The 247,608-nt window shown below is 42.3% G+C and overlaps 5 protein-coding genes across 6 annotated transcripts; 4 read left to right on the forward strand and 1 right to left on the reverse strand.

The window, feature by feature from the left end:
• Nucleotides 1–52,891: 52,891 nt before the first annotated feature.
• Nucleotides 52,892–114,067, forward strand: PLPP1 (phospholipid phosphatase 1). 2 transcript variants are annotated; one of them, XM_080933716.1, is made up of 6 exons: nucleotides 52,892–53,364; nucleotides 83,054–83,208; nucleotides 103,155–103,435; nucleotides 105,935–105,992; nucleotides 112,907–113,083; nucleotides 113,615–114,067. In XM_080933716.1, exons 1-6 carry the CDS (start codon nucleotides 53,307–53,309, stop codon nucleotides 113,738–113,740), a joined length of 855 nt encoding a protein of 284 aa, XP_080789842.1. In that variant the 5' UTR covers nucleotides 52,892–53,306; the 3' UTR covers nucleotides 113,741–114,067. The 2 variants fall into 2 exon arrangements, with proteins under 2 accessions (XP_080789842.1, XP_080789843.1); XM_080933717.1 differs by lacking the exon at nucleotides 83,054–83,208 and adding an exon at nucleotides 97,418–97,569.
• MTREX (Mtr4 exosome RNA helicase) lies at nucleotides 114,061–174,928 on the reverse strand (the record flags this gene model as incomplete). Its single annotated transcript, XM_080933715.1, has 27 exons — nucleotides 114,061–114,197; nucleotides 115,186–115,290; nucleotides 123,654–123,816; nucleotides 124,858–124,914; nucleotides 126,708–126,813; nucleotides 131,471–131,634; nucleotides 132,602–132,790; nucleotides 136,296–136,406; nucleotides 136,983–137,111; nucleotides 142,982–143,050; nucleotides 143,541–143,713; nucleotides 146,658–146,808; nucleotides 150,415–150,540; nucleotides 151,601–151,702; nucleotides 153,275–153,385; nucleotides 154,818–154,897; nucleotides 156,660–156,791; nucleotides 158,259–158,361; nucleotides 159,241–159,339; nucleotides 160,371–160,495; nucleotides 162,507–162,597; nucleotides 163,750–163,924; nucleotides 166,609–166,721; nucleotides 167,543–167,605; nucleotides 168,561–168,627; nucleotides 169,706–169,843; nucleotides 174,795–174,928. The coding sequence occupies 27 exons, from the start codon at nucleotides 174,926–174,928 to the stop codon at nucleotides 114,145–114,147; spliced, it is 3,129 nt and encodes a 1,042-aa protein (XP_080789841.1). The 3' UTR covers nucleotides 114,061–114,144.
• Nucleotides 174,929–175,341: 413 nt separating this feature from the next.
• Nucleotides 175,342–215,504, forward strand: DHX29 (DExH-box helicase 29). Its single transcript, XM_080933652.1, has 27 exons — nucleotides 175,342–175,542; nucleotides 180,248–180,321; nucleotides 181,443–181,556; nucleotides 182,958–183,087; nucleotides 183,703–183,848; nucleotides 186,055–186,183; nucleotides 189,377–189,503; nucleotides 190,576–190,734; nucleotides 192,877–193,042; nucleotides 193,481–193,604; nucleotides 194,812–195,426; nucleotides 196,260–196,403; nucleotides 200,380–200,556; nucleotides 200,892–201,032; nucleotides 202,116–202,260; nucleotides 202,966–203,083; nucleotides 203,940–204,024; nucleotides 205,281–205,369; nucleotides 206,548–206,676; nucleotides 206,766–206,841; nucleotides 207,600–207,824; nucleotides 209,197–209,333; nucleotides 209,509–209,602; nucleotides 210,991–211,284; nucleotides 211,730–211,861; nucleotides 213,063–213,159; nucleotides 215,303–215,504. The coding sequence occupies exons 1-27, from the start codon at nucleotides 175,362–175,364 to the stop codon at nucleotides 215,353–215,355; spliced, it is 4,101 nt and encodes a 1,366-aa protein (XP_080789778.1). The 5' UTR covers nucleotides 175,342–175,361; the 3' UTR covers nucleotides 215,356–215,504.
• A 17,523-nt stretch (nucleotides 215,505–233,027) lies between these two features.
• CCNO (cyclin O) lies at nucleotides 233,028–235,061 on the forward strand (the record flags this gene model as incomplete). The annotated part of the gene is made up of 3 exons (XM_080933834.1): nucleotides 233,028–233,414; nucleotides 233,966–234,151; nucleotides 234,576–235,061. The coding sequence occupies 3 exons, from the start codon at nucleotides 233,028–233,030 to the stop codon at nucleotides 235,059–235,061; spliced, it is 1,059 nt and encodes a 352-aa protein (XP_080789960.1).
• A 3,287-nt stretch (nucleotides 235,062–238,348) lies between these two features.
• Nucleotides 238,349–243,449, forward strand: MCIDAS (multiciliate differentiation and DNA synthesis associated cell cycle protein; the record flags this gene model as incomplete). Its single annotated transcript, XM_080933812.1, has 7 exons — nucleotides 238,349–238,465; nucleotides 238,560–238,656; nucleotides 238,826–238,917; nucleotides 241,116–241,185; nucleotides 241,655–241,905; nucleotides 242,761–242,871; nucleotides 243,018–243,449. The coding sequence occupies 7 exons, from the start codon at nucleotides 238,349–238,351 to the stop codon at nucleotides 243,447–243,449; spliced, it is 1,170 nt and encodes a 389-aa protein (XP_080789938.1).
• Nucleotides 243,450–247,608: the final 4,159 nt, after the last annotated feature.

Raw genomic sequence — 247,608 nt, forward strand, 5'->3', positions numbered from 1 at the left:
CGAGTGGTTATGCTATGGAAAGTTATTCAACGTGAAATGAGACTTCCTTTTCCCTTGGTTATCTTTTCTATTTGAAAATTAAATCCTGCTCATTTCATCTGCTCCCAGGAGACTATCCGCCTTGGTAGTTTGTTTAATCTTTTGACACATGTAAACTCGGAAGCCCCTCTGGCTGGAGCCAGTTTGGAGCAGGCCCCTCCAGCCGCTGAGTTAGGTGGGGCCTTGAAGCCTCCTCCACGTGCTGTGAGCTCAGTCTGTATAGAATACTGAGGGAACTCTTGCTGGTGGATTTCACCAGTGTTAATATAGACAGTTTACAGAGTGATCGTTTCACTGTCTAACCCGGAGATACTGGCTTTAACACTTGCATGTTTGGTTGTTATTTTCCTCAGGAAACCTTTGAAATATTTACACCCAGGGTTTCCTTGGGAAAGAAAAATGATGAAATTTTTTTCGTTTTGTTTTGGTTTTGAGACAGGGCCATCACGTAGCTCAGGTGACTTTGAGCTCCTGATCTTCCTGCCTCCACCTCCCGGGATTACAGGCCTGCATCGCCACACATCCAACACAGCCCATGATATGTATCTCTTTTCATAGAGTGGAGATTAAAAGAAAGCTTTTAGGAGCCAGCAGGATGGCGCCTCAGTCAGCCTGCATGCCAACAAGGCCGAGGGCCTGAATGGAATCACTGGAGTCCACACCGACTCAGCTTCTCCTCTGACCTCCATGGATACGCACACACAAACAAATATGTCAATAAATAATAAATAAATAAAATTCTTAGAGATTCTTCTGTGTCTTTTTTCCTTTTAGGGTTAGTAATCAAATCCAGAGCTCTGCACAGGCTGGGCAGACATTCTGATTGTAAGCTGAACCAAGTCATTGTAGAGCTTTTTCTTTCTTTCTTTCTTTCTTTCTTTCTTTCTTTCTTTCTTTCTTTCTTTCTTTTTTAATCTCATAGATAAACTAAACTTACATAAGCAGTGGCATGTCTCAGAGCTAAATACCTGTTGCTGTGTAACACGAATTGATTCATTTTCAAAGCTGCATAGCATTCCACAAGGACAGATCGTAACTAATGAAGCTATTTTTCTTTAGAGAAAACCTTGGTTATTAACAAGTATAACCATAATCCACAGTTTTTCACCATTATAAATAGTGCTTTAACACACCCCTGGTCCTTGTATGTGGTTTGATATCTGAGTATATTTATAGGATGGGTATCAAGTGTGACTCCAACATCTTAGTAAAGAAAGATCTTCCTCCTGAGAAATGCCTGTGGTCTATGTTTTTGCCAACCCCGGCTATTACCAGCCTTTTCCTTCCGTCTTTTAGGTACCAGACAGGAATTTAGGTCATAGGAGAACATGCTCCTAAACTGCATAAGGTTTTCACTTTAGTCTCCAGCACTGGGGTGGAGCAGAGGTTGAGACCTTTTATATTAATCTATCTGAAACATATTGGTATATGTTCCATAAGATACGGGCCAAGCCCTGTGTATGATTATGTGTGTGAGTGTGTCTGTATGTGAGTGTGTATGTCTCTGTGTATGTGAAAGTGCTCTATCTGTGAGTGTGCCTCTGTGAGTACATATGAGTGTGTGTGTGTATGTGTGTGTGTGTGTGTGTGTGTGCGCGCACGACTCAGTTTCTCTATGTATGTGGGGAGGGAGAGAGAATGTGTATGTGGTTAAGATCCGTTGAGAAGCACAGCACTAGTTTGAGAAAGTAAAAAAGGCAGAGAAAGCCCCAGGTCTCATAATCCACCCTGCAAAGCAGCCCAGCCTGTGACAGTTGGGAACCATCTGCTGGCATGTCACAGTTGTCACATGAATCTGCAGATTTAACTATCACAGGCATTTATATTTCTCCAGCTCAGATACTAGCACTTTGAAGATAGTCAGAGAGTTTTTAAAATGTAAACATTCCTGGAGTGGTTTTTACCTTCCATATTAACAACAGAACCTCGAAAATTTCCCCTGCAACATGTGGCCAGATACACTGGGCATGTCTTTCACTGTCTTCCTCACCTACAACCTCTAAGGAGCAAAACAAAATTACCTTACAGGCCAGACAGTTGCCTCAGTGGGTAAAGATGCCCCCTGCCAAGTCTGCCTATTGAAGTTGGACCCCTGGGACCCGTGGTAGAAGGAGGGACCTTACTCTCACCAGCACGAGCATGCACGTGTGTGCAAGATTAAAAAAAAAGGTGTAAATTTGTAACAGTTTCTGATTCACACATATGAAGCATGCTCCTGAAAGCAGTCTGACCACACAGCTGCCTCTCTACCCGAGAGGTTTTCAGTGAGATCTTTTGGTCTTACTGTCTTTCAGATACGGTTTGTTACCACACCATGTCATGTGATGCCTTTTTCCTGAATTCCACTCCTGTTTCTGTTTTCTCCCCCTCTCCCCCACACACACACACGTGGCTCCCACCCATCACAGCTGCCTGACTGTAGATTTGTCATCTGCCTGAGCTAAGAGCTCAATGAAACCTCTGCTCAAAAACAAAAACAAAACAAAACAAAACAAAAAAACAAGAACAAAAACCTACCCAGTCTCAGGTATTCTGTAGCAGCAGCAGATATAGACTAAGACATAACCCCTTAAGGACAGACACATGGACAGCTGTGCTAATTAGCCATTTCATCACTGTAGACAAAACACTTGAGATTGGGTTTATTTTCGCTCATGTTTTCAGAAGTCTCAATCCAGGCAGAATACGGCATTTGGAGGCCCCATTAGACACCAAACAGAGGCAGAAAGAGGCAAGGGTGGGATCTATCCTTCAAGGACAACTCTTAATGGCCTACTTGCTTCAGGTAGGCCCCACCCCTCAGAGAATCTGAAACCTCACAAAATAGCACCGCCATGTGCAGACATGTAGATGACCCAGGGACCTGGGGGGACATTTCAGACAGGAACCTCAAAGCAATTACTCTTTCCCCGGTCTCTGAACTTTCAACTCAGTGCTTTGGCAGCCACAGCCAATCAGAGTAGGAACACAGAGGAGACTAGGCTGCCGTCGCTGGTCCAGGACACTGAATAGACGCTCTTCAGTAAGGGTGGGAGAGCTTGCTTAGAGCGCACGCATTTCCAATCTTGTCTGTCAGTGATCTCACCTATACATTTTGAGGCAAAGATTGCTAGAAGTGGTCTGGCCACACAAGGAGAAATACAAGGTGTGGTGAGGCACACCTTAAACCCCAGCATTCAGGAGACAGAAGCAAGAAGATGGTGAATTTGAAGATACTCCAACCTCATAATGAGACCGTTTGACTTCTATTAGCATATGTTAGTCATCTATAATATTGTTTTTGATTGTGTTTTCATTCCCATATGTAATGTATATGGGTCCTCTTCACCCTCACTATGTTCTTGTGCCTACCCCCACTCCTGCTGATTTCCCTTCCTCTTCCCAAGTCTCCCTCCTGTTTTCAAGTTTTACATTGTGTGTGTGTGTGTGTGTGTGTGTGTGTGTGGTGCATGTGCGTACAGCCTCGAGAGCACTCAAGCAAGTCTCATTGAGTTTAAGTAGGGTTACTTACATGAGCATTGGTAAAGAGATATTTACAGGAGCAGATAGGAGTAGTAATTTCAGATCAAAGGCTGGGGAGGCTGCAAGACAGAGATAGAAAAGATGTCTGACTGCCCCACCCAGGTCTGCCAGGCATTCAGTATTACTTGAGGGCTTCTACAATGGCTTGTGCATAGTAGGTAAAAGATGCTGGGTACCTTCAGGAACAGAACTTCTCTGAAAATGGGAGAATCACAGAGTGACACTCCAGAGGTGTAACACTAACCAAGGGTGTTCTGCTGGTCTCCAGTGTCACAGTTAACCCAGGGGTAGTCCGCTCACTAGAACATTCTCATGAGGGCTATACTGCTTTCCCTTCTCATTCCTACATCCTCATTCCCAGTCTGGGATCTCTTTCATATAACCTACTTGAACCCTGTCCTTGTCTCTTGACCTAACACAAGGAGGAACTTCACTGCTGTTGGGAGGGTGACATATCCTCTGGAGAACTAACTGTGGCTAACAAGCATAGTCTTTCTGAAGAGAAACAAGACTCCCTGGAACACACTGGAGGGTCTATTTTTATATAAGCAGGGAGCTACACATGTTGGGGCTGGGATGTGTCAGGTCCAAAAGAAACTCCAGGCAAGTGGTTAACGGTTGCCTGTTAGTAGACCGATGTACGTGCTGGCCTCCAGGTTCTCTCATGCATCATCACAAGTACTGAATACAGAAGCAGATGTCCTGGCCCCTCTCACCTTAACCCCTACCCTAAACTTCTCCAGCTCCTGGGCTCCCCTTCCCCCAACTTTCTCATTCCTATATAACCTCACATTCTTGTCCATGTGCTCTTTCTTGGCTCTTTCTTAACTCTCTTGGTCCTGCTCCTCCTCCTTCTCCTCCTTCTCCTCTCTTTCTCTCTCTCTCTCTCTCTCTCTCTCTCTCTCTCTCTCTCTCTCACACACACACACACACACACACAAACACACACACCCCGCCCTTCCTTTCATGGCAGGGTTGAGTCAGCTGGCTATGTTCAATGTACTACTTTGTCTTCCTGCTTTGGACTCTTCCAGATTCCCCTGGCTGTGCCCTCCCTCATATCTACAATAAAAACCTTCCCTTCAACCAGACCTTGGAGGGAGTCACGTCCTCACTTTACAAAACACGTAGAGGTCAAAGGTCAACTTTGTGGCATTTGTTCTTTCCTTTCACCCTAGTATGGGCCGCAGGAATCTAACTCAGGTCCTTGTGCTTTTAAGGCAAACACCCCAGTAACTGGATGATCTCCTAGATTCTACTTCAATAACGTTTTCCTGGTTGGTTGGTTGGTTGGTTGGTTGGTTGGTTGTTTCAAGACAGTATTTCTCTGTAGTCCTGGCTGTCCTAGAACATGCGTTACAGACCAGGATTCCTTGAACTGAGAGGTTGCCTAACTCTGCCTTCCAAGTGCCCAGTTTTCAATACCATTTTAATTAGCAAAACTAAATGCTACCAGTCATTTTTCAGTGCCCCTTTTTATGATAGAGGTCATGGGAGTCTAAACTCTGGAAACTGCTCATCACAACCCCACATGAGTTTTTCTTCTGTGACCTGAGCACTTCCATCATGCCCTTTGTAAAGCTAGTATGTGACCAGCTTCTCTATGCTGTTGGAGGTAATACTAGAAGACAGAGTTCTTATGGTAAGCTCTCCTAGGGCAGCTGGCTAATCCTTATCCCCCCAAAAATTCTCAGGCCTGTGCCAGTCATAGACTCTGGTGCACCTACCCTTGAGACTCATGAAGGAAAATAAAGCCTACTCAAGTTACCTGATTCTTCAGACCTTCCCAATACCCTTAGGAAGGTCTCACTTTGCAACAGAGGGAACTTTAGTGATACTGACTGTCCTTATTGGTAATGTTTGAACTCCTTTCTAGTCAGATGTCTTGGGAAGAGTCATTTCTAAGAGTCATTCTAATTAGTCATTTCTAAATGTCCCTCCAGCAGAGTGTTGTGGCACATACCTGTCATTCCAGCACTCAGGGGGCAGCAGCAATAGGATGGCAAATACAGGGCCAGCCTGGTCTACTTATCAAGCTCTAGGTCTTGTCTCAAACGAAACAAAGCAAATGTTCCTCCAGTTATAAAACTGTCATGGTGTATGTTCTAGTCTCATTTTTGTGTCTGTGATAAAAGACCGCCCCCCCCCCCAAAAAAAAAGCAACTTAGAGAAAAGAAAACTCTCTAGAGCAACTCCAGGTGGCAGTTCATTGTACAGGGAACTCACAGAGGCAGGGACTTGGAACAGTGGGGCACATCACATGCACAGTCAAGATAAAGAGAAGCAAGTGCAGGCGTACTGCCAGCTTGCTTTGTGGCTGCCTTTTTCCACTCCCATACAGTTCATGGCTCAGCCTAGGGATTGGTGCTTCTTAGAGTGGGCTAAGTCTTCCCGCATCAACTAACAATCAAGATAAACCCCCCCCCATGGGTTATCAACCTGATGTAGATAATTCCTCATTAAACATTCTCTTCCTAGATGATTCTACAGGGTCAAGGTGACAGTTGAAACTAGCATAAATAACATATTTGCATAAGGTTGAAATTCAAACCATTTACAATTTTAACTTGATAAAAATCAGAGACACCACTGGTAATAATGATAAGAAACACAGCTGTAGACACAGCAAAAGATGAAAGTGGCTAAATTGAGAATTTCTTACTGAAAGAGATACTAAGAACAGGGTAGTGGTACATACCTGTAATCCCAGCACACGTCGTGGAGAAGGAAGGACTGAGTGAACAAAGCAAACCTCAGCTACAGAACAAGGCCAAAGCCATCCTGGGACAAGGGATCCTGTCTCAAACTAAACAAACGAACAGAAATGAAAGACCCAGGTGACTTTAAAAAGTTTTTTTTTAAAGTCTTAAAACTGTAATGCCCATCACAGAAAAAGAAAATGCCTCTTTCTTTCCTGGTCTCCATGAAAATGAATTCATTGGGTACAACATAGCTGATGAGCCACCCTAGGTGCCACATGCCTTTAGAATCCTATGGGGAAGGCAAAGGCAGGCAGATTTCCATGAGTTTGAGGCCAGCCTGGTCTACAAAGTGAACTCCAGGACAGTCAGGGCTATGTCTCAAAAACATCAAAATTAAACAAATAAATAGCCAAGGAGGTGGGAGCTTCTACTTACACATGCAAATCCCAGCCTGGGAGATCAAGGTGCTGATCTCCAGTTCTTAGAAAATTATCCCTCCTGAAAGCATCCTTGTTCTCTGCAGTCAGATAACTTGTAGCTAGACTAGGGGCAGGGTGCCTGGAAGGAGGGAGTCGGGGACCCTGTCTTCCTTGATCACTGTAGTGAGATATGTAGTAGTAGATATCTTATGTAGTATGATGTATATCTGTTTGCCAGAGTTGCTATTACAAAACGCTACCAACTGGGCGGCTTCCTCAATGGAAACTCTAGTTCCTGATTCTGGTGGCTAGACTTTGGTTGGTAGATAGGCTTGTGCATTTTCTGAGGACTATGCATGGCTGGGCAGTCTCTCCCAGTGCACAATATGTCTCAGAGTGTAAGTCTCCATTTCCTATCAGTTAATACTGGATTTGGGCCCATCCTGATGACCTTATTTTGAACTTAATTGCCTCCCTAAAGACTATTTTTAAATAACACTCAATTCTGAGGACTTTTAGGACCTCGATATGTACACTGGGAGACACAATTTTATCTAAACACCAAGCAACCTGCCTGGCTTTGGTTTCCCTATTAGAGGACAATGGCGGCCTCAGTCCTCTTTAAGGGCTATTTCAGTCCCAGTGTTCCAAGATTTACTCAGCCCTTTGCAGCTGCCAAACCTGGCCCCACCATCCAGTTGGCTTCGACTACAAGAATTTTCCCTCCTTGGTCCTGCCAGGCAGCCCTGGAGCAAGAGAGAGATGCCTGAGGAAACAGTGCAAGGGCGGGGTTTCCCTTTAACTTTGTGTTGTTTGCACTAGTCCTGTAGTAGGACAAACATTCAGAGCAGAGTAAAATGGGGGTCCTGACATCCCAAAGCATGGCGTGCTCCTTTTCCTAAGTATGAGGCCTCGGTGGTTTGTTCTCTGCCAATTCGTTAGCAGCAGGATGCTGCCCGGCTGTCCTCCAGCCAGGCTAGGAACCAACTGGAACTGGCAGCCAGGATTGGGAAGGCTTAGAGACAAGAGGTGGGCGGGGCTTAGAGACGGGGGGGGGGGGGGGGGGGGGATCCAGGAGGGGAAAGAGGAGGGAGGGGGAGGGGGGAAGGGCACTGGGGAGACAAAGATGAAGGAGAAAGGAAGTTGGGGAGGAAGGGAGCGGGGAGGCAGGAAGGCGAGAGAAAGCCAGGAGGAAGGAGGAAGGAAATAGCACTGGCCTGGAGAGGTAACCTAGTTTCTTTAAGGGGCTCAGACAGGAAGGGCAAAAGGCCGGGCCCCAGGCCGGGCCTTCATAGAAATTACGGTCTGGTCAGCATCATCTTTAGGGAGAATTTAGAAAAATTGGGGTTTGCTTGCCTATAAATAACAAACAAAAAACAAAACTATGGGTTTTTGAAAGCCGAACCTAAGGACACGAAACCTATATAAGGAAGCGGTGCTGGGCTGTAGTTAACCCAAAGCTCAGAGCAGCCCACTTCCTTTCTTTGTACCTTTTTTTATTCCTCTCTAAATGTGGAGATGGTAATACCATTGTACTCTGCTCAACTTAAAAATACTTTCTTCCACCTGACTCACCCCACCCCACCCCCAACTTCCATAATTCTAGCCAGGAAGGAATCTTCCATGGCCACCTGATCCGTCTAGTGGATCTTGCTGGAAGCTTCCAACACTCCAGATGTTGAATGCAGTCAGGGCCCAGCTCAGCGTTCACCCCGACTCTCCTCCTTGTCTCTGCCAAACCTTTATGTTCAAGCCTTTTTTTAATAGGACTCTCTTGGCTTCCCTTCCACGTAGTCTGGAGAGATTCCCACTTGGGGCTTTCTTCCCAGCTTTTGTGCTGTTTAGGAGTGCGTCGTGGGGGCTGCTTTCTGGCTCTGAGTATGTCCACGTTTTTCTTCCTCTTCCCAGCGTGTGTGGCAGTGGAGGGAAAAGCCAGCCTTGTGACCCTGCTCTCGATACTAAATGTATGATTGGGAAAAGGGTCTCTACAGGCAGAAAACTGGTTCATTTATCGAAAAAAAACTTTTGTGGTGTTGGTGGATTGAGCCTAACGCATGCAACAGCTTTCTCTGTCTCAGTCCCATATCTCAGCTGGATTATCCTTATATACCTCTGCCTACCTGCCGAACCCCCACCCAAGATGGTTCATCTCAGCAACAGGCAACCTTGGGATACTTACTAAACCTGGCATTTGGAGCATCATTTCTATTTTTAAAAATAACAAATCAGATCTCTGGTAGCCCAGGCTAGCCTCAGATTCACTGTGTAGCTGAGAATGCCCTTGAACTTGTGATCCTCCTGCCGCCGTGTCCCAAGTGCTGAGTTTACAGGTATGTGCCATTGTTCTCCCTTTACCCCTAGCTGGGAATCAAACCCCAAGCCCCATGTGTTCTAGGCAGCACTCCGTCCCCTGAATCACTTCCCAAGCCCCACCGGCTCATTCTAAAGCAAAAAGTATGTTTCCCTTGAACCAAGCACAGAGCTTAGTCATAAGGCCATCAGAACAGGAAAGGCTTCCTGCCTGGGAGGAACTCTGTTCTACTGTCTCCTGGTCTGTGACGGCTTCTGGCCTAGGGTTTCGCTTTAACATTTTGAACTTGTGATACCCAAGCTTCCTTTTCAAGGAAGACCTCGACATCCTTGCTAGCACAGAGCATGGATATCTGCCAGATCTGTGACCCCAGCCAGACTTCTAGGCTCCTCTAGCTCCCATTCTTCCTGCTTCTGCCTGGAGCTCTGTGCTGGGAGTGTCTAGTGGAGCATAGAAACTCTGTCCACAGTCAGAGGTTGGGTCTTCCAGTCCCCGGAAAATTGACACCGCTAAGCCCTTGCTTCTGTGGAGGTTCTGCTTCCTCCCTTACCTTCATCATTCACTCCAGCCTCAAAGGATCAGCCCAGTGTGTCCAAGAGAGCCTCTGCCACACAGGACAGTAGGACACACAGGGGATGTTCCCTTAGCCTGTCTGGATGACTGAGTCGTCAAAGTGTTAACTGGCGGCTGCAGTCTGGCTGGGTTCCCCATGTGTAACCACCTGTGGGGTCTTGCCTTCTGTCAGAGTATGAGGACAGAGGAACAGGTTCCTGAGCTGAGAAATAAAAAGGAGCGCTGGGCACAGCCGAAGAAACCAACATAGCAATGGATCGTTCCTATTATAAGCTTAACCCGCATCCAACATGGGGGGACAAGAAGACATTCCCTCGTGCATGTTTCGTGACTGGCCCTGGGCTCCATAAACTTCCATGTTGAGCAAGCTAGAAGTACCACTAGGAGTGAGGCAGGAGAATTAAGAGTTCCCTATCAGCCTGAGCTATAGAATGAAACCCTGCTGGTCCCCCTCCCTAAAAATTAAATTAAATTAAATTAAATTAAATTAAATTAAATTAAATTAAAAATCGTTGTCAAAAGGGAGTCCTCCCAAAAAACCAGAAAGCTGTTCTAGACGGATGGTAACAATAACAAAAGACAATAAAATACTGATGCATGATCCAGAACTGGATCCTAGGTTGAAAATGATGCAGCTGTAAAGGACTCTGTGTGTGTGTGTGTGTGTGTGTGTGTGTGTGTGTGTGTGTGTGAAGTGCTAAGAAAATAGCAAACAGAAATAAAATGTGCATGGCCTGTCCGTGCACCACTTTCTCTTGTTGGCTGTTAGAAAATTTCAAAATAATAAGTTTAGAATACTCCCATGGTCCAGAGGTAGGTGAATGGGCCATAGGGAATAAACGGTTATGAGCAGTCTGACAGTAATCAGGGACAGAGTGACAGGAAAAGAGCCAGGCAGCAAAGTGACCACAATAGGAGGACCCTGTAGCTTGGGGCCCACCTGGAAGTTTCGTCTGTGACACCATCTGGTGACCAGGTGTGATAGCAATATGGAAATTCCAGACCCTGTGACCACAGTAAAGAACTCCAGTTGTGCCCCATGGGCTCTTGGGAGGCTCAAGGCTTGGGAAAGGCTGAAGAATCAAGAGGCCAGGGGGGCAGAAGCTATAGGAACTGACTCATCTGCTGCTCCGAGGCTGTGAGATTCACAGGGAGGTGGGTTCCTCACTAGACTCTGTGGGCCTCCATGAATTAAATATTGCTTCGTCAGGTTGTGACAAATCAATATCACAGATAGTAGGCTGACAAGGTGGCTCAGCAGGTAGGGGTGTGTGTGGTGTGTACTGGAAAATAAATGAATGCAAAAAAAAAAAATCTTAAGATCCTGCATCACTAATTCCCATCTATTTTATCTTCACTTCTGTCTGCAGTAACTTCTGCCTGTGTCTGCTCTTTGCCTGACTTTATTCCATTGTGACGTGTGGAAAATATTAGCAGCTCTCTCGCCAGGGCCTGAGTACAGAACAAAAACTGAAATCTGTCAAGGCTGGTTTTGGACTCAATCTGTGACACGTAGTTTCCAAAGACCATGAGGCTGAGTCCTAACGTGACCGGGCTTTCCAAGCTGAGGACGCCGGGGTCCTCTGCCACTTCCATAGTCTCCCTGATCTCCTTTGTGCCCGCGCTGCGCTGAGCAGAACTTCCCAGGTTTTGGAGAGGTCAGCAGTTTGGCCGATCCACTCTGGCTCCTGAGTTTCTCCCCCATGCATGAGGGTGGACAGTGAGGTCAGCCAGGGACTGGAGCGCTAGATCCAGCAAAGCTGAGCTCTACTCTCTGTCTTCCACGTGGCTCAGTAACAAAGCGACCGTGACAAGTTGCCGAGGTCTGAGAAGAGACCCAGGAGCGGATGAGCTCCTGGTGTGAGAGAGGGAGAGAGGGAGCAGCAGCCAAGCCTGCCTTGACGGTGATTAATGTGCAGGCTTCAGCCAAGAGACCGGCTCCTCCCGGGAAACCATAATATTTGCAGAGTGGATTCAAACAGACCCCATGCTTTCTGTCTTCCCTCTCTGCAAATCCCTATATTCTGAGCTGCGTGTGTGTGTGTGTGTGTGTGTGTGTGTGTGTGTGTGTGTGTGTGTGTGTGTGTACATGAATGTGCACACGTGTGTGGAAGTCAAAGTTTGATTTCAAGTGTCTTTCTCTAGTGCTATTCACCTTACATTTCTAGACAAAGTCTCTCACTAAAACTGGTCTCAGCTTTGTAATGCTTGAAGAGGTCACGGAGCTGTCCCTTTGTGACCACTGAGTGCAGGGTGCCTCTTCTCTCTAGCTCCCCACTGCTAGGATCACAGATCCATTCTTCCATACCCAGCTTTGTACTCGGGTTCTGGGAATCCAAACTCGGGGCCTCAGGCCTGAGTGTGACAAATACTTTTCCAACTGAACCATCTTCCTACCTCCTTAATCTCTTTTGTCTATAGTCTTTAGTCCTTCTCTAAAATGTATATTTGAAAAGAGGAAGCCAGGTCTGATAGTACTACAGCCCCAGAACTTGGAGGTGAAGATGAGGAGATCAGGAGTTCAAAGCCATCCTTGGCTACATAATTGGTGAACCCATCTGTGAAATAGTCATTAAAGAAGACACCCGCTATTGATCTCTGGCCTTTGCACCTCCCTATACATATACACACTTAACCTGCTCACACATGTATGAGCACACACACACACACACACACACACACACACACACACAATCAAAAACTTGTTTGATTTTCTTTGAGAGAACCACAAATCTAGTGCCCTTAGTTCAGAACATTTTAAAAGTATTATCAGGGCCAGAACAGACTCTAGGTGCTAAGGTTTGACGATTTAGTTTCCAAAGGCTCGTGTAATGGAAGTTTGGCTTCTAGTGTGGCCCTGCAGAGGTAGCAGAGCCTTTAAGAGATTGGACCTACAGGAAAATCAAAGGTCATGGGGTTCCATGCTCAATAAAGGTGTCTTCCTGAAGTGGGCTTAGTTCCCAAAAGACAGAATTGTAATACAAAATTGTGTCCAGCCCTGTGGTGTTTCACTGCTCCTCCCAGTCTGGTCGTTTGTAGGTCACCCCTCACAAATAGCTGAGCCAATGCCAGCATCGGAATTTATTATCTTTATAAAGCATCCAGCCTCTGGCATTTTGTTACAGCAGCAAAAACAACAAAAGGCTTATGATATAAAAATGTTGCCTCAATTCCTTCTCCCCTACAAAGAATAAGATTCCCTTTTGGGTCACGTGTGCCTAAGAGGCCACACCCAAGCTGTTTTGAATGTTCCACTTGTGTGCTAAGAATTTATCAGACAAGATCCATTATTTCTTCATTAAAGGTCTGAACATTATCTGTTGCTGGGAATGTCTAACTCATGAAATCTTCAACAGGAAGCGTCAGCCTGAACACATTATATTTCATCATATTAGAAAAATAAAGGCATGGTCTCAGCTTTGTAATGCTTGAAGAGGTCACAGAGCCATCCCTTTGTGACCTCGTGACGTGTGAGGACTCCAGGGTGTGGTTGGCCTCGCTGATGCTCGGCAGCAGGTTTATGTTTGTTCATCATCATGGTTCCAGCTACCCTTCCATCACTCGGAGGCTGTAGCACGGTGTACCAGCTGCTCACTCTTCCTGCCATTGACTTCAGCTGCTTTCATCTCTAAACACAGGCTGGGGGCGGGGTGGGGGGGCTGTGGGAAAGTCAGTCCCTAAAGCAGTGGAAAGTTCCTAACCAGGAGACCAGCCCAGCCACCTATGGTGGGAAAGTTTGTGACATAGCTTCATTGTGTCAACTGCAGCAACAACAAAGACTGTGAAAATGGAAACAGACTCCATTTTATGGTCCCACTATTCCCTCAAAAGGAACAATGTATTTTTAGGCAGTCACTTTGAACTTGTTTGGATTATCTCTCCGCTCCTTGGTTATTTTTCATTCTATTTCATTAGCGGACTATATTTCCCAGACAAAATATTTACATCTGTTAATTCCCTGTTAATTCACAGTCACTATCTATGTGTCCCCTAGTCCTTTCTCTTGAAAGAGAACTATTGTCACCCAATGGTGTCTCATCTGGGCATCTCCAGGGAGAATCTCATCTCTCTTACTGAAAAGCTCAGGGTTACTATGGCCACCACCTCCATCCACATGATGTCAGTTACCCAGTCTCTTACTGACCATAGGTTGTTTGAAGGTTATTCAAAGCCACCTCCAATATTCCCAGCCACCACCTCCTACAGGACATTACTATCACTGCCACCTTGGCATGGCACCTTCAAGTGAAGGCAGATATTCTGGAAACCATGACACACATATTATTGGGGCAATGCTACCATACATCCAGTGTCTGTCAGAAGCCGTAAGCATTTCTGTTTCAGTCTCTCTTCCACTAAATGAATTTGCTCTCTCCCCAAAATAGTTAAAACTCTTTTAAAAAAAAATAGTTTCTGGCAGCCCGGCCTCCTGAGCAGGCCCAGACATGGCCAAGCCCCAGTGGGAAATGACTTAGGCTCAGGCAAAAGCCAGTGCTACGTGGCTTTAGTTGTAAAGTCACTGCAGATTTTTCCATCCCTGCTTTCTAAAAGTACAGATAACTTTGGGGACATGAGTCACTCAGCCTGAAGTTGATCATCTGCCCATCATTGTGAGCTCTAGGATATCAGTGATTGACAGATTAGTGAGCGCATTCTTGATCTGTATTCTTGTTCACCTCAAATAACTTTCCTCACATTGACTTTTATACTACCATGTGAAGGCCTCAGCCCATACCCATTGCTGCTGGGAGAAGAAAATGCTGTGGGCCACTTTGGCAACCGTTCTGACCGTTTCTGTCTGACAGAATTTCTACTCCTAGGTATAAGAAGAACATGGAAAATGTGTGTTTGCACAAGACCTAGTGTACACATTCCCCATAGGGGCATCCTTAACATCACAGTCCCAACATGGAAACAACTCAGATGTCCCTCGACTTGAACAAACAAAATAGGAAGAAGTCATGTGATGGAATACGGTTGAGCCATTTAAAAGAACAAAATACTGGCTCGGACTACAGCTGGCTGACCTTTGAGAAATATCAGTCCAAGTGAAAGAAGCCAGACACACCAAGCCACGGGCTGTAAAACTTCATTTATTTGAAAATGTTCAGAACAGGCAAATTTGGAGAGACAGAAAACAGACTGCTAGAGGAGAGGATAACCTGGGGGGAGGAGCGGGGCTGGGGGGGCGTAACAGGGAGCATTTCTTTGGGGAACAATGCAAATCTCCTGAAATTATAGGTAGTGTGGAGGAATCTACCGAATTATGAGCATAGTAAAACAAACAAACAAACAAACAAACAAAGGGATCAAACGCAAAGCTTTGCACCAACATCGTATGATTTTCTACTGAGATCCAGCCTCAGCTCTGGACCATACATTTTAAAGGGATAGATGGTATCATTAAGGGGGGTGGGTGAATGTCCCATAAAAGGGAGAGGGGATCGAGCCAGGTTGCTTCTGTGGTATTAGTCTTTAGGAAGCAGAGGCAGGAAGGTCAGGAACTCAAGGTCATCCTTGGCTACTCAGTGAGTTCGAAACAGCCGGATGTGTGTGACTCTGTGTCAAAAACCACCGAGAGCACTGGTAAGGGGCTCATAACCCTGTAAGCAACTGCACTGAACTGCATGAGTCAGCCTCACAAAAGGCATCACGGGAACCAAAGGCGAGCTAAGAGGAAAGAGACCACTAGATGATCGAATACACTATAGACACTTGTGAAAATGTCATAATGGAACCTGTTACAATATACACTAATACATTTCAGGTGCTAGGAATTTAGTTCAGTTGGTAGAGTATTTGCTTAGCACACAAAGTAGGGGATTTGTCTGTAGGCTTAGCCCTGAGGATCAGAAGGATCATTTGGTCACCGTGCACCCACCGCATAGAGAATGGTGACCCATGACTCATAAAGAGCAGTCTAGGCAATGTTCAAAAAGGACTCTGCTTAGGAAAGAAACAGGCTCTACAGAGAAAAAAAAATTTTTTCAGTGGCCAGGGCTCAAGGAAATCTGTCTGAAGCCAGCAGCTTCAGAAGTTAAACAGCCCTGTTCAACAGCCCAAAGCTGAGCCAGAGCAGAGGGGGGCCTCTGGGAGGGAGGGCAGCTCTGCAGAGAGAGGATTCAGATTGCTCTCGTGCGGGGAGAAACCCCATCTACTTGGCATGAGCCGAACCCATGAGCCTGTGTTGGTTAAGATCTCAGCCCTTTACGGGAATTCCCACTTCTTTGAACTTTTATTAGTGTGAGAGTATTTTCACCTATAAGTAACAAAGATTAACTCCCACGGACTGAGAGATAAGGCTACGGAATTTTTAAGACAGAATGTTTAGAGATAGGATGAAATGAAGAACTGTGGATTCTATACCTTTAAGGTTCCCCTCCCCACCAATCCCCCCCCCCCTCTCTCTCTCTCTCTCTCTCTCTCTCTCTCTCTCTCTCTCTCTCTCTCTCTCTCTCTCTCTCTCTCTCTCTCTCTCGGCTTCTTTCTGAGGCAAGTTACCCTTGAGGCCACATGACCTGGGACAAGCTGCTTCCTTGTCCCTTTTAGACAAATAAGACTTCTACTTCCTGTTTCTGGATGTTTCCAGAAACCCTCCTGTGCTGTCTCACTGACACTAATTTTTGGCTCATCCCTACAGAAAGAGGGCAGGTGGCCCAGCGTGGGGTCACTCATGAGCCACCACACAGTGGATCTAAGCAGCGTTAGCGGCCTTGGGCTGCATGGGTCGGCACCTGCTTTGAGGTTTGTCTCCTGCCTGGACATTTAAAAATAGGTCCGAATCCATCTTCAAAGTACAGGTTATAAATGCGGGTGCCACTGTGGCTTTCCTGACAACTGGCTATCATACAAACCAACTTCCTAAAAAACAATCTTAAAACTTCTCTCTGTCCGCAGGTTTCCAAGACTTACCTCAAAACTACCGCATCTCCTTTCTCCACCCCACGACACACACCCCACACAATTAGTAGTCAGACTGGCCTTTCTCCCAACTCTCTTCTCACAATTACTCAACTTGCATTTCCCACCCAGCAGAAACAGGACCCCTGAAGCCACCACACAAAGAAGGGAATGTCAGACAACCCTTCTCCCTCCCCTCCACCAGTAATTCAACAGATCTACAGCCTGGCACCCATGTTTCTACTAACAACACCTTTATATTCTGATTATTTCAAACAGAGCTCTCTAGGTTTATTAATCATCAACCATCATTAACTTCTGTGGGTAAGTCACACATAAGTTGTTCAGGGGAAAAAAAATCACTATTGTTTTCAGAGATTCAGTCTTGCAAGGTAGCCAAGGCTGGCTTCAAACTTGCAGCAATTTTTTTGGTCTCTTCCTCTCAGGTACTAGCAACATGGTTTAAAAAATATTGTGGCTCTGGGGATATAGCTCTGTGGTAAAGGGTTTGCCTAGCACACAGCATCCCTGTGTCCCATCCCCAGGACCACTGGACCACTGAACCACTGGGCTTTGTGATGTACTCCTAAGACCCTAGCACTTGGGAGGTTGAAGCAGGAAGATCAGATGTTAAAGGTCATCTTTATCATCATGGTAAGTTCAAGACCGGCCAGACATCCTGTCTCAAAACCCAAAATAGTAAAGAAAATTGAAAATGCTGCAAACCATGTCCAAAGGCAAATTTCGAAGCTGAAAAATGCCTGTAAAATGCATCTCACTTTCTCTGTACAAGTCAGTAAGAAAAGGAGCATCCACAGGCAAAAGATATGAGTTGTTAGTTTATGAGAGAGAGATTACACATCTTGTTTTGATTATCAGATGGGCAACATTTAGAAAAAGCTCATTAGCACTCAGTGGAGGATAATTTTCTAAAGAAAACAATCTGCATTTGAGCAATACTTAAGATATGAATGTATATGTGTGCATGTCTGTATGTATGTTTGTATATAGGTGTGTTTGTGTCTTTGTGTGTATGTGTCTATGTGTGTATGTGTCTATGTGTGTATGTACGTATGTTTATGTGTGTATTGTGTGTGTTTGTATCTGTCAGTGTGCATTAGTGTATGCATGTGTATTTGTGTGCCTTTGTGTGTGTTTTTATGCATGTGTGTGTGTGTGTTGTCTGTGTGTTTATGTTTGTGTACGTGTCTGAGTGTGTTTGTGTATGTGTATGTGTGTATCTCATTATATTTGTTTGCCTCTTTAGACATGAGCTCACTGTGTAACCTAGACTAGCCCCAAACTCAGGATTCTCCTGTTTCAGCCCCAGATTGCTGAGGTTTCAGGGCTGTTCTACCACAACAGGCTCAAAGCATTTGTGTGTCTTTTTTTTTTTTTTTGGTTTGATTTTGGTTTGCATTAAAGGAAATATAAACCACTGCGTAGTTTTATATGCATTGGGAGGTTAATTGACAATGAAATCTTTATAGCAGCATGGATCACTCAACAACTTGTCCAATTGTGTCTGAGAAGATGCAAAAAGAAAAAGAAAAGCCAGCATGTTGTGATGAACTCAGCAAACAGGAGACAGAGTCAGGCATCCAATGAGCCAAGCTCATCCCTCCCAGGTCTTGCTCTAAGCGTCTAGAAATAAGGACTGTCCCTACATTCTTCCTAAACAGCTCAGATCCTGGGACCTAGCCTCCGGAGAGTTAGCAGTTCATCCTCAGCACAACTTCCAAGTCCACAAGAGACTGGGCACCTCCCTGTCAAGGCATAGGTGACCAAGATGTGCACAAATGTGTGCAAGAGTCCCTGGAAGTGGAGCTGGATGTTTAAGGCCATGGCTGGTTTCCTCCATGGGCTTGGATAATGTCAAATTTGGAGCCAGACATCCAGACCATTCTGAAGGTGTCTTTGAAAGAAAGAAAAAAAGAAAGAAAGAAAGAAAGAAAGAAAGAAAGGAAGGAAGGAAGGAAGGTAGGAAGGAAGGAAGGAAGGAAGGAAGGAAGGAAGGAAGGAAGGAAGGAAGGAAGATTCCCTTTACCCCCAGGTTGGCATGATTTCTAATGTCTAAGTATTTATATGGCTGCTATGTGGACCATCATCTGTGTTCTTACTCTAGCCCTACAGATAGTGTCTGAAGGCTGAGAACAAAACCAGGTGTGTATATGTGTGTATATGTGTGTGTATGTGTGTGTATGTGTGTATGTGTGTATATATGTGTGTGTGTGTGTGTGTATATGTGTGTGTGTGTATATGTGTGTATGTGTGTATATATGTGTGTGTATGTGTGTATATATGTGTGTGTATGTGTGTATATATGTGTGTATATATGTGTGTGTATGTGTGTATATGTGTGTGTATGTGTGTGTATGTGTGTATGTGTGTGTATGTGTGTTCTCTATTCATAATGAGAGAAGAACAAAATAAGCTATTTGCTTTACACTGTGACTCTTGCCTGTAATCCCAACTCGCAGGAGGCCAAGATAGGATTTCCCCGCGTGTGAGGCTTGTCTCAGATTGAGCAAGACCTTGTCTCAACACATAAATATGTGAATAAATAATGCTACTGCCAGCAGATACTTCAGTTCCATTACAAGGACTAGAGACTGACACCACTTTTTTTTTTTTCTTTTAGCCCTGGCTGTCCTGGAACTCACTCTCCAGACCAGGCTGGCCTCAGATTCACAGAGCTCCGCCTGCTTCTGTTTCCTGAATGGCTAGGATTAAAGGCATGTGCCACCCCTGTCCGGATCACTAAAGTCATTCCCCTGAACTCCGAACAAAGTCAGACAAGTGGCGTTCTAAAACAGGAACAGCAACACAAGCCTTGCTGTCCAGAGACACACGCTGTTAACATTTTCCTAAGTCTCCCTGTAGCGTTTCTCCACACACGGCTTAAAACAGGGCTGAGATCATACTTTATATATAATTTTATGATACATCTCTTCTTTTTCCCTCTTTGGCTAAATAGTACATTGAGCATTTTTCTTGCATGTCCTTACAAATTCTTTTTAAGGAAAAATCTTAAGAGTTGCATAATACACTAGCTTATGGGCTCCTATAATCTGTGTAAACACTCCCAGCTGTTAGATATTCAGGTTTGCAGGTATTGTTAGCCCAATAGATGTCAATCTGCAGTGGGTGTGACCGAAGTTCTTCGCACTCTGGTTCGTTCCTTAGGGCAGAGTTCAGTAGAGTGTGCACTGGGTCACAGGGTACTGACACATTTAAGGACTCTTGAGACATATCAAATTCCTTTCTCCAGAGACACTTCCAGCCTTTCTGGCAGCGCCAAAGACCGAGCCGGTGGTAATGGAGTCCAGCTCGCTGCGGGCTGGAGTAGAAGGTTACAGACTGCTCATGGTCACTGCTCTGCCACAAACCAGCTACGACATCCGAAGGAAAGCATGAATCAGAAAATACCAATAGTAATGCCTTAACCATATGTGTAAGCCTTACATAACTTAAAACATTGCTTTTTCATGTTTATTTGCTTGTTTTGAGTCTCCTGACCACTCTGTGAAAACAAATCTCTGAATTCTTAAGTTACTTTTTTTCCTTTAAGGATCTCCAGCAAAGAAATAACACAAAATGGCCAATTTCTGGCTCATGTTTCAGTACGTTCTTCACTAGTCCTTCCCTCCTTCCCTGTCATGGTCTCAAGGTAGGACTGGTAGTACCTCTCAGACTGCACTGTGTACTCAAATCACATGAGGATCTTGTCGCTATGCAGGTCCTAATCAGTAGGAGAGGGTAGGGCCAACACTGTTGCTAACAGGTCCCGAGTGACTACAGCTGCTGGTCTGTGAACCCCACTTTGAAGAACAAGGTGTGAATCTGTTACATTCTTTTGAAATAGTAGTGCTGTGTAAGTCAGCAGTTTCACAAGCTGCATTGATGTACATCGTTTACCCTAAAGAGCACATTAGCTCCTAGAACACTTACACCAGTGGATATGGGCTAATGACTGACCACAGATGATTCCCTAATCCTCTGGCACAACTTCAAATAATAATGTTAAAATATAAAGCCCGACACACATCTATGGGAAAAGTCGCCCATTTCAGACCTAGCTTAGTCTGGAATACATTTAGCTGGTGTAGGGATGGGGAGCAAGGGCTGTACCTAGGGAAATTAATGAAGGAACGCCGTTCCAGGCAAGGGTCACAACCTTTGGGACGTAATGGAATTAGGAGTGAGCCAAATGTCTTCAGGACACTGAATAGACTCACTTGGGAAGAATGTATAATTTATGTCAAAAGATAAGGGCAGAAAGGCAACCCTGGGCCAGATTTTCACAGCCCAAAGATGCCCGGTTAATTTAGACCTTTATCTACTAGCACGCTCGCAGGCAGGTGCCATTGAAGACTTCTGAGCAGAAGAGGGGCGTGGTGGAATGAAGTCAGAAAGGCAGGTTTCCAGAAGGAAGCAAGCACGGTGTTTAAAAGGCCAAGGGCACACTGGGAATGAGATAAAGCTGGTGGTGTGAAAGCTAACCCATGTAGGTGCCAGAGATTGTGTGAAGAAGAAAGTAATAGGTTAGATACACTGGCTAACATGGTTATGAGGGAGACGGTGGGATGGGTCAGCCTCATGAGTTTAAAGATGATGACGGCAATGTGATCATACCAGGAACAAAAAAATAGGGCCATTAGGAAACCTGGTGCCTTGACACCATTTCCTCAAGATGAACAACCACATCTGCCCAACCAACTCTATCCTCTGGCATGGCCCAGAGTCCCATCATCACTATGGAAGAGGAAAGGTTCCTTGGGGCCGCATTGCTCTAGTTTCCTGGTTATTAAAATTCTCTCTATCATCTGTAAAGATGGCTCCTTGCCTTTACACAGGAGATACACAGATTCGTGTCCACTGTTGCAGCTACTGTTGAGAACAAAGCACAGGAGGAACAGAGAGGGAAGCTGACATTGCTGGATCAGACCCAAGAAAGTCCTCTGTGAGGCTCTGGTCTGGGGGTGGTACCATGAATTCTGGCTTTCTGCTTGCTGCCAACATCTTCCCCTCTGTAGAGGCCAGCATCTAATTCTGATTGCATTTGGACCCATTATGCCCCTGCTGGAAGCTTCCTTGCTGGTATCTGAAATCCAACTCACAAATCCTCTGGCTCCATTGCCTTATAGAGACCCAGGCATCCTTAGAATAGCACAGTTATTTGTAGCCAAGGGCAGACCTTTGTACACCCTTGGCATCTCTTCCAGTGAGAGCTTATGGGAGCCTGGGAGGAAGAAGCCCAGACATGCCTGTGACGTCCCCTCCACGCATCAATCTATTCCATTGTCCTTTTGAGTGCTGCGACCTCAGGCCACAATTGTAAGGTGTTTTGGAAAGTTTGGAGTTGTATTCATAGCTCTCGCAGGACAGGCAGAAGATGCTTTAATTAAAACAAAAGTAACAATGGGAAAGTATTTTGGAAAAGGTGTGTGTGTGTGTATGTGTGTGTGTGTGTTGGGCCAAGTATCTTCACCAAATTCCTACTGGCATAGACATCTGCATGTGAAGATTGTTTTTTCCTTCCCGTTCTGATCATGGATAGATAATTAAGTGAGCACTTTGGGAACACCTACTCTATTCAGAGCACAATATAGGACTGTCCTCCTTTAAAGTTCAAAAGAAGCTACTAATCTCATCAGCCCAATAACTGTGTATGGCATTCCCCCTTCTAACAGCCGTCTGTTAGTATAGATTGGCTCTGAGTTCACTATAACTGTGTGTGGTGTTTGATGGCATGATTTATCACAGATTTGCAGTTAACTTCCAGATGGAGGAGGCCTATGATAAAGCCACCAAGAAAAGAGTCTCTGGGTTCCCCAATTCTGGCTTCTGGGAAAGGCTGTCAGGAGGGAGACAGAATCCTAAGAACACTGATGTACTCTCTGGCACACCTTGGTGAGAGATGAATTTTCAGGATAGCTCTATTTCTATTTGACTACCTAACTCTATTATTTTTTTTTCAATCACTTCTAGAGCCAGCAAGCCTGATACAGAGGTGGGGGTGGGGCAAAAATGATCTAAAAAGCATCTTTAATCACAGGCTTGTCTTTGAAAAGTGGGTGACTTCTTCCAAACAACTGATTGTTTCAACCACAGCCCACATCAGGAAGAGACCCCAAACCAAATAAATTCCCTATGCTTGCATAAAGACAAAGCCTCGGAAGGAGACTGGAGCTCAGGGGGAAACAGATGGGCCCTAATTGCTGCCTGAAGCTGTTTGGCAAGATCTTTTTGGCATAGACTTTATTTTAAAAAAATCTCTTATCTGTGGAACCAGCTGAGTTTTTTGAAATGTCACTTCCTCTTGACATCCCCAAGGGGGACTAAAGCCTAGTTTACTGACTGTCCAAACACAAGCTGAAGCGGAGACTGTAGAAAAGGCACTGGGTGACTTGGCCCCAAAAGACCTCTTTTGGTAATTTAGAGTCTATTTCAGACACATCTCCCTTTCAGTAAATGAAGTAAAAGGGACAGAGACTGAATAGTCCATGTTGCTTCAAGCTTTGCACTTACAGTTTTGGATGGTGTCCTAAGTCTTTCAAAATGTCAGATTCTCTAAATATTGACTGACTTATCTTTGTGGGTAGTGTGCTTACTCTTGTGTGTGATTGCTATCACACTGGTGCCATGGCTTGCCTGTGGAAATGAGAGAAAAATTCCTGTGTCCGTCCCCAGTGAAAGGCATCTTGTTTGAGGTAGTGTCTCTTACTGTTCAACCACTTCCTAAGCTAGGCTACCTGGCTCACAGGTTTTTGGATTTTTCTGTCTTCACTCTCGTCTTCCCTTTGGACCATCGGGGTTATAGGTGCATATTACTGTGTCTGGCTTTGCATGGATCCCGAGTGTCTGAGGCAGGGTTTCTACTCCTGTGCAAACATCATGACCAAGAAGCAAGTTGGGGAGAAAAGGGTTGATTCAGCTTACACTTCCACATTGCTGCTCATCACCAGAGGAAGTCAAGACTAGAACTCAAGTAGGTCAGGAAGCAGAAGCCGATGCAGAGACCATGAAGGGATGTTACTTACTGGCTTGCTTTCCCTGGCTTGCTCAGCCTGCTTTCCTATAGAACCCAGAACTTTCCGCCCAGAGATGGCACCACCCACAATGTGCTGCCCCCCCCCCATCATTGGTTGAGAAAATGCCTTACAGCTGGAACTCATGGAGGCATTTCCTCAACTAAGGCTCCTCTCTGTGATAACTCCAGCTTGTGTCAACTTGGCACAAAACCAGCCAATACACTGAGGACCCACACTCAGTCATTAATCCTTGTGAGGTTGGATCATCCCTCCACCTAGATTCTTTAAATTTAGTGTGATTAAAATTAAAATACCACTGGGAGGTGGTATAGATTATATATTATATACATATATATACATATACACATACACATACATATATATGTAAAGATTCATTTGTTATGTATATAGCATTCTGCCTGCATGTGTGCCTACAGATCAGAAGATACCAGATCTCACTACAGATTGTTATGAGCCACCATGTGGTTGCTGGGAATTAAACTCAGGACCTTCTGGAAGAGGGTCATCTCTCTGAGCTATCTCTCCAGCCCCCGTATATATATATATTCTTAAAGTTAAATCTATTGACATCAAACCACCAACTATTCATTTTTGAATCTTCAGAAACATGTATAAAATGCTAGGTGGATGTGGCTCTATTCCTAACTTATCTCACAGTTAGCACGAGATATATGGTAGAACCAAGAATGATAAACTGTGTTCTTATTCTTTAAATGAAAATTTTTTATTTAGATAAATATTGAAATAGCTAGACATGTGTAATCCCAGCACTTCGAAGGATAAAGAAAAAGGTTTGAGGCCAACCTGGTCTACATAGCTAGCTTTTGGTCAGCCAGGACTACACAGCAAGATCCTGTCTCAAAAACAAACTCCAGATAAATGAACAAGAAAATTTATATAATGTTTCCCATACATTTTTGAGAATTTTATATATGTATAAAATGTAGTTTTTAAAGCTTGTGATCATTATTTTACTTACTTACTTTCTTACTTAATTAATTAATGTAATTATGGGAGATAGCTTTAGTCAGCATAGACTCTGAAACCATTGCCTACATTTAAATTCATTATTTCTCCTTGCGCTATTATTTATTTATTTACCTATTGTTGTTCAGGAGGTAGGATGTGCATTGCCCAGCTGACCCCTAACTCCTGGGCCTGAGTGATCCTCCTGCCTCAGACTCTGTAATCTCAGGGACTACAGAAGCACCCAGTGCTACACCTGTCCAAGATTTGCTGTGATGTTTACAAAATCTTTGTGCCATTGCCATTCTTGCCCCTCTTTTCATTTGAGGCAATTGAACTTTGAGGAAATTAAATGCAGTCCATTTGCCTGAGTTACACACTAATAGATATTCAAGCTAAGACACAAAGGCTCTTCTGTCTGGACTTGCTCTTAGCCAAAGGCTGAGGAGTGAGACCAGGTCTGTCTTGCCCCAGGCATGTTTTTCCACAACAGACATATATCCATTACAAGCATCCAGTGACAGCATGTCCTGGATGTTACAGTCATGTTTTTCTCAAATGCACCCTTCTACAGCTTTCTATGAAACAGGATTCCTCTTCATGGACTTGCTCCCTGGTTGTGCCTAACATTAGGGAGTGCTGGCAAGCAAGACCTTGCTCCTTCCACTTGCTTTTGGTGTCACCAGAATCATCCCTCCACCCTGGCGGTGACACATCCTTCTAGTGACAGTTTTCCAGTTTGCACACTGTCCATCACTCCAAACCAACCCGACTGCACCCCTGAGTGAGACCAGTACCAAGAGGCTTTATCCCTCTCTCCCAAGCCCTGAGAAGCTGGCAGCCTCTTATACCTTCCTGCCCTACACACAGTGCTTCCATTTAAATAATCAGCAGCTCTCATTATTTCTCCAGATCTAAAGGCAATTGCTGCTTCTTGCCACCACTAGTTCTATGACAGCATAATGTTCTCTAGCATAATGTTTTTCTAGCTCTAAATACTTGGCAAACAAGTCTTTACATTATCGCTATCTTTTGTCTCCTGCATAGATTCTGGCTGGCACAGCAGTGAACTTTTAACACGGAAATTTATTTATAGGACTACCCAACACTGGAAATAAAGTTGTACTCTAGCGAATAGGACCTGCTATGAGGTAATTAAGTGGAAAAAGGAGAAATTGTCATCAAGACAAGGTGACTGTATATCTGATGTTTTAGTATTTTACTGACATTGTCTGTGACACCCACTCACAGCCATGTCTCCTCAGTGACAGGAAGTTTTCTTTACCTTTCCACTTAAGACATTGGGTTCCTACTCCATGAAGTTAGACATACGTATATGGGTAGATATGTAAATTATTTTATAGAATAATTGTCAGTAATTTATATTGGATGGAAAAGGAAATTCCATGAAGTTAGACATACATATATGGGTAGATATGTAAATTATTTTATAGAATAATTGTCAGTAATTTATATTGGATGGAAAAGGAAATTCCATGAAGTTAGACATACATATATGGGTAGATATGTAAATTATTTTATAGAATAATTGTCAGTAATTTATATTGGATGGAAAAGGAAATTCCAAAGATTGCTATTACTTTGTAGAACATTAAACCAGAAGTTTTTAATTGAATCAAAACTGTTCACTTCTTAGAAGCTTTAGGTTTAATACATTAACACATTAGTACTGGTTGCTCCCATTTTCCTTCTTTCTCCTTTTTGTTCCCTTGGCCTCCCTAATCATTCATATCTTATCTTAGTTTGATATATTTCTTATAATTGATGAACCAATATTGATACATCTCTATTAACCAATGCCCACAGTTTATGAAGAAGTATTTATTGGCTCTGTGTGTGCATGCACACACTTGTCAATAGGAGCATGTATACCCCTGCAGACACGTGGAGATCAAAGTATAATTCCCAGGAGTTGTTTTTCTCCTTCCCTCATGTGATTCAGGATAGAACTCAGGCCATTGGACTTGGTGGCAAGTAATTTACCTGCTTGCCAAGCCATTTTCCCAACCCAAGTCTATTCTTTTTAATTGTAGAGTTTTATGATGTTAACAAAATACACATCAGCATTGTGCAGAGTGGTTCCACTGGCCTGAAGAACCCCTATGATTCATGAACTATTGTCTCCACCCTGAACTCCTGGCAGCCACTGAACTCTTTATTGTTATTATAGTTTGCCTTTTCTATGATATCATACAGCTGAAATAGAACTACGTAGTCTTCTTAGATGAGTTTCTTTCACGTGGCAATAAACATCTCTGAATCTTAGGTCTCTGGTCTGGGGATGTAGCTCACTGATGAGCACTTGCCTAGTGTGTTTGCCACTCTGAGTTCCTAACTCTGCAAAAATAAAGACATAACTCTTCCACCTCTGTGTATGCCTCTGTAGTTAGTTTCTTCTTCGGGTTTAGCCATTTAACTATCTGTTGGTTACATGCAGTTTTCGCCTCTCTTAAAGCTACCATCGACTTACACGTGCAGGGTTTTCTATCTCTCCTAGGTAAACAGGGAGAGAATGTAGCCCAGTGTAAGACTGTTTACCTTGCGTGTATATAAGGCCCTGGGTTTGATCCCAGAAACCACTTAGGTTCACTCATAGCTATTTACCTAGGGGCATAATTGTTGGATTGTGTGGTAAGAGTATATTTGGCTTTGGAGGGTGTGGTGGTTTGAGTGAGAATGGTCCCCATAGGCTTATATATTTAAATTTTTAGTTCTAGTTGTTGGACTGTTTATTGAAAATGAGGAGCAGCGGCCATATGGGAGTGTATGTCCCTGGAGTGGGCCTTGAGGTTTCAAAAGTTCACACTAGGCTTAGTCCTTCCCTCTTCCAACTCAGATGTAAGCTCTCGGCTACTGCTCTGGCTAACCTGCCCCCCACCATGATGGTCATAGGCTTCCTTTTAAAAGTTGCCTTGGTGGTGGTGTTCTGTCACCACAACAGAATACGAGCTAAGATGAAGGAAATTGCAAAATGACCAAAGTATCTGTATGATTTGACTTTCGCTTTTGTAGCTCAATTGGTACAGTCAGTTCATGCCCAGCACACGTGAAGTCAGGGGTTCAATCCCTAGCTCTGCGTCAAGCAGGTGTGGTGGTGCATACCTGTAATCCCGGAGAGATTGGAGAATCAAAAGTTCAAGGCTAACCTTGGTAGGGAGTTAAAGGTCATTCTAGGCTACATGAGACCTGTTTTAAATAATATAAATATTGATACTAATGATGATAATACACCCATTTTAGTGGAATAGCCTAGATTCATTCTTTCAGTGCGTGTGTGTGTGTGTGTGTGTGTGTGTGTCTGTGTGTGTGTGTTCATGCATGCATGCATATGTATGCACTTTCTCTCTTAAATTTTCCTAAAATGTGCAACATCATTAATCCCAGCTCTTAGGCAGAGGCAGTTGGATCTCTGTGAATTGGAGTCCAGCCTGAGTCACCCAGGGAGTTGTAGGCCAGCCAGAGCTAGATTATAGAGACACCCTGTCTCAAATATATACACACATGTATATAATTCTTTGACAAATCTAGTCCACTATTTTTATAGCATGATAGGTGATCTAACTCATCTGCCATTGAGAGAAAACTTCTGTCATCTCTGTAATCTTGGTGATACCTTGGTACTGGCCCTGAGATTTCCTGAGAGTCAACTCACACACGTGCTGGCTCAACGTCCCTTTTAAATGCTAGTATTTTATAATTGCAAAAGAGAACCCAGGGAGCATTCCCGCGAAGTGACCAGCAGACTCATTTAAAAAGCATTTAGACATGGGAGCCAGTCACCAAATAAATGCTAAATCATCCTGGCATGAATCCAACAAAAGTAAAACTTCAAGTCACACCTTCTTTTGTTATGTATTTAAATAAATGTAGTGGCCACGGGAGAACATTGAGATCAACCCTGTACAACTAGGTCTTAGGCTTATCTCCAAGAAATAAGACACTCCCTGGGTTTGAGGCCCACAGACTGAATTCTGACACTGCCCAAAACCTGCACAGGCAGGGCAGAGTGAGTGGGATGGAGTCCGTGGTTTGTCAAAGGCATTCCTGGGCTCACTGTAAACCTCCTTCCGATCGCTGCATTTTTAGGCTGTTGAACTGAAGCCTGTTTCTTTGGAGTCTTAAGTTATTCCAGACCACGAAGAGAATGATTTGTTCTTCCCGCCTCCTTAGAGGCGGGGCCAGAGGGCAGATGATTGGCACTTAGTGCACGTAGCACACACAGAGCCAACTAATGTACAGGTCCCAGTATAAACACTCCTTCCTTAAACCAGTCCAAGGATTTTAAAGGCTTTGGTGCTAAAACTTTTTCGGGGGGTGGGGGAGTGGTGGTGCTGGCCAGGTTGTGTCAGCTCAGTCTTTCTTCTGTTTTGTGTTTAAAAGAAAAGATGTTTGGGAGAGCTTGCTTAAGATATACAAGCTTAGAGTTTGATTCCTAGCAGTGACAGAAAAACAGAGAGTCTGGGGTGGGGGAATATGCATACTCAATTCTTCCTTCCACAGCTCTGTGAAGTTCAGAAAAATAACAAGGATCCCTCAGCTTGCCTCACTGGTAGAAATGCCTGGTTGGAACATTCCTTTGGCCACTTTCGCTGAAAACTGCATACCTAGGAGACTGAAGCATCCTTGCTCCCGTCTCCTGTCTCAGAACTGACTGGAAACTGTCTCCAACGATAGGAGGACTCTGTGCAAAAAAGCTCCCAGAGAAAACAGCACAAAACCACACCTGATCCCACACGGAGGCTTGCCAGAGCCAAACCAGGACAGCTTCTGTGTTGGTAGCATCCCTGCCCCCCTCCAGGGGTAGGGGGAAACCCTTTTCATTTTTTTTTTCTTCAGAACTGCTTGTTTTTGTCTCAAGCACACCCAAGGACATCTAGATGATCCCTTTGACTGTCAAAAAACAGTTGTGAGCGTGACACACTGTGGAAGCCTTCACTGTCCAAGCTTGGGTTCTTGTCACTGGAAAAGCCTCTCTAGGGAAGGTGGAAAAGCTGAGCCACCCGTTTCTGTCTGGGACAGTTTTGCTCCTGGCCCTTTTTTCCTGCATCAGCTTTTACTTAATGGGTTGTTTTATTTGGCAATGATCAAGCAAGGAAACCAAGGATATTAATAATGATAATCGACATTTAGACTTCCTGGGTACGACATGTACTTTGTACCCAAAGTGCTGAATAGATTTAAAAAAAAAAAAATCGTACATTCACGGATGAGACTAAAAATTGTCACAGACTTAAATAATTTTTTTGTCTTTGTGCCATTTGAACCAGCTCTTCTTTCTTTTCCCAGCTTTGGCCCTTGGAAAGTTTCGAGGTCACGACGAAACATTATTTATACCATTTGTAACCCTTGCCACGAAGCCTTGAGGCATCCCAATTGCAAACGCAACAACGAGGAGCTGAAGCAATTGGGTGATTTTCCATCAATAAGATGGTTTCCAGCAGCAAAACCCCATGAAGAATGATATGACTACTTGGTAACTCAAGCGCAGATAGCATCATAAATCTGATTCTTTTCCTGCTTTTCCGCAAAGAAAACCCCACCTGCTGGTGTGCTTGATTACTGACATAGCAGCCCTTTGGGTCTTATGCTGTTCTTCCTGAGTTATAAGGGAAATCCAAGGAGGGCTGTAGGTGCTGAGAAAACAGAGGTTCTGGAAGGAGTGGTACACTTTAATTGATTGCCAGCTGTTCAAGTCCTGGGGTGTCAGGAACCTACTGCAAATATTTGCTGAGCATACTAAAGTCTGCCCACAAGACAGTTTATCAGGAAAGGAATCCCTGAGGTGGAGAACCAATGGCCACATTTTTTTTTCATGGGATGGTCTACATTTCTGAGAAAAACTAAGCTGAGAGAGCTTCCAAGAAGTGAGCTGACACCTTGGTAGCCTGAGAATTCCGATGGGCGCCGTTGTACTGACACTTCCTTCAAACCAAAGGAGGAACTGCATCCTGAGCGAATATGCCTAAAAAGAATTCTAAGCGTCAGTGGTGTGATGAATAGCACCTTAGTAACCACACATTCAGTCGGGAATGGAGCCTTGCTTGAGGCTTTCCCTCCAGCCATTTGGCCTGTTAGAGCAGCCCCACCCACCCCACTGTGCTTCAGAAATGCTTTACTGGTGATCAGAAAGAAGCCGACCCCACCAACACCCCAGGAGAAAAGCAAAGGTGAGAGGAGAAACACCGAGAACATGTCTAGGAATTTAAGTTATCCAGTTCACACAGAGTTTGTTGAAGCAATAATCATTTTAAAAAAATCTTTTACAATTCCACAATCGGGAAACAACTGTTAGAATCATACAATACTGTATCTTTTTTGTTATTTTTTTCTGTGCTGAAATTTTAGTACATTTGTAATCATATTCATGATAAATTATGTTATGTTATAATGTGTGATAAACCAGTGTGCTCGCTATAAACAATTCACATACAGAAATGAATAAAGGATAAACATCTCCGAGAATCTGAGTCGAGCGTGGATTATTGAGGCGGTTTTATCTACTCACACTTTAGTCTTTTTCCTGATCTGCAGCAGGGATGCTGACCACTGTAAGCCATTTCCTTCTCTTCCAGGAAAACCGGCCAAGAAGAGGCACCACCGTGTGTCCAGAGGCAGTGGGAGAAGGCAAGGGGTTACCCGCTTTTCTGTGCCCTGACTGGTACTGGGCTACAACAGAGCCTTTATTTTTCAAAACAGGACATTAGGGTACATTTAAGATCCAGACCATAATGCCATGTAAGTGAGCTCTGCTCCTCAGGAGGTCCATGACTATAAAGAATCACAAGTTGGCTTTTGTCAGTTTAAGATGGGGCCTTGCCATGTAGCCTAGACTAGCCTAGAACTCTTGACTTTCCTGCTCTAGCTTTCCAGGTATGTGGACTGCATCTATGTGCCACCGCATCCAACTACAAACAAAAGTTTTACTGAAATGAAAATCAATAGCTGGTGTTAAGTATCAGCAGGATACTTTCTTATCCGTGCAACTGGGTTGTCTTTCCCTTCCCTCAGAGTTGTTTTTCAGATGTAGCCATTTGCTTCATGGGGTTTTGGAGTCATTCATGTTCATTTTTTTAAAAGTTTTCCTCTCTATAAATACGTTCTAATGTATTTATGTTTTCTTTTTTTAGGGGAACTGGAGTAGCATCCGGGATTGGGGCTACTGTGTTCTTGTGTGGACATGGTATGCACATCTTTTGGCGATCACAAGAACACATTCCATGACTAACCCTTGGATGTAATGGCTTAACATTATGAGGACTGGGCATGCTCAGTTTCCTTGGATACTGTCACACTGTATTCCAGTGCATTCATACTGTACCATCCTACTAGTGTGTGAATACTTTATATTGACATGTTTCTCTACCTTTCCCATTCTGATAGCTGAGGTTTGTCACTGTGGATCCGGCTTGCATGCTCCTTACTGTGCAGCACAGGCTGTCTCTGACCCCTGCTTGTTCAGCCTCAGCATCCTGAGCTGAGATACCCAGGTCTGCATCAGCATCCTGAGCTGAGATACCCAGGTCTGCATCAGCACCCTGAGCTGAGATACCCAGGTCTGCATCAGCATCCTGAGCTGAGATACCCAGGTCTGCATCAGCACCCTGAGCTGAGATACCCAGGTCTGCATCAGCACCCTGAGCTGAGATACCCAGGTCTGCATCAGCACCCTGAGCTGAGATACCCAGGTCTGCATCATCACCTCTGGCTTATATCTTTATTGTATAGGCCTGGTTTTCTAGTTTTTTTTTTTAATCTTCTTTAATTCCATGTAGACATTATTCAGTTCAAGAAAATTGCAGTGTGGTGCTGGGGGCTGTAGCTTAGTAGCCATGCATTTGCCTAGTATGTTTGAGGTCCTGAGTTGATTCCTAACTTTACAAAATCTATGTTCCAAAGAATACAATTTAATAGCTTTGGGGTGAGGAACTGTGTTCATTTCCTTCTTTTTTTTTTTTTTTTTTTTTGTAACAGAAATATTCATAGATAGGATGAAAATAATCTTCCTAATTGTTTCCCCTTAATCTAATCAAATTAATTTCTGGGGCTGGAGAGATAGCTCAGTGGATAAAAGCACTGACTGATCTTCCAGGGATCCTGAGTTCAATTCCCAGCAACCACACGGCGGCTCACAACCATCTGTAATGGGATTTGATGCCCTCTTCTGGTGTGTCTGAAGACAGCTACAGTGCACTTATATATAATAAATAAATCTTACATGCGCACGCGCGCGCGCGCACACACACACACACACACACACACACACACACACACACACACACGAGCACACAAAACTGCCTCAGGACAGACTGGACCAGATTCTGAATTCTCGGGTTGTGTATCTAACAAGGAAAAGAATAATTAGAAAAGAGGGAATTTGGTGAAGGCAGTTGGTGACGCAGGTGGTGGGGTAGCTTAGTTATGGAAGGTTATGTCGCAACATCGCAAAGAACAGCAGGAAGGCATTTTCACCTCAGGCTGCAGGGGCAGAGGTGATGGGATAAAGATCAGGGGGCAGTGGAAGCAGGAGTGATCATGGGTTTGTCAGATGGAAGCAGAAACCTCAATAAAGACTCCATTGTAGCCCAGTACCGGTCAGGGCACAGAAAAGCTAAGACCCCCTGCCTCCGGACACACGGTGGTGCCTCTTCTTGGCCGGTTTTCCTGGAAGAGAAGGAAATGGCTTGCAGTGGTCAGCATCCCTGCTACAGATCAAGAAAAAGACTAAAGTGTACGTGCGTGCGCCTGAGAACAAACACAGATGGCCTGAGGCCTGTCACGTGCAACACCCAGGGGCACTGCAGGCTTCTGCGTTCTTCGGTTCCGGAAGTGGAACTCTGCTTTGGCCTATAGAATGCCCTAACTGCAGTTCCTGAGCCTTTCTTTGGAAAAGGAAAATTTAGGTCATGGCTGGGCTGCGCTGGGCAAGGTAGATCATACCTTTTTTTTTTTTTTTTTTTTTCTTTTTTTGGTAGATCATACCTTTAATGTCAGGACTTGGGAAGCAGAACAGGAGGGTCTCTGTGGGCTTGGGGCCAGCCTGCTCTATATAGTAAGTTCCAGCAATGACAAAAGATAGAAACCGGCCAGTAGTTAGGGCAGGGGTTTCAAAGCAGTGTTTCTGAGAACTACCTTATCTCCCTCCTCCTTATCTTTTAAGTGAGCATGTAGCCTAAAGGCTATTCTCCATTACGTGACTGAGGGAAAGAGAAGGCACCGGGACACTACCTAAGCGATCCAACTGGACCGACAAGCTGTGAGGTCAAAGCTTACAGGAAAGGAGGGATCACAAGAGGTCAGGAGATTGGAAATGATGCAAGGACTCTCAGGCAGATGAGACAAGCTTTATTCACTCCTGCCAAAGACTGCCACACACAGAGACAGGCAGGCACCCATGTGTAAGCCAGCACAGACAGACACACTGACAGGCTGGTGAAATGAAGGCCACGGCTCATGTCTCAGACCTCAAGGGCAATTTTGTATCAAATCGATGCAAACATGGCAGTCTGACAGGAATGTTATATAACAGCAACGTCACATTTTATTTTCAGTTTCCTAGACATCTGATATCAGCCATTTTGTGCTGACTCATAGCCCCCAGATGTTCAGCATTAGCCATCTAGGTTCATGGTGGAGTCCACATTAGCCCCATCTTTTCTAAACATGAACTGGTTTTACCATCCTCTTTTCCTACAGAAACTCATGCCTGCCTCCTACCTCACTGAGGTTTCTGCTGTAAATCTTTTGTAAAAGCCCCATGGTATCCTATTTCTAGGGATCCCCACCCAGTTCTCCTTCTTAAGCTCCCACCCATATATCTATAATAACTTTTTCTCTAAAACTCACCATCCCTGGTCAGTGAATTTCATTCTTTCAATTTAAGAGCAAAGAGCCAAGCAGATTCAGGACTCAGCTTTGGTAACTGCTGAGTTTTGGGGATCCTGACTACCAGAGAAAGACTCAATCATGAACGATCAAGACACCCAATTTTCCCATGTCACCAGGTAAATCAGAGTTACATAGTAAGACCCTGTCTTGGCTCCAAAAAAGAAGGGAATGTTCTTAAAATTAATAGAAGGGCTGAGTGGTGGCTACTCAGACCTTTAACTCAGGACAGGACACCAGAGGCAGAAGCAGGTAGATCTCTCAGTCTAAAGCCAGTCTGGTCTACAGAGAAAGTTCTAGACAGCCAAGGGCTACACAGAGAAACTCTGGAAAACAAAGGAAGAAGAGGGAGAGAAAGAGAATGGTGAGGAGGAGAAAAAGGAGGAGGGGAAGAGGAAGAAGAGGAAGGCAAGGAGGAGAAAGAAGGAGAGGAGGGGAGGAGGAGGAGCAAGGGGAGGAAGGAGAGGAGGAAGAAGAAAATAGAAGGGCAAGGAGGAGGAAGAAGAAGAGGAGGAGGAAGAGGAAAAGGAGGAAGAAGAAGAGGAGGAGGAAGTGAGGGTGATTGCTGAGAAGGCAGTGTGAGGAAAGATACAGAAGGAGAAGAAGGGGGGCGGCAGCACTGAAGACATGTCCTCAGGAGAGAGATTGGCACCCCGGTTCTTCTTCTTCACTTGCTTCCTGGCTAGCATGAGGTAAACAGCTTTGCTTGACCATGGCTGACCCTGCCGCACCACAGGATTAAAGCCAATGTATCAAACTAGCCATGGACAAAACGCATAAACTCAAACAAGTCTTTTTTTCCTCCCCAGTTGTCCATCTTGGGCATATTGTCACTGTGGTTGAGAGCTGCCAGGCACCATTCTGTCCCCAGTGCTTGCAGCTATCTAAACATGGTACTTCTGTCAACATTTCTCTCTGTGAATAATCCTTCCTAGCCAGTCATACAAAATGTCTCCCAGGCTTCTATAGCCTTCAAGAGAGATGATTCTAGAATGTCTGACAGCTCTCACATTACAAATCACATGATTTTTTTAAAGTTCTCAGAGAGACTCTTCTGCTGTAGTCAGAGGGACAGGTGACCTGGAAGACCCAAAGAGATGCCAGTTGCTGTCTTTCAAGATAAAGGATGTGGCCATGAGCCAAGGAATGGGAGCAGCCTTCAGCAGTTGGAGTGCCAAGAGACTGTCTTTTTCTGATATCATCTAGAAAGGGACATGGTCCTGCCAACACCCTGATTTTAGTGCTGTGCCTTGACACATGCGGACTTCTGACCTACATGGCTGTAAGAGAACACATCTGCGCTGTCTTCAGGCACTAACTTGATCACAGTTTGTAGTAGCAGCAACAGAAGAATAAGTATGTCTTCATTCTGCTCTTATGTTAGAAACACAACTTTTTCTCCACGCTATGCTTTCGGTCCTTATGGGATGCCACTACCAGTGACATCAACAACAACTTCAGGCTATTGGAAGTTAGGCAAGGGGAGAGTTATGAAGTATACCAAGGCAATCGAAATATGGAATTGTACAGCCCACTCCTATGTGTACAGCAAAGCTTCCATGCTTAAGGCCCAGGAAACATTGCAGAAGAGAGAATGGAACAATTATTGTTAAGGCCAGAGAAGCAGTGTGTTTGCTATGAGACTGTGTCTCCTGGGGTGTCTGAAGCTACACACCCATGAAGTCTCATCTCCATGACTTCCTGAACAGGGGTCATGCTGAAGTGAATGACGAAAAGCCAGGAGGCCTTAGCCCTATACAAAAACCTGCAGGCAACTAAGGAAGGCTGCGGACAGGAGAGGGAGCCTTCCCCAGGGAAGAGCCACCGACTGCTTATTCAATACCACACTGTCAACTCTGAAAACATACACATGAGTAACTTTATAGACTGAGCAGTTAGGTGTTTAGGAATACACAACACACACACACACACACACACACACACACACCCCAAAACATCACATCACAACAATTAACCAAAAAAGCGGCCATGAATTTGAAAGAGAGCAAGGAGGAGATCGTGGCAGGGTTTAGAGAGAGGAAAAGGAAACGGGGAATGAGATTGATCATATTGTACTCTCTAACAGTTAATAATTTTTAGAAAAGCTCAATAGTGGGAGAACAATACACCCAGGTAGAGACTGAGTTGTCATAGGCAAGCTTGTGATGCAGTTTGAGGAGAATGTCAGTCTTTGGTGATCTGCGTCCTCCATTCAAATTCCTTGATAGGAATCTTTAATGTATTTCCCCAGATGGTATAGTGTCACATAAACATGGCTTCCAAACAAGTTTTCCCACATACCCGCCACCACGATATGCAAGAACCTGGACCCACTGCTGGAGCTAACAGTCTGATGCCACGTTAACACATCTTGAGCATGCTTGCCAAAGTCCACTGAAGTAGTTAGTTTGGAATTACTCGATAAAGCCCAACATCCATGTATCTATATCACTTGCCTAGATCTGATGTAGGAAACAGTCCATAATCTCTATATTTTTTGATAAGGATTTATTTTATTTATGTGTATGTGTTGAGGTATGTGCACATGTGAGAAGCCATTCCTGAAGAGGATGTCCTTCAGGACAGATCACCTTTAGCTGGAGTTATAGGTGAACCACCCGACATAGTAACTGGCAACCAAACTCAGGTCCTCTGTAAGAGCATACGTTCCAACATCACTCTGGAAGGCGGAAGTCTAAAGCCAGCTGCTCTGTTCCATGCCATACGGCACGGGTCGTCAACGTGTGGGTCTGACACCTTCGGGAGTCAGATACTAGATCTCCTACATATCAGATATATACATTACCATTCAAAACAGTAGCAAAACCACAGTTATGAAGTAGCAATGAAACTAATTTTGGGGAGGGGTCACACAACATGAGGAGCTGTATTAAAGGGTCGAAACACTAGGAAGGTTGAGAGCCAAGGCCATCTTCTTTCTTAAGCTCAGGTTCACGGCTGCTCACTTACCAAGCACACTTACAGCTGCAATTTAAGGGTCATCTGGATGATTCAGGCCAATCTTGCCCCTTAAGATCCTTTACCTAATTGCATCTCCATGGGCTTCCTGTGTAATGTAGCAGTCACACAAGCCTGGAGGATTCAGAGGTGTTTGAACAGAGTTTCTTATGGGTTTGTCACGGCAGGCTAGCAATCCACTCCCCTCAGTTGCTCTAGAAACACTCTTATCTATGTGCATAAACAGTAATGTTCCTGTGTACATTTTCCAAACTGCACGACAAACCAGGAAGCCACCTAGACTCATACCAACAGGTGAATGGTTAAACCTGGGCAGTGTCATCACAGACAGAAATTCATTCATCAGTCAAAACGGCTGATATGTTGTCACAGGCAACAGCACAAAATATACTTTAGCATAATGATGGAGATGTAAATTCTCATGGTTGTGTGTGATAGGATAGTAGTGTGTGTGCACACATGCACATACGTGCGGTATAGCTAGTGGCGTCAGTCCTCAGTTTCCACCTTGTTTGTGATAGAGTCTCTAATGTTCACTGCTTTACACACCAGACTAGTTATCCCTTAGCTTCCAAGTGTTCTGTCTCTGTCTCTCATCTTGCCATAGGGGCATTGGTATTATAGATGAGAACTGTTACATCCAGCTTTTGTGGGATCTGAGCTCAAGACCTCACACTTTTGCAGTAAGCACTTGATCCACTGAGCCATCTCCCCAGCACTATGATATTCTTTTCATAAAGATTAAATCATATAGGGGCTGGAGAGATAATAGCTCAGTGGTTAAGAGCATTGGCTGTTCTTCCCAAAGACCAGGGTTCAATCCCTAGCATATACATAAGACAGATCACAAGAAATCTGACACTTCCTCTGGTCTATACAGACACCTGCACTGATTTGCACATATCCTTACACATGTATGTATAGTTTAAAATTTTTAAAAATATTAATCCGTATAAAATATTGGCCAGGGATAACTATATGGTGAAAGAGCAATGCTTTTTCTCTTTGAAATAAAAGACAATATGGATAAAATTCAGAATAGCAGCCCCACCCCAGGTGGACCAGGAAAGTAGGGTGCATGACTGGCAAGGGCTCAGTAACTCAGCAGTGCAGGAGATCTTTTAGATATTAGGTTGCATGGTGGGTCCCTTGTTTGGCACACACACATGCACACTCGTGTGCAAGTGCAGACACACACAGGCACAAACACACACACTACAAGTAGGCATTTGGGGGCTCCCATGTTAGACCTTCACCAAGCAGAGATGCACCCAGGTTGCTAGCTAGTTCAAAGGGCTCTGTTGCGAAGGTTCAGAGGAGGAAAGAACAGAGCAGGCCTGACACCTGAGTTGAAGCACTCCCTCCTTGTCTCTTTCTTGCCTGGTTTCTCTTTCTGTTGTTGTTGTTTTTTTTTTTTTTTTTTTTTTTTTTTTTTTTAACCTTCAAGTTCCCTGAGCAGGGAGGATGGTTTCACTTGCTGTGGAGAGTGACCAGTAAAGTGACTTGACCACCTGTGGCTGCCAAGCTTCCTGCCCCTTCAGGCGTAGGTCTGGTTCTTTCCTACATGGGCAGCAGAAGGCACTGAACTTGGCTTCCCTGTGAGAGCCTTGTAATCACGGGGAATATCCAATTCCTCTGCAAGGCCGAGTAGTTTCCATTCCCTTTAACACAATCCAGCTGCTACACATATAATAAACATACTTTGGCTCTCTCCAATAGGGTCACAAACAAAAGTGAACCCTGCTGTGACTCACAAAGGCGATGTGGAGAGGCTCCCTAAGAGCCACAAGGGTAGAGTGTTTGCCTAAGGGTGCATGAGGGTCTAGCCACAGCACTACCTACCCAGAAGCTTTGCCTCCAGACTCAAAATGAAGCTGATGCCATTACTTCTCGCTGTTCCGCCACTGATAGACTCACAGTGTAGTATAAAGTACCTTGACACACGAGATCACATATTCAATATGGGGCAGGGCGGAAGAGAATCGCATCTACACGTCAACAAAGGTGACCGGGTACAGGTAAACACAGCAGTCCTTATTTCTGTGGTAGACATTCCTGGGGTATCAATAACTTCCTTTTCACAGACCTACTGTGTGTGCCCTTGGCCTTCCCTATCAATCATCACAACCATTAAAGCAGTGTGACTCTGGGAGGTCCTTCCCATATCTGTTCCGTTAATGGAGGAGAAAGGCCCTAAATGACCTGGTGTGATTTGAAGCTTTAGTACAACAGAGATTCCAAGAGGTAAAAGGCCTCTGCTGGACATTAACGCTTCAAGGCCAGCCGAGTCTTGAAGCCTGAGAATGAAACAAGATGATCCTTCCCCCGTTGTTTTTTATGTGAATGGGAAAGACACTTCTTTGTGAGAGGGTCCTCCAGTCAGAAGGCCGATTCAGCAGCTTGGCTGTTGTGAACAGAGCTGCAGCAAACATGGGTGTGCAGGTATCTCTGCTGTATGCTGACTTTGACCCCTTGTACCATACTCAGGAGTGGTACAATTAAGTCATACAGTACTTCTGTTTTTAGTGGTTTTGAGGAAAGCCCATACTGAGTATTAATTCTTATTAGAATATATTACTTGTAAGAAATAATGGGTTTTGTTGTGACATTCTCATACATGCATGTGATATATGCTGGCCATATTGGCTTGTCTCCCCCTTCTGTATCCACCCACCCCCACCCTCACCCCCACTGGGGAAGTAACAATGATACTAATTACCTTTTTTTTTTAACTTAAATTTTGGGCTGAGCATGGTAGCTTACATCTATAGTCTCAGCATTTGGAAAGCAGAGGCAGGAGGATTGCTCTAAGTTCACCATTACCCTTGTCTGCATGGTGAATTGCAGGACAGCCAGGATACAAAGTGAGACTGTTTTACTGAACTCATGAAGAAAAGATTCTGCATGAGAGAGAAAATGTGTGGTATTTGTTTATGTTAAACAGGGGCTAGAACCTCTTGGATTTATGTGCTAGGCAAGTGCTCTGGTAGTGATCTACACCCTAAGCCAACTATTTCTCTTCCTGAGCCTGCTTTGTTTTCCTTCACATGATGATCTCTATTGAGTTTCATTCATTTTTTTTTCTTTTTTGCAAATGATATCATTTCATTCTTTATGACTGAACAAAACCCGATTGGGTATTTCTGTCACACGTTCCTCATCCCCAGTTCCCCAGGCTGATTTTGCAGCTTGGCTGTTGTGAACAGAGCTTCGATAAACAGGTATCTCTGGACTTTGGCTCGGGTATGTGGACTTGGGCTCTTTGCACACACCCAGGAGTGGTACAACTAAGTCATACGGTTCATCTAGTTTTTGTATTAAGGAAACTCCACACGATTTTCCAGTAGGTTAAGCTCACTTACATTTTCACTCATAGTACACAAGGGTTCTTGTTTCCCTCACATTGTACCACTCCATCTTGTTCAGTCTTTACATGGTGAATTGTCTTTGGGAGGTAGTGTTTTCCTCCCTAAATATCAAAATAACCCCAACTGACTTTTAAAATGACCAGACTCAATGAATCGGAATTGCCAAGAAATACATCAAATGATGTACACTTTTAAACACCTTTTAGAATAGTGGTTGGGCCATTGCTTTGAACTCGCCCCCTGCAGTGCGCTCACCTGACCAAACTGAGTTATCAGGCTTGGAGAAAGTGAATCACTGAATGTAAGTCAGGGGCATTCCCAGCATTTTGTCTTATCTAAGTGAGCTGACTGTCCACAACTGGTGAAGATTCAGCTGCTGGGAGACAGATCGAGACAAAGACACAGAGAGATGACAGAGAGAGAGAGAGAGACAGAGACAGAGACAGAGACAGAGACACAGAAAAAGACATGACAGAGACAGAGACAGAGAGAGACATGACAGAGACAGAGAGACAGAAAGACAGAGAGACAGAGTCCTTTGAGAATAATCAGTTACTCTTTTTTTGCCTCGATTCAGTTTTCAGCCCATAAGTGCTACGTGATTGTGCAATGGGTGGGAATTCTAGAAGATTCCCGTTTTCAGGGCTGGCAGCAAGCATCCTTATTGTCATTATTTCTCAATAGGTTTTGATAAAATTTTCAAAGATAAGTTGAAAGTTGCTTAAGATTTTTCCTTAGTAACATTTCCAGGGTGAGGCTTTCTGTTGTGGAAATTTGGGGGATTTCTGAATACACGAATCTTGAGTGTAAGGGTACAAGAGCAATCACCTGGAATCCGGCTGGAAATGCAGGTTTGATCCTATAGGTCCTGGGGATGGAGCGTGGGGGCTGGAGGGTGGGGCTGACAGCCTGCATTTCTAAGAAGCCTGACCTGCACACATATGTTTTTATATACACCGATTCTAACAGCGCTAGTGCAGAGTACATTTTGACAAGCAAGCCTCTGTTGCTTAATACAGTGTCAGAGACCCTTGTGAGAACTTTGTAGCAATCTAACATCTGCTGGGCACCTAGGATGTACTTTGACACTATGCTAAAGGTTAGAGATATACTGGTTCAGTAAATACCACAAATGTTTGAGGACTTGTCATCATCTCCCGTCTTAAGCGATTTTCCATGGGTATTTGGGGATGAATATTCAGTAGCCTGGCTCCTAAGCTGGGCTGTTTAATTGTCTCTTAGCACTCTAATTATAATGTGCAGCAATTACTTTGAAGGAAGCGGCCCTATTTTTTTTTAGCAGTAAGATGTGAAAACGAAGGCAGGCTGGATCAGAGGTTCTCAGATTCTGAGGAGACCAGAAGCACTTGGAAGTTACTGGACACAATGACAGCTTATTGTTTGGGTTCCTTCCTACACAAGGGTCATCATTTCTCGGATGAGGTCAGACAATTGCAAGATTCACAAATGGCCTCATCAATTCTGGTGCACAAAGTTTGAGTATCCCCGTAGAAGACCTTTTAAAAACAGGGTTCTGAGTTCTAAGCCAGCTTGGTCTACATACTGAGTTCCAGGACAGCCGGGGCTACAGAGAAAAACCCTGTCTGGAAAAAGAAAAAGAAAACTCCAAAGGAAAGTTAAATAAGGTAATGAGGTTCAGTTTTAAGAAGCTCTGAGAGGATGTGGCTCTGAGAGTTAGGAAGCTTCTGGGTCTCTATCTGGATGAAAGCCAGCAAGGGGACCTGAAAAGGCCATTCAGGGGTCAGAAGGCCTTGTCCATTCAGGGGTTTTTCATAGTGTATTCACCAAGTGAACAGAGCAATTTTGAAAAACAATTTATACAATCAAAGACAATTTGAAAATAAATTATAGGGACAGTGTGGTTGGATTAACCTGTTGTCTCACCTCCTCCTCCAGACATGCTTAAGGTATCATTTATTCATTTAATTTATATATATATATATATATATATAATTTTGTATGTAAATATATTTGGTATATAAATGCATTTATTATGTATATATATTAAAAGCATATGTTTATTATTTATTTATGTATTTATTATGTATATATATTAAAGGTATATATTTATTATTTATTTATGTATATGAGGTAGCTTAGAGTCACAACAAGAAGGGTAGGGACACAGCTTGACTTTCTCCTAAATTCTTATTTTGATTTTCCTTTTTTCATTTATTTAATTAAAAACAAATTGAGTGTCCCTCCACTGTTCATTTATACTCTAGAGCTGAGAAAGACCTGCCTGCTCCCTTCTCAAGAGATGGATCACTAGTCTTGCCAGTAAAGCTTAGGTACCAGGAAAGAGATATATACACACAAGAGTGGCACATCTTTTTCTCATCTCTGAAGCAGGTAGGTGACAAGTGTAGACTCAGAGGTGGGACGGAGATCATCCCTAAGTTGGTTTCTTCTCTCCCTTGACCTCAGGCTGGGAGGAATGAATGCAGGGCCTCTACCGTTGCACTACATTGGTGGTGTCTTTAAGCTTATAGATCCTCCATGGACCATCAATTTACATACTTTTAAAAGGTCATATTTTTAAAGTGACTGTTAAGTAGTTGGTGAGCTGTGTAGAGAAAGGAAGTGCGTGATCACCAGGGCCAGGTGTGGATTTACTTGGAACTAGTCATGTCAAACTAACCCCATCCTCTGGTGGATTAGGGAACCTTGGTCAGTCCTGGGTTGAGTGGGTGGTAAGGAAGCAGACGTAATGGGTAAAAAGACTTTGGCTTTTTTGTTTTGTTCAAAATATTTTTTGAATTGAATTGAAAAATTATTTGAAATGTAGCTGTATATATTAGACATTGGCTAGGTATGTAATCACATCTCATGATAAGCCTGAGAAGAATATTGCTTAAGGGAAGCCCTGGGTTCAATTCCTAGCACTGAATAAAACAAATTGAAACAGAGAGAGAGAGAGAGAGAGAGAGAGAGAGAGAGAGAGAAGGAGGGAGGGAGGGAGGGAGGGAGATAAAGAAGAAGGAGAGAAAATGTCATTTTCTTAAAAACAATACTAAGAAATTCAGGCTTTTCAAGCCTGAGCCTAAAAGCAAGGCTTAGAAGGAGAATATCTTCCTAAAAGCAGGTTGCCCATCCACAGGGCTGTACTTCTGATTCCAAGCACGCCTTTCTCTTTGTGTTTTTCCCCTTCCTCCCGGGGATTTCATCTAAGTTCTTCATTTTGATGGACAGGTTTAAGCATAAACCTTTCCTTTTACTCCTCATAGGAAACCTGAAAGGTCTGGAAGCTATGAGAAGATCAGGGCTGCGAAGGTGGCTCTGTAGAGCTCTGTCTATCTCCTCACCTCGAGGTCCTAGGTCGATCCCTGTCAAAAACAAACAACAGAAAGGAGTAGAGCTCAGAGACAGGGTGTTGATAATGCAATTTTGAGATAAGTTTGGTATCCTGCTGACTGAAGAGCTTCGGATCCACACTCCGGGATTTCAAGGAAATCCAATTCAATCAGCACAGGCGAAAGGTGTTTAGAATGGGTAGCAGGTGCATTGTGATCTGTTGTGAATACTTAAATTCATTGTGAAGTTTCCAAGTTTAAAAGTGACCTTTTTTTTCTTTCTCTCACATAAGAAATGTGGAGTTAGTCCATTGCTTGCTGTTTTGGTGGCTCAGTGACATTACAACTCTGGTCTTTTTCCTGTAACTCTAGTCAGTGTCAAAGGAGGCAGGAAAGAATGGATGTAAGCTGGGAACAGGAAAACTCTAAAAGAAACCTGCCTGGGGACTTCTGCTTATGTTACATTAGCAGGCACTCAACAGAAGAGGAGCAATTTTGGTGAATTAATTCAGGAAAAGATGTCCAAACCACACTAATGATCAATACAACACAAATGAAGGTTACATTATGGAACGTGCATTACGACCATTAAATCACTAAAAGACAACCACACTCTAATTCCAAATTTCAGACTCTTCCGGCCCTCATGGGGCCAGGATGAAAGGTGAAAGTGTTAGGGATGCTGTCTGGGCAGTTCCTTGGAGCTGGAGAAGGGCGTGGTCATAACACAGCAAATCCATAGCTAGACGTGCCAAACAGGAGAGTGTGCATGCTTACGGAAACATATTGAAAGAAAGGCAGTAAGGGAGGGGGAAGGAAAAAAGAAAGAAGGATGGACAGATGAACCTTGGTACCATGCTGGAAGAATAGTAGAATATCATGGAGAGGTGACACGTGACACCAGGCAAGGTGAAGCATGCCTATAACCCCAGCATTGCCAGAGGACTGCGAATCTCAGTCCAGTTTGCTTAAGCCATATAGTTAGCGTAAGGACGGTTTGAAGTATATGAGACCCTGTCTCAAAAAACAAAATGAAGCAATAATAAAACTACTTTTATTGAGTGGGAAAATAAGGGTAGAAAACTCCCTATGGTATAAAGGGGGTGGGTGTCAGCCTTTCGTTGAGCTCAGAGATTCTTAAAGGCAGGGCTGTGGCTTATTCATTTTTCTTTTGATTTTTAAAGAGTGATTTCTCAAGATACAGTTTCTCTATGTAATCCTGGCTGTCCTGGACATGCTTTGTAGACCAGGCTAGCCCTGAACTCACAGAGATATGTTTGCCTCTGCCTCCTGAGTGCTGGGATTAAAGGCATGTGCCACCATATTCAACCTAAAGATTTTTTTTCAATTGGTTATTTTTTATTGACATTTCAAATATTATTCCACTTCCCAGTTTCCCCTCCACAACCCCCATCTCCTCTTCACTCCCCTCTGCCTTGATGAGGGTGCTCCCCCACCCTCAGCACCTCCTCCTGCCTCAGCACCCCAGCATCCCCATCCCCCTACCCTGGGTCATCAAGCCTCCCCTCCCAGTGATTCTGCTGCATATTTAGCTAGAGTCATGGGTCTTCCCACGTGTATTCTTTGGTTGGTGGTTTAGTTCCTGGGAGCCTTAGGGACTTGGTTGATACTGTTGTTCTTCCTATGGGGTTGCAAACCACTTCAGCTCCTCCAGTCCTTGCCCTAACTTCTCCATTTGGGGTCCCCATGCTCAGATGGTTGGCTGTGTACATCAGCATCTGTATTGGTCAGGCTCTGGCAGAGCCTCTCAGGGGACAGCTAAACCAGGCTCCTGTCAGCAAGCACTTCTTGGCATCAGCAATAGTGTCTGGGTTTGGTGTCTGCAGATGGGATGGATCCCTACGTGGAGCAGTCTCTGGATGGCCTTTCCTTCAGTCTCTGCTCCGCTCTTTGTTCCTGCATTCCCTTTTGACAGGAGCAATTCTGAATTAATATTTTTGAGGTAGGTGGGTGGACCCATCTCTCAACTGGAAGCTGTGCCTATCCACTGAATGCAGTCTCTACAGTCTACCTAATGATTTTATTTCAAGATTTTTTTTTTTTTACTTCTTTGAGAGTTTCAGTCAATGGACTTTGGTCATATCCACTCTTCTTTGCTTCATGCCCTAGCCATTCAATTTTATGTCTCTTTCTCTTTTTCTTCTTCTTCAAGACCAATTTGTGCTGCCCAAATATTTCTGGATATGTGGCCTTCATTGAAGTCCTAAGAATTAAGCCTGGGTCCTCTGCAAGAGCAGTAAATGCTCTATATTGCTGAGCCATCTCTCCAGTTCTGTGGCATAAAATATTTACAAGTTAAAAACTAAGGAAGCTAACGTGCGCTCGCGCGCGCGCGCGCACACACACACACAAATACACACACACACACAGAGAGAGAGAGAGAGAGAGAGAGACATACACATACACATACACCACACAACCAAGCCACACAGAAAAATAAATCAAGGAAAAGATAATAGAAAACTCAGAGTAGTAGGTAAGTGCTTTTGAACCAGGGAACAAGAGGTAGACTATCTAGGTGGATTCAAAGACATTGTTAAGATTTAAGTGTTAGCTGAACACAGTGACATCCTACCTATAATCTTAGCACACGGAGTCTGAGATGAAGGATTTAAGTGTTGTGTCGAGTAATAGATTCCTGATTGTTTATTTTATTATGCTCCATCACATTTATATAAAATATTATATAATAAAAACGTTAATAAGAAGCAAACAGCTTTGACGATGAGTATAAACCGATTCTACTCTACATTTGGTGTGGTTCCCTTTTATGGGCACAGGCACTATGGGAACGGTCATTTACAGTTTTCCCTATGCTGGATCTACAATGCCATTTGAATACACTAAAAACCCTATTTGCTCCAGTCCATTGGGGGAAAAACACAGCTATGCAGAAGCACATACGTGCAAGAGAACTAACTGGTTATGCCCTACAGACACTTTGTAAAATGAAGACACAGGGGGCTCTGATGTAATAGAGAGAGGCTTACCAATAATAATACATCCTTGCATTCTTAATAAAGGGACAAAGTCGAGATCCAGGGTTTTAAAGAGAGTGGAAGTGCAGGACACAGTAGGACCTCGTCAGCTTGACTGTGTTAGACTAGCTAAGGAGCTGCACCTCCGGCTTGTAACTGAGAAGGGAAGACGCGTTCTAAATGAGTGCCACTGTTCCACGGGCAGGGGAGGGGTCTGGGCAGAATAAAAAAAGAAAGTGGGTGGGTGCCAGCATGCCGTCTGCTTCATCCTTCATCTTAGGGGCACCGAGTGCTCCCGCCACAGTGGAATACGGTGAGAGGTGAGCAGAAACCAGCTTTTCTCCCGGTAAGTTGCCTCTCTTCAGTGTTGTCAAAGCCAAGGCCACAGTAACTAATGTAGATTAGCAGTAACAGGAGAGAGAAAATCTGTAGTTTTTTGTTTTTGTTTTTGGGGGTTTTGTTTTTTGTTTTTTGTTTTTTGTTTTTTTCTGTTTGTTTTTGTTTTTTGGGAAGTCTTCAGGAATATCTTCCCAAGCCTGTGACACTTAGCTTTTGTTTGATGTCTGAGTTGCAAAGAGGAAAATTATAGAACAAGGGCAAACTTTGGTAATCATTTGAGGGATGCTCTGAGGATTCAGGTGCAGTCTAGGGCTGAGTTTATCTTCTCCCCACAGGACTGTTAGCGCTGTAACTACTTGAATTTTCTTTTGCAAAACTCGCTGCCATTTCAACGTTGTTTGATTTTTGTCTCAGCATTGTTCCTGAACCTAATCATGATCCTACAACTCCCCATGTGGGTGTAAACCCCTACTGCAAAACAAAGTATTTCACAATCTTCTTTTCCCAATTCAGAATACAGCACAGCACAGACATCATTTTAAATAACAGGAAAGGAGTTGGTATATTTTAACGGACTTTGATTTATTAATTTTTTTTTGAGACAGGGTCTCAGTAGGTACTAGAACTCACTATGTAGTCCAGGCTGGTCTTGAACTCATAGAGATCCTCCTTCTTCTGTCTCCCTAGAGCTGAAACTAAAGGTGTGTGCCAGGACATCTGTTTAAAGCTGTTATCTAGGACTTCCGAGTTTCAGAGGGTCTGTTAACATCTTAACTGAGTAAGTCCTTCCCACCCAAGAACCCTCTGTTGGTGCGGTAGAGGGCTGGGAAAGAACAATAGAGCGTCACCTCCCTGTGACATTCCAGGGCTACCACTCCAGTCTGTGAGCCTTTTGTGTACCACACACTTCTGTACAATACTGTATTCATTTATCTATGTGCCTGACTTTCCACGTGGGTAGCAGGCTACTTGAGGAAAATGTCCTCCCATGCTCATTTTGGCCCTTCCACAACTGTGTCCTGAGGCTGGAATATATTGTCAGATCAATAGACGTTGCGTGAATTCCTTGATCGCTGGGGAAAAGCAAATAAGCTCACACCTATTAGAATGGCTAGTGTCAAAAAGACAAAAGGTTTCACACTGGTGGGAATATGGTGATACAAGATTTCTTATATACTGTCTGTGTGGTATAAATTAGTACAGCCATCATGAAATTCCTTCAGAACACGAGGAATAAAATTTCTCCATAAATCCAAGAAGATGAAATTTGTATACTGAAGAGACATCAGCACATCCATGTTTATGACAGCACTATCTACATTGGCCAAGACATTAGATTAAACAGATATGTAAGAGAGAGCAAGAGAGAGATGGAGAGAATCTAGTTATTAAAAGAATTAAATCCTATAATTTGTGACACATGGGAACCTGGAGAACACGTATTTAAATAAGTCAGGCACAGAAGGAAAACGAATGTCTGGTCTCACTCATGCTGGAATCTAAAGATGTTCTCAGAGGAAGACGACTGTCTGGGATGGTCATTACCAGAGGCACGAGTGATTGGGACAAAGAGAACAGGAGATGTTGATCAAAGATTAAACAATTACAGGTAGATGGGGGTAGGGAGAAGAAGACCAGAATCAGCAATTATATAGGTGCAAACTTAGATAAGTAATTGCCTAGGACCCAAGGATGGGAGAAAAGAAACTGGAAATAATCACTCATCAATAGCTCTAAAATTTCCTTCTTGACTGATCAAAACGTCTTGACTTTGATCAGTCAGGAAAGAAATTGATCATGGTCATTCAACTCGGAGAACATCTTCAAAGTGGCAGGACTATATACTTTAAACAGGTGAATTGTAGGATAGTTTAGCTGGAAGTTAAACAATGTACTTATTGTGTGTATGTAATATGTGTGCATGAGGAGGGTTCACTTGTGCTATGGTGCACGTGTGGAAGTCAGAAGACAGCTTTAGCTGTCAGTTCTCTCCCTTCACTTTTGGTTCTGGGGCTCGAACTCAAGTCATTAGGCTTGTGATGCAAGAGCTTTTACGTGCTAAGCAATTTTGCTGGCTCATGAATTATCTAATAGAACTGTTTGTAAAATTAAAATTAAAATGGATGAATAAATAATGAACAAGGACATTAATACGAATTTGTTTCTGCTTTCTTTTGGAGTAGGGATTTTGGAGGACTGAGTTTCTCTTACTCCATAACCCAGATTAGCCTGTAACTTCTTATGTAGCCTAAACTGGCCTGGAACTCAGGATCCTTCTGCTTCTGCCTTTGCAGTGTTGAGAAAAAAAAAAAAAGACAGCTTTTCTTCTTCTTCTTCCTCTTTCTTTTTTAATCGAGGTCTTGTTATGCAGTCCAGTTTTGCTTTGAAATAAGTGCTGAAATTTAATACAGTATTTTGAATGGTCACCTGTTTTCTGGTGTGCATGCAAGTGTAGGTGTGCACATGTGTGTTTTGCATGAACATCCTTGTGCTTGTGTAGGCCAGATACCAACCTTAACTGTCTTCCTCAATCATGCTCTGGTTTATTTCTTTTGGACAAGGTCTCTCGCTGAACCTGCAGCTCGTGATGGGCTGGCCCAGCCAGCTAAGGAGCTCCAGGAACCCGCTGCCCTCACCTCCCCAATTACGGGATTACAGGTGCTCACTTCTATGTTCAGAATTGTTTTGTTTTTGAAGACAGGATTTCTTGGTGCATTTCTGGCCGTCCTGAAACTTTTGTAGACCAGGCTGGCCTCAAACTCAGAGATCCACCTGCCTCTGCCTTCCGAGTGCTGGGATTAAAGGCCTGTGCCACCCGGCTGCTGCCCAGCTGTCTATGGCCATAGGTGCTGGGAATCGAGACTCAGGCCCTCAAGTTCATTTGATAAGCCTTTTACCAACTTAGCCATTTCCTTCGCTCTTGAAACTTCACATTTGAGTGGAACACTTTAGAAGTAGATGTTTCTTCTGACTTTGTATGGCTGCTATCTATAATGGCTTCAGCCGACTCATTCCTCCATCCAACATGTCTTTGGAGTCTAGACTTGAGGATTACAGACAGTTATGCTTGGGTGAAAGGTTCTTGGTGCCAATTCTTTTTAGGTGATGCCCGGCATATCGTGTTTTATGTCACCTAATATAACCAATGTCTTGTCTGAAACTCAGTGAGGCTGAGTTTGACCACCTGAGTTCATGTGAAGACAGCCTGGTCTCTTCTATCAAAGTAATCTTTTCTCCCTTGTCATTGATAACCTATCAATGGGAAGTTGCAGGATGTGGCTCTCTAAATTCTTATCACCCTGTTTCCTAATGGTTTTAACATCTCCTTATTCACATACTGCTCAGTTTTGTTCCTGCTTGTCCTGGCTAGGTTTTCGTTCATTCGTTTGTATTTTTGTTTTCAAGTTGACACAAACTACAGTAATCTGGAAAGAGGGCATCTCAGTTGAGGAACTTCCTAGATCAGACTGACCTATAGAATCTGTGGAACATCTTCCTGATTAATGGTTGATTTGGGAGGGTCCAACTCACCCAGGGTGGTGCCCCTCCTAATCCAGTGCTCCTGGGTCATATTAGAAAGCTGAGCAAGCCATGGGGAGGGAGCAGGCCACGGGAAGCAAGCCAGTAAATAGTGTTTCTCCGTGGTCTCAGCTTCAATTCCTGCCTTTAGTTCCTGCCCCAACTTCCCCTCATGAGAGATTACAACTATAAAGTTAAATAACCCCCTTTCCCCCCAGTTGCTTTTGTTTGTGGTCTTTACACAGCAACAGAAACAAAACTAGATGGCATTTCTCTGGACAAAGATTTCCCATCAGTGGAACTATAAAGTTGCGATGTATTGGAGATTGCCCCAGAACTCCTGATTCTCTTGCTTCCATCCCTTAAGTGCTGGAATTACAGGTGGGTACCACCTTGTCCAATGTCTTCATCTCAAAGCTGTTTAGATAAAACATCTTGCCTAGACTGTACCTAGCACATAGCATGTGCTTCATAAAAGTTAAAAAAATAAACAGTCATATCACAAGTATTTAAAATTTATTATGACCATGCTACCCAGGACTCATAACTCTGGAGGTAAGGAAAATACCAAAAAGAATTAAACACACACACACACACACACACACACACACACACACACACACACATCTTTTTGGGTGTAAACCGTTGAGAGCTTGGAGACACTATTCAAATGAGCTGAAATAAGACAATTCGAAAGTACATATTTTCATGGTTTACAATCGCACTTGGAAATACATCTGCCTGCCCAAGAGTAGCATCTTTCCACTGGTCTTTTGGGGGTGCTTTGCAGGAAATACCTGAGAAAGCAGAAGGCATGTTTTGTGATTTGTATTTTACATCTTCACATAAGAAGATAACCCCCGGGGTTGCTGGCTCATACCTGTAATGCCTTGGGGGGGGGGGGGTAGAGGCTACATAGCAGAAAGTGAGGCCTGCCTGGGCTAAATAAGTCTTTGTCTAAAGAAAAAAAAAAGTTCTGAGCAAGGAGGAAACCATCTATTGTTCACAAGGGCAGCGGTGGTTAACTCTTTATAAAGCAATCCTCGCATTATCTTCTCCAAGTCTCACCACTTCCTCTTGATTAGAATAGACAACGGGGATCATCCGCATCCTCCCTTTACAAATTAGGAAACTGAGATTACTAAATGTATTCGGGAGGCCTCCTGGGAATGGGTAGGGGGACTGCCACTATCGAAAGATTGGTACTTATTAAGACATAGTTGACTCTCGATTGTCTGTGTGACCACGGCTGATGCCCTCCAGGCTAAGGCCAGAGCTGTACCATTGCACAAGTCGCTAAACTCCTCCCAAATCAAGTCCTATGAAGAACTCTATTGCAGTAGGAGCCATGACTTGCAGTTAGGGGAAACTGAGCTGGAGATTCTTAGCTGAGGAACAAAGAGACTGAAGCAAGTCAGTGAACAGAAGATTACATTAAAGGCAGGGATATTCTTGCTAAGGACAGACCGCGGATTTATATACATTAAAGGCGGGAGGGTAAATATATTCAGATTTTAAGTATTAAAATAATCAAGTATTAAGAATGATCAGAGAGCAAGAAGGATTCTTCCTAAAATGAAGCTCAGTTAGGACCAACAGGAAGGTCAAGGTTCAGGCCTCTCACAGAAAGGGGCTTAGAGGTAACTAATTTAAACGCTTTGGAGGGAGAGCCCATGGGAGGAGAAGGATGGCGGGCAGCAGGAGCTGCGGAATGGTGTACCAGGATCCAGCTCGCCTTTAAAGGAAGCATCGCTTAGCACCATGGGCTGAATGGAATAAAGAGGACTCCCAATTGCTGCAACTTGCCCCGCCCCTTCAACCGGCTTCCAGATTCAGGGCGGGCTCTGCAACTCGGAGGGCGGGGTCGATGGCGCTGATTGGCTGTCTGAGCTGGCCTGGGGTTTCCCCGGCTCCGCCCATTGTCGTCCCCGCGTTCCTTCAGCCTGCGAGGCCGCGCACTGGCCCAAGCCGCGCTCCCGGGGCGGGAGGAGCCGGAGCCCGTGTTCCTCCCCCTTCCCCCCTCCGGGTCCTCATCCTTAAAGCTCGAATCCGCTCGCCCCGCCTGTTGGAGAGGGCACAGGGCAGCGGAGGGCGCTTGCTGTGGCTGGCCAGCACCGAGGGAGCAGGCGCCTGAGGCGACAGAGCGGCGGCAACTGGCCCGGCGTCCTGGCCCGGTGCGGGGACCGTGAAGGGACGGTCCGGGCACGGCTGGTCTTGGTGGCAACGCGGCGGAGCCGAAGCTGCCCAGGTCGCTGCTGCCTTCAGTCTAGGAGGCGCACTGTCGCTTGGGGCTGCCGCCATCCCGAGGGCGGGGCTCCTGGGAATTGGGTATCTGTACCGCCGCGGTCTGTTCCAACCGCCGCCCGCACCAGGTAGTGACATCGTCCAGCCCGTGACCATGTTCGACAGGACGCGGCTGCCGTACGTGGCCCTCGATGTGATTTGCGTGTTGCTGGGTACGTAGGCGCCGCGGCCCGGGGGTCTTCCGGGCGTGGGGGGACTGCCGCGGAGCCGCGCACCGGTGTGGGGTGGGTGTGCCCGGCGTGCGCGCGCCTGCGCCGCAGCTGCGGGGAGAGTTGTGGGGGAGCCGCTTGCGCAGCCGGTGGGTGGGTGGGGGGGATCCCTGCTTCTGCATCCAGCGCTCTGGCTCCAGCGTGGGCTCTCCCTGCCTGTCTGCCGGTGCGCTGAGTCTAGCCCTGCTTGGCCTCTGTTCTCGCCTGTGCTTTACCCTCTGTTTCCCGGCCCACTCTTAACTGGCAGGGTGGGCTCCTCCCTCTGCACGGTGCAGAGAACCCTGGTCACTGGCTCATCGGGTTCTGCAGCGAAGCTGGAGGCTTGGTACACTCGGACTTTTCCCGAGCAGGCGGGCTTTAGGTGCCCAGCTTAGCATAACTTGTGAGAAGCACTTGAAAGTTTTCGTCTATAAAAGGTTTAGAAGGTTCCTAATTAGAAGGCGTCGTCAGGTTGTAAATTGTCAGGTTGCTAGAGGGATGAAGATGGCCAGGTTTCTGCCTGACGAGGTCTGAGGAAGCTTGCTTTTCCCCCTCTCCCGTGTAGAGACCTGCTGTTTGATTCTAGGGCAGCCCTTGCCTTGGTGTGCCTGTCATCTGTCACAGCCCGGCAAGGAGCTTCTTCAGCTTCTTTAACTAATTTAGCTACAACAAAGTTGACATTGTTTTCCTGATGGAAGACTTCAGTTTTGGGGTCTTTTGTCTCCAGATTTTTTTTTCCTTTAGGAAAAACAAAAAACCTCCTTAACCCCCCCGCCCCCCCAACTAGAGTCATTTGGTCAAGGGCTAGGCAGGCATTGGAAGAGGTGGCTTTCACTTTTTTTTCCTGTATGTGTCTGTCACTTGTAAACCGTTGGGTCAGGCAGTTGTAGCTAGTAGTAAGTCGGGGGAGGTTTGGGTGGTGGGACTCTGGTTTAAGTAATCGACGTAGTCCTGGCGAGTTTTCCAGGCAACTGGACTAGTGGCTTTTGCATCCTAGATCTAAATCAGCACAATGGCTTCTCAGAGATAGGAAATTTCCTCAGGCTTTAATCTAGCAGTTCTAGACGTTTCCTCTCTCCCGCTTCCAGCCGGACCATCTTGTCAAACTGTTAAAATTTCACCGAGGAGATTTAGTCTTAGAACATTCCTCAGGATATGGTGACCTGTAACCCAGGAACTTGTGACGTGGACATAGGAAGAGGTTTAGTTCAAATCCAGCTTGGGCTACCCAGGGAGAGCCTGGCTCACTAACCAAGAACAGTCTTTATAGAAACATCTTTTATTTTAAGTTATTAGCTTTAAATTTTTTCCCCTTTCTCTCTTTTCTGCCTCCTTTCCTTTCATCCCTCTCTCCTTTCCTTATTTCTTTCTTCTTTATAGACAGGGTCTTGCTGTGCGGTGTGGTTTGGAACTTGTGACCTCTTCTTCCTCTTCAGACTCCAGAGTGCTGGGAAAATCAGCATGCTCTACCATGCCTGGCTAAATTATGGTGTCGCTTTTCTATGAACCAAACACTGAATAGGAAGGCTGAAACAACACATACTACCCACAGGGAACCAAGCTAATGTTATTAATATGAAGCCATATGGTAGATTTATACTTTTTAATTAATTTATTAATTTGGTTTTCAGTATTTTCCTCCCCTCATTTCTCCCAGTCCCCCCAGATCCTCCATCTCCCTTCAGAAAAGAGCAGGCCTACCAGGTATCTCCACTGAACGATATAATAAGACAATAGGATTAGCCTCAACCCCTCAGAGCAAGGCTGGCAAAACTCGAGAGGTTGCCTGGTATCCTGTCTCATGCTTGTAACCCCATCACTCACATGGTTAAAGTACAAAGAGTCCTGAGTTAGAAGCAGTTTGGGCTACACAGTGAGTTCAGGTCAGCCCAGAATCTCATGTTGACAAATAAAGATCACGTCTGGTGGGAAAACATATATGCAGTGCAGTTTTATGAATTACATTTTCTGGTGGGTGGCCTATATTTGCAACATGACACGTCCTGTTGACCTCAGGATAGTAATGTAATTGGCCTTATGGGTTCAGGAATGTGCTGTCCTTAAGGCACTGTCAGTATTCTTGGTTTTTTGTTTTTGGAAACATGGGGCCTGCAGCTCAGGCTCACCTAGAACTTACTATGTAGCCCAGGCTAGATTTGAACATCTGCCAGTCTTCTAACCTCTGAAGTGTTAGATGCAGGGATGAACCACCGTACCCAGCTATGGTGTCCGTAGTGATTTGAAGAAAAGCTCTTTTGAGTGATTCTCTATTACTTTAAGTTGCTTCTTAAAAAAGATACTTCACCATTTGAATCTTTTTTATAAATTAGCATTTTTAATGACTTTTATTTTACAGTGCATTAGTGTTTTGTCTGCATGTATGCCTGTGTGAGGATGTTAGATTTTGGAGTTACAGACAGTTAGAAGCTGCAGTGTGGGTACTGGAGATTGAACCCAGGTCCTTTGGAATAGCAGTAAGTGCTCTTAACCATTGAGCCATCTCTCTACCCCTAGTTGAATGTTATTTTATCTGTTTATTTATTATTATTATCTGCAATAGTTATTATTGTTCTTTCTTATGCTGCTGCTGAAATTTCTTTTAAATTAGTTCAGTGTATTGTCAAGATATCTCAGATTTCCCTTTTCCTAAGTAGAAAGTAACCTACTTATCTTAATTAGATATGAACAAAATGTAATTAGATGCAACAACATCAGCTCCTACAGTTAACACTAAGGGAGAACACCGATACAGAATGTTTTTAAGACTGACTTTTGGAAGACAGATTTTTAGAGTAAACTTAGCTTTCTAAGAGAGTGTAAGGATTGTACTAAATTCCGGATTTATTTACCATACTGACAGCCAGAGATTGGCAGCCTAAAATTGTTTGCTTCAAGAGAGCTTTCAGCCTGGATTAAACCTTTTCCCTTTTTCTGTGGAGCATCCACAGGTAAGAGTTGACTACACTGGCAAAAAGATGACTAAGCACTTCATAAGTATAGGTTATGTGAAAGTGATTCATAATTACAATGTGGATATGTTCCATATTCTGTTAATGACTACTCCAACATCACTCTGGACATTTTAATATGATGATGTTACATGATTTTTGTTACACCAGTACTTTATAATTTTTTACCCAGGGTGATGCCTTTTGAACTGATCATTAAACATTATGTATATATGTGCTTATGTGTGTGCTTGTTTCTAAATAATCTCTATTAATCCATCAATATATATCATCTCCTTTAGTGGATTTCATCAATTCTTGGAAAAAAGAAATTTGAGAGATGATATATATTTAATCCTATGAAATGAAGTAGCGTCATGTAATCCTTTTTTTTTTTTTTTTTTGAGTCTTTGATTTGACAGGCCTATCATTGATTTCTGTTTGAATTTGCCTCTTTGCTTATTTATTTATAGATAGAGTCTCACCCTGTAGTTTTGGCTGGCCTGGAACCCACTATGTGGACCAGACTAGCCTTGAACGTAGATCTGCCTGCCTCTGATTCCTGAGTGCTGGGATTAAAGACAGGTGCTACCACACCTGGCCTTGCTTTTGTGGTTTTTCCTTCTTGCTTTTGTTCTTGTGATCATAGTTCTAAGCTGTTGGTAATTCCATGAACAATTGCCTGAACACATGAAAAGCTACTGTATAAAGAGCAATAGAGAGATGGTATAAAAGTGGGTATTTTCACCCACTATCATACTATGTCCTGAATATCACTTACTGTTTAATTACTAAGGATCATTCTGTATTTTAGCCACCACTTAATAGGCACAGAGTCTATTAATTGATCCAGTGCATACTAAGGGGTGACTTTTGTACCTCATTTGAGTACTTGGGATGGAAAGGTAAATAGGACAGTCCCTTCCCTAAAGAAGCTCAGAGTCTAGTGAGGGAGAAGCAAACACAATGTTACAGCATGCTAAGTGTCCTAATCAGGTATGGTGCCCTTTGACCACTGAGAAGAGCCATGGCTTAGATCTATACCATTATAGAGCTGTGGCTTATCAGTTTACTCTCAGAGATACAGAAATGCCAGAAGTTGCCTAGCATTACTTGTATAACTTTTTCTAACCATTTTTCAGCGTGATCTAAGGGAGTAGGGACTCAAGTATCTGTGCTCATGATTGGTCTGCAGGTATCAGAGATATCTGGGAGACAGGTGGAACGGGCAAGACCCATCTTCTGTGTGTCTGTAGTGTGCTGTGTGTGATCACTTTATAATACCAGTCTGTGCTGCATAGACCTTAGACTTAGAAGTGATAATGGCTTCTTGATGTACCCTGATGACACACCACCATCTCTAACTGCTTTCTCCAAATCCTTCCATGTTTTCAAAGTGGCTCCCCCGTTTTTTTTCCTTCCCTGACTATATCGTTTGAGTGTGCTTTTTTGTTGTTGTTTGTTCTGCTTGTTTTTTTGCCCAGGATCCTACAGATGATACCCATCTGTGTCCAAACCAGAACTGAGAAAGTTTTCTTTTTGTGTGGGTCACCAGTTACATGTCTTTGTTGCAGATGCAACAGGAGCCCTTGAGTTATTGCCAGACTTTTATTTTTTAAAGGCTTGTTTGTTTAGTTTTGTGTGTGTTTGTGTGTGTGTGTGTGTGTGTGTGTGAGGGGAAAGGAGAGCAAGAGCAAGCGCACACCCATTGGAGTTTATGTGCTCTGTGTGTGTAATGCCTGCAGAGTCCTTAAGATAGAATCATAATCTCTGGAACAGATGGTTGTGAGCTGCTGTGTGGGTGTTGGGAACCAAGCCTGGGTCCTACAAAAGAGCAAGTGCTCTTAACCACCAAGCCATCTTCCTACCTCATGTTGGCTTTATTGGGAGGAGAATTCAGGTTTCATTACCATGATCTAAATAAAGCATCATTATGCCAAAACACAGTAAGTGTAGAATAAAATCTGATGACAAAAACATTGTCTACCAACAGTAGGCAGCTATAAAATCTTGTTACTTGTTCCCTAAATACTGGTGTCTGATGTCATCATACTGCTGACATCCTTTTACACATTAATATATCCCTAAGGAGTGGTCCTTTGCTAATGGGTTGTCTTCAGAAACAAATGGACACACGAATAAACAAACAAACTATGTGGAAATGGTTTGGCTTCATAGCCTCACCCACTTTTGTGCCTTCTTCCCCTTTCTCCTCAAATTGATCCATTCATTCACATATGTCATTCGTTTGCTGGTAGCTGAATAGGCTCTCGCTTCAATTTTGCAAAATTCTTTTGCTTCTGATGAAGTTTTGCTGGGTTCATTTCCTCAGCTTTTCTCATTGTTTCTATACAGAAGGAGAGAGAATCTCAGAAGAAGGGCAGAAGTTTGTCAGGATGCTCATTCTCGTTGCGTTCCTTGTGTCAGATGGTAGTGTGGGGCAGAAGTGGAGGCTGGAGGGAACTGCTTGACTCTGGTCCCGCTTGGTTTCATGCAGTTGGGTTGGTTTTCATTAAATGTGCCCCACTTGGACTCCACTGTGGAAATGCTTAGAGAACTTTCCCCGTATATATTTTATGAACTGTGAATTCTTTTTTTTTTTTTTTTAATTCTCTTTTAGTTTCATCCTTTTGGAAACTCAGAGACATGTTATGAATCTTATTAATCCCATTCTCATTTAGTCATTTTTGGCTGAGCTCTGAGATGTTTGGGGAACTACTCTGATTTTAAAAACTGAGGTTTTGCTACTTAAATATGAGGCTGCTAGTAGTTACTAAGAGATGGAGATGCTGGTAAGATAGATGAACAAACACTCGGATTCAGGCAGACTAGTTAGCATAACATGTAGCTTCAAGTTTTGTGGAAAGAATTTAGATTTTTTAAAAATCATTTTTGTGTGTGCATGGTTTTCAGAGAATAACTTCTAACAGTCTGTTTTCTCTTTCCATTTCTGAGTAGGTTCTGGGACTTGAACTCATGGTGTCAGTTTTACATGGCAGGTACTTTTATGAACTGAGCCATCTCCCTAGTGGTTAGGGATTGGTTATATGGGTGCCATTTTGCCTTATTTTCTTTTCAAAAACAGCATTTTCCTTCCAGACGTTATGCATAGTGGCTGCAAGGAGCTTTGCACAAATCCTGCCTTTAAAATATGTTCTTGTTTGTTCTCCTTTTTTCAGTTAACCATCAGGTAACCCAGGCTGGCTTTGGTTTTGCTAGTTGAGTGTGACCTAAAACTTCTGAATCTGCTGCCTGTGTAGTAGCATTATTGGGGAACACCACTGTGTCTGGTTTTATGAGGTGCTTGGGTTCAAACCCAGGGCTTCCTGCATGCCAGGAACATTCTACCAACAGAGTCACATCCCCATTGTTTTTCATTGCTCCCAAATTCCTTTTCTTTCTCCTTTTTCTTTTAACCATTAGGATTTTAGACTCTAAATGGCTCAGGCATAATTTTGTTTTGCCTTTGGTTTTTTTCCATAACTGAAAGAAGTCTAGAATTGGGAATGACTTGCTCTTTAAAATCTGTAGGTTTTTCTTTAGCACGGTAGAGATAGTGCATTCTTGCAGTGGACTTTGGACCGACAGTTTCTCAATTCAAATTCTTTCTCTTTAGTTTATTAACTGTGTGACCTTAGGAATGTCACTCTGAGTACCTGTGCTTCCTCAGCTGAGTAATTTTCCTTTTTTTGTAAAATTTAAGTGAGTATGTTACTTTACTTAGTTAAATTACTTAGAGAAGTCCCTTTCACTTCTGTGTATGTTGAGTGACATAATTCCCTGTAATTCTTACACCTGTAACACAATAATTAAAGAAGCAAGATTACCTAGTTTTGTATTAGGGATAGCAATACAGACTTTAAGACTTTACCCACGAGAGCTCATGGGATGCTTTTGAGATCTAGTATTTTATCAGTTATGTGTAAAACCCATGTGTGTGCGGCAGTAGTTCCAGGCAAGGTGGAAACTGAGCTGCTTAGTTTTGGTAGGGGTGTAATTGAATAGATGGAAACCCCAACACTGTACAGCGTTGAGTTCTAAATTTCACCTCGCTCAAGATAAAGAGAATGAGTCATGCCCTTGCTGTTTTTACTGCTGTAGTTTTAGGAGTGTTCTCTGCTTGTCAAAGATTCCTAAGATTTTTTTTTTTTTTTAATAACTGTAATTCAACACTCTTATTTGTGTATAAAGCCTTTCTTCTTTTTTGAGGCAATATTTCATGTAGTCCAGGTTAGCTGTGAACTGTCTGTGTAGCCAAGGATAACCCTGAATGCCTTGAGCCTTCTGCCTCTCAAGCACCTCATTTATATGCATTCTATTATTTGAATATCTCTCTATAATTAGGCAGCAAAGAAACAGTTGTACAATGCCCTTTCTTTCTCTCCTTTTTTTCTTTTATCATGGGCATGTATTCTGTATGTTTGTAGTGGTGTGTGTGTGTGTGTGTGTGTGTGTCTGTCTGTCTGTCTCTGTGTGTGTGTCTGTCTGCCTGTGTGTCTATATGTGTATGTGTGTGAAGTGTCTCTGTGTGCACTGCATGCACATGTGGAGGCCAAAGGTCAGCCTTGGTGGTCCTCTAGAACCTAGTGTTTGGAGATAGGTTCTCTTGTGGGATCCGAGTCTTGTGAGCTACAGGGAGTCTCCTGTCTTTGCCTTCCCAGTACAGGGATTACAGACTTGCTCCATTATGCCTGTCTTGTTTTATTTTAAATGTAGGTCTTAGAGATTGAACTCAGGCCCTCAGCTTGCACGGCAAGCACTTCACCAACTGAGCTGTCTCCTCAGTCTCCCTCCTCTCAATTGTCTTTCTCTTTCTTTCCTTTTCATTCTTCCCTACTTTTCTGTTAGTTTCATACAGGCCAGACTGGCCTCAAACTTGTCTTGTAGTTCAAGCTGCCTCCTAAGAGCTGGGATGTTGGTGTGTGTCGCCACACCTGGCTACCCCCGTTTTACAGATACTTATTTTGACACGTATTAAATCTGAAATTGTCTTTGTGTTGTTTAAATCTAGTATTATGTTTTGAAAAGTACTTGAGTCTGTATAATTTTCACTAAGTTTACTAAGTGTACATTAAGTGGTTAATCTAGTGCTAGGAGTTGAAGACACCAGTGTGAGGAATATGTGCTAGTATGTGACAGTGTTTTGTAGGTGCCGTGGGAGAATTAAAAAAGAAACACGTCCACAAGGCTTTGGCGGATAGTTGAAATGGTGATAATGCATCCAGATGAAAATAAATGCCATGACGAGGTAGGGGCTGGTATTAAGCATAGGGAAGAGCAGGTGGTAAGGCCCAAAGAAGGAGAGAACATTTTAAAATAGAAAACAGGCCACCGGCCAATTGTGGCCTTGTTGTGGTGTTTTGGAACTCACCATGGTAGTGGATGACTAGGGGACTCTGTCTTAAACTTTAAGGCAAAAGTGGTTTTGATTTTTTAAATCTTACACCCTTTCCTTTGGGGCTTTTATCTTTAAAACCTTAAGTGTTGCTATTGCCAGCCGCAGGCGTGACAGGCCCTGGGTAGTGATGAACTAGTGTTGCAGAGCTCCTTAGTGGGGCCCAGGCTGCGGTCCGCAGAGGAGGCTGGGGAACTGGCAAGGAGATGTTCCCTCAGCTAGCACAGCCTGAGGACAAAGCCAGGATCTCTTTGGACTTTGAAATTTTCTGTTAAGTAGCTTATTTTATTCATTTTTATTTAATCAAACAAATAGGGTTTTGCATTAAAAAAAAAAAGGCTAGTGTGGTTGAATTACCATGTGCGTGCACACACACACACACACAAACACACACACACAAACACACACACACACACACACACACCCTGCTTGAATCTATATATCCTAGGAAAGTGCATTAACACTAAACTTTCCCTCACAATTCATTTCAGTGTAGAAAATAGTAACATATTGATTTAGTGCTTTCTGGGCCTCTGTGGGCTATGCAGTTTCTCAGCAGCTTGCTCAGGGTGATTGGTTTAGCCATCTCCTTTCTGTAAGTGTTGGAAGTCAGCCACAGGGTAGTTGAAAAACTGACCCAGAGCAGCCTAGCTGTTAATGGTGTGGGTCCGGAATTGGAAGTATACGTTGAGGATTCTTACTTTTGCATAGTGATTAACTGGTTCCGATTTCTGATATATTGTTATGAGTAGAAGAGGTAAAGAAATGGGGAGTGTTAATTGGCTTACTAAAAGTATTATTACTATAGGTGACCTAGATGCTTTATGATTGTCTTTGTCCTGTGTGGTTTCAGAGTTGGTGTCTGCTTAGCATATTTTGAGAATGAATCTACTGTCTAAAACAGGCAGTTTAATCGTCCCAGTCCAAACTTGGAATGACCACGAAGAGTTAGCAGTGAGGTAACCTGGGGATGTAATTGAAGGATGGAGCTAATTTGCCCTGTTGAGTGGCATTCCTGTAGCCCTTTTCTTCAAATGGCATTATTGTTGTAGGCATTCCTTCTGAGTTCTCACAGGAAAAAAAGAGCCTTTGCCCTTCCTGTGCTTCAAGTGAATCATGTACTGTTCAGAATACGGCATCGTAGAAGACAGAGTTAGAAGCTCGTGGTTTAGCCCTGTGCTGGCAGTTCTTGGAAATGTTGCTAGTCTTTCTCTGGGTGAGGTGTCTAGGAAAAGGGCATAGGAAGTGGGTAGTGGAAAAGGTCTCTAATTAATTGGCAGCTGCTTGAGTTGGGTTCTTCTTTGCTTTTTAAGTTCATTTACATCCATAGCAGGAGAGATGGGTTGACTGCTGCAGCACTAGAGAGCTGAGTGAGGAGAGAACCATTATTTATGGATGGCCTGTGATTTGCTTTTGGTAAGCGTTTTACACAAACTCACGTACCATGACACAAGTGTGAGTGTGTAGTACTGACTTTATCTTATGCCCTACCACTGGGCATGCAAACATGACTGGAATAATAAATCTCATGTGTTCTCATGAGTTCTTGCTTACTGTAGAACACAGACTCGTGAGAATTTATTACTGTATGCGGAGTTAATAATCCTTACACTGAGATCGCCAGAGTGAATGAAACAAGGTCTCCATCCTCCAGATCTGTACACAGCCTTGTAAGAGGAGACAGGCTTCGTTCAAAAATCTGCCTGGGTTTAGGTTCTTTCCCATAGATCATTGCTCTCTGTGGCAGAGGAAATGTGAGGTTTTGGGAACATTACTTTTGGATGGTGCTGAGTTATAGATCGTGTAGAAAATCCAGGAAACCAATACATACACATTATGTTATTTCAGATACTTAGGAGGTGTGTGATACACAGTAGGCACTCAGATGTTTGTTGTATGAATGAATAAATGAGTCAGCTGCTCTTCTAAGACTTGAAACTATGTTTGAGTCAGCCATTCTCATAAGATTCTAGCTCTGTTACTGTGACACTAGGCAGGCCACCCCGGCTCCTTCAGAATTTCCTCATCTAATAAGGAAAAGGATGATGCTACCAGTTTCTTCCTCATTGTGCTGTGAAATAAGATGAGACAATGTGTGAGGAAATGTCTCTGACATGTTGTTGAGCTTTAGTCTTGGTCCACAGTAGGCTCTCGATGTTGTAATTTTAATCATTATCCTTATTAAGCTAATCAACCAATTTTGTATCCCTGACACATGGTATTTAAATGTGATTTCCTTTGCTGGTGAGTTTTCTTCTGGAATTCTGTTGAATGTAGTTCTAATTCTAATTTATTCTCCTCTTCCCTTCCACCCTCCCTCCCTCCCTCTCTCTGTCTCTCTGTCTCTCTGTCTCTCTGTCTCTCTCTGTCTCTCTGTCTCTCTCTGTCTCTCTGTCTCTCTCTGTCTGTCTCTGTCTCTGTCTCTCTCTCTCTCTCTCTCTGTGTGTGTGTGTGTGTGTGTGTGTGTGTGTGTTTGAGGGGGGAGGAGGAGGAGGGAGGTTGGGGAGAATCTAATTCAGGGTTTCATGTGTATCAGGTGTGGATTGTACTACTGAACTACAACCCTGACTACAGTTTCAGCTGCATTGAAAATGCTCTTCAGAGCCAGGCAGTGGCCCAAGCCTTTACCTCCAGCACTCACTGGGGAGGCAGAGGCAAATGGATCTCTGAGTTTGAGGCCAGCTTTGTCTATAGATCAAGTTTCAGGACACCCAAGGCTACAGAGAAAATCCTGTCTCTAAATAAACAAATAATAAGGGGGGGTGCTCTGCAATTACTTGGTTCATTTTTGTTCCTGATTCCTAGGTTACCATGAGAAGTTTCTTTCTTTTTTTTCCTTTCCCTTTCCTTCTCCTTCCTCCCTCTTCTCCCACACTTCTTCCTTTTTTTTTTCTTTTTTCTTTTTTTTTAAAACAGGATCTTGTGTATCCCAGATTGGCCTCAGACTCAGTAGGTAGCTGAATGGTCTGTGAATGCCAGATCTCCTTGCGTTTGCTTCTGGAGCACTGGAGTACCAGGGTTACAGCCGTGATCTGCCACACCAGGCTTGTTGGGATTCTTTCTCATCTTTTTCTTCCTGGAACCGGATCCTTGTTGTCCACCCATTTATATTTCTTACTGAGCAGTATTCTCGAAGCTCACAGGCAAGGTAACTAGTGAATGTGCATGGGTGGAGAGAACAGCAAACTAGAAACAGGAATAAGCAATGTAAGCTGGTCAAGAGCTAGCTGAAAAGTTGGGCTGACCAAGATAAACTGTTGGTTGTCTGTGTAACATCTTGTGGTCAGCATGACGGTCATGCTGGGCTCTAGTGTTGTGGGATAAGTCTAACTCAGAGGGCACCAAGCATATGACTATATGTAATGAAAACTTACAAATTTTCATTAAGTAAAAAATTTACAAATGACGTCATGGTTTGACTTAGTTACCCAGAGGCACAGTGACAAGATCTGTTGTCTCCAGAGGCATTGATAAGATACAAACACCAAGTGTTGGCTACATCTGATCCCATAGCCATTTGGAGAAGGGTTTCTTTGATGTTATCAAAACTTGTTAATCAGGTTGCAGGTAATGGGGTTTTATAGCTAGTGGTGGCTGTCTGTATTAAAACTGTGACATCCAAGTGACTGTAGACTTAAAAAGTTAAAATTGTGATTAAATATGAAAAGCCACTGATTTAGAAGTCAGATTCTGTGATCTTCATGTCTGATTCACTGTCACATGTAAGTCGTGTTGAAGTCAGTGCCCGTCTTGCCCGTCTCGGGGTCACAGTGGCACATGGGGCACACTGCAGAAGGAGTCAGTCATCTGCTGCAGACTGCATTGCAATAGTTCACGTCAGCGGACAGGGACAAAAAAACCACAGTTCCAACTCTCTGAACATCAGGGGACTGCCATCTGTGTCTCACTGAGGGGACTCTTTTAGAACTGTAATTTGCCTGTGACCTTCAGGACAATAAATAGCAGAGGTGCCCATTTAGCAGAATAAAATACTATAGATGGTTCATGGTAAGGAGGTAATACTTAAATGTTAGAGTTGAATGTAACAGTAAGGTTGCTGCTAACAGGTACACACACACACACACACACACACACACACACACACCTATACACACATGTATATGTACTATATGTTCATATATATATATATATATATATATATATATATATATATATATATATATGGCATTTTGAAAGAAATTCATGAACTCTTAGAGAAGTTCACGTACTTATCCTCCAGCTGCAACGATCCAACACCAACCAGAATTAAAAATACTATAATATAATATTTTGGCCCAAATTACAAGAACGTCTTAACAAGTTTGAGTCCTATATAACAATAATTTCTCTTTTCCTAGTAGTTAAAAAACTTACATTTAGAAACATTGCTGTTTTTGATACTCATGGCTGAAACGCTGCTCTCCAGGGAACCTCTGTGGCCCACAGACCTGATAGGTGGTACACTAAATCACTCTATTCTGAGAAAAAGACAGACAAAGAGGAAAACAGAAAAAGCAGACGTTTTGCTAGGCGGTTGTCAGGGTTTCAGGTGGAGTGTCCTGAGGACTAAAGGGGTCACCATGAGTGCCTGCTTTGTAAGGCCTGCAGTTGTCAAGGTTCAAGTATGTGGGATCTTTTATTTAAGTTAAACAGTTTCATATGAAGAAATGGGACTAACTCATTTCTGCCACCCTCACAGCCCTGGGGATGTCAGCATCTAGTTTTGGTGGATCCTGCAGAGATATGACGAGTCAGGGCTTGGTTTCACCCTGCACCCAGGAGCAGCAGACAAAGAGCACATTCCTGGGCACTCTGGTTTTCAGTGCCCTCTGGATATGAGTAGTATTTACAGTGATTTGATTTCCTGAAGTAAGAAATGTGCTCCTCTAGGTTAGCCAGTTCGTTAGAATTACTAGGAAAAGGGGTAGATATCTTGAAGAACTCCATGATGGTTGCCCTGTTTTCAAACCCTCAGACTTTCCATGATTCAGGATGAAATCCTGGAGCTGGGCACGTGGGCTCTTCGTGAGCTTAGGAATTAGAGGCCAGCCTAGTAACATGGGGAGACTGTCTCAGCAGCAAACATGGAGGACAATAACAATATTCCAAAACAGCAAAACAAACAAACAACCCCAAAACAACCTTGGGATGGGCAATTTAGCACAGTGGTAGAGTACTTGCCTAGCAGGCACAAGGCCCTGGGTTTAGTCCTTAGCTCGAGGTGGGAGGTGGAAACACACACAGACACACACACACACACACACACACACACGGTTGTGATAAGAACAGGCAAGGATGGCAGGTGAGGAAGGTAACCATCATGGACTCAGTAGACCAGTGTTCACAAGTCTTCCTGAGACACTTTCAAGCTTATGCTGATAGATCAGCCTCTGCCTCATTTTGGAGATAGTTTCATCATGTAGTTCAGGCTGGCCTGGAACTCCTAATCCTCCTGTCTCAACTTGCATGCCCCGTTCCTCCCTCTTTCTTTGTGTGCACATATGTGTGCAGCATGTGTGTTATAGGGCACACAGGACATGCGCCATAGCTTGCGTGTGGAGGTTGGAACACCATAGAGTCAGTTCTCCTCCTACCGTTTTGTGGGGTCTGGGGGTCAAATTCAAGTCACGAGACTTGCACAGCAAGCAGCTATACCTGTCAGAGCATCCCATTGGCTCAGTCAGCTCCTGAATGCAGGTATGATGGATGTGTCAGGCTTAACAGGACCATTTCTGTTTTAGGAGAATGGGAGAAAAAGCAGTGAGGGATATCAGTCAAAACACTAAGTTGAAGATAATAGGTTGTTGTAGTTTGCTATGATATCCTATTTAGGGGATACAATAATCAGAGATAAAGAAAAATAACTCTAGACCAGTGCTAAAGAAAACAGTTGACACTTAGAAATAACTTACTTGAAGCTGGACATAGTGATGCATTCCTGAAATCCCAGCACTTGGGAGGCAGAGGCAAGAAGATTGCTTCGAGTCCGAGGACAAGCTCCTTGACATAGCGAGACTGTCTCAGAACAAAAACGATGGAGCATTGTGTTGGTTTTGTAAAGTAACTTACTGAGTTTGATGGAAGGAGGTTGCGGTTGAGAGCTTGGGATTCAAGCGTTCAGAATTGTGTGTGCATTTCCTTCTATCAGGTTATGAATTCTAAAATGAAGAAAGCCCTGTCTGTTTCAGATTTGTTGGGACTCAGCAAGAATGCAAATAAACAACCCATTCCTTAGGTTTGCTTTATACCAGTGTCTGCTCTTTTTCTGGTTTCTTATGGTTATAGACATTTACTATATAGTTGCAATATTAAATGTGCAGTATTGTGAATGCTTACTCTCAGCCTTAAAGTAATTCCTAGGAGTCCTTCCTTTGTCAGCTTATCTTCTATATGACACAACTTGAGGTCAGATATACATTTTTTTGAAAACTGGATACATGGTTTACTTCCATAATAATCATAACTTTAAAAAACATGAACATTTCTTTTTTAGTATATTTATGTACATTTTCTAAAAGTGTGTGTGTGTTGTAAACAGTGTACTAATTTAGATATGTCAATTTAGTAACTTCTTACTAAAGTGAGACGGTTTTTTTTTATATATACATATATTTCTGAGACACTAAAGTTAGTAAGTGTTATTTTAGTTTCTGGACCTTTGCCACTTGGCATAATTTCAGACTAAACACACTCCATGTAAATGTTCTTAAGATCTGAAAAACACTTTTTAAATTTGGTGGTATGTAAACTGTATTGGGTCTTAGGGTATGAGGTCCCAGGTCTAGACCTCATTTGATTGTTTATATTCTCTCTACAGTTGAATGCTGGACTTTTATCATGCTAGGCAAATTTTCTTGAGCTACCTACATTATTTGTAGATCCTTAATATTTTTCTACACATATTTTTAGCACTAAGATGAATCAAGTCAGTCTCATTTCTGTAAATTTGGTTAATGAAGCAGTTTCCTTAAAGATTTTTAAATGTGCTCTCAACTGCTATACAACACCATACAATATCTCTATAACCTATATAACCCTATACAATGTCTGAGGCATTTATGTGTATGTAGATGACTACTCTATAGAGTTTTCACAAGCATTCGAATTCAACACCTTGATCAAAGACTTTTTATAGCAGTAAAAATTCGTTACTCATAAGAATACAGGCCTTTCTGCTGATGGAAGAACTGCTTTCTGTCCTACTGCTGGTAAAGAAGGCTTTATTGGTTCACGGGATTTTGAGGGTGGCCTTGCTGAGCCAAATATGTTAGTTCTCTCATAGGAGTAACTTAACAAACTGTTCTTCCTGAATACATAATATTTTGGTTTACAAGTTTAATATTATATGAAGACAAAATCCTACATAGATCATATCTTTAACCCAGAGACTAAACTCTGGAGGCTGTGCTTCTAAGGGGAACATTCTGTCTGATAACTCTCATGTACTGTCCTCTGAAGCTTGGTAGCTGTTGACAAGACAGTGTGTGGAGTTAGTATTTGATGACGTGTACCTATGAAACTGCAGTAGATTTTCCAAATTTACAAGTGACCTTTTCAGGTGGGTGTGGTAACTCATGCCTGTGATCAGCACTTGGAAGCATGAAGCGGGTGGATTGCTGTGAGTTCCAGGCCAGTCTGGGCTACAGAACAGTGCTGCCTCAAACGGAACAATCCATCTTTTAAAGCCTTATGTAGTGCTACGTGCCTATGATCCTAGCTATGTGAAGGCCGAGGCAGGATTGCAGTTGAGGGTCAGCTTGAGCAGTTCAGTGAGAACTCATTCTTAAATGGTACATCACCTTTCAGTTGTACATTACTTTCCACACTGCTGCCTTTTCTTTCCTCTTCTGTCTTTTTGATTTTGGAAATTCATGATGCTTCACTGTATAAATATCAATACATTCTACTTGGTTCCCCATTTTGCATATTTAAATCATAAATGATATGGAATGCTGTCAGTTGTTAAGTTCTGGGTTAGTTTTTTTTTTTTTTTTGTTTTTTTTTCTTTTAAAATATTTTGTGGGGCTGGAGAGATGGCTCAGTGGTTAAGAGCATTGACTGCTCTTCCAGAGGTCCTGAGTTCAAATCCCAGCAACCACATGGTGGCTCACAACCATCTGTAATGGGATCCAATGCCCTCTTCTGGTGTGTCTGAAGACAGCCACAGTGTTACTCATATACATAAAATAAATCTTAAAAAATATTTTGTGACTTCCAAATTTTCTAAAATCAATTCATACCTAATTGATAAACTCTAAAAAGGCCACAAAAGAAAATCTGTTGTAATTGTAACCCCACTGCCTGTCACCCCTTTCTATGGTGTGGTGACAATGTATTTCTTTCCTGTGTTGTTTTCATATCCATGTCTGTTTTGATAGTGTTCTTTACACAGCCTTAATTGGCTTTGAATTTGCTACATATTCTAAGCTGACTTTCAATTTGTAGAAGTTCTTCTGCTCCAAATGACGGGACAGCAATGGGACAGCAATGGGACAGCAGTGGGACAGCAAACGCACACCACCATGCCCAATCTTTCTTTAAAATGATTGATTTTGAGTGGGACATGATGCTGTTCACCTTTAAGCCCAGCACTTTATAGGCAGAGGCAGGCAGATCGATGTGACTTTAAGGCTAGCCTGGTCTACATAGTGAGTTCCAGGACAGCCAAGGATATGAAGAGAGAGACTATATCCCAACTTCCCTCCCCACCAAGACCACCACAACAAAAGATTTATGTGTTGGGATATTTTGCTTGCATGTATGTATGTACGTGTGCACTGCATGCTGGGTGGTAAGGCTGGAGGGTGATTCTTGGAACTGGAGTTAGAGCTAGTTAGTTGTGAGCTACCGTGTGGGTGCTAGGAAATGAATGTTAGGAAATGAGTGAGTCTTCTGGGAAAGCAGCAAGTATTCCTAACCACTGAGCTATTTTTTTAGCCTTTCCTCTTCCTCCTCTTCCTCCTCCTCCTTCTTTCTCTCTTCTTTTTGTAAATACTGGGGCTGGAAAGACACTCATAACTCAGTAGTTAAGGGCACTGGTTACTCTTCCTTACAACACAGTTGAGTTCCCAGCGCCCACATGGTGGCTCACACCATCTGTACCTTCAGATCTGGAAGATCTACCACCATCTTCTGGCCTCCAATAGGCACCAGGCGCACACCTGATACACAGATATGCATGACAACAAGATACCCATACAAATAAAATGAATAAAAATTAAAAATGTTATCGGTATTTGTGTCTGCATGATGTGTGTGTGTGTGTGTGTGTGTGTGTGTGTGTGTGTTTGGGTGACTACCCTGGCTCACATGTGTGTGGAGGTGAGAATACAGCTTTTGAAAACTGGTTCAGATCTTCTCCTTCAGGCATTACTTGCTAAGCCGCCTCACAGGCCCACATTTGAATATCTAGGTCAGCTGCAGTTTCTGCTGCTGCATGTAACATCCTTGAAGAAGGTTTGGAGTCTCCGGGTCACCCTTGGTGTCTCTGTACTCCAGTCTGTTCTGTCAGCTTCTCCATCGAGGCAGTTCCTTTAACATCAGACCAGACCAGACAAACAGATTAGATAGTGTCGGCTGTGTGACCTTGAATGTGCGTCTGAGAATTCAATATTACAGAAGCGTTTTGTTTAGTGAGATAATGACAGTACCTGAATTAAGCACTCGGGTAAATTTGCAGATTATAGGAGGACCAGAAAAGGAAGATTCGGGAATGAAACACCTTTTAAAAGATAAATCTTTTTTTTTTTAAACGACTTTATTTTGCAAAACAAAGATAAATGTACAGATTTTAAACATTTTTTGCTTAAAATTATACATTTTTGTCAGTACTGTTTTTTCAGACATTAAAATAAATTTTACATAAAACCATGTGAATATGTTTTTTAGTCAGTACTTGATTTTTTTCAAGGGCTTGACAGTATGCATTGAAAACCTACTAGTTGCAATAAGCGTAAAGTACATGCAAAACAAAACGCAACATGGAAATAGTCAAAGTCTTCTTGTTTTGTGAATATATGTATATTTTTTGTTTTCTTTATTTCTTGGACTTCATACAGTCTGTGAGTTGTTTCTGGGGGAGTGCAAGCCTCTGGGGTTAGCATCCCACTATCAGTGACTGCATATTATGTCTGTTCTTTTGTGACTGGGTTATCTCACTCAGGATGATCTTCTCTAGATGCAGCCATTTTCTTAAGAATTTGGTTAAGTCATTGTTTCTGGTGGCTGAGTAGTATTTAAAAGATAAATCTTTAACATGACAGAGATTTTATCTACAACATTTCTGGGTGATAGGTAAATATTACTCAAATACTAGATGAGGAAACTGAAATTGGGAAAGAACTAGGCTGATGCTCATTCAAGTAGTTTCTGGGAATGTGCCAGAAGCAAATGAATGCAGGTATATGTGACTGCCCAGCCCTGTCCAGGATGCCAGCCTGCCACAGCGAAGCAGGGATTACAACATTGAAGTAGACATTCACATGACAAGGAGAGCTCTGCGGGCGGAGCGGGGGTCACTGCAGGGCTGTGGGGTGCAGCATATGTGGAGGTGGGGTGAAGCGTCAGGCAAACTGCAGTGGTTTTTCTGCTGATTTGTGTTGTTACACAACGTAAATCTCTCTCTTGGCATATAATGAACTTAGATTAAAAGTTTTTAAATTTTTATTTTTATTTATTTATGTGTGTGTGTTTGTGTGCGTACATAGTTTATGGGAACCATTCATGTGCAAGTGCCCAGGGAGAGCGGGGTAGGGGGGTGGGGGGGCATTATATCTGTCGTTACAAGTCACTGGGGATGTATGTTGGTACTGGGAACCAAGCCCAGGTCTCCTGCAAGAGCAGCGTGCACACGTCATCGCTCCAGGCCCGTGTTTAGGCAACATGGAACTTAGCCATGTGGCTGCTACAGAGTCAGGATGCAGAACTGGTCAGTTGTTCCGTATGTCACTGGTTTATTATTCTTTCACGCTCTCCTTTATAATCCGCTTCCCCCACTGCCCTCTAGCTCTCGTGACCACTGAGATGGTCTCCATCCTACAATGTCATATAAATGGAATGTCATATAATTCATATAAAAGGAGTGACATGGTGTGTGTAGCCTGTTGAGTCAGCATAATGCTATCTGACAAGCTGCCCATTTATGGTGCACATGTTCTGGTACAATTTTGCTGTCCCTTTAAAATGTGTCTCTATTATTCCCAACTCCAATTCTACTTCTGTAAACAGAATGTTTTTGGTATTATTAAATGATAGCTCCAACTACCAAAGAAATCCCAAATAGATTGCCCTGGGAGCATCCCAGAGAAGGGAAACTAGAAATGATCACATATCACTTAGTCATTTCCCTGCCTCTTGCATCTAGAAAGCCACATGGAAATTTCCTACTGACTCTGTGACCTTAGACATCGTGAAAAAAAAAGAGAGCAGCTGTTAGTACAGGGAGTGGAAGGAATGAGTGTTCTTGGCCAGTTGGCTTGTTTCAAATGCTTTCTGAAGGGAATAACAGGTGACCAGCAGGTGTGAAAAACAGGTGAGCACTCCCTTACCCCCTCTCCTCAACACATGAGTTCTCTGTGTGTGCATGTGAGTGTGTTTGTGTGTGTGTAAAGTACTCTACTGTAACAACTTTGGAAAATTTTGGCTTTGCTTTTGTGGTAGATGATCCTGTGGGCAGATGATCTACCATGGAGCACATCCTCAGCCCCACCTTTGGGTTTCTTTTTAAAGCTGTTTAAATATATACATAAAAAGATGGTAGGTATGTGAGTGAACTAAAATGCTCCAAAGTTGAGGAGGATATTGTTGGGAATTACTCACTCAAGCGTACAAAATGCAAAAGCAACAACCCTCGCTCACAGAAAGCCCAAACTCTTTTCCTTCCTTGCTTTTCTCTTTTGTTCTAGTGAGAGTGAGCAGGGTGGGGGTGCGGAGTAGTTCTGACAGTGGAATCAGGCTAACCACAGAGAGGCCATGCTGCAAGGCAGTGATCAGAAGGCAGGTGCCAGTGGAGCTGAGGGTGCCTTGTTCTTTCCCTTTGCCTGTTACTCTCTCACACTGACCCCTCATGCCTGCCTTTTCCAACTCTACCTTGAACTAACTCTGTGTTCTGAAGTACAGTTTCCACCAACTTCTCCCAAGGTCAGGAATACATGTTGAGGGTCGGCAAGATGGCCCAGTGGGTAAAGGTGTCTGCTGCCAAATCTGAGGACTTGAGTTTCTGCTCCAGAATCCAGGTATTAGGAGAGAATCGACTGTAGGTTTTCCTCTGATTTCCATAGTCAGGAAGAGCATCCAACAGTTGATAAGTAGGAGGATGCTTCCTGTGACTCTGGAAAGAATCTGTGACCTGTTTGAGAAGAAAGTAAGAAACTGTTTTGTCAAAACCGAATTACACAAAAGAACATTTCTTAAGGTGGAAATGAATAGAGCTTTCCAAAAACAACTTAGATAACACAAAGCAGCAATTAGCCCCCAAATAACCACAACGACAATAATTTACTTCTGCCCTTCAGAAGAGGAGAAAATAAAAGGGTGTGTGGAAGCACACTTTCCTAAACTGTGGACCTACTGGAAAAATACAGAAATGCTTACTCTCGGTCAAATTTACATGAACTGGTTTTCCCTCACTGAAATGTGTTCTTCATTGTGAGTTTTATTTCGATCTTTTTCCGTGAAACATTCTAGGAGCAACTTCCTGTCTTAATATTATATTTTTTAATATTATAGTTTTTACAGTTCCCTTCCATTGTTTCAGTACAGTATTTGGGTATCAAGATGGCCACTTAGTCTGTGTGGTAAAGTTAGCTGTCCCAGGCTCACATAGAGCATCACCACCTCCATATACGAACTAATCAACGGAGCAGGATTAGGTTCGTGTGTGTGCACAGAGCTGCTTAGGCTCATCAGGCTATGGACTGAAGATGGGCGAGGGGGAAGGTCGTTCATTCTCCAGGAAGAGACATTCTGGGTAAGATCCCGTCCTCCTCCTGCTAAAGGTCTTCCCTGGGAAGCTGACTACCTGCCCCACTGCACACCTGACAGCTGGCTACCAGGGGGAGTGAGGTCTGGGTTTCTGATGAAGTTTAACTAAGAGACACTGTTAGTGCTGATAGTTTTTAAATAGTTTGTTTTAGCTTTGTCCTGTCGGTCTCCTATCCCCATGCCCCCACCTGCTGTCTTAAAAGCTAAATCATGACTAGCCATTTTATAAATCTGTAAATGTGACACACACCCATACATGTTCACATACCTCATTTTCAATCTTTTGGCTTTCTGTTTTGTATTCTTTTTTATTTTCCTGGGCTTTTTCAGAAAAAAAAAGTTACTTCACTGACACTTGTTTAATTAACTTCTTTTTCTTTGACCTTTTGAAACTGGCTTATATTAATATGTAATTAATTGTAAGATTTTTGTTTCTATGAACCAGGTTCTTGTAGCCCAGGCTAGCCTGTTACTCTTCTTTCTCGTTTTCATAGGTGTCAGATTATAGGCATGAATCAATACACATAGCTCAAACACATCAATACTCATAGCTTTTATATATTCTAAGTAAGTATTGTGGTGTGAGATGCCCAATGCTGTATTAATTAACTAATTGCTGTGCTCCTCATATATGAAAATGAGAGTACTTTTAATTATAATTATTAAAACTAAATTAGTTACAGTTAAAAGTCAATACTTAAGTCATACTAGCCACATGTCAAGTGCTCACTATTCTCATGTGGCCATTTGAATTTTCAGAAATTCATTTGGCTAGCACTGCTCTGAACTTTTCTCTCTTCTGGTTCTCGTTAAACTGAAGATAGCTTATATTAGTATATTTTATTAATGATCAATAACTTGGAGGTTGTGTGATTGTTTTGAGATAGTCTTTCTGTACAACCCAGGCTGGCCTTGGATCTTGGCTCTCCTTTCCTCATGCCTGTGCAGCACGGTCTGACTCCCTAGAGCAGCATTCCTCCGTTCTGCTCTAAGTATTAAGATAGTACCGGCCTGCGCAGTCCTGAGAGCCATCCTGAGCCATTGTGAGGCTGACTGTTGACGTGTGGGCAGAACTGACCCCATCTGCTACCAACCCGCGGAGCCTGCAGGCCGTCTCTGCCTCTGGATGAATTTGTGGCTCATCTTCAGTTTATGTTTTTAGGTGATACAGTTACTATAGTTAGTTATGCAGGAGACCTCAAAAGTTGTAAGGGATAAACCCCTAGCACTTGTATGTGGTGACTCCTTTGGGGGCCGAATGACCCTTCCACATGTCAGGTGTCCTGCATATTACATGGTTACATATCACAATTCATAACAGCAAATGAAGTTATACTACAGTTATGAAGTAGCAGTCAGATCATTTTAAGGTTGAAAGTCGCACAACATGAAGAATCGTGTCAGGGTCTCAGAGTCAGGAATGTTGAGGACTGACCTGAGAGGCAGGCATTCAGTGTAGATCTTCTCTGAGGCATTCAGGCCCAGCAGTTAAGGTGCTGCACTGCTCCTGATTTTAAACAGATGGGCTGATATTAAACATTTTCTTACTAAAGGTAGGGTTTTTTCAGGAGAGCTAATGTATAATTACAGGAAATGGAAAGTCAGGAAAAGGATAGTATGATTTTAGGTAAGTTATAAGCATAATTTTAGGAAACAAAGAATTGTGATGAGGCATTTAGAAAGTTTGAATGTGGTCTTATTTTAAAAATAGCTAAGCTTGAAGGTGTGCAGTGCACAGCAGGAAAGGCCTCCTATCTGACTCTTCTCTGCCTCTGAAGATGCCAACTTAGAAGTTGATTATAATGTAGCAGAGGGCTGCCCTAATCCTGCAGAGATTGGTGCTCCAGGATAGGGGGATGCTAGGGGTGGTGAGGTGGGGGGGGGTGAGCACCCTCTCAGAGGCAAAGGGGATGGGGAGGGGGCCTGGGAAGGGAGTAAATTTGGAATGTAAATAAATAAAAGAATTTAATTTAAAAAGGGCAAAGTGGATCATATATTTTTAGACTTCCCCATGTGTATTTAAAAACAGATATTTTAACAAGTGAAATTATATGACATAGAATGATTTTTTAGATAATTTTGCTGAATATAGTGAATACATTTCTTTGTATCTGGCCCATACTCTTATTATAGATTAAGGTTTTTACTTTTAACTTTTACAGATTCTGTGGTAGGAGATCTGAAATATAGTTGTGTTCTTCTGTGTAGATGAAACATGCTTACAGTGTATGAGCATTCGTGTAGTTAATGGCCTATATAGTTGTTGGCCTATATGGTTGTTCAACAAAAGTTGCTTCCCCTTGGAATATATGATCAAGACTAATGTGTTCAGTGTTTTATTTATTTGGTGAGACTCAGTAAATTTCCACAGACATCTGTGCTATAAATCTTTCTTTTAAACATATTCATACTTTGGAGTCTAGTGAGATGGCTCAATGGTTATTCATACTGGGCACTCTTACAGAGTACTGGCTTTAATTCCCAGCTACCACATGGTGGCTGACAACCATCTGTAACTCCAGTTCCAGAGGATCTGTTGCCCTCCTCTGACCTCTGCAGGCATGCATGTGGGGCATATAACATACCTGCAGGCAAAACACTTATATACGTTATAACTAAATTAATTTAAAAAACCCAAATATATATTTGCTTTAAGAAATACCCACAATAAGACTTATACTTTTTATTAATAGAATATAGAAGCTTATGTACTCTAAAACTATATCATGTAATAATTTCAGAATCTTAGAACAAAGGTATAGAAATACAGTTTCCTTGCTAACTTTGAAGTTGTGTAGAGTGAATGCTGATTGGAAATTTCATGGAGGAGTGGAATGCATAAGTATGATCCATAGGTCACATATGTGTCATAATAGGTATCATATATTATGTATCATATAGTTCTGACGAACACAGGAGCTGAATCTGGAGTGTTTCCTTGTTAGGTTTTATTCTTCAGCATCTCATTTATAGGGCGGATCTTTTTGTTTGCCTGAGGTGTGTAGAATTCTGTTTTGGCGTGGGTCAATTAAGAAGAGGCAGTTGGGTCTCTGACTTTGTTTTCACTGAAGCAAGAGTGAGGGGCCCTGCGGAGAGCAGTGGTTCTATAGACGCCACAGCTGAAAGTTTGTTTACGTGCGGTGCTGGGCACTACACAAGTTGACTTCAGGATTCTGGGGACTTGTAAATGATGCTTGCCTTAGAATTAACACAGTTCTGTTCAGTCTGTTCATCTTCATTAGCCGTTTGTGTCGTCAGTAGAAAGACAAGCTTGAAAAAGAATAGTGATTAGAGTTGAAAGTGTTCCTCTTGCACAACCTCCCTTCCCTGTGTGCATGCACATGTGCACAAGTGCAAGTATGTGTGTGCATTGCTGCTGGAAATTAAGCCAAGACTTCCTGTATGCTCAGCAAGTACTCTCACACTGAGTCCCGTATGCTCAGCAAGTACTCTCACACTGAGTCCCGTATGCTCAGCAAGTACTCTCACACTGAGTCCCGTATGCTCAGCAAGTACTCTCACACTGAGTCCCACACCTGCAGCCCATGTGTGAGCTTCAGATTGTTTGCTGATTTTTGTTTTTTGTTTGATTTGATTTGTTTGAACATGCACCTTTAAGAAAGGAAAATTGTGTAAACCTCTTCAGGATATACTTTTGTTGTCACACAAGATTATCGTGGGCTTCAGAGGTTGTCGCCTGCTTGTTCATTCCAGCAACACTCCTTGAAGTGCTTACCGTGAGTAAAGCTATGGAGGATTATTATTAGATGGCAGTATACTCAGGGTTGGTAGGGAAGTAGACTTTACACAACCCCAAAGGGGTGTGTAGAGAGATCATGTCTATATGCAGAGACTTGCACAGGTCTCCCTTTTCCGGTTCCCATGCTTACTCCTTTATTTCTGGCCCTCGGTCTCTTTCCTGTACAGGACTGTTTCTTGCCTCTCACCTTTCCCTCTGTTCTGTCCTCAACGTTGCTTTATGTAGCTCTTCTCAGAGCTCTCAATCTCCATTAAAGCGCAAATTGTATAGTGTTCTTACCCACAAAAGAAAGTCCAGAATTTGTAAGACGTAGCAACACAGACTCCATCAGTAGTCCTCTTTCTCTCATCCTCAGACTGTTCCTCACACATCTGACGGCCCTCAGCTTCTGCCTGTACGATTGGGAAGCGTCCACTTGTTCAGGGCATCTGGTCCCATCATTGTACCACACGTGCCCTCTGTCCTGAGGCTGACACCCTGCCTGTTGGCATCTACGTGGATTTAGACAGTGGAAGACCCAGCAGGAGACGAGTGTGCCAGTGTGTTTATTTCCTAGCCAGTTCCTGTCCGATTGGTGGCCACAGCCTAAGGAGGCTGCACCTGCACCTTTCACACTTTGCGTTCCCTGAGGTTTAGCATAAAATGTAAATGTCTAATGCTGACGCTTTTGAACAAGTGGAATGAGAATCGAAGTCACTATAGTCAGTTTGGTAACTTCTAGGTGTTTTTATTGTGTCCTTTCAGCGGGCACGTTTTGTACGTTTTTGTTTGTTTTTTGAGACAGGGTCTCATATAGCACAGGATGGTTTTATATTCACCAAGTAGCCCAGAATTATATCGAATTCCTGCTGAGCCTCATGTCTCCATCTAAGTGCTAGGGTTACAAGTCTGCTACTACACCTAGCTCTCACAGTTTTTTTTTTAAAGAAAAAATGTACTTTTTAATTTTATATATATTTGTGTTTTGCCTGTATGTATGTCTGTGCATGTGTGTGTACTGCCCATGGATGCCAGAAGGAGGGCATCATATTTTCTGGAACTGAAATTATAAATGTTTGTAAACTGTCACATGTTTTCTGGAAACTGAACCCTGATCCTTTACAAGAGCAACAAGTGCTCTTAAAGGCTGAGCCACCTCTCCAGCCTCAGACACTTTTCTTTACCTTTGTTTCTACACGGTGGAACATTTGCTGACTAGTTTTCTCTGCAAAATATGGCTTAGATTATTCCACTGGAATATCTTACAACACACAGTATATAAAACAGAATAGCATTCAACTAGAGGCAAACATAGGAAACACACACATACTTACATGATTCTCGGTAGTCATTTATCTTCTTGAACATGTCTTAGAAGAAATACATGAAAACAAAAACACAGGGAAGAAGAGACTCTAGAAGGAGCCAGAGGATGAGGAGCACAGAGATAGCCTTTTGGGCACCAGGCACTTACGTGGTGCACATACGTATGTGCAGGCAGTGTGCAGGCAAAAATGCCGATACACATAAAATAAATAATGTTTAAATGAACAAGCATGTGTGTGTGTTTATGTGTGTATTAGAAATTAAGGAAGGAATGTTTTTGGTTTTTTAGAGACGACCCTTTCGGTAACACTAATATGAACATGCAGCTCTTCCCCAATCCCCCATTACATAGCAAATAAAGGATTTTTTAAAAGTTATATTTTGATATAGGGTCTCATTGTGTTGTGTTGGCAGCCTGGACCTTACTACATAGAGCAGGCTAGGGTGGCCTTGGCATTACAGAGATCCGCCAGTGTCTGGGATTCAAGGTGTGTCCCACTATACCTAGCAAGAATATTTATTTTTGATACCGGATCTTATTGTATAGCCCATTCTTGCCTTGAACTCATGATTCTTCTGCCTCAGTTCCCTAAATTCTGGGGATTGGCGCATACACCATGTGCAAGTAGAGGTTTTTGTTTAGAGGGATGAATCTCGGACCCTTTCCCGTTATTTCTTCTTCTCCCTCTCACGTGGAACATTGATGAACAGTAGGGGATGTTGTAATATAGCTTGAAGAAAAGGGTGTTTAGATCCCACAGTCACACAGTAGACATGGAGGGAGGGAGGGAGCAATGAGAACGACTAAGTCCATCATGCAGACTCACGACATGTAAAGAACTAAACGCAACTTTGAAAAAGGAGCCTTGTTGAGTCGATGAATTCATGGTCTTCACCGAGTCGCATCCTTCGTGCTGTGGGCGTTTGGCCTGTGTTCACCTGGAGCTGGCTGTGTGGCACCTGAGGCTTGGGCTTCCGTGTTATGGCATCGTCCTTTTCTATGGTCAGTGCACGCTGCTGAACAAGATAGACATGTTCCCTGCTTGCTCTGTTATTTTTGACTTTATGCTTTCTTTGAGAATTGTTTTATCCCAAGTAAAATGCTTACGTAGCTGTATCCTGAATTTTATTTATTTAGCTCTTTAATAAGGTTTTATTTAGCTCCAACTATGTACCTGCTACAAAGTGTACAGTAATAGTAAGTTTCTGCTTTTGGAGTTACTGGAAGATGTGTGCAAAGGCGGGGTAGTTGTTCACAGTGCCATGGGACAGGTCATGGAACGCCTATCTTGAGGAAGGGGAGGGGCAGCTCTCGCCAATAGAAGGCTGAGAACACATGGCGACTCACAGGAGGAAAACAAGGCTGGCATCGATTAGGAAGTGACAAACAAACCGTCAGGCCATCCTCTGAATACTGACCTAACATGGGCTCACCGTGAGTGAGCTCTTCCTCCTGATTCTGTCTCTGTGCTCCAGACTCTGCGGTGTCACCGTCAGGCGCACCTCTGCAAGTGTGAGCAGCCTTCAGTTGTCATTCCTGTATTCAAAATATCTTCCCTGCCATCCTTTTGACTTCCCATAGTTGACACTATCACTCAATGTCTGAAATAATTCAAAGTTGTATTAAATATTTTTTCTCTCAGTGTTTGAAATGTTAATTTCTAAAATACTTTACTATGTTTCTGACTTTGACTGAAAGAAGACAGATTTTTATTTCCTACAAGATAAATTCTTTTTAGGCCAATGTTTGAAATCCAGAATTCTTTAATAAACACAGCTTGAAGCCCTCATGCTATCATTAAAACCTCAAACTTAAAGAGCACAGAGATAATTACCAGCATCAATATTCTTCTAACTGTGAGGTCTTGTTATGAACAGATGGATATACTTTAACCGAACAAGTATTTTTTAAACGGACTGGCCCAGCCTGTCTTCATCACTATCCTTTCACTACAGGAGGAGGAGCCGGTGTTAGAATCCTGGCTGCCCCCACTTAAAGTTGGCCTATTCTTCATTTCTTTAAACATGAGTAGTAACGACCATGAACTGTGGGGTTCCAGGCCTGTGTGTTGCAGAGAGATAAGGACTGAGTTCTCTGAGTCCTCCGGAGCTTGGCGTGTGTGGGCATGCGATGAGGAGAAGGTGCTTGATGGATGGAGCCCTTGCTCAGCCTCTGCTTCACTGCTGCAGCTCTGGGGCTGCCCTTGCTCCTCCTGTGCCTCCTGCTTCCTGTGCTTCACCTGTTTGTTGCCTGTTCTTTAATGCTCTTTTCTGACTACCCCAGTTTGTGTCAATCTCTGAATTTCTACTGGTCCTTTTATACTATTTGATAATTGGTATTTCTTCCTTCATTTCCCTGTGGATACGTATGTACTCATAATAGTTAATAGAACGACTGTATCACAGTCAAGATGCAGAAGCTTTGTTTCTGTCCCCTGAATAGGAACTTGGTGTTGATATTTCTTTTTAAACAGTTTCTCAAGTGTGCATTCTGTTTTGACACAATGTAGCCTAGATCTTGAACCAGTTTTGCACAAATCAGTCTTCTGTACCTGGCTTAGCCTAGTATTAAGTATATAATGAGGGAGCAGATGCTTCAGTGTTTGAATTGTATGACGCAAAGTTCAAATCAGTGCACGCATAGCGCATGCCTGTAGACCCAGTGACTTGGGAGGCTGAGCCATATTAGAGTCTAACGCTGTGCTGTGGTACAGGAGTTTTGGAGCCCTGCCAAGATTAATAAAGACAATTTCTTTCTGTTCTGAAGAACAAGGGCTTGTTCCTTTCTGCTTTTATTATCAAATATACTTAAGGTTTTTTTCCAACTTTATTCTAATGTGAAATAGATCTTTACTTCTTTGTCCTTCAGATATTATGGTACTATTTATTTAATTTATGTTAGTTTGTCTTTTTCCTTATACATATTTAAGATATTAAGCTGTTACATGGGAATGAATTATAGAATGTAAAATAGAAGACTTGCTTCTATTCTCAGATTTATTTTTCCATGGACCAGTTTTGTTCATTTCTCTGGTGGCTTCTTTTCTGATTGTACCTGAGCTGAGAGGTCAATGCAAGCAAAAGAATCAGTTTTTGAATGCACAGACACCACATAATCTCATTAGCCCTTCTGCTGGGTCTGAGAATATCAGTCTTTCTCCAGAAAGACCTGAGTTTAGTTAAGATTTGTACCCCATGCCCTCTCCTTCCTAAAGAAGTGAATTGAATGTAATTATATGTGTTTTTTTTTCCCTTCCCCAACAGCTTCCATGCCTATGGCTATTGTAAATTTGGGCCAAATATATCCATTTCAGAGAGGCTTTTTCTGTACTGACAACAGCTTGAAGTACCAGTACCATGACAGTACCATCAAAACCAGTATTCTCGCCATAGTGGGGCTTGGCTTACCCATTTTCTCTGTAAGTAAATTAACAAGCAGGTAGTGATGGGTTTGTGCTGGAGGTTGGATGAAGTGATGGCGTTGGGGTGGGGGTAAATTCAGGCCCTGCCTTACCTAGTGTTACTGTGGAAAATAGTTGCAGAAGGAAAGAATCCCACTGTTTCTGGAGAATGGTGATTTTCCAGTTGAAGGTGTATGCTACTTAAAACAGCTGGAAGTCGTTGGACCAACTCTTCTCGGTAGACTTGTGAAGAGGTGTGTCTCCACCACTGCTCAGCACTGTAGCTCTCACAGCTGAACCCAAAGCACCACCTGCTTGCCCGTCTGAGACTTCTGTCCTCCTGCCCCTATTTACCAAGTCCTGGGATTTCAGGCGGGAGTCTTTTATGTGACTTGCAAATAGAGGAAAAGGAGCAGGGCAAAGACGTACCCTCTTGCCTGTCTTAGAGTGCAGCCGGCCTGCTGTGTGTCTTCTGTCTTCCTTGGTCTTGTCCGCTGAGCTCTGTAGCTATTTCTAAATTTTAGCCTCCGTCAGCTCAGCAGCCTTGTTCTGCAGCAGGACTGGCTGGCTTTTCTTTCCTGGGTTTAAATAAGCAACTTTTTGCTTTAGCAGTTCATGAGTCTGAGCAATTTGGTCTTTTTCATTGCAAGTTTTCTTTTTTCCTGAATAGTCTTCAGAATAATATTCCAGCAGCTAATGGACCTTGAATTTTTTATATATGTTTATTATATAAAATATGTTATGTTTATTTTATTATAATCAAATTTGATATAACAATTTTAAAATAAAAGGGGTAAAAAATTGGGATTAAGAGTTTAGTTTTAGGAGATTACTTTTCCCTAAGGAGCAAGAGTCACCCCAGCTAGCACTATATAGTAGAGGCCCCAGGATTATGAGCAATGTGAAGGGGGTTTTGCAGGACTGTCTCTCATAAACAGTCCACTGCATTGGGATGGAGGGAGAGGTGTTTGTTGTGGTTAATATTATTATCTGTAACTGTTGCCAGATCAAGCTGTAAAAAATTCTGTTGGGTATTGTTTGAAGCTCAGAAAGTTAACTTCAGTTGCTCTTTCTTAAAACTTAATTGCAAAAGTATAATTTATAATTGGACAAAACTTACAAAGTAGCTCAACAAAAAAAAAAAAAAAAAAAAAAAAAAACAAACAAAAACCGGTAAACCTTGGTTACTACCTGATGTAAACCAGTGACATTTTAGCGTCATTCCATTCAGCTGTTTTTATTTCATTATGAGAATACTGCGCATTCAGCTTTGTGCCCTTATTTAACAAATATTTTTAAAATAAATGATTATAGTAAGTACTAAAATAGTAGGCAGTTGAAATAAGTAACAGTAATACTAAGGTGTATATTTTCTTTAAAGTAGTGAGGAAAGCTTGGTGTATACCTTTGAGTTCTGGGTATGAATTCTTGTAAGTGTGTTGTTGGAATGCACTTGGAAAAACATCTTACTGCAAACTTAGCAAACTGGAAGAAGCATTGCGTAGCTTGATCCTGGGCCTTAGTATGCTGGCGTTTTATGAACCAATGCAAAAAGTTCTTCACAATTTCTAGGACAGGTTTGTTTCACTACTTTGTGTATAATACCTTATATAGAAGACACTGTTGTCATTCACACGCATTATTCATGTTTGACATAGCTGCACACACACATTTACATTTTAAAAGTGACTTATTTTTTTCTTTTACATTTTGAAAGAGAAACCCAAGCGGACGGGCAGCCGGGTGTTCGACACTAGTTTCCACATGCTCTGTTTATCTTTCTGATGCTGAGATAAAGCACTGACCCAAAGCACCTTAGGGGAGGAGGGTTTAGTTGGCTCACATTTCCAGGTCACAGTGCATCACTGAGTCTTAACCCAGAAAGCACAGAGGAACACTGTGTGCTGGCTGGCTCACACTTGTGCTCAGCTTTCTTACACAGTTCTCTCAGGACAGCCTGCTGGGAAAGATACTGCCTGCAGAGGGCTCGGCCTCCGCACCAGTCCCCACAGACGTGCTCACAGGCCAGGCCCTCAGTTGAGACTCCCTTCTCGGATGTCTCTTGGCTGTGTCAGGTGACAGTTAAAGCTATCTAGGACAATGGGAGAGTCTAGTCTTTCTTATTTCACTTTAGAAAAATGTGAAGGAAAGGCAAACTCATTAATATTCATCAGTTTGTTTTAATGTTGTTTTGAAAACTGTAGCTGAGGATGCTATGAACTTTACCTTTTTATTTTTAATTTAGGTCCTAGGAAATTGGTTGAATTTGTAATGTTTGCTTTAAAAATAATGTTATTTTTAAAGATGGGTCTCATGTCTCCAGCTAACTGCCACAAAGCTGAGGTAAAAGTCTTTGGTCATTAAAAATAAATCTGCCCTTGGGTACAGCAAAGAAGGTTTAGGTAGAGCCATGAGCAGATGACTGGCAACGTGAGCTGCATTAAAATGAAAGTTCTACTCTGTGAAGGACTCTGTTCAGACAGCGGTAGCACGGCCGGGTGCTCTGAAAACCCTCTCCCAGCCTGACGAAGGACCACAGTTAAAGCTATGCAGACCTGTAAAAGTCAACAGTGAGAGAACAACCCCAGCTGGGTGTAGCCATCAGCCTGCTCTCCTGAGCTTGATGCGAAAGCATGAAGACCTCTTAGCCCAGTTAAAAGTGGACTGGAGGTCTGAAGAGAAGGTAGACATGGTAAATCAGGTAAGAACGATTCTCTGCCAGCTCAAGCTGGAGTCTGCTGTGTACCCCAGAGTAGTGAAAGTTCAAGGCTGACAGTGCCAACTGCAGCAGAAGATGGCACAGCTACTGTGAAGTCACGTCTGCCACTTCCTAGGAAGTTAGTGTGGTCTGACTGTAGAATGCCGCAGGTGTGCCCCCAGATGAATTGAAAACTTCTGCTCACATAAAACCAAAATGAAGCAAACTGTGCACTCAAGTCTGCAGCACGTTTATTTATAATTGTCCAAACTTAAAACAGGCAGGGTGGTAGTTGGAGTGGATAAATGAACTGTGATACACACAAGTGGGCTAGGGAAATTGCCCAGTGCTAGCCGTGGGCGTGGGCAAAGCCCCGGGTTGTGTCCTCTGGATTGCAAGAACAAAACAACAGAATGCAAGGAAATGTGTCATCAAGCCATGAAGACCCATGAAAGAACCCCCAGTACACATTGCTAAGTACAAGAAACCAGTCTGAAAAGGCTGTGTGTTTTATGGTATCAACTATGATATGATATGATATGGTGTGGTGTGTTATGGTGTGGTGTGGTGTGGTATGGTGTGGTGTGGTGTGGTGTGGTATGGTGTGGTGTGGTGTGGTATGGTATGGTTTGGTATGGTGTGGTGTGTGTGGTGTGGTGTGGTATGGAATGGTGTGTGGTGTGGTATGGTATGGTGTGGTGTGGTGTGGTATGGTGTGGTGGGGTGTGGTGTGGTATGGTATGGTGTGGTGTGTGGTATGGTGTGGTGTGGTATGTGGTATGGTGTGGTGTGGTGTGGTATGGTGTGTGGTGTGGTGTGGTGTGGTATGGTATGGTGTGGTGTGGTGTGGTATGGTGTGGTGTGGTGTGGTATGTTATGGTGTGGTGTGGTATGGTATGGTGTGGTGTGGTATGGTGTGGTGTGGTGTGGTGTGGTATGGTATGGTGTGGTGTGGTGTGGTATGGTATGGTGTGGTGTGGTGTGGTATGGTGTGGTGTGGTATGGTATGGTGTGGTGTGGTATGGTGTGTGGTGAGGTGTGGTGTGGTATGGTGTGGTGTAGTATGGTATGTTATGGTATGGTATGTTATGGTATGGTGTGATGTGGTGTGGTGTGGTATGGTGTGGTGTGGTGTGTGTGGTGTGGTGTGGTGTGGTATGTTATGGTGTGATGTGGTATGGTGTGGTGTGTGGTATGGTATGTTGTGGTGTGGTGTGGTGTGGTGTGGTGTAGTATGGTATGGTGTGGTATGGTATGTTATGGTATGGTGTGGTGTGTGGTATGGTATGTTATGGTGTGGTGTGGTGTGGCGTGGAATGGTGTGGAAATACAAGCCTATAGAGCTAGTACAAAGATAGGTGGGCTGATCGAGGATGAGAGGAACACCTAAAGCAGAGGGTTTTAGGGCAGTGAAACTATTCTGTATGATACTGTGATGGGGTGCATGGCCCCATGTGTGTTTCAATGCACACAGAACTGTAGCATAAAGAACAGTCCCTAAAGTGAAGCACGGGCTTTAGTTGTTACCAGTGTACTAACACTGCTTCTTTGTGTAAGACCGCTCGATGTACGGTGTTTATAAAGAGCCAGGGCTGCTGATAAGAGAGGGTGTGCATGCCAGCATTTACCTCCTGCTCAGTGTTTAAGTAAACTTAACTGTGCTATAAAAAAATTAAGTGAGGCTAAAGTCTGGTAGGGTACCTGCCCGGCTCCTGTAAAGTCCTGGGTTCTATTCCTATCACTGCCAACTGCCAACACACACACAGATACACACACTGAATAGTAATTTATATGTGTGTGTGTGTTTCAAGACAGGGTCTCATTGTATGTCCCTGGCTGCTCTGGAACTCACTGTATAGACCAGGCTGGCCTCAAACTCATGGAGATCTGCCTGCCTCTGCCTCCTGAGTACTGGGATTGAAGGCCTGTGTAGTAAACCTGGCTTAAAATATATTTTTCAATTTGCCGATAACTTAAGTATCAGTGTTGTTTTTTACATAATAAGTAATGATTTTCTATAAAATTTTATCTTCAATATTATTAGTTTCTAGGGATAAGATTGCCTGATAAGATGTCAAATTTATGTATGGTAGAATTTTGCATGATGTGTTAACTAATAAAAATTAAATGACATTTATTTAGTGTGCTTGGCGCATATGCTAGTATACGTGTGGAGGTTAGGGGTCAACTTGAGGGAGTAGTTTCTCTGCTTGCCCCTTGGGTCAGGGATTGGCTACAGTCTTCAGGCTGGCATCATCTACCTTTTCCCACTTGGTCATCTCCCTAGCCCTAGTTACTGACTTCACATGATATTTATTTCAGCTGCAAGCTATTGGCTCTTGTATTCCCCTGGCATGCCCTATATTTGAGGCTCCATGCTTAGGCAAACATTTACTGCTAATCTAGAGCTCCTGGACCTCATAGGTCTTAGGAAAGAGGGGTCTTGACAGCTTAGTGATTGGACATGCCTTTGTTTCTCAAAACAGACGTTTGGAAAACATGGTGGTACTTAGGAATTCATTTTTTAACAATAGTTTTGTGTTTTTACATTTGAATCTCCTCCCCAGAGGACTATAATATTGTGCCTTTTATTATTTTTTTTTAAAAAGGTGTAGCCAATTTCAGCACTCAACAGGCAGAGACAGGTGGATCTCTGAATTTAAAGCCAGACTGTCTCAAAAATTGGAAAGGAAAAAAAAAGTTTGTGGGATATTTAGTGCATTTGATGCAGAAAGCCATCACTGTTCAAGCGTTATACAATAGGACTTCTAATACATTAAAACCTTTTTGGGTGTTTGAGAAGTAAGGCAAGAGGTTGCATTTGGAAGCATCTGCGGTGAAGGTTTTCTCCAAATACAGAGCTTTAAGTTTAAAGCTCTGGGAACCAAGCCTCTTGAATGTACTGAGTATTACATGGTTAAGGCTCACAGGCCACACCCTCAATCAGGGTGCCCGAGCACCGCCAGCAAGCCGCTCAGGGGAGGCAGAAGAGTCTGGAATAGGAGTCTCGGCCCGTGTTTCCCAGGGTGAGAAACAGCGGAGTCTGAGGCGGCTGCTCTAGTTCCTGATCTCATGTATGCCCAGATGCTGCTGGGTACCGGGTCCGTGCTTGGGGTGTCTATGTGCCAGGCAAGAAAGGGGTGTCTGAGCTCTGGAAGGGGGCAGAATCTGGTTTGGTTCTGAGTGTACGGAGTGGCCTTCCCAGCCTTCTCAGGGAGATTTCAACACAGTTCTTTATAACTAAGGCCTCCTTGATGATCCTTGATGAAGGAGACATCCTTGCTTGTCTAAACGGCTTCATTTGATGGCGGATGTACATTCATATATATACCTACTCAGGGTGAACTAGGAATTAAATGCCTTTTTGGGAAGGAATGCACAGGAAGGGAAACTCATTGGCTAAACACTGGGGGCCTGTCTTTATACTTCATTAGCATGGAGAACTCCAGGTTTTTATGCTACATGGCTGACTGTCATGGTTGTCTCAGCTGAGTGTCATGTTACGTTTTCCAGATCAGGTAGTTTGGCAGGGAGCTGGCTTCACACCTGCTGTTTTCAATTCTGAGATTCCCCTGGTCTGAGCCTGCTCAGCCGTACCAGTTCTTCCGTCTGGTGACATGGTCCACTTGGCCCACAGCTACTTAGTAGTAGATGGTGACTAAATTCCTGTGGGCACCAGGTTTTAATAATTTTAAACAAACAAAACTCCTACATCAGTACACTTTTGTTAATTATGGTCATTTGCATTTATTAGGTCTTAAGAATGGCAAGTTTTACAGTATTACAGACCAGCCTTCCAATATCACAAGAGATGGAATGTCAGCTGTTTGTATCAGTTTGTGACTTAGGAGCAGTCAGCGTGAGCTCAGGGCAAGGCATTAGGGCAGGCTCAGTCACCCCTGTTTGGTTACAAGGTGGCTGTGGGAGGGTGAGCAGAAGTCAGGGCAGGGTCACTGATTTTTATCAGTAAAATATGTGGGAGTTTTGAAAGTTCAAGCTTGTCAATGCAGATTTTTTTGATATTTATGCAAGTAAAAAGCTTGGTTTCTAATTGCTCATTACAGGTTGATATTCTATGATCTTTCTACAGTTGTGGTTCTAGAATTCTGAAATACATTCTCTGGGTTTTTCTTTATTTTTTCAGGTTTAGTTCCATCTTAGCAAATCTATGCATGCCCCCACTTCCTTTTCTTGCTGTATAAAAAGATTTATTTGGCCTGGCTGTGATGGTAAATGCTTTTAATCCCAGCACCTGGGAGGCAGAGGCAGCTGCATCACTGAGTTCCTGGACAGCCAGGGCTACACAGAGGAAAAACTATCTTGAAAAACCAAACCTCAAATACAAAAGTGTACTCACCTGAGTGTTTACACCCCTCTCCCTCCCATTCTCTTCCGTGGAGGATTCATTTGCAGTACGCAGACTCACTGGACCCTCGTTTCTCCTCTGTTCTTTTCCTTTCATGGTTTCCTTTGGTTTCATAGCTTTAATGGAACTTATGTGTCAGGTTATTCTCTTTAGCTTGACTCCTCCCCTTCACTGCGGATACCACACTACCGTCTACTATAGGCAGCTCAAGCAGATGCACCCCTTCCCCGGTTCTTTTAAATGACTTTCTCAACTTTTCATTCTTGGCTACTCTTTCATATATTCATACCTGATCAATCCACCAGCAAATTCTGTTGGCTATTTTCAGCTTAAATCCATAAAATGACCACAGTTGACTGCCCCTGACTCCTAATTAATGACCATATAAAAAGGGATCTCAGTTCATTGTTGAGCTGACACTTGGATGATTGCTTCATAATTAAAGACGATTTTCTCATGGCATTAAGACCTCACTCTATGGTGCATTATTAGCTTTTATAATGAAATGTGCTTTAATGCTGACAAAGTAACATTTAAATGTTTGGAATTTCTAACATGAGAGGGATATCTCAGTCTTTTTGGTCTGCATACTGAATTGAGTTAGATGTATTTAGAATTAAATTGCTACCCAGGTCTTTAAGATTTGGTAAGAGAAATTAAAATAATCAACAATTTGCGTTTATCTTCACCAGTGTTCTACTACTGTAAGTAAATACCATGACCAGCGCAATTCTTATAAAGGAAAGTATTTGGGGCTGGCTTACAGTTCCAGGGGTTTGTCCACTATCCTCATGGCATGGAGCATGTGGACATGCAGGGAGACGTGGTAGCTAAGAGTTCTACATCTTTATCTGAAAGCAGCAGAGAGAGAGACACTAAATCTGGCTTGAGCATTTGAAACATCAAAGCCCACCTCTAGTGACACACTTCTTCCAGGAAGGCTACAGGTCCTCCAAAGAGGCCACACCTCCTAATCCCCATCAAGTAGCTCCACTCCCTAGAACAAAACATTCAACTCTATGAGTCTCTGGGGACAGTCTCTAGGCTTAGATTTTTTCCAAACCTACTTTGTTTAGGGTTCTCCAGCACTTCAGCCTCCTTCTAGCCCCCCAGCCAGAGGTAAGAGAGAAAGAAGGTTAGTAGGAAAAGGGGGTTGGGGACCTGTTCAGAAGTAGTTCTTTGAGGCAATTCCACTCTTCCTTGTCGGGATACCAGCTGTCTGGTCCAATAGCAAACAGCAAGCACAAATCAGTAGTGGAGGCTCCATCCAGATTGGAAGCAGACTGAATACAGCTCTTGGTGCATTTCTCTCTGTGCAGTGAAGCCCAACAAAGAAGGGAAGTTGCACAGCAGTGGAGGCCAGCAATGCAAGAGCACCTCCTGCTGCTTATGGGGATTCAGTTACATTCTCTCTAAATGTCACACACCCTCTCAAGGGTCTTTTCAGCAAAAATCACATGCCCTCTTGCAAGACAGCTTTCATAAAAACATGACGTGACACAACTGAGTTTTTACACAAACCAGAAATTTCCACTTTACCATTTCTATTCAAATCAGTCTCTGGCCTCCATAGTGAACACCTCATGCCGCAGCTGGGCTTGGAATGTGTGAGGATCACCCAGGGGGTACTGGTTTTGAAGGCATGAAGCTGAAGCTCGGCACTGTGAGAATACAGGAAAGGCCATTGGTGAAGGTGCAGCCTCAGTTGCACTTGATGGTCCAGGACTGAAGGGGTCATGCAAAGGAGTTGAGGCGTGGCACCATGAAGGGAGCCTATGAGAGGCTGTTGGCGATGCCAGTAGCTTGCAGCATGAGACCCATGGGATAACTACCAAAAAGAGCAGCAGTAGTGGAGTGGAGTCAATCATAGCCTACCTTGCTACAGAAGGCAGAGCCAGAGAAATGACCCAAGCCCTTTGGAGGATCCCAGAAGATCTGGGCTCCTAGATATTGGAGCAAGAAACTCCGATGATGTTGAAGTTTCCTTGGATATCCCAAGGAAACTTGGGTGGAATGTGATGGTTTGAGTATGCTTGGCCCAGGGGGTGACACTATTTGGAGGTGTGGCAATATAGGAGTAGGTGTGGCCTTGTTGGAGGATATGTGTCACTTTCGGGTGGGCTTTGAGGACATATGCTCAAGCTCTACCCAGTGTGGAAGAGAGAGTCACCTCCTGGCTGCCTGCAGAAGCCAGTCTCTCTCCTAGTTACTTTCAGATCAAGATGTAGAACTCTCAGCAACTCCAGCACCATGGATGCTGGCTGGACGCTGTCATGCTTCCTTCCATGATGATAATGGACTGAACCTATGAAACTGTAAGCCAGTCCCAATGAAATGTTTTTCTTTATTAGAGTGGCCTTGGTCATAATGTCACTTCACAGCAATGAAACCCTAACTAAGACATAGACTAAATACATTCATCTATCACGTGTCTGGTAAGTCCAGGGTTTCAGTCAGGTGGCAGGAATAACAATTGGTCCATTATTCTACAATCTCCCCTTTACTGTGGGTTCTTTGGTCTTACAGCCTTCATACACCCCCATGCAGACATTGAGATTGTGACTGTTGAAATATTTTGCAAGTGGCCACCTCCTCTCTTCTTGGTGGAAACCATCTGCTACTCAGGGGTCATTTTATCTTCTGGACCACTGAGGTGGCTCTTCCCTTGAACTTCAACAGAGCTCTAGGCCCTTGACATCAGTGCCTTCTTTGGTTCACTTCGAGTGACCTTGAATGTCATGCTGCTGTAGGCTCAGGAGTTGGAAACCAGTCTCTCTTTGGCACGTGATATGTTTTATATGCATAAAATGTCTTACTGTATAAAATAGGACCAGAATATCTGTAAAACAGCTGGACTTAGGGTGTATGTAGATTGTGTTTTGATAACCTTTAATAAACATTAACTTGTTTAAGGCATTTTTGTTTTCCTAATGTTGGAAGAATTTTTTTTTTTTTTTGTTTGGTTGTTTGGTTAGTTGTTTCTTTGGTTGGTTGGTGATTTGTTATTGTTTTGTTTTTGTTTTTGAGACAGGGTTTCTCTGTGTAGCCCTGCTGTCCTGGGACTCACTCTGAATACCAGGCTGGCTTTGAACTCAGAGATTCACCACCTTTGTCTCCTGAATGCTGGGATTATTGGTGTGCGCTACCACTACCCAGCTGAGTTTTTTCATGTAAGTGACTTTTTAATCAGCTTCTCAATTTTGCTGAATTTTTCTAACTGAAACAGTTTGTAAGTATTTCTTTTTATGGTTCCAAGATCTTGAGTATGTGTGCAAGAGGCATTTTTAGCTTTATTTTTCTATCTCTGGTGGAGGATGGGGACATTTTTTTCTATGAAGTTTGTGGAAGTTATAAGTTATATCATAGTTTCATTTGTATCATTAAAGATATTGACTATGAGAAAGCTGTACTATTTCACTAATGAATTAAGTTTACTATCTAGAGAACTTGAGTTTTAAAAAGGTTCATTGTGATGAGCCATTGAGCATATTAAAAATCAGGATATAGGAATGTAAAGTGCCTTTTTGGTAAATAGTTTGGGAGCTTAAAAAGTTAAACATGCAGTTGCCACGTGACGTAGTAGTTGCACTTGTAGGTCTCTCACAGTGAGAAATGAAAGCACGCAAAGGCTTGAATGTTCGAAGTGGTATATAGTCAGAATATCCCCAAACTCGACACAGCTGAGATGTCCGTTAACTGGGGAATGGCTAAACCAATGTGCTCTGTATGTACAGTAGGATAATATATCAGTAAAAGGAAAATACATGCCAAAATGAATTATCATGAAGGACATTATAGTATGTATCTTGAGCTACATAGAAAACACCATGTGTTCTATATTCTGTTCATATGATATGCCCAAAAGCAGGTTTGTAGCTGCTATGGGTTATGGCAAGGAGTATGAACTGAATGCACATGGTCATGATGTTTCCAGGGCATAATAATGTCCTCAGACTATTTTGTAAGGATGGCTGGAGTGGTAAGTTTAGAATAGATGGATTTTATGGTACACATCACACTGTAAGGTTATTTGGAATAGGTGAGGCTAGCTGAGGAGGTGACTGTGTTAGGAGCACTTGCTGCTCTTGCAGAGGATTGGGTTGGCTCATAACCACCTGTAATTTCTGTATGAGAGGCGGCTGATGCCCTCTCTGTCCTTCGTGGGCATATTCATGCACAAGGTGTACATACAGATAAGGGAGCACACACACACACACACCAAGTAAATCTTTAAAGTAGGACAGAAATTAATTGATTTCCCAACTAAAGTATTAAGAAAAATACTGGCATGTGTGGTCATTGAGAAATTATGAAAAGAGATTTTTTTAAAGTGATAGAATCTTGCTGGTAAGAGTAAAAAGACATTCGGCTTGAGCTGACAGAGGGGAAAAGAATCCTTTGGTTCATGCCTTGGCTGTCATCTGTGTCAAGGATAGCTTGGTTGTCCATTTAAAAGATTCAGTTTTCCATACTGTATACTGTGGCTGGTGTAGTAAGTTAGTACTTTACAGTTACATTTTAGGGGAAATAACTGGTCAAAGTGTAATGTTTATATGCCTTAATATTACATGTCAATGTTCTAAGGAAATAATTAGAAATGCAAAGAAGGATTTGAATTGGAAGTGTTTCCCCATACTGTATAGATTAACCAAAAAACTAAGAGCAATCTTTGTGCTCTCCCTATTGAAAGAATGGTTAGTTTTGGAGGGGGAAGTAAAGGGGGAGATGTAATTAAGTTATAACCTCAGAGAGAGAGAGAGAGAGAGAAGAAAACTTTGTTGGTCTGTTCTTTCAAGATAATATTTTTTGGTAGACTGAGCATTTATCCAATTATTCTTTTATCCTTTACGATTTGTGGTATGACATAAAACATCTGGTATCATTCTGAACAAATCCTAAGTTTGCTATACTTAAGCGATGATATATGTCATTATTAGAAAAATTTTGTAATTACTCTTGAAGAAGACTAACTCTTTTGTTCATTTTGCGTTTGTATTTAAAATGCTTATTCTTATATTCAAGGGCAGTTGCTTGTCACCTGTGGTTGTTGCTTCATAGACAGGGATTTGTAAGGAAGCAGATGAAGTGACTATGGACATGTAACTAGGTTTGATATTTGGCTTAATATCTTACATTTTTAAAAACTTTTCTAACAGTCATTGAATATTTACCTTTTGTTCCCTTGATAGTAAGGCACACAAGAAAGGTACAGATTATATTCTTAATTGAAAATAAAATCCTCTACACAATAAAAATTCAGCTCCGTTTGGAGTTAGAAAATCTTCATTCAAAAAAAAAAAAAAAAAAGAAAGAATGGTTAGATTAGGGTTTTTGCAAGTAGAAACTGTTTTCTCATTAGCTTAAGTAAAACTTGTTCGTTGAAATGGATACAAGGTACTCAGCAGCCTGAGATAGTGGAAACATTGAGGCCACCTGGCACCGGGGACCCACAGCTACCTTTCCCATTCTGCACTGGGGAGGGTCAAGCTAGTCCCTTCTTTCTCTGTCAGTGTGCTTTGTCCTTGGCCTCTTTGTTTGTGGGCCAGTGCTGTGTGCCAGCCCAGGTGGATTCAGTCTTGTGTTTTTGAGAAGTTCCAGAAGCTTCTGAATTAGCTCATCCTTTTACGTCTTAAGTGGGTCGGTGACCACCTGTGTTTGGCATGTACTGAGTTTAATGACATTGAAACTGCATTGGATTATATATTTTATAAGTTTCTGTCATGGTGACAGGGTTAGTTATTTCTAACTTAAAGTATTCCTGAGGCCTTCTGTTCTCTAATCTGCTGTCTGTTCTTTCTCCTTAACGAAGACTGGCAATTAAAACCCATTGCAACTGAGGTTCCTTCTCCATCTGACAGGCAACAACTGGAACCTCAGCCATGTGTATTTAACGCTATGTTATGTGTTGATAAGTGTGCAAAGTTGTTCTGTATGGTAAATATAGCACAGGCTTGGGCATTCATCCCATTACCCTAATTGTAAGCACACTGTGAATCAGAGTCTGAATCCACTGAGAGGCACGCAGTGACAGGTAAGTTAGCAAAGCCAGCTCTAAGGTTATCAGGAGCAAGGCTTTAGGAATCTTGTAACATTTTAAAGAGTTTTCAGGAGCTGGCAGCTATCATTGGCAAATTGATTCACATAAAAAAATTGTACTTTGATTCACGATTCAGTGTTGAAACGAAGGTGGGAAGATAGAAGGTAGAAGAGCTGGCAATGAAAGAAGTATGATTGTCATTTGCTGTGTTTTGACCTTTGTGGTTTGGACTGGTTTGATACCGTGATAAATAGTAGCAGAGATTTGGTTGCCATTCAGTTGTAAATCAGGGTTTGGCGCCTCAAGGAGATAAAGCACTAGAACTGCATCAGACAGGCTGCATGCAGGGTGGGGCACCAAAGAGAGAGCCTTCATACCTGGACCAATCTTGAAGTGGACTTGAGGGTTTCTGCTGAACTACGTCTCTCTGTGTTAGGCAGAAAGCTGTAACTAATAAATATTTAGTGATATGAAGAACTGAATTCTTGAAATTTACATTTAGACAAAGTTTAAGCATTTTAAGGGGGTGAGTGTGAGGCATAATCTTCAGAGAAAACATTAATGATAAAGCACGGGTGTTAGGTGGTTCTATTAAGACACCATTGGCTGTTTTAAAGTTGATTTAACTTCAGGGTTCATTCCAAGACAGCTCTAAGTACCCTCTGAATAGTGGAGAGAAACAAATGAATACTTTATTTAGACACTGTCATAACCTAGCTGTGACTCTGGCCTGTCTAAATACTGTCATGTTTGAAAAGGCATAAAATGGGGAATATGACAATGTTTTCTTCAGAAACAAAGGTTAAGAAAGTGCTGGAAACCTGACTAAAGACAGAGTGTGAGAAGAGGCTTCCCAAAGTTACTGAATTTGGCAGGAACGAAGGTTGGAAGATGCCGGTGTTAGAGTGGCTGACAGAATTTTGAAGCTTTGTTTCCTATAGAAGAAAACACGTTTACCCTACATGGCGGTCCTTCTAACTTCTGCTGCATGCACGCTGCGTTTCCTCCTTACGTGTGCTCTTACTCACGTTCAGAGCAATTGCATCTTTAAGTCTCCCGGGATGGTTGTTGTCATTGATCAGTTTTGATAATTTTAATGGTATTTTTATTTATTCCCTTTTGCTAGCTGGATTGCCTTTTGCAATTCTTACTTCAAGGCACACCCCCTTCCAACGAGGAGTATTCTGTAATGATGAATCCATCAAGTACCCTTACAAGGAAGACACCATACCCTATGCATTGTTAGGTGGAATAGTCATTCCATTCTGTATTCTCGTTGTAAGTTAAACCTGCTTTTCCAAGTTTATAAGTTTTGAATGTGTTCCTTACTCTTGTGATGGTGGTTCATTATCAATGTTTGAATGTATATTCCTCAGAGTTTAAAAAATTTAATGGAAGGCTTATTTTATGGAGCTATTTTAAATGATGTCAAAAGTAAAAATACGTAATTGGAGCCAAGCTTGGTATTTTGTGCTAATATTTTAGCCAACCTTACCTTATCAATTTTAGAGTCAATGTTAAATTAACATTTAGTCAAATTGAAAGCATTAAAATCATCACAGTATCTGACTAGTAAAGAAAAGTAATTAATTCATAATATATGGTAACTAATGAAAAGAAACGTTTACTGTATAAATGTGTATTTCATAAAACTGAGATTCTTAAAGGAAGGACGCTGCTCTCTCGGTCTTACATCTTCATGTCCTAGCTGCTTACCTGGAACTGGTCTGGGGATCTGGTGGGGGTTGTACAGTAATATAGGTGATTGTCCTACAGTGTAAGAAAGCAGGGATTCCTTTAGTCTGCCTAGATCTCTACACTGAGTTTTACTAGTAAAGAAAACAAGCCCATGATGGTTTGTAGAAGGAAGTCATCTGTCAGAGACAGGGTCTCTGTGCTTGCTAGCCTGGGCGTGCACTCGTGGGCTGAGGCACTCTCTATCTCAACCACCTAAGTAGCTGTGAAGTCTTGATTGTTCCCTGAGCCTAGCGTACTCTCAGAACTGAGGAAACTGATGCAGGAGCATTGTAAGTTCAAGACCAGCTTAGACTTCGTAGCTCATAAAACAAGCTTACACATACAAATGGGCGGTCTGGGAGGAGTTAACATGATCAAAGTCTATTGTATTAATGAAGTAGAAGGGCATGACTGCTCCCAAGTGGGTGAGGTTTGTATTGTAGATCTGGGGAGAGCAAAGGCAGAGGCATCTGGGGTGGTTGAGACTCAATCAGGCCGTGAGGGGAAAGAGAGAAGAGACTGAAAGAGGAAGAGAGAGGATCCTGAAGCCAAGAGGCCAGGAGCAAACCAGGAGACCAGGAGAGTAAGAGACTGGTGTAGCCAAGATGCCTGGGTTATATAGGGAGGAGAAGCTGGGGGAAGGGGTGCAGCTCAGTCCCCACGATAAAGAGTTTCAGATAGGAGGTGGGGTATTTCAGACGAGATGTCTCTATAACAGGTACTGGTGATGATGAGAGGCTGGTGGACAGTGTCCCTTTGATTGTTAAATACGTACCACAGCCGTTTGTCCTGGGTTTGAGACCTAACATTATTAGTCACTTAAAAACACACACAAACACACACACACACACACACACAGAGAGAGAGAGAGAGAGAGAGAGAGAGAGAGAGAAGAAACAGTATAAACGAAAATAAACCTTTTAAGACAAACAACAAAGTAGACATTTTTAACTTAAACACTAAATCATTTAAGAATTTACTATTTATGGGCTGGAGAGATGGGTCAGTGGTTAGAGCACTGACTGCTCTTCCAAAGTTCCTGAGTTCAATTCCCAGCACCCACATGGTGGCTCACAACCATCTGTAATGGGATCAGATGCCCTCTTCTGGTGTGTCTGAAGACAGCTAGAGTGTGCTCACAATAAACAAACAAACAAACAAATAAACAAGTCTCTAAAAAAGAATCTTAAGAATTTACTATTTATTATTTGTAATTTACTGTTGTTGCGAATAGTAGCTGATGTTGGACAAGATTCATTTAAAGGACTAGATGTCCTGTCCTCTCCATTCTGCTCAGTCAGGTGACGCTATAGGACACATAGAGTGGAGGGCAGCGGAAAGCAGGGCCTATGTGGTGAGGGTTTGCAGAGCCTGTCAGCATACAGGGTCCAACACAACAGTACAAAAAGGGAAGGGCGCCTTATTAACTCAGAGCTTTGAGGCGGGGAGGGGGAGGGAGAAGGAGAGGAGGAAAAGAAAGAAGACTCAGTGATTACTGTTCGTCCAGAGTATACAAGTTTAGTTCCCAGCACCAATGGTAAGTGGATCACAACCACCTGTACCTTCAGCCCCAGAGAATCAAACACCCTCTTCTTGGCTCTGTGGGAACCTGTGACATACACCCAGAGACACATGTACACATAAATAAAATTTTAAACACTTCCAGCATGGTCTTTCAGAAGTTATCTTTACATTTAGTAAAATGACAAGTCAGTGAATATGAATCAAGATCCTTGATGTCTACATTATTTTTAAAGGTACAGTAAGGGAACTGTTAAGTGAGGTGGCTCATCAGGTAAAAGTGCTTGCTACCAAAGGGGACCTAAGCTCAAACCCTGGACACCTGTGGTAAAGGAGAGCGCTGACTCCTGCAAGTTCTTCTCTGACCTCAATTTGTATGTTTGTCAACACATACACACACACACACACACATACACACACACACACAGAGCAACATGTGTGTGCGTGTACCCCTTTCCTAATTAAACACACATAAAACAAAAGTACTATCAGCTCCTAGTTTTTAACTAGTCTCAGCAGAAACAAACTTTGCATTTCTTGTCAGCAGCTTCATGTACTAATTTAAACTATCTCTAGTTTACTTATTAATTCATTTTCAGTCACTCCTTAATCAGAGTTGTAGATATTGAATTTCACTTGTTTAGAAGGAAATTGGAGGAGGGGAGGAAGTAAATCATTTAAAATATGTATTGATTCAGAGTTTGCACCAAGCCTTTGGCATGGCCCACAGATGATGTATAATCACACTGGTGATAAAGTCTGTGGGAAACCAAGAGACAAGGGAGGACTTCAGTACAGAGGAATGGTCAGTGAGCAGAGTCGGTAAGTGGGGGCTAATACAGATCTGTTCACTCAGCTTTGACTGTGAAAAAAGACTCAGGAGGCTATACAGGAGTGGAAGCAAGGAGAGCTGCTCAGAAGGGGGGGTACGAGGTGTGCCAGTGATTTCAGACTTCTGGGCTAGCAGGCCCCGGATGCAGGAAAGAACGCTGGATGCTGTTTGCCGTAGTCTTTGGTGGGGACAAGTGGGAGCTGGAGCGAGAATGCTGTGAGCATGGGCCCGTGGGGCAGAGCAGCCATGGAGAAAATTGTCACCTTTGTAAGGATTCTGCTTCACTTCCCAAGACACTGTCTTCAGTGCATTAATAATGTATCTATCTCTGCTGTCCTTAGTAAATGAAACGTGAGAAGTATTTTGAGTCCACAGTTTGCTAGGTGTAGCCTTGATCAGAGATTAAGACCAAGGACTAATAGACCAAAGGGCAGGACAAAGTATTAAGTGAGTTGAAGAATGTGACTGTCAAATGCAGACAGAATAAAGAAACTTGACTTGGTATTTCCTCTGGCTGTTTCTCTCAAAGAGGAGAGCATGTAACTTGAAAAAAAAACAAGCACCTGCTGGCATTAGAGCCTTCCCGCCACCCCGTTCAGGTGTGTCACATGTGGAGGTCAGCTGGCGCTCTGCACATCAGAACGCAGGCTCGTTCCTCAGTGACAGGTGCAGGGTTTGGTGCCTACAGCTGGTGCTGGCTGTGCGCCTCGTTCTGGAACAGCTGAGTTCTGAGTGAGGAGGACCCCGCTGCTAAACCGGCTAATTAATACACTTGTAATCCACCACCAAAGATGAACGCCATACTTTGCTAGAGAACTCTTCTCACTAGTAGCCCTTCAGGAATTACCAGAACTCCCTTAATGACCCAAAGAGGCAATTTAATCTTTTAAACAGGCAGCGGCTGTGGGTAAGGGTGACCCGAGGCAAAGTAGTGTAGGTGCGATGACCCTTGTCCCATGACCCAGTCTCCGAAAGGGGGTTTCATGAACTCACTGACATGGAGACTTTTTGTGTGGTGTAATGGATTGACTTTGACTTTACCCAGGCAGTGCCTTTCAGTTCAAGTTTACCGACACCTCCTGTTTTAGGCTCCATTTTAGCTTTCTGTTGAAAACTTAAGAAATCACCCCCCCTTTACAGAATTCATAGTTTAATTGGCAAAGTTGTAAGACTCTGACTAGGGGCTCTAAGGAGCTATTGAGCCAGACCCAAGGGAAGAATTGCTGGGAACAGATCCCAGAGATTCCATTAAAAGGTAGCCATTATTTTGCCTGTAGTAAGGCTGGTTCTACATACAGCCTTTCCCTGATTAGACATGTCTGTAAAACTATAAGATGAGGTAGAAAACAGTAGATGTCACAAGGAAAACTTGGTTGTATAGGCCTTACCTTCTGCCTACCTGTGAGTTAGCAAGCTCACTGCTCCCTAAGTGTGTATGCAGATTGCAGGCCCACAGAGTGCATGCTCTTGTCTCTTGTAACCAGCAATTGCTGGGATTCATAATGTCACATTCAATATTTTGATTTCTCAGGAGGTTGGTGGGTGAACCTCTGAAGTTGTTGAGCTTTAAGCTCTGGTATGTTCACCACACACACACACACACACACACACATCACACACATAACACACACACACCACACACACACATCACACCCCCTCCACCACACCACCCCACTTCACCCCTCCACACCACACCACACACCATACACACACATCACACACACACACACACACACACACACATCACACACATAACACACACACACCACACACACACATCACACCCCCTCCACCACACCACCCCACTTCACCCCCCCACACCACACCACACACCATACACACACATCACACACACACACACACACACACACACACACACATCACACACATAACACACACACACCACACACACACATCACACCCCCTCCACCACACCACCCCACTTCACCCCCCCACACCACACCACACACCATACACACACATCACACACACACACACACACACACACACACACACACACACACGGGCGAAGGAGGGATTGACCAAGGTAGCAGTGCACAGCAAGCTTATAGGAATATATTTTTATATGTATTATAACTCCATTTTTATAAAGCAGTAAAAAATAGGGGAGGGATCGTCTGAAATGACACCCCCTCATCCCCAGGGAAGGAGGCGTCCCAAGTATTCGTTTGGTTTCTCAGTGGGACTCTTTGAAGGAGTCTGGCCTGGCCGAGCCTTCTGGAAAGCAGAAATCGGAGACCTTGGTGTTGAAGTACTGCCCTTTGGTCCCAGACATAGAGCCACGCTTCATCCAGCATTTTTTAACTCCCTAAAATGGCTTTGCTTCTTTTAATATGATGGATGTCTTTGACTCAAAGGAATGCTCAAGGAAAATGACGACCGATAGGATTGAGCCATGGTTAAGTTTTATGAGGAGGATTCTCCTTGGGGAGTGTGTGTTCTTAGAATGAGCCACAGATATCTTTTGAGATAGATCACTGTTGCTACAAATCTCAGTTTATTTGAACGTAAGAAGAGAGCGGGGCTGTTACTTCATGTAGATGTGAACTGCTGTTGGCTCAGCCATGGCTATGCCCCAGAGCCGACAGCTGACCTGGTGCTTTCGGTTTCTTTAGAATCACATGTCCTAAATTGACTATCTTAAAAGGGGACTTTGTGAAACAAAGATCATTTACAACTTAGCAGTTGATGTTTTTGTTTGTTTAAAGTGCTTGCTTATTGTTTTAACAGTCTCCTTTTCTCTCTTTTTCAGATGATTATTGGAGAAAGTCTGTCTGTTTACTTTAATGTCTTGCATTCGAATTCCTTTGTCAGCAATAACTACATAGCCACTATATACAAAGCCATCGGAGCCTTTTTGTTCGGAGCCGGGGCCAGTCAGTCCCTGACTGACATTGCCAAGTATTCTATAGGCAGGCTGCGGCCTCACTTCTTGACTGTCTGTAACCCAGACTGGTCAAAAATTAACTGCAGTGATGGTTACATTGAGGAGTTCGTATGTCAAGGGAATGAAGAAAAGGTCAGGGAAGCCAGGTGAGTGTGTGACCTGTAACACATGTCGCTTTGCGTAGCATCCTGGGCTAGACGGTTCTGGTGACTAGAAGAGGGGCTGGCTACCACTTTGAAAGGAGAAAGAAGCTAGTACAAGCAGAGGCATGAAAGAGATCATGAGCCACCAAGGGGTGGGTAGAGTCACGATCCTCCCATAGCCCCGATTCTCCACCCTTAGTCTACTGTTTTAGTCATGAGGCTTTTGTGTCCATTTAGGAGCATTTATTGAAATGTTTAGTGCTGATGTATGGGAATATAAGATGAATGTGTACCACTTCTTCAAGGGTAGTAAACATTTTTTTAAATATGCTAGTTTGAGGGCTGAGATGTGGCTCAGTGGGCAAACGCTTCTACTCAACCAGTTAACAGTTCACAGTCTGTGTGCAGTAGTTTTATTGGTACATAATTCCAAACATGAAATCTGTCCATCCTAGATCACGGTTTTGAATATTTTCGTTGTGTTAGGTTTGCATATGAACCTGTGTCTGTCCACACCCTTCACAGCCCTTGGGTCAGCTTTCTGTCCTGACAGTCCTTACTGTTCCGTGTTTTGTAGGACACTGTGTGTGAGATCAGTGAGAGCTCTGATGTATCTGCCTTCTTGTACGAATATGTCGGGTTCAAGATTTGTCCATGTTTCTAGGAGATTATTACAGATTGTTAGTCCAGTTGTCTGAACGTTGATGTATACTGGTTGATTCTAACTTGGCAGAAGAAATGAAGCTTCAGCTGGGCATCGTGTCTCACACCCCTTTGCACCCAGCTCTTGGGAGGCAGAGGCAGGTGGGTCTCCGTGAGTTGAAGCAGCTGGTCTACAGAGTGAGTCCCAGGCCAGGCAGGGCTTCTCTGTGAGGCCCTGTCCCAAAAAATAAGAGTAAAGTAAGATAAAAGCTGCTATAAACATTTGTGTGTCTACACTAGGCTTGTATTTTACTTGAATGAAAACCTAGAAATGCTGAGCGTGCAGCTTTGTCCGTGCTGGTGACATTTGCAGGAAGCCACCAGCTGTGGCTGTCCTTTGCATTCCCTCAGGTCCTCGCTGTCCTCCTTGTGGTTTCCCAGCGTTAGCTTCTTTTATCGAAGGGTTCCCATTTGCCTTTTGCTGCTGGGAATCTGAGTGTGACTTTGTCCTTTCAGTCGCGCTGTCTGGAAATCTCTGTTCCACTCTTGTGGAGCAGTAAGTAAGTGGGCTCCATGCTCTACTAAGTTGTAAGAATTACTTATTCTAATAAATGCCCTTTTTGTGATGTTTTGAAATATTTTCTCCAACTCTGTTGCTTGTTTTTTATTTCTTACTGACATTCCTTGAAGTATAGAAACATAAACTTTAAAGACCTTTTGTGTTCCATGTGATGCTTGTGTGTATGCACGTAGAGGCCAGAGGTCAGCACCCTGTGTGTTGTACTCTGCACCGTATGTTTTGAGCCAGTGCCTCTCTGGAGTGTGCTGAGGTGATTCTGTGAGGCTGACTGGCCCAGGAGCCCGAGATGCTCTGGTCTCCGCCTCCTCCGCTGGGAGAATGGAGTCAGTCATCAGGTTGGGTGAGGAACACGGTTTCCATCTTCCCAGGCTCTGTAGTTCCCAGGAACCAGCTCACCTTTTGCTTTCCTAGTTTGCAGTTTGGGATCTTAACGAGTCTGTTCCTGCCTGTGCTTTGTAAACCTATTTTTAAGTTTAGTGCTTCCAGCATTGGAGTTTATTTTTGTGTATGACGTAAGAATATTTCTTCCCCCGTAGACTGCAGTGTTTCCAGCCTCATTGACCACTCCATCTTTTCATTTTAAATGTTGAACGTAAAGTAACTCTACAATGTGGGTCTGTTGTTGGGTGGTGTTCCTAATCTGTGTGCCGCAACTTTACAGACCGTCATAAAATGAGGTCCCTGTGTTCTCCGTGTGAAAGTTTTCCTTGTCTGTTGTAGGTTTGCGTGTGTCTCATTTGGTACTTTCATTGAGATTGTTTCACATCTTTACATTTATGGTGACTTGTAATCTTTTTAAAATTTTTTTTTCTATTCTGTGTGTGGGTGTTTTGTCTGCATGCATGTATATGCACCTTGCTCAGTCTGATGCCCACAGAGGCCAGAGGAAGGTGTCAGATGACTTGGAACTGAATTTACAGACACATATGAGCCTTACGTGTAGGTGCTGGGAACGGAACCCTCGGAGAGCAAAGCGCTCTTGACCCCTGAGCCATCTCTCCAGCCCCCATGCGTTTAACACGGAGCCTCCTAACTCAGGACAGTGCTGTCACTTTTGAGGTTTTCTTTAGTTTGTCTTACCAGTGATTGTTTCCTTTTCCATCTCTTTCTACTTTTGATCTCTGGAGCCAAGGAGATTTCAAAGCCACGCAGTGTAGGACTGGGGCGTGGCTTAGAGGTAGACCGTTTGCCAAGTGTGCACAGGTGGGGTGACCAGGAGCACCCGAGAGGACGGGAGGTTTGGCGAGCCCTCCCCTAACGATGCTCTTCTTTCCTCCCAGGTTGTCCTTCTACTCGGGGCACTCCTCATTCTCTATGTACTCCATGATGTTTGTCGCAGTAAGTACCTCATGCCTGCAGGGGGCGGGGCATGGCTGCGTGGAGGGCTGCTGAGCCAGGAAGCTCATTTGTTGCTGTGGGAGGCCAGCAGCTTTGTGGCTTCCCTCCTCCTCTGCCTTGTGAGGAGACGCTTGATGATGGAAGTGCAGGCATGGAGTAGGAGTAGGTGTGTCGTCTTTTCACTTTCGGAGACCTTTCCAAAGACTTTGCACGACCTTGGGCCAGCTGGAGAGCCGGCCTGTGGATCAGCAGCACACCCGCCATGTTCCAAGTTGGCTTGGAGAGTCATAAAAGATGGACGCGCACAGCTCCCTAAGCCAGAGCTGAGTCTGTGGGACAGGGATAGCACACATTCTAGAGGCCGCTAAAGGTCAGGTTTTGTATTTTATCACACTTTTTGTACTTCTGTAGTTGCTTATACACGCCACTCTGTGCTGTTCCCAGCATGTGCTCTCACAGATCAGCTTGCACTTTTGTCTTTTTTTCTTTAAAAAGTTCTTTTTATTCTTATATTTACTGGTATGTGTGTATATATGTGTGCTTCTGGAAGCCAGAGGGCAGCTTGTAAATATTCTCTCCTTCCTCCATATGGGTCATGGAATTGAGGTCAGGTTAGTAGGGCTTGGTGGCAAGTGCTTTTACCTCTTACTGAGCCATCTTGATGGTCCTCTGTTAATTTTCTTTGTAAATAAATTTTTCCATAGTTGTAATGGATGTAAACTTGCTATTTCTCCCCCCCCCCCGTCATATTAAATACAGCATTAGTATTTAAAAGTTAGGAAAAAATGCATTGTGATGATTGGTCACAGTGACACACATGACCTAGCACTGGGAGGATTGTGACTTCCAGGGTAGTGTCAGCTATGGAAGGCAATCTATGAAGTGTAATGTTGAGTGGATTCGAAAAGTTAATTTGGCCTCAGAATTTATAATCAACTTTAAATGTTTACTTGAAAAAACAGTGTAAAAATGCAGATGTTATAGAACATTCAGGGTTACAACTTCAAGATGCTGCTAGGTAATTTTTGGATTCAACATTCTAAAAATTACAAGTCTTTCCTCTTATAGTAATGTAATTTCGTGAGAAAGCAACAGGGTCCACACTCAGCAGAACCTAGAGCTTCTTTCTAAGATACACTCAAACCTGTGCAGAGCTATGTCATGGGAAGTGTGATTCATCTCAGAGTAGCTAAGAGCAAACACTGCCCAAATAGTCTCTGTGTGTCTTATTAGGAAGAATTAGCATTTATTCCAAGGAACCAACACATGTTTGTATTCTAACTAGGTGTGAAGGAGAGCTGGCTGTGAAGGCACCTGTAGGACTTTATCCAAAGCACGTCTGTGGGCTGCACTGATTGCCTTTTGAAGTGTTGGGTCTGTGGTGTTTTCCCAACTTGAGCATTAGTGTCTCTATCCTTCAGACGAACCTAGGGTTCTCTTTTGGTTACTATCAATGCTTTGTATTTTACTTGTTTAACTCTTTTAATTCCCATGTAGGAAAAATGTGGAGTGACTACTGTTTTAGAGGTGAAGGATAGAGGAGGCCTTAGTAGGTGCTGCTAAGGTCTGTGAGCTTTGCAGATCCCCTGAAAGGGTTTGATTCCCATCACCTACATGGTGGCTCAAACTGTTTGTAACTCTGGTCCCAAGAGACTCAACATCCCATTAAGGCCTCAAAGGCACCAGGCATGCACTTGGTACAGAGGCATACATGGAGGCAAAACACCCACACAGGAAAGAAAACAGACAACTGGAACGCAATAGGGGAAGGCATCTTGGCCTCAATATTGTATATGAATACATGTATCAACATTCTCAAACTCACGTGTGCACTTAACATAAAGAGATAAAAGTCTAGATAGGCTCCTTATAAACCAAGGCATTTCTGGAGAGAAATCCATAGTTTGTGGTCTTGACACATTAGAGACATTTACTTGATTGGCATGGAGGCCCAGCTTTGAGTTCAGCCCTGCACAAACAGCGGCTCCTGGCTTTCCTATTTATATACGGCACAGCCTCCCCTTTCCCACATTCCTGAGGGAGTGACTCATCTTGTTTCTCTGGGCATTTTGGCAGTATAGGTCAGTCCCAGGTTTGGGTGGAGATACAGTTATTTTAAGTCTGAAGATTACTGACACTTAGAAATTAACTTTGTTAAAAATTTCCCCCAGAGCCTGGCCTTTGACTATTGTTATGCCCTGGCAGGCAGCCCAGACCAGAGCTCAGTGCCAGTGCTGAGGGAACTCAGGGCAGAGCTGCTTTGCACTTGCTTTGTGACTATCCTTGAATCTGATTGGCTCCAAAAGATTGCAGATTCCTGTGACTGTCAGAGTAGCCTTCAGAGGCAGTGAAAAATGTGTCAGTGTTTTTGTTTTTTGTTCTTGCTGTTGTGTGTGTGTGTGTCCATCCTGCTGAGGTTTACATGATGGCCTGTAACAAATCCATCACACCTTCTTTCCTCCCTGCCACAAAAGTGTGTAATTAGCCTAACCTGGGATACGGGCCCCTGCCTATTTGACCCTTCTGGTAGTCACTGAGGATTGACCCTGGACTGCTTAGCATTGTTTCTTGAAGATCTTTTCAGATGGTGGAGAAGCACCGAGCAGGTGATGAATTCACAGCTCACAGACAAATGTGAATTAGGGTCTCCACGAATGGCAGATGCTCCCAGAGAAGCCTGAACAAATGCCTGCTTTATATTCTCTTGTCCAGACTCAGTCTTAAAAGTGGGTGAAACAATTTGTATAGCGTGTTGGGTATGTGTTTTTGTAGAGTAGACTCTTAGTGTTGTTCTGGCCTTAGGGATTTTTCAATAAAAGGTCAAATATCTAGACTTTAACTCACCCCCTTTTATAGTGTTAGAGATCGAACCAGCCCCTCCTGCATACACATCAGTCAAGTACCACTGAGCTGTATCTATCCTCGGCCCCCAAATAACTGACCCCACTTTTTACTCCAGTCTGAAATGGTAAATGGGGGGGGGGGGCTGAGACCATAACAATATTAACAAGGTCATTTAATGGCAACTACATATAACTTCAGAAATGTTAGTGTGCACTGGCTCTACCCTCATGTAGGATAGGTGCTTGATTACCACAGACCAGATAACTTATGAGCAGCAGTGTGATTCTCACAGTTCTGTGAGTCCGGTTCTAGGAGGACTCGCTGGACGCACACTGACGTGTGGTAGCCTTACATAACAAACAGTATGGGAACTCCTGGGTCCCACCTACCCTTCCAAAGGCCTTATCTCCCACTCTTGCCGCTATGGGTGTTAGGATGTGAGGGCACATTCCTTAGTAATACCAGCATGGGGAAAATGGAGTTGTCGCAAATGTTCCAGCATGAGTTTGGAAGGCACCTGCACTTTTGCTGCAGGGGAATTGGCCAGGTTCTTTCACCATCTTCTCTAGGTGTAACCACTGGTTAGTCAAGTCCACTCCTAAGGAGTAAGAAGCTACCTGTACTACTCTGACGCCCCTGGTAAGAAGCTGAGAGGAGCTTGTCTCTTCCTTCCCTCCAGCTTGATGGATACTTGAACCTGTAGTGAGCAGGAAAGTTCACCAGAACTGCTTTCTTAGACACAAAAGCTGAACCTGAAGCATCTTCTCAAGGGTTACTAGCCTGTGGCATTTCTAGAGGATCCTGGTTGATTGCTAAGGCCAATCCTTCTCACCTGGTTTCTAAGATGCGGCTGGGTTTACTCTCTGGTGCTACTTCACTTGCTGGGATCTTATGGTTGGAGGTCAACACTACATAGGGAACTGTATTAAAGGGTCTTTAGCAGTAGGAAGGTTGAGAACCATTGAGCTAGATGGGGAAGGAAGAACTGCCTCATGGTGGCTTCCTTGTGAGACTTTGGGCTTGGCTAAAAATTCAGGGAGGGAGGAATGTGCACTGTAGTGAAGTGGGTTTTGGTTGGTTTCTTTAGTTTTTTTGGTCTTCATCATTCTGAACCATCTCCTGGGAATTCACATATGAGTTCTAGAGTGTCCCCGAGAGCACAGGGATTTCAGAATGGCAAGTTCTGTTGTTGCTTTTATGACACATAGCTCGAGCTCTAAGGTCAAAGATTGACAAATGGGACTTAATGAGATTGCAAAGTTTCTGTAAGGCTAAAGACACTATCATGAAAACAAAATGGCAGCCAACAGAATGGGAAAAGATATTTACCAACCCCACATCAGATAGAGGCCTAATATCCAAGGTATACAAAGAACTCAAAAAGCGAGATACCAGAGAATCAAACAACCCTATTAAAAAATGGGGCACAGTGCTAAACAAAAAGTTCTCAATCAAGGAATATCAAATGGCTCAGAAACATCTAAGGAAGTGCTCACCATCCTTAGCCATCAGGGAAATGCAAATCAAAACAACCCTGAGATTCCACCTCACACCAGTCAGATTGGCCAAGATCCAAAACTCAGATGACAACAGATGCTGGCGAGGCTGAGGAGAAAGAGGAACACTTCTCCACTGCTGGTGGGGTTGTAAACTGACACAACCACTCTGGAAATCAGTCTGGCGGTTCCTCAGAAAAATGGACATAGTACTACCTGAAGACCCAGCTATTCCACTTCTGGGCATGTACCCCAGAGATGCTCCAACATACAACAAAGGTATATGCACCACAGTGTTCATTGCAGCTCTATTTATAATAGCCAGAAGCTGGAAGGAACCCAGATGTCCTTCAGTAGATGATGAATGGATACAAAAATTGTGGTACATTTACACAATGGAATACTACTCAGCTATCAGAAACAATGGCTTAACGAAATTCTTAAGAAAATGGCTGCATCTAGAGAATATCATCCTGAGTGAGATAACCCAGTCACAAAAGAACAGAGGTAACATACAGTCACTGATAATGGGATACTAACCCCAGAAAGCTCTGAACACCCCAGAAACAACTCACAGACTGTGTGAAGTTCAAGTAAAGAAGAAAAAAGAATATATTTTAATTAAAATAGAACTGTATCACATCCCCTTTCCTTCCTACAGCCCCTCCCAGTTTCTCTCCTATCCCCTCAAATCAATAACCTCTTTTCCTATATTATTGTTGCATATATACATATGTGTATGTATAGGTACCCACAAATACTTAATTACAACCATATAAAAATGTATTCATATACTTTTATGCAAAAAATGCTTAAAATCTGTACATTTATCTTTGTTTTTTAAAATAAAGTTTAAAAAAAGGAAATAAGAATGAAACATATATAAAAAAAAATAATGACACTGACTACTAAAGTGACTAATGTGGAACCACAACCAAGAGACAGATGCCTCACTTCAACCCAGATTTCTGTAATGAGAAATCCCCTTGTGGGCGGAAGAGTGAGAAGGGAAAGCTGGCTAGGGAGGACGCCAGGGTGTGCTGGAGCCAATGACAGTGACCCATAGTCCCTTGCCAGCAGGGGACGAACATTTTGCAAAAATACTAAACATGCGTACATGTTCCTTGAAAGAAAAATATTGTTAGAGGGGTTTTGCAGTCCCATCTAGGGTACCCCTCATGTCAGATTTATCTAAATGAATCTTCTAACTCCATTTAGAGGTGCTGTGAGCCCACCCTCCCAGCAGAAATAGAAAAACTCTCCCTAGGACATCTTTATTTGCAAATATTTGTAATTCTTAGATGTTTCTAGCATCTGAAAAAAGAAAAGGCTGTCTCTGACAGCTGGACTTTTTGTTCACAGTAGCCAGAACTTGGCTACAGGTGTAGTCTAGAAACTTATCTTTATTGTTTAAAAAAAATTTTTTTTTAATGTGAGTACACTGTGGCTGTCTTCAGACACACCAGAAGAAGCATCAGATCCCATTACAGATGATTTTGAGATACCATGTGGTTGCTGGGGATTGAACTCAGGAGCTCTGGAAGTGCTCTTAACCACTGAGCCATCTCTCCAGCCCGAAAAACTTATCTTTAAAATGAACTTCATAATTGAGGTGGAAATAATGTGAGATGAGACTCTTAGGAATATCGGGGGTTGGGGGAAGAGGCTCTACAGAGCCGGTAGCTCTTGACCCAGCTACTGAGTTAAACAACTGGCATAGCGTGTTTTCATGTGTACTGATATGCCTTGTAAGCGGCTTTAAAGAATATTTCAGTCATTCATAAATCATTGGACAGATTTATATATGTATATTACTTTTATGTAAATGCCTTTGTGCATGCAGAGGCTAGAGGACTATGTCATCCTTGGAATACTGTCCTCCCCTTTTGAGCCAAGGTCTCTCATGGCCATCAATAAGGCTAGACTGGCTATCTCTCCTGTCTCTTTGTCCCCAGCACTGGGATTACAAATGCAAATCATAGCACATAGCTTCTTTATATGAGTGCTAGGAATTCAACTAGTCCTTATACTTCAAAGCAAGCATTTTACAAACTGTCTTAGGGGCACCATTGCTGTGATGAAACACCATGATCAGAGCAACTTGGAAAGGGTTTATTTGGCTTTGCTTCCACAAAACAGTTCATCATCAAAGGAAGCAAGAAAGGAAATTCAGCACAGCCGGAGCTGATGCAGGGCCATGGAGGAATGCTTCTTCCTGGCTTGCTCAGCCTGCTCTGATGGACCCCAGGACCACCTGATCAGGGACCGCCCCACGATCTGTTTTCCCTCATTCAGCACCAATTAAGGAAATGTCCACGGGCTTGCCTACAGCCCAACCATATGGAGTTATTTTCTCAATTAAGGTTCCCTCCTCTCCCACTCTAGCTTGTTAATATGAACTAGTCAGAACACTGAGCTATCCCTCCTAGCCTGAAGGCTTTTTTAAATGTTGATAAGTACATTTTTATTTTTAGGGGTGGTGGGGTGCACTTTAGAGGTGTGGTAGGTGATATTCAGGTTTTCAACTGGCTTCTTAAATCGAGTATTCTCTCTCTCACCCCCCTTTTTATTTAGCTTTATCTTCAAGCCAGGATGAAGGGAGATTGGTCAAGACTCTTACGACCCACGCTACAGTTTGGGCTTATCGCTTTATCCATATATGTGGGCCTTTCTCGAATTTCTGACTACAAACACCACTGGAGTGACGTGTTAGTTGGACTCATTCAAGGAGCTGTTGTTGCGATATTGGTTGTAAGTATCAGAACAGCAGCCTGAATGCTGACGCTAAGCATTTGGATAAGTGGGACACCTGGCAAGGCAAAGAATGTGCCTCACTATTTTTAAGTAAGAATGTAATAAAAGAATAAGTCAGACAGATAAGAACTGGGTAATTCTCTGTCAGTGTTATAAAATTCTTAGTATTTTTATTGTTATGGCCTATGGTTGTAGTAAACAATTTCCTTTTTTCACAAATTGAAAATTCACTTAATGAATTATTTTTAAGTGTTGGCTGAATGAAGCTATTTACCCAAACACTATGAATAATTTTCTTCAAAATATTTTTCTTTCAGCTAGCTTTTGGGTTTTTTTTTTTTTTTTTTTTTTTTGGAGACAGTGACTCACTGTAGCTCTGGTCTTGTTCTCTCTAGTGCTGGGATTAAAGGCGACACTACAACCAGCCTAGCTAATTATAGTTTTTTGCATTCCTAATTGGTTCTTTTTGTATATGATTTTAAACATGTGTAAATTACACCATTAAATATTCTGCCCTGTTCTGTACAGGCTTTGTATGTGACAGATTTCTTCAAGAGCACACAGTCTCACAAGGAAAGAAAAGAGGAGAACTTGCATACAACTCTACATGAAACCACCAGCCCCCAGAGCTACTCAAGCAATCATGAGCCCTGATGGATGCAGGGGAGCTGGCCAGCTTCAAAGGAAAGCGCTGGAGGCAGACAGCAGGAAGACGCACAGTGCTTCCTGGTGTACAGACTATTCATTAAAAGACTGCTGCTATACCTCCTGGATGCCCACTTATCGTGTATATAGTTACCTGTAACACAATGAGTATCTAATAGTTCAATTAAAAAAAGAAATTAAGCCTCCCACTAAAACACTGCCCCACCTGTACATTTTTTTAATTGAAAGATGCTATGTACAAATGTGTATGTTACATGCCTTCTCAGAATGATATTTGATTTAAATATAATAAAATGCTTCCGGACAACTCTTGAATTGGGAGTGCCACTTGAACACTTGTGAAAGCCTCTGTAGTCAACTGCAATCAGACAGGTGGTGAATGACACTGAACTCTATAAATAGAGGCTGGCAGCAAACACAATATCCCTCTTGATTTTGGTGATTCCTAAGGGAAAAGAAAATAATGTTTAAACTTTTAAGACCATAAAGCATTATAACTTTCTCATACTATGGTTTTACAGCTCAGTTCTGACTAAAATGGTAAAAGAACCACTTTGAATACAAAAAAAAAAAAAAAGCTTGTTAGCTTAAAGGAGTTCAGAGCTACCTGAAAAACCTGAGACCAAATCCTTTCTCTTTTGACTGCCAACTACATTGTGTTATGGCCTGGGTGAGTGGCTAAGGCTATTGAAAACGATTCCAGAGAAGGACCTAAGTGTCAGGAGTAGATGATCCAGATCCAGCAGTTATCTTCATATTAGAAGACCTGGGAAACTTTATTATATTAAAGCAGGACAAGTATACATTTTATTTTTAAACTGTTTACATGGCTGACTATAGCCTGTCTTGTCTGGCCCAGGATACAGCAGAGACGAGAGCTATTTATAAAGAGCTGCCCAGCCCCCCCACCCCTTTGCATTCTGCCATCCTTACATGTCTCCCTGCATCCTCCCTGCTACTCTACAGACTGGCCGCTTCGTTCCTTCCAATCCCTTACTTTCACTCTGCCTGCTCCCACCACACTCCCCTCCTGCTGTTGCTCAAACACTCAGTGTACATAAAAGGTCTTAAATGTCATCTCTGTAGAGGTCTTTAGACCCACTTTCCTTTTCTTGCAGAATAATAATTTATTTATCTCCCTCACATTACAAGAAAAGCTTTACTAATTGTGCTTTTATGTTCATTCTTACAATCCTTAGAACAATGATGGACACATTAAGTGTTCAGTAAATATGTGAAAAAAAGGAATGTGTAATATATAAAACAAAACCTTAAAAATATAAAGCTTCCACTTTTAATGTATACACTACTAAATGACCCTCCATGATAATCCAGCCAAAGATAGCTCAAAATGCCCTTCTAAGTTGTGTCTGAAGTCCAAGTCTCAAGATTTGCCTACGTTACCATAAAAGAATTATAAACTAGATACTGACCTTCAGCAAATTTGTTCTCCAGCTCTGTGTTTCCAATGGCTTTTGCTGCTTGACACATCTGTCGAAGCAGTTCTTCCAGGCGTCTCATGCAACGGATTATACTGCCTGGACAGAAGAGGAGTGAATGAATACAACCAGAAGGAGTAAACGTAGCTAAGATGCAAAGTACAATACCCCACCTCTGATCCATGTCGTAAAGGACATACTCTTAAGGATGCAGTGACTTGTTCTTAGGTGGGAAAACCAAATTCCCTGGCTTTAGAAAAGAAACAAACTTGAAGATGGTAGCACTGCAGTCACTGGGCCTGAAGGATCAGGATGACAGAGACAGTACACTAGAGCCTAACAGTTCAGCTTCTCAGGAAGGGTCCCTACTCAGGATTCTGGATATTACAAGCATACAGGGTTATTAGCTTGTTTCCTCAATGTTTTTTTGTTTGTTTGTTTGTTTGTTACAGTGTGTTCTTAGAAGTAGCAAGAAACAAACTTTTCCCTATGGATTGCAATTCCAAGACACTTACCTATCAAAGCTGAAGCTGTGGACAGTGCTGTTTGTTAAGATTTGTGTAAAGAGGGACCTGGGCTCCTTTCTCCAAGTGGGAACCAATTGTCTGGACTGCATTGGAACATGGTTTTATCTTTAATGTAAGCTTTAGGATAGGTGGCACATCTGACTCCTTGTAGCACTGGGATAGCTCACCCACAACATTATGTTCCAGCGTGTCTCTGGGGTAAATGACTGAGATACAAACTCAAAGCAGCACAAGAACAGGGAAACCAGGAGTGATGGTGCACAGCGCTAGTCCCAGCACTGAAGCTCTGTGAGTCTGAGGCCAGCCTAGTCTACATAACAAGTGCCAGGCCCTTCCACAAGGATTCTACTCCTGAGCTGCGTCCATAAACACCACTCAGTATCAGTTAGAGTGAGATTCTTCCTCTTCTGGATTTGTCTAACTTGAAAGAAGACAATGGCAGCCTACTTCTACTATACAGTTTTTGTGAACTTCTTTGACTGCTGGTGAGAAAGCTCATTAAATGGGTCAAAAGCCAAAAGCAAAAGTAGCAAACTATGGATTAATTATGTTCTCATCACTGTGGTAAAAGATTTATTTTGGCTTATGGCTTAGCAGCCCATCATGGGGGAGTCACAGTATGGTGTTACAAAAGGAGCATGTGCCATGTCCTGACTTTGGTCCTAAGAACCCGACTGAAGCAACACGGGGACAGAGAAGACAGAATCTGCAGAAGCAAAGACAAAATCTGGAGTGGGCTCTGCTCTGATAGAAGACGCCCGCTGTGTAATCCACAATCTCAGTATGTTGTGATATAGCACGCAGAGGAGGGCACTCTATAGGGGAACAGCCTCAGGTTGCAGTCTTCTGAGAGAAGAAAGCCGTGGTTGCTAGGATTTATTACTTCGTCACACACATGAACTTGAACCAGAGGAAGGCTATGTCATCCATCTGAGCCTCATGGGGGGGGGGGGGGACTTTATTTCCATGAGTCTGAGGCATTGGGATTCTTGATATAGCTAAACTTATGCCAACAATATACGCTGACTCGGGCTTCCTCCTTCCCCACAAGCATGATCCCATCTAGGTGGAATTGGGGTGGTAGGAGAGAGGACAGGGAGGAGGGCCAAACTGAATTGCCTCTGCTCTCACTTCCTCCATTTTTCAGAGCTCCTACAACCTCAAAGAGCAACAGTAGCTGGAGACCAGATATTTGAGACTAGAGTGTATTTCACATTTAAGCTGTAAAATGCCCGGACAGGCAAATTCTATATTCCATAAACACAAACATTAAAAATTAGGTTAAGAGTGTGATTTTGTGTGTGTGAGTGTGTGTGTCCTGTATGTGTGTTGCCTGCTTCTACACAAGTACCACAAATATGGCACACATTAATACATATAGGCAAAACAAATCTAAAAAAAAATAAATTTAAGTATGTTTATGTGCTAGAACAGGGAAGTGATTTATATGCATATACACATACATACAGGAACCCAAGGAATTCAGAAGTATGTGTCAGATTTCCCTGGAACTGGAGTTAAAGGTAGTTATGAGCTGCCATGTGGGTGCTGGGAACCTCTTAACCACTGAGGACCTCTTATACCCAAGAGGTTCTATAGTCTAATCTCAGAGTCAAACCTTCCTAGGAACAGTAGTAACTCATCAGTACTGTTACTTCACTTAGACTTTCCCACAGCTTGTTAGTGTATCGTGGACTTAGGAGGATGACAAAGACTTGATGATGGCCTTGGAGTCAGAACAACAGAGACGCTGAAGAGGAAAGGAGAATCCCAGCTGCTTCCTGATCTTTGAGACTAGGAAAGGGGAACCACCTGCAGGGCTCAAATGGCAAGTCAGGAAAATGTTCTCTCCCGGCAGGCCTCCAGAGAATGAGGATGTGGCTAAGTGATATCCACCTATACTTTACTTCCTCTTAGCGAGGCAACTCATATGACCCTAATAAACTATTGTCAAGACTTTCTTAAAAAACAGATGAAATGTTTCTATTACTATTATTTGTAACAGAGCAATCACAGAAGATACTTTTCAAGTAGGAAACACTGGCCAGTCTGGGCACTGCTACTTCAGAGACAAAGGTGGTTCAAGCCTTTGCACAGGAAGGCTAACAGCAACACATCTAGGATGAAGTATCAAGAGTTGTATGCCTTTAATCTCAAAATTCAGGAGGCAGATGGATCTCTGTGAAGCCTTCACTATGTAGTGAGTTATAAGCCAGCCAGAGTTACGTTGTTAGACCCTGCCCCCAAACAAGTCTGAAAGGGAGGAATGTCTACTGGCTTTCCTTTACAGCTATGGGTTCCCTTTCAACCTTAGGGCTCAGTCATCTCAGAGTCTTAGACCTGTCTGTCATTGTTACCCCAACCCCAACCTGGCTGAGGAAGTGATAAAATGGACAGACAAGAAATCAGTGAGATCAGTGGAGAGTGCTCAGTGTCCATGGCTTCTATCTGGCAATAATAGCCTGTGCTGAGACAGCTAAAACCATGAAAGGTTAAAACTAAACCAGTTTCTGCCTCAGCTGCAAGTGCTAGTGTTAGAGAGCATTCCACCTGGGGAGATGGTTAGCACTTTAATTCAAATACGCTAAAGCTACTCTCAGGTTTTAAAATTGGGCCATAGCTACAAAAACAAAACAAAACAATGCCGTTCTAGCTAGATGCTAGTGTCCATTAAGATATGACCACTGACATACAATGCAGGAACTATAGGTACCGCAGCTCAGTAGTATAGTGGACAGCACTACAATCCCAGCTACTGGTGGGTGAGGTCAGCCAGGACTGCACAGCTTAAAGGGCTGGAAAGGTAGCTGGGCTGCATAGTGCCTTCCTAGATTGTGCAAGGCTCCAGCTTTTACATTCTACCAAGGTTACCTTTCCACCTTTGCTTCCAAATTTCCTTCATTAACCTACAAGAGCGTCAGCTGTCTAATGTAAACAGATGTAATAGGCTCCACCTAATGGGGCTATTGTAATTTCTAAACGAAACAGGGTGTGAACGCTTCATTAAAGTCCACAGCACAGAAGGGAACTCCTTGGGCTCTCCCGGTTGCTCTCCTCAGATGCAAGGAATGTTGGGTCCACCACTACCTCAGAAGGAAAGAAGAAACACACAAACCAAACTAAGGGGGTGGGACAGAAGAGGTAATAAGTATGCAACACAGACACTTAAGTGTTTATGCTGACACTAAATGTTTATGCAAACTATCCAAAACTTTAAATTAGGAAATGGCTTAGATGGAAACGCACAGTCCTCTGGAAAGGGGGAGCTGGTTCACAGGCAATACAGAATTGAAACCAATTTTCCAGTCTTCCACTACACAGGCATCAAAAGTGAGGTACTCCCTCTTATTTGTTCTGAATGACATCAAATGAGTACCAAGAAACACAATCTAATGTGTGGTTAAAATTAAAGGAGGGCAGACTCAAGATAAAACAAGGCCTGTGATTGGACAGTAAAAAGTAGGGTGGGGATAGAGTTTTGGAAAGAGGTGAGAAGGAGAGAGGAGAGGCAAGATGGAAGAAAACAAAGATCAATCTCTAAGTAGCTTTAATTAACCATGGGTAGTTGTGAATATCTTACAAGGGATGGATTATTATAGGATAGTTTGTTTTATCTAGGTAGGTAGATTCTATCATAACAATTGACTTTTAGTTTATTGTGTGCATGTTTCATGGAATGAAAATTCACCGAGATAAATTCAATTGATAAATCTGATTGTTAAATTACAAGTTTCTAGAGTTTTCATCTTGTCAGGCTGGTGTGAGTTGTAACGGAGACCACAGGGCATGGTTGCTAGGAATGTAAACAGAATAGCGGCAGAGAACTGTAAGAGGGTGGCCACCACTGAGACCAGGGGGCGGTTTCAGGGAATGTGAGCAGAGTTCCGGCTGGGAGAGAGACTAGCCAAGAGGGCAGCTGCCACTGGAACTGGTTGCCGCTGAGATGAATAAACCCCAATATTGCCATATGGATCAACGATGCTGGCTATAGCGAGGGTTTATTCCCCACTTTAATATTTACTGCTACACTAATGTTGTTTATACTATTTCTATAAATATAGGTAGTGAGTTTTAATCAGATCTGGCAGAGTTATCAGGAGCCACAGCATTCTAAGTAAATTCAGACAACATGTAGGAACTAAAGCGAGAAAACACAATCAGGTCAGGGTACTCACACTGTAAGTCATTTGTGGAAAATTTAGTTGTGACACAGCTTCAGGCAACAAGAGAACATTGAGGAGAAGGAAGCATGGAGAATAGGCTACACATCCATTGGCTCTGGTTCTTGCCCAGTCTCCGAAACAGATCATTATGTACACACACAAACACCCACTGTCCACAGCTCCTGCAGCAGGGAGGCTGCTCCCCATGGGGTTAGTGGAGACTCCTGTTGAGCAGTGACTTATGTAGCCTCTTTCCAACCTACTGCAGTTCAAAGTAGTTCAAGTGTTGCCTCGGGCGCCCCCAGCATCCTGCCTCATCAGTCAGAACCAGCTAGATGTGGGTAAAACAAAAAGTCTCAAACATGCACCTCATTCCCACACTATCTGATTGGTATTAACTAGTGGTGAATATCTTTTGGTCTGGTCCTCCAAGAAATTAAACTTTTGCCAGTCATTGCCTTTTTAAATTTTTGAGTAAATATAAATACACTAGGTTAGAGTCACTCGTCTAAGCATCTCTGCCTGTACACTTTGCAAGTACTGCTTTTTCAGTACTTAGGGAAAACCTTTACTAGGTAAGAACTGAGGAACAGACCCCTGAACCCTACACAAACCAGGGATTTGGGTCTATTCCTGACTGTATAACTCTCATAACCCTGAATATTTTAGCTGCCTCCTCCCGGGCCTGTTCTTAAGTCATCACATCCAAGCTCCAGGACCATTCCTTAGCTTTCTAAAGCTACAGAGCTGCCTACTGTAGCATTTTACACGGATGAAATCATCTGTCTCCTAACATTATGTTTAAGACTCATACATACTGTAACATGAATCAGCAACTCTTTCTGCAATAAAAACTTCTAAGATATGGGTATACACAATTGATTTACCTGTTATGAATACTTGGAACTAAATGCTTTTATGTAAGACCATTTTCATAAGTACATCCTTACTGGAGGAACAAATCAGAATCACTCTCTAAAGACAAAAAACAATTTCTTCAGAGTATTTCTGTCTAAACTACAGCATTCTAAATCACTGAGTTTCACACCCTTACTAATTACTATCTAGTTTGGTCTAAGGTTAGGACCTCACATATAACTACTCACCAATACCAACTTATGCCAGCTCTTTCTTGAAGACAGAGACATTGCCTGCACTGTACTTGGCATAGGACTTGATCCCTAGGAGAGTCTCAGAATCACTCATCAACTAAGTATCAAGCACTGGTTACCAAGCCAGCTAGCACTAAATCTGTATTACTGTCTAACACAAAGAATACAAATAAGTAAAACATTATACTATATCAGCAACACACTTAAAAATTCCTCTCCAACGCTGGGTGTCCTGCCGTAGGAAAGGGTAAACTGTTCTACAAACACCACTGGAAGAACAGGCACTGAAAGTATTTGTCTCAGAATCCTAAACAGGCAGAAGGAAATGGCTTCAACAGATGATTCCTAAGGACCTCCTGACTCCTTCCTCCATCCTGTGCATAGGTAAAAGAGTCGGACGCCTTGGGAATAGCCAATGTATAGTCCTAACAAATCTACCTGGGTGGGTGCACTGATACCCTAAGTATTAGCTCATGTAGTCACTCAAATTTAGTTTGATAAAATAACATTCAATCCCTCTTTCAAGGAGACAAAGTAAGTAAATTATGTTTTTAAAGTTCCTCAAATTGTTCTCAACATAACTCTTTTCCTTGCATAAGACATCCCATCACACGTGGCTGTGATCACTAGTGCTGACTAGCAAGTCAATGTTTGGAGAACTACAGCTACTGCTCAAGTTCAGTATGTACAACAAACAGCTGGCACTTCCTGTCTAAGGAGAACATTGAGAATCTTTTTAGGAAGAAATACTGTTTGGACACAACACACTGAAGTTCAGTGTTTTGCTTGTGAAACTTAAGATACACTAGTGGGCCAGAAGTCTGTTTGCAGGGTGTTCCCAATGATTTACAGCACACAGTGTAACAAGATAGGATAGATGGCTACTCTGAACAGTAAAGTAAAACAGAAAAGAGGTAGAGGGTAGAGTACTTTCTACACAAAGAGACGCTATCCCATAATAAAGAACCTAAATGTCCAGCTTTTCTATTTACTTATCCTATTTTTAAAAGCTAATAGCTGTAGATTGTCCTGAAGCTGTTTGTAGTTTAATGTTAATTCCACTTCCCCCAATAAGGGTGGCCCAGTCGCTCAAGAGGTGACTTCCCATTTTAATTAGTAAAATAAAGGAAAGCCAGTTACTGGGTGGTGCGAGGGAGGTGGAGAGGGCTGAGAGGTCTGAGGAGGTCAGAGGACAGAGGGGAAAGGTCTTTGCAACTTAGAGCTTCCCAAGGACCAGCTAGACCCAGGTGATATTGATTGGTGTTAAATAGCTATGAAGATTAAGGATTTTATAGGTCTAGTATCATATAGAAGGGCAGTTTGTATCTTTGTCTATTTGATGTAATCTTGTTGTGTAGAGGGTTTGTGGATTGAGAGTTGAATATATAAACCTATATGAAAAGCTATCGGGCTGTAGAGTTGTGTTTGTGAGATTTTGAAGTACAGAAACACCCTGGAACAGAGGCATAGAACAGGCGGTAGTAAACTGCCAAGGGAAGGGAGCTGCGCGGACAAGTTGGGCCGTGGTGGCTCGAACCGGGCGCCAGAGGTGCGCATGGCTCCGTATCAGGGTTGGGCCTGAGAAGTGAGACCTCAGGGCCAGTAATGAGATAAACCAATTATTATATTTTAATATTTACTGCAACAAATAGATACTGTTTATCCAAACCTTTGAAAGCAAAGGTTTATGCATGTAACGGAATTCAGTCTAGTAAAACACAGATACTGCTATGAGATCTAATTTTGAGCTACAGATAGATATACATTTCTCTAATTCCAAACTTTTAATAAACCATAATACAGAAACAATTCACCATTTCAACAAATCAGAAGAGGCAGAACAGACTCAGAAATGCTAATGTGCCTGACTCTTTCCATGAGTGCTGTCTATAAACACTCAGGTTGTCCACTGATAAAAACTTGCTTTATCCTCCAAGTACCACACTCATGAAACCACTTTTTCCAAGTGCCCATATTTAAACAAAGAACCAACCAACCAACCAACCAACCAACAAAAAACAACAAAAATTATCCACAAAACAATTCAATTAAATCCTATCCTTTGCTCCTCCAAACTCTCAAGATAGAGTCTCACTATGTAGCCTCACGGCTAGAACTAGTTCTGTAGAGCAGGCTGTCTCTGAACTCTGCCACCTGAGTGCTAGGATTAAGGACTCGTGCCATACACCCGGTACTGCCTGCTTCTGAATTAGTTTAAAATAAACAAGACGTCTCTCTCTATGCAGTGCACTTGTCACACATCACTGTGACTTCCTGGAGATGCACACACTGCACACAAATGAACACATATGGTAGTGAGTCTCACTGTTACTCGTGTAGCGAATGATCATTAATACAAAGCTCGGCAACAGAAGCGGTGCGCTATTACTTCACTGCCTTGGCCCCTCTGAGCACAAGCCCTGTTGTATACTGACCCAGATTCCTGTGTGGGAAGGAAGTTCACAATTTGTCATGCTTCCTTCTTTGAGACTCAACTGTTGCTACCTGCTGTGAGCTAGTCAAGATCTCGTTCTCTGAGCAGCAGTTTTTGGTGGGCGGGGAGGAAATATAGGGTTGAAGAGATAAACTTCAAAGCACACTGCCACCATACCTGACTGGTAAAGTTTTACTTTGTATAAGTGAGCGGATTCCAGCCTTACCTTCGAAGACATCTGTCATTTTGCAGATGTGGGCAAATGTGGCCCCAGTGGCCCAGGTGTATACCACATCCATCAGGTGAGGCTTGAATGAGCTTAAGTAAGTTTCTTCATCAATCTCCAGTTTTGCCTCTGCTGAAACTTTTGCAATCCTTTTAGCACATTCCTTTTAAGAAGAAAGGACAGAATTAAGATTCTTTACTGAATATCTCCCAAAGCACTGTTTCCTTAGGTTTTCAAAGAAAGATTCTACAAAATCACTTTTCTTTTAGGAGAGATAAAGATGTTCAGTATTGTCTCTGAGAGTTGGGTATCCTGAGCTTCTAAGCTGGCACAGGACTCGTGCTGGCAAGTCATGCCAGGGTCAAGCCTTCCCAGGGTATCAGTCCCCAGTGCTGGGCACACCCAGAGGTCGCTAACCTCTGTGCCAACCACACATTTACTACAAATCCTACAATTCACTAGACTTACCCAAACCCAGCAGCAGCATCTAACCTTATGTTTCTTGAACAGCGTCAGAAAGTCAAAACTACATGAGACTGTCTTAAAAGAGAACCAAAGGGCTACAGATGGCATAGCAGTTAAGAGCATGTTGCTTTTCCTGAGAATCAGCTGGGTTCCCCAACCACTGTGAGTCCTCCGGCTACAGGGAGCCCAGTGCCCTCTGGTGGCCTGTGTGGATACTTACACTCACCCACACACCACCCCCATATCCATGTCATTAGAAAATAACAAAACTAAATATTTAAAATTTCTTGAATGCTTTTCTAGAGGATCGAAGTGCAACTTCCAGTAAAAGGACAGAGGCTAAAAACCATTTGCAGTCCCAGGTCCAGGAGACCCATATGTGACACTCTCTTCCGACCTCCCTGGGCACTGAACAATGTGGTGTAGACATACACGAAAGCAAAACAACTCTATGCATGCATAAGATAAAAATAAACATAATTTAAAAAATTACCATGGCTGATACTGAGGAAGAAAATAAATAATAGAAATTCAGTTTGCCTAACTCACATTAGTTTGAAACCTACATTTACAAAGCCCATATATACTGTACAATAATGAAAGTAGGTGCTTAGTTACTAGAAAGCTTATAAAATATGACCAAAAGACACAACTAGAGTAAATGTGTTTATATTTCTCTGTGGAATGATGCCGTGCCATGACCAGCCTGTGAGTGGGGATTTTCATCATGACTGCTTACCTGCATTTGTCGGAGTGGTCCAGCTAACTGCTCTGTTAATTTGGGCATCTCACTAGACTACGATAAAGAAAAGGAAAATAAAATATGAAAACTCAAGCTTAAAGTACTATTTCTAGCTGAAATGAAATAAAGTTTTTCTATTCATTCATACCAAATTATAAGATTTCAATCATTAGCATTTGGAATTTCTAGTCAGCTATAGGTTTTCATATACAACACCACTATTCTTCTCATGGTTAATTATCACATTTCGGAAGAAAATACCACATTGCTAATATTGAAAACTGCAATACAAGCAATCTCTGAATACAGATGGAGCAGGGAAGAAAGCAAACACCGTAAAGAGTAGTGAAGCTATCATCAATAGTTTAATTGTGGTTTATTTATGAGTTTAGCTTCTAGAAAAGTTTGTAGAAAGTGAAAATGTAGGGTGAATACTGTCCTTAATCTTATATTTCTCAATGTTAATTAATATATCATTCAAATTTTAATTGAAATTAATATTTTTTTTTGTTTTTGATACATAGCTCAGACTGGCCTTGAACTCAGAAATTCACTTGCCTCTGCCTCTTGAGTCTTGGGATTCTAAAAGCATATGAACCAGGCCTGTCCGATTTCAATACTTTTAATAGTTTTTCTCAGTAGTAGAATTTGTTAATTTCTAACTTAAATAACAATTTAATCCATCACTATAACCAGTCAAAGAAAGCTACTTGACTTCTGTGATGGGTTCTTTCTGTTAAGGTGAGAAAATATGTGTCAGGATTTTAAAAAAAAAAAAAAAATGACATCACCATAAGAAAGTATGTTCAGGACTGTGAGGATTTAAAATAATGTGTGTGTGTGTGTGTCCTGCACACAAGCCGCACAAGTGCAAATTTGAGAAGATGCCCTTCAAGTGCCATGCAGGTTCTCACGTTCCGCCTTGTAAGCAACAGCGTCTGTTTGTCCATGTGTTAGCTAGGCTAGCTGTCCTCCAAGTGTCCTGAGATTCTTGTCTCACCTTCCATTCCCTAGGACTGTTAGGAATTCAGGCACCTGAACTGTAGGGTCTGGCTGAAAGGTTAATGTTCTAAAAGGCAACTACAGATTAGTTGGAATTAGCATCTGCATTAGTATACAGGACTTAATTTCAATTCAGTGGATGTGTGTAAACATGTTACATAAGACATCATAAACCAGGTTCCATATTATTCCTGTGAAAACAAAAGCTTCAATGGATCTGGTTGTCAGGAAAACTATATGGAATGAATGTTGAGAAATGCTACTGACAGCATCCCTTCACGAGCAAGTTACTGATCGACTTTCTGTCTTAGGGGCGGCAGGTGGAAGGCAAAGGTTCCAATCTGAGCAGAAGCGGTGCTCTCTGAATGTACGCATTCACTTCTTCACTTTCATTCGGGCATCAATGAAACTTCACACTGGAAAGGCTTTTCTATCCCTACTCATTCAAGTGAGAATCTGAAGCATCAGGTATGTCCACTCAGATGTTCAGCTTCTACCTTCTCCCACATGTCAGCCATGAGAAGTAAAGTTTCTGCAGCATCTCCAATGTCTAGATCTATGCACTGGGAACACTGAATGCTTAATACATTTTTGTGGATGTTGATTTTTATATTTGAAAGATTTATGTAATATTCAAAATTCTTTCAATGTTACAGAAACACTTTAAAATAGAAATTAGTGTGTTAAGCACATATCATCTATCATACCAAATTTTTAAATTATGTTTTTTGGCTTAATCATGTGACATATAAACATGAAAACAAGTCTTGTTATTAATAAATGTCCTTTATATGATTTAATCAAAACCAATGTATGAATAAATAAAGCACACTACATTAACTCACATTCTCTTGAAACACAAAACAGCTTAACAGTGCGGTCGCCTGTTCTGAAGAAAGGTCATTGAAAAGCCCATTAAACATCATCTCTGTTAGAAGGAGCTCATCAGCACTAAAAAGAGAGGAAATTTTACAAGTCACAAACAATCTTAACACGTAGTTTTTAGCAAAATGTATTATCTAATAATGAGAAACAATCTATAAGTATAACCAAGATTTTCAAAAGAAATGGTACTTTTCTATGTCAATATGTAAACAGTAGACATTAAACAGACACTTACAATATCCAAATGCGCATATCCATTCAAGTAACCATTTCTTAATGCTTATTTTGTTGGTGCAAAAAACTCTTTAAAAATTTTAAACTTCTAGTCACTTAGAATGTAATGAGAATTCTGTGTTTATTAACAACAGAAAATTTTTATTGGAAATTATATCTAGAAGGCACCTAACACTCACTCTGCACTTTAGCTGTTCCTGATCTGATGCTGCGCGTGAGTGTGGCCAAGACAGGTGAGACCCTGAATGAACCGAGTTCTGCTCATTCAGGTCAGTCTGAATGGGGACGAGCTCTGCTCTAGAGTTCAGTACACCCGCAGTGTTGTCTGGAGCACAGTAGGTGCAGGTCTCAGCACCAGCTCATTATTTTGGGCCCCTCATTTGATCATCAGGACAGTACTTTAATGAGGCCATGATCCTGCCCTGCAGCTATGGGTCACCGTCATATCTGCATTTACATCAGAAGATAAGACGTTCGCGACGACTAGATTACTAAGCAATGTTTTCAGTTTTTTAAAAATCTTTTCAACATTTCACCACATGAAGTATTCTGGAAACTTTGATATACTAGTCAAAAAACATGAAAAATCTATTGTTTCAAGTAATATTTTTTTCAGAAAATAAGATTCTTCCGGATCTTACTTCACAACAGTAAGTTCTTTCCCTTCAACAATTAATTCAATGAGTAAAAAATCTCATATTTCTATTTTTGTTCCCTTAAATATTTTCTTTTGTTTTTAAGTGGGTTAAGAATCTCATAAAACTCTATTGATGAAGGATTTATTAGATCAGTACAGTAATTATTAGAATATTTACTAATAACAAGGAGATAAAATTTTCTGTATATTTAAGAATATTTTATTATTGAAAGAATAAAGATGGGGCTGGAGTGATGGCTCAGTGGTTAGGAGCACTGACTGTTCTTCCAGAGGTCCGGAGTACGATTCCCAGCAACCACATGGTGGCTCACAACCATCTGTAATGGGATCTGGCACCCTCTTCTGGTGTCTGAAGAGAGCGACAGTGTACTCACATAAAAATAAAAAAAATTTTTTTAAAGAAGAAAGATGCAAACTGTTGATCTTTATCACTATAACTTCAAAGTAAGTCAAAAATTAGATCTGGGTCTGTAAAGGTAAACTGGGACCTAAGCCAAGCAAAAGCAGAAAACAGAAATGAGGCATGACCACTTCAAGAGAACAGTCTGCCTAGTGGGTGAGGAAGAGCAGAACCACGGCTGCACATGCCCCTGCCAGGCCTGCAGGCAGACGGCAGACACACAGCACGTTTCAGAAGGCGTCGGAGAACAGTGAGTAGGACCCTACAGAATGTGGGGTAATGGTCATACCAAGCAAAGGAAGCAGCATCTGTGGAAGTCGGAAGAGTCTAGAGAGGGAAGGCAAGAACACACAAAATTCTGAAATTTATTCTAAATAAAGAGGAATCATTGAAAAACTTCTACCAAATAGAATAATGTAAAAAACCTATACTTTGGACAGAGTACTGGTGTGTCTGTCATCCTTGGACAGGGCAAGGATGTTCCTGTATGGTTTCAATTTCAGTAGTGCTGCTGAAGTGAGATAGAAAGAACATTGATACTGTCTACAGAATATGTAGTAACTCTCAAGACATGATGAACAGTTAAAAGAGGGCAGTGCAATTATCTGGGAAGGAAAAAGAAGGAAAGCACTCAAGTCAGGGGCAGACTTTAGAATGACGGAAAAGAAAGATGGGATTCCTGACTGACTTAAAGCTTTTACAACATTTGAAGAAAAGTAATATACTTTGATATTGTTATTTTAATAAATAGAAATATATCAGGATAAAGTCAATACTCACTGTTCTGAGATGAAATCAGGCTGTATATCTAATTTCTACATTCATCACTCAACTCTAGGTATTATTTCTTTAACAGTACCTTAGTATATGAATCATTATTTACATCATGGTGAATACTCTAACTGTATAATAGTAGGAAAGCTGAAGAAAACGACCAAATCTAACTTAAAAGGCTTTATCTGGCTTGCTAACCAACTAAATGCATAATTTGTGTCAGTATTTAAAATGAAGATTAGACCTACAGTTCTAGATCCTTAGCTTCTCTGGCTGGGGAATCTAGCATCATGCCCTCTATACCAATGAGTGGGCACTTGGTTGACCGAGAGTTGTCTTCATCATCTTAGTCATTTCCAGTGCTGACATAGATAAACAGCAACAACAAGCCTGTTCCATAAATGCTCCAAACCAAACCATTTTCCAAGCCTGTGATTCTCTAAGGACATTTGAAAAAGTTTCAAAACTGTCCTCTCCACACTGAGAATGACACTGTAGGTTGTCCTGAAGCTGTTTGTATTTTAATGTTAATTCCACTTCCCAAAGAAGGGCTGCCCAGTCATATGACTCCAACTGAACCTTCCCATTTTAATTAGTAAAATAAAGGAAAGCCAGTGACTGGAAGGGACGAGGGAGGTAGAGAGAACTGAGAGGTCTGAGGAGGTCAGAGGACAGAGGGGAAGGTTGTTGCAAAATGGAGTTTGCCAAGAACCAGCTAGACCCAGGTGATATTGATTGGCATTAAATAGCTATAAACATTAAGAATTTTATAGGTCTAGCATCTCTTATAGAAGGGCAATTTGTATCTTTGTGTATTTGATGTAGTCTTGTTGTGTAGAAGGTTTGTAGATTGGGAGTTGAATATATAAACCTGTATGAAAAGCTAACGGCTGTAGAGTTTATTTATGTGGGATTTTGGGGTAGAGAAAAACCCAGGGACAGAGGCAGAGAACCGGCGGTAGAAAACCGCCAGGGAAGGGAGTTGAGCGTGGTGGTGCTTGGACAGGGCGCCAGAGGTTTGAGGGGCTCCGTATCAGGGTTGGGCCTGAGGAGTGAGACCTCAGGGCTGATAGAAAGATAAGCATTTTTATTTTTTAATATTTACTGCAACAGGACACCACTACATGAACAAAACCAGACACTGTCAGGAAGCTTTCTGCGGCTCATGGCCACCAGCCTATGACTTTCAAACGGAGGACACAGTCAGGTTAGCTTCTAAGGCCGGAACCACTGTCACGATGGAAAAACAACTAATGGATTTTAAAGATGGGCAAAAAAAAATGCTTTTCTTTTCTGTATCATCTTCTACAATTGCATCACCGTACAGTCTACCCCATATATGTGACAGCTTCGATTTATACAATATACATCTTAACAGTTCCCTAGTCTCGAGTAACCATTTCAAGTGTTAAATCATCACATGTGGCTAATGACCACACTGAACAGTCAAGGTACAGAACATTTTCATTATAGAAGGGAGTTCTGTGGGATAGCTGCTACGTTCCTATCAAGAGATGGGATTTTGTTTTCTATTTGACTCTAGGAGCATTTGTGACTTAGATGTAACCAAAAGATTGATTGTACTGCAGTAGAATCTCTAAGCTAGATTAAAAAACCCCATCAGAAAACAACTCTACCTCACTCTAGAGCCCTAAGCCTCCATGTGAGTAGAGTCACCATTCTGAGTTGGTCATGCTATGGAGATGCCCAACCTGATCCACCTGGAGGGGAAGAAGGAAAGAATGAACAGGAGAAAGATCTACCTATTCAAACACTACTTACTTTATAGAGTCTGCCAGGGTTTTACTCAATGGCTACCTCATTAGAACCAGGGCCTGTGTGTGGGGCTGGGGTGAGATGTACTGTGTGGTGGGAATCCTGAGCCAGAACCATGTGTCCAAACCATTCCTGAATTGCTAATGCAGAAAAATACAGCTGTCCTTTAGTACCCACGAGGTGTAAGTTTTAGGTAACACCAAGGAAACTAACACCCTGGAGTGTTCAAGAGCCTTAAACCTCTACACACACATTACTCATGTATTACTTACAGAACCAAGACAATGAAAATGCTACTTGAACAATTGTTCTGTACTGTGCAGGGAGTAAAGATTTAAGAAAAAGGACTAGGCTTAGGTTGTACATATGCATTTACTTTTTTTCAACCTACAAGTGAGCTGAATCTGTGGATGCAAAATAGAGCTGACTATATTTTTCCAAATTTAAGCTGCAGCTTATAATATGCCACTGTGGTATCTTACTTTAACCCCAGACTCGAATAAAACGTGCTCATTTTCTCGTGTTCCTCCATATATATATGAATTATGATCATTAGAGTTAAGTGTCAAGGCAGAACATTTCAAAGGATAAAAAAACTTCAAGATGATAAATAAAGAGATATAGCAAATACAAATTATATAGAAAAAAATCTCAACACACAAGAAAGTGTGTTTCATAGAAAATATAGCAACAGAGTAGCTAGAAATGCCTATGGTAATTACTGGGATCCATGAGACTTTTCTAATTTCTCAACTTCATGGTCCAAAATGTACTTAAAATGGAAGCATAATACCTTCATAACAGCTGTTTTCTAACAAGTATTGTTCATGTAAACTACAGAATGAATGTAATTTAAAACTCTCTGCAGAAGGACATTTTACCTGCTTATTTCACAAGCCACCCGTCCTTTCATCTCTATGACATCAGAAGACGTAGCGAAGCCCAGCCGTCTCAGAACACGCTTGCGACATTTGAGTTCATCCATTTGCAGAACAGTTCTTGCTTTCTTTAGTTCTCTCTTTGCAGACTTAATATCTAGTGCAATCTAGGGCATATAAAAGTGCAGACAGTTTAACAACGGATAGGGTAATGTGGGATAAACAACATCCCACATAAAAGTTGCTTAGTAAGGTCGTCCTTACTAAGACAAGCAAGGTCTTAAATCCCATCCCAGCACAACATAGTCATTTAATAATTGAAATTTTGAAGCAATTTCAAAAGGTAACAATATCAAACCTGCATTTTACTACTGACAAAACTGAGACACGATACTACACAAGCTCTTGAGTAATCCCAAGTTGAATTCAGCAAATAATACTAATCCATTGCTGCGAAAACAAGAGCTGTCATGTTCGTTTCTATGCTAGATGGCTGTATGGGAACTGGAATGACTACCAGGCATTTCAGGGAAGAAAGGTTAGAATTTCTTGTCTATGAAATGCCTACATAAACAGAGCCAAACGCTGTGGCAAAAATTGTAAGAGACATAAACCTTAAGTTAGAAAAGAGCCCAGTGGGTAAGGCTGTTCTGTAGCATCTCGATGAGACACCACTGTCTGCGCGCTGACAGAAATAAACCTATTACTAACCCCACTGTGTCTCCTCCGTGGAGCCCCTGACAATGTTACACACATGAGCGACCCTGAATCTCTATTGTGCTCTGCTGCCCTAGGTTTCACAGTGAATCCTGACTTACCAGCAATGGCTGTCAGGCTCCAGCACTTATAGTTTATGTAAAAGACACTTCAGACAATAAAACAGGACAAGAAAATAACATATTTAATGAAATGCACAGAACCCTACTATAAAAATTATTTCCAGGAGCTGGAGGAGAACACATGGAGGGTGCACACATGGAGGCACACATGCACCAAGACTCCAATTCTAGGGGACCCGCAACCCTCTTCAAGCCTGCTCCAGCACCAGGCATGCATGTGGCACACACACATGGGTAAACCATACACACATGGAAGAAAAATAAATAAAACTTTAAAATAATGTTTGTATCATACCTGTGCCTTTTTTTCACAAAGTGTATAGACAGTTTCCAAATTAGGATCGTTGTGAAGTGGGTGTGAGTACATTCGATGCTCAAAAGCCTCTACTTTCTGAATGACTTTTTTCAGTCCTTGATCTTGAATGCCCATATCATCGATAGGATCTAACAAAGGAACACCGTCGGGAAAACGCTTTTGAACTTCCTGAAATAAAATACACAAAACTCATTAATAAGGTTATCCTAAGCCATGTTCCTTTTGTGTTCATTTTTACTATGTCTGTGGCCACAAAAAGGACTCTACAAATGTTTTTCCCACAACTGGAGAACAATTATCCATGGCACTTGTTTTTAAAAAATTCCACTTTGGGGAAAGCGGGGCAGGATAAACCAGGGTCTTACTTTGCTGCACAGTTTATGCAACTTGACATTCTCCTGCCTCAACCTCCTGAGCTACAGATAAAATACCACCCAGCCTAAAAACTCCTTTTCAATTGCTATGCTACAAAACTTAGTGCCAACGGATATATATCCTCTAATATATCTAGCACTGTATAGCATAACCCACTAGTTCTGGTTGTGACAGGACTTACTAATAAAACTGCTACCATATGTTTAAGTTGGTGTAACATCTTGTCACCTTATGTAACTATCTTATGTACTTCATATCATTTTTACATGACTTGAGGCATTTCTAGCCTGGGCACTACTGAGTCAGAAACTGAACTTGGCAGCTGTTGTCCGAGCTACCTGGGAAGCCTAAGCACAGTGATTACTTGAGCTTAGGAGTCTGAGACCAACTTGGACAACAAAATGAGAGGTCTTATCTCAGGAAAAGAAACAAAGAGTACAAATCAGCCCTCCAGTCTTCACTGCCTCAGACAGCTGCATCTTCTTCTGCAATGCTAGCATCATCCCTGAGACAGGATAGTAATGGTCAACGTGAAAGAATTTGCCATACTGAGAGTCTTCAACTCTGGTGTAACTGGAGCTGCCTTCAATTCAGGCAAAACAGGTACTGTTGCTACCAATGACCTTCACTGGATTCAAAGTGTTCTACATGTTCCAGTATAAGTTCCTATATTCCATGGCACAGTTAAAGCCTGAGAACGAAAAACCTGTCATCAACTCGAAGACTATCTCCATTTTCCGGGAACAACATTCTGATAAAATTAAATTGGGGGATGCTGGTGCTGAGTATGTTGTGAAGTCTGTTGGTGTCTTCACTATTATAGTGTAGGCCAGGACCCACTTGAAGTGTGGCACAAAAGAGCTATCATCATTTCTGCCCCTTCTGCTGATGCCCCCACATTTGTGATGGATATACAACCACAAGTATGACAATTCATTTGTCAGGAACACCTTCTGCACCACCAACTGCTTAGAGCCTGATGACCAATGTCAACCATGACAACTTGGGAATCATGGAAGAGCATGATTCACGCCATCACTGCCACTCAGAAGACTGGAGATGAACGCTCTGGAAAGCTATGGGTCTGCCCAGCTTTTATTATCACTGCACCCACTGCTGCTGCCAAAGCTAGAGAAAGGAGTGGGAAGCTTACTAGATGGTCTTTTGTGTTCCTGCCTACAATGCATCCACTGTGGATCTGATATGCCACCAGGAGAAAGCTGCCAAGTACAATGATACCAAGAGGGTGGTAAAGCAGGCATTGAAGACCCACTAAAGGGCATTCTGGGCTGTGATGAGAACCAGGTTGTTTTCTGCAATTTAAATAATGATGCCCACTCTTCCATCCTTGATGATGGGCTGGAGTTGCTCTCACTTCCTTATGTGACAACAAACATGGCTACAGCAATAGTGGAAGACCTCAAGGTCCACATGTCCTCCAAAGAATAAGAAGCCCTGGACCACCCACCCCAGCAAGGACGGTGAGGAAGAAAGCACTTTAAGCTGCTGAGTTCCTCACCCTACTCAGCCCCCAACTGAGCATCTCTCCTCAGTTTCTATCACAGGGCACCCAAAAAAGGGGAGGGGCTTAGGAAGCCCCACTCTCTTGACTATGGTCAGTAACTTCATTGTATCCCCTATCCCTACTAAAGAATAAAAACCAAAACTGCAAAGGGTTTAAGTCACGAGCAATTTACCAGGTATGTTCTATTCAAAGGGAGAGGTATGTCATAGCAAAGTTATGTAATTTTATCTATGAACTTGACCAATCCTTTTTTTTTAACATTTATTTATTTTTATTTATATAAGTACACTGTTGCTATCTTCAGATACACACCAGAAGAGAGCACTGGATCCCATTACAGATGGTTGTGAGCCACCATGTAGTTGTTGGGAATTGAACTCAGGACCTCTAAAAGAGCAGTCAGTGCTCTTAACTGTTGAGCCATCTCTCCAGCTCACCAATCCTTCTTTTTAAGAAACCGAGTTATAAAGGTCTAAGTATAAAGACAAAGAAATACTACCCTCCCCCCAGACCCCAAAGGTTTCTCTGTGGAGTCCTGGCTCTGGCTGTCCTTGAGCTGAAACTCAAGAGATCTACCTCCTTAGTGCTGGGATTAAAGAAGTGCACCACCACCACCAGGCTAAAATTTTAGTTCTGAAGTTTTAAAATGTACAGTAAGACACAAGAGTGTCTCTCTAGTCCTCAAGTGAAGGGGTTCTTCTAGCGAGCTCATCTACAACTCTTCCTGTCTATCTGATGTGTACAGACAAACCTCAGACTATGTGACGCTCCTGCTGAAGTTAACATCTGACTGGAACATGGACTATACCAGGATGTTTCAGTAAGTCAGTCAAGCCAGGTAGCTGGTGATTTACCTCAATAAAAATCCACTCCAATTTAAACAGGAAAAAAAGAGGGGGTGGTAATGTTTTTCTGAAGAACAAAGTTAATCATTTTCCCCAGACAACTGCAGTATTGTGCTAAATGAAAAATAATCAAGTAAATATCTGTTCACAGTTGTGCTGTTCTTTTGAATCATGAGAAAAACATTTATTGGAGCAGTGTATTTAGTTTCCCTCCAGGTTACTTGCTAACAGACTGTTAGTGTCCACTATCATTACTGTATTAGGAGTATGTTCTTACAACAGTACTTACCATCTCCATAAACATTATTTAAAAAATTCTCAAGAGAAGCACTAATTTTAGGAAGCCCGCGGACCACAGCTTTGTTTGTACCCTACGAGCCAGAGAAATAATTCGGCAGGTAAGAGTACTTGCTGCTGAGGACCCAGGTTCATTTCCTAGTGCTACATGATGACTCACTCACAACCATCCAGCCCTCCAATTCCAGGGCATCCAAAACCCTCTCCTCTGACACAGCTGCAGGCACGTGTGCACACATACAAGGACATGCTCAGAGAACATAAAGAAATCTTTTAAAAGATTCCTACTCTAAAATGAAATCTATTTACCATTGTTTTCTCAAATTCTAGAGATTATTCTCGGTATAGTATGGTACAGTAAATGCTATTCAACTGTTCTAGCCAACCTTTTCATGTTTATGAATAAAAGATACTTTTTATAATCCAGTGAATATTAATAATGCAGTTTTATGAGTCTCCCTTCAGTAATAAACACTGTTGCTGTACTCGGGACATATCTACATGTAGTTCTACTGTGACTCATTATTATGTATTTGTGGTTTCTTCTGAAATATATAAAACATTTCAGTCACCTCTGGATGAATCCTATTTGTATAAAACTTATATCTAGGTTCTAAGTGGACATATGTACCTGTATGGACTTTAAGACACTCTGTCTGTTGTCCACGGGTCGAAGGTCTTTTGGAATGTAGAGCCTAACAGTGCTGATGGCAGACAGGAGATGCACCAAAACTGGAACAACCTACAAATATGACACTACGATTAAATTCCACATTTCCAAATTTGCATCCAGTGAAGAAAGCAGCTCTTACAGTCATGGGCATAAATAATTCTTGCAGACCAACTACTTACCACAAAGCCTAAATCTTAGTACACAATATGCAAATCTTAAGAGTCCCACGAATGGCACATCAAACAGAAGACCCTCTGCTCAGACCCCAGCTTAGTCATGATTGCATTCTAATTACTAGGTACTTTTAAACACATAAAAGTTGCACACGATTGCCCCTGTGTAAAAGGTTAATAAGTCGGGGAAGGAACGGGCAAGCTCCAGATGGACTGCAATGAGGTGAAGGAAAAAAAGAACTTAAAGAGAAGGTAACATAGTCAGGTAAGACTCAAATCTGTGTGAGATTATTCGGTTCTCTTTGTCAAATTTCCCTAGTAATTATCTTACAAACACCCTACTGAGACTTGAGATGATTTCGATGCTAAGATACCTTGAACCATCTAATTCAGAAAGTATGGCTGTATGTTCAGCATGACCACAATACAGGGATGGTACCTAAGATCTGAAGATGAAAAGGGCAGCACGAACCTGCATCTCTCCTTTCTCATCCGGCTTTGCTGGCTTTGCTGCCTCTGTAGCAGAGTTTTTCAGGCTTTCCTTGCTACAGCGCAGGAGTACTTCCACCACATACAAGGGATCCAGTTCGCCAGAATTGGGCTAGAAAGGCAGAATAGAGTGAAGTGCATTAACTCTGTGTGTACATTTCTCAGAATGTACATGACTGCATACACAGCCTAGTAAATGTTTACTTCATAGAATGTTGTCTCTAGTACCCATACAAGTAAAGTAAATAAATATTAAAAAAAAGTTGTTTCTATATCCTTCGGAGTGGTCTAGTCAATGGTAATGTATAGCTGCTTATTAATTCTAACATAATATCATGACCATGATACTGGTGATATCAAATATCAAGTTTCTAATGAATAGTTTGTAATAAAATTATGCCAAAATTTAAAAAGCAACAAAATCAGTAGTATCAAAAACCACATCAGGCTAGAGATGTCAGTGGTTAAGAGCACTGATTGCTCTTCCAGAAGTCCTGAGTTCAAATCCTAGCAAACACATGGTGGCTCACAACCATCTGTAATGGGATCCGATGCCCTCTTCTGCTGTGGCTGAAGACAGCTACAGTGTACTTATATATAATAAATAAATCTTAAAAAAGCAAAAACAAAAACCAAAATCTAAATCTATTTCTATCCCTATCAAGCAACATGCAAAATACTCTCTAATGCTTACAAGGTTCCATGTGATTTCATACCATGTGACAGTGCATTTTAGTTTTTATATTCTCTAAAATAAGATCGCCTAACATTCTCAGACGCAATCACATTTGACTGTCTGGTTTTAGGTTGTTTTGAGAAAAGGTTTTGGTCTATAGTTTCAGCTGCCCTTGAACTAAACTATTCCTTCACCCAATAGACAGGTTTTTTTCATTAAAATTCTTTTTCATACAATATATTTTGAACATTCTGCTGTAACTCTACGAGATTCATTACTTCTACCAGCCTCCCTAATTCTAACTTCATGTTCTCTCTCTGTCTGTCTGTCTGTCTCTCTCTCTCTCTCTCTCTCTCTCTCTCTCTCTCTCTCTCTCTCCCTCCAAAAAAAATCAAAACAAACAAATATCCAATAAACAAAACTGAGTACAAGAAACCTTAGAGGGGTTCGGGGTTGGTCCACTGTTCCTGGGCATGGGGCCTGCCTGCGTGTGGGTGACAACATGCAGCTACTGTGCACTGGAAAAAACTGGTTCCCCTTCCCAGCCAGCACTGCCTTCCCAGGACTACGGCCGCAGCCCTAAGCCACTACATGCACTTTAATTACAGTTTCTGTGATCCATGCTTTTAGTTTCAGTAAAAAATTTCTTCTCACTTTTAATAAAATATTTGAAAGATTTTGTTATTTTTACATAAACCTAAATAAAGGAAAGCTCTTTAGAAGGAATAAGGCATGACTGCTGGGCTCTACTCAGAACATTTTTTAAAAAGATGACATATTACAATGAAATATAACTTATTATTCTGCAAATAACTACTGATACCTTAACAAAAGTAACACAAATTCTGAAATACAAATCATAGGCACGATCATTAGATCCGTGTTTTCAAGCAAGGCAAACTTCACTTCCAGTATTTCCCCTCAAGAAAGAAAAGTAGCTTTTCCTCATCATGGATATTTAAAATTTTTAAAAAGTCCCAAAATATTTTCAGTTTGGTTAGGTAAAACTAAGTCTTTTTTACTCTGAAATCCTCTCTCTAATATACATGCAGCCTAGCTATTAAGTAAGCATTATACACAACAACCTAGGCAAACAGTGAAAACCAACTATCAATTTCTGCTGAGATTGTCATACTTTCCAAATGGAAAACAAACACCTCTAAGTAGAATGTAGTCTACAATCTAGAGAATGGATTAATTAAAAAGTGGGGGAGTACATAGTATACCCAGACAAAATAATCTGCTTAAACTGTGAGCTGGCCAGGAAAATGGCTCATAGGGTAAGGAATCTGATAACAAGTCTGAAGACCTGAGTTCTATCTTGAGGACCTGGAGTGGAAGGAAAAGAAGCAACTCCCAACAGCTGTCCACTGCACTTATGCTGAGTATGAGCACACACATAATTTGCATAATAATGCAAAAGTGTATACACATATTACACAATGTAAAAATGATGTAAAAGGCACAAAAATTAACGTATATATTAAGTAAGTAATATTTCAAAATTAATAAAATGTATTTCATAGTTTTAGTCATCAGAAGAACACATGCAGATTGGTGGAAAACTGAGATTCTCTATCAATTAAAACAGAAAATTACTATGTTGCACTCAAGTCTTCATTTTATCTTTGCCCAGAACTCTCAATACCTAGTGTACTACTTTTATATATGGGCTAAAGATTAACAGGCAAACAATATTTTTAGAACTTTGACTACTGGGAATTTACAGATACACTAAATAGGTATAATTTTTTTTCTTTTTTAAAAATGCAAGACCTTCCATTTCCTACAGTCCTGACTTGGTGGCATGACAGTATTGGAAAGAAACCAAAGACAGCCATTTATGGGGACTATATTAAAGAAGCACCAAGTCAAGAAAATCACTAAAAGATAGCAAATAATTGTGTTATCTCAGTTGAAACTACTAGTTCCTTTCATCCCTCTTCCCAGTTCACTGTGACAGAAATTTCAATGCAAGGCCCAAACTACAGGAGGACTCCCTTCCTTGTGGCTCTCTGTAGAGGGATAATTTTTCAGGAGCTAAAGGACATTAGCAGTTCTCATGCTTCTCTTAGTTACCTGGGGTTGAGACTAAGCACTAGGGTAGTGAGACAGTGATATAGTTCTCTTGGCTCAACCCCCAAAGGTCTCCCTAAGGTACAGAGCTACTACCATCCAGGATGCTGTGGATATATCCAAAGCCCAGTTCTCATCCTACTCCAGAAACAAGGACAAATGGTGGTGGACATTGGGCAGAATATTTGTACAGTAGTTATTATATTGTATTATATTTCTGTTTTCTGCTTACTACTGTCTTCTAAACAAATGAGCACAAGAATTTTATATCCAGTAACCCTGAAAATGTAATAAACTGGAAAATGGGATGAGTTTAACAATATCTCAAAAGTAGTCCTATAAATTAGTGATTGCTAATAAAGATAATTTAATGAAGGGTGTGTGCACACATATTTTCATGAATATAATATCACTGTTGTTACAAGCTTGGCAAAGAGCATTTATATCATCTAGTAGTACATCTGTCAGTTCGATGTTTATAGACAAACTCAATTTCTTCCTACCCATCCATTTCTTATGTTCTGTAAATGGTAGTCTCTATTCCTTGTATATTATTACTGTGTTGCTTTGAGATGTTTCCTTCAACGATATGCTACATTATGAAGGTTTTTGAGAATTCTGTCTTTACTCAATGAGACTCCACAAAGACTCTTTTGGGTTTCTGCAATATTCACAGGAGGAAATACAGAGACAAAGTCTGGAGCAGAGACAGAGATGGTAAAGGCCATCCAGAGATGCCCCACCTGGGGATCCAGCCCATATACAGCCTCCAAACCCAGACAATATTGCTGATGCCAAGAAGTGCATGCTGACAGGAGCCTGATATAGCTGTCTCCTGAGAGGTTCTGTCAGATAATGACAAATTAGGAGACAGATGTTCACAGCCAACTGTTGAACTGAGAACAGGGTCCACAGTGGAGGAGTTGGAGAAAGGATTGAAGGAGCTGAAGGGGTTTGCAACCCCATAAGAACAATACCAACTAACCAGAGCTCCCAGGACCTAATCTGTCGTGCGCCTCACGTCTCGCCGGCAGAAACAGGCGTGCAACAACAAGATTCTTCTGCAGACAACCTTTATTGTACAGCACTCTGAGCAGGGGACTTCCTGAGCAGGAAACTTCTCTCTGAGCAGGCGATCTCTCTAGGTGCTTGCCTGGTGAGATCTCCCTGGACAGGCGATCTCCCACGTGCTTGCCGTGTCTCTCTCTCTCTCTCTCTCTCTCTCTCTCTCTCTCGTCTCTCCCCACGTGCGATCTCCCTTACCGGGTCCCTCCCCACGTGTGATCTCCCTGCCATCCCTCCACGTGGGGTCTCCCGCAATCTCCCTAACGTGGGGGAGAAAAGCACTGCTTATATATGCCTAAGAGACTTGTGTTGCTACCTGATTGGTGCATCCTCCAGTAGCTCATTCACGTGCCCCGAAATTGGGCTATGACTTATGTGGTTGCCAAGCAACACGAGGGGAAAGGTTTTTGTAGGCTGAGTAATGGGCGGGAAGCTTCCTACATTTCTCCCTTTTCTCTTATATTCCAATTTATCCATTCTTTAGGTACCTCTACCATCTATCAGGTAGTAATCCAAAATGTATGCAGAAGAAAGATAAAAGTTACAATGATGTAAAGGCAGACCTTTGATTTTACTTTGTGTTGGACATCGAGTAATACCTGCTTTAGAAACTTCAAAGTTCAGAAAGTATTTCTGTGTAGCAAAACCCAAGATGGGCAGTCTGAGAAACAGGCTTTTTTTGTTTTTGTTGTTATTATGGTTTTTTTGTTTATTTGTTTGTTTTCCTGAAGAAATAATATAAACTGATTGTGTGGGATGGGATGGGGGTTCTTCCCAGTCAATGAATCCTTTTTTGAGAGATTAAAGAGGCTGAAGATAAGATCCCCAATATTAAGGGAACTAACTAGCTCCCTGGGCATCGATATTCCTTACACAGCTGTTGTTTCAGATGTCAATTAGTTGCTTAGAATATAAACTAAATAATCCCATCCTTCAAACGACTTTAGGAGATCTGCAGCACCATTCAATCATGTGGTCCTTGAATAAGAGAGTACCTTCCCTTAAATGGAGAAGTTTGATCCCATTGAAGGCAATCTATCATTTATCATGCAGGGTGGATGAGATGGTTAATGGCTCTATTGATTTTTTTTTTTTCTGGTCCTGTTTTATGTCTAGCCTTTGAGAAATGTGAGGTTACACATGGGATCTATTTTACATTTGTTATTGATGTACCTTATGTTATTTTTATTCATCCCTGTTGTTTTTCAAAAGGAAAATTTCTATAGGTATAAAGTCTGGTTCTCTTCCTCCCTTGGTTCATCTTCCTCCTCCCCTTTTCTTCCTCCTTTGCCTCTTCTTCTCCATTCCAATACTACAGTTAGCTCTGGCACCCTTTTACTTTGACTAAAAAAAATTTGGAAAATAAAAAACGAAACACCCTAACTTTTACAACAAAGTCATATTTCAGAAATAGCCTCAGGTTATTTCTTTCCTTGTCCTCCTGTGCCTTACCTAAGTGCTTGCTTTTTTTTTTTCCCTTTGTTGGGGGGTAGGTCTTTATAGTCTTTAAATTCCTCCTTATTTTCGGTTCATATAGATCATGAACTAAAGGAAATATCATCTACCACAAACCAAAGATCTAAACTATTTTCAACAAGTAGCTTCAACACTACAAGGTTTGTGTATTTCAAGGCTAACTTAATTCCAAAGCTTAACTCTTACTGACCCCATGCTTAGCTGAAACAGAGAAGTCAGTCTATAATTTTAAAAGCAAACTCTCCATTTTAAAGATAAAACCAGATATGGAGACAGATTATCATGACTTGAGATTATTTACTAGTTTATCAAATAATGCCCACTGCAACTAAAACAGATACTACTACTATTTAAAAAGGCATATGACTGACTTATTTCAAGATCAGCCACTCTTCTAATAAATTAACAAGATATTTTATTTCATAGACAATAATTATTCCAAATTACTCATATAAATATCTGCCAAAATTTCCTTTATTAACGGCCCTCCATTATAAATGATCCTTAATGTTATAATTATCACCTTTAATTCTCTAATATTTCTAACATATACCTAAATCCAAAAAAACAGAAACTTACTTTTTTCCAATACTCAAAACTGAAAATGAAGAAAAAAAAAAGAAAACATGGTCTCATAAAATTAGAAGCAGTTGTCAGCAAACCTGTGTCCCTGCAGGGCCGCAGCTTACCTTGACATTTGACTTTTTTGAGAAGTTCACTACCACTCCCCAGCCGAAATCATCCCCTTCATTCTTCACCTGAGAAGAAAACAAGCAGACAAACTTGTGTTTATCTCCAAAATGAAATTAGAGCCTTCTATATCTACGTCACAGGCTAGGAAGGCTTTAAATTTCCCTAGTGAGTTTAAAAGATCACAGGCAGTAAATTAATTTTACAGTAAAAAAAAAAAAAAAAAAAAAAAAAAAAAAAAAAAACCCACTAGGTTTCCATTGGTTCTCGGGAATCTCTTATGTGACAAACATATGCTAAACAGAACATTACTTGTCCTGAGAATATTAAGTATTTTGTATCTACTGATCTGAGACTTAAAACTAGCTCATTTTTAGATAGTGTTTCATAATCAGGAAGCTTCGCGTAAGTCGTAAGTCAGGACCATGTGACACTGGTGAGATGACAGACCCGGACTGGTCCCTCCTAAAGCAGGAAGCACTTCACCAACATAAGCAAGTCTTTCATCAAAATCCCATACCGTAATAGACAAGTGTTTGGTATAGAACCATAGCATACCTTTACCAAACGGCCTGGTTGTAGAAAGGGTAAGCAGTATTTTGGTTTATGAATATATTCTTCAATCTCTTTTCCCAGCTTGGCAAGTTGCTGTCTAATTTTGTAATAGATGACCACATTTTCTTCATTGGGAATTACTATTTTATTATACTGCTCTTCTGAGTTCTTTACCTCTATAAATAAAGCATAGGTCAGAAATGCTATCAAAACTACTACATACCTCACATAAATTAAATCCAAGACGACTTTTTTTTATTATGAATCTACAGACCCAAGGCAGTTCCTGAAGTTATGTAAGGACTGTGTCATCCACCTTCTCTCTAGTAAGGGCATTGTCTCTGTCTACAGGCAGTCCTCTGTGCTCACCACTACCTATTGCTCTACCCCCAGCTGCCCTTCATCTACCGGCTTCCTACACACTCCATTATGCTCTCAGTCTGCTCTTAACTATGGTTTCTATGGTAAAATACACACCGCACAACATCTGCCGCCTTATAGTTCCATATTAACTCCATGTTAACATAATCATTTACAACTCATGGATGTGCGACCACGTTTACTCTTCAGCAATTTGTCCATGTGCTATTACAAATATTCATGAAAAGCCTTTGAACATGTTTTAACTCAGCCATGAGTGGAGGTGCTAGGTCATGTGGTTATTCTCATAGGAAACTTTTTAACAATTTTCTACAGCAACATACCGGTTTGTTGTTTACTGATCTAATGAGTGTATAAAATAGTTTTGAATTGTACTTCTTAGCAATGATACTCAACATCCTATTGAGGGCTTTGGTCATTTGTATATGGTTTGTTCTTAGTTAATTTATTTATTCACTTATTTTGAAGAACTGGGAAATGACCCCAGGGCCTTGCACATGCTAGAAAAGCTACAAACATTAAGCCCCACCCCAGCCCACTTGTCCTTTTTTAAACTGAATTGTCTTTAGCTGAGTCCTAAGAGTTCATTATACATTACAGATCTAGATTTTATATTACAGAGTGTAAATATTTACCCTATATCTACCTACTCCTAGTTTCAATGACTTTGTTTTTACTTTTGTTGAAATCTAATTTATTCACACAGGTATTTGTTCCTATTTTCTGTTTCATAGCTAAGACATCAGCGACAAATGTGAAGAGATCTGTGCCTATGCTCATCTATGCGTCTTGGTTTTTCCAGTATGACTTCAGTGGACTCGACTTTTCCTTCCCTTTCTCTTGTCCTTTTGTTGGTTTTTCAAGACAGGGTTCCTCTGTGTAGCCCTGGATGTCCTAGAACACAATCTGTACACAAGACTGGCCTGAACTCAGAGATCTACTTGTCTCTGTCTCCCAAATGCTCCACCACTGCCCAGTTTCCCCTACTTTGAATTAATATTGAACTCCATCTATTTAACCTGTATGCCTCATAATTTTAAGAATTAAAGATAAAACTTCAGTATACACAACCCACAAATCTTTCCTAGAGACTAACTGAAACAATATTTAGATATTCCTAGCTGACAGTGTAACACAGTAACCCAGAAGGATGCTGCAACTTCACTGTCAACCATCTTATTTCCCTAACACTCACACAGACTATTCCTGTGACTGCTGATCCTTTGTATGCCTGGTCGCTTTTTAATGAACCATTTCGCTACTTAGAGAAACTGAACTTAACTCACTAGCTAGAATACTACCTGTCAAAGCACACATAATACAAGTGGATTATCAGAAAAAAACAACTGACAGTTTATAGAAGGGGATACAGATGGTTCAGTGGCTAAGTGCTTGTTATGCAGACATGAAGGGCTCAGTTTAAGTATCAGGTACCCATGGCAGGCACTTCTCTAACTCTATTGTTACAGGATGGATCCCCGGGGTTTGTTGGCCACCCAAGTTAGCTTAAACAGACAAATCTTGTTTATAAAATAAGGTAAGGACAGAAAGATGATTCAGCAGATCAAGATATGTGCTACTAATTCTGATGTACCCAACTTCAATTCCCCATATAATGGGGGTGAAAACTGACTCGTGAATGTTGTTCTGAATCCCAGATATGTGCAGGACATGTGTGACCTATTCACAAGATAAAGTAATGAAAAAAATAAAAGAACAGTGGAGGGCTAAGAAGATGGACAGAACGTGTGCTCTAAAGTACAATGTTGTATAAAAGTGGACACTAAGAAAACAAGATGCAAAAATTGTAATGCAGCAGCTGTGGTTACACAGCTGTCCCTGTGTATTAAAAATTAGATGTTTTGAAACTGCTCAGTTCAAACCCAAATTAGAGCACTGTATTTTCTTAATGATTCACAAGGCTGGTGTGTGTGTGTGTGTGTGTATGTGTGTGTGTGTGTGTGTGTGTGTGTACATACAATGTGTGCATGTGTTTCAAGGTAAGAGGCAGATGTGTCTTCCTCTATCACTCCCCACTTTATTTTTTTAAAGATTCATTTTTTTATTTACTTTATATTTCTTTGAGTACACTGTCTCTGTCCTCAGACACACCAGATCCCATTACAGATGGTTGTGAGCCACCATGTGGTTGCTGGGAATTGAACTCAGGACCTCTGGAAGAGCAGCCAGTGCTGTTAACCACTGAGCCATCTCTTCAGCTCTCTACTTTATCTTTTAAGACATGGATTCTGAGTGAATGGAGTTCACCAATTAGTTAGACTTGATGGGCAGTGAACATTAGGGATCCACCTCTCTCTTATTCCATCAGTACCAGGTTGTGACCATGTAGCCTATGAACATGACACCACACAGGTTTAAAACAAAACCAAAACATGGAGGCAGGATGTGAATTCAAGACTCACATGCATTTTAATGACTTAAAAAAAAAAATCACAAATTACACAATGGTTGAAGCAACTAGAAAAAAACTATTTTGTCAGAAATGTCTATACTTATTTTGAATGTTCCAGTCTATAAATGTTCCAGACTAAAGTTCTACATTCTTTAACTTAATGGCCAAGATTGCTTTAATAAACCAAAAAACAAAAACAAAAACAAAACAAAACAAAACAAAAAAAACAAAAAACAAAAAAAACAAAACAAAACTGATGAAACCACCACCAAGGCAGTCATCACTTTGTTGCTGAGTCTAGTTAAGAAAAGACAATTCATACTTACTTTCTACGACTCCTGGAATGGCTCTATAATGCTGAAACTGGTAGAAAGATTTTTCAAGCATGTACTCGGGATTAATTTCTTCTACTCTTAATAAGTTCAAAACCATGTTATAGGTCAGATGGAAAGCACTATTCAGAGGATCAGCTGACCCCTACAATAAAAAGCATTACAATTTTGCAAATCTTTAAAATAAATTTACACAAGACTTTTAACATGCTTAATAATTTACCTATACTAAAGAATACAGGGATATACAATACAAATTCTTTTCTTTGAAGCAAAGTGATAAAATGGTTAATATCTTTAAAAGCACAGTGTGAATAAAACCCCAGACAGCAGTGCTGCGTGCCTGTAATCCCAGCACTACAGAGGCAGGGGCAGAAAGATCTGAGTTCAAGGTCAGCCTGGTCTACAGAGACAGCCAAGACAATACAGAGAAAAACCCCATCTACAAAAACAAAACAACAAAAGTCAGTAGAGATAATAGTGGCTCAAAGACTACAAAATACGCTTAACTCTCCTTCTAAGTACAAGGTAGGATTGCTTTTTTGGTCTCCAAGTGGGTGGGATCAACTGTGGGAGACAATGGGATGTCACTTTCTGACCAAGTGTTTGATGGCTGGTAGAAAGGGCTATAGTTTTGTCCTGGCACAGTGACTGCCAATGCTCCATCTGGCTCTTCTAAGATGCTAAGCAGGATCTGTCCTAACAACTTACAGAGAGCAGGGAGCAAGCAGGTCAGAGATATAAACCTTAAGTTACTAACGTTAGGTTAGTGACTGCAGCATACAAAGCCTAGCCTGCAGTGACCAAATATACTAATATTTCAGAGTGAGATTTGGATAAAAACAATACACTGGAAATGTATGTCATAAAGCTGCTAATATAAGCTCCCCCATTATAGATCTACCTGTCTCTATATTTTGGTAACTACATTTCATCAAAGTGTGGTGGTCACCAAAAAAGAGACAGATTAAGTGACAAGACACTAAAAATATTTGCCATTAAATACAATAAATCTTGTAGATTTTTTTACTGTAGAAAACTATTAGCTTGCACTAATTTGGCTTTTATCCAAAATATTGCCCCAATATCTCAGCTCACACCTTGTAGCAATGGCTCTTCAGATGAATATTTTTTGTATAAAAATACTTTGCAAATATGAACATGGTTGTAGTCATACAAAAGAATCATCACGTTTTAAATTCCATCCTCGGCAGTGCTTTCTCCATTCTTTGTGAGCTGTTTCTACTTCTAGTTCGTGCCTAACTTTAAAGGTATTGCTGGCCTGGAGAGACGGCTCAGAGGTTAGGAGCACTGACTGCTCTTCCAGAGGTCCTGAGTACCAGCAACCACATGGTGGCTCACAACCATCGGTAATGGGATCAGATGCTCTCTTCTGTTTGTCTGAAGAAGGTGACAGAGTACTCACATACATGAAATTAATTAATTATCTTTCCTCAGAGAGGCTGCCAGGACTTTCACATCGCATGAAGAGTGAGTGAAAGATTAGATCCTGAGAAGACACGGAGACACACAGCTCTAAACAGCACAACGAACTGAGTGAGCACTGCAGACACTCGGGCCAACCGCTGACACTTCAGCATTACACAAATGTGTGCACACGCATTTGTGAGAGTAGAACTTACTCACGTCTTAGATGACGTGTTGCTAAAGATGCAAAAAGAAAAAAAGCTATCTGATGGGGAGACAATGATGATATTTCTTTTTTTTTTTCAACTTTATTTAAAAAAACATGTACAGATTTTTAAAAGCATTTTTGCATAAAACTATATGAATATATTTTTGGCAGTACTTGATTATTTTAAAGGTTTGATAGTGTGCATTGAAATCTTACTAGTTACAATGAGCATAAAGTACATGTAAAACAAAACGTAACATGGAAATAGTCTCTAGATCCATCCATCTGCCTAGGAATTTCATAGTCATTGTTTCTAATAGCTGAGTAGTACTCTATTGTGCAAATGTACCACAATTTCTGTATCTATTCATCTACTGAAGGACATCTGGGTTCTTTCCAGATTCTGGCTATTATAAATAAGGCTGCTATGAACATGGTGGAGCATGTGTAACAATGATATTTCTAAATTCTAATTTTATCTATTTCATTTTAAAATAAGTCCCCAAGCAGGTAAACTTAGAAAACCCGGATTCATGGAAAAGATTCTGCTTTAGGACTAACTTGCCAGGTCACACAGCAAGGAAAGTGACTAAGTTCCAATTTAGGAGTTACTTCTGCTTCATTCCTTCTTTTAAATCAACTACTACAGATAGTTTCCTTAGTGCACTTTACATTCTGTCACGAGTGCTAGCATTCTCGTTAAGTGGTTCAGCAAACTACGGCCTGCTACCGATACCAACCTAATTATTCCTAAATATAATCCAATTATGATTCATGACTGTTTAACAATAAGATATGACAAGTAAATCCCATACATACAGATACTAAAATCAATCACATACTTTAAACCAAATTTTGCATTTTCTCATCATAAAAAAGATAAAAAACAACCAAAGCCAAGAAGTTCTTTAAAGGCCAGCTATGATGGCACACACCTGTTGTAATCAAGTCTCTGACAATGGAGACAAGAGGGCCAGGGAAAGTTCAAAGCCAGCCTAAGAGCTACATAGCATGGTGGAAGGTGACTAGACCTCATTAGAGTCTGCCTAAAACAAAGAAATCAGACAAACAAAAATCCCAGACTATTCAAAACTCGGAGTTAGCAGAATGAGGACTAGCTAGCTGGCTCAGCAGGTAAAATAGTTTGCCACCAAGACCTAATTTCAATCCCTGGAATACACACGGTAGGAAAGAAGTGAGCTGTGACTCACTCCCTCCCACACATAAAACAAATGGTGCTAATAATAAATAATAATAATAATAATAATAATAATAATAATAATAATAATAATAATAAAGGCACAGGGAAAGGCTATTTTGCAATAAAGTTGAAAAACTTAGGGTTCTGACTTAAATGTCTGTAATTAAAGAGGGTGAACTAAAGATAATTAATAAATTGATGTTTTGGACTGTATACCCTTACAAAGACACAGACACTTGTCACCCTAAGTACTGGCATCACATACTCTACTTCCATTCTCTTGATGAGAGCTAAGTTGCCCAACAGAAGGAAAGTACAGAGTACCCGAAATCTGGAAGCAAAGTTTGCCCTTCTGCCCTTTCTGGAGACTATCCAACCATCACCACTGCCTATTAGGTGAAACCAGATACATGATCAGCCTCTAACTCCCTAAAAGCCCAGACAGCTATAGACTACCAACTCATCTTGAAAGGTATACAAGCCAATAAAACTACCCTAAAGTCTTCACAGTAGACAGTATCTTGTATCTGTATGGACGTGGCACCTGTCAATAATAAATCTGATGGCCTATAGCTTAAACAGAAAACAGGAGGTAGGATACTCTTCCAGGAGGCACAAAGTATTCTGGGAGAGTGCATGGTAAAAAATTCACTGGGGAAGATGTGACAAGACAGATGCATGGTCCCTGAGCACAGGTGACCTGCCACATGGCAGAATGTAGGTTAGAACAAATGGGTTATTTTAAGTCATGATCTAGTCTGAGAAGAGCCTAGTTATATGGCTAAGGCATCTGTAAATATATTTTCAGTCCGAGTCTTATCTCTGGGAGCATGGGGCTGGGAGAAGAACCAGACTTAAGTTTTATAAGTCACTGGTGTGTTCCTAGACTCCTTGATAAAAGAACAGCCTCGTACCTTAAGCAGCTGTTTTCCAATTGTTGGACTCATCTTTTCATCGACCATAAGAATCACAATTCCTCTGTCGTCCATCCCCCTCCTTCCTGCACGACCAGACATCTGGATGTACTCACCAGAGGAAATCTGAATAGGACATTTTCAAGATTAGGAGAAAATCTGGTTAAAAAATATATTGATATTTTCTCTTATTGTAGAATTTACAAATAATTTATACATTTCAAGAAATCAGTTAAAACATGAGCTTTTGGGAAACAAAGATGAAAACTTTGTGAGAATTTTATGAAACTTAAAGTTTATTCTCAACTGATTTAACTCTGCATTAAAGCAATAACTGTTATCAGGAAATATCAGCTAAATTCACAGGCATGTAAAATACCTTTTAACTACATATTATGGGGAAAAAAAATCAAAACTTAAGAATGCTAACTACAAAGCCAATTCAACAACTGTAACTTATTTGACCACAATAGCTTCTTAATCTTCAAAAAGTAACATGAAATTGGGCCTTGCTGGAGGAAAGTACAAGCCTTGGTAGGCTTCTCTAGGGGCTAGTAGATCCACCAGTCTAGTGGAGGAATGGTCAGGCTTTTGGTATTACAAAGGCAAAAGAACTGACAAGCCAAAATAATGGCATCCTATACCCTAAATTGTCCACCAGAGGCAGGTGTGAAGTATCTTAAATGTGGTAGCACCAAACTACCTGAACAACCCGCCAGCGTTTCCACACATGTCTGTGTACTTCTACTCCTCTGACGGAGGTGCAGGTGTTTGCTGGGTTTTTTTCTAAACTTCTGACTGAGGAAGAAGACGCACTGTTATAAGATGCAGTACTGACAGCCTAAGGATAAGGAAGATACCAGAAAAAAAAACAACAAAAGGACTATAGATAAGATCAGGAAGCTTTAAAAAGCAGCCCAATAGGGTCGGAGCAGACTCTTAAGGCACTAGTATATTGTAGTACATTTTTAAGAAGTTCTTTTCAAGTGTGTGCTGGGGCTACTAGGATGAGGGTCTCTCTGTGTAGCCCTGTGTGGCCTAGAGCTGATTGATTCAGACTACATTTTCAGATTAGGGAAGATCCACTTACATTTATTTGGAGCTTAAATTCTCAATGATATGAGTCAAAGTCATATGAGATAAAATAAAGATGAGTTATTATTTTAAAATACAAATGATTACTTACCCATCTAAAATCCTTCCCATCATATTTACGGGCATTTGTAAATAAAACCGTTCTAGCTGGCATGTTAATTCCCATAGCAAAAGTCTCTGTGGCAAATAAGGCCTAAATAAATAAATAATTTAGTTATTTAATTAATAGATTTTAATGTAAAAACTTAAATAATTTTCAAGTATAAATAAAAAACTAGCATTAATTTTTAAACTTAATTCTTTAATGAGGTTCTATAAAAATAGGGTGAATTCTGGATTACAGTATTTTATACACATAACACGTAATTTTTTCTTTATATTTGTCAAATTTATAAACTCAGGGAAATTAGTCTTTCTTACATCACAGTTCGAGCAAATGGACGAATGAATAAGGATGAGGCAATGGGGTATCTCTCTAAACACAGCCAATTTTCCTGGTTTTTTCACTGATAATGAACCAGTTCTGAAGATCACTTCACAATTAGGTTCCAGGCCACAAACTCAGTGCCTACTGAATTCTAAAATTCTAACACTTTATCAACAAACACAAGTTAGGCATACAAAGTTTCATGTCTATAAAGTATTAAGTATTCATCAGTAGAAAAGATAAAAAAAAAACTTCATTAACTCAAAAAAAATACTAGTCATTCATTAGAAAATGAACCCTACATATGCCAAGAGTGTAACGTTTTTGTTGGCCAAAAAGTGACATATTTCAATGTATACTAGTGAATATTGCTAGGAGATAATGGGGCAAGATGAACTTCCATCTTTTACTTTATTTACAACTACTTTTCTTGAATTCAACAACCTGCAATAATCACTCATACTCTTGAAAATGGTCAAATCATTAAGCTTAGCAAAATGTATCATCTATAGAAGAGCATTAACAAGGACGTACTCGGATCTTGGTGTAAATACTAATACTTCATTAAAGTACTAAAGTTTTTCCTTTAAATATTCTTTCTAAGGCTGAGGCCTCTTGGTATAAGACACAGGGAAATGATTATGCTCTGAAGTTGTTTCCCATTTCTAGGTATAGGCATCAGTCAGTTTTTTTTTTTTTTTTAATGATCAAAGTAGACTCCCTGAGTTTAGTTAGAATATCCTACAACATTCCCCTTCCTAAGTATAACAAGCAACTCTTCCCTAAAGTAATGCTTCTAGAGGTGGATCTAGGGACCAGTTATCTAGTCAAGTGCATGTGTGCATTCTCCCAAACTATACTACAGTCAGTGCTGCCGCTATTTACTCTCCCACGGTGTCACACTGATGAGGCGTTACACGAAAGGTCTAGATCATTACCTAAAGCACTCCATGCAACCTTCCCAAGGCACTCTATACAAAGACTTTTTAGGAAGAGAAAAAAATCACAAACTAGCAAAACAAGATGGCTTACACCCATAATCATACCATACAACAAGCAAAGCAGGACTGCTGTGAGGGGAAGACCTGGGCTCAGAGTGAGAAACTGACTCAGAAAAAACACAAGACACAAAAGGAAGCAAGAGGACAAAATCCAACAATCTGCCAACAGGGACTGGCTGGTGGCGAGTCAGGGTCAAAGACAATGAGACCCTGGGTTCACACTCCAGCACTGCTAAATCAAACACACAACAAACTGGCCTATATACAAGGCTCACTAGAACTTTCACGTTGCTCAGACAATACAATTTTGAGACATTAAAAAAAAAAAAGACAATACCTTTATCAATCCTTCAGAAAAGAGAATTTCTATAGTCTCCTTCAAAATAGGAAGTAAACCACCATGGTGAATACCAATCCCCCGTTTCAAAAGTGGAAGTACATGTTCAACCTGTAATTTTGGAATAATGTTCATGTTATAAGAAAAGAGTTTAAAATGTTAAACCTGAAAAAATGTAACTAAAAAAGAAAATATTTGTTTTTAAATTTTTCTTAAAAACCTCTCCAGAATCCAAAAAATCCAACCTATAATTTTTTGAACAACTTTATTTTAAAAAACAAAGATAAATGTACACATTTTAAGCATTTTTGCATAAAAGTATACGAATACATTTTTGTCAGTGCTTGGTTTCTTTTTAAAGGTTTGATGGTGTGCATTAAGATCTTACCAGTTACAATGAGCATAAAGTACATATAAAACGGGATGTAACCTGGAATTAGTCAAAGTTTTCTTGGTGTGTCAAACCTATATTTTTATGTACTAAATTGAAACACAATGTGGCCTAGATTTAACATGGTAACCATATTTAAATAACTATATTTTGTGTGTCTAAGTTTTAACCCTAACTTTATCTCCTACATAAAAGTCTGAGCTGAGACAGGAGACTGTCTCTAGACTAGTGTGGAGGGTTACACTGAAGGTCCCAGGTACCCCAGAGGCCTTGCAAGGCAGGAGCACTGAGAGGGCAGCAAGCCGTATCTCCTAAGTAAATCTCTTCATAAACTCAAAAGACACTAGCAGTTAAACTCTAACCACAGAACATTAAACTGTAAAATGTTCTTCCTTTAAAATCAAAACAACTCAAGAGTACTTCCTCATTAGCGCTGCCAAATCCCACACTGTAATGGCTTAGGAAAAATGCATGAAGCCAGTGTGGAGCAGCATTCAATACCACTTACCTGGAAGGGGAAATATTTTAAACTTTTCTAACATAAGACACCTTTATAAAATGCCAAGAACCATGCTGCTGTAGTCTAGGGTGAGCTCAATCCTCTCTACACCAAGCAGTCCTCTGTAGAACATAGCATGACCTCCACATTTCCCCTTGTCTCAATCTAGTCTTCATGCATGACCTTAGTCAGAAGTACTATACTCTGGACGCACAGGAAAACCATATGGAGAGGTTGTATAAGACTCTTCCAACTAAGAGGAAAATTAGACTGATAAAGTCAAAATCCCTGGGAGTGGCCCCCAAGTACTAGCATATTTTCTATGCCCAACAACAGAGATGTTTATTTTCTAAGGAATAGATTAATTTACATTAGGTACACTCTCTTGTTCAGTATTCTTATAAACTAAAAACTTTAATGACTTAAAGTCAACACTAAGATTTTTGTTATACAGGATATAAACAGTAGTTTCTACACTGTGCTACATGTGCTCTTAAAACTTCCTGCAACAGCAAATCTTACTTGCACCTTTTCAGTGATTTGAAACATATATGAAGGTGTTGTTTTTGCACATAGGCCAACATATGTTGCCACAATACAATAAAATGAGTATGAGTTAACATCTGCTACCTTACTTACAGGCAGTAACCCACCTGAGGGAGCTTTTTATCTTCATCAGACAAGCAGTCAATCGCATTATTAAAAACCTCTTCAACCATCTTCTTTTCTTCATCTATGAGAAAAAATTCAATGGCACATAAATGTTAAAAGAATCAGTTCTCATTAAAAAGAATAAGTCTATAAAAAGCTGTGCCCTCTATGCCCCAACCCATCAGCTGAACTGTCAGGCCACGGGGGCCAAGGGAGCAGAGACCACAGGAGGGGGCTGCGTTGAACAGCCGCAAGAGTCTGTGTGGAGAGCGACAACACTGGGGCCAGTGCAGGGACGCAGACCAACTTTACTTGTGCTTATGTAACTCAAGGAGTACATAATTCGGGGGACTGGGGTATCCAGGATGGGCCAAGGTCACTGGCTAATGGTTTGGCCAATGGACTGAACTGCCTCATTAAATTGAGAAGCCTTGAGAAATCTCAGATGATAGTGTAATGGGAGAAAGGAAGTTGAAGCCACAGTCTAACTAAGGTTACATGATACTGTGCTTCTGTGTGTGTGTGTGTGTGTGTGTGTGTGTGTGTGTGTACGAGTGTGTGTTGGGAGGGTTAAATTCCCTAGACAAGATCAGAGAAGGGGAAGGAAGCCCTGCCATTGAAGGGAGTCCATATGTGCTGAGCTCAGAAGGCTATCCAATCAATCGTAGACTTTGACCTTAATTAGCAGAGTTTCCCCCATAAAAGTCAAAGCAAAGAATCAGCATCTTTTAAGCAACCCCACATAATATAATTTATTGTCCTTGAAACACATCATGCAGTCATAATCTATGAAAAAGTGAATACAATCAGTAACAGTATTAAGAGGTTGAGGCATGAATTTCAGGCCAGCTAGGCTGTAGTAACAGTAATTACACCAAAGTGACTGAGGGCAGCAGCACTGTAACATCTTCAGGTTCTTACTGACCTGCTCCTGCTCTGAGGTAAGGGAGTCTTAGTGTGACAAGCACTGCACTTAACTGCAGAATGACAACTGCAAGACCCATATTGTTGGGAACTTTCTTTACTGTGCCAACCAAACCCACAGATTCTCAGAATATATTTGATATATTAATATATAACCCTGAGTCCTTAAGAAGACTAATAATTGGTAATTATAATATTAAAAGTTATGAGCAAAGCAATTTACCTGTCATCTCATTTTTACCCATGGAAAAGTCTTTAGGGTAAGTTTTTTGTTTTGTTTTGAGACAATGTCTCCTATGTTGCCCAAGCTGGCCTCACATCCAGTCCTGCTTCAGCTTCTCAAGTGCTAGGATTACAGGCCTACATCTACACACCTACACACAACTAAAATTAATTTTATATTACTCAATTGGATTACACAGACAATAGGCAAAAATGAGTATCTACTGAGCTGGTAGTTAGCTGTATAACTTTAAGTGAGAAACATTTAGAGTGAACATACTCTTGCTGGATATTTTATTTGTGAAATTCAGCATACTTGAGGCAAAGGGTGGGTCTAGCTTACTGCAAGAGTAAACAACAGTACTTTCCATAAATTATTCTAACCAAGAGACCTACCATTAATGAATGAGAGACAGATGCAGAATAACTGAGTTTATAATATCAAGTACAAAAAAAATGACTGTAATGGTTCTCAGTAGTGTTCTCTATGGGAGAGGGCCCGGGACTCAGCTGCAATGGTACAGTGCTTTCCCACCATCACTAGGCCCAAGGAGAGACAGAGAGCAGAGAAACTGAGAGAACCTTATAAGGATTTTCAAAGCAAACTGCATATGCTACAAATTTATAGCAGATACATTATCAAAAGTTTATTTTAAACTAATGTAGATACATTAAAGCCACGTGGAAATTATTTATACCTGTGTTGAAATCTAATTTAGTCATTTGAAGAGCGTATGCTTCACAGTCCTTCTTACTAAAACTGAAGATAATTACAGGCTGAAAATTTCTTTCCATAATCATCTTCACAATCTTGAACACATTTGATGGACCTAAAAAGGGTAAATAAACCACATTGCAAATGAATTCAAAATGGAGACTAGTTCTAAGTATAACTGTAACATAAAATTTAAAAGAATCCTACAATAAAAAGCAAGATAGAGATCTTCAAAGCATCATTGGCTCTGACACTCAGAGGAGAAGCATTATGACAGAGAGTAAAACTAGATTACACTAGCATCAAGAACTCTGCTTTTAACAGACATGAGCAGTAAGTGAAAAAAGCCAACCCCAGTTTACTACAAAATGGGGAAAAAAACCTCAAGTTATCTATTTAATATAAGTCTACCTGGAATGTAAGAACTTTTAAAACTCTACAAAGACAATCCAATTTACAGTAAGTCAATGGGGGTGCTGAAGAAATGGCTCAGCAGTGAAGAGCCCTTGTTAATAAAGGGGACCAGAGATGGAATTCAAGCATTAATGACAAGTGGCTCCCAAACAAACTGCAGCTCCAAAGGACCCAATGCCCTTTTCTGGCCTCCAAAGGCACCAATACATACAGAAAAGACACACACGTAAGGTAAATTTTAAAACAAACTTAAAAAAAAAACTTTAAGTAGACAAAGGATTATAATGATGCCAAAAGTATACAATAAGGAAGACACAGATGAGGACATTGCTTCAATCACATGGACACAAAAATGGAACTCAAAAAACTCCTCAGAGGAACAACATGAAAAATGGAAAATGGTGTAGCTGCTTTGGAAAATAATTTGGCAGTAATCAAAAGGTTAAATTTCCCAAGTGACTTACCAATTCTCCTAGGTACATACTCAGAAAAATAGAAAACACATATTTCTACAAAAACTTGTACTACAAGCAAAATGCTTACAGCACTATTATTCATAATCCTCAAAAAAAATGGAAACAACTCCTTATCTACTCAAACACTGCATATTCTCATGACACAGTATTATTTGATTGCATACATTCACAGAGTGAAATACTGACTCATAATATAATTGTACGAATCTCACATTATTTAAAGCAGTCAGCTACAAAAGACCACATGGTTCTGTTTTTATGAGATATCCAGAAAAGTCAAATCCATGGAGGCAGAACAAGGGACTAACTTAAAAAGACAGAGCTAAGTCTGTGGCATAAGGAGAAAATGGGTGAGGAATGACTGCTGATGACACTGTCTTAGAATCCAGTAGTAGGAATGGTTGCAGTCCTATGACCCTACTAGAAATTATATGGAAATTTAAAGCTAACTCTGGCAATGGTTGTGTAATTATGTGAATACATCCGAACCCACTAATTACCCGCTTTATGTAAACTACATACATTACATTTAAATTAGTACCATGTAAGAAAAGCATATTGCCCTTTATTCATGCAAATTTGTCATATATCTACATCTTTACAAAGCTTCCTCAAAACACATCAATAAAAGACAAACAAGTAATTCAGATATTCAAACACATAAACTGTCTAAAAGCTCAGTTCAGAATTACCTTTTGTTCCTCCTTTCCGTCCCTTCTGGTCTCCTTTGGCCAAATCACCTGCATCCCGAAGTACTTGCATTGCAGTGTTAAAATTATCTTCTCTGAAGTCACCCTAGAATCATTTTTTTTAATGTAACTTTGCAAATAGTTAATCAAGCCTAGAGAAATGATTCAGTGGTTACAAGTGTGTATGCTCTTACAGAGGGCCAAAGTTCAGTTCCAGGAACACACATGGTGACTCAAAAATACTTAGCCATAATTAAAACATTTCTTAAACATAAAGTTTCTCCAAAAAACAAAACATTTTTTTTAATGTATGTGAGTACACTGTCACTGTCCTCAGACACACCATTAGAGGACATCAGACTCTATTACAGATGGTTGTGAGCCACCATGTGGTTGCTGGGAATTGAACTCAGGACCTCTGGAAAAGCAGTCAGTGCTCTTTACCACTGAGCCATCTCTCCAGCCCCAGAGAACAAACTTTAATGCAACAAGAATTTTAACAAAGGCCACTTAAGTGACCTGTGATAACAAAGTCTGTTAAAGGAGAACTGAAACTGGGAACCAAACATAAATTATTTGGCATATCAGAGCCCTTTTTCTCCAGGCATTTCAAGTACTGCAAATGGAAGAAAGTAAATTTATGTGTAACATAAGAGTATCAAATATAATTTGTTTTTAAATCGTCTTCACACTAAGTTGACCTCAAACTGCTGGGAATAGGTCACCCACCTGAGCTTCCCAAAAGTTAAGACTGCAGGCAAGCACTATCACAGCACCATCAAATGCAATTTTTGAAATAAAATAATTATTCTTAAAGAGTAAAAGTATTTGAGACCAGAGAGAGAGAGAGAATGTGTGTGTGTGTGTGTGTGTGTGTGTGTGTGCATGTGGAGTGGTGGTGGTGAATATTTTTCTCCAGTTCAGAATTAAGTAAAAGCAGCATATAAAAGATGACATTACAAAGACATGTGACTTATTCTCTTACATTTTCATCAACCACGAGGTGAAGGCCATCTCCCCCTGCTGGAAATATGTAGTGTTGCAATGGAGTAGGTCGATAATCAGTATAAATTACATGGCAGGGCTATAAAAGGAAAGTTAGAAAGAATTGTATTTCAAGGCAAACTGTATATTTGATCTACCCAACAAAAGTAAAATTTGAAAAAATAAAATTGGCTTAAATATTCAACAAAAATTTAACATTTTCAACCAAGTTTAAAAGCTAGGCAAGTGAAAAATGGGGGAAAATAGGTCTATTAATTCATACCACAATCTGTTTCTTAATTTACCAGTTGCCTAATCAAGGCCAAACATATGATCTGGACTTTGATTACCCAGTAACTCATCCTAGAGTACTATAATTACAAGACACTGCCTCTCACTACAGAGGGCTAGCTAATGCGGTGATATAAGGCACTCCTGATATATAAAAACAAAACAATGTCATATGTACAGGGGTATTTTAAAACAGCAGAAATCAGCTCCATCAGAAGATTCACTGAGCTTTTATCTTACAGAAGCAACAGAGAAGAAGAAAGAAACTGGACATTACATACATAAATTAAGTTCATGAGGATAAAAGTATAATAAAGCAAGTGCAGAAAAATAAAGCCAATATCCGGTTCAACATCATGAATATATTTGTGGCATGCACAGTCTCACACTGACATCCAAGTTATACTAGAAATGCAAAGGAGTAAATACAAAGTGTGAATGTATTTTCCTAAGAGCTAGCAAATCAAATGCTCAAGAGATGAGTAGGCTTTTCTGGTTTTCCTTAGAACAAACTCTCCATTGTGTACTTGAAGCTCACTGTCAGAGTAAATGTATATTATTTTCAAACTTAGTAGGTCACCAGAATTAACCTGGCAACTTTTAGAAAATTAGATCCAAAGCCCAACTCGCAGAGGCTTAGCTACACTGGATTGGAGCTGGATGTGAGAAATGCACGTTTCTATCTGGTCTACTCAGTTTGATAAGCTGCTTGATTTAAGAAGTAGATTCACATTAGACTGCCTTCTTTATCCTTAAGAGCATAAGGAAAATGTGTAAGAAGATGGCTAGCCCCGTCAGCAACACTTAAATAAAGAAGACATAAAAAGTGTATTAAAGTACCTGTTTATGTAGGTGACAAATCCATTCAGCAAACTGTCGAGCATTTGGAATAGTAGCCGAAAGAAAGACATAGTGAACATTATCTGGAAGCAAAATAATAGTTTCTTCCCATACTACACCTCGCTCTAAGAAACAAAAATATAGTTTAGAATTTAGTGTTAGCTAAGTGATAGTATCTAAAATCCTTTTCTCATAAACGTACTAGTTGCATATGCAGACTACTTTACACAAGCCTATTTTCTGCCCACAGACCCACACGGAGACCTGCTTCTGCTCATGACCCTACGGAGCAGACACAACAGGAAGCCTCCACAGGCAGAGCAACAAACAGGAACCCCAGTACCAAGGGGCTGAGAGTATGTGCACTTCCCTTGGAGAAGCAGAGGTTAATGATGCCCAGGACCTGAGGGCAACACGCCCACCAGTTATGCTATTACTATTCCACACAGAATGACTTCTGGAAGTGAAAGATGGAGCTGAAGAGTAGATGCAAAACGGGTCTAGCTCTCTTAAAATGTCCTATCCTATCTCTAATGAAGAAACATTAACTCTGCCTCTAAACTACTAAGATTCATTACTTGTTTTATAATATATACTTTAAAAAGTATTTTAATAGCTTAGCATTATTAATGACTTGAAAATACTTAGTTGTGGTTTTTTTAGTTTCAAAGTTTTGAATATATAGTTTCAAAAAATGTCTTCGTTCCATGTTATATTTTTCTCTTGGCATCTGAATATTTTAATAAATAATCAACATTTTCTCAGAATTTTCACAATATGTCTAACTGCTTTTAATAACATTTAAGTTTGCTTATCACAAGACCTGAGTAAGATTATTTGCAGTACTCAGTGTTTTGTGCATGTGCCATGGCAATTGTTTGAAGTTAGAAGAGAAATTTAAGAGTCAGCTGTCTAATCCTAGTATTTGGATCCTGAGAATGAACTCAGATTGACAGTGTTAGTGGTAAGAGCCTTAACCCATTAGCTGGCCCAGGACTCGGTTTTTAAAGCAAATAGAAAAGCTCAGAAGTATCTGTAGGAATCTGGCAAAGGTTCAAGTGTTGATGTTTTATTACATTATTTTTATCACAAATACACAAGTTAGCAATTCCCAACCTAACAGTAGCAAAATTATAGTTATGAAGTATCAATGAAATGCTATATGTTTGGGGTTTACCACAACACGAGGAACTCTATTAAAAGGTTTCAGCAGAGCTGATAACCACTTATACAGACTAATTGAGTTCTTTAAATAAAAGCTCAATCTTACTTTAGGTGTGTACATATTAAACATTAGCTTTTAGATGTTAAATTTCCTGATATATCCAAAATGCAACCACATTTATTTTTTACTTATAGTAGGGTAACAGCCAGAAGAAAAGATATTATTAGTTAAGGCAGTTGTTTTATTTTCTTAGTTATTTAATAATTACTTTCTTTTTACAAATATACATTTATGGGTTTATAAAACTAACTTACAAATGACTAATGTTACCTTTGTAAACCAGAAGGTCTACAAATTCTTTCACATTAAATAACTACTGAAAGCCAGGCAATGGTGGTTCATGGCTCTAATCCTAGCACTCAGGAAGCAGACCCAGGTGATTTCTATGAGTTTAAGGCAAGCCTGGTCTACAGAGGGAGTTTCAGGACAGCCAAGAATACACAGAGAAACCAAATCTCAAAAGACCAAAGAAAAAGCAGTAGTAATAACAACATAATAACTGATGGTGATAATTACTGAACTCCTTGCTATGTGGCCTACACTACCACTGATCTCATTTCCTCCTATCTATCTCTGCCTCCTCATCTTCCTGTCTCAGTCTCCCAAGTGCTGGTTTTACAGGCATGCACCACACCAAGCTTAGTAAAAAAGCAAGCTACTTTTTAATTTTATTTGCTTTACTTGAATGTGTAAAGTTTTACCCAACGAATATTATTACTTAAGGAACAAAACTTTAATTAAGTTATACTAGGAATAGTTTATCAGGTTGTCCACAATTTGAATATGTAATGGTTTACTAGAATTCTAGGCACATAAAAACTGAAAAAAAAATCCAAAAATTCTTACTCAAAATTATTAAGAGTACCTGTAACAAATATGCATGATAATTATCTCAACACTATGAAATATACCTGAATCTCTCATGTAATGAATTTCATCAAATATGACCCAGGCAACTTCTCGCATGACTTCAGAGCCTCTGTACAGCATACTTCTCAAAATCTAGACAAGGGAGACAGATTAGCAGGGCTTTAACATAGCATCCAATAATTAGTCAAATACTATTTTTAACAAGGACTTTTTGATATCTTATACCTAATCTTTGACTCCTCATTACATATAATCTGATATCTACGAAGATACATTATCATTCCTACTCTTGGTTTTTGAAATAGGAAGACTTTCTGTGCAACATCTTTCCAAAGTTAAGACTTTGGAACAGGAGAGGTACTTATCTTTTACCAAGACACCTGATCTTTACAGTGTCTATGTTTCTGCCTCATAATGGATACACACTAATAATCATTGTCTTCACTTTTAAGATTAAAAGGGAATCAAGTGAATGTTTCTAGAATGAAAAAAAAAAAAAAACTTACATGGAACTCCAAAAAAAGTGAGCTATCCCTTTTGCCTACTCTCCAAAATAGAGGCAAACCTATACTATTGTAAAAAAAAATGAAAAGATACTATGTATAAAAGTCCAATTAAGGGCACTGTTGAGATAGCTTAGTGGGATCTAAGTTCAAGCACCCAAATCAAATCTCAAGTGAAGGGAGAGAACTAACTCCACACAGTTCTCTTCTAGCATGTTTATCTCCTCCACACCATGCAGTGGAATGCATATACATGCAAACTATTTTTTTTAAGTATCAAGGTGAGTAAAGATAATCATGCCAAAACTATGTTAAATGCAAAACTTAACAGTATTAGAAACAGCTAAGTATAATAATAAATATATTTTAAGCTATTGTAATAATCTTACTATAATAAATTACCAGGCACTAAGGGAAAAAAAAAGTGGTCACATGAATCAAAGAGTCACTACTTGTATGAAACTATGTATTCAAATCCTTGAAACTATATATAGAAAAAAATCAACTAAGTATTTTTAAGTCATAGTAGAAATAATAAACTATTAAAATGCCTTTTAAGGTATATTAGCAAGTAATAAATATTATTAGCTTAGAAGAGATATATTTAATGTTGCTAGGGCACTTTATACTGATTATGTACTTTTCGAACAATTCTATTTACAAACAATTATTACATTTTATCTGAAAAAATAAAACAGGCTATAAAGTATCCAATGCCTGACTGGATCTACACTGATTAAACTAAAAAGGTAAAGTTTAGATGAGGCACAAAATAAATTACCTCTGTAGTCATAACCAGACAAGATGCTGTGGGATTAATAGTAACATCTCCAGTCATCAGACCAACATCTTGAAATTCTTCATACATTTCACGGTATTTCTGATTACTTAGAGCTTTAATTGGGCTGGTAAATATTACACGCTGTTTTTCCCTTAAAGCCAATGCAATAGCATACCTAAAAATATAAAAACAGCAAGTATGACTTTTAAGTTTTCTGCACATTCATTTGTAATCTATTTCATCTATTTACTATAAACTATTACACTATAATCATGATTTGCTGAATGAATCATTTAGACCATTAAATGAACAAGGACATTTTAACTCAGTCACTTCAAACTAAAACTACAATAGGTTGTCAGTGGCTACCCGAGTTTGTGCTAGGAAAGCCTTTGATTCTACTGATAGGCACCAACAGTCCCTCACTCTGTCCACCCATTTATATGCACAGACTACACGTAAACTACATTTAAGAAAACCATAAATGGGGTGCATTTTCTTCCACAGCTTCATAAATGAGTTAATCCAATATGTACTCTTTTCCTCCATGTACTATTTAACAAATCATTTCTTTGCTTGAAATTATGATAGGTTCTGTTTATCGAAAAGTTCTTTTCTAAGTATTAATGGGATTCAATACAGTGGTACTGTTTTTTTTTTAAAAAAAACAAAAACAACTCAGTTTAGTATTTAAATACAGACCATAAAATAAGATTTAAGAGAAACACTGAAGCAAAGGCTTTTTTAAAGATACAGTTCCTACCTGAAGTATTATTATCACATCAGAATTTTAAAAATGTTATAAAAATTAAGAATTGACCAAGCATAATCAAATAGTAACAGTGAGAGATATATGGAAAAGTGAATATAGAGATGTTACATGATCTGAAATACTGACTTTTTAAACAGCAAAAAGGAATAGGAAACAGGAAAATATGATCAGTACTTGGGAAAACAGACATAAGGAAATGAATGAGAAGGCCCAAAGGTTGAAATCAGCTATCCACAGAGCAGCTAACACAGCATCCCTCAAAATAGAGAAAACTACGTTCTAAGAATGAAAAAGAAATAGGACAACAGTTCCACACACAGGCAATCTCAATAGGAAAGTGGGAACTATAGACATATAAGCAGCTGAAACCCTGTAGAGATGCAGGGTGAGGAATGTAGCTCAGCTCAAGAGTGAAGCACTTGCCCAGCATGCACAAAGCCCTGGGTTTGATCCCAGTACTACTAGAAATCAAAATTATGCAGAATACAGAGCAGAAAAATAACTAAATGGATTGGAAAGATGGCTCAATGGTTAAGGCCACTGGTTGTTCTGACAGAGAACCTGGGCTCAACTCTTAGCACCCACATGGTGGCTCAGAGTGGCCTAATTTCAGGGATCTGATGCCCTCAAAATTTAACACTGAAAGGATATTTTTTTATGTTAATGCAGTTTCTTATCAGGAGACATGTACTGAAATAAGTATTTCAAGGGGTTCTACATATAGAAATAGTATCAGTATAGAAATCTGGATCGGCATCAGCCCATCATAATGTCTTATTAAGACGTGTCAGTTAAAAACAGCAAGGCGTTTCACTAATAGCAAAAATACTCTTGGGCTGGAAAGAATGGCTCAGCCGTTAAGAGCATTGGCTGTTCTTCCAGAAAATGCAAGTTCAATTCCAGCATTCACATGGCAGCTCACAACTGTAACTCCAGTTCCAGGGAATCTAAAAGACAGACATTCATGCAGGCAAAACACAAATGCACATAAAACAAACAAATAACACAAAAGCTATTTAAAAAGTCTACTACATAAGCTTTAAATGCTTGTTAGAAAAAGAAAGGTCTCAAAACAATTACTTTATCTTTCTTCTTAAGAAACTAGAACAAAAGTCAGAGTGTAAGCCAATGAAATGAAAACCACAAAGAAAATCTAAGACCAAAAACTGGATTTTGTCAGATCAATATAATAATAGACTCCACCCCCTCCAGCTAGATTAAGGAGAAGAAAGAAAAATCAAAATCAGCCTGATACAAAACCAGAAAAAGACATTAATAATAAACAAAACTTAGAAATGAAGATGATTATTTGTTAACAAAATTTTAATCCATCAACCCAACAAAACAGTTATACATCATAGCCAAATGAAATTTATCTTAAAATGATTCACTGAATACCCACCCAGAATATTTCATCACACTACAGGAAAAGGCAAAATCTGTATCCAAATAAAACAAAACAAACCCCACATCATTTCAATGTATTTCAATCATTTCATGTAAAAAAGATTGGAGTCTGTAAATTCATGCAAACACAAAAAATGAGAAAGAGACTAACTGTAAACTAAGAGCAGGAGTCCTTCCTGACAGAAAGATGTTCATGGGGGGCTGGAGAGATGGCTCAGCTGGATAGGAGCACTGACTGGTCTTCAGAGGTCCTGAGTTCAAATCCCAGCAACCACATGGTGGCTCACAACCATCTATAATGGAATCTGATGCCCTCTTCTGGTGTGTCTTAAGAGAGCAACAGTGTACTCACATATATGAAATATAAATAAATAAATCTTTAAAAAAAAGACGTTTATGAAAAATATATAAGTATCATGCTTAATAATAAAAGATATATATTTCCAAAAAATGGGAACAAAGGAAGAATGGCTCTTGATTACATCTATTAAAACACTGTACCAGAAATCCTCAATATTTTAGTGAAGTTGCCTTCATTAAAAAGAAACTAAAGGTTATCTAAAATAAACAAGTACAAGTAAAATCATCTTTATTTGCAGAATACAGAAAACAATGGAAATGTTCAAAATTTAAAATAACTAAGTGATTTGACTATTTCATTTGAAAAGACCATTACTTACTCAGCACAGACAGTCTTTCCTGCTGATGTATGAGCAGATACTAACACAGACTGATTATTATCAACACACTGAATGGCTTCTCTTTGAAAAGCATCAAGAATGAATGGATACTCCTAAAAAAAGCAAATTGACAGACGCATGAGAATGCCAAACTACCTCCAGCACACTTAAAAGAATGAGCCCACAGGAGTCTAGGACTCCTTTATGGTTCCACTACCACTTAGTAGGGAAGAGGGTGACAAAACATCAGAAAGTGCAGCCTTAACTGACTGTTTAACTTTGTCCTTATACCCTATTAGTGGTTACACTTAAATTAGTAATAAAAATAATCATTATTATATTTTGTGGTACTGTACAAAACATTTTCCACATATCATAAATCCTCCTAGATGAAACTGAGGTTCTGAAAAGTGAAATTCCTAGCATTACTCAGCAAAGGCAGAGAAATACTTCCTTAGACTAAGAATCCATCCTTACTTCTCCAGGCTTCCTTTCATAGAGAAAGTTTTTTAAAGAAATATGCCTCAATCTTTTAACCTTTAAAGACTTCTTTCAAATCTAATAAACTGTTTGAAGCAAGAGGTGTACACATGTAACCCTGGTATGCAGGGTCTTTGAGGTCCCTTTGGACAACTGAGAAGATACATCAGACAAAACAAGCTAGGCTCTAGCTTCCTTAGAAGCTGCTGAACAGTTAAACCATCAGCAAAACATACACATGTGCAATTTTTTTCTATAGAAAAGCTGACAAGTTAGAATCTTTGAGAACGGTGCTAAGCAGTTTTAGAACCTCATTACATCATCATAGTTTGTCACTCGGCTCTCACTGTTACATAGATTTCGTCACAGTACACAAACAAGGACATTTTAAAAGTACATGAAATGTTTTCTTTTTCAGGATCGCACAAAATTTCCCAAAGAGTGTAATGCAAACCTTTGCTGCCTTCCCAACTCGAGGTTTAAGTGGTATATAATCTTCATCTGCAGGAAGGGCAACCTGGCATTCAAGAAGAAAGATATGACCATTAAAATTCCAGATTCCAAACCAATGATGGCTTAGAGAATAAAAATGATCAACATGTTAGTCTTACATGCTAGAAAGTCAGCTGACTACGAGAACATGGGAAAAAGTTACAACATTCAAAAACACTCTTAGCACTGCCGAATGACAACGTAGTTGAAAACATGCACTATTATTTTCCTGTAGAAACTGTTCATTAAAATCTAAGATAGATCTAAACCTATCACAGCTATCACTATCTTTCCCACACCTAATGTACATACAATAATAGTGCTCAAAAAAAAGAGAGAACATCAACAAAACAAAAAAATATATCTATCAAGTAAAATGATAGTCCCTATTACCCGATTCCCAAGTACTAATATCAGAATGCTTGCTGCTAACTGTGTGAGAATCTAACAACTTAGCATATAAATAATCCACAAGGTCACTTTAATGAACACACAGAAATCAAGCAAAACTTCAATTTCTAAAGGCGACTGATAGTCACCTAACCCTTTGGAAAGTCCCAGGTAGAGTTCAAATGCATGTCATGATCTGCCCATGCTCTCTGGCCAATAGATTTAAAGGTCAATATGCTTAGCCAGTAAGTTTGAACTGTAACCTGTACCCCTAAAAAGTATAAAAACTGCTTGTGATAGCCATTTGGGGTCACCTTCTAGTTACTTGCATTGAGGGACTAATTGAGGGTCAACTCCAATGCTCTGAAAATAAACGTCTTATTTATTTTTTGCAATGATGTTGTGTCTCAGTGTCTTATTTGGGGGCGTCTCGAAGTACCACTGACCGAGGGTTGGGGTCTTACATATACTTCCCACAGAAAAACTTGACGCCAGGCCTTCAGTGCTAAACATCCTGCTGATCATCACATGAGCGGTACAAAGAACACCAGCACGTGCAATGCTAACTACTGTAGGCTGTATGTACTCACCTCATGTGTACAGCCTTCAACTGTTTCAACTGACTGAACCTTGACTCTGGGCATCAAGTCTGCCAAGCTAAAAAGTGATTAAAATGACATGAATTATTTTCAGTCATTAGATCATAAGACTCTTATCTGCACTACTAAACAAAATGACACTGCCCAACTATAATACTGTAAATCCAAACTATTTTAGCTATTATATTCAGAGAAGTCATGAGATTTAAATGAGCTGAAAACTCAAAATGTAACAGACTATTACATAGATTATTCAACAAACATCAGCTTAACTCCACTATTTTGGATAAAGTATAGTCACTACCTCAAAACACAAAGCTGATTTAAGGTATAAACTACAAGAATTTAGATACTGCTATAATTTATAGAGCCATTCATCAGATCCTATACTATGCTGAACTAGGCTCGCACCACTATAAATAAACTAGGTGTATTTCTATACTACACTCATTAGTTTATATTACACTATACACATTGTGATATTTAAGACAATAAACATATTTTAGTAAAAATTCCAAAGTTCCTATTTAAATTCCAATTATTTTACAACCTATTGCACTACTGTGGCCCATTTCAAGTTTTTCAGTTACACCTGCATCACCAAGTATGACAGATAGATACTTAGTAGCTATAATAGCCTACACCATGAAGGAAAGTATGAAAACTGTAAACAGCATTTCGGCAGTGGCAACCAGGTCAACCACAAATATTGGTATCAGGAATAAAGTTCCAGCTTTAAAACTTTGAGAAATATAAATATCATAAATCTTTATTCAGAGACATCCCTGAGTCTCCCTTATCAAAACCAGTTTTTAGTATCACAACCATGGTAACTTGTAGCAGTGAAAACCTAATCTCTTTTAATATTCACACTTGCTAATTACTATCTCATCACGAGACATCTATATGTAAAGACACAATCTTTTTTTTCTCCTAAGAAAACAAATCTTCAAATATTTCCCCAAAATTGGATTTTAAAAGATCAAAAGATAAATCACTTATGTCTTCTAATTATCCATATTTAAATACCCATTCTATGTTTTCATGCTTATAAGATTATAAAATAACACAATTTTCAAAATGTCACAAATCTATCAAATTAAGAGTAACTAGCTCTATGGATATAGAAATACTACCTTAAATCTTCATTAATTGAGTCTTCTATCCTGGGCTTCTTGCCAAAAATAGGTTCATCTGTGCCTTCAACATCTAGATCTCTCTTGTTTTTTCCACCACTGGCTGATTCTGATTGTAACTTGGTATCCAGTCGTTTCCTGAATAAAGTCAACAGTTTAGAAAAAAAACTCCATAGTATCAGTTCCAATTTTAAAATAACCCCATATTATTTAATATATCATTAATAATATTTAATATGTTATAAATATTATTAATAATATATTAATACATACTTTGCAAAGTCATCTTTTAAATAAATGACCTTCATAAATCAAAGCTGGCCAACTCTCAGAATATTCTAACTTCATAACTAATAAAGCTGAATGAATATTATTCTTTATGTATTTTGTATTTTCCTTGGACGTGCTGCTTTAAGATTTTAAAGTAGAAATTACAGGGGAATAATTGTTAGGCTTGTTTCTTAAAATGGTTGAGATTTACATGAAGACTGCAAACCTTTACAACTTTCTCTAACAATATGATACTACTAAGTCAAAGAAAAAGCGATTGTATAATCAGATTTGAAGCCAGGAATGGTGGAATGCAAAAATCACAGAAGGCTAAAGCAGAAGGAAGTAAACTCGGAGCAGTCTAGGCTGCACAGTGAGAATCTGTTTGGAAAAAAGACAAAATGAAAGAGCAAAAATCCCAAAGCAGTGACTCTACACGCGCTTTATAGCTTAACTATCTGTATTTCTACAGTGAAAAAAATCAACTCCATGTAAAATTTCAATTTAGCTGCAAAGGTCAAAAATAAGCAAAATGGGTATGGAAAAATGGCTCAGCAGTTACAGCAGCACTGGAAGCTCTTCCAAAAGACCCGGCTCAGTTCCCAGCACCCACATGGCACATCCCACTCACAACTCTTGGAACTCCAGTCCCAGGGAATCCAGTCCTGCCCTCTGACAGTACCATGCTGCCTGTCAGTGATGCACAGACACACATGAAAGCAAAACACATACACATAGAGCTTTACCAACGTAAGATAAGCAGGGAGGCATGGAACCACATACACGCCTTTGACCCCAGTGCTCACAGGCACATCTCTGTGAGTTTGAGGCCAGCCTGGTCTATAACGTGAGGTCTAGGCCAGCCAGAACTATGCAGAAGCACTTTCACAAGTCAAAAAATAAATGGATGGATAGACAGCCTCTATAAAATGAAATGAGAAATTTATCTTCTGCCATTGTTACAGAATATAAAATTACTAAAATGTAAGCAACTAACTGAGCTCCACAAAAATTAAGAATTTAATTAAAAGATATCATTAAAAGAGAAGGGGGTAAGACAAATGCAGAAGACGTTAAAACCCATTTATGTGAAAAGGCATATATCTAAAACACTAGAAGACTACAACAGAGGGCAGGACTGGATTCCCTGGGACTGGAGTTCCAAGAGTTGTGAGTGGGATGTGCCATGTGGGTGCTGGGAACTGAGCCGGGTCTTTTGGAAGAGCTTCCAGTGCTGCTGTAACTGCTGAGCCATCTTTCCATACCCATTTATATTTATTATTTTGAGGTCAGAGTACATGCATGTGGGGGTCAGTTGGACAATCTTTACAAGTCCCTTCTTTCCGTCCACCATGTGAATTCCAAGGACTAGAACTCAGGACATCAGGTTTGGCAGCCTGCACACCTTTACTAACTTGAGCCAACTTGCCAACCCCAAACATATTTTTTCACTAAAAAAAGATGTATTTTTATGTGTGTTTTGCTTGAAAAAAATATATGTATAACACATGCATGCCTAGTATCTAAGGATATATGTTTTTATATATGCTTGTTTATATGATTAATATTTACTTATACCAGGTATAAAATCAAAGTTTTAAAAATATTTTTTATTAATCCACTTCTAAATGGCAGTAAGGCTACTACATATTAACATAACTTTGTGTGTATATGTATTCATGCATTCAACAGTGCACATGCACCTGTAGAAACTAGAAGTCAACAGCTTTTGCCTTCCTCGAATCACCTTCTACGTAATTCACCAAGACTGGACCTCTGACTGAAACGGATGCACTGCTCTGCCAGTTTTTTACTTGGATCCCAAGGATATGAGCTCAGTTCTCATGGTAATCAACCTCCCAGCTGGGCCACTTCCTTAGCCTCAGTTCATTTTCTTGAGACAGGTCCTACATTGCAGCTTCAGACTCAAGGCAATCTTCCTGCCTCAAGTGCTGGGATTACAGGCATGAAACATTCCTCTTAAGGCAAAACTATTACATGTCAAATAAGACTATTACATAATTGTGAGGAATGATTTAGAGCAAAACATAAATGACATTTTGAAGTTGCTTAAAATCCTGTATTAATTACATCAGTATCATATAAATTTTATTTTTCCAGAGAAAGACTCTCTAAGCAATTTGTAGCGAAAGACCTAAAAGTAATGGAACTGAATAAAGACCTTAAGCACTAAATAACATGTGCCATTGTAAGAGGCTAGAGACTGTTTAGAGATATAGCTTATTCTAGCCTTATGGTAGTGAACTGCGACAACTTTACACCAGAGAGCGTATGAGGTACAGATGATGAGGTAGTTCTCCATTAAAACTCATGGGGGGCAGGAGGATGGAGAGACAGTTCAGCCCTTAAAAGCACTTGTGGCTCTTGCAGAGGACCCAGATTTGATTTCTAGCACCCATATGGTGGCTCATAATCACTGGTAACTACAGTTCCAGGGGATACCACGAGTACATACATGGTTCATATACACACATATATGCAGGTAAAACATTTGCACTCATAACTAAATCTTAAGAATAAAAAAATGAATTCACAGGAACTAGCTTGAAGAGCTCTCACTGGCTTATGACTGTAAGTTCAAAGATCAGATAGCAGAAACAAGGCTCAGCCAAAAGTGCTTGCCACACAAGTCTGAGGAACTGAGTCTTAGAACCCCTTTTCCAATGTAAAAAATAAAATAAAATAAAAACACTCAGATGTGGTGATTTCCATCTGCAGACCCAGAACTCCTACAGTGAAGACACAAGGCAGAGACTAGACACGTGGCCAGAAGCTCACCCTTACAGTGCTACAGGTAAACTCAAGATCTTGCCTCAAAACAAGATGGAATGAAAGGCTGTCTCCTGGCCTCCTCATGTACCCTGAGGCAAGATGTGCCCACTTCACACACAGTACAAATAGATAAATATCTCAGCAACAGAAGGAAAACTGTTGATACATGTTATAAAACCAAACAATGAAGATACTGAGAAAAGAGGCAAAAACCAAACAAACAAACAAAAAACCCATACATGGTACTCAGATGGAATATGAATGCTGAATTTAAGCAAATTCTAGAAAATGGAAACTGCTCCAAGAGGTGGAGAAACAGGTAGCCTGGGAGGAAGGCTAAGGGGAGACTTCACAACAAAGGAACCTCGAAGATACAGTGTGTACACTGATTGTGCTGTGGATTAGAGTGCTTCATTTACAGAGACACAAAGGGCAGGAGGGAGGGAAAGGAGGTGTGCACAACTCATCTCCCTAACTCTGGGAAGCAGCCAGATGTGGCGGGGCATACCTTTAATTCCAGGCATATGTCCTCATAATTCCTCTATGAGGACAAGGCCAACAACGGCTAATATAACCCTGTCTCAAAACAAACTGATACACAAACGTTAAACTTGCCTTTTCTTTCTGAACTGTATTTCAAGGTAAAAATGAACATCTAATGAAAGTTCTAGTGCTGTTTGCTGCTGTAATAAAACACGGACCACAACCAACTTGGACAGGAAAGGACTTATTTCAGCTTATGAGTTTACAATCCATCATCCAGAAAAGCTGAGCAGGAACTTGGAGGCAGAGACTGAAGCAGAGACCACAGAGAAATGCTGCCCCTGGGCTTTAGTGCAGGCTCACCTGCCCAGGGAAGGAAGGCACTGGGCCCTCCCACATAAATCAGCAATTCAGAAAATGCTCCAAAGACTTGTCCACAGATCAATCTGGTGAAGGAAATTCCTCAAGTTGAGAACCGAAGGTAACTTGGACAATAAGGAAGAAATTGTGTATCTTATTTGTGTAGTACCCTCACTTAAGCATAGTGGAGGCTAGAGGCCTTCCAGCATCCTACCTTACTCCCCTGAGACAGGGTTTCTCACTTAAATAATCAAGAGGCCAGGTTAGCAGTTAGCAGCCAGCCAGCCAGCCAGCCCAACAATTCTTGTCTCTGTGCCCCACTGTGCTGGGACTACAGTGCTCACAGCCACGGTTAACTAGTTCTGTGGGTACCGGGGATTCGAAACTAGGTCCTCATTGAACAGAAAGCTGTCTTATCCACTGGCCATGTCCTTAGCCCTGGAGGAATAATTTTTTTTAATGGCTGGATTGCAGGTAAGAAGCAGAAAGAAATAACTTGTTTCAAAAACCAGTACTTTGCAACTACTAATGCAATAATGGGCTGAAGCAATAAAGTGTGAAACGCTAATGAGAGAGAAAACTAGTTTGACTGAGTGTCACAGGAGCACTACGGTAAACCCACACTTAGAAACTAAAATACGAGGATATCGAGTTCAAGGACTGCCTAACTTATAGAGATCCTGATTCTGATTTTCTCTTTCTTTCTTTCTTTTTTTTTTTTTTTTTGTAAAACTACAACTTGGAGATTAAATCTCTTCCTTCTGAAGGTATTCTGCCTTCGCGGTTTAAAAACTCTTTCCGACACGTTTTCACCCTTGGCTCAATTATTCCTAATTTTTTAAAGACTACGTGTGAGGTTCTGTGGGTGACGAGCCGCCAGCCCCCACCCCCGTGCCCAAGTAAAACCGTGCCTAGCCTGCTAAACTAGGCTTACGGCGCAAGCGTGGCCTAAGGAAGTGTAGCGGCAGGAACTCAGGCTGTCTGCGGACACGCGCGAACCCCTAGACCGTACTCCCCTCCCACATCAACGTTTTCTCTCTCCCCAATTCCCCCCCCCCCCCAATCTCTTTCGCCTCTTGACTCCATTCAAACACTTTCTGTGCTCCTCGTCTGAGTCCTGTTTCCTTCACTGGCACCGAAGACAAGAAAAACAAACAAAACACAGCTCAGAAATCTTCCTTACCCGGCCTTGTCTGCAGATCCTGGTGGTCCCTTCCATTTATCTTTCTCCTTTTCTTTGTCTTTCTTGGTTCCTGCTGCAGTGGTCGAATCATCCTCGAAAACGCTGAAAAGCTCATCCCCGAAGGCGTCCGCCATCTTTCGGAATTCTGAGACTGAATCTCCCTCCTACCCAAGAGGCCCCGGGATCGTACCTACAGTGACGCCAAATAGGGACTCTACGGCGGCCCGCAGGAGCCAAAAGTGATCGAGTCTTAAGGCCTGAGTAACTTTCCTCCTTCTCGTCTTGGGTCTTGCTCCTTTTTCTTTTTAGAGCAGTGCGAGTCTGGCAGTTCAATGACTAAAAACTTAGCGACAAGCTGCGCACGACAGCAGACATGCCGCTCAATCCCGGGAGCCAAGAGGCGGAGTCTGATGAAACGGGCCAATTGAGCCGGAGCCCCAGCCGTGGAGCCCGGATGGAGGAGGCTGGGTGGAGGCGTGGGAGCCGGCAAACGTGAAGAGCTCTCCGGCTTCTGCTGTGCAGCAGCCGGGATCTGAATCTGGAAGACTACTCTCCTGCAGCTGAAACATGGGCGGCAAAAATAAGAAACACAAGGCTCCGGGAGCTGCGGCGATGCGGGCCGCGGTGTCTGCTTCCAGAGCCAGAAGTGCAGAGGCCGGAGCTGTTGGGGAAGCCCAGAGCAAGAAGCCGGTGGCCAGGCCGGCGCCCGCCGTCCCCTCCAGCACCCGGGAGCCCCGAGTCAAGCAAGGTACAACCTGGCCCCGTGCAGCCTTCTGTCCTCAGACCCCTCTGTAGCAAAGACTAGAACAGCCGTGCTGATGAGAGCCAAACTTAGTCATCTCCCACACCTGTCGGTGGGGTGGCCTGATCGGTCTAAGGGCCTCTGGCCATTAAAGTTATGAAAGTAACTCTGTTACAGCATGGCATCGCCTTTCTAACTCACTCTTTTTATCCTTCTAAAAACTAAGTCATGGCATCTGCTGTGGTTCAGCAGGATTCCACTCTGAGCTGTCAGAACAGCTACTCCGCTAAGTCAGAGTTGTAAGTGAAGCGCTTCTGGTTTGGGCAGCTCTGTATTCTGTCCGACCTTCGTGTCTTCAAGCATCTATTCAGTATCCTTGTATGTAGAAAAGTCAGTGTTTCCTAAGAACAACAGCACTTTACACATTGGACACTGGATTAATTTACCGTAAAATTCCCGTGCTTCTTGCCAAAACCTTGCATTTTTGCTTAACCTGCAGATTGACTTGGTAACTAGAAGGTGACAAGTCCTGGCCACTATTTCGGCTAGTTTCAAAACCATCAAAATCATATGCTGCTTTGTTCTGTTTGTTCAATTTGCTTGCTGTTCTTTTTGAAACAAAATCATATGCTGCTCTGTCAACAAAAACTTGCAAGCATATGGGTTTATTAATAAATACCAAGCATGTGACTAGTGATAATAAGACCGATAAAATGGAAATCTCAGCTCAACTCCAGGGCAGCTTAGGAAACTTGAGTTAAAGATCTTAGAGTATTGTGGACAGAGGAGGGAAAATAGGAGGTAAAAACTGTGGAGAAATAAGCTAGTAGCACACTTACTCCTAGAGAGTAATCCTTTGTAAATACAAACTATTAGACTTGTACTTTCACATGTGGCACATTTCCCCCTGAGTATTCTACAGCAGTCACGCTACAGACCAAAATCTTTTTCTTTTCCTACATCTACTGAATTCTTTCAAGTTTCTGACAGTCATTTGTTGATGTATTTGTCTCCCTTCTCCTCCAGTCATAAGATGTTAACTTTTTCAAGGTGTTTGTCCTTGACAGTGTAGTTTTGTTTTTGTTTTTTGTTTTTTTTTCTTCAGCCCTTGCTGGAGAGTTTCCTCTGCCATGACTTCTGTCTTTGTGCCTTTGCCATTGTATTGTCAATGACTGTCAGTCTTGTAGGTGACTTCTGAATTGACAGTTCTTATACTGGCTTTGTTTCCCAGCTCAAGACAGCCATTTCTGCCTTTTCTTACACCACTTCTCTCTTTCTCTTCCTCCCTCCCTTCCCCCCCCCTTCTGTATGTGTGTCCTGTTTATTCCAGATCAAAGTAGTTTTAAGATGTGTTTATTTTTTGTATGATACATATACTCTGTACATGTAAAGATGACAACTTGTCAGAGTCATTTCTCTCCACCCCCAGGATTCTGGGGATCAAACCCCAATCATCAGGCTTCACAGCAAGCTTCTTTATAACCCGGGCCACCAGGCCAGCCCTTCAAGTGATTTTGATGCTTTTGTTTGCTTACAATCTATGACCAAGCCCTGTGTAATCTTAACATACCCTATGGCTTTTCGTGTTTTTTTACTTTCTTGTTTAGGTGTCCACATGAAATACTAGCAGTGTCTCTTAGTGGGTCCCCAGAGCTTTGCTCTTCTCTCCTTCAGTCAGTCCAATGTGACAACAAATTGGTCTTTCAGAATTGCTGCTTTGAGCTCTCTCTCACCTCCTTTGCTCTTTCTCTCTTGCTCTCCCCCCCCCCACCCCTCCTCTTACCCTTCCCTTCCCATCCTCTCTCTCCACGTGCACATAGTCAGCCTCTACTCCTCTACTCCTCTATTCCTCTCTTTTTTCTCTCTCTGCCTCTACTACCCTCTTAACTCTCCCATGACTTGAATGAATATCATCTGTCTCTAAAACCATCTACTAAAACTCTATACCAGTCATTTCAGATATCAGTTCCTTTTCTTCATTCTTCTTGACCACCATAGTTCATGTGTCATGATTGTTTATGTCAATACTTTTGATGGTCACATTTTTCCTTACGTGAGGAATTATTTATTTTACATAGCCTACAAAATTATAGTATATAATCTATAGTACACAATATAAAATATATAGTATATATATATATATATATATATATATATAGTGTGTGTGTGTGTATATGTATATAGTATATAGTATATAATAGAATATGTATTCGTGTCTCTAAAGTAAGTAGTCTAATGGTGTTTTTTTATGTTAAAAAATTCCTTGGATAAACAACAAGGAGTCAAAAGAGCTATTAAAGCCAATAAATCAAAAGGGAAAAGATCTTCCAGATTTGCACAATTTACCAAACAAAACATTTTGGGAGAGACAGAAAATGATGACTTGGTAAACATCGAATGGGGATAAGACTTCTGCTTTGGTTTGGAGCGGGGATGGCTCTCTATATCAAACATTTACGCTGAGGTGAAGCAAGCAGCTGTTAGAATTCCCGGAGACAAAATTGAAGCAGGGGAAACAAGAAGTGCAAACACTGCCACTACTCCCAGCAAGTGTGGAAGATACAGGTCGACTGTGTGGCAGGAACATGGGAAGTGAGGGCTGGTTACACAGTGTTACACAATGAGGAGACTCTTGAGTGCTTTGCGCCATAATGATTAGATCTGAATCACTGCCGGCACCTGCCCCTGCTCAGCATCTGCTCGTGCTCACCGGCCCTGACCACTCAGGCTGTCTTTCTTCACTCACCCTCTTAGCACTCTGTGCCTTCTGTCCTTAGATGATCCTGGTAATTAATTCATTGCTTTGTTACTTCCTGGAAGATGAGTGCCATGAGACGTTTCAGAACAACCTCAACTGTCTTAGTGATAAGGGGGACATTAGCACCATTGGTAGATATGAAAAACAACATTATGTAAAAGAAACTGGCTCTGTAAAGTATTAAACAGTATGGAAGTGATTCTGAAACATGCACTGTAGACCGGGCTGGCTTTGAACTCAGAGATCCTCCTCTAATCTCTGCCTCCTGAGAGCTGGAATTAAAGACATGCACCACCACTGCCTGGCTTCACTCAGTCGTGTTTAATAGTTTGTAGTGGCTGCCCAGGTAGATTAAGGCTCCAGATGTGTAAGATTAGTTATACAAACCCACGAGGATTTAAGCCACATCACCAAGTAGGAAAAAGAGATTTTCAAAAATATAAAATTGATAAAATATGTTTTGTTTTGGAAAACCTATTTTGCTAAAATTTTATTTACATGAACAATTGTAATCTATGTAAATAACAATGATAATAAATCCTGATTCCTCAATAGTTTTTAAGAGTAAAGGAGTCATTAGCTGGACCTGTTGGTGGAAGCCTATATTTTTTGGTATTTGAGGCAGGGGGTTTATAATTCAAGGCCAACCTGAACTAAATATGAGTTAAAGGTTATCCTGGACCATTTAGTGAAAACCTTTCTCGGGGGCTGGCAGGATGGCTTAGCAGGTAAAAGCACTGGCTGCCAAACCTGAGTTTAATTATCAGACCCCACAAGGTAGAAGCAGAACACTAGCCCCTCCCCTCCATGTGACACTGTGCACTGTCCCAGGCACGCTCGTCATGGTGGGAGAGCTTGGCAGCAGGTAGGGAAAGCATGGAGGTAGGAACAGGAAGCTGACTGTTCACATTGTCATAATCATGGGAAGCAAAGAGAAAGAACAAGAAAATGGGTGAGACTATAAGACCTCAAAGCCTTAAGCAAGTGTCCATATCCTAAAGGCTCCATAATTTCCCCCAAACAGCACCACCATCTGGGAAAAATAAGTGTTCAAATATGTGAGCCCATGGGAGACACTCCTCATCCAAACTACCACAGTGTATTATCAAAACAAGTGAAGTTTGGAGGGTAACATGTTGAGGGAGATAGAGGTGGAGTTTGAGGACAGAAATGAAAGTGTATATATGATCATATTTCACTGTATACATGTATGAAATTCTCAACTTAAAAATAGAATGATTATGACTTAAATCCCAGAGAGAGAGCACATACCTTGATTTTGGACTTCTAGCCTTTAAAACTGAAGGGACGGATAGACTGCCTTAGTATCAGCCATCTAGAGTGTGATTTGTTGTAACAGTCAGTAGAAGCTAGTATGGCATCCTGGACTGAGGCCAAGATGACTCCTCTCTCCCACCTATCTCTCCACTTAGCATCCCGTTTTGGGGGAAAGAACATTTTCTTATCAGATTTGACCATCTTCTGGAAACCTCCCAAGAACTCTAGCTATAACATCCCAGCCAGAGGTGGTTGTGGTAGTGGTGGTGGTGGTGGTGGTGGTAGAGCCACCTTTAATCCTAGCACTGGGGAGGCAGAGGCAGGTAGATCTCTGAGTTAGTGTCTACAGAGAGAGTTCCAAGACTGCAAGGACTGTGTAGAGAAATTCTGTCTCAAACAAACTAAAAGAATAAAAGCATCCGATTAAGAAATATGATGATCAAGATATTTGACATCGAAGGTGTATAAAAAACTTCAGTCCCTCTTGAAGAGTGCTAATTGGCAAAATATTTTGGGGACTTGAGTAAATAGTTTTGAAATCTTAAGTTCTTTGGTAAAGTTAAGGGGAAAGAACTAAAGTCAGAGATTTAGTAGTTGGCAACCTTTAGAGAAAAATTAAGATGGTACAATGAATATTAATCATTACATTTTCCATTTGTTGTCTATTATATACAGGTCCAAAAATTTATAGTTTTAATTCTGCAAATGATTCCGGTGGCTCTGCAAATCTGGACAAATCTATTTTGAAAGTGAGTAAGCAAGGTTTTGCTTTGTTTCAGGAAATAGTCTCATTAAAGTAAAACAACAGAGGCTTGTCAGCAGGTAAGAACACTTGCTGCTCTTGCAGACCCAGTGCCTTCCTAGCACCTCCACCAAGCAGCTCAGAGCTGCCTGTGACACCACAGACGCAGGTCCAGTGTCTTCTTCTGGTCTCTGCAAATACCCACATGTACGTGACATACACCACACACGCACACGCACATGCACAGACACAAACAAATGAATAAATGAACAAATCTCAAAGTTATGTCTTTGAGTTAAAAGAAAATTATAGGGTATTTAAATTTTTTATAGATAATACCCTAGCTACTAAGTAGATGTAAGCCAAACACATGTTGAGAAGTTGAGAAAAGTCTGGATAAACCTTCCTTTGGTCCATGTGATAGCCTTCATAATTTAGAAGTCAGTTTTTCGATGCTGATATTAGCACTTAATGTATTTTCTGAGAGCATTGCCATGCTGGATTACAACTTCCTGTTTACATGTCCCCCTGGACTGGACTAAACTCCTGTAGTATGTTTGTAGGCTCCCTCATTTAGTTAAGTAACAAAGGAAGCTGTTTTCTGTCGGTGAAACACTTGTGCACTTTTCAGTTAAAAGTATAGCTAAACAGTGGACGGTAAGTGGCTAGTTGATAAAATAGGAAGCAGAGTGGGAGCCGAAAGAGTGTATGGCCTGTGACACGCAGTGGATGATAGTGACTTTACCTTGGCGTGCCCTTTGATCGTCTGAGAGACTGTTTGCTTGGGCAGCTTTACCTAAGGCAGATCTCAAGGTTCTGAACCTAAGGATCCTAACTGGACTAGGCAGGGCGTGGGACTGTGCTCTGGCTACACAAGAGTGATCTCAGGCACGGGCCCGAGGAGGCTTTTGTAAGCTGTTTGTTCCCTTGCTTTACGTGATGATGTTTTCATATCCCATCTCTCCTTACACGTGTCATAGCAAAGTGGCCGAATGCACAGTAACCCGAAAAAGCAAGCTAACTACTGATCTCCTTCTAGCTAAAAACTTGGGACTGGTTGGGAAGACTATGATTTGCACATTTGTTTTTGATAATTTAATTTCTGATAAACGTTCTCAACCGCAACAGGTGGTGATCAACAATAAACTAGAGCAAAGAATTATCGGCGTGATCAATGAGCATAAAAAGCAAAACAACGACAGGGGAGTGATTTCCGGAAGACTGTCTGCTAAAAAGTTACAGGTATCCCCGTCCACCTTTCATCCCTGAGGCAGGGTCCCCGCGCCCCGTGCCGCACAACCTGCTTCACTGGGCTATTGTTCCTGCTGTGCAGAGGTTGGCGTCTCAGATCTCGTGTGTTTATTGGGGACAATTTAGAGGCAGCTCTAAATATGGGATAAAAGCAAACCCTTTGTCCTGTTGGGATCCCATGTAGCTGGCTTCTAGCTGCAAGCTCGAGGAGAGAATTGCTCGTGCGCACACTGAGGTAGTGGCGTCCACTGTGAGTTACACGCCCAAGCTGCCTCACTCACTGACTGTATGTTACGCTCTGCCATGCATTTTGCTCACATGGCCTGCCATAATCCCAAAAGGTCAATGCAATTGAGCTTTTCAAATGAAGGACTTGAGACTTGGAAACATGGCAGATTACGGCATAAAGTTATTAACTATAAAGTTAGTAAACATCAGAATAACAATCTGAATTTAAAACCAGTTCTGCTCAGCTTTCTAAATATCACGCTATAGACGTATATTTAAATGTTTTATACAGAGATGTTTGCTAAAACATTAAAAAAGAAAATTCTAAACATTTGCATATAGAAAATGTGTGCTTAAATTACGATACAGCTACTCAAAGATATATTTATGCTATTGAAAGTACACACACACACACACACACACAAATATATATATTTGGAGTTGGCTCAATACAGGGTTTCTGGCTGTCCTGGAACTCACTCTGTAGACCAGGCTGGCCTCAAATTCACAGAGATCCACCTGTTTCTGCCCCCTGAGTGCTGGAATCAAAGGCAAGTATATGCTACCACTGCCTGGTAACTATTAAAATTATCAATGAAAAGTTCATTTCTACTAATACTAAGTAGACATAAAACAAACATGTTGAAATTTTGTGAGAAATTAAGGAAAGGCTAGATAAGGAAGTTTCTAATAATCTGCGGGGCTGGTGGTGCACACCTTTAATCCCAGCTCTTGAGAGACAGAGACAAGTGCATCACTGTGTTTGACACCAACCTTACTCAGCAAGATCCAAGATAGCCAGAGCTACATAACAGAGAGATCCCGTCTCAAAAAACTGTGAAAAAAAAAAATCTGTGCTTTCCAAATTCTTTATATGGTGAACACTTTAAATTTTAACTATGAGGTGGGATTTCCCTACTTTCCCAGCTTTCTTCTCTTCCTCTTCCTCTAGAGATTGAGCCCAGAGTTTTTAGCCGGTTTAAAAACTACTGTCCCAATGAGCTAACTCTCAGTACTCCACTTCAAAATGTTTTTGAAATTATACTGTACTCCACAAAAAGTTTTTGAAATTATACTGTACCCATTTCTGATTTAAAATGAATGAGAAAATGATGTCAGGAATTTGCGAAATTAGCAAATGTAACTCATATTTCTCTTTGGTAGGATTTATACATGGCTCTACAGGCCTTTTCCTTTAAGACTAAGGACATTGAAAATGCTATGACCAATACACTCTTACACGGAGGGGACCTTCATTCTGCCTTGGACTGGCTCTGCTTAAATCTTCCAGATGGTAAACTATTGTCATTAATTATTTCCCTTTCTAAAACAGGCTATGTCTCCTGGATTTTGGGTTAAAAATTATGGCTACCCTTGCATAAATAATAACTCAGCAAAAGGATATGGTTGTAACCCTTGGTAAGGACCTGAAGTACAGAAAGCTTTTGCTGTTAATGGTAGATACAGCCACAAAGCAAGTGAGATAGGTTAATATCTTTTTAAAGAAAATTTAGTTGTAACTAGTAAGACCTTAATGCAGAGTATCAAACCTTAAAAAAAAAAAAAAAGCCAAGCACTGACAAAAATGTATTTGTATACATTTATGCAAAAATGCTTAAAATTTGTTCTTTTATCTTTGTTTTTTAAAATAAAGTTTAAAAAAAAGAAAATTTAGAAGCTTAACTAATGAGATAAAATAAATAGCAACTAAAAGTGGGCTAGCTGTCGTCTGATGAGGGCATATACTTCTAGTTTGATGTGGAAAATGGGATTTCTCCAGGGATTTCTCTTAGAAGATAAGGGTAGAATGGAATTAGATGCTGTAGTCTGACCAGGCTGTGTATATGTTTATGTATTGTGTGGTTGGTAGAACATATGCATATTTGTCTCCAACACATCTTGTTCTAAGATGCACTTCCTGAAGGATTCAGTCAAGAATTTGAAGAGCAGCAACCTAAAAGTCGGCCAAAATTCCAGTCTGTACAAATTCAGGCTACTCTTTCACCTCCACTGCAGACGAAAACCAAAAGACAGGAGGAAGACCCTAAAATTAAGGTAATTTAAAAACTGGAGATTTTAGGGGTTGGAGAATATTTCAGTGGTTAAGAAGACTTGCTGTGTTTTTAGAAGTCTGTGCACAGCATCTGTGTCAGGCAGTTCACAGCTACCTGTAACTCCGGCACCAGAGGATCCTAGAGCCTCTTCTGGTGTCCACAGGCACCAACTCACACATGGCAGGCACTCACACACACACACACACACACACGCACACACATTAAAAAAATTTAGGCTGGGATTGGTGGCGCATAACCTGTAATTCTACCATTCATAAGGCAGAGGCAGGAGGATCCCTACGATAAGGCTAGCTTGGCTACTGAGACCCTGTATCCACAGAGAGAAAGCCAGAGGTCCTGGCTCACAGGTTCAAGGGTTTAATCCATCATTCTCACGGCAGGAAGCATGGCAGCATGTAGGCAGACATGGTTCTGGATAAAAAGCTGAGAGTTCTACATCTGGATCTGCAGGCAGTGGGAAGAGAGAGTAACACTGGACCTGTCTTGAGCTTCTGAAACCTCAAAGCCTACCTCTAGTGACACACTTCTTCCAACAAAGTCACATGTAACTCCAAGAAGGCTGCACTCCCTAGGGCCAAGCATGCAACTGTATGAACCTATGGGGGCCATTCCCATTCAAACCAACACGGGGGGTGGGGAAAATTGCAAACTAAAAAAATCAGCATATTGGCATAGGTAGTTCATAAGAATTCGAATATTAGGTTTAAATAGCATTTTTTGCTTCTTAAAATAACTGAATTGGTTTCCAGTCTATTCTATCACTGTCTGTTTCCCATTTTATTATTACAAATGACCCCAATAGGTAGTGGCTTCAACCAGGTTTCTTGGTTTTCATGCTTCTGTAGTCTGGACTAGGGTCAGCTGAAAGTTTTGTCTGTTCTAGAAGGAGTGAGTATGTTGGGACATTCAAATTAGTTTTTTTTACTGTGTGACTAATGCTTCTCCTGGAGACTGGCCAGCCATCCTTTTTTTGGCGTAGTTTCTCCTTGTGATTGGCTTGGGTTTGCTTACATGTGGTGGTCCCAGAGGAGTTCTACATCTGGCTCCCAAGAACAAATGAAGCTGACCTTCATAATTATAAGGGATTGATTCCAGGACCCCCAAGGATACCATACTCTTCAGGTACTAAGGCACATATAAGCACATTTATAAGCTAGTGCAGTATTTGGCATATTGCTTCTGCATTTCCTCTCATATGCTTCAAGTCATCTAGATTATTTATAATTCCTAGAGTAATGTGAATGCTACAGATATAGTAGTTATACTGTATTGTTTGGAAATTAATAGCAAGAAAAAAGTCTCACTTTTAGTACTGGTACAACATTATCCTAGATATTCAGTATCTGAGATTGTTGAGTCCACAGATGCAGGTTATTCATGTATAGAAGTCCAACAGCCTGTATGTACACATTCTTAGTAAGTCCCTGCTTTAATCGTGCTTGATAGTGTCCTATCGGTTGAAGCAAGTCACATGGCCAAGCCCAAGGTCTCTGAGAAAGAGAATTACAGGAGGACATAAACACCGGGACATAAAGTTCATTAAGGCAGTTCTCTAAAGAACTCTACCTGTTATCAAATGTCTGGGGAAGCATCATCTCTGTTTTAAAAAAAAAAAAAAAAAAAAAAACACTATTTTAGCAACAACACTAGTGTTCAAGGGTGCTACTTTAATTCCTTTTTAGTCTATAAAGTAATAAACTTAGAGTAGAAACATAAAGGCAGACATGCTTTTCTAGTTTATTTACTTAGTGTGTGGTGGGGACCAGCTATGTGTCCCAGGCTGAGGTGAAGCTCACAGTCCTCCTCCCTCAGCCTCCTTGGGATGGGATGATAAACAAGTAAACATATTCTTTGACTTTTGTCAATTTACGCTTCTTTTACAATGTTTAGTTTGTCCTTTGCTACGTAGCAGATAGCATGACTTTTGCCTTTTGCTGCTGTTGTTTTGTTTGTATGTTTTTCAAGGACAGGGTTTTTCTGTAGCATCCTTGCTATCTTGGAGCTCAGGAATGGTCTCTGCCTCCCAAGTGCTAGAATGAAAGGCATGTGCCATACTGCCTGGTGGCTTTTGAAGTGTTTACGTCTACTGTTCTATACTACGACGAACTTAGAAAAGGAGAGCTGAACAGTTTTAGGTTTTTTTTTTTTCTAACTCAATTTTTCAGATATTTGTTTTCTCTTTTTAGCCAAAAAAGGAAGAAAAAACTATGGAGGCAAATATGAAAGAGTGGATTTTGAGATATGCTGATCAGCAGAATGAAGAGGAAAAGAGCGAAGGTTCTAAAAGCTTAGAGGACGAAGACAAGTTTGACCCTGTGAGTAGAGCTCTGAATTGGGCCTCCACCATCCTGGGTGTGACAAGGCCCAGGCTGAACCTTATTCCTTGTTGTTCTTACTTGTGAATGTAAGAAGTAACTCTTGGGAATGCAGTTAAAAGTAACAGAATCACATATGGGTAAAAGTTGGCACATAGTAACTATTAGTGTTAATTACACTCTTGTTTATGTAAAGTCTAACAGCCCCATCTCCTACAGCTCCACCACCAGAGCCTACTGACTAAGCCTTTAGCGTATGGGCCTTTGGGACACATTTAAGATTCCAAACATTAACAGTGAAAAAGTCAAGTTACAAGAAGAAAATGCAGCAGACAAAAAGGTGTCTGTAATTGTATGAGGAACTTTTTAAAAGTGGATACCTCAGAAGAATAATGCACGTGGCCAATAAGCATGTTAGAATAATTCAAAGTTACTAGTCAGGAAAATAGGAAACTATTATGAGGCACCACTATACACTGACCACAGTGTAAAGATCAGTCGTACCTCGGTGAAGGGAGCGTGTGCAGTGTATTAATCTGTCTAAAGTTAAACACACTTTATTGTCACTCTAGGTCTTTCTCAGGGGAAGGGCGAACATCTGCTCACTCTAGCTAACACCACATCTTTAGTTTGCTTTCTATTAAATGGTAAACTCCACGAGCAAAGCCAGCTTGGGTAGGAAAGGATTATTCCTGTTTACAACCCATCATGAAGGAGACTTAAGGCAGGACCCTGCAGGAGGGAAACTGAAGCAGAAGCCATAGAGGAGCAGGGGCTGGGGTGCCATTTTCAGGTCCAGTGACCTAACAGTTTTATATACAGATACTGACAAGAAAAATGAGAACCTTATGTGCAATTGTTAATAGCCACTTTATTCACAGGAACCCTGTCTGTCCTAGCCAAATGAATAAGGAAATTGTAGAAATTACACAAAATAGCATATTTATATAATAAATCCATTTGTATAAAAGAAAAAATACGGATACCCACTTGTACTATATTTGAAAAGATACATGAAAGCTCTAAGTAATGTTTAGAACTAGAGTTGTGAGGAGGAATGGAAATTTCTTTATAGTCTGTGCAGACAGATTGTCAGCAGTGGGTCTGTATTAGAATCATATATATATATATATAACAGTATGCAGGGCAGTATAAATCTACTCTGTGATTCAGACACAGGACTCTTCTGATTGGAGCACTGGCTCAGAACTTTTAAAGAAGCAAAACTTAAAAGATACAAGAGTCCAGATGGGCAAAGCATATGATTCAGACTAGTAAAAACAATGTGAACACAGGCACCCTTGGGTGTTACCCTGGGGTACATCCGTAGTGATAGAGGGCATGGCTGAGTACTGGCACGTGGGAGGAAACAGCTGGGTTCACAGGAAACTGGACAGTCTGTATTGCCAGAAACTGTATTTGACAACTGAATATTAAAAAGCCAGTACAAGCTTGAAAGCAGGTGATTACAAAACGAACTTGACAGTTTAGGTAGTTTGTAATATTTCGTAGTTCTGAGGATAATTTGGAAACCTTCCCATCTTGTTACTGTACTCGCTCCTCTGCACTAGAACTGGAAAGGAAAACAGCTGTTAAAAATCAAGAATCAGCCAAAATCAAGGTTTCTTTCTCATGAAGGCTAAGAAACATTTCTTCCAGGAAATTACACAAATGGCCGATAAACCATGAATAGATATCCCACCAACAATGGCAAAGGGTGAGAGTCCACTGGCTGTTCACTCCCTAGGCTGCAGCAGCCCCAGTCTGGTGCCGGAGTCTGGGAGGATCCTGAGGAGCTAGCTGGTTTCCAGTCTGTTAGAATCCTGAAGGAGCTGCACTGAGTCCTGGGCACAGCAACAGGGTAGATAGATCTGCCTGCAAGCGTGAGGCTGAGCAGGCAGAAAGCAAAGCCCCCTTCTTCCATGTCCTTTTATGTGGGCTGCCATCTTATGCCCAGATTTAGGGGAGGCCAGTCCTTCTTCAAATCATTTGGTTAAGAAAATCCCTCACGGGCCTCAGCAATCAAGAACACCTGTTGCTCTTCCAGAAGACATGGCTTCAGTTCCCAGCACCCTCATGGCAGCTCATAACTGTCTGTAATTCCAGTTCCAGGGGGTCTGACACCTCACAGACACACATGCAGGCCAAATACCAATGCACATAAAAGCAAAATAAATAATATTAAAAGTAGTACAATTTTTAAAAAAAGAATAGAGAAGTTTCTTCATCGGAATGCCCTGCAGCTTGGGTTTGGTTGATTCCAGATGCTGTCCAATTAGCAGTCAGGATTGGTCATCACACCATATGACTGAACAATTCCCCTCATGAGTATATACTGCACAGACTTGACGTCAGCATATGGGAAATGTATCTGTACTATAATCATAGCAACAGCTAAAATGTAGATTAATCTGTGTCATGCAAAGGACAAGTCAGAAAGTAAGAGTTTGTATAAAGGTGGAAGGAAATTCCTGGCACACAGGATAACTCTGACGGAGCCTGAGGACTTTATGCTAGTGAGATAAGCCAGTCACAAAACTCAACTCCTGTCTAACATCAGAATCAGGGATGGAAAGGAGTGTTCCGGGAGCTGCTGGAGACTGAATCGGGCTGTAACTATGGACTGTGTGTAGTGTCACTTCTGCAGCGTATAAAGTCAGCTGAGGGCAGGCTACACAATGATGTGAATGCATTACAGAGCACTGAAGAGAAAAACAAAATGGAGGGATGGTTGTGTCCCGCCCTACAGAGGAAAGTGGGAAGGGTTGGTATGGGTAGGTCTGAGGCAGAGTCGGCCTTCTTGCTGTTACTCCTCTTTGGTGTGTGTCCACATAGAACAGCCCCAGAAGAGGTAGCTGAGTTGTGCTGTGGTGCTAACCATTACACTTCACAGCAGCACCCGAGTGTGTGTCTCCTCCACACGCTGCCAAGCTTCCCACCTGCTGCCTTTTTTAACCTGGGGAGGCGGCAGTCAGCGGAGCATCTGCTCAGTAGAGTCAGAGCCTGTGTTTCCTGAGTGTTCCTCCACCCTTTTGTGTCTCTTGTACTTGCTTTATTTCTCTCTGGAAAGTTCTAGAAGTAGATTTGCAAAGTCTAAGGATTATAGGTTTTGACACAATGTAGTGGTCACACAGAAACTGTTCTTAGATTTATATTTTATTTTATTTTATTTTCATCATTTTACTTGGAAAAGAACCAAAGGTACTTGAACCTTGCAGCCAGACTTATGGACGCAAAAGAGCAAGCAGCTGCCTTCAAACTAGAAAAAAACAAGCAAGGCCAAAAAGAGGCTCAAGAGAAAATAAGAAAGTTTCAAAGAGGTAAAAACCGTCCCATGTTTACTTGTAGAAGCGTAACCCTGTGTCTGTGCTTTCTGACCAGTTTAGACCAGTTAACTTTTTAATATATCTAGCCAGATGGCAGATGCTGTTGGTTCTGTGACGTCACAGACTCCACTACAACCTCCCAGGTATCTCAACATAAAGGAGCCATATCAGTTTTAAGAAAATGAAGGATTGTGTTGTAGTCAAACACTAACCTATATAGTGCATGTAATTTTCAGGTCACCAAATACTTCTTTTGCATATGTGTCTGGTTTATTCATGTATATGAAAATGCATTGCTCACGTGTGCACACATGGAAGCCAAGTGCCAATGTCTTTCTTTGTGTTTGTGTTTTTGGTGTTTTTTGGTGGTGGTGAGGTTTTGTTGTTTCGTTTTGAGATGGAGTCTCTCTATGTAGCTTTGACTGTCCTGAAACTGTAGGCCAGGCAGCCTCAAACTCATAAGACCCACCTACCTGCCTGTGTCTCCCAAGTGCTGGGATTAAAGGTGTGCATCACAGTGCCCAGCTCAGTCTTATTTTTTTGAGAGACGATCTCAAAATCTAGAGCTGGCTTTCTGCTTTATCTAGACTGACTGACAACAAGCCCCTGTGACCCACCTGCTCCATGCTCCTCTCCCGATGTGTGCACTGGGCATCTGAGGTCAGAGCTCTTTAGCCACTGCCTATCTCCCTAGAACCTCTTAGTTTTTTAATCTGTAAACTGTAAACTGTGCTAGCTCGCAAAGGATACAGAAAAGGCAATAGGTTGGTTTTTTGCTGTGTAAGTCATAGTTTGCTGATCCTAGATTTATAGTGTAAATGCTATTTTCATCCAAGAAAGAAATGTAAATGTGATCTTACTTGTACATTTTTCTAATGAAAGTGTTTGATTTTTTAGCCTATGATGACTAATTCTTTTTAGTATACATTATGAAAGTTAATAAATTGGTGTCTAGTATAGATTCCAAGGAAGAATGATTAAGTAACTGGTTATAAAAGAAAAAGAAGACATGCTTTTAAACTGTATTTGAAAAAGCATATAAAACTGAACATTTTTTTCTTGGTAGAAATGGAAACTTTAGAAGACCATCCAATATTCAACCCAGCCATAAAGATTTCACAACAACAAAATGAGAGGAAAAAGCCTCCTCTAGCCACAGAAGGTGAAAGTGCTTTAAACTTTAATTTATTTGAAAAGTCTGCAGCTGCTACTGAAGAAGAGAAAGGTAAAATTAGGGGAAGGGAACTGTTGCTTTGCATTTCGGCAAACTCCTTCAGCTGACAAGAGAACTGTGCTTTCATGGGGTTTTCTTTTAGGTGATAATACGGTGGCTCACTTGTAGCGGTTTGTCTTTGCAAAGATGTTAGCCAAGCCCACCTCTCTCTGGTTCATTCTCCAAACTTGACAGCTAGATTCTAACTGTCAGCTTGACACTGCCTAGAATCATGTGTGTGGGTTTGTTTGCAGGTTTGTGCACATGAATGCCGAGGAGACCAACAGAGTGTTGGATGCTCTAGAGCTGGAGTTACAGGCAGCTCTGAGCTGCCCCACATGAGTTCTGGGAACCAAACTTGGGTCCTCTGCAAGAGCAGTACATGCCCTCAATCACAGTGAGCTCTCTCTCCAGTCCATGAAAAGACAGTTGTGGCCTTATCAGACTGGTCTTTGGGCATGTCTTTGAGGGGTTCTCTTCATTGATGACTGATTGAGAAGGTCCCTGACCATTGTGAGGGCACCATTGACTGGCAGGTGGTCTGTGGCTGTGTAAGAAAGCTAGCTGAGCATGAGGCAGAAGTGAGCCAGCAAGCAGCATCCTCCAGGGTTTCTGCCGTGTTTCCTTGGATGTGAGAAAATCCTGGCCTGGCTTCTCTCAGTGATGGCCTATGACCTGGGAACTGTAAGCCAAACAACCCTTTCTTCCCAAAGTTGTCTTTAATCAGAGTGCTTTTTTTTTTTAATTGGACTTTTTTTAGAAATTTATTTTATTTATGAGTACACTGTAGTTGTCTTCAGATTCACCAGAAGAGGGCATCAGATCCCATTATAAATGGTTTTGAACCACCATGTGGTTGCTGGGAGTGAACTCAGGACCTCTGGAAGAGCAGTCAGTGCTCTTAACCACTGAGCCATCTCTCCAGCCCCCAAAATGCTTTTTAACAACAGAGAACAAACTAAGACATGTGTTTCTGGAAAATATGAATGAGAGTTTATGTAAATGCAAGTTCTCTGATTAAAGCTTTTTTATTTGCTGCTTCTATGGTTTTCAATCTTGGAGATCAAACCCAGGGTCCTGTACACTGAGACAGTTGTTCTGTAGGACTTTTGTCCCCAGCTTCTTGACATCAGTTACAAGCCCAACGCCTTCCATAACCTTTGAGAGCTTTTGCATTCACTTGTATCTTTGCCCTTTGTGCTCCAGTTTTCTAGCCTCTTTAGTCCTTACAACATCTGTTGTTGGACAGTTCCATTCCTTTGCCTAGCTTGCTCTCCTTAGTACCAAGGCACAACTCAAGCAATACTGTTTTCTGACTCCCTAAGTCCTCCATGACTCTGAGCTGTGAGTGAGCACACACTTCTGTGTATTGCTGCACTTACTAGTTGTATGACACGCCACACCTATATTAAATGACAGACTTTTAAAAATTATTCATGCATTCAGTAACACTTAAGATGTGACTATTGTAACTGAGAATTGAAACTGCAGTTGGTTTCTAACCACAAGGCTGATAGCTACTCGGCCAAGCACACTTCAAACATGTCAAGAATTGCCTGAGGACCAGTGTGATGACTGCATGAGGGAGGAGCAGATGATAGGTAGGGGTGGACCACAGAAGCCTTTTAGGTCCCTTACCAAGAATGAGTACTTAATTTTAGATATACCAGGGAGCCATCGGAGGGGGTATTGATGGGTGTGTTAAGCAGAGAAATAGTATCTGACATATTTTTTCCAGTAACCACATGGAGGGCATCCTGCCAAATATTGTCATTCAGTAAATATGACCATGCATAAGGTCCTCGAGGTCAGCCAGGTGTGGTGGTATACACCTCAGATCCCAATCTAGGAAGAAGACAAGGAGGATCATGAGTTCAAGATCATCCTTGGCTACAAAGCAAGTTTCTGGTCTTCCTGGGCCACATGAGACCCTGTCTCAAAACTAACAGCAACAACAACAAAAGCTTCGGATGCTCTGTGGTTCAGTCGGTGAGGATTGCCTTGCCTAGAGAAGAGCAAACGTTTGTCTGATCCTCTTCCACCTGTTCTCTTCAGAAATGCTGTTCCTAGAAGGGAGAGCTCGGTGATCGCTCCATGGGGAATTTCTATTGCTCTTTCCATTTTTAAAGAACAAGTCTTTGCCTTCCATTTAAGGTAAAAAGAAAGAACCTCATGATGTAAGAAACTTTGACTACACTGCTCGAAGCTGGACTGGAAAATCTCCCAAACAATTTCTGATCGATTGGGTCAGGAAGAATCTTCCCAAGAGTCCAAATCCTTCCTTTGAGAAAGTTCCAGTAGGTAGATACTGGAAATGTAGGTATGTTTTTCTGGTTAACTGAATATAACTTTTAGAAAACCGTGAACTGAAAATTCTTTAGTTTCTTGTAAATTGTGTAAACATTTAGAAATGACAGACTTGCTAATTCGTGTTTGTAATCCCAGCACATGGGAAAGGAGGCTGAGGCACGAGTTCCAGGCCAGCCTGGGCTACAGAGTGAGTTCAAAGCTAGCCTGGCCTGTAGAGGGAGACTTTATCTCTGGAGCAAAACATGGATCAAGTAGGCATTTAGGAAACTCTTAATACCTCAATGCCAGTTCCCATTGCTTCTGAATCATGGTCTAGTGCAGTGCCTCCCCCAGAATGCTTACTCAGCGCTGCACGTTTACGTTTGATGTGAATGAATTGCTGACTTTCTGGATCTGACCTCATCAGGTTTTTTAAAGGTTTTATTGTTATTTTCATGCTTCTGTTTAGGGTAAGGGTCGTTAAGTCTGAAGACGATGTACTGGTTGTATGTCCTACAATCTTAACCGAGGATGGCATGCAAGCCCAGCACCTGGGAGCGACACTGGCCCTCTATCGTCTAGTGAAAGGGCAGGTGAGCCTCTTTAGGCCTTGTGCAAGTGGAGCAGTGGAGCATCCTGGTGTAAGCCTGCCGTCTGAAGGCTCTAAAACCTGCCCTTCTGCACCGAGAAATTGGCTTCTGTGAATGAAATTACTGAAAGTATTGCATGAGATGACTCTCAGGCTGTCTGCGGAAGGCATGTATAAGGCAAACAGAGTTTGTGTTTAGACAGAGTTTAGAACCCAGTGTTCTCCCGAGTGTATGTGCCAGGGTTCCTAAGTCTAAAACACAAAACTTATAGTTCCAAGGATTTTGGATAACAGATGCTCATCCTACAACGAAATTGTCCCATAAAACTCAATTCTTCAACTTCAAACTATAGACAAGTAATTCCAGTTTTCAATTTTAGGTTATTAACTGTGTACTTAGCGTTTAAAGAAAGGTTGAAGTCCTACCGAGGGAAGACACTCTGAGAGAGCACCATCCTCTTTTAAATGTTAGATTGCCAGCATTTCCTTTTTATAATAGACATGTCTCTGTCTTCATGGGAAGTATTGCTGTAAAGAGGCCCCTTGACCTTGGTAACGTTTATCTAAAAAGAAAAAAGGCATTCGGTAAGGGGCTTTCAGTTTCAGAGAGTCAGCACACGATCATAACAGCAAGAAGCAGGCCCAGCAGCTGTTGGAGCAGTAGCTAAGAGTTCTGCAAGTGGGGGGGGGGGGTCCAAATAGTTCCATGAACTGGGGACCAAGCCTTCAAACACGATCCTGTGGGGCTATTGGTCATTCAAACCTCCATGAGAAGTTACACAGTAACTAAGTGAGTGTCCAAACAGTTGTTCTTTTCCAACTTCTGCCAAAATTCGTGTCTTATTTCTTTAACTTTACCACGTAAAGTATTAGCAGCGATATGTGCTTGGTGAAGTGACTGTTGCTGCTACAGAGGATGGCTCTTTGATAGCAGGGAAGTAGACTAACTGGAGGGTCCATTTGGTGTACCACTGCCAGGACCCAGAGATGTCACCTTATTCCTACCCAGTCACATAGCCATTAAGTCAAGAAAGCCGACTACGGTGTGCCATTTATGAATTGACAGCCTATGCATGCATCTCTTCTATGAGCGACTAAAGTTTAAGGCTAAAACTACATTGTAAGAGGCAGTCATCTTCCCTGTGTTCTCAGGTACTGAGTTCTGAGACCTCGTCAGCACAGTCTAACGTAGCTGTTGTTTTCCTTCTCAGTCTGTCCATCAGTTACTCCCTCCCACGTACCGGGATGTTTGGGTGGAGTGGAGCGATGAAGAAAAGAAAAAGGAGGAACTCAATAAGATGGAAACCAATAAACCACGGGATCTTTTTATTGCCAAGCTTTTGAGTAAGTTAAAGCAGCAGCAGCAACTGCAGCAACAGCAACAGCATCCTGAAAAGAAGAAGGAAAGCTCTGAGGATCCAGAGGAATCTTGGGAAAACTTAGTTTCCGATGAGGATCTTTCTGCACTGTCCTTGGAGCCAACAAATGCAGAAGACCTGCAGCCTGTTAGGAGCCTCTTCAGGAGGCTGCAGGGCACACCCAAGTATCAGAGACTCCTGAAGGAAAGACAGCAGTTGCCTGTGTTCAAACACCGAGACTCAATTGTGGAAACTCTAAAGAGGCACCGGGTTGTGGTTGTGGCGGGTGAAACAGGGAGTGGCAAGAGCACCCAGGTACCACATTTCCTGTTGGAAGATCTGCTTCTAAATGAGTGTGGAGCAAGGAAATGTAACATAGTCTGCACCCAGCCCCGAAGAATCTCAGCAGTGAGCTTAGCCACCAGGGTGTGCGAGGAGCTGGGCTGCGAGAGTGGACCTGGAGGAAGGGTAAGAAGTGTTCCCTCCCCTCCGCCTCCGTGAGGAGTGGCGTGACTGCTTGGCTCTTGGGAACTGTACAGTGTACTAGTTCTGATAACTGAATATTCAAATACGTTACTACTTGCCATCCGAAGGATAGGGGTAGTTCAGATTTGGCTTTGCTGTATATCATATGGATTACTGTCTCTCTGAGTCTTTTCTGGAGAATGTTCCCTAAGAGGTTCCATTCTTCTCAGTGAAGAGAAAAAGAGAGCAAGGTAGATAAAAATATTACATTGTTCAAAAAGGAAGAATAAATGATGCCTGTAGAGATGGCTGGGAAGGTAGAGACACTTGTACACAGGCCTGATAGCGTCAGTGGAATCCAGATCCTGTAGGATGGCAAAAGAGAACTTATAGTCATCCTCCTGTCTCCACATGTGCACCATAATGGGACAGAGATTTACATTTCACAAGCCTACCCTTGGCCACACTAAAAAAAGATACAAAATTTAAAATTATCAAAACAACTGTTTCAGCTTCACACAATTGAAAACTATAGAAATATATATACCCTTTTGGCTTTTTAAGGCAAGATTTTATACTGTAGCCCAGCTCGGAACCCACTGTGTAACCCAGGCTAGCCTTAAACTCACAGCACTACTCCTGCCTCAGTCTCCTGAGTGCTAGAACTACAGGTGCAAGTCACCACAGCCAGCTTGAAATGGAGTCCTGATAATTAAGTGCATATGCAGATCTGCCGGGGTGCTGCATTGGATATCGCACCGGCTCCCGGGCTGCCTCTCTGTAGCTCATTCATAGCTCACCCGTGAGAACTCATGGCACCTCTGTTCTCCCTGCAGAATTCTTTGTGTGGCTATCAGATCCGGATGGAATCTCGAGCGAGTGAATCTACCAGGCTACTGTACTGTACAACCGGAGTTTTGCTGAGGAAACTTCAGGAAGATGGTCTCCTGGCTGATGTGTCTCATGTCATTGTCGACGAGGTAAGTAGGTTTTATAATTGTGTCCAGATACATTCTAAACATGTTTGTATTAAACTGATGTTGCTGTGGAAACTGGCCAATACTGTGCTTGTACATATCACATCTATCTAATGATTCAGTTGCATCTAGCAAATGCCTTGTGGTAATGGATTTGCTGCCTAAGTGCTATCTCCTCTTACTGTCTGCTTGATGCTGTTCAAAGGATCACACAGACACAAGCGCATGTTCATCTAATAACCTTCCAGCATCGCAGTGTGGTATGTCTTTATTTTACAGGTGAAGAGATTGAGGCTCATGGAGGCCAGCTGTATAGCTAGAGGCTCAGACCCAGGCACTGCGACACTGCCTTCCTCTCCTCTAGTGTCTGCTCCTTAGCCGCCACACTGAGTGTTTCAGGACCAGCTCTCTAACTCTTTCACAGAACACAAGGAACCATCAGCATACATTTTTTTTTCTCTAAATATTCTTTGGTGTAAATCAGATTTCATTACACACTTGAATTATGTCCCAAGTTTTACATTATGACACTTTGAGATGTTTACCAGCCTACTCTAGTAAACTAATTTGCTAGTATTTCTTTTTCAAGAAGAGACAGATAGCAGTTCTCTTTTCAGAAAATATTATTAATTCTTTCTATCAAGTCAGGATGGCTGACACCTGTAAATTTCAGTGCTTGGTTGGCTGAAACAGGAGGATTGCCTCAAGTTCCAGGCCAGCATGGAATAGTGGGAGATTACTTCACTATGCAAAAAAAAGGAGTTTTATGTAAAGTGCAGTGGTAAAGGTTTAGTCATACTTTGGGTGTTTTGAAATGGTTCTTTTTTTTTTTTCATGTACTGTGTGTGATTAATTATATATATAATTTTTCCCAAAATTTTTATTAGATATTCTCTGTATTTACATTTCAGATGTTATCTCTTTCCCACAATTTTTTTTTTTCCAAGACAGGGTTTCTCTGTCCCAGAACTTCCTCTGCAGACCAGGCTGGCCTTAAGCTCAGAGATCGCCTGCCTCTGCCTCCTAAGTGCTGGGATTAGAGACATATGCTACCACTGCCCGACTGAGACAGGATCTTGCTGTGTAGCCCAGGCTACCACCTTCTATCAGTCTTCCTGTCTCAGCCTCCCAAGTGCTAGGGTTACAGGCATGTGATACCACACTGGCTCATTCATTGATTTCTAGTCAAAAGATTATATATAGATTATTTTATAGATTACTTTCCCCTTTTGAGATAGGAAATATTAGAAAAGTGAAAATTACAATCTCACCATCCAGGAAAAGACAATTGGGTGGTTTAATTCATATTTTTGGTGTGCATTTCACATGTCCATTAGTTGGTGGTTCTCTCTTGTGACTTCATCTCAGGTGATCTTCAAACAGCTTTACGGTACTCTAGAGTCTGATGTCTTCTATTACCCATTTTCTTGTTAGACAAATTTAGGTCTAATTAATACTCTGCTGATAAAGAAGTGAGATGGATTAGTTTTTCTTTGAAGAGTCTTTTTCCCCTGTGGGGTAGGTAGCATATTGCACTATGAGAGCTGTAGAAAGAAGCTGGGTGGCCATTGGCTCATCCACAGATGAGTTATCCATAGGATACAGAGGAAGATAGAGACACAGGTCTTCATGGGATACAGACATCATTGTTGTCTTTCAGGCCGAAACCTAATAGGAGCCAACGTGCTAATGTATCCATCATTGAAATTTTTTATTTAGGTTATAGAGTAAGTTCTCTTGGAACCTAGATAGTTAGCAGAAAATTCTTTTAAAGACAGAACAGAATGAATGCTAATTTTAAAATCCAGACCAGCTTGCAGAAGCTGTGTTCTTTGATGATTTGATATTGACTACCCAAGAGGCAGGATTAACTGCCTCGAGCTTCAGTCTGACACCATCAACCTCTTGAGCAACAAGGTAAACTAGTTTTCCTTCAGATCCACCCACTTTCTCCACATTCGTTGATCTTACTCCTATAAGGGTCACCAGTATCTCAAGGTGCCACAGCTTCGTCTCAAGAATTAACTTCCTGCTTTCATTCTCTGCATTGTACCTAGAGTCCAGAGTTGCTTTTTTTTTTCCTGTGACAAGAGTCTACACAACTCAGAGTGGCCTTGAGCTCACCTCAGGTTCCAAGGTGTGTGCCTTTGTGAACAGCCCTTTCCAGTTTCCTTGTTGTGGCTCCTGTTTTTTGAGTTACATGGATAAGACTCAGACCACACGACTCTACTTTCAGATGATATAGATTCATTAGGCTGAAGCCTCAACTCCTTATTAAGTTTACATGGCTTACATGGCTTTATCTCTTGTGTATTCCCATCCCAGGTTGCAAGTCATTATTTTGACTTTAGTTCCTGAACTATGTTATGAATCCTCTTAACACTCTGGGTTTTTTAAATCTTGTGTTAGGAGAGGGGTGTGGGGGGGGGGTGTTTTGGATTCATACATGTCTGTGTACCATCTACATGCCTGTTGCCTGCAGAGGCCAGAAGAGGGCATCAGATCCCCTAGAACTAGAGTTAGGTGTTGGTGCTGGAGTGCAGAGAGCAGCCCTTGTTTGTTTATGTTGGAATTGAACCCATGGCTTTATGCACACATCATGACCTGCTGCACAGGTCTGTCCTTGACCCGCCTACTTTTTCTTCCCTTTCTCATCCTGTTTTTCTCCGTCTGTGCCACCACTCAGCCTTACACAGCAGCTTTCAGCACGTTCTCTTACAGCATGTACAGTATCTTCTACCTTAATCGCTTTTCAATACTCAGCACATGCCACAAGCAAGGTCCTTACTGTTCATTAAGCTATGTTATCTGGACTTTGCATTGTGCCATTCGATTGTCACATAACTCCATGACAATTTCTTTATTTGTGTGGAGGAATAAATAAACCCAGAGATATTTATATAACTTGCCCAAAGTCATACTGTAAGTGGTCAAGCCAAGAGATGACTCCAGGGAATTGCTCCCCAGGCTTGGATGCTTAGCTCCTATTGCCTGCCTTCCAAGCAGACTGTGAAAGCTACTATCTTGATGCACTTCCTCTTTGTCTCAGATTAGGACAGAAATGTGTAAGAGTGCAGAGGGTTAGAGCACAGTACACAGGTAGCAAATACAGGTTACAGAGTCCTCACATCATTTGTGTTTTGTAGTAAGTGTAGAGCCCCTCTTTGGATGTATGTGTCAGAAGAGCAAGAAAATCCTTTTTCTAGACAATGATAAAGACCTAGTCCGCCTCCTAATTTTTTCTACTTAGTAGATAGACCAACCATTTGTCTTCTGTAGTGGTAATAATGTGCTTCTGTGTGACTAGCAGAGTGTTAGGAGTCAGGCTTACTTCTAAGTGAAATCTGGGAGATAGTCTTATCTTGTTTGCTTTGTATGACTGATTTCCAAAGCAAATCCTAGGGCAGAGCCCTACCGCTATTGTTATTTATGTGCTAATTCTTTTTAAATCTTTTTATTGGGTGTTTTATGTATTTACATTTCAAATGTTATCCCCTTTCCTCCCTCTCCCATTCCCCTTCCCCCTCCCCTTGCTTCCATGAAGGTGCTCCCACACCCAATCACCCTCTCCCACCTCACCACCTTGGCATTCCCCTACACTGGGGAAATGAGCCTTCACAGGACCAAAGGCTTCTTCTCCCATTGATTCCAGACAATGCCATCCTCTGCTACATATGCAACTGGAGACATGGGTCCCTTCATGTGTGCTCTTTGGTTGGTGTTTTAGTCCCTGGGAGTTCTGGGGGGTTGGTTGGTTGATATTGTTGTTCTTCCCATGGGATATGCTAATTCTTACCATTGACTTCAGTCTTAAGAGCGTAAATGTAGTTTTAGTTCTGAAGATAAGCCTTATTTGAATATCCAGCTTCATCACCCATGTCCTGACTATATTCAATTATTAACTGCAAGTAGATTCAAGCATCAGAATATTTATTCTCAGACCCTACATGTGGTTGATTTTACATTGCTTTCCCATTAGGTCCATGAGAGAAGTGTCCAGTCAGATTTCCTGCTCGTTATCCTGAAGGAAATTTTGCAGAAACGTTCTGACCTACACTTGATTCTGATGAGTGCCACCGTGGACAGTGACAAGTTCTCCACGTATTTTACACACTGTCCTGTTCTCAGAATTTCAGGAAGAAGTTACCCTGTTGAGGTAAATGTACTCTTATCTCTAGTGTGTGTGTGTGTATGTAGGCAGAAACCATTCATATCAGTTTCCCAGAACTAGTTCCTAGACTCCACAGGTCAGGCAGTACTCAGGGAAGGCCTTGACCGTGCTGGCCTGAGGGTGGGAAGGATAGGTAAGTGTGATCTGTAAGCCTTTAGCAGCAGAGTCTTTTATATGAATTACATTTTCAATCCCAGCCATACTAACAGAAAGCTTTTCCTCATCCTAACTTAGTGACATTTGCAAGACAATGTTCTCTGCGTTCTGGTTAGTGGTGTTTTCAGGAGTGGCTGTGAGCCCAATATTCACCTTATCTGCAGGTTTTTCATCTTGAAGACATAGTAGAAGAAACAGGCTTCGTGTTGGAGAAAGACTCCGAGTATTGTCAGAAGTTTCTGGAGGAAGAGGAAGAAATTACCATTAATGTTACAAGTAAAGCTGGGGGAATCAAAAAGTATCAGGTAAAAAGAAAATACCCTGAAGGATGCATTAACTCTCCAGAGTACAGCCTCAAGAGTTTAAAGTTGTGTGGTGAGCACTGTGAATCGGGTCACAGTTGTGAGCATAATCTTGTTTCAAAGACTTTAGTCCTTGTTTGTGGTATTTTATTTGTCTTTTATACTATTTGCATTTTATACTATATATTTTATTCTATATTAAATGTAGAATCAAGGACTACATAAATACAGAGCAACGTTCAGAAAGCTTCATAGCAGTGATTCATGACTGAGAAATGCGTTTCTGGTGATTTGTTTTTCATGCTGTGACTCAGGAGATAGTGCTGTCCTAGATCAGGATCTTTGCTTTTGTGTCTTGGCCGGAGTCAAGATTAGACAAGTAATAAAGTTGTTCAAGGTGAACAGTTTTTCGCTAGGGAGCTGGTGGCAATTTTGTAATTGCAGAATTACGCAGAAGTTCACGACGCTCCCTTAGCCACGTCGCCATCTCTCCGACGTGCTACTTGGTTTGTACCGCGTGCAGGGTGCCAACGGCTGGAAGCACAACTTTGGTCTATCTTTAAATTAAACAGATAAACCAAGAACTAACCTCCGGGGTTTTCTCTAAGACCCCGAGGTAGGCAAGGGAGAGTGTAGAAAGAATGAACAGGTATAAACTGCCTTCACGAAAGCTTTCACAGACCCTGGCCGGAAGCTTTTTACTGCTCTAGGCCATAGGAGTGGAGCACAGAAAGATAAATAGAGGCCTTCCATAGTGAAAGTGTGGGAATGGTGAGATTTCACAGGCTTCCTTCCGCTTACAGTGATACTGACTCGCACAGCAAGCACCTATTTCAAGCATCCTTAATTAACTGACTGTACTTCTGCTGTGTGTTGGCAGTAATGGCAACAGTAAGAACTTAATTTAAATGGGTAAAGAGAGCACTCTGTTGGTTCTGTTGTGAGTTGTTGTTTGCAGCTGTGGAGATTGAACCCAGGCCCTCTCACACACGCTGACTGTGGACGCTCTCACTGAGATACTGCTACACTACAGCTAGAGCTAGAAAGACAGGGTGTTTTCAGCTTTCTCTGCTGGTTTTCTTTTAGGAATACATCCCAGTTCAGAGTGGAGTAAGTCCTGAATTAAATCCGTTCTACCAGAAGTACAGTAGCCGTACCCAGTACGCTGTTCTCTACATGAACCCTCACAAAATCAACCTGGACCTCATTTTGGAACTTCTTGTATACTTAGGTATCTGTTTGTTTTAAAAAATATATATATTTCTACCAGCTGGAGGCAGGTATGTTGCAGTAAATATTAAAAATAATAGTTCTTTGTTTGTGTTAGGGCCGGCTCCCATGGGGCCGTATGGCAATATGGGGATCTCTATCTCAGAGGCTCCAGGCTGCCTCTGTGGGCTCAGGCACGGTTCACTCCATTCACCCCTGCTACTTCTGTCCCGGGTGGATATGACCACCCCGTCACGTTGTTCTCACACAATTCCCCTTGGCGTGTTGTTGCCAGGCCTTACACACACACACACACACACACACACACACACACACCAACTCCATGGCGGGCTTTATGTCTTCTGCCAGTACACCCTTTAAACTCTTAAGTCACCACATCAAAGAACACACCAAAACACTCCGATCCAATAGGCATAATATAATTTGCCCACCTAAATAAATCAAATGATCTTGTCCATTTCCATCCCTCATAAAACATTCATAACAACCTTATTTATGAAGAGATGCACTAAGAGAATCATAATGTCTGCCTTCATCTTGTCTCCGCCTCTCCTCATCCTCCTCTCCTCCTCTTCCTCCTTCCTAGACCTTTCCCCACCTATCTCTCTCCTGTCCAATCGTGTATCGCTTTAACATAAATCTACACAGGTATTAATATTTTATATGTTGTTTCCTATCCTGAATATTTTATCTTTTCAATTTTCAGACAGAAGTCCTCAGTTCAGAAACATTGAAGGAGCGGTCCTGATCTTCTTACCTGGCCTTGCTCACATTCAACAGTTGTATGATCTCCTATCAAACGACAGAAGATTCTATTCTGAGAGGTAACAACAGATCTTTATTAAATTCTTTGTAATCTTAAAACTAGAGACCTGATACATAAAAACTCTGGATAAGAATTTTTAGGTTTTTTAACTTCAGTTAAACTTGTCAATGGTAGGGCAGGAACACCGACTGTTCTTCAGAGGGCTCAGGTTCAGTTGGCAGCACTGCCTGACAGCTCACAGCTGTCTGTAACTCCAGTGCCAGGCTCCGAAGCCCTTTTCTGCCCTCCGCAGAAACTACATGCACACTGTGCACAGAGATAAGCAAAACACCCAAACACATTTGTTTTAAATCTCTACAATTCTTCACTGAGATTTTTGGTTTGTTCATTTTTATCTAGTGAAAATGTGTAGATACAATATCTGCATTTGTTGTTTGTTTGTTTTTAATCTGAGCCAAGAATCCTGGTTAATTATGTACTTAATTATAACTCCTGACTCACTGACACCACAGTTTTGCACTATGGGAACCATATCTATTTAAATGGCCAATTATCTGTTCTTTAATAGTTTGTTAGTCTTGTCATGGTTATCATATTATCAGAACTTTAAATAGTTACTCTCATATTCACATAATAAGCTTACCCAATCAAACAATCCAAAATTCAGAATCTGGAACACTTACAGTCACGGGCATTTCAGAAGAGGGGTGCTCAACTCTTACTTGTCCATGTTGATTTTTTCCTTCCTCTGGCAAGTGGGACCTTATTAGACTATTCTGTGAAATTCTGTTTGTTTAAATCATTTCATAATCAAATATTAAAAGTTGCTTTCTACATGCAAATAAATTTTGTTATTCCTTGCAGTGTCTTCTAAAGAGAAACCCTTGCTAAGAACTATGATTTTTAACTTTCAGATACCAACTTATAGCTCTGCATTCTGTTCTCTCGACTCAAGATCAAGCGGCAGCTTTCATGATTCCCCCTCCAGGGGTCAGGAAGGTAAGCCTGGGTCGCAAATATGTGTGGTCTGAGAATATTTCACGAAATGAGTTGGTGCTGGATACACAACCATGGCCAAGAGTATATGACCACAATTTGGTCTGCAGCACCCACACTGGCAGTTCACAACTCCCTGTAACTCCAGATCCAGGAGAGCCTTCAAAGACGTAGCCGTCCTGAGCATCTTCAGCTCACATTACGTGTGCATAGGCATACACATACTTTTAAAATCTAACAACCTCATTAAAGCAAACTGATAAAACTGTGAAGCAAATTAAAATTATGTGACAAAACAGTCTAAATTTGGGGACTAAAATTGAATGTGGCTTTCTTTTTCTTTTATTTATTCATTTTACATCCTGATCACAGTCCCCTCTTCCTCCTCTCCTCCCACTCCCACCCTCACCTCTCCCCCTCCTCAGAGAAGGGGAAACCTCTAAGGGCACCAACCTGCCTTAGCACATCTGGTCTCAGTGGGACTAAGCACACCCTCTCCCACTGAAGCTAGACAAGGGGAAAGGGATCCAAAGACAGGCAGCAGAGTCAGAGATAGCCCTACTACAGTTATTAGGAGACCCACATGAAGACCAAGTTGCATGTGTGCTACAAATGTGCAGGGGCCTAGGTCCAGCCTGTGCTACTGTTTGATTGGTGGCGTTGTCTCTGCGAGCCACCATGGCCCCAGGTTAGTTGACTCTGTAGGTCTTCTTGTGGTGTCCTTGATCCCTCCAGCTCCCTCATTCCTTCCCCTGACTCTTCTACAAGACTCCCTGAGCTCCACCTAATGACTGGCTGTGGTCTCTGCATCTGTCTCCATCAGCTGCTGGATGAAGCCTCAGAAGGCAGTGATGCTGGGCTCCTGTCTGCAAGCACGGCAGAGCATCGTTAATAGTGTTAGGAGTTGGTCCTCACCCATAGGATGGATCTCAACTTGGTCCCAATCATTGGTTGGCCATTCCCTCAGTCTCTGCTTTATCCCTTTATCCCTGCACATCTTGTAGACAGGACAGATTTTTGGTCACAGGTTCTGTGGATAGGTTAGTGCCCCCCCAACCCCCACCCCCGGAGTCCGTCTTGGCCACAGGAGGTGGGAAAGTAGCTGTTTTTGGTCCCTTGATCTACTGTTGTCTTAAAATTCACCTTTAAAAATTCATCAATTCTGTCTAAAAACACTTTTCAGAATATAGTATGTATATATATATATATATATTCAGAATAAAGCTGTCAAAATACTTCCCTTTCTTGTTCATTTGCAGATTGTCTTAGCAACAAACATCGCAGAGACGGGAATCACCATTCCTGACGTTGTATTTGTCATTGACACTGGAAGAACAAAAGAAAATAAGTAAGTTTGACTTTCTCACCCTGGAAATCTGTACCATTGAGTTTTATTGGAGAAATTACAGAGCCTGTTAAGAAAATCCAGATTCTAAAGCTCATAATTCTGCCCAAAGCAAAAAGCATTAGCAAAAGTGTAGATGAATTTGAAATACCTGGGAATAAATTTCAGAATTTCAGACCTTGGATTTTACCAAAACTAATATTAGTGTATCATCACTTAAAGCGCTGCCTGGGCAGAATTCACAGTGAAGGGTTTTATATACTCTTCTGCTTATTAAATAAATTGTTTAACACAAACTTTATTTACAGGGTTATAATAGGATGGACCTTGAACAACGGAACTTAAATCTCTGATCTGGGCCGATGGGGGCGGGGGGGGGGGGGGGCGGGCGCCCAATCATCAGGTCCTTGTGAAGTAATGAAGAAAATGAAGTTTTATCATTGCAAATGCCTTATATAGTAACCAGAACATGGCAGATGCCATAACGGAACCTTCCACAAAGTGGCTCTGCTCTCTGCCTTGGGGTTGGTTACACAAATAGTGGTGTCGCCTTTAACTAAGTGTAGTCTGTCCACGTCCCCAGTTGAAATGAGACCGAGGGACCAGTAGCCACATATCATTTTTTATTTTTGCCACCACACAATGCAATAGAAAATCTGCTCTAAGACAACTGATTGTATCTTTAGAGGAGACATTTGCTGGCTGTAGATGTATCTTGTGAGTGGTGCTTTGAACTGTGACGCTGGCAAGTAGCCTTCTCAATCTGCACACCTTATTGTGTGGTTAGTGGGTATTAACTAAAATGAGAAGGTGCTGTGATCAGATCAGTTTGAGAAAAGATGACTTAAGCAATCATTTCTTCTGTAGCAAATGATTTTCATTTGACAGTAAGAATAGGCACTTTATAAAAGCATTGAATCAGGAAGTATGACTTAGGAAATGTTTGCCAGCCACAGTGGTAGTGCGTGACTATAATCCCTGCCTCGGGAAGAAAAGGCAGGGGGATTTCTGTGAGTTCAAGGCCAGCCAAGACTATATAGAGACCTTGTCTTGAGCTCCCTCACCCACCACCACCACCAAAAGAGATGTTTGTTCACAATAGTAGTAAGTTCAGTGTTTCCAGTTTTTGTGGTTGTGCTGGAAATCAGTTACTCACAATGTCCCCTGAAACCTATCTTTAGGTACCATGAAAGCAGCCAGATGAGTTCTTTGGTGGAGACCTTTGTCAGTAAAGCTAGTGCCCTGCAGCGCCAGGGGAGAGCCGGGAGGATCCGGGATGGCTTCTGCTTTCGGCTGTACACAAGAGAAAGGTAGGTGCAGCACCAACATTGACAACCTCCCACAGCGGCACTCGGTGCCATTACCGATGCCATTACCGATGCTACATTACTTTTTTCAGATTTGAAGGTTTTCTGGACTATTCTGTACCTGAAATCCTGCGTGTGCCTCTGGAGGAGCTATGTCTTCACATTATGGTAATCCCAAAGGACCACACATGAGGGTTTTGTTATTCTTGTTTTTGTGGGGGTTTTTTCTGTTCTTTATTAGGAAAGATCTGAAAACCTGAGTGTTTTTTTCCCCCCAAGATTCACTTACTATATATAAGTACACTATATCAGATCCCATTACAGATGGTTGTGAGCCACCATGTGGTTGCTGGGATTTGAACTCAGGACCTATGGAAGAGCAATCAGTGTTCTTAACCACTGAGCCATCTCCAGCCCAACCTGAGTATTTTTAACCTCTATTTTTACGTACTGTTTGTTTGCTGTCTGTACTGTACTTTGATGGACGAAGCTCCTGTGTAGGAGAGATAGTATTATAAACAGCCTTATGGCCTGAGCAGTGGTCTCGGGGTCAGTCCTGCCTGCGGAGGGACTGGGGCATTGACTGTCCTAACTGAGCTGGTGTACAGTGTAGAATGAGAGGTGCAGCTGAACATTCCCCACAGCTCCCACATCCAGCACATCTTCCCAAAACAAAGATCACCCCCACCCAAGTGTCAGCTGACAGAACCTCACCTAGGCCAATGGCTTCCTAGACTGGAAGTTACTCTTGATTTTTAGATTTTTAACAATAAGACTCATAACTGAAGAAACTAGAACATAGAGACTCCACCATGATGCTTACCTCGTAGGGTGGCTTCTCTTTGCTCAAGTTTCTGCTAAATCCCTGCTTTAGTCCCAGCATGGCCTCCGGGTAGCACTGACTCTCAATCTCCTTCACACTGCAGAAATGTGATCTGGGCTCTCCTGAAGACTTTCTCTCCAAAGCCTTAGATCCTCCTCAGCTTCAAGTAATCAGCAATGCAATGAATTTACTCCGGAAAATTGGAGCCTGTGAACCAAACGAGCCCAAACTGACTCCGCTGGGCCAGCACCTTGCTGCTTTGCCTGTCAATGTTAAAATTGGCAAGATGCTCATTTTTGGAGCCATATTTGGCTGTCTCGAACCAGTGGTAAGAAAGACGCTGACTGCCTCACTTCAAGTGCCATTTGGTTGGGAAATTATTAAGGGATATAAACAAGTTTAAACTTTTAATTTCTTATCAAAATACAGTGGCTGTGCTATCGTGTGCTAACATAGGTGACCTGAATGTCTGATGAGAATTTTCAAATATACTTTTTATAATAATATACTTAAAAATCTATTTCTCTATTACTTACATATGGAAAAACACTGTTCTATGAGTTTAGTTTGCCTGGGTGGTTGCCATCAAGTACCTCAGCTGAAAAATGTATTTAATTGAATATGTAATGTTTGTAGGAAGTTGATACAAAATGCTTTAATACAATGAAAACTTCCTTTATCCAAATTCTCTTCCTAAGCCAATAATTCTCAGAGTCTATTTTCTCAATTTACTTCAGAAATAAGTTCTGTTTGTCTATCTGAATTTCCGGGCATGTGGTCTCACAGTACCTTTGCAGCATTGTCAGGTGGTGGTTTTTCAGAACAGAAAATGGGATCCTTCCTCTTGTCTCCTTTTCTCTAGTATTAGAAGCAAATGTGGAACTGGCGTGTGGCTCAGCAGAGGGTTCGCCTGGGGTTCGTGGAAGAGTGGGTTCAGTCCCTAGTGCAACAAACAGTAACAAAGCAGAGTTAGGGGGTGATTTCCAGAACTTGCTAAGTTCAAAAAGTACCATTTGTATTGTAGTTTGTCCGAAACCTTGCAGCAAGTAGATGATTGTATAGTCCTCTCATTCTCAATGCATTTTTAAACTAATGTGAGGATTGACTCCCGGGCCTCAAGCATGCTGGGTAAGTACTGAGCCTTCCACGGAGCCACAACACCAGCCGAAACTCTGCTGCTGCTCTTGTTGTATTGTTGTTTAATTTATAAGGAACACTAACTTATTTCTCAGATTAGAGTGGCTGAGAAATCCAACATCCAGGCACTGCACAACCAGTGTTTGGTGAAGTCCTCCTCCACTGTGGCGGCTTTAGCTGTGTCTTTAGAAGTGTGAAAGAGCCCCACTTGTTTGAAAGACATTTTAGCCAATGAGAATTAGCAATCCAGAAATCTAAAGTACTACAGTATCATTTTGAGACTGCCCAAAACTAAATAGCAGACTATGATCTCTTGAGCGTGTTTTCAGTTTTTTTCTTGATTCTAGTACTATACTCCCTTAAATCACAGAGATGTTCCAAAAATAAATAGGTTTTCTGAGTTCTATGAAAAGAACTGAGCTAAAAGTTATGAAATTATAAGACAGTAATATTAACTGCATTGAAAATACAAAACAGGTAACTTGAATGAAGTTGTCTTACTGTTTATTTTTTAAACAACTTGGGTGTATACTTCTTTAATGGTAAGTGATATCTGTGGGCAGGCAACGCTGGCGGCTGTGATGACAGAGAAGTCCCCTTTCATCACACCGATTGGTCGAAAGGATGAAGCAGACCTTGCAAAGTCATCTTTGGCTGTGGCGGATTCAGACCACCTCACAATCTACAATGCGTATCTAGGGTAAAGAAATAAAAATACTGCATTCGGAAAGTATATAAATGTTTCAGCTACAGTAAACAAGGCCCTTTCTTGGTAACAGACTGTAACTTTACTAAGCCTTCCTTGGGCTACTCCCTCCGTGGGGGAGCCTGGAAAGGAGCTGTGGTGGCCTTCATCCTCTGCCGTGTTCATCTAGGTGGAAGAAAGCGCAGCAAGAAGGCGGCTTCCGCTCTGAGATCTCATACTGCCAGAGGAACTTCCTTAACAGGACGTCGCTGTTGACACTAGAGGTGATTCTTAATATCCATCTTAGCAGCCGTAATGTATTGGAGGAATGGTTTTTATAGATAGACAGCATGGTTTCATAGAAGTAACACTAGCTTGGGAATAGGCTGCTTAACTTTTTAGTTCTTTTTTAATAAATAACTCAAAGGGTGCTATCTAAGGTTATTTCCAACTCTGGTCCTCAGTTATCATGTTGCTTAATTGTGGAGAATTCCAGGAATCCCAGGAAGTAGATGGAATCCTGTCAGGAACTCTAGTTCACCTTTTCCCCACATCCATTAATTAGCAGCATGTGGTCAGCATTGTTCTGTGTATGTTCCCCTTACTCTACTGTCTGCCCTGTAGATTATATTTAAATAAATGCAGAGATTAGATAATTTCATATCTCTACAGTAAAGGACTTTGACACCACGTCACACCTTTAAAACAAACTATAATATCATCAAATTATAGCACTTAAATATCCCAATCATTTAATAATTTTGTTTTTCATACGTAAATTTGAATCATGATCCACACAAGATTTACTCAGTACATTTGATTGGTCCCTTACGTTTCTTAACCTATAGTTAATCAGCTCTTTTTCCTATCTGTGTTTTTTTTTTTTAAGAAATCAGTTTAATTGTTCAGTAGGGTTTCTTGAATTCTGGAAGTATCCACTTCTGAGCCATCTGAGGACCAGAGGTTGCTATCTCTTGGAATTAGTCCCTTCTTTTTTGTCGCCCTCTGATTGTCCCCAACCTCCAAATGGCCTCCTACCAGCTTCCTTCCTCCCCCAGCCTGTCTTCACACCCCTGAGCTTGGGGGTCTCTGTTAGCTCTGTGTCTCTCTCCCCTGGAATGGTGTAAGCTGCAGAGCAAACCTAAAGGACATCCAGTGTAAATACCCCCCCCAGCCCCCCAACCCCCACTCTCAGCCCTTCCTGGGGCTTCTGCCCCTTTGCACTCTTAAAGGTACAGTGTTTTAAGCTTCAGCTTCATTGAGTGATGGAGTTAGTGGGCTTTTGTCAGAAGGTGCATGTCACGACTATCCAGTTTTCCTGGAATGTTTCCTAATACATCTCCACTGACTAAAGAATGACTAAAAAAAATAAAAATGTAAAGAAGGGTGGCGGTGAAGTCAGCGGGAGCGTGACAGTGCGTGCAAACCCGTGTTCGCTGCTCTCTCTCATAGACACTCATACTTCATAGCATCTCTGTCCTAGCATGCGGACACAGCTGACTTCCAGTCCTTCACCTCCCAGTCTTCTCTCTTCACGCAAGCTGTTTCCTGTCCTCATCTAAATGATGCTCTGCATCCTATCTGCTTTCACAGGAGATGGCATTATGTGTTTCAGAGTTGTTTGACAATTCCTCTACTTTAATCAGTTGTCTCATTTTAACATAAAATCTAGGATGTGAAGCAGGAACTAATGAAGTTGGTGAAAGCAGCGGGGTTCTCATCTTCTGCCGGCTGGGAAGGAAGGAAAGGCCCACAGACGCTCTCCTTTCCAGACATTGCCCTCCTCAAAGCTGTGCTGGCTGCCGGACTGTATGACAGCGTGGGGAAGATCATGTGTACGAAGTCAGTGGACGTGACAGAAAAGCTGGCATGCATGGTGGAGACAGCCCAAGGCAAAGCACAAGTGCACCCGTCCTCTGTGAACCGGGATCTGCAGACTTACGGGTGGCTCTTGTACCAGGAGAAGGTACAGCGCCAGGCCTCCTTTCTAGCACGCTGTGGTGTCCTGGTGGTATTCTCTCTTCCTCAAGGACCACTGTCCCCTTTGCTCACATTTGAAATCAGATGCACTTTCTCAAGCTGAATGCAAAACAAACAAAAAACGATTTCTCTCCCGTTAAATAAAGGAAAGAGTAAGGATTCTCCCTGGTTATTGCCCTTCTACTTGGAATTCATTTACAGCAAGTGAACTTTGGCTAATAATCTTTCTGTTCCAAAAGTATTTCACTAAAGTGGTTGTCTCAGAAAGAGATGCTGCGTAAGGGGACTGTTAAGTAGAATAATGTGGTTATATAGGTGTCTGTATTTTTTTATTAAATTTGTTAAGAAAATACTTACATAAAAAAATAGCTAAGTGAATTTTTTATATTTTTAGACCCCGAAGTTGTTTTCCCCCACTTTGTATTTTGTAGGTGAGGTATGCAAGAGTCTACTTGAGAGAAACGACCCTCATAACCCCATTCCCAGTTCTGCTCTTTGGAGGTGACATAGAAGTTCAGCACCGAGAGCGGCTTCTGTCTGTGGATGGCTGGATCTATTTTCAGGTATCCAGTCCAGAGGGGTTTATGAAAGCATTCAAATCCCTGTATCACTGAGGTAGACTTTAAAGTTTCTACTCAAGTTTGCATAATCTTTACCTGTGTGGTTTATCATAGAAAACTTCATCTTAAGTATATGGTTTTTATAATTTGAAGATCATGTTACTATCACAGAATATATTTATTAATAATCATTATACCATGTACCAGGAATATTGACAGTTTTCTCTGGATTGTCCCAGAGAGCTTCATTGTGACACAGCGTAGGTATGGGGAGGAATCAGCCCTCCCAGAGACCTGGGATCCGTAGCTAGTTGTTTCCCAAATGCTTGCCTATTCACTGCATTTGTTCGGTCCTTCCATACGAAAACTAAATAGATTCATAGTTTTTAAGACATGAAAAATTCTTCTCTGGACAAGGTAAGCCAGTCTATGCTAATTTTCGGAAGTAAGCTTTTTATTTTCCTCCCAACCTTGACCAGTGTAAAGTAGTTCTCCTATATACTGTTAATTATAGCTGTGTGTCTGGAACCAGAGAAGTGAATTATGTATTTTTAAAAGTGTATCTGGTTCATGCAAATAAGTTGGAGTGGTAGAGATGGTCTAATAATTGGGTTGTTATGGATATTGGTAAAAACTCTACAAATTTACCAAAAATCATTGAAATTGAGCACTTAAACTGAATGCATTTTTGTGATTTATAAGTTATCCCTCAATAAAACTGTTAAAAGTGTTTCCTCCTGGCAAGTGTGGTAGCTCAGACTTGTAATCCCAGCACCCAGGAGGCAGAGAGGCAGAGGCAGGGCAGAAGTGTCTCTTCATTCTCCAGCAGCTTGGTCTACATAGTGGACTCCTGTCTAGTCACGGCTACATAGGGAGACCCTGTTTCAAACTACCCTCCACTCCCCTAACCCACCCCAGAGTCTCCTCCAGAACTTTCTAGTCTTGACTCAGGGTCAAATACAAAGAGAATGGAAGAATTACTGGGATAAGTTGCTTTGTTGTGGCAAGAGATAGCAAACTTCCTGGGAAACAAGACTGCGTGGCTGGGCCCCCTTGTTCACGGGGCCCATCTGCCCACTTTTCCTGTTTTGTGGTAACAGTCCTGTGTCCTAAGTGGATTAAACTGAGGTCCTGTGCTCAGATTGCTTTATGTAAACACATACCGATGCCCTGACTGACTGTCCCATGTATGTCCCCTCCACAGGCCCCGGTAAAGATCGCTGTCATTTTTAAGCAGCTAAGGGTTCTCATTGATTCTGTTTTAAGAAAAAAACTTGAAAATCCAAAGATGTCCCTTGAAAGTAAGTGTTTTATTGTGTTTCAGGTAAAAGAAGGTATATGTTTGTACATTAGTGTACCCTGGGAAGATAACATACTTGTGTATAGATGGAGAATACGTATGTGAAGTATTAGTGTGCTGTATTTCTATTTTATGTGCATTGGTGTTTTGTGTGTGTGTGTGTGTGTGTGTGTGTGTGTGTGTGTGTGTGTGTATATTGACAGTTGTGAGCTACCATGTAGGTTCTGGGAATTGAACCCAGTTCTTTTGGAAGAGCCACCAGTGCTCTTAACCTCCGAGCCAACTCTTCAGCCTGTATTAGTGTGATTTAAAAAAAAAAAAAAAAAACACCTTTTAAAATCTGAGAGATTGAGTCTAGAAATTGTGGTTTAATATTGGAGTTCCCTGTGGCACACTGAAACCATACTTTTGATATAGTTATTGATAAAAATCTTATTTCTGATAAAATCTATTTATGCTGAATTCTATTTGCAGCTTATTCTCTTAAAATCTTCCTTCCTGGTCTTCTTACCTTGTAAACCGTCCACTTCACAGAAAAGAATAAACCAACAAAAGTCTTACTACTTACTGGCTTGTCACCTGTTCTGGGCACACTGATTTCTCCAAAGAGACTTGTGGTGGTCTTGTCTGTTGATATTTCTCTTCTCCTACTGTTGGCCTTTTTGAATGCATGACTATTGTATAAGTCCTAAGATGCCCAACCGTAGGATGTGGTTGGATGTACCCTCGAGCTTTGATTTAACGTGCTCCTTGAAAGCTGTAGTCTCTGTAAGGCAGTGGTTTTCTCTTGACCAGAGTCAAGTTTTAGAACCTGTATTTTCTAGTTGCTGCTCTGGTCTTTCCATGTTATTGCATCGTAAGCACTAAAGTGTGGCTTTCCCACCTTAATGCTAAGAATTTTCTGGGGCTGGAGAGATGGCTCAGTGGTTAACAGCACCGGCTGCTCTTCCAGGGGACCTGGGTTCAATTCCCAGCATCCACATGGCAGCTCACAACCATCTGTAACTCCAATTCCAGGGCGGCCGACACCCTCTATCTGTGCCTTTGATGCTTATTTTGACTTGGGAAGGAAGGTGGCATGTTAGAGACCTTTCTGGCGTTCCTATGAAGACAGGTTATAGCAGTGACTCACACACGAGTGTCTAAAGTTACCCCTGTGCTCTCTAGTTCTCTCTACTCTTCTTCAAATCCAGCTAACAGTCCTTTAGATGAGCCAACACGAGCCTCCTCTCCTCCCACCCCCACTTTATCCTGAGCCCCTGACTAGGGACACTGGGACCCAGTATTAATGTAGAGCGTCTTGCAGTCTTGCAACCCCACCCTGAAGGCTCCGAAAAGGTGGCTGTGAGAGTCACAGGAAGTCACAGTTCCAGAGCTGTTTAAACAGCAGTTGTTAAACTCACCTTAGCAAGTGCTGTCCCTACTCTGTGGATTCAGCTGCTGTTTGATCCTCTTGCTGTGTAGATAACCCTGTTGTGTTCCACTGACACCTCTCTGAGAGTGTTTCCCTCTTAGGATGCTTGTTTCCTTGGTCCAAGCCTGGAATAAAATCATTGCCATCTTTGCCCATTTGGCAAAACTCCTGTCACTGCAGAACAGGAAAGAGTAAATAAAGCCTTTGTGTAATTCGACCCAGTGAAAACAAAGGAGGAACTTCTTGAAGGAATTTCTAAAGACCTAGTTATAGAAATAACAGACTAGGCTTCATAGTGAACATCTGTAATCCCAGCATTTGGGAAGCTGAGGCAGGGGGATCATGAGATCCAGCCCAATATGGACTACATAACAAAACCTTGTATAAAAAAGAAAAAAAATAGAAAAAACAAAAATATATCTTTTATCTCTATCTTATATCTCATTAATTTGGGACTTGGCCTATACGTACTCAAATATTAACTTCTCTTTACAAAATGTTAACTTTTTGAAGTAGGCATAAGATAACTTTAATCATTTAACTCTTATAGGGCGACAGATTTGACTTTTCCTGGACGTCTCTGGTGTCATAGTGCCCATTTCTAGTGTTGGCTTGCATTCTAATTTAAGAGGCTTGTCACGACACGCACCTTGTTTGTACTTATGTACATTAGAAAATTGGCCAGGGTTACGGTGTTTACAGATGTCTTGTTTATTTTCCATTCCCTCAGATGACAAGATTCTACAGATCATTACAGAATTGATAAAAACGGAGAACAATTGATGCTGGAATCCATGGTTACCTGCTCCTAAAGTTAAGATAAAGATAAAGATACAGTCCTGACATTATGTGAAGGTCGGCCATCCCATTCAGTATTTCATTACCTAAATGTTGGTACTAGCTGTCAACCCGAAGATGGCGGGGGTTGGGGGGACACATTCTTTCAACATGGCCTTTTCTAGCTCCTTTGTAACTATGATGATGCTCAATGCATTTGCCATGACATTTACAATAAATTCTTTGGTATCAATCATATTTGTCCACCTTTGTGTCACCAGGCCAAGACCAGTGCCTGCTGTCTGAAACATATTGCTTTGCTTCCCAGTGTAATTGTGCCATCCTGTGTGTCCTGTGGATTGTCTCATCCAATAACAGGCCTTCATATCTGGAGAATAAATTTAGAGTTTTGTGCTATTTCTTAGTTAGGGTTTCTGTTGCTATGAGAAGACCTTGTAAGCAAAAGCGACTTGAGGAGGAAAGGGTTTGTTCCAACCTAGACTTCCACAAGACACTCCATCACAGAGGGAAGTCAGGGTGGGTACCTGGAGGCAGGAGCTGATGCAGACGCCATGGAGTGGTGCTGTTTCCTTGCTGTTTGCTGGCTTGCTCCTCATGGCTTACTCAGCCCACTTTCTTCTAGCACCCAGGAGTGGTACCACCTGCAGCAATGCCCTGTCCCCTCCACATTGATCACTAGTTAAGAAAATGCTCCAGGGGTTTCTCTTCGGGGCCGTTCTGACAGAAACATTTTCTCAACGGTGGTTCCCTTTACTCAGATAACTCTAGCTTGTGTTAAGTTGACATCTTGTTACCTGATGAGAAGGTAATCTCCAAAACCAGTTATTTTTCAGTCTCATGAAAAAGAAGACAACGGGCCAGGCACGCTTGGGAGGCAGAGGCCAGTGGATCTCTGTGAGCTCAAGGATAGCCTGGTCTACGTGGTGAGTTCCAGGACAGCCAGGGCTATATAGTGAGACTGTCTTCAACAACAACAAGAAGAACAAGGGTACTTCAGGAAGCACTTGGTGCTTGATATCCAAAATGCCAACCTAGACCAGGGCACTGGTTATAGAGGGCACTTTGGTAATGTTCAGAAAACGCAGGGACGTGCTGCTGGTGGGTGGGCTGGGATGACTGACACTCCTTACCTTAAGCTTGTACTTAAACTTAACTCTCTAAACTTAAGCAGAGTACTTAGTAGTAGTCTCTAGTTTTGGGGGGTGTAGTGGCATTGGAGCAAAGGAATTAAAAACAGAGAATCCAATGTAACTGTAGTTTGGACTCTGGCTTGTACCACTAAACAACTCAGCATAAAGAGCTAGGCAGCTTGGGACATGAGACACACAGAAGCAAAGGAGTTTGTGTGTCAGGAGAGTGTCCCAAATGTTGCCTGAATTCATGTGCATGTCACAATAACCTATTAGGTGGGTGTTAATGACACCACTTTATAGGCAAGAAAGTAGCCAAGAAACAACTACGTAGAGAACAAACACACTAGTAATATGTGGCAGCCATACAGTGCCAAACTTTAAATCTCTGAACTATAGTCATTTTCCCCCTGATAAGTGAAGTGCTAACTCACATTTGAATATGGAGTAAAACAGTAACTATCTAGGGTTATCATATTCTTTGACTCCAAATAACAAATAGAATTAGGTAGTCACCAAAGGGGAGAGGAGAGAGATCATTGAGGTTGAAATGTTGTAGAGCTCCAGGCTACCTTTCACTTTTTCACACTTATCTTGTGGGCGGCAGGAGTATATATCCCGTGCTGTTCTTGTGGAAGTCAGAGCCTTTCCTTTCCACCATGTGGGTGTCAAGGATCAAACAAATCTCCCAGAAACAGGCGAGACCCATTTCAAAAATCAAAACAAGGGTCAGCAAAATAGCTGAGAAGGTGTTGCTGTAAATAAAAATAAAAATCAGTTTATCTCTTTACCAGCTCTGAGGTCTCACTCCTCAGGCCCGACCCTGATACAGCGTCCCATGCACCTCTGGAGCCCAGTCTGAGCCACCACCATGGCCTAACTTGTCCGCACAACCCCCTTCCCTCCACCACCTGTTCTCCACCTCTGTCCTGGGGTATTTCTGTACCCCCAAATCCCACACAAACACAACTCTACAGCCGATAGCTTTTCAGATTTATATATTCAACTCTCAATCCACAAACGCTCTACACAACAAGATTGCATCAAATAGACAAAAATGCAAACTGCTCTTCTACATGGGATATTAGACCTGTAAAATCCTTAACCTTTATAGCTTTTTAACACCAATCAATATCACCTGGGTCTAGCTGGTTCTTGGGAAGCTCCATGGTGCCACAATCTCTAACCTCCATCCTCTGACCTCAGACCTTTCAGCCCTCTCCACCTACTTCTTCCAGCCCAGTTGGTGGCTTTCCTTTATTTTACTAATTAAAATGTAAAAGTTTAGTTGCAGTCACGTGACTAGGCAGCCCTTCTTGGGGAAGTGGAATTAACATGAAAATACAAACAGCTTCAGGACAATCTTCAAGAGGGTAGAAGTGTTTTTTCTACCAAGCCTGATGACCTCAGTTCAATACCAGGACTCAAAGGTAGCAGGAGCAATCTGACTCCCCAAAGTTGTCCTCAGACCTACAAATAGTGCCGAGAAGCACCAAGAAAAGTCGATTTAAAAGGGTGTGTTTACTCTGCCTCACAGTCTTGAAGGCTTCAGACCATTACCAACCAGCTCCAGTGCATAATGGCGGCAGTGTGTGCAACCATGAGGAAGAGAAGTCCTATGTCCCCAATCCCTTTAAGCATGTCTTCTCCATTCAACAATCTTGCCCTCCTTTCTTAAGCGTTTCCATCACTTTCCAGTAGTACCAAGCTGAGGACCAACTCTTTAACACACAAGCCTTTGGGCATATTTCACACTGACACAAGCATTTTGACTAGTCAATCATACTGTAGTTTTTACTTGAAACTCACAAGCGAAACAGATCTTAAATATTCTAGAGTAAAATACATCTTAAATATTCTAACCTCCCAAACACAATAGCAGCTGCACGGTGAAGGATGCGTTAATTAGGGTACCTGAGGTATTCACGCATCATCGCATTGCAGACCTTGAATGTTTAAAATTGTTTGTTAATTATACCTCAATTTAAAAAAGAATAAAGAAAATATTCATCCTTCAAAGGATAATAAGAAAGGAAGAGACAACCCACAAAGCAGAAGAAATACAAAAAAATATCCCTGGTAAGACAATTGCATCAAAAATACACTAAATGTCACATCATTAAGAAAGAGAGAAAATAACCCAATGTTAAAATGCTCATACTTGAAAACAAAGGATAAAATCTACATATGAAAAGCCCCAAGCTACAATGACACAAAATGGTGAAAAACTAAAACTGTTCATGTAAGGTTATGGGAAAGACCAGGATACTCAATCTTGCCATTTCTAGTCAACACAATAGTTTGTGGTTGAAATGTGACCTCTCAGCTTCCTATTCCTGCCTCCCTGCCCCCTTCCCCCGTTATAAACTTCCTCTACAAACATAAGCCAAAATAAATTTTTTGTACATATAACCTTGGTCATGGTACATTATCACAGCAGCAAAAAGTAATACAGAAGTTGATGTCAGGACTGTGGGGTGGCTGCTCTGAAGAACTTAACCAGGGCTTTTGGAGGGTTTGGGGCTAGCATAATGTTGAGTTTGTGGCATGGTTATTACCGATAACTCTTATGCAGTAAAAAAGAACAGGTGGGACAGAAAGAAATACAAAGGGTACAGTTTCAAGAGGGAAGAGCAGGAGGAAGTGTAACATTACAGCCAAGAAAGAGGGGTTGTACTTAAGGAGACTAGCACAGCAGAGTTAATTAAAGAGAGGCCTCCTGCTTTTCACTGGACTGATGGGAAAGATGCCCTCAGGGGGATATGCTAGCTAACTAAACTCGCAAGGAGGGGCCTAGAGTTTTCTTCTTCAAGAATACAGCTGTTGCAGACATGATTCAAAGGGATGAGGTGTATCTCGAGCTGCCAGTCAAACTTGATAGTGTGTTCCACTTGGAACTGGTTCATCCCCTCTGAACTGGAAAGGCAAGCATATTGGCTAAGCCCTCAGGGCCTCTAGATACCTCATTAATTAAGTCATTAACCTATGGGGAAAGTGTGTTTCTGCAGGTATATACAAAACCAGAAAAGTAATGGTCTTACCAGGCAAATGCTGGTGAGAATATGGGGCAAAACAGAATTCCTCAGTCTCCAAAGACACCGGGAAGTATGTTCCTGGATGACTGGGGTCAACACTCCATCAACTCAATATAGCTAATTTACTTAGAGGCTGTCCCTTCCTGAGGGGTTAGTTCTCCAGAGCTTAGGCTGAAGTGGTCCTCAGCAGCTGCTCTGTTTTGATCTGTACCCTGTGATTTGATTGGGTTTTGCTGTCAGCATCTTTGTATCTCCTCCATGGTACAGGATACAGGGCAACTGTATGTCTATGCTACTGTAAAAGATAGAGCCGTGCTCGGTACTTAGTAGATAGTCTTTAATGTTACAAAAGGACAACCAGGGCAGCCAAATCCAACTACATGCTAGTAGCAGATGTTTTATAGGCTTCCTTGAATTCTTTGTCTTACAGCTGCTTCTTCTGAGGAAAGGTGCACAGACAAGCTGCCGTCCCCAGCAGAATGTCAGTCACACCTTGAGAACAAAGACACCACTACCCTGGCTTCCAAAGCCAGCTGTTTCCTGAACCTTTCTCTTCATCTCCTGCCAGGCTGTCCAAATTGACAAAAATTTCACTCCTTGGCCAAGGTAAACTTAGCTATCCAGCCTGAATGCTCTCAGAGGGGGTGACCTCCTCCGAAGCAGTGGCTGCTTCATGGTCAAGGGCAGACTGTGGCCATCCGTCTCCAAATAACCTCATGCTTCCTCTGGCACTGAAGCCTTGTTCATTTTTACATGGCTCCAGGTTCTCCATTAGTTTTTACCTCTTGGAACATCCTGGGTTAAGGAATCCCGTTTGTCTTGTACAACATAGCTTCTGGAAGGCAGATCACAAAAAAAAGACAGCAAGGTCTGTGGGCTCTTCATTCTCAGGGGATTCTGTACCCTTCACGTGGCTCTCCCTTCATGGCACTGTTTAAAAGACAGGCTGGGACCTTTGGTTCTCCTTTGGCCTTTAAGGATGCAAAATGGATCTGGACAGTGGCAGTTCACTTTAATCCCAGCACTCAGGAAGCAGAGGCAGGCAAACCTCTATGAGTTCAAGGCCAATGTGGTCTACAGAGGAAGTTCCAGGACAACCAGGGCTACACAGAGACCCTGTCTTGGAGGGGAAAACGGTAGAAAACAGCACAGCAGGCACAGGCTGGAATCCTGGACTTGAATGAGTCCTGCCTATTTCACTCAGCACCTATGGGAAGTTAGCTTCTGAATCTATCTGAACCTGTTCTCAAACCCAAAAAGTAAAGCAACGCCTATGCCTAGCTCATCTGGCTGAGACAACCATTAAAGGCTACAGTGAGGTGCAATCTCATAAGGTGACGGACACAGCAAGTGCTGATGATAATAGCTCTCCTCCATGAGCTGACTCCACTGTCTCTCTGGTTCTGCCTGTTGCCCCCTGTCCTGCCTCCTTTCTGCTCCAACCACAGTGACCTCTTTCTCTTGTCCCTCCATTTGCAGGGCTTACTCAGGCTGTCTGACCAGTACTGTTCCCACAGCTGTCCGCCTGGTCACTGTCCACAGAATTCCCTGTGCAGATGCTGCCTCTCCACTCTGCTGCTCCTGACCAGTTAAGACTGCAGCCCATCCCATGGCACCCGGGGCCATGGTCCTCATAGCTTGTCCGTCTTTGTGTGACCACCCTACAGAAGCGTCATGAAGGCTGGACAGAGCTGAAACCCTGAGTACTGAAACAAAAGCAAAGCTAGTCTCACAGCCAAATGCTACTCCATGATCCTTTTTGCTATGATTTGCATTTGTTTCCTCCCAAATGCCCGGGGTGGTCATTTTCTTTTTCTTTCTTTCTTTCTTTCTTTCTTTCTTTCTTTCTTTCTTTCTTTCTTTCTTTCTTTTTGAGGGTGAATAGCTTTATTTTTTTATTGAAGAACTTTATTTTTAAAAAAACAAAGATAAATGTACAAATTTTTAAGCATTTTTTTTAAGGTTTGATACTCTGCATTAAGATCTTACTAGTTACAATGAGCAAAAAGTACATGCAAAACAGGATGTAACCTGGAATTAGTCAACGTTTTCTTAGTGTGTAAGGATTGAGTCTAATGTTTTTTTTTTTTTCTTGAACTTCACACAGTTTGTGAGTTGTTTCTGGGGCAGTCCAAGCCTCTGGGGTTAGCATCCCACTATCAGTGACTGCATATTATGTCTGTTCTTTTGTGACTGGATTATCTCACTCAGGACGACATTCTCTAGATGCAACCATTTCTTGAGAATTTGGTTAAGTCATTGTTTCTGATAGCTGAGTAGTACTCCATTGTGTAAATGTACCACAATTTTTGTATCCATTCATCTACTGAAGGACATCTGGGTTCTTTCCAGCTTCTGGCTATTATAAATAGAGCTGCAATGAACATTGTGGTGCATGTGTCTTTGTTGTATGTTGGAGCGTCTCTGGGGTAAATGCCCAGAAGTAGAATAGCTGGATCTTCAGGTAGTAAGTACTATGTCCAATTTTCTGAGGAATCGCCAGACTGATTTCCAGAGTGGTTGTATCAGTTTACAACCCCACCAACAGTGGAGAAGTGTTCCTCTTTCTCCACAACCTCGCCAGCATCTGCTGTCATCTGAGTTTTGGATCTTGGCTAATTGGACTGGTGTGAGGTGGAATCGCAGGGTTGATTTGATTTGCATTTCCCTGATGGCTAAGGATGTCGAGCACTTCCTTAGATGCTTCTCAGCCATTCCATATTCCTCAATTGAGAACATTTTGTTTAGCTCTGTACCCCATTTTTTAATAGGGTTGTTTGATTCTCTGGTGTCTAGCTTTTTGAGTTCCTTGTATACCTTGGATATTAGGCCTCTATCTGATGTTGAGTTGGTAAAGATCTTTTCCCATTCTGTTGGCTGCCGTTTTGTTTTCTTGACAATGTCCTTAGCCTTACAGAAACTTTGCAGTCTCACTAAGTTCCATTTGTTAATCTTTGACCTTAGAGCTTGAGCCATTGGTGTTTTGTTCAGAAAATTTTCTCCTGTGCCTATGTATTCTAGGGTTTTCCCTACTTTCTCATCTAATAGTTTCAGTATATCTGGTTTAATGTGGAGATCTTTGATCCACTTACACTTGAGCTTGTACAAAGAGATAAGAAAGGGATCATGAGAACTGGCCATGAGGATGGGCCAGCCAGGGAGTAAGAGCTGCCCAAGAGAAACATGGCAAATCATACCTCAGGGTTATTCACAGGGAAGCAGACAAAATAACTTAGAGGGTTGACATCTGTCCACCAACAGTGATATTAAGGCTTCTTATAAATATAAAGGTTGTGTATATTTTATCTGTGAACTAAATAATCTAAGGTGAGGTAGAAACTCCTGATGTTAAATGTTTACCAGGATACATCCTTGGTGGCAAAAGACACAGACATTGTACCTCAGACGCTCACAGAACCATGGCAGACGCTGGTCCCGGTGCACACTTCGGGAAGCAGGTGACAGTCTCAGGGACTTCTGGATGCCACTCTTCTGTCAACCACTAAGGAAACTGAAGACCAGTAAGGCTGGTGGCTTCAGCTTGTACCTGAGCACCTCGACTTGTGCCCAACAGATGGCCACAGGTGTGTGGGAGAGAAAACATACCTACACATGAAGGGAAGCCGTGCTCTTGAGTGTGTACTGAACCCTTCCTGAACCGGGGATTGGCAGGACACCAGGAAGGCAGCAACAGAAAGCTTTTTTCCCCAGGTGGACCTTGAGATGTGGAAGTCAAGTGTCTGGATTTAGAAAATGGGCAGAAGAGAGAGAAAGAAAAAAAAAAAAAAAAAAAACCAAAAAAACAAAAACCCCCAAACCCTGCCTTTGTTTATCAAATACCAGCAAAACTTGTCTGACTTTAAGTACTTGAAATACCACTCGGATTTGGAGCTTAAGCACTCTAAAAGAAAAGATTCATAAGTAAATACAATTTTCAGTGGCATCAAATTGAGTCTAAAGATTTCCTAAGGGCCCAGCATAGTTGTCTAAGGTTGGTGGCAATTCACTGGCTTTGTTTGATGAAAGAAGGTACAAAGGAATGCTCCCACCTCAATCCCTGCCCTTTATCTGGGGTAAGAAGGTGGAACATTGTCTTAATGTCTTAAGCTGAAGTGCCAAACTGGAGGGGGAAATCCCTCAAATCTTTGGCTCCTTCTTATTAGTCAAACATTCCCTCATTCCCTCTATAAAGTGTTCCTGCGAGTATTTTATTTCATCAGTGCTCATGAGGGAGATTGGTTTGTAATCTTCTTGCTTTGTTGAGTCTTTGTGTGGTTTGGGTATCAGGGTGGTTTGGGTCTCATAAAATGACAATTTTCCTTCTGTTTATATTTTTGTAGAATAACTTGAGTATTGTTACTAGTTCTTTGAAAGTCCGGTAGAATTTTGTGCTAAAATTGTCTGGCCCTGGTTTTATTGTTGTTGTTGTTGGAACACATTTTATGATTGCTTCTATTTCCCTAGAGGTTACAGGTCTATTTAAATTGTTTATCTGATCTTGATTTAACTTGGGTATCTGCCATGGGCCTGCCCTGCCTTTTGGGGTTTGGACACCATGTTAGACAAGGGCCAAAAGACTCTCTCCGGATGCTAGAAGCTGATGGCTTCTAGAAATACAACACTTTCTGGTTTGTTTTGTGGCTAAAATCTGCTGGCTCCTCTTCAACTCTCTATGCTCTATTAGACTTTATAACTCTGCTGTATTTAACTCTTTATGCTAAAATAAGCGCTAGGGAAACTTACTCTTTCTTACTGTTTTGTGCTAAAAACTTAACTCTAACTGTTCTGTGCTCCATTAAGCACTGGGGAAACTTGACTATTAACTCTTTGTTGTGCTTTACTAAGCAGTTAATATCTGCCTGATGTTTATTTTAGCAGCAGGGAATTAAATTAGAGGATTTATTGCTAGTCTTCCTTTCTCTGGGAAGTCAGCCTGAAGCTCTCTAGGCCTGGGAGCCTGTTAACTCTTCATGAACCAGAGAGAAAAGGCAAAGGAAAGATGTCACTCATATGGACACATACACACCAGTTAAAGTGGAAAATGGCTGTACCCATACATTTGGATGAATGGATGGATGGATGGATGGATGGATGGATGGATGGATGGATGGATGGGTGAGGCAGAGCCCCCTCCCCCTCAAGCCACCACCTTATTTCTTTTCTCTGGCCTTTTTATACCTTCTTAGACAAAAGTTCTTCAGAAAATTACTTCATAGATAAAATGTTACACAAATGGGGAGTTTCAGAAAGATTATCAATAACAAGCTGAAAGCACCATTGCATACTATAGCTCATTATACGTAAGTTCAAAGCAACAGTTTTCACATGGCCTTGCCTTAGCATAGCACACACCTGTGGCTTCATCCTTGGACCTGAATGTTTTTCTTTGAACACAAACTTGTCCCAAGCCTATTTCTCTCTTTTTAAAAAAAAATATGTATTTAATGTATATGAGTACACTGTAGCTGTCATCAGACACACCAGAAGAGGGCTTCAGATCCCATAACAGATGGTTGTGAACCACCATGTGGTTGCTGGGAATTGAACTCAGGACCTCTGGAAGAGTGTAGTCAGAGCTCTTAGCCTCTGAGCCATCTCTCTAGCCCCCATTTCCTTTTTTAATGTAATTACAAATGCTCACTGTATTTCTCATTATGCAGCCTATTCTTGATTCTACCATTTTACATCTTTCTAGCAAAACAAGTAAAACCATTTTTTACAACTTTATTTTAAAAAAACAGAGATACGTGTACAGATTATTAAAAGCATTTTAGCATAAAACTATATGAATATATTTGTGTCAGTACTTGATTTAAAGGTTTGATAGTATGCATTGAAATCTTACTATTTACAAAGATCATAAAGTACATGTAAAACAAAATGTAACATAGAAATAGTCAAAGTTTTCTTGGTGTGTGAAGATTAAACATAATGATTTTTAACTACCAAAAATTGCCACAAGGCTTTCTTAGCTCTTGAGTTATTAATGATTTAAGGTTTAGGTGTACCCCACTCTGAGAGGGTGCTATACACTTATTGTTTTGTTTTTCTTTCTTTTGGCCTTTTTTTTTTTTTTTTTTGAGCTTCATATGATCTGTGAGTTGTTTAAAACCATTTCTTAAAACTTTCTTCCTAAGATTATTTGAATCAAATCAGGAACTCCATAAAATAATTAATTCATCTAACCAGTGCTAATTCATGAAAGTTCATCTTTATGTTGACCTGCAAAATCTCGGCTCAGTAGGGTGGGGTGATGCCCAGGAATCCTTGGGCTATGTAACAGTGACAGGAAAGGCTTATCAACTGCAAGAAGCCATCCTGAGATAAAGTCTCTTGGGACCTTGCCTCTCAGAGTTTACCCATCTTAGGCCATGCAAAAAGCGGGCCACCTCCTGGAAGCCCACCTGCTCTCCTTAGCTTTTCCTGATGACTCCTGACATGGATCAAAAAATTTGTTCATTTCTTTTCCATTTTCCAGTTTTGTAGAGTACAGGGTTCTGAAGCATGAGCTAATGATTCTTTGAGTTTTCTGTGTCTGATGTTATCTCTCCTTTTTCATTTCTGATTTTAAGTTGGATATTCTCTCTCTGACTTTTAGGACTATGGGGTTTGTCTATCTTGTTGATTTTCTCCAAGAAACAACTCTTTGTTTCACTGATTCTTTGTATCATCTTGTTTGTTTCTATTTTATTGATTTCAGCCCTGAGTTTGATTATTTCCTCCTGTCTACGCTTGTGTTTGCTTCTTTTTGTTCTAGAGCTTTCAGGTGTGCTGTTAAGCTGCTAGTATGAGATCTTCTTAATTTCCTTATGAAGGTGCTCAGTGCTGTGAACTTTCTTCTTAGCACTGCTTTCACTGTGTCCCATAAGTTTCGGTTTTCATTGAATTCTGGGAAGTCTAATTTCTTTCTTTCTGCCTTGACCCAGTGGTCATTCAGTAGAGAGCTGTTCAGTTTCCCTGGGTTTGTGGGTTTTCTGGTGCTTCTACTGCTGTTGAAATCCAGCTTTAACCCATGGTGGTTTGATAAGAAACAGAGACCCCCAGTTCCAGAGATATTAACAAGCAAATTGATCTTAAAGACCTTTCACAGGGCAAATCAGAAGCCCTGGAACTGGACCAGGTAGAAAATAGTACACATATCGAGGAGTGTGTGACACCAGTTTCTCAGTGAGGGTCCAGGGTAGAATTTTCAGGAGGCAGAGAGAGCAAGAAAGCACAGGATATGCAGGCATGTTGCCTTACACATCCCATCTACACTGTATCCAGAGACTCGGGCACAGAATCTGCTGCCCAGTGTTGATGGTGCTGTTTACATTCATTCACTGACAGATTCTCTTCCCAAGACCAACCACACTCCTGAACCCCAACTTCAAATACCTGTTCATCTTCCCCGTGTGAGTTCTTGACAGACAGGCCTTACCAGACTGACACACCCAAAATCCTGATCTTCATAAGCTTCCCTGCTGATCCTTTCTCATCTCAGCTAATGGCAATGAATTGTTTCTCAGGTCAGAAAACTGGGATGATCCTTTGTTCACGGACTATGGCTTTATACAAAACATGTTAGCATGGTCTCCAAGCCTTATTCTGGTCCAAGACTCCATCTCTCCATCCGCTTTTACCTGGATTACCTGTCTGTCTGTCTGTCTGTCTGTCTGTCTATCCATCCATCCATCCATCTTGGCTTTTCGAAACAGTGTTTCTCTGTGTAGCCCTTAGTTGTCCTGTAACTTGCTCTGTAGCCCAGGCCTTGAACTCACTCACAGAGATGCACCTGCCTCTCTGCCTCTGAGAGCTGGGATTAAAGGCCTGTGCCACCTCCTCCCCACCCCATCGGGGTTACTTTAGTAGCCTCTTTAGTGGGTTCCATTTCTCAATGTGTCCTCTCCACCACCTGAATAGATTCTCAGTCTGGTTTTAACTTTATACACAATGCTATACATAGGCATATGACATGAGTCAGAAATGGACTTTAACTTATTTATGTGTATGTGGGGACGGTCACATGCTGTGGAAAGTGCATGTGAATGGTGAAGGACAATTTTGTGTAGTTAGTTCTCCTTCTATCTCCATATGGGTCCCAGACACTAAACTCCGGCTCTTAGGGAAGCATCTTTATCTGTGGAACCATCTTACTAACCTCCAAATATGAACTTTGAAGGTTTCTAGAAATCACATTTATTGTTTAAAAATTCAAAATTGTGATAGTATATTTTATTGTAAAAGCCTGGGCGCCCTTGTCAGAACCTGTACCGCCCATTTCTCCCTGTTACTCTATTCCAGACTCGTGCTTACCTCCTGGCCTTTGCTTACACAGGCCTCAACCCCAAATGCTCTTTCCCAATACTATGCACCTGCTCCATCCCCAACTCATCTATGCTCCAATGGCATCTTCCTGAGAGGGTTTTTATGACCATTTAAGACTCCCATATTCCACATGCTCTGCTCCTCTTTCCCCTTTATCTCAGCCTGTTGCACCAGCAACAATATTAAATGTTTAAATATTATTTGATGATTTTTGTCATTCCTCCAAAATGAAGACTTTGTTTTCTTTTGTTTTGGGTTTTTTTTGTTTGTTTTTTGTTTTTCAAGACAGGGTTTCTCTGTGTAGCCCTGGTTGTCCTAGAGGTAGCTCTGTAGACCAGGTTGACCTCGAACTCACAGACAGACTGCATCTGCCTCCTGAGTACTGGGAAAAACGAAAACCTGTAAGAGTAGGACATTTGGTCTAATTTATTTGATGCTACATTCCTTGCACTTAGAAAATTGAGAGGAGGAGATGGTGTAAGGGGCAAAGGTCCTTACCTCAAGGTGGTTCAAGTTCAGCCTTCAGGACCCACATGGTGGGAAGGGAGAAGCAATTACCCCCTGTTCTCTGACCTCCGAACACACATCAAGGTACTTCAGCAGCACCAAATAAATAAAGGTAATACAATTTATCTTTAAAAAAGAAAAAGCAATGGCAGACACTTGTCCATATAAACATGTTATCAATGAGCAAGGAAATTCGTAAAGGCAGACATTGCTGTTAACAAGGAGCACAAGCCACCATTCAGGGAGTAGGGAAATGGCAGTGAGGTTATCATGCTGGCCACCGTGACGCAGGTGGCTATGAGTCTTCTGTTCTGCCTCTACAAGGAAGCACCAGAAACCCCAAGTATTAGAGAAGGAGACCTCTTCTGATCAGCAGCAGGTGGAAGTCTAGCCTTCTGTTTTGAAGGGGTCTGTCAGACGTTGCTCTTACATCCAAGTTGAATCGCTTAGAAGTGAGCCTTCAACCACCACTAAAACAAATAGAAAACCCCTCCCTGTGCCAAAAGACTCTCCATGACTAGGGTGGCACTTTAGACTAGAAAAGCTCCCTTCAGGGTTTATTTTCTGTTGAATACCATGAAGTAAGATGGAGCTACGTGCTTTGTTAACTCAGTCGAATCTTGAGGTTTTTAATGAAACGGTGCCTGAGAACAAAGGCACCCACTTGTAACTCAGGTGTGCTCACTTTTACAAACACTGTGTCCTTCAGTATCTGCGTCCTAGCTGAGAAGGAGCTAAAGACTTGGCTGGAAACTTGCATGCTCGTTTTGGCCATACTTAGACTTCTGGAGGTTTCTGTTTTAACTGCCACCCACTCACGTGCCTGGATGCACAGGCCAGACTCAGAACCCTCCTTGGATTTTCCAAGCCTCTAATGCTGAGACCCCTTTAATGAGACCCTTTTAATCTGTCTTCTAAATACAGTGGAATCTCTTCCCTCTACCTCTGTTCTTTACAAACCACTTCTTGCATGAACCACTGTGCCGAACTGCCTCTTTCTGTCCCTTTTCTTGTGTCAGTTTTGGAGGCTGGACCCTAAGCATCACTCATTCTAGGCAAGTTCTGTACCACTGAGCTACAGCCACAGCCTCAGAGTCTTAAACAAGTGACATCTCTCCTCCTTGGTGGCTTTGGTAACACTTAAGTCCCTCATGTAGATACAAAGCTCTTTGCAAGCATGTCTCAGTTAGGGTTTTACTACTGTGAACAGACACTATGAACCAAGGCAAGTCTTACAAAGACAACATTTAGCTGGGGCTGGTTTACAGGTTCAGAGGTTCCATGTATTATCATCAAGGCAGGAGCATGGTAGCATCTAGGCAGACATGATATGGTACAGGAGGAGCTGAGAGTTCTATATCTTCATCTGAAGTCTGCTCGTGGAAGACTGCTCCCAGGCAGCTAGGATGAGGATCTTAAAGCCCACAGCAACAGTGACACACCCACTCCAACAAGGCCACACCTACTCCAACAAAGCCACACTTACTCCAAGGCCACACCTACTCCAACAAGGCCACATCTACTCCAACAAGGCCACACCTACCCCAACAGAGTCACACCTACCCCAACAGGGCCACATCCTCTAAAAGTGCTCCTCCCTTGGCTGAGCATATACAAACCATCACAAAGTAGTGCTGCGTGGGTGGAGAAACAAGGCTAAACTTGAGTCCCAGTTGTACATTTTACTACCTATGATCTCAGTCTATACCTCTGTGTGCCTCTTCTATAACAATGGCTGTAACACCAGAAGCTGAACTGTGGAGTTGTCTAAGGCTGAAGGAGTATAATATACACAGAGAATAAATGCTTGGTACATACCCGTTACGTAATTATCAGCTATAGCCTTCCTTCCGGCTGTTTCTTTCCCCCTCTTCTCTACAGTGGTCATTCTTCATTAGACAGGCCCTTACTCACACCTGTAGATGTCCCAGGACTCTGCTTCCAGCTCCTCCTACAGCCTTTTTCTTAGAATACTCTTCTTGTCCAGCCCTCCTCTTCTGCCTACCTTCTTCCCCTACCTTGATTTTTACCGACAAATTTTCATTTTTTCAGAACAGTGAGGCTGATCCTGCTATGAAGTTGCATGATGCCCAGGTAAGGCCACCAGATGGATGCCCCGTTGAACTTGAGTGTCAGATAAAGAACAGTCTGTTGTTCCATGTAGTACAGTGTTCTGGATAGCATTTGGATTTCAGATAAACATCTTTCTCTTACAGATATGTCTCATACATTTTTTGTGGCATCCTTATGAGAAATGCATTTGTTGTTTATCTGACATTTGAATTTAAATTGATATCTTGGTCCCCTCCCCCATCTTTAAAACCATTAAAGTTTCTATTATCACCCCAGCACCTCTCAGTCCTTAAGAATGACCACTGGTTCTTCGTTTATCCCACCAGAACACCAGCTCCTTGCAGGTTAGAGGCGGCTGGCAACACTGCAAGCATTCTGCCAACAATTAATAGATCCATTAGGCTGAAACTCGTGCAGTGTCTGTCCGGATTGTCTCTGAGTACAGGCAAAAATCTTTGGAAAAACAAAGTATTTTCAGCATGGGGAGCCTTCAGAGCCTTACCACATGCACATGGACTGATGAATCTTCAATTTCCCCCAGCATAACAACATTCTTGACTCCTTTGGATCAGGTTCAAGATGACTCCACTACTTTGCACTCAAAAAGGACTTTCTCTTCACAAGAGTTCCCCAACAACAACCGGAGTGGGAGCCACCCCTGACTGTTGTGTGCTTGTGGGTCCTGTCTGGCCTCAGTGGGAGAGCATGTGCCCAATCCTGCAGTGACTTGGAGTAGGTTAATACAGAGGAAGGGCCTCCCCTTCTCAGAGGAGAGGGAGGGTGGGTGAGGGGCTGTGTGAGGTGGGGACTGGGAGGGGGGGGGGCCTTTGATAGGGAGGCAAAATGAATCAATAAAGTTAGTTAATTAATGGGGAAAGAGGAGTTTCAAGAATTCATACTGATTTTACTTGACTCGCAAGGCAAGTAATATCCTTTTACAGATGATGAAATAGAGACCAAACAATGTCTTGCTGAACATGATCAATAAATAGGAACATTCAGCCCCTACTGGTGAAGTACTTTGTGCTCTTTCCAGCTGGGCCAGGAGACAGAATCGGAGAGTTCCCTGGATCCTTCCTCCTCACCCAGAAAACTCTTCTAGGAAGTGGTCTGATATGTGGCCCCTCCCACATTGTTACCCGTCGACAGCCTGAGAGGAGACAGAAAGCCAGGCACTTGCAAGTTGAAAACTCCTCTCAGGTGATTCTCAGCAACCCCCGTTTCACACAGGTGCTGAAATTTAAACTGAGAGACCAAAGCTCCTTTGGAATTAGGGAGACTAGAAACAGCAGTGAGACTCTGGAACCCAGCCCTTTCCCTCACCTGTTTCCCTGGGAAGTTTCTAGGGGCAGGATTTGCACGTGAACCGTAAACATTCCCGGCTTCCTTTGGAGTGTGCAAATTTCACAGCACTTTAACATCTCATCCACTGAAATGCTTCAAGCTGAGGGTATATAGGTTTTCTTGCATCTGAGACAAGGATTACAAGGGCAGTCAGCTAGACGTCCTTTGTGCCCCCGGGTCCCTTCTCCTAAGGTGTTACAGACTCTCCTGAGGATTGAGGGTAGAGAGGGGACTCTAGCTTAGATCAGGACCGGAGCTTGGAGTAAAACGGTGGAGAATGGAAAGGGCGTCACATTCTATGTCTCTCTCTTGTCCCTGCGCCCTTCCCCACACTCTGCATTCCTGATTCCCCTCTATCCTCCCCAAAGCTCAAAGAATACCCTAGAAAAGCGGAGGGTTAGAAGCTAATGACCCAAAGCAGAACATGCTGTGAGCAATTCCACAGAAAAGCCACCTGTGACATTAAGTCCTTAAACGGCTGCAGCCTCGGCGTTTGGCTTGGGATGAAAAGTGCGGGACAGAGTATCCTGAGGGCAATGGACTTGTGCGACGGTCATTTGAGGCAGCTTCCTACGTTGCTGGATCACAAATACTGGAAGGCTTCCCACATTCTTAACGGACGCTAGGATCAAGCCAGCGCTCCGCTCCCCTAGGCCGGCGGAATGAAATAAAACAGTCGCGAATGAACTCCCAGTCCTTTTATGGGTTACTGAAGAAAACCTAGCCTGATCTTAGTCCGGAGCTCAGAGGCGGGCCCATCTGGGTGAAGGTTGGCATAAAAGATGATCACACCAGGCCAGACAATCTAGCCAAGGTTCAGGTACCTCGGAGCAGCCCTTCCCTTTTCCGGAGGGAGGGGGACACTGAACCGCTCAGGCGTCACGGCTCACCTGGGTGGCCAGCGAGCTTCAGGCTCTTCCACTGAGCGCGCGCCGCTGGCGCCAGGACCCGGGCTGCGGTTGCCAGGGTGACGGCCCGCGCGCGGAGCCCGCCGCTGAAGGCGGGAGTTGCAACGCCTCCTCCCCCTGAGCCTTCGCGGGGGCCACGCGTTGCTCGCACGCGAGGGGAGTGGCTCTGCCTCTGGGAAAGCGCGGCTCGTGGGCCGCTCAGGGCTCAACCAGTGAGAGGCCGGGGGAGGGGTGGAGGGAAGGCTCAGGTCCGGTACTTAGAGCTGCGCCCGCAGCGGGACCCGATCTTCCTCGCAGCCCTCGCGCCGACGCTCCGGGCGTTGTGGACGCTAGGGCGGCTACCCGATTGTAACATGGTGACCCCTTGTCCTGCCAGCCCGGCCAGCCCCGCCGCGGGAGCCGGGAGGCAGGACAGCCATCAGAACCTCCGCGCCCCAGTAAAGAAGAGCAGGCGCCCGCGCCTCCGGAGGAAGGAGCCGCTGCGGCCGCTGAACGCGTGTTCGCTCCCGGGCGACTCCGGCGTCTGTGACCTCTTCGAGTCCCCCAGCTCCAGCTCGGACGGCGCCGACAGCCCCGCAGTGTCTGCGGCGCGGGACTGCAGCTCCCTACTCAGCCCTGCCCAGCCCTTGACAGCGCTAGATCTCCAGACCTTCCGAGAATACGGCCAGAGCTGCTACGACTTCCGAAAGGCGCAGGAGAGCCTTTTCCACCCGCCCGAGTCGCTGGCGCGCCAGCCACAAGTGAGGCGCTGGCAAGAGCTGGTCTCTCGAGGGCTAGCTCGCTCTCCCCCTGGCTGCTGGCTGCTCTTGGCAGCCCATTATCTTGCTATCAGTGGGAGCCAAAGGGGGGACCTTCGAGGACTGGGCCACGGACCTATTTAGATGGAGAAGAGTTGGGGGTGGGGAGGTGGATATCGAAAGTCTGTTAGTTATGGGGCGTGGGTAGAGGAGTTTTACAATTATGCAGTTCGACAGCGGCTAGGTTAGATCCGAACTCCTAAATTTGCATATCTGTTAAAAGAAAACAAACTTTCCCCCCACCCTTTATATCCCTTTGACTTGCTGTGAGGTTTAGAGCGGGTAATGTGCCTAATGCACTGTGCACAGTACCAGGCGCGAGCCCAAACGTTCCCAGGCGTTCTGGAACGCCCGGTCTAAGCCAAGCGCGCACCCCCCACGCGTTTCCCATTTTTTCAGACCTTTAGCTTATTCCTCTTTACCTCCATTCGGGGAAGGTCTCTGGACTGTCTTGGCCGGGTGCTTCAGCACACTCCCCGTCTCCCTCCCCTCAGGTGACTGCCGAATCCCGCTGTAAGCTGCTAAGCTGGCTCCTGCAGGTCCACCGCCAGTTCGGCCTCTCTTTTGAGTCCCTGTGCCTGACGGTGAATACTCTGGACCGTTTTCTCCTCACGACCCCTGTAGCTGCAGACTGCTTCCAGCTGCTCGGGGTCACCTGTCTGCTCATCGCTTGCAAGCAGGTACTTCCACCAGGCCAAAGGGTGGGATGCTCTCGCAGCCAACCCCTCCTCCGCTGGAGCATGGACGGATGGGTTGCTTGACTCCTCCGGGCAGATGCTCGAAGATCTTACACGTCATAGCCCTAAATTCCTATTTTTTTCCCCCACTCACAGTAACAAGTCTTTCAGACCCCAGAGACGTAGGCTGTAGCTGGCAGCCCCCACCCCCACCGCACACACACTTTTAAAAGTTGGGCTGTAGATAGAGAAGGTGTACTTAGCAGCCGTGCATGGTTTAGGGGTGGAATCGTGGAAAGGAGAAACGTGTGTGTAAAGGAGTATGGAGAGTTCGAGTCCCAGTTTTCGAATCCCGATTTAAGGCTGGGTGGGTTTAGGGATCCGGGAGCCCACCAGCCCAGAACTGGAGCACACTCTTGTGTTGCAGGTAGAGGTGCACCCACCTCGCATGAAACAGCTCCTGGTCCTGTGCGGCGGCGCTTTCTCCCGGCAGCAGCTGTGCAACCTGGAGTGCATCGTGTTACACAAACTGCACTTCAGCCTGGGCGCGCCCACCATCAACTTCTTCCTGGAGCACTTCACTCATTCTCGCCTGGAGGCGGGTCAGGCTGAGGTCGCCGAAGCTTTAGAGGCCCAAACCCTGGCCCGGGGAGTGGCGGAGCTGAGCCTGACCGATTACGCATTCACCACCTACACACCTTCCCAGCTAGCTATCTGCTGCCTGGCGCTGGCTGGCCGAATGCTGCGGCACCAGCACCAGATGGACCTTCGCCTGGGAGAGCACCCAGAGGCGACCCTGCAAGACTGCCTGGGCAAACTGCGGAAGCTCGTGTCCATCAACAGTAGCTCCCTGACTCTCATGGTGCCTCCCCACATCTGGGGGAAGTGCAGCCTGCCCCAGAGTTGGAAATAAAAAAGCACACCCTTGAGCCCCTTTTAAATTCCCTGCTCCGTGCGTTCAGGAGACTATGCAGTACTGATCCAAAGAGAAGTTCAGGTCTCCAACCTGTGTAAATAGTGTATAATAACGGAATCTTCTTAGTTTATTTATTTTGCAGTACACACGGACAGGGTGACAGTTCTGGTTTGTCTAAATGCTGCTGTTGGCTTGTCTGGTTTTTTTTCCCCAGGCGAAGTCGGTCACGAGGTTGTCGATGTCTGAGGCCCTTGCTCCCACAATTTTACTCTGTAGTTAGCTCTGTGAAAACAATCTGGCAAGATTTGCTATGCCCACGGTTCCAGTGAGCAGACAAGTCAAGGCTGCTTGTCAGTATCCTAACCCCCTCCTCTATACCAGCGGCCCAAGGAAAATGAGACTTGAGAAGTCATGGTAGTCTGTTTTCTGGCTGCTCTCACTGACTTGGAGCTGGGGAGCTTTGGGGAACCAGACATCCATACTAACAGTGGGCAAAGCAAGAGGCAATCCCTGGTGCAACACTAAATGCTGGAAAGTTTTTCACTTGTAGCTGTTGCAACCTGGGCCATTTTCCTCTGCATGTTTATGGTTCCTTTTACACTGCAGCATGAGCCCCCACGGTAACTATGGTATGACAGTAATAAATATTATACGACTTGCAACATATCCTGTGTGTGCTGGACCATTATTTTACTCTGTCAATGCCATGGAGCAGTCTTGTCCCACTTCCCAGGGGATGACGTTGGGACACAGGACTTGGAGCCAATGTGATCCATGAGTCTTGCCCTTGGCCACGTTGCTAAGCTTTCCACGTTTGCTTTTGGAAATTCTTCCAACACCCTCTTTTCTCTGGCAGGCACCATTTAGCGGTCCTGAACTCTGTTCAGTTTTGTCTTTGCTGCTAAGCCTTGCTACAGGACTCGCTCTATAGAGGAAACTTGGTTAAGAAGCACCCTGGGCTGCTGTGGCTCTGCAGTAGTCACATTGTTTTTAGATCATTGTTAATCAGTGTAGGCCACGCCCCTTAGCTCCACCACCTGCAGCTAATTCAACCTCATTGAACTTCACCGTGGCGGGGGAGGGGGGGGGGGGATAGTGATGAAAGGAGCAGCTCTGGAGCCATTTTGCTAGGAGATCTCAGGCCCACTTCTCATCTATAAAAATGGGATAATGGCACCCATCCTCAAGGTTGCAGTGTGGCTACACCAAAGTCACACACCCCCATTCCAAGCACAGGTCCTAAAAGAACCCTCCAGAAGCAACAGCCTAGCCTGCACAGTGGTGTGAGGAGAGAAGTTGTGAAGAAAAACAACCTAGTTAAGGCGGACCTGTGGTTCATTGTGGGTTTATTTTTTTCCCCTCAGACTTTTGTAGTCCTGTGATTGAAATTTTCCGTTTTAGGTAAGGAATCCCAGTTTGTGCTTCTGCATTCAGAATGTCAGAATGCATAAGGAATAAGTCAATAAGCCAACTTAAATGTTTAGAGTTTTTGCAGCCCCCCCCCCCCAGTGGACTTACTGTGGGTCCCTTGGGTCCCTTCTCTCTGGATATATGCTAAGCTGGCTAGAGCTTTCTCCTCAGGACTGGAACACTTTTCTGTGATGGTGAAAGGGGAAGGGAGTAAAGCTCCTGTCACAACTACCTGAGGTTCTCTGGGACAAGGGGGCTTTTGAGGTCTGACCCCTGTGGAAAGAAGCAATTTGGGGGGTTGTCTTCACTAGTGTCTAACAGTCCAACCTTGTCTGACACATCCAGGCCTGTCGCCTAAGTTGTCCAGATCTAGGATACAGAGCCAGGGGCAGGCTGTGGGAAGCTGGAGGTTTAGCTGCAAAGGCTGGTTTTTTAAAAAGGAGGAAGAGGAGGAGTAGGAACAAGAAGAACCAATCTGTCTAAGCTCCAACCACTATACATATATAAATAATTCATCTTTACAACCCTGTTGAGGTAGGTGTTTTTCTTAAAGGCAGAGTCTGGTCTGCTGGGGTCTAATCTCTATCCTTGTATATTCTCACATGGAAGCCAGAGCCCCCTTCCCAACACACACACATAACACAATCTCACAGGCTCAGATGTACACCTCAACCAAGTCTATTCACCCATTATCCACTACTGGGAACATATTGATTCTTACTTCAGTTAATGGGTACAAATGAAAAGGTCTTTCACTTGTATTACTAGTTATAAGGCAAGAGCAAGGCTGAAAGGTATGCAGATTCCTCTTTCAGATGCTTGTTTACACCGAAGTGATCTGGGTGGTCCCCAAAAAGACCCCCTCACCCAAAGATGCTCTATTCTGAGAGATGTCTTTTTCTAGTAGATTCAGATTCTGGAAGATGCTTCTTCCAGGGAGAGGACAGGTTTGCAGAGATCTGCGAAACTACTGCGACAGTCAATGAAGCCACCAGAATTTTGGGGGATTTGCAAATGTCCGCAGTAGGGTTTTTTAGATACTGGTGTAAACCTCTCTCTCTCTCTCTCTCTCTCTCTCTCTCTCTCTCTCTCTCTCTCTCTCTCTCTCCCTTTCTGAGACATTCTTTTTAGCGCAGGTTGGCCTATGAGCCAGTATGTAGCTCAAGCTAGTTTTGAACTGGCGGCTATTCTCCTGCTTCAGTACTGTCACTGTTCTTAAAGGATGTGAGTAGTCATCCCTATTTCTGGGGAAGTTACAAGGCTAGGATACAGAGCAGAGCTTTGGCACTAGGCAAGAATGACAGACCAAATGAAATCCATAAAGTCAAAATCCAAAATACTGTTCAGATTTGAGGGCAGTTTCTGTAATTTGGAGGCTGACCTGGGAGAACCCTTTATTTCCCCCACTAGAACCTGTTGGGCAAATTCTGGAGTCTGGCTTTGACGACTGTCCCCTCCACATTTATTGAATGCCTTGTCTTTAGGATGGGAAGAAAATCAAAGAATCCTAAACTTTTCCTATCCCTCCGATCCATAACCGGGAAGGCTAGGGACCGGTGGCATCTGCTCTCCCTCCCCTAGCCCCGCCCCCCTTCGCCTGGCGCAGCCTAGAGGCCGCGGCGCCAAAGGGCGCTCGCGGGCCCGGGCCCCGCGCTCACAGCTCCCGGGGGAAGCGGGGTTGCCAGGTTGGTTAACGCCTCCGGCCGCGCGCAGATTGTCCCGGGCTGAAGGCGCCACCTCTGGCGCTCAGGCGCGAGCCGCCCCTCCCGCACAGCCCTCGTCCTCCTGGCCCTCCCTCTGCTTTTTCCACGCGCCGTCGCCCGTCTCAGGCACCCAAAGGTGCAGCGGCACTGGGTGTGGGTCTTCGTCCCAGGATGCAAGCGTGCGAGGGCAGCGCAGCCGGACGCCGGGCCTTCGACAGCATCTGCCCCAACAGGATGCTGGACCTGTCGCGGCGGTCCCTTGGCAAGCCGGGGAAGCCGGAGAGGAAGGTGGGGATGCCCGCTGCGGTCCTGGCTCTGGGAGAGTCTGCCAGCCCCGCGCCCCCAACGCTGACCTGCATTCCCCGTTTCTGTGCCCCGCTAGTTCGATCCTCCGTGGAAGTCGTTCTCGGGATGCGGCGGTGGCAGCCCGGTGTCGGTGTACGAAGACCCCCCTGACGCAGAACCCGCCCCGCTGCCAGGTGAGCCGGAGGCGCTTGCACAACCCGATTACCCAAGCCGGGTGGGTGCCGCGCGCACGGTCCGCAAGCCCTCTCACCCCGGTTCCGAGGTCCTTATTGAGGGTCCTGGCGGCGATCTGGCAGGGGCTTAGGGTTCGCTGGGTGCCTGTCTCCCGATCTCCCCGCGCAGCTCTCACCACCATAGACCTGCAGGACCTCGCAGACTGCACCTCGCTCCTCGGAACCGAAGCGCCTCCTAGTGGTGATTCTCCCGCATCGCAGGTACTCTTTCCCTTGCATGGATCTTAGCCAAATGCCTACCCAATCTGAAAACTGATGGGTTCTTTCCTCAAAGATCTCAAGTTGGACTGGGAGCACAGCCGCACTGAGCAGAGTGCGGGAAGTCTCCCAGATCCCAGTCTCATCTTTCATTCTAGTCATTAAGTTTTCCAGAGCCAGTCTGGCTAACTTTTACTGCAGGGCCCCTTGTCATTCATCTGAACAAGGCAATTCGGAGCTGGAGGGCTGAGAGACCGTGTGAGTGGGCATAACTGTCTTTTCACCCACTTCCAATCCCTCGGGAGCCATTTATATTTCGTGGGCACTAAAGAAGTATGGAAGTCACTGGGGGAAAGGACAAAGGACTCTGTAAACAAGCTTGTGGAAAACGGTCTTCAGAGATGGACACTGGGCATCTGGCCGACTCCTCCCAAAATTCTAGTCTCTCGCCATCTTAGGGGAGAGAGATGCCCCTTTCCCTTCCCTCTAAATATATCGTCTTAACTCATCCAATTTCCACATCTTGCCATCGCTGACACATCCCAGGCATCTCTCAGCTCTGGTGCCTTAGAAGCCAGGGGCTTGGTGTTTCTTTGGAGGGACACGAAGTTTCCAGAAGGGCGGGTAGTCTTACCCAGGTGAAGGATAAGTACTGAAGGTACTTTCAGTTTCCTAACAACAAGCGCTGGGACCACAAAGTCCATTGGAACAGGCCCCAGTACAGAGCTCTACAGAATTCTCGAGCACCACAAGGTAGTTGAGTAACATTTCTAAAGACTCCTCTACCAGGCTTTTACCACCTTGGGGCGAGCTCAGGGTGATTCAGAACAGGAGGTGCCCAGGAGTAGAATCGTAAGGCAAGTGGGAGTGGCTACTGCCCTGCAGAGGGTGTGTAATTCTTCTTAGATCTGACGATGCTCCAGTAAGGAATGACACACTTGGGGTTCTCTCACCTGACCCAGAGTCCTCAATGTTCAGCAGGTGCTGAGGCCACCTGTCTTCTTCCTTTCAGGAGGGAATCTGGTCCTTTGAGAATAGGGCCAGTTAGGATTAGAATTAGGGTAAGTTTACTTCCTCCAAACATACAACTAATAAAGGAGGGCTTTAAGGAGAGCACACTGATTTATATAAAGATAAGAATCAATAATGGAGTCGGTAAACACTTCCGGTGGGTGTCTGAGATCGACCCTCTCACACTCCATAGTCCTAAAGATTTCCCTTCCCCTGACACTGGCTCCAAGGAAGCCAGGGATCCCTGAAGCAGAAAGGGAGCCAGGAGAGACGGTTGGACCAGACACTGACTTTCCAGGCTGGCCCCTGGATGGTGAGCAATTTTTCTTCTGGCTTCTGATTCTCTCGAAATAGAAGAGAAAGTGTTCTTTGGGTCCTGATTTCTGTCTACACTGTTGGGAACATTGATTGAGAGGTTATGTAAAAAAAGAAAATGTCAACTTCCAAAGTCCATCTCTACAAAGAATTTAGAAAATGCCTGGACACCCACCATTCATTCATTCATTCATTCATTCCCATTTTCTTCTCTCAGGGACCTGGGAACCCTGGCCAGGCAATATGGAGGTGCATCCTACCATAGGAGAAAAAGAAAACACACAAACAAACTAGACACCATAGCTACTGCTGCCCTATGAGCAGGTGTCTTTTCAGAGCATCCCCAGCCCCTTTGCCCACAGCCCACCCTTCCCTTTCCTTTATGGGGGAAGTGGTTAGCACTTTAAGCCCCTAGCCTTTGGAGGCCTTTGTGCCTCCAATCTGGTATTAATGCCATTTTCTCTGTGACTAGAGAGGTAAGGGTGGTGGGGTGGTTTAAGTTGGAGTTGCAGTTCTGTGGGTGAAGAGAACATCAGAAGGAGTCAGTGTAGCTAGCTGCCCGGTGACTCACTTATGGGGAAGCTCAGATCAGCTGCCCCAAACCCAGCTGGGTTGGCACAGCCAGAGGTTGGACTGCTGAGCTTGTGGGATTTGAGACTTGCAGAAGCAGAACTCCCAGGTTGCAGCCCAACCCACTTGCCAGCCCAAGGCAAACCTACTGTTCTATGGGTCAGACGCAACTTGGGTTTTCTGGCTGTGAAGCTGAGTGTGTGCAGGCTAGCATTAAAACCTCCGAGGATGGCTGTCTGTTGAGAACTGTTCTCCGAAGCTCAGATTCAGATTCAGTGTTGGCTCACACCCTTGGTCTGTTTTAGGACCCCTCTTTGCAGACGGAAGATTTCAGCCTGCAGAATTTTAGAGATGTGGTGGATGACCTCATTGCAGGCAAGTGCAGTTCTCTCGGCAGTTAAATGACGGGGGGGGGGGTGGGTGGTGTTGACACCAGGGAGTCAGACTGATACTTGAGGATGTCCTCTCCCTTCAATGGGGGAAATCACATCTTTAGTGCTTCTGTGGATATCTCGGTGTGGGCTCTGGGAATAAGGTCCCTATGCTGTGATGCGGCGGGACAGAAGTCAAAGTTAAAAGGTCTACAAAGGAGCAAAACTTGTATGGTTTCTACTCTCTAGCCGGGCTTGCCTGATTTTCTTCAGGTTAGCTCAGCAGGTGTATTAGAGCGCTTGGCGCATATGAACAAAACAGCAAGAAAGACCTGGGATCATGGACTTTGCCTTATTTAAAAAAAAAAAAACCCTCATATAAACCCAACTGCCAGGATGCCATTTGCCCCTGTGGCACTGTGCCAACTGGGCGTGGTCTGGGGACAGCCAATCCAGCTCTTGCTTTCTCCCAGATTCATCCTCTTTGATGTCGCCTCCCCTGACCGATGGTGACTTTCCCTTTTCCCCTGGTGATGTTTCGGACGTTTCGCCTTTTGGGTCCTGCCTCTCCCCATCTCTGGACCCACCTGCCTTGGGGTCTCCGCCACTGCCCCCACCGCCTTGCGCTGCAGACCGGCCGCCGCCAGCAACGGAGCAGTACTGGAAGGAGGTGGCTGACCAGAACCAGAGGGCGCTGGGGACTGCTCTCATAGAGAATAACCAAGTAGGGACACTGGTGGCTGGGAATTGTGGGATAGAGACAGGGTCAGGAGTTTAATGGCTGGGATGTGCTTCTGAGGACCTCATAGCTCCTACTGCTTTATGGCCCAACCTGGTTCTGAGCTTAATAACGAGAGATGATAGAATCCCACCTCTTCCTTGTGTCACCTTTCTTTTCTTTTCAAGATACATTCTCATGTAGCCGAGGCTGGCTTCTAACTCCCTATTTAGCAGAGGGTGACTTTGAACTCCTGAGACAAGCAGGCATCACCATTTCTGGTTGATGTGGTACTGGGGGTGGGGGAACCTAAACCAGGGTTTTATGAATAAGTACTCTATCAACTGAGCTGCATTTCCAACCCCTGTCTATTTCCTGAACCGTGTAACACACACAGGCTTGCCTAGAACTTCGATCCTCTTGCCTCAGTTTCCCCTAGTGCTGAGATTACAGGTGTCCACCACCACTCTTGAGGTCCACAATTGGTAACACTACTAACAAAATTTATGGGCAGTTTTTGTATGTGTCTGACTCTGTGTTATCGATTTACTCTTTTCTCTCACTTGATACAATACAGAAGCTAGACAATCTTACTAGCCCCGGGTTATAGATGGATAAACGGAGATGATTGACATTCAGAAGGCCAGTTCACCACTACCCAACAACGCAATAAAGTTTAATTGAGATACGGTTTAATCGAAATACTTCCCTTTTTAAAAAAAAAGTCAAATAATTGGCTACTGTCAGGCTAATAAAGGCCCGTGGGTCCTTGGTTCGGATGAGATGTCAGGGTCTCAGTTAATTCCTGAAGAGCAAACCCAGCCCTGTGGCTTCTGTCTGATGCTGGGTCTCCCACTGCAGCTGCACGTGACTCTGACGCAGAAGCAGGAGGAGATAGCCTCGCTCAGGGAGAGGAACGTGCAGCTCAAAGAACTGGCCAGCCGGACCCGGCACCTGGCCTCAGTGCTGGACGTAAGTGGAGCAGCACGTGGGACTGTGACAGTGAGCCTGCGGAGGGGCGGGCCCCTGGGTGTCCCTCGTGTAGCGCGCACCTGGCTCTTCCAGCGCGGCTCCAGCCGAGTCCCCCTGGCTCCACCGCTCTTCCTCGTCTCTCACAGAAGCTGATGATCACGCAGTCTCCGGCCGATCCCTTCCAGATCAAGGCGACGAAAAGAAGCCTGGAGGAGCTGTTCTGTGCAGCGGGGCAAGCAGGGCAGGGTTGCGCGGAAGTGGACGCCATCCTCAGGGACATCTCCCAACGCTGCGAGGAAGCCCTGCAGAACCGTGACCCCAAGAGGCCCAGGCTGCAGCAAGAGCCAGACAGCAAGGACTGCAGCTCCGGGAACCTCCACGGCGTCTTCAGAGGGCTGCGCACCGACTGCAGCGCCAGTTCCGTGAATCTGAGCCACAGCGAGCTGGAGGAAGGCGGTTCCTTCAGCACGCCCATCCGCAGCCACAGCACCATCCGAACCCTAGCCTTCCCCCAGGGCAAAGCCTTCACCATCCGGACAGTCACCGGTGGTTACAAATTCCGCTGGGTCCCCAGCTGATCAAGGATGTGGTTTCCCCTAAAACACTGCCCTGTGTGCAGAGGGAAGAGTCTGCAAGCAAGTGGGAATAGCTAGAAATGTTTCCCACATCCGGTTTCCAGAATTGTCTGCAAGCAAACGCCACTCTGAAACTGTTTTTTTCCCCTCCAGAAACAGAAGTGTCTTGATACCTGTGCAGTGAGAAGTTCTGCCCCGAAGCACTGTGTAATGCTCGCCTTATCACGGACACACACACCTGCGGCTCAGCACACAACATAGTCAAACTTAGAAGTATTTATTTTCTATCGCTTTGCTTGTTTGTTTGAGACAGGTGCAGGAGGCTGGCCTCAGACTTGCCGTTATGATTACTTCTGTTTCCCGATTCTTTCATTTGCTCACCACCATGTTTGGCTGTTTTTGCCCCCTTTTTTTTTTCTTTTTCAAGTCACAGAGTACTCTAGATTTGAAAGAAGAGAGAACAGTGCAAAGAAATGATGTTATTTTTCTGCCAGAGAGGAATCATCCAATCACAGTCATTTAAGGGTTCTGGATCTGGGTGTTTTAGCACATCACCCAATTCCCTTCTGTCAACAGAGTACACCTACCTATGTTAAGTACTGAAAAATGCCATTTCAGTTGGAAAACAACGCCACCCCTCCCCGAAACAACCTGGCAGTTGAGAAGCATGTCCACACATGAGGCAGAGGTGGACAGAGCTCTGAGTTCAGGCCAGGTTGGTCTACGGAGTGAGTTCTGGGACAGCCAAAGCTGTACAGAGAACCCCTGTCTTGAAAAATGAAGAAACAAAACCAGGCAAGGCCACACAATCAGGCCCACACTGATTCAGGACAGGTGGTAAACACATTTCTTTGAAATAATTGTCCTATAATTTGGTGAGATTTGTGACAATAGGGTGGAGAGGTGGGTCAACAGTTAGGAGTGCTTGCTGCTCTTGGAGAGGGCTTGGACTTCAGTTCCCAGCATCCATTTCAACGATTCTCCGATTCTCCAGAATGGGGAGCTCCAGTCCCTGGGTGGGGGGTAGGGTATCTGACATCCCCCTTTTGTGGGCATCTGTATGTATAGTCCTGGGCTACACAAACACACACACACACACACACACACACAGAGAGAGAGAGAGAGAGAGAGAGAGAGAGAGAGAGAGAGAGAGAGAGAGAGAATCATATATAAGTAAATAAAATTCTTTTTTAAAAGATTTATGGCAATGTTTCTCTACATTCAGCTTTATCAGTGCAAACAGAACCACCTCCAAACCAAACTTAGTTAAGAAGAAAGGCTGGTTGCTTTAAGCAAATGACGTGTACCACACAGAAGGGCCACAGGCGCTCACCACGCTTTCATTATATGAGGAGATCTTTTGAGCAACATTTCGTGGTTCTCCTCTTTCTATTGTCTGTGGTTCCCTCCCATCCCCACACTCTGTTCCGGAATCTCACAAATGGCATCTGTCCTATGTGACTTCTCTTAACCTCCACACCAGCGTGCATAGCTGGCTCTTCAGTCTGAGTGGACTTATCCGGTAGCAGGTGGTTGGTTAAGGTGGCAAGACCCGTTCCTCCAGTTTGTCACCTGTACTGTTATCTGCACTTAAATAGCCATTTATAAAAAATGATAAAATAGACCACATTTCCTCATATTTTACCTAACAAATGGACGGAAAAAGTGGGTTGTTCAGCTCCCCGCCCCATAGGCTCAAACATACATTTCCTATAGGTCAAGATCGAACAAGACAAACTCCAAAATAAACAAACAAGCCCTTCTATACCTATCACAATGAGCGATGGCTCTCACACTCTCTGAGTCTCATAGTGAATTACCTTCAGTGGCCACAAACTATAAAAAGCATTTGTAGATTTGTTTCTTTTATAGCTTGTGCTTATATTTTAAATAACCACACCGTTACACACTGCTGCACACTGTTACACACTGTTACAACCTTTCACTTTACAGTTCTAGAACTGGCATGCTAGTGCCCAGAAGCTCTATTTTCTGTTTTTTAAAACACATAAACTTTACTATTTTTAGAAATTCATATTTATACAATGTGTTTTGATTGGATTTGCTTCATTTTCCTCCTTAACTCCGCTGAGGTCCACCCCAGCTCCTCACCTCGTTTTAGCTTCCTGCCTTCCTCCTCCTTTTCTATATAACCCACCAAGTCCAAATTGTCCTTCATTCTTGTGGAGAAAAGCTCTCTTCTCAGCTGTTGGCACAGGGGGCCAACTTGCCATTAGTTAACAGCAGAACCTAAGGACTAGTCTTCTAGTTAACAGCAGAACCTAATAACTAGTCTTCTGGTTAACAGCAGAACCTAAGAACTAGTCTTCTAGTTAACAGCAGAACCTAAGAACTAGTCTTCGAGTTAACAGCAGAACCTAAGAACTAGTCTTCTGGTTAACAGCAGAACCTAAGAACTAGTCTTCTGGTTAACAGCAGAACCTAAGAACTAGTCTTCTGGTTAACAGCAGAACCTAAGAACTAGTCTTCTGGTTAACAGCAGAACCTAAGAACTAGTCTTCTGGTTAACAGCAGAACCTAAGAACTAGTCTTCTGGTTAACAGCAGAACCTAAGAACTAGTCTTCTGGTTAACAGCAGAACCTAAGAACTAGTCTTCTGGTTTAACAGCAGAACCTAAGAACTAGTCTTCGAGTTAACAGCAGAACCTAAGAACTAGTCTTCTATCTCATAGTCTAAGAAAACAATCAAAGAGCAGAATGTGTAGCTTCTTTTGTGGGCGGAGATACATATACAACACACAATGTTCATGTCGGGAAGGAAGGGAAGAAGGGTGAGGGCTGCAGTAGAGGATAGGCTGGGAACGCGAGCGGGTCTGGAAGTCCATGATCAGGGTGATAGCTCCGTAGGCTCCCTTTTTGGTTTGCAGATCACCATTTGCTTATTTGAAAAATTACACGGATGGAAGAGCTCCGGTCTTTTCTTAAAAGTCTCTGACCCCATTACTGATGTTGCACCATGACAACTCCCTTCCCTAAATACAGACACACTGGGAGCTAAGACTTACTTCAGGGAGGCATAGGTATTGAGTTCACAGTAGATGGTGATTTGGGGGCGACTGGGAAGGTGCTATTCTAGATGAGGTGGCCTGGTCAGAAAAGAAGCCTCTGATAAGGTAATGTTTGAGGGCTTCTGATATGGATCAGTTTGTACAGTGTTTGTCTGGCAGGCATGGGGTCAGGGGTTCGATTCCCAGTACTGCCAACAAAACACGACAAGAGACAATTTCAACAGGGACTGGGGGAAGCTCAAGAGTGAGAGTGAGCTTTATACATGACTGACACTAGAGAGAGCTGAGCCTGGTGCTGCAGGCCTATGAGCCCAGCACTCAAGAGACAAAGGCAGGAAGGCCCCAAGTTCAAGACCAACTGGGGCTACACTAGGGGACCAATCTCAAAAAAAAAAAAAAAAAAAAAAAAAAAGGTAACAGGAAGAAAAAAAGGAATGATTATATGTGGCATATAACCCTGAAATTTCCCCCTACTGTAGCAAGCACTAGTGATGCTTACCAGAACGTGATCAAACTCTCAGTGGCCTGCCCTTGAAATAGAACTGAGTCCTCCACTCCCCCCACCCCCAGAAGTCATCAGTTGTGGAGAGCTACTCCTCCCTCAGCACCTCAGTCACACTTTGCTAACAGTTCTCTTAGGTGGCTTCCTGTCTCAGTTGTTATTGGGTGTGTGTGTGTGTGTGTGTGTGTGTGTGTGTGTGTGTGTGAGAGAGAGAGAGAGAGAGAGAGAGAGAGAGAGAGAGAGAGGTAGGGGTTGTCGCAGAGCCTTCCACATCCCTTCCTCTCAGTTGTGTACCTGTAGTCAGCAAATCACAGCAAAAATAGCCTCTTTGCTTTTCACAGTCACAGGGAGCATGGATATTGAGCTTCGAGTGGGGAAAACCCATCTCCTGGCTGCTATAGGGTCACAGACCCAGACAAGGTCCTTGGGGGCAGCCTGGAACACAGGGGGCAACATGAATTCAGGCTGCTCTCAGACCATGTGCTTCTGCATGGCCTTCTGTGATAACGTGGGCCACAGACATCAGCACAGACCTTGGCCCCCAGACATGGCCCCCAGACATGGCCCCCAGACATGGCCCCCTGTGGCAAGATGGACCCGGACATCACCATAGACTCAGGCAGCAGCACAG

This window comes from Micromys minutus (genome assembly GCF_963924665.1).
Source record: "Micromys minutus genome assembly, chromosome: 20".
NCBI classification, from domain to species: Eukaryota; Metazoa; Chordata; class Mammalia; order Rodentia; family Muridae; genus Micromys; species Micromys minutus.

Coding starts and splice junctions, on each gene's coding strand:
- DHX29 (XM_080933652.1), top strand. CDS start 175,362: ATGGGCGGCAAAAATAAGAAACACAAGGCTCCGGGAGCTGCGGCGATG. Junction 201,033..202,115: donor GGGGAATCAAAAAGTATCAG/GTAAAAAGAAAA, acceptor GTTTTCTTTTAG/GAATACATCCCAGTTCAGAG. Junction 206,842..207,599: donor AGCTATGTCTTCACATTATG/GTAATCCCAAAG, acceptor TTCACACTGCAG/AAATGTGATCTGGGCTCTCC.
- PLPP1 (XM_080933716.1), top strand. CDS start 53,307: ATGTTCGACAGGACGCGGCTGCCGTACGTGGCCCTCGATGTGATTTGC. Junction 53,365..83,053: donor TGTGATTTGCGTGTTGCTGG/GTACGTAGGCGC, acceptor CTTCCCCAACAG/CTTCCATGCCTATGGCTATT. Junction 103,436..105,934: donor GAAAAGGTCAGGGAAGCCAG/GTGAGTGTGTGA, acceptor CTTTCCTCCCAG/GTTGTCCTTCTACTCGGGGC.